The following is a 288,358-nucleotide window of genomic DNA, read 5'->3' on the forward strand; positions in this document are numbered from 1 at the left end:
AAAATAAATAAAAATAAATAGAAATTAAGGAGTAATTTAACAACTTAAGATCTTAAAAAATCCACTGGCCACGTTTGTAGCCTATGAACATGACTGGGACTGTTTATGATTTGAATTTTAACTCAACATATTATGGAAAGCCCTGGAGAAAAGATGAGTTTTCAATTTGCTGCGAAACTCCTCACAAAAGTCAATTGATTTTAAGGATACTGGGAGGTTATTCCATAGTCTAGGACCATAAACACTAAAGGACCTGTTAGCAAAGGTCTTTCGTGTAGTTTTAGGAATGGTAAAAAGAAGACCTTGACCTGATACTTGAGTTGATCTCGTAAATTCCCTGACACTAAGTAAGTCACTAAGGTACTTCGGGGTGAGATTATGGAGGCACTTGAAAACTAAGAGAGTGATCTTGAACTCAAACCAGAAGGCAATTGGCAACCAGTGTAGGTCATATAGTGCACGAGTGGCACTGTCAGACCGTTTCCTTCTGAGGACAAGTTTGGCAGCACAGTTCTGGATAAGCTGAAATTTTCATAAAAGACCAGTTGAAATTCCAGACAGCAGGGAGTTACAGTAGTCTAAGTATTGAAGAACTAAAGTAGTAGCAAGTTGTTTAGCATTTTCCAAAGACAGATACTGCCTTATTGAAGATAACCTATGGAGATTGAGAGATGATATTTTACATTTGGCTAGGACTAGTTCTTTAAATTTTAGTTGCTCATCGAGGACTACCCCCAAGTATTTGATGCATTTAGAACGAGACACTAATGCTTAGTTTATTCGTATGCTCTCCAAACTGCACTTTTGTAATTGGGCGAAGCTGCCGAAGTAGATGAATTCAGTTTTGACATCATTCATCTTAAGCTTGTTATGGTTCATCCATTCCTTTATGTCCGCAAGGATGAGTTGTGTTTTTTGTAAATTTTCTGTTTCCTTATCAGATGTTGGCGAAAAGGAAGTATATATGCAGTGATCATCAGCGTAGCCCATGATTTGGGTATTTCCAGGAATGACAGATGCTAATGTGCTTGCATAGGCTGTGTACAGAACTGGTCCCGCAACACTACCCTGAGGGCACGGGCGATTGCTCTAAGACAACGAGGGAGGCTCAGCCTCCTCTAAAAATGACGAACATCGTGTAGGATGAATTGCGCTAGGCTTATGTTATAGCCGACCTTATAACATTGCTATTTCAGATCCAGAATCATAGAAATATATGTGCTCAACCCAACTACAGTGCGAAATCATTCCCTTATAACTTTCCCCAGTTCGCCTAATGTGTGCGTGAGTTTTTCCCCCCTCGTGACAGCGCGATGCGGCGCAGCCTAAGTGGATTGGGAGCTATGTGCTTGTCAATCTCAAAATGCAAGACGATTATTGGACAAATACTGCGAAAACGCCTGCCCACGGAGTCTCACGGACTCCCAGCCTCAATGGACTTCAATGGCATTTGGGAGCTCTGCGCTTTTCAATCTCAAAATGCAAGACGGTTATTGGACAAATACTGCGAAAATGCCCGCCCACGGACTCCAAGCCTCACATGGGAGGGACATGGCAGTTTCCGCGAGGAGACTGGTGATTGGTGAAAGTGGCCGGATATTTTCTTTGATTGACAGCTCGTTTCAACTATAGACAGGCAGCGGTACAGTGTTGCCAGATTGGGCGTTTTTAAGTGCATTTTGGCGGGTTTTGAACATATTTTGGGCTGGATAACGTCAGCAGTATCTGGCAACATCAGTTTCAGTCCCATGCAGATTCGCAAGTGCTGTGGTGTATTGTAAGAGATCAGCTTACATTTCGATTTCATTCATTACATACGGTTTCTACCAGCTTTTTTAGTTTGTATATATTTTTATTGTAAATAAAGTGTTGTCAAGTTTGCTATCTTAGTTCCAGAAATTTCGTTTATTTGAGTGACTGAACTTGAACTTGAGGGGGCTAGTCAGCTAGCAAGAAAGCTGCACACGGATGCCAAGCATTGCTGATTTAATTTTGGCGAAGCCATTTGCCAGTCTTCCTTTCGAGGAAAAAATTAAAATTAAAGAGCAAGGTAGACCAACGCCTCAAATTGACTTGGTGAAAAAGGTAGGGAATAATACTCGTTCCTTTCAGCTCTCCTGGTACAAGAAAGTGAATTGGCTAACAGCAAGTGACCCACATCAACAACAGTAAATAGGCTACTTTAGTAATATGTCATGGATGGACCAAAAATATAGAATCTATTTAAAATGTTTATGCTGAGTATATTATATTGGAATATATGTTTTTCTGGATATGAATTAAACACAGCTACAATTTGGAAAACATTTTTAAACAAAAACACAGCCAAGGTCAATTTTTAAACAACATGCCACAATTTTAAAATATAAAAAGTTTAAATATATACCCCCCCAACACCACCATCATGTATATTGGACAGTAGGCTAATGGGCCAAAAGAACCTGTTATTTCACAGTTTGTGACCCTGCCAACAATCAGCCAGATCAGAGGCAAGAGTATGGGCAAAACTGATGTGTTTTTTCTTTTAAAATCTAGAAATATCGTAACCGACCAGCCTCCCCTGTTTGAAAGACTACCAGCCGCCACTGCCTGAGGGACAGAGCACGGAAGATCTCGAGGGTTGGAATAGGTGTTGTTAATTTTCACCCTCATTTGGCGCCCGTTAAGATATGACCCTAACCATTTAAGTGCTTGACCCAAGACACCAAAATTTATTTGAAGGACATCCAATAGGATATCATGATCCACAGTGTCAAATGCTGCGGACAGGTCAAGACTGATAAGTGTCGTGACCTGCTGCTGTTCCACAGCCCACAAAAAGTCATTGGTAACATTGACTAGGGCCGTTTCCGTACTGAAATGTTTTCTGTAAGCACTATGATAGTCGGGTATGAGTTAATTGTCGTTGGCATATGGTACAAATTGACCTAGAGCACACTTTTCAGCTATCTTTGAAACAAAGGATAGGTTGCTGACTGCTTTTAACTAATGTCATGCCCAACTTCTTGAGAAGAGGAACGGAGCTGGGTAATGGCTAAGAACATCCTCGACCCCCTGCTAACTCAAGAATTTCACACTCGGCACCCTGACAAACCTGCACCTAGGGGGAGAGGGCATCCCAAGAAGAATGTAGCTCCTCGGGGGTGATGCTCTGTCAGTAATAGCATTGCGAGTCAGAACACAAAACAAACTACAAACATGGCTTCCCAAGAGTACATTGCCCTAGGTTCACAGTGCCCCCTGTCTCTGTCTTATTAACTTCAGCTGTCTCTCATTAACAATGGCTACTTAAGCCTCTCCCCCACTCTCCTTCAGTGTGAAGTATCGTCCTGTGTCTTTCCAGCCGAACGGAGCCTTTCTTGTCTACCTGCTTTCCTGTTATTGAACTTTTGCTACGTTTTCTCGTTATCTGCCTCTGTCCTCTCTCTGATATTTTGTTCGCCAATCGACTGACCCTTGCCTGGCTTTGACTATGAGTTTGCTCACTGGGTTGGCTATGCTTCCTGGTTGCATCCCCACTCTCCCCTGCACATACATCTGTGAGTGCCTGCAAGCTGACAGCTTGTGAATGACTGAGCTTTTCCAATTACCAATTAACCCATCTTTACATATAGAATGTTCAAAACAGGTATTTTCTGAGCATTCCACAATGTTCCCAGTCTTTGTTGCCCCTGTCCTGACTTGTTCAAATTCAGAAAGAGTGTACATATACAAAAAAACAATAAAGTTTATCACTTTGAACCTATTCTATGTATTGTATTCAATTGAATATGGGTCAAAAAGGATTTGCAAATCATTGCATTCTGCTTTTATTTGCATTTTACACAGTGTCCCAATTTTTTTGCAATCATTCCTTGCTGTACACTCACTGGCCACTTTAATAGGAACTTGTTCTTGATTCTAAGATTCCTGTTCTTGGCTAGCAGGAGTGGAACCCAATGTGGTCTTCTGCTGTTGCATGCTGAGATGCTTTTCTGCTCACCACAGTTGTAAAGAGGGATTATATGAGTTACTATATCCTTCCTGGCAGCTCGATCCAATCTGGCCATTTTCCTCTGACCTCTCTTATCAACAAGTCGTTTCCTCCCACAGAACTGTCGCTCACTCAATGGATTTTTGTTTTGTTTTTTGCACCATTCTGTGTAAATTCTAGAGACAGTTGTGTGTGAAAACCCAGGAGATCAGCAGTTTCTGAAATACTCAAACCAGTCCATCTGGCACCAACACCCATGCCACAGTGAAAGTCAAAGTTTGAGATGACAATTTTTCCCATTCTGATGTTTGAAGTGAACATTAACTGAAGCTCTTGATTTGTATCTGCACGATTTGATGCATTGTGCTGCTGTCAAGGGACTGGCTGATTAGATATCTGCATAAAACAGCAGGGGTATGGGTGTTCCTAATATAGTGGCCGGTGGGTGTGTATATACTGTATATATGGTCCACTTTTTTTTTTACACACATTAAATCATATGATGCTGCAATTAGTTAACAGAGCTTTTTCACTATAATGCTTCATCAACTATTGTCCTTGCTATTATATTTCTATACTTTTTCCACTCTGTCCACAATCTACATTTGGCATTGTTGCATCAAATATTAATATTATGTATATGTATAGCTCAGGATAAATATTAATGCAAAGTTACCTTGCTTAAAATAAATAAATAAATAAATAAATAATAAAACCTCCATCCGTCTGTGTTGTGTGGTCAGTTGTTGTAAGTGTCCTGCTATTGTTTAACCATTCTTCTTTCCCATTCTTCTCATCTCATTATCTCTAGCCGCTTTATCCTTCTACAGGGTCACAGGCAAGCTGGAGCCTATCCCAGCTGACTACGGGCGAAAGGCGGGGTACACCCTGGACAAGTCGCCAGGTCATCACAGGGCTGACACATAGACACAGACAACCATTCACACTCACATTCACACCTACGGTCAATTTAGAGTCACCAGTTAACCTAACCTGCATGTCTTTGGACTGTGGGGGAAACCGGAGCACCCGGAGGAAACCCACGCGGACACGGGGAGAACATGCAAACTCCACATAGAAAGGCCCTCGCCAGCCCCGGGGCTCGAACCCAGGACCTTCTTGCTGTGAGGCGACAGCGCTAACCACTACACCACCGTGCCGCCTCTTTCCCATTCTTTTTTTTTTTTTTTTGGTGAATCACAGGCTGCTGTTGTACTATTTGCCCACTTCTGTTTCAGAATTTGTGTTGATGGAAATTTGTATCTGCAATCGAATGAGTAACCCAGATTTTCTGAGAGAACCCTGATAGAATTCAAAGTGCTGTAAGTACTGTTGTATTTTTTATGCAAGATGAACAAAGTCCTACAACAAGACATCCATTCCCTTGTGTGTTCCTCTTGTTCAGGATTCATCTGCAAGGTTTTAGTGGTATCACAAACTTTTTTTTTTTTTCTGGGAAATCCAACTATAAAATTTCCATTTACTAGTTTCATGTTGCTTAACTTTTAGCCCCAAACACTATACTGTATGTGAAAATCATGGTCACTATGTCCATGGGGCATAGTTTTGCAAGCTTGCAATGCAGAAGGTCTCAGTTTTCTTTTGATTTCCTTCCTCGACAACTTCCAGCTCTCACTCTCTTTCCTCTTGCCCACTTTTTTAAGGGTTTTGCTTCAAAGCTGGCAAGGTAATAGTGTACACACCACAAAGTACATCTACAATTACAGACTTAACATACTGTCATAATATCTTGGTCCATTAAAACACATTTAATTTGGTGAGGGGTCACACAGCTGAGGACATATTACAGTATGCAGTCATACAGTATAATACATTGGATTGCATTGGATCATTTTAATTGTCCCCAAGGGGGCAATTTGGTTTGAAACAGTAGTCAACATAGACACAGAGATAGGATAAATAAGAAAGGACATGAATACTACATTGGTTATCATAATATCATTATATTATAACAACATATAAGTTCCAGTTGATCTGGTTTTCCTGTTTTTGAGGCTTACCAGTGGTATGCATCTGTATTTACTCTGGTGAAAACTTGTCCTGATTGTTGATTTTGACACAGATACACCTACTGTACCTTCTGGAGGGTGTTTTTAATCTGGCCAACTGTTGCAAAGGGGTTTTTCTACATCAGGGAAATAATTTTTCTATCATTCACCACAGTTGTTTTCTTTGGTCTTTCAGGGATTTTAGTGTTCCTGAACTCACCAGTGTGTTCTTTCTTTCTTCTGTACCATATAGTTGATTTGGCCACACCTAATGTTTTTGCTGTCTCTTTGATGTGTTTTTGATTTTTCAGCCTAATGATGGCTTGCTTCAGTGACAGCTCTTTGGACTTCATATTGAGAGTTAATAGATTTCAAAGCGAGTTAAGGGATTACAAATGCAAGTGCCACACTTGAAATAAATTCTAGACATTTTATTTTCTTACATGTAACTGGAATAATAAGGAATAACAATAAAACACACCTGGCCATGGACCAGCTGAGCTGTTTAGTCCAATTACTTTTGGTCCCTTAAAAAGGAGGGAACACATTTTTAAAAATGCTGTATTTCTTACACTGTTCACCTGATTGGATGTAAATACTCTGAAATTAGAGCTGAAATTTACTGGCAGCCTTGCACATATAAGTACTTTGCATAACTTCCCAGTGCCAGTATACCAGCACTGATGTTTCTCCAATGCTGAGTGATTAGATTCAAGAATACAGGAAATACAGTCCTCAACACAGAAATACAGTCCTTTTTGTGTATATCATACTGACTTTTTCTTTCTGTGTTTGTTCATTGCGCCTAATGTAATATTATTGTATTATCTGTTTTTATGAGTGTATTTTTTTCCACTGTGGATCCCAGGAAGATTAGCAGCCACTTTGTGGAAGCTAATGGGGATCCAAATAAAGAATAAAAGAGCACAGTATTCCTCCAGTTTTTCCATAATTCTAGGTTCTCTCTTGTGAACTCTCCTCTTTATCTCATCTCACATGTTTTCAGTGGGATTTGAGTCAGTTGACTGTGGTGGCCATATCAAAAGCTGTAGTTACTGAGCCATTTTCTATGGATTTAGGTGCATGTTTAGGATTACTGGTCTACTGGAAGATCCAACCATAGCCCAGCTTCTTGGCATTTAGCACAAAAATGTGGAAAGGAAAATGTAACTTAAAAGTAGTTCAAGAAACATGAATCAAAGGGAAATAAAGCAATCACAGCTCAAGAGAACACTGCAGCAGCATCATGAAGCTGCTTAAATGATGATAAATAATAATGAAAATATTATAGACTTGTGGATACATATTTTATTTCTTAAATTAAGCTTTATTAATTGAAATCATTAAATAGGACTTCATGTTTAAATACTATTAAAAAAACCTGTTCTGTTTGTTTGTACTATGAGTAATCACACTCATTCAGTAACAAAACATGTTTATTGCCATCATCTCTATTGAGGATTATTGTTATATCTGCATTTTCTTTTTCATTTTCCCTCTTTTTGGTAGTAAAAAAGTATTAAGAAAAGCCCTCTAGCTTGTTTTCAAAGTTCAAGTCTAATGGTGACATTTTGGTGAGTGGGTACAAGGATCAAGGAATTGGCACATCAAGAAAATCAAGAAAAATGTCATCCTTTCTCAGGCTTGCAAAATATTACCTTCCTCTTTCTCACCAGGCATGCAAAACCTATAGAACAGTAAGTGAAACTCCAGTTAAGCAAGTTTGCTGTAGTCATAGCTGAGTGGTAACCCTACAATGGTGCAATTCCTTACTTAATTAAATATGTATGTCTTGCATCAGTATATTATATATATATATATATATATATATATATATATATATATATATATATATATATATATATACTGATGCAAGACATACATATTTTTATGTCTCTTATTGAGTGATATACGGGTACTTTATTCCGAGGCCAAGCTTTTAGTGAAAAATATGTATGTCTTGCATCAGTGTATATATATATATAAAAATGAGTGATTCCACGCTTATGGGTACTGAAATGGGGACATGAACTTATTCACCTAAAACCATTTCTTTTTTTACCATCAGGTCACAAAACATGTAATCTTTAATGAATGATATGTTAAAAGATAACTTTAATTTTCTGAGATGTAATAAAAACATATTTATATGCCAAAGTCAAGCCTATGAGTTCCAAAATGATGTCTGTTACATTACTTCTGTTACGATTGTCCATCTCGCGTCTGTTACAAATTAATTACAATCTAGCTATATACCATGTTAATCTTATTGAAAGAATGTGTATGTTTATTCTACTACACATGTTTATTAATTATATTTGCTAAAACATCACCTTCCTATGTTTCAAAAAGTAATTCTACATTGTTAAAATTGAGAATATATATGTCCACAACACTTCTGTTACGTTCTGACTTTGGCATATAAATATGTTTTTATTACATCTCAGAAAATTAAAGTTATCTTTTAACATATCATTCATTAAAGATTACATGTTTTGTGACCTGATGGTAAAAAAAAGAAATGGTTTTAGGTGAATTTTTAAAAATAAGTTCATGTCCCCATTTCAGTACCCATAAGCGTGGAATCACTCATATATATATATATATATATATATATATATATATATATATATATATATATATATATACACAGTGGGGCAAAAAAGTATTTAGTCAGCCACCAATTGTGCAAGTTCTCCCACTTAAAAAGATGAGAGAGGCCTGTAATTTTCATCATAAGTATACCTCAACTATGAGAGACAGAATGGGGGGAAAGAATCCAGGAAATCACATTGTGGGATTTTTAATGAATTAATTGGTAAATTCCTCGGTAAAATAAGTATTTGGTCACCTACAAACAAGCAAGATTTCTGGCTCTCACAGACCTGTAACTTCTTCTTTAAGAGGCTCCTCTGTCCTCCACTCGTTACCTGTATTAATGGCACCTGTTTGAACTCGTTATCAGTATAAAAGACACCTGTCCACAACCTCAAACAGTCACACTCCAAACTCCACTATGGCCAAGACCAAAGAGCTGTCAAAGGACACCAGAAACAAAATTGTAAACCTGCATCAGGCTGGGAAGACTGAATCTGCAATAGGTAAGCAGCTTGGTGTGAAGAAATCAACTGTGGGAGCAATTATTAGAAAATGGAAGACATACAAGACCACTGATAATCTCCCTCGATCTGGGGCTCCACGCAAGATCTCACCCTGTGGGGTCAAAATGATCACAAGAACGGTGAGCAAAAATCCCAGAACCGCACGGGGGGACCTAGTGAATGACCTGCAGAGAGCTGGGACCAAAGTAACAAAGGCTACCATCAGTAACACACTATGCCACCAGGGACTCAAATCCTGCAGTGCCAGACGTGTCCCCCTGTTTAAGCCAGTACATGTCCAGGCCCGTCTGAAGTTTGCTAGAGAGCATTTGGATGATCCAGAAGAGGATTGGGAGAATGTCATATGGTCAGATGAAACCAAAATAGAACTTTTTGGTAAAAACTCAACTTGTTGTGTTTGGAGGAGAAAGAATGCTGAGTTGCATCCAAAGAACACCATACCTACTGTGAAGCATGGGGGTGGAAACATCATGCTTTGGGGCTGTTTTTCTGCAAAGGGACCAGGATGACTGATCCGTGTAAAGGAAAGAATGAATGGGGCCATGTATCATGAGATTTTGAGTGAAAACCTCCTTCCATCAGCAAGGGCATTGAAGATGAAACGTGTCTGGGTCTTTCAGCATGACAATGATCCCAAACACACCGCCCGGGCAACGAAGGAGTGGCTTCGTAAGAAGCATTTCAAGGTCCTGGAGTGGCCTAGCCAGTCTCCAGATCTCAACCCCATAGAAAATCTTTGGAGGGAGTTGAAAGTCCGTGTTGCCCAGCGACAGCCCCAAAACATCACTGCTCTAGAGGAGATCTGCATGGAGGAATGGGCCAAAATACCAGCAACAGTGTGTGAAAACCTTGTGAAGACTTACACAAAACGTTTGACCTCTGTCATTGCCAACAAAGGGTATATAACAAAGTATTGAGATGAACTTTTGTTATTGACCAAATACTTATTTTCCACCATAATTTGCAAATAAATTATTTAAAAATCAGACAATGTGATTTTCTGGATTTTTTTTTCTCATTTTGTCTCTCATAGTTGAGGTATACCTATGATGAAAATTACAGGCCTCTCTCATCTTTTTAAGTGGGAGAACCTGCACAATTGGTGACTGATACTTTTTTACCCCACTGTGTGTGTGTGTGTGTGTGTGTGTGTGTGTGTGTGTGTGTGTGTGTGTATTTTTTTTTTCCAGTTCCTGTAGGATTTAGCATGCAGTAAAAATAACTTACTTTAATTGCTGATTTTTTTTTACCTTCACAAGTTTATCTGTCTTCCTGGAAAACTTTTGGAATGTTCTATAATAACTAATTCTTTATATACAGTAAATTATTTTGGCAGAGGGGGCGTGATCGAGCGTCAGCTCTGGATGGAGTGGAATCAGGTTGATCTATCAGGTAACACGTGATGAGTCTCACCTGGGACAGATTTATTTGTGTCTGCCTTTTGTGGATGTTTACAGAGTGAAGCTGGTAACCAGGGAGAGAGAAAGAGAGAGAGAGAAAGAGAGAGAGAGAGAGAGCTGGGTAGCCCAGTACCATGTGTGTGTGTTTGTGTGCGTGCATGCTGGCATGTCCGCATGTGTGTGCTGAGTGAAGTAAGATAGAAATAAAATAACTGAAAAGCAGAACTAAGAATAAAATGCAGGAATAAAAGACACCTTGTGTCATAAGTCTGTCTTCCATTTCCTTATTTCCTCGAAACCTCTAGAGTGTCACAATTACTGTAAATACACACACATCTACCAGTGCATCTAAAAAAAAAGAATATTGTGAAAAAGTTCTCTTTTTTTGTAATTTAATTCAAAAAGGTAAACTGTCATCTATTCAAAATTCATTACACATAAAGTGAACTATTTCAAGCCTTTTTTGCTTCAATTTTGATGATTATGGCTATAGCTTATGAAATTCAGAAATCTGGTATCTCAAATTATTAGAATATTTCCTAAGATCAATCAAAAAGGATTTACAATACAGAAATATCCAACTTCTGAAAAGTATGGTCATTTATACACCCAGTACTTGGTTGGGGCTCCTTTACCACAAATTACTGCATCAATGTGGCGTGACATGGAAGCGATCAGCCTGTGGCACTGCTGAGGTGTTATTGAAGCCCAGGTTGCTTTGATAGTGACCTTCAGCTTGTCTGTATTTTTGGGTCGGGTGTTTCTCATCTTCCACTTGACAGTAACCCACAGATTCTCTATAGGTTAGGTGAGTTGGCTGGCCAGTCAAGCACAGTAATATCATAGTTAGCAAACCATTTGGTGGACTACTGCACTTTAGTGGGTGCTAGGGTTAGGGCTAACCCTAACCCTAGGCTCGGTAAAGTACGGCAAAAGTGAAAATCAATATAGCAGATTTCTAAACATTTGCATAGCAACTGTCATGCACCTGCATCAGAAAGGTGGAGCATGTGCAGTAAATGTAAACTATATGGCGGAATTGCGCTCGCTAAAGTGCAAACTATCTGAAATCCGCCATATTGATTTTCACTTTCGCCATACTTTACCGAGCCTACCAATTAGTGCCCACTAAAGTGCAGTAATCCCCCATTTGGTAGTAGTTTTGGCACTGTGGGCAGGTGCTAAGTCCTGCTGGAAAAAGGAAATCAGTATCTCCAAGCTTATCAGCAGATCGAAGCATGGAGTGCTCTAAAATCTCCTGGTAGATGGTTGCGTTGACTTTGGACTTGATAAAACATAGTGAACCAACACCAGCAGATGACATGGCACCCCAAATCATCACAGACTGCAGAAACTTCACCCTGGACTTCAAACACCTTCTGTGCCTCTCCACTCTTCCTCCAGACTCTAGGACCTTGATTTCCAAAGAAATCCAAAATGTACTTTCATCTGAAAAGAGGACTTTGGACCACTGAGCAACAGTCCAGTTCTTTCTCTCCTTAGCCCAGGTAAGATGCCTCTGACACTGTTTCTGGTTCAGGAGTGGCTTGATATTAGGGATGTGGCAGTTGTATCTCCTTTCCTGAAGACATCTGTGCGTGGTGGCTTTTGATGCACTGACACCAGCCTCAGTCCACTACTTGTGAAGCTCTCCCATGTTCTTGAATTGACTTTTCTTGACCTTTTTCAGCCAGCCTTTTCAGCAATGCCCTTCTGTGGCTTACCCTCCTTGTGGAGGGTGTCGATGATTGTTATGGCAGCGGGGGTGTGGTCAACTTGAATGGCAAGGAGTCAGGTTGAACCAGCAGGTAACATGTAAAGAGGTACACCTGTGTCTAATTTCTGACTGTCTGTTAACATACATCTCTGTGTCTATTTCAGATAGCCAGGAACCAGAGAGAGAGAGGGAGAGAGAGCTGTGTTCCCCAACATGTGTGGTTTAATAATTGCACTGAAAAGTGAGAAAAAATAATAAACATACTTATTCTTAAGCCTGCTCCCAGTTCCTCTGTATCCCAAACCTCAGAGAGTTGTCACAATTATCTTTTAGACAACTGTCAAGTCAGCAGTCTTCCCCATGACTGTGGTTGTGTGTACTGAACTCGATTGAGAGATACATGGTATTTATACTGTTTTACTCAAACTTGAAATTAAATATTTAAAAATTGAGATATGGTTTTTTTTTGTGCTGTCGACCATAATTATCAAAATTAAAATAGAAAAATGCTTGAAATGTTTTAGTCTACGTGTAATGAGTCTTGAATATATTAAATTTTCACTTTCTTAAATAACTGATGGAAAATATTGAACTTTTTCATGATATTCTTTTTTTTAGATGCACTAGTATATAAAAAGCACAAGCACAATTTACAAGAAAAAAACTTTACTCCAGGTTCAGAAACAATTTCACAATATAAAGCTTGTTCTCTCAAGAGAACAATTGTCAATTCAAGTCAGTTCAATTTAATTCAGTTAAATTCAGTGTACTTTACTGGCATGACTGTTACTGTATTGCCAGTGCACTGAAATGGCAAAGATGTTTTGTACAAATAGCAATCATATAGACCAAAAAAAAAAAAAACTAGAAAAGCACTCGGAGAGCGCAGACCTCTGCCAAGAATCCTTTTAAAAAATCCGGGATCCGGAAGGTGATCCAGATCACCGCCAAAATTTAATGAATTGTTACTTGTGCCCAGTCACACCTCTGGAAAAAATTTCAGAGCAATCCGTTCATAACTTTTCCCGTAATGTTGCTAACAGACAAACCAACAAACAAACCAACGCTACCGAAAACATAACCTCCTTGGCGGAGGTAACTAGAAAAGCACTCGGAGAGCGCAGACCTCCGCCAAGAATCCTTTAAAAAATTCCGGGATCCAGATGGTGATCCGGATCACCACCAAAATTTAATGGATTGTTACTTGTGCCCAGTCACACCTCTGGGAAAATTTTCAGAGCAATCTGTTCATAACTTTTTCCGTAATGTTGCTAACAGACAAACCAACAAACAAACAAACCAACACTACCGAAAACATAACCTCCTTGGCGGAGGTAAAAAACAGCACTCCAATAATCAGTCAGTGCAAAGGTCAAAGCAGTGTGTGTCTGTCTGTCTGTCTGTCTGTCTGTCTCAGGCTGATACATACAGTGCTGCCAGAGCTTCAGTTACCTATTGACTCTCTAAATAGAAATAAACTTATGTATACATTTTTTTGAATAAGCAACAAAAGTGATAGAAGTAAGCATATATGTGGTACTGATGAGTACCGTGGAATTTGCGAAGTCATTTCCTCACCCAATGTCCCTCTTCCTTTTTTCTCGGAAGAGCAAGCAGCTCTCTTGATGCCAGCACTTTTTTAACCTGTTTTTTCCCCCAAGTGGAAATGATGGTGATAATAATTCTGACTAACACTTGTGTAATTATGTTCCTCAGACCAAAGATTAATGAGACTGTTACTCTCAACTGTCATAATATTGGGTGTGTGTGCACAGCAAATTCCCCAGTGTTGAATTAACACCCAGAGTGTTTATATTGGTCCTCTGGGTGTTAATTCAACACTGAGGAATTTGCTGTGTGTGTGTGTGTGTGTGTGTGTGTGTGTGTGTGTGTGTGTGTGTGTGTGTGTGTTGCAGCTACAAGGACCAGGCCAGTAAGGTAACCGAGTGTACAAGTGACCCTTGCAAGACAGCATTGTTAAGATTAAAGATTGTTGAGACATAGAGTTTTATTTGGTCTTAGTGACATATGCTTATGCTCTGTATGCTTCTCATAACTCTGTGTTCACTTCAGAATGTCAGGCTTGTGCTTTCTACTTCTTGGCCTTCTTGGTAAGGCAAAATGTCTTTGTGCGCTTTCATGTATATTTTCAGTGGGTAGGTGTTCACATAACAGGGTGAGATTTGGAGGTGGGACTCTTAACCATAATTCACAATGCTTAAATATATTAAAGCATTATAAGATATATATATGGCGGCACGGTGGTGTAGTGGTTAGTGCTGTCGCCTCACAGCAAGAAGGTCCAGGTTCGAGCCCCGTGGCTGGCGAGGGCCTTTCTGTGTGGAGTTTGCATGTTCTCCCTGTGTCCGCGTGGGTTTCCTCCGGGTGCTCCGGTTTCCCCCACAGTCCAAAGACATGCAGGTTAGGTTAACTGGTGACTCTAAATTGACCATAGGTGTGAATGTGAGTGTGAATGGTTGTCTGTGTCTATGTGTCGGCCCTGTAATGACCTGGCGACTTGTCCAGGGTGTACCCCGCCTTTCGCCCGTAGTCAGCTGGGATAGGCTCCAGCTTGCCTGCGACCCTGTAGAAGGATAAAGCGGCTAGAGATAATGAGATTATATATATATATATATATATATATATATTTTTTTTTTTTTTTTTTAAGTAGATGACTTGTTTAGTTGGTAAATTGTTTATATATTTTGTATGGTTGTAGTTTTGTGGGGTTATATAGGTAAAGGTATGACAAATCTTCATGTAGTTTAAACAGCATGAATTTATTTCATGTTCAGCTATATAATCTTAGTTATAAATCTCAGCAACATAATCTCAGTTTCTACTGGCAGGCTCAGTCTGTGTTTACTAAGAATATTATCAGTGGAACTGTATTATACATCTTGACAAATACTGTAAACACTAAGAGCCATCTATTGAAGAGGGAGTTACAGTGGCACAGTGGACAGTATTGGTGCCTTACACCTACAGGGTCTCAGTGATCCCATTGTCAAAAATATGTAGGTAATCAGGTTGGCTATGCTAACTTGCCTGTTGGTGTGAATATGTTTGTTCATGGGGTGCAGCAATTGACTGGCATTCTGTTTTGGAGTTACGTTCTCATACCTTGTGCCCAGTGTTCCCGGGACTCCAATGTAAGAGAAAATGGTTTGTCCTATCATTGGGAGATTGTGTGAAGTTTGGCTCCTGAAGATGCCGCAGCCATCCATGGCCAGGACTCTAGAGAGCAAAGTTGGTCATACTCTCTGAGTGGGAGTGATGGCACACTCTCTCCCTGTCAATCAGGGCAATACTTGCACTAATCTAATTGCACTATCCAGCATCACCTAGAGGAGGATGGATTCCTGTTTGAGTCTGGTTCCTCTCAAGGTTTCTTCCCCAGGTTGTCTCAGGGAGTTTTTCCTTGCCACACTAACCTCCGGTTTATGCTAAATCAAAGGATCTAAATCTAAATCCATATCCAAACTTCTGTAAAGCTGCTTTGTGACAATGTCCATTATTAAAAGCACTATATAAATAAAATTTGCTGATTTGATAGGAAAAAGCTGGTTAGTAGTTGGGAATTGTCAAAGTACCAAGTTAGGGAGAAAATTGGAAAAAAAATACTGTTTTTTTTGTTTGAGGCATAATTTTAATGGTATCAGAGCACACATTAAGGACTTGTCCTTGGTGATATTGGTAGCAGTCTAGGGCACACTGCACAAAATATCTGAGAATCGAGAGATGGTTTTGTCTAGATATTTCAAACTATGACCCATATATGATGAAATCCATGTTGGCTTGTAACAGTTCTCATGAAGGGGTGGAGCACAGAGGACGGCAGGACAGAGATCAGGTTTGAAACTACGGTTTTTATTGCCACACTTTTCAGTGAACAAATTCGAATCCAGACACACACCAACACACAACCGGCGTCTGGTTCCGGGATGAGCTCTCTGCTCTCCCTCTTTAAATAGGGCGCGGTCACTGAGAAGACACACACAAAACACAGGTTAATTGACAACAGGTGTAGTGATTCTGCCACTTACCTTCCCTGACTCCGCCCTCCTGTCACAGACCGGCGCTTGGCCACGCCCCCGCTGCCACATACCCCCACCACCCAACTCAGGCCAGGCGGCCGTTCGGCCTGCAGCCGACTCCCCCCCCCCGATGGGAGAGGAAGTCCGCCACGACCATCTGCGCCCCCGGCCTGTGGACCACCTTCAAATTAAAGGGTTGGAGTGCCAGATACCAACGGGTGATCCGCGCGTTGGCATCCTTCATGCGGTGGAGCCACTGGAGGGGTGCGTGGTCTGAACAGAGGGTGAAAGGGCACCCCAGCAGGTAGTAACGGAGGGCGAGGACCGCCCACTTGATTGCCAGGCACACTTTCTCTATGGTGCTGTAGCGCCCCTCATGCACCGACAGCTTCCTGCTAATGTATAGGACTGGGCGGTCCTCCCCCTCCACCTCCTGGGACAAGACTGTCCCCAGCCCTCTGTCCGACGCATCGGTCTGTAATATAAAGGGGAGAGAAAAGTCAGGGGAGTGTAAAAGTGGCCCCCCACACAGTGCGGCCTTTACCTCAGAAAAAGCCCACTGGCATTGCTCCGTCCACTGGACCGGATCTGGTGCCCCCTTTTTAGTGAGATCAGTCAGCGGGCTGGTGACGTCCGAATAATTAGGTATAAACCTCCAATAATAGCCAGCCAGCCCTAGGAACTGTCTCACCCCCTTTTTGGTCTTGGGTCTCGGGCAGGCCACAATTGCTGCGGTCTTGTTAATTTGGGGCCGCACCTGCCCGTTGCCCAAGTGGAAGCCCAGATACCGTACTTCCACCCGCCCAATCGCACACTTCTTCGGGTTGGCTGTGAGACCCGCTCACCTCAGCGACCTAAGGACGGCCCTCAGATGTTCGAGATCCCTCGGCCAGTCATTACTATAGATGATGATGTCATCAAGGTAGGTGGCCGCATAGGTGGCGTGGGGGCAGAGGACCCGGTCCATCAGCCGCTGAAACGTAGCGGGCGCCCCAAACAGTCCAAACGGAAGTATGACGAATTGGTGTAATCCGAACGGTGTGGAAAAGGCCATTTTTTCTCAGGATAGTGGAGTCAAGGGGATCTGCCAGTATCCCTTTGTCAAATCCAGTGTCGAATAAAAGTGAGCCGTGCCTAGTCGATCGAGCAACTCATCAATCTGAGGCATTGGGTACGCATCAAATTTAGACACCGCGTTGACTTTTCTATAGTCCACACAGAACCGGACCGACTCGTCGGCCTTGGGTACCAAGACCACCGGGCTGCTCCAGTCACTGTGGGACTCCTCGATGATGCCCATTTCGAGCATGGCCTCGAGTTCGTCCCGAACCACCTTTTTTTTGTGTTCGGGTAGCCTGTAAGGGCGGCTACGCACTACCACCCCGGGGGCGTCTCTATGTGGTGCTCTATGAGCTTAGTGCAACCAGACAAGGACGAGAACATATCCGAAAACTCGGTCTGCAACTGGCTGACCTCCACGCCAATGCCGCTTTTTGGACCTCCGGCCCCAGCTCCGCCTTCTCCGAAACCACCGACACCAACGCCATGGGGACCTCCTCATTCCAGAGTTTAAGCAGATTGAGGTGGTAAATCTGTAGCGCCCCACCCCTGTCCGTTCGCCTCACCTCGTAGTCGACGTTCCCAACTCGCCGTGTGACTTCAAAGGGTCCTTGCCACTTGGCGACCAATTTGGAGCTCGATGTGGGCAACAGTACGAGTACTTTATCTCCCGGTGCGAACTCTCTAAGGCGCGTACCCTTGTTGTACAGGCGGGTTTGCTGTTCTTGGGCCTACCAGAAATTCTCCTGGGTTAGGTGGGTGAGCGTGTGGAGTTTTGCCCGCAGGTCCATAATATATTGAATTTCGTTTTTGCTTTGTGAAGGTCCCTCCTCCCAATTTTCGCGCAGCACATCTAGAATGCTGTGCAGCTTACGCCCATATAATAATTCGAATGGGGAGAACCCCGTGGAGGCTTGGGGGACCTCTCGCACTGAAAACAGCAAGGGCTCGAGCCACTTATCCCAATTACATGCGTCCTCACTTACGAAATTTTTAATTATATTCTTGAGGGTGCGGTTGAACCATTCCACTAAACCGTCCGTTTGTGGGTGATACACGCTGGTGCGGATCGGCTTAATCCCCAATAACCCATACAGTTTGCGCAGTGTCCATGACATAAACGTGGTGCCTTGATCAGTCAGAATCTCTTTCGGGATTCCAACTCGGGAGATAACGTGGAAGAGCAGCTCTGCAATACTGCATGCTGAGATATTGCGCAGAGGCACTGCTTCCGGGTATCGCGTTAGTCCACCAGAACTAATATAAAGCGGTACCCTCGTGTTGACTGATCTAATGGCCCGACGAGATCCATCCCAACTCTTTCAAATGGGGTCTCGATTAATGGTAGAGGGTGCAAAGGCGCTTTTGGAATGGCCGCTGGATTCACTAACTGGCATTCGCGGCACGCCGTACACCACCTACGAACGTCGCCGCGAATCCCCGGCCAATAGAATTGGGCCATTATTCGGGCTAGTGTCTTATCCTGCCCTAGGTGTCCAGCCATGGGATTAAAGTGAACCACCTGGAATACCAATTCCCGGCAGCTCTTTGGAATTAAAAGCTGCGTGACTCGCTCCTTAGTTTGAGTGTCCTGCGTCACTTGGTATAACCTATCCTTCATAATCGCGAAGTAGGGGAAGGACAGGGTGGCGTTCAGCTAGAACGGTTGACCATCGATTACTCTCACTTGGTCAAACGCATGCCGCAGAGTCTCGTCTCGCGACTGCTCTAATGGGAAATCTGTGAGGGATTCCCCAACAGAGAGAGGAGGAGCCTGCTGCTCCTCACTCTGACGCAGAGATGACGTAGATGGCTCTGTGACAGCTGCTCCAGCCAAAGCGACACCGGGACCTCCCCCTGTTAAATGGCAGGACCCACTCTTTACTAAGTGTGTCATTAAATCCCGAAATCCCGGCCAATCTGTCCCCAAAATTAAAGAGTGGGTAAGGCGAGGATTAACCGCCACCTTCACTATAAATTTTTCCCCTCTGAAAAAAATGTGGACCGACACCAAAGGGTAGCTGTGAACGTCCCCGTGCACACACAACACCTTTACCCCCTGTGCTCCCCCCAATGCCTCGTCTTGAACCAGGCTTTGGTGGATTGAGGTCTGATTACAACCAGAATCCACCAACGCCTGATATGTATCCCCTTGAATACTCACCGGTATGCGATACACTCCGGCCTGATCGAGGGCAGCTCCTGGCGCATCGGGGATCCGAACCACCGCGCCCACCTCCATGACCATGCACTGTTGTTGGAGGTGGCCTGGCTCCCCGCAGCGCCAGCAAGCCGGCCCGGGCTTCCTCTCCACACCGGTGTTCTGGGGCTCACTCACCTGAGGGGGGGAGAGACAGACACAGAAGGGAGAAATGGGAGGGCACTGTGGGTGCAGCGGGCTGGCAGGTGGCGCCAGCCCCCGCCTCCGCGGTGGGGGAATGGGGTGAGGACGAGACACAGGAGGAGAGGGGGAGAGAGAGAGAAGATGAGAGAAGAGAAGAGGCTGTCTGCTGTCCTGCCGCTGGGACAGCCGCCATATGGTCCTCCGTCAGCTCGACTTCCTGATCCAGCGATGCCGGGCGGTGGCACTGGACCCACTCCGCGGTTCCCGCTGGCAAGCATGTGATGAATTGCTCCAGCACCACCTGGTCGATGATCCCCTCGGCGTCACGGTTGTCGGCCCTCAACCACCGCCAGCAGGCATCCCGGAGTTGCTGGCCGAACGCGAACAGCCGGCTGACTTCCTCCAAGCGCAAAGCGTGGAAGCGCTGCCACTGCTGTTCCGGGGTGCGCCCCACGCGCTGGAGGATGGCCCGGCGAAGGTCCGCATAGGCCAGCCGGCGGTCAGTGGGGAGCTGTAGCGTGGCCAGTTGTGCCTCTCCTGTTAGCAGGGGGAGGAGGCGCGCCGCGCGCTGCTCCATCGGCCACCCCAAGGTTTCCGCGACTTGCTTGAAGAGCGTGATGCATGCCTCGGGGTCATCCTGCGGGCCCATCTTTGTTAAGGTGAGGGGGGACGGGCCCGCAGTGGGAGCGTTGGTGGACCCCGCTGACGCGAGGAGGTGCCGGAACTCCTGTCGATCTTCTTGTTGGGCCAACACCAGGGCCTCGAACCGCTGTTCTTGCTCCTTTCGGAGGGTGAGTAGTGCCTGGTGCTGGCTTTGCTGGGCCGTGGCGAGGGTGTGGACCAGTTCGGCGAACGGGGAGGACTCCATGGGGCTGTTAGGCTGCTGTGCTCCAGGTCCCGGGTTTCGGCACCACTGTAACAGTTCTCACGAAGGGGTGGAGCACAGAGGACGGCAGGACAGAGATCAGGTTTGAAACTACGGTTTTTACTGCCACACTTTTCAGTGAACAAATTCTAATCCAGACACACACCAACACACAACCGGCATCTGGTTCCAAGATGAGCTCTCTGCTCTCTCTCTTTAAATAGGGCACGGTCACTGGGAAGACACACACAAACACAGGTTAATTGACAACAGGTGTAGTGATTCTGCCACTTACCTTCCCTGACTCTGACCTCCTGTCACAGACCGGTGCTTGGCCACGCCCCCGCTGCCACATGGCTATTCTCCGATCATGGCATTGTCAAAATTGTCTCCAGTTATGATCCAGGTTTTTGCAAGAATTTAAAAAGATATTTCCAGATTCTTGGGGTTTTATGGCCTCTCCAATTGCGACCTGCCCAGGATGTACCATGCCTCTCCCCCAAAGTCAGCTGGGATTGGTTCCAGCTTCCTCCTCAACCCTGACAGATAAGTGGTATAGATAATGCATGGCTGAATGGATGTCCAGTGGTTTAATGCCACTGTCAAAAGTACATGAAACATTTTTAACCCCTGCATCAGATATAATGCTATCTGCTCCTGAACTACTGGTTCTTATCTCATTCTCATCTCATTATCTCTAGCCGCTTTATCCTTCTACAGGGTCGCAGGCAAGCTGGAGCCTATCCCAGCTGACTACGGGCAAAAGGTGGGGTACACCCTGGACAAATCGCCAGGTCATCACAGGGCTGACACATACCGTAGACACAGACAACCATTCAAACTCACATTCACACCTACAGTCAATTTAGAGTCACCAGTTAACCTAACCTGCATGTCTTTGGACTGTGGGGGAAACTGGAGCACCTGGAGGAAACCCACGCGGACACAGGGAGAACATCCAAACTCCACACAGAAAGGCCCTCGTCAGCCACGGGGCTCGAACCCGGACCTTGCTGTGGGTGACCGCGCTAACCACTACACCACCATGCCACCCCCATGTCTCACTCATACAACCCCTGGCAAAAAATATGGAATCACTACTCTTGGAGGATGTTCATTCAGCTGTTTTACTTTGTTGCAAAAAAACCAAATCTGAGACATGACATAAAATTCTTTTATTTAACAGCTGAACATTCTGGCTTTGTAACATATACCTCAAAAAATTATATGAAATTGTTGTAATTAATGGCACATTTTTTTAAAGAGCAAGTAGAAGAAAAAATTATGGAATCACTCAATGATGAGGAAAAAATTATGGACTCAAGCTATAACTTGCATTTCTAAAACAAATATCCGCACAAGCCTAAATGTGCAAATTAGTCTGCAGTTAAAAGAGACTGCTTGTAGACCTGAATGAGCTGTTGCACCTGGCTGATTGACAGAAAACATGGCCCCAACAAGAGAGCTGTCAGTTGAAACAATGGAAAGGATTATAAAACTCCTTAAAGAAGGTAATTCAACACGGAGTGTGGTAAAAGATGTTGGTTGTTTCCAGTCAGCTGTGTCTAAAATTTGGAGCAAGTACAAACAAAATGGGAAGGTTGTAAAAGGGAAACATACAGGTAGATCAAAGCGTCAGGACAGGAAACTCAAAGCAAGATGCCTTGAAAATAGACAATGCACAAGAAAAGAAATGAAAAACAAATGGGCAGAAACAGGAGTCAATGTTTGTGACCAAAATGTAAGAAATCAGCAGAAGGAAATGGGATTTACATACAGAAAAGCCAAACGTTAACCATCATTAACACCTAAACAGAAGAAAACAAGGTTACAGAGGGGTTAAAGAGAAGGAGTCATGGACTGTGGGTGATTGGATGAAAGTTATATTCAGTGAAGAATCATGAATCTGCATTGGCCAAGGAGATGATGCTGGAACTTTTGTTTGGTGCTGTTCCAATGAAACATATAAAGATGACTGCCTGAAGAAAATAAGCAAATTTCCACAGTCATTGATGATATGGGGTTGGATGTCAGGTAAAGGACCTGGGCAGATGGCAGTCATTACCTCTACAGTAAATGCACAGGTGTACATTGAAATTTTGGACACTTTTCTCATTCATCAATCAAAAGTACTTTTGGTGGTGATGAAGTCATTTTTCAGGATGATAATGCATCTTGCTACAGAGCAAAGAGCATTAAAACTTTTCTTCAAGAAAGGCATATCAACTCAATGGCATGGCCAGCAAACAGTCTGGATCTCAATCCAATTGAAAATATATGGTGGAAATTGGAAAAAAAAAAAAAAAGTCCATGACAAGGCTCCATCCTGCAATGCTGATCTGTCAACTCTTATACGAGAAAGTTGGAACCTGACTGATAAAGAATATTGTTTTTCATTAGTGAAGTACACGCCTCAAAGAATTCAAGCTGTCATAAAAGCCAGAGGAGGTACAGCAAAGTACTAATTGTAATTTTTTTTATTTATGATTCCATAATTTTTTCCTCATCATTGAGTGATTCCATAATTTTTCTTCTACTTGATCTTGAAAAAATGTGCCATTAATTACAAAAAATTTATTTAATTTTTTGAGGTATATTTTACAAAGCCAGAATGTTCAGCTGTTAAATTAAATAATTTTGTGTCATATCTGTGATTTTTTTTTTGTGTGTGCTACAAAGTAAAACAGCTGAATTAACATCCTCCAGGAGTAGTGATTCCATATTTTTTGCCAGGGGTTGTATAACATTTTAGTTTGTCTTTTTATTTGTTTATTTATACATTGTATCTTGCTTTTTAAACTGCATGCAAATAATATTTAGAATCTGAAAAAGCAGCTCAGACAATCAACTTAAGTTGATTATGATTTGAGATTCATAAAAATCAGTTACCCATGTCGAAACACCATGAGTTGGCCTAGTGGTTCACGTGTCCACCTCTCGATCAGGAGATCGCAAGTTCTACTCCTGGTCGGGTCATACCAAAGACCATCATAAAAATGGTACCTACTACCGTCTGGCAAGGCATGCTGCAATACAGATGTGAGTGGGGAAGTCAAACTCTCGCAGTTACCAGAGGACTAGCCCCCACTGTAACCCTAGCTGTGTAGGCGAGAGGCCGAGGGCTATCGAAACAGAGATCAGTGCCACACCCATACGCCTTAAAGAGTTGGTTAGTATTAGGACAGGAGACTGCCTGGGAAAACAAGATTCTGGCATGAGAGGGACTTTGACTTGACTGACATGTCGAAACATTCTGAGTAGGATTACTTTTACCTTTGGATATGTGGAATTAATCAATTTAAGTTGCAAACTCTGAAACATTAAGTGTTCTTTGTCACAGAAATGTGTGTATTTGCTACGTTGTTGCCCTAGCTCTTGCTACCTTCTCTATTGGACAATTCCAGGGTGTTTTGCAGAACCATGTGTCCGATAAGAAAGTGTGTAATTTCAGTGCCAGCTATACAGATGGGTCAGCCCAAGAGTTCGATGGTATGTGCTGTAGTCCTTTCTATTATCTATATTATTCATATTTTGCATTTATCCCAATGCTAAAATGATGATAGAATATACTGTTTAAAGCAGTTATATAAGGTGTACCACTGTATCTGCAGGTTCTTGTGATTTTGAGAAAGATGCTTGTGGGTGGAAAGATATCAGTAAAGATGAATTTCGGTGGAAGCTTGAGAAGGCAAACATCAGCAGTATCCTGGGTGTGGACCATACTAGTGGAACACCATTGGGTACAGACCTATTGTTAATGCATATTGTTGCTCATATGAAAATGAATAGGTCATGAAGCTGCATATGTTTTACTGTCTTTTATGGGTCAGGTCATGCATTTAACGGGTGAGAATATTGGGATTTTCTCAAAGGCAATTTTGGAGTTTTCTTTCCCTCAGCACACTGCATTTGGATGCCAGATATGGTAAATGAAATAACAATAGTCAAAACAATTATTGCAGGTGCTGTCTGGTAATACCACAATACTAATAATAACCAACTTTTTTTTTCTTCAATTTTACAATTTTACCTTAACTGAAGGTTTAATTTTTCCTGATATTCTGAGTGTGAGATCAGGATGCAAAGTCATGCTAAAAATGTATCTCTTATTTTGTAGCTTTTGGTATCATCTTCATGATCCCATTGGTATATACTCTCATTTTGACCTAAGCCTGGACACTAATGGATCATGTGTGGTCTTGTGGGAGATTAAGCAGGGGCAGACTCATGGTTGGGTGAATACAACAGTTAGAACTGGAAATCATGATCCAAGGTATCCAACCTTAATCATTTTTTTTGAGCTCTTGATTTCTGTTTATTGTTGATTCCTGGTTTATAGTTTACTTTTTCTCCAATGTCTTTGAGTTATCATTGCTACATGCATCTAGACATCAACATTCTCAGTGTCTTTTTCTCTTACTCTCATTTACATGTATTCCCATACAGTTGTTTTTCTGTTGTTCCAAGTTTTATTGGAAATCAAGATATAATGATGGATGATATTACACTGATGGCCTGTGCAGAAGGGGATATTCCTGCAGGCTCAGAGCAGCTCAGCTGTGACTTTGAAATAAACATACAGTGCCTTGAAAAAGTATTCATACCCCTTGAACTTTTTCACATTTTTCCACCTTACAACCACAAACTTAAAAGTTTTTTAATTGAGATTTTGTGATAGACCAACACAGAGTAGCACATAATTGTGAAATGAAACGAAAATGATAAATGGTCTTTAAATTTTTAAACAAATAAAAATCTGAAAAATGTGGTGTGCATTAGTATTCAGCCCCCTGTACTCTGATACCTCTAAATACAATCCAGTGCAATCAATTGCCTTCAGAAGTCATGTAATTAGTTAATAGAGTCCTACTGTGTGTAATTTACTCTCAGCATAAATACACTTGTTCTGTGAAGGCCTCAGTGGTTTGTTAGAGAACACTGACGAACAAACAGCATCATGAAGACCAAAGAACTCACCAGACAGGTCAGGGATAAAGTTCTGGAGAAGTTTAAAGCAGGGTTAGGTTATAAAAAAATATCCCAAGCTCTGAACATCTCAAGAAGCACTGTTCAATCCATCATTCAAAAATGGAAAAAGTATGGCACAACTGCAAACCTACCAAGACATGGCCGTCCACCTAAACTGACAGAGCGAGCAAGGAGAGCACTGGTCAGAGAAGCAGCCAAGAGGCCCATGATCACTCTGGAGGAGCTGCAGAAATCCACAGCTTAGGTGGGAGAATCTGTGCACAGGACAACTATAAGTCGTACACTCCACAAATCTGGCCTTTTTGGAAGAGTGGCAAGAAGAAAGCCATTGTTGAAAGACAGGCATAAGAAGTCCCGTTTGCAGTTTGCCAGAAGCCATGTAGGGGACACAGCAAACATGTGGAAGAAGGTGCTTTGGTCAGATGAGACCAAAGTTGAACTTTTTGGCCTAAATGCAAAGCGCTATGTTTGGCGGGAAACTAACACTGCTCATCACCCTGCACACACCATCCCCACTGTGAAACATTGTGGTGGCAGCATCATGCTCTGGGGATGCTTTTCTTCAGCAGGGACAGGGAAGCTGGTCAGAGTTGATGGGAAGATGGATGGAGCTAAATACAGGGCAATCCTGGAAGAAAACCTGTTGGAGGCTGCAAAAGACTTGAGACTGGGAAGGAGATTCACCTTCCAGCAAGACAATGACCTTAAACATACAGTCAGAGCTACAATGGAATGGTTTAGATCAAAGAATATTCATGTGTTAGAATGGCCCAGTCAAAGTCCAGACCTAAATCCCATTGAGCATCTGTGGCAAGACTTGAAAATTGCTGTTCACAGACGCACTCTATCCAATCTGGCTGAGCTTGAGCTATTTTGCAAAGAAGAATGGGCAAAAATTTCAGTGTCTAGATGTGCAAAGCTGGTAGAGACATACCACAAAAGACTTGCAGCTGTAATTGCAGCAAAAGGTGGCTCTACAAGGTATTGACACAGGGGGGCTGAATACTAATGCACATCACATTTTTCAGATTTTTATTTGTTTAAAATTTTGAAGACCATTTATCATTTTCGTTTCACTTCACAATTATGTGCTACTCTGTGTTGGTCTATCACATAAAAACTCAATAAAAAACTTTTAAGTTTGTGGTTGTAAGGTGGAAAATGTGAAAAAGTTCAAGGGGTATGAATACTTTTTCAAGGTACTGTATGTGGTTGGTACATAGACCAGTCTGCCAGTCTTACCTTGAAGCAGACCAACGGTCACATATCCTCAAATGAGAATCAGGGACCAGGACATGACCAGACAACTGGTTCTGTTAAAACAGCCTCTTACTTTTTGCCCCAGTATTTCCTACATCCAATTTATCTATTTATGTTTTTTTAATGTACAGGCCATAAAATTACGATTTTCTTTAAAGATCATTATGTGTTTGTTGCAACAAAAAAGAACTCTAATCCATCACAGACAGCAAGACTAATCAGCTATCCCCAGCAAGCCAAATGTGTCAGCTTCTGGTATCATATCTATGGTGCCAGCATTGGTGAGTGATGATCATATGACATGAGTGATGAATGAATACTTCCTAAGACTTTTTAAGAGCCAGTGAATGAAATGTTGGTAAAAGTTCTTAAAATGCTATTCAGAATTATTGAAACAGCAAAATTAGCTCCAAGTTTGCTAACATATACAATGAAATCATTTAACGTTTTAATGGTTGTGTTGAAAACAAGGTGTTGGCTTATTAAAACACATCCCTAAGATTTTCAGTGTGTGTGTGTGTGTGTGTGTGTGTGTGTGTGTGTGTGTGTGTGTATGTGGCTATCTTGGGAGGTACTGATGGTAGTATTGCTGTAGATGAAGAGCAGGCGTGGAGCACGGGTAGAAATGGATCATGTTCACCTGATAGAGCATGTACATTTCAGAACTCTCTATGCGGCTTAGAACCTGACCCAACAGCTGACTTCCCCTGGGTCAGAATCACAGGAATGCAGGCTGCTGGTTCTGCTAGCCCAAGAAAGGCTCACATTCTGGGGACTGATCAAGGTGAGAAATTCAGCTCCAGCCATAGTTCAGCAGTAAGATTTACTTAAAGGAGATACACAGAGCCTTTATTTTTAAATACATTTCTGAGTGGATAGTATCTCCATCCTTGACTCTTGCATGCTGCATAAATGGGAATAAAAAATTATATATTTTTGAGAGTTAAAATCGACCACAAAATTGGCATTCGAGCTGCCCCACAGAGCCAGCCAGCCCTGAGTGCGTGACGTCACAGCAGGAACCAGTTTTAAGGCCGAGGCCTTTTACAGCTATAGACCAAAGTCATATAAATAAAAATTTATGGTGAAAGTAAGAAATCCTGTTACCGACTTGCTCAACTAAGACCAGAGGTGGACAGTAACAAAGTACATTTACTTGAGTACTGTACTTAAGTACACTTTGAGTATCTGTACTTTGAGTATTAATTTTTTTGGAAACTTATGACTTCAACTTCACTACATTTGAAAGGCAAATATCATACTTTTCACTCCACTACATTTCTATCAAGGTCCTCGTTATTCGTTACTATGAAGCAGCTTTGAAAGTGGATTTCTTTTCTTTTCTAAAACGTGATTGTTTTTTTTCGCAGGTGACACTGAGACAGTCTATCAGTAATTACTAGGGTCATGTCACATCCATAGACTGGATAAAATCAAATTCAGTGATTTCTCCACAGCATTAACACAATCAGTTGATGGCAGAATGGAAGGAAGCGGTTCTTCTGGGGAATCCACGCACCTATGGCCATACCTAGAACCCATGTTTCAGTTTTCTGAAAGGATTAAAGATTCATTTTGTTTTAAATGTTTGCTTTGTTTGCCAAAAACGGACCACATCACAGCCTACAAAAACTCGCCATCCAACCTGCAGAAGCACATTAAGGTATGTAAACATTTTATTCCTCAGCCTTGGGCTGAGGTGCTCTTGAGCGAGGCACCTAACTCCCAACTGCTCCCCGAGCGCTGTTAGCATGGCTGCCCACTGCTCTGGGTATGTGTGTATTCACTGCTTCAGACTGAATGCAGAGAGGAATTTCACAAGTGTGTGATGAATAAAAGTTGTGCTTTTTTTCTTTCTTTTCTTGAAACCTTGCAGTGAAGTTGTCTGTTCTTTTAGAGCTAGCGATAATGTTGCAATAGCTATGCAGTCTGGTTAGTCAAATGACTTTCTATGGATTTGCCTGCCAAGTTGCCATAGCCTTGTCCATGGCTAATGTTAAAACATAGCTAGGTAACTTGGACGCTGTTAGTTAGCATGTAAAAATGGAGTTACGCTAACATGAATAATGTTAACTTATCTGAAGTACTTTCAGAAATATGTTTTAGCATAATCTTGCCAAAAAAATGTAACAATATTTCTTTTCTAGTAGCGTTAGCGACCCAATATGATTTCAAGTTTGAAAAGAGTTTGCTAGCATGTCAGGTGGAGTTTCACTGACTAGCTAGCTTAACATTAAACCACCATGATGGCACAGCATGCGTTCATTTTGTGAATTCACATTTCTGTCTTTGGTAACAGCGTTAGGTTTTGTAAGTATTGTGGCAATAATACTGATGCATTGACAGAAAATGTACTTTTAGTACTTGAGTATTTTTAAAAGCAAATACTTCAGTACTTTAACTTAAGTAAAAATTGACTGTACAACTTTCACTTGTATTGGAGAAACATTTGACCAGTGGGATCTGTACTTTGACTTAAGTAATGAAGTTGGGTACTTTTGTCCACTTTTGACTAAGACTGATTTGACTTCACTGATTGTGTGTTGACTCTGATTAAAACAGGATGGGTGTTATGACTTATACATGTACATGGATGCATTTTCACTGATAAAATGTAAAAGGCTAATTAAATAATCAGATGAACTGAGACAATCACATTCTGAAGCAAATTAAATAATCTTATACTGGTAACTTAAATACGCAATACAAGTTACATGTATTAATCTAAATGCAGGTAAACAACGTGTTGTTTTTGTTGTTTTGTATCCAAATGAGAATCGCAGCTTACCTGTCTGTGTTCTCACTTCTTGAAGGCCGATCTTGTGGCTGATTGTTTTGAAACACTCTGACTTTCAGTTGTTCATTCAGTTCTCTGTCCATTCGCTTCTTCCACATAAGGCCAAGATATTGATGCTGAGGCAAACATATCCAGCGGAGAAATCTGACGGCTAGTCCACTCATTCTCCATTTTCTCCATACGGAGTTCTCCGCCATTACTGCTTGGCTCAGGCAATTACTAAAACCTGGGACGGGACGTCACTGGTTTTACCAACAACCGCAGGGAGGTCACTGCCCGAGCGATGTCACATCCTGTTCCGTCCCAGGTTTTAGCAACAACCCTCAGTTCTCACTCCGGGAGAACTGGTGCAACTGAACTTACTTTCCTTTTCTTGTAGTTTTTTCCCCCCTTTAATTGTTGGTACTGCACCCTCTTTCAATACGGGCTTATAGCCAACACTCCTCAACAGATCATAGGTTTCGTACGAGTCTTCAGTAAAATGTGCAGAGCAGAGGAGAGACCACTTCGTAGGCGCCCAATGTGCCCATGAACTTCTCGCAAAATGCATCCAAATCTTTGCAGTTTGAACAGCCTTGGGCCATGAATGCAACAAAAATCCACCTTCTGTCGTGTTCCTGCACCCGCCAGCAACACATCTATGTGGCATGGCGATAAATTAGCTCAGAATGGAAGCTCGAAGTTGCAGTCAGCTCTGTGTTTTAGTATAGTGAAAATGGCGATGAGACCGATAGCCTTCCTGCGGTGACGTCACAGATGGCAAGGTCATTCACTCAGACCGCTTGTCACGCTCCCGGGCTCACTCAACACTCAGGACTCCACTTCCCACAATCCCCCTCACACACCAGTCACTACCACATGCACTCCGTCAGCCAACCCGGAACCACTTCCTAGGAGTGGTTCCCCTGAGTTCTAATCACCATCACCTGTACCTTTTTGTATTTATACCCCTTTGTCTGTCTTGTTCGTTACATAGTATTGCCTCTACATTTCATGAGCCTACTGAGCGTTATTATACTGATTGATTATCTGTGTATGACCCTTTTTTTCCTGTTTCGCCTAGCCCTTGTGTTTGTTTGCCAGTTTCTCTTGCTTCCCAGTTTTTCAGTCCTCGCCTGCTTCCCAATTATGATTTGCCTAGCCCTTGTGTTTAGATTGCCTGTCTTTACTGATTCCTGGTTCTTGGACTCTAGCCTGTTTCCTGACCACGATTTGCCTCGCCCTCGTTACTGTTTTGGATCTCTCGGTATTGACCTGGCCTGGCTTTTGTACATTGCCTTTTTTCATTGTTCTCATTAAAACCTTGAGTTCATTCACAATCCGCAAGCGCCTGGTTTGTTACAGCCGCGTTACACTGCTACTTATATGAATCATTTTAATCATAAAAATGACTATATTAGATTTATTGTTAATGCTTAAAACTATTCCTATGCCATTCTTGAGGTCTCAAGGCATTTATAAACAAAAAGTGAGGCTGTGGTTCTGCATCTCCTTTAACTATTTCTACTTATTAGGTCAGAATGTCACATTTCAATCATGCTATACAGTAACTTTAGGCAGAAATGAAGTTAGACTGAACTGCAACCATTGTGAATCAATGAACAGAGAGAGAGAGAGAGAGAGAGAGAAAAAACACATCAGAATTATCAGTCGGAAATCCGCCGATCGGCAGAAAATTCTCATCCCTGAGTTTATACCATGGCCACTAATAATACTCTTTCTGACTGAGTGGCAGGGGTGAAATAATTCCTTATAGTATATGGACACAGGTGTTTTACTGGGAAATACACCACTCGTATTTTATACAAGCTACATCTGGGACATGGAGAACAAAAAACATGATATAAATCTCTATATGTCACTCGAGAGGAAATCAATTAATTGTTTTGATAAATTTGGGTACATTTTGTTGGTGAATGTGTCTATATAATAAAAAGAAAAATCACATGTTGGCTTAAAAAGAATAAAAAAGATAAAAAAGAATTTTCCCTGACACCCAATTATTTTTGTTTAGTGGACCAAAAGCTACTGAATTCGAATCACAGACTTCCAATTTTATTAGCTGCTTTTTTTTTTTTTTAAATAGAACAATTACTGAATTTCGGGCCACGTGGCCCTAAATTCTCCGCTATTTTTTCCTGCTTCACCATGACCCAACTCAAGATACTACGTCATGCATCACATGGTGGGCTTTCGTCGTTTATGCAAGGCATTGTGGGATACAAGTTTGAAACAGGAGAGAACAATAGAGGATGCGAATGAAACATGAAAGACCGACTACAGTAACAGAAAGCAAGAAGAAAAGACACTATGTTAGGAAGGAAAGGAAATGCAGGACCAAACTAATCAATGCCGGTGGTCAATGAGCACCTCGATATGATCAGCTGTTCGCTTAGCGGCAGAATGATGTAACTGTCAGTGCACTGTCAAGGTAAACCTGTAGATGGCAGTAATGCAACACTTGATGCCAGCTGCCGTAAAACCCAGAAGAAGAAGAAAAAGAAGTAGAAGGTAAACCTGCACATGTGCACACGGGCTTCCTCTGTCTGCTTGACTGCGCGAAGTGAGTGATTTCATGCACATTTGTTAGGGAATTCCCTCAAATTAAATAACTTCCCAGCCACAGAATGGCCTGGGTTTTTTTGTTTGTTTTTAGATATTCCAGAAATAAACATATCACAATGACCAAATTTCAGAGGGAATTAAATTTCAACGGTTTTATGACATCGAAAGGCCGTATAGTTTTAAAATCTTCAAGGCCAGGAAAAGGCTCTACCTATTTTTCCTATAAACACTGAGACAGACTGCCTCCTGCCTGCCCCCTGCTGGTAATCCTACATAGCTACAAACAACACTTTCCCCATAATTCACAAGTGATCCAGGGAATATCCCCCTATTCATTGTCTCTTTTTAGCATTTTACTCGTTATTTTACAATGAGCTGGTCAATTACTGGTGTGCACACACTCATCATGTTGGTTATACAGAATATCTCTACAATTACTCTGTGATGCACCACCTCAATCCATAATTAATGTGTCTTCTCATAAGATCTACATCCTCACTGCAGTAACAAAATCCATTGATTAATCATTAGCAATATTCCTTTTTTTTTGCAGACAAACTCACACTAACTGTGTATGTGAATGAGTCAGGCATGTTACACTTCCTATGGAATCAGACTGGCACTCAGGGCCGAGTTTGGCACAAAATCACACTGGATTATGGATCATCAGAGCAATACCAGGTGTTGTTTACCTCTCACAACCCTCCAAAGGTGGCCTGGTTTAGATTGATTTATCATCTGTTTCAGTTAATTATCCACAGCTTGCGTTTGAGGCCAAGTGGCCACCGAATGATGACGGGGTTATTGCCTTGGATGATATCTACATCAGGCGGCACGGTGGTGTAGTGGTTAGCGCTGTCGCCTCACAGCAAGAAGGTCCTGGGTTCGAGCCCCGGGGCCGGCGAGGGCCTTTCTGTGCGGAGTTTGCATGTTCTCCCCGTGTCCGCGTGGGTTTCCTCCGGGTGCTCCGGTTTCCCCCACAGTCCAAAGACATGCAGGTTAGGTTAACTGGTGACTCTAAATTGACCGTAGGTGTGAATGTGAGTGTGAATGGTTGTCTGTGTCTATGTGTCAGCCCTGTGATGACCTGGCGACTTGTCCAGGGTGTACCCCGCCTTTCGCCCGTAGTCAGCTGGGATAGGCTCCAGCTTGCCTGCGACCCTGTAGAAGGATAAAACGGCTAGAGATAATGAGATGAGATGAGATGAGATATCTACATTAGAGTGAGTATGAGCTGTGCAGACATGATCACCACCACACTTGCCCCCATTACACATCCCACAACACCAGCTGCATCCTCCATGGACTGCAGCTTTCAGGAGGGTGAGGAACAAATGTGCACTTATAGCTAATTACTAGAGATACGTACATACAGTATGTAAACGTGTAAAACCAGGATTAAAGAGGGACTACACACTTAAATGTGTTTTTTGAGCTGTTAACTACAACCCCAAATCAGAAAAAGTTGGCAGAGTATGTTGAAATTGACGGAAAACAATGATTTGTAAATAATTTTTGACCTGTATTGTACTCAAAACAATACAAACGGTAGATTGTTTGTTTTGGGTTTTTTTTTACCTCATGGATGTTATTGCTTCTTAAGAGAAACACAGTATTTCAAAGCTGATTCTTACAACACATTTCAAAAAAAGTTGGGATGGTGAAGCATTTACCACTTTGTAATGCAGCCATTCCTTCTCACAACATTTAAAAGATTTTTAGAGACTGAAGACACCAAGTGATTAAATGTTTCAGGTGTTATTTTGTTCCATTCTTCCTGCAAAAAGGTCTTAAGGTGTACAATACTACAGGGTTGTTGTCATCATATTTTTCACTTCAAAATTCACCACACATTATCTATTAGGGACACAGGGGACAGGCACCCTCTTCATCCACAGGCACGCCTTTGTAATTTGTGCAGAATGTGGTTTTGCATTGTCTTGTTGAAATCTCCCTGGAAAAGGTATCACCTTGAAGGCAGCATATGTTGCTTCAAAATCTCAATGTAGTTTTCTGCATTAATGCTGATAAAAGTAAAATGCTAATTTTATATATATATATATATATATATATATATATATATATATATATATATATATATAAAGTGTCTTACAAAAATATCAAGACACTGTCAATATCAATCTCAAACCTCTGGGTGACTCAAATAGGTTTTCCTCCAGAATTGCCCTGTATTTAGTGCCATCCATCTTTCCTTCAGTCCTGACCAGCTTTCCTGTCCCTGCAGATGAAAAATATCTCCACAGCATGATGCTGCCACCACCATGCTTCACTGTAAGAGTGTTGTTCTCAGGGTGTTGGGTTTGCACCACATATCGCATTTCCCATGATGGTCAAAAAGATCAATTTTAGTCTCATCTAACCAGAGAATCTTCCATGTGTTTGGGGAGTCTGCCACATGCTGTTGGGCAAACTCCAAACGTGTTTTCTGAAGCAATGGCTTTTTTCTGGCCACTCTTCCATAAAGCCCCACTCTGTGGAGTGTACGGCTTAAAATGCTCCTATGGACAGATACTCCCATCTCCGCTGTGGATCTTTGCAGCTCCTTCAGTGTTGTCTTTGGTGTTTTTGTTGCATCTCTGATTAATGCCCTCCTTGCCCGGTCTGTGAGTTTTGGTGGGCAGCCTTGTCTTGTCAGGTTTGTAGTGGTGCCATATTCTTTCCATTTTGCTATAATGGATTTAATGGGACTCTGTGGGATATTCAAAGTTTGGGATATTTCTTATAACCCAACCCTGATCTATACTTCTCCACAACTTTGTCTCTGACCTGTTTGGAGGCTCCTTGGTATTCATGTTGCTTGCTTAGTAGTGTTGCAGAGTCAGGGTCCTTCCAGAACAGGTTGATTTATACAGACATCATGTGACAGATCATGTGACACTGATTGCACACAGCTGGATCTTAATCAACTAATTATGTGACTTATGAAATGAATTGGTTGGAGCAGCTCTTATTTAGGGGTTTCATATGAAAGGGGGTGAATACCTATGCACACTCCAGATTTCTGCTTTTTCATCTTAATTATTATTTGTGTCAATGAAACAACAATTTTCATAATTTTCAATTACAGTGCATGACACACACACACACACACACACACATACATATATATATATTTGGGGGGGATGATGTACAGATTACCTGGCACTTTATAGATGATAGAATACTGGGGGGGGAAACTTGGCTGAAAAAAAACAACTAAATCAGTTATTTCTTTGCAAGACATCTGTAGCCATTGCCTTGTTATCTCAGAAAAGCTCCTAAAACATTCGTTTAGATGATCAGCCTTAGAGGTGGATCTCAAACACGGATGATCTCGTCTCGTCTCGTCTTCATCCGCTTATCCGGGGCCGGGTCGCGGAGGCAGCAGTCTGAGCATGGAAGCCCAAACTTCCCTCTCCCCAGACACCTCGGACAGCTCCTTGGGAAGAACACCGAGAGACATAGTCCCTCCAGCGTGTCCTGGGTCTTCCCCAGGGCCTCCTCCCAGGGGGACATGCCTGGAGCACCTCCCCAGGGAGGCGTCCAGGAGGCATCGGATGCCTCCTGGACATGGATGATGAAACAGAATTATAGGTTAAAATTAATGTAACCCCAACTCTTTTGAAACATGAAGTGAAGAGGTCCACCATACATGCCCTGGTTGTTGCCTAAACAAATACATGAATTATGGGGCATTCAACTACATCATACATGCCTTTGTACTGGACATGGCCCTCCTCAGAATTGAACACAGATTCCTGTGTATCAAGCCAGAAGTGCTGTCAATGAGCATGTTACATCAGTGGACCTCTCAACTCAGTGTTTCAGAAAATTGAACTTACAGCAATGGTCACCTTGTCTCACTTTAAAGGAGATATGCAGAACCATGGCCTCACTTTTTGTTTATAAATGCTTTGACACCTCAAGAATGGTATAGGAATAGTTTTAAGCGTTAACAATAAATCTAAGCTAGTAATATTTATGATTAAAATTATTCATATACAACCCCAATTCCAAAAAAGTTGGGACAAAGTACAAATTGTAAATAAAAACGGAATGCAATAACTTACAAATCTCAAAAACTGATATTGTATTCACAATAGAACATAGACAACATATCAAATGTTGAAAGTGAGACATTTTGAAATTTCATGCCAAATATTGGCTCATTTGAAATTTCATGACAGCAAAGTGGAAAACTGTTCTGTGGTCAGACGAATCAAAATTTGAAGTTCTTTATGGAAATCAGGGATGCCGTGTCATTCGGACTAAAGAGGAGAAGGACGACCCAAGTTGTTATCAGCGCTCAGTTCAGAAGCCTGCATCTCTGATGGTATGGGGTTGCATTAGTGCGTGTGGCATGGGCAGCTTGCACATCTGGAAAGACACCATCAATGCTGAAAGGTATATCCAGGTTCTAGAGCAACATATGCTCCCATCCAGACGATGTCTCTTTCAGGGAAGACCTTGCATTTTCCAACATGACAATGCCAAACCACCAGTGTTGTGCAAGTTCACACTTTTTTTGAACTAGTTCAAGTTCAGTTCAAACATGTTAAAAGTGAACTGTTCACGTTCATAGTTCACAGTTTTAATTCTGAACTAGTTCAAAGTTCAGTTCATTTTACTTTTAGGTGGGATATGAAAATAAAGACTAAAATCATATGCTACATTCTAGCTCAAAACTACTCACATATTATAGATATTATATTCTATCACACAAAATGGAAGTTATGTACATACTATATATGGAAAAAAGGACAAAGTATTTTGATTTCTTCACTGACTCAACCACTGCCACCAAAACGTTACACGTGACTTCAAACAAATGCTTTCAGTTTCAACTAACAGTAACTTCTAATAAATGACAACTAGACTTCCTCATAAATGTGTGTGTTTCTAAAAAGATGACTGCCAATATGTATATACACTGAAGGAGTGCTATTTTAAGATCCATATCAACAGCATTGACCATATCAACCATATTGATCAGACAGAGGGATGCATGCTCAAGGGCTTTTTATTTCTCAAAATACAAAACAGGAAAACTTCAGATAGCCTCATTCTTCAGTACACATCTGTGTATGCACACAACAATCAAATTTCTAAAATTATTTGGCATTGTACTCATCTGTGTTCTCCGTGCCGCTACTTGAACTTTCACTGGCCATGTTGCTGTGAGTGTGCGCTGGCTGTGGTGTGCGCGCTGTCTGCTGCCTGTAGCTAGGGAACACTGGGTTACGCCTACTCTGCTCTGCTGCATCATGGGTAACATAGTATGGAGCCAAATCATAGAGCCATCCACTATCTCCGGCTTCACACTACGTTATCCATGATGCATTGCACACACGCGGCACCTCAGGGCAGTGAGTGACAACAACATCAGACTGACAGTGAAGTAGTAGAATGTAAAATATCTTGCAAGCAGACGTGCCACTCGATTCACCAGGTTTCATGTTTCGTTCATCTTCATGTTTGTCGTTCATGTCGCATAATTTAAACGAATTCACGTTCAAGTTCTTTCATTACAAAGTTGTTGCGTTCAGTTCAAAGTTCATGGAAAAATGAGCGTGTTCAGTGAACGCGTTCTTTTGAATGCGTTCATGCACAACACTGCAAACCACATACAGTGGTGCTTGAAAGTTTGTGAACCCTTTAGAATTTTCGATATTTCTGCATAAATATGACCTAAAACATCATCAGATTTTCACACAAGTCCTAAAAGTAGATAAAGAGAACCCAGTTAAACAAATGAGACAAAAATATTATACTTGGACATTTATTTATTGAGGAAAATGATCCAATATTACATATCTGTGAGTGGCAAAAGTATGTGAACCTCTAGGATTAGCAGTTAATTTGAAGGTGAAATTCGAGTCAGGTGTTTTCAATCAATGGGATGACAATCAGGTGTGAGTGGGCACCCTGTTTTATTTAAAGAACAGGGATCTATCAAAGTCTGATCTTCACAACACATGTTTGTGGAAGTGTATCATGGCACGAACAAAGGAGATTTCTGAGGACCTCAGAAAAAGCATTATTGATGCTCATCAGGCTGGAAAAGGTTACAAAACCATCTCTAAAGAGTTTGGACTCCACCAATCCACAGTCAGACAGATTGTGTACAAATGGAGGAAATTCAAGACCATTGTTACCCTCCCCAAGAGTGGTCGACCAACAAAGATCACTCCAAGAGCAAGGCGTGTAATAGTCGGCGAGGTCACAAAGGACCCCAGGGTAACTTCTAAGCAACTGAAGGCCTCTCTCACATTGGCTAATGTTAATGTTCATGAGTCCACCATCAGGAGAACACTGAACAACAATGGTGTGCATGGCAGGGTTGCAAGAAGAAAGCCACTGCTCTCCAAAAAGAACATTGTGGCTCATCTGCAGTTTGCTAAAGATCATGTGGACAAGCCAGAAGGCTATTGGAAAAATATTTTGTGGATGGATGAGACCAAAATAGAAGTTTTTGGTTTAAATGAGAAGCGTTATGTTTGGAGAAAGGAAAACACTGCATTCCAGCATAAGAACCTTATCCCATCTGTGAAACATGGTGGTGGTGGTGTCATGGTTTGGGCCTGTTTTGCTGCATCTGGGCCAGGACGGCTTGCCATCATTGATGGAACAATGAATTCTGAATTATACCAGCTAATTCTAAAAGAAAATGTCAGGACATCTGTCCATGAACTGAATCTCAAGAGAAGGTGGGTCATGAAGCAAGAAAACGACCCTAAGCACACAAGTCGTTCTACCAAAGAATGGTTAAAGAAGAATAAAGTTAATGTTTTGGAATGGCCAAGTCAAAGTCCTGACCTTAATCCAATGGAAATGTTGTGGAAGGACCTGAAGTGAGCAGTTCATGTGAGGAAACCCACCAACATCCCAGAGTTGAAGCTGTTCTGTACGGAGGAATGGGCTAAAATTCCTCCAAGCCGGTGTGCAGGACTGATCAACAGTTACCGCAAACGTTTAGTTGCAGTTATTGCTGCACAAGGGGGTCACACCAGATACTGAAAGCAAAGGTTCACATACTTTTGCCACCCACAGATAAGTAATATTGGATCATTTTCCTCAATAAATAAATGACCAAGTATAATATTTTTGTTTCATTTGTTTAACTGGGTTCTCTTTATCTACTTTTAGGACTTGTGTGAAAATCTGATGATGTTTTAGGTCATATTTATGCAGAAATATAGAAAATTCTAAAGGGTTCACAAACTTTCAAGCACCACTGTACTGCATCAATTACAGCATCATGGCTGCGTAGAAGAAGGGTCCGGGTACTGAACTGGCCAGCCTGCAGTCCAGATCTTTCACCCATAGAAAACATTTGGCGCATCATAAAATGGAAGATACGACAAAAAAGACCTATGACAGTTGAGCAACTAGAATCCTACATTAGACAAGAATGGGTTAACATTCCTATCCCTAAACTTGAGCAACTTGTCTCCTCAGTCCCCAGACGTTTACAGACTGTTGTAAAGAGAAAAGGGGATGTCTCACAGTGGTAAACATGGCCTTGTCCCAACTTTTTTGAGATGTGTTGTTGTCATGAAATTTAAAATCACCTAATTTTTCTCTTTAAATGATACATTTTCTCAGTTTAAACATTTGATATGTCATCTATGTTCTATTCTGAATAGAATATGGAATTTTGAAACTTCCACATCACTGCATTCCATATTTATTTTAAATTTGTACTTTGTCCCAACTTTTTTGGAATCGGGGTTGTAGGTAGCGGTCTGAGTGAATGACCTTGACATCTGTGACGTCACCGCAGGAAGGCTATCATTCTCATCGCCATTTCCGGTATACTAAAACACAGAGCTGACTGCAACTTTGAGCTTCCATTTTGAGCTAATTTATCGTCATGACACATAGATGTGTTGCTGGCGGGTGCAGGAACACGACAGAAGGTGGATTTTTGTTGCATTCATGGCCCAAGGCTGTTCAAACTGCAAAGATTTGGATGTATTTTGCAAGAAGTTCACGGGCACATTGGGCGCCTACGAAGTGGTCTCTCCTCTGCTCTGCACATTTTACTGAAGACTCGTACGAAACCTCTGATCTGTTGAGGAGTGTTGGCGATAAGCCCGTATTGAAAGAGGGTGCAGTACCAACAATTAAGCTATTTATGAGCAAATAAGCTAAACGGGTATAAATTAAATTATATCAATAGAAAGAACAAAAGAGGAGGAGGAGTGGCAATATATGTTGATAATAGTTTGGAATATAAAATTAATAATAAAATGACGGTAGCTGTTGATGATTGGATGGAGTGTATTACAGTAGAAATATGTTGTGAAAAAATGAAAAATATAATGGTGAGCTGTATATACAGATCTCCTGGATCAAGCATAGAAGTTTTTATAGATTGGATGGAAAGTATAATCAACACAGAAGGTCATATACATCTGTGGTGATTTTAACATCGACCTTTTTAATCATAAGAAACACAAAATGACAGAAGAGTTCATTAACTCAATGTTCAGTATGGGACTGTATCCAACTATTACTAGACCAAGCAGGATCACTTCTCACAGCACCACTTTAATAGATAATATATTTACTAATATCCTGGAAAATAATACAGAGAGTGGACTACTATTAACAGACATCAGTGACCATCTACCTATTTTTAATGTATATTACTGTAATTATAGCAAGAAAAAGGATATTAAAAATTATAAATATATAAGAGTAAAAACTGAAGAAACCATGATTGCACTAAAAAATGACTTAATGATACAGGACTGGAATGTAGTTTATAAAGAAAAAGATGTTGATAAAGCATATGAGGAATTTTTAATAATATTCAATGAACGATATAATAAAAATTGTCCTATAAAGAAATACAGTAATATACATAAATATACAAATAGTCCGTGGGTCACCAAGGGGCTACAAAATGCCTGCAAAAAGAAAAATATATTATACAGACAATTCTTAAAGCATCGAACTATAGAGGCAGAGGAAAAATATAAAAAATATAAAAATAAATTAACTAATATTATGAGGATATGTAAGAAAGACTATTATAATAAATTAGTGGAGAAAAATAAAAACAATATTAAAGGTATATGGACTGTATTAAATGGTATTGTGAGAAATGGATCCAAAATTACAAATTACCCGGAGTACTACACTGAAAATGATAAGACCATAAATAATATGGAGGATGTGGTGAATGGTTTTAATCAATTCTTTGTAAATGTGGGACCAGATTTAGCGGCAAAAATAAAGGAACCCGAGACAACACAATGTGGGGAAATAGAAGATATGGGGGACAGAAATCCAAGTACAATTTTTCTAACTGCAGCTGATGAAGAAATTATCCAAATTGTAAGAAAATGTAAGAACAAAATCTCTGCAGACTGGAATGATATAGACATGTTAACAGTAAAGACAGTTATTGAGGGAATTGTGAAACCACTCACCCACATCTGCAATTTATCTTTTCAATCAGGTACATTTCCAGACAAAATGAAAATTGCAAAAGTGATACCATTGTTTAAAACCGGAGATAGACACCATTTCACAAACTACAGGCCTGTTTCTTTACTCCCCCAATTCTCCAAAATACTCGAAAAACTTTCAGATAGACTGGACAAATTCATTGAAAAACACAACCTCCTTACGGACAGTCAATATGGATTCAGAACGGACAGATCAACATCGATGGCACTAATGGAACTAATAGAGGAAATCACAAAATGTATAGACAATTAAAAAATAGCAATTGGAGTATTTGTGAACCTAAAAAAAGCATTCGATACTATTGATCATAGTATATTATTAAGTAAACTAGAAAAGTGTGGTGTTAGGGGAGTTGGGTGGAGCTGGCTGTCGAGCTATCTAAGAAACAGGCAACAGTTTGTGCAGTTAGGTGACCATAAATCTGATTTCATGAACATTACATGCGGGGTACCACAGGGGTCAATATTAGGTCCGAAATTATTCATAATATATATCAATGACATATGTACAATTTCGCAAGTACTGAAATTTGTTTTGTTTGCAGATGACACCAATATTTTTTGTTCCGGTGAGAATTTGCAGCAGACTTTGGAGACAATCACAACTGAAATAAATAAACTAAAACTATGGTTTGACAAAAATAAATTATCATTAAATCTAAGCAAAACAAAGATCATGTTGTTTGGGAGACACAAAATAGATTGTAATGTAGAATTGATAACAGACAATACTAAGATAGAAATGGTACAGGAAATTACATTTCTTGGTGTGATTTTGGATCCTAAAGTCTGCTGGAAACCTCATGTAGGATATGTACGAGCAAAACTGGCAAAGTGCTCGGCAATTCTGTGGAAAACAAAAGATATTCTTGATTGCAAATCTTTGCATACTCTATATTACTCATTATTTTTGCCATATCTGACTTACTGTGTCGAAGTCTGGGGAAACACCTACAAAACCACTCTGCAGCCGATATGTACAATACAGAAAAGAGCAATAAGGACAATAAACAAAACAGGATACAGAGATCACACAAACTCACTATTCATAAAATCACACATGTTGAAATTTATGGATCTGGTCAAATTCAGAACAGCACAAATAATGTACAAAGCAAGAAATAATCTATTGCCGAAAAATATACAAGGAATGTTTAGTGAGAGAGAGGGGGGATATAATCTAAGGGGAGACCTAAATTTAAAAAAACCCAAAGGTTAGAACAAATATGAAAAACATGTGCGTATCGAGCTGTGGGGTGACTTTATGGAACAGACTGGAGACAGAAATAAAACAAAGTGCAAATATAAATCTGTTTAAAAAAAAGGTACAAAAAATATTTTTAAACAAGTATATAGAAGAGGAAGTATGTCAACGGAGGATGATGAGGGATAAATAGAATAGGGTTGATTGTTATATTAGAACTAACTTAGTATATGGTATATATGGTATATATTTATTTATGGGGATAGATATCTTCATATTTACAGGGATAGGTATGTAGTAGATATTTATTTTTGTAATTATATATTTATATAGATATTTATGAAGTGTATATATGGTGTGTATATATATATATATATATATATATATATATATATATATATATATATATATATATATATTTTGTAATTATATATTTATATAGATATTTATGAAGTGTATATATGGAATGTAGTATATATTTAATTTTGTAATTAAATATTTGTATAGATATTTATGAAGTGTATATATATGTGTGTATGTATGTATATGGTATGTACTATATATTTATTTTTGTAATTATATATTTATACAGATATTCATGAAGTGTATATATTTTTATAGGTGTATTAATGTAGTTTGGATTTCGGGGTAGTTAAAAAGGGGTGGGAAATTAAAAAAAGTATTGTACTTATTCCCACTCCTTTTTCGAACAATGTGCAGTGTATTGTAATGTCTTAGCTCTTTATTTTATTTATTCTTTTTTTGTCACTTTCTCGTTTTCTTTCTTTTGTATGTACAAATAGTTACATACATTTTTATACATGTTCGAAATAATTTCATTCATTCATTCAAAAAGAAAACTACAAGAAAAGGAAAGTAAGTTCAGTTGCACCAGTTCTCCCGAGTGAGAACTGAGGGTTGTTGCTAAAACCCGGGACGGAACAGGATGTGACATCGCTCAGGCATCCCGTATCGGGTTTTAGTAATTGAGCCAAGCAGTAATGGCGGAGTACTCAGTATGGAGCACTTGCATGTGACGTCACAGCCGATCTAGATTGTGACAGACGCCATCTTGTCGGTCAAACGCCATATTTCCGCCTTCTACTTCTACTTTTACTTCTACCTTTTCTTCTGGAAAACCCTACTATATACAATTCTACTACAACGGCTGCGGCTACAAGCTCTCCCTACCTGTGCACGTTTATGTTTTTTGTGTGTATTTTTGCGTGTTGTTCGTCTGTACCGGACTTCAATATCCACTACAACTGTATGGACTTACTGGACATGGGTTTCCAGCAGAAAATGACAGTTTGTAGCGATTTCCATCGCATGCACAACATTCCGGACGAGGAAAAAAAAAAAAAAAACATTCCGGACGAGATAGCGAGACCAGCGAGGTCTCCGTGGATTGTTATCGGAAGCAAAGCGAAGGAGGCGGCGCTGGGAGCAAAAGCGAGGCTGCAGAGCCGGCCTGTTGACTAAGCTCAGAAAACAGCCACTCAAACCTCCACTGCTAAGCCTCTACCTCTCCAACGCCAGATCCATGGTAAACAAAACGGACGATTTGGAATTACAGCTGGAATTACCTTATTCTATTCTATAATCGGCTGGTCAGTGCTATACTCAATACTTAAGTGACTTACCCATCCAATGAGGATTCTTGTTTACAAGATGCCACATCTGAGTCGCTGACAAATCCTGAATTTCTGTAAAGATAACTGTCCAGAGATTTATAGGCACGCAGTGCTTCACCACTGAACAGTGAGGGAAAGTTAATGAGGTAATTATACACATCTGGGTATTCCACTGGCAGTTCAAAATCCGGTCGTGAAAACTCTGTCCGGTAAGCCATAAGGGTCACTAATCTGTAGATCGTTTATTTTAGACATATATCTAGTTATCTGTTCATTAGAAAAATGAGCCGTGGAGTCTGTCGGTTGAAATTGATCCATTCTGTACACGAGTGCAGCAGTATTCAGCGGTGTTTTTTACCGACAAGATGGCAGCTGTGTACTTTCCGGTCACGTGACTGCAAGATCTCTATAGAGGAACTGGAGAATGAGTAGACCAGCTGTCAGATTTCTCCACTGGATCTGCTTGCCTCAACAGCAATATCTCACCCTTATGTGGAAGACGCGAATGAACGGAGATCTGAACAAACAACTGAAAGTCAGATTGTTTCATAACAATCGGCCACAAGGTCGGCCTTCAAGAAGCAAGAACACAGATGGGTAAGCTGCGACTCTCATTTGGATACAAAACAACAAAAACAACAACACTCATTGTTTACCTGCATTTAGATTAATCCATGTAACTTGTATTGTGTGTTTAAGTTAGCGGTATAAGATTATTTAATTTGCTTCAGAATGTGATTGTCTCAGTTCATCCGATTATTTAATTAGCGTTTTACATTTTATCAGTGAAAATGTATGCATGTACATGTATGTTGCATAAGTTATAACACCCATCCTGTTTTAATGAGAGTCAACCCACAATCAATGAAGTCAAATCAGTCTTAGGTGAGCGAGTCGGTAACGGTATTTCTTACTTTCACCATAAATTTTTATTTATATGACTTTGGTCTATAGCTGTCAAAGGCCTCGGACTTAAAATCGGTTCCCGCTGTGATGTCACACACCCAGGGCTGGCTGGCTCAGCTGGGTAGCTCAAATTTGCGGTCGATTTTAACTCTCAAAAAAATATATATATTTTATTCCCATTTATGCAGCATACAAAAGTCAAGGATGGAGATACTATCCACTCAGAAATGTATTTTAAAATAAAGGTTCTGCAAATCTCCTTTAAATAATATAACTTTCATGACAAAAAAAAAAATCATTCTTGAAGAACAAATATTAACTGGTTAAAATGTTTGATTTATTTTTGATAAATGTTGGTAGTGGACTCCTGTGGGACATTTTGGACCAAATTGCTGTTTATCATCAGCAGTGATGTGGAATAAAAATTATTTTGACATGGAGCCATAATAATATTTCTGCTTTAGGACTATGCAACTGGGTTCTGGAAAGTGAGAATGGGTTTGACTGGACTCGTCAACAGGGTCTGCAGGAAGACACAGGCAGTGAAGGACTCCATAATTTTTTCATAAAGCTGGCTGTCCATATCATTACAGATCCAGCACAATATATACATCCATCCATTATCCATAACCGCTTATCCTGTGCAGGGTCGTGGGCAAGCTGGAGCCTATTCCAGCTGACAATGGCGAGAGGCAGGGTACACCCTGGACAAGTTGCCAGATCACCACACAAAGAGACAAACAACCATTCACACTCACATTCACACCTATGGTCAATTTAGAGCCACCAGTTAGCCTAACCTGTATGTCTTTGGACTGTGGGGGAAACCGGAGCACCCCCACACATGCCCCTTTTCCACCAAAGCAGTTCCAGGGCTGGTTCGGGGCCAGTGCTTAGTTTGGAACCGGGTTTTCTGTTTCCACTGACAAAGAACTGGCTCTGGGGCCAGAAAAACCGGTTCCAGGCTAGCACCAACTCTCTGCTGGGCCAGAGGAAAGAACCGCTTACGTCAGCGGGGGGGCGGAGTTGTTAAAACCAACAACAATAACAAGACCGCGAAAGATCGCCATTTTTAAGCGACAAGAAGCAGCAGCTGTACAAACGCGAAGTCATCCATTATTATTATTGTTGCCGCTGCTGCTTCTTCCATGTTGTTTTTGCTTTGATATTCGCGCCAAGGTTTATGTAAACGTAGCGCCGTAACTTCCGTATACAGCGACATAACTGATGTATACAGCGACGTAATGACGTATACAGTGACGTAATGACATGGCTCCGCTTAGCACCGCGAGCGATGGAAAAGCAAACTGGTTCTCAGCTGGCTCGCAAGTTGAACGAGTTGTGAACCAGCACCAGCACTGGCTCCGAACCAGCCCTGGAACTGATTTGGTGGAAAAGGGGTAACAGACACGGGGAGAACATGCAAACTCCACACAGAAAGGTCCACGTTGGCCACTGGGCTCAAACCCAGAACCTTCTTGCTGTGAGGCGACAGTGCTAACCACTACACCACCATGCCGCCCAGTCCTGATTGAGCCTAGTGAAATAATATACACTGCTGTAAGTGATCATAGTGGGCTTAGTCTGATTTTCTGTGCTGTTAGGCTGGTATATGGCAGTAGAGGCCAGTAATGGAGATCAGAACAGTTATGCTGCTCTACAGAGTCCTGCTATGAGACAAGCCAGCACTGAGTGTGTGCTCAAGTTCTACTATCACATGTATGGTGAAGGTAAGATAAATGCTATAGGACACATCAAAGGAGACACATGCCTATGGTCAATCATTCACTCATCATCAGTAGCCACATTATTCTGGTCATGGTGGATTTGTAACCTATCTCAAAGATAATGGGCAAGAGGTGGGAATGTTTTGTTTGTTTTATCTGTAACCGCTTATCCCTTGCGGGAGGTGGGCGAGAGGCAGGGTACACCCTGGACAAGTCGCTAGCTCATCGCAGGGCTGACACACACAGAGACACAAACAACCATTCACACTCATGGTCAATTTAGAGCCACCAATTCACCTAACCCACATACAGTATCTTTGGACTGTGGCAGGAAACCCGCGCAGACACGGGGAAAACATGCAAACTCCACACAGAAAGGCCCTCATTGGCCACTGGGTTCAAAACCAGAACCTTCTTGCTGTGAGGTGACAGTGCTAACCACTATACCACCATGCCGCCCAGAGGTGGGAATAAATCCTGTTTTGAAAGCTAGTGTATCAGGAGACAATATAACCATACACAGATTCATATACTTTTTCCCAACTAAAGTCAGTTTACATACTGGTGAGATGTGCTGAAACCCATACAGTATGGAGAGAATGTAGCAAAGTATTCATACACAGCAACCCAAGCTCAGGATCTACCTGTGTCTTAATTGTAACAGAGGGTTTATGATTTGACCTATCTGCAGGAATTGGGGAGTTAAAAGTATTCCTCCAGGAAGGCCTGAGAAAGACACCTATATGGTAGAACTCTGGTGATCAAGTGACATCAGGCAGAGGTGGTAATTGGTCAAACTCACCAGGTCTTCACTGTCATTTGTGAGGCCACCAGAACCTTCAGTAAGCTTGGTGACATCACTATAGATGACATCGCTTTCCTGAGCTGCTCTCTCCCAGGTACAAAATAAATTAGTATTTAGAATGACTGACAGCTTATAACTACCAGGTCTAGGTGATGACAGAAATCTATCCATCTGTTTAACTAGCCCCCTTCATTTTCTGTCTTTCAGAGCCTCAGGAGTCATGTCCACAAAGTACATTCACATGCTCCAACCGTGTGTGTGTGTGTGTGTGTGTGTGTGTGTGTGTGTGTGTGTGTGAGCAAAATATGTGACTTCAGTGATGACTGTGGAGCTAGAAGTGATGAAGCACAATGTGGTATGACGCCAACCTTGTTATCTATGGTGCCAATGGATTTTGAAGAATTCAGTAGTACCAATTCATGAGAGAAAGTTTTTTTCAAAATGTGATTTAGTAACAGGGCAGGTGACTGGACTTTGTGATATACTGTAATCTTCATCCCTTGTATATTTCACCACTTAAACAAGATGCTTTAGTAGTTTAATTATGAAATAAAGTCCATTGGATACGTAATGAAAATTTGAAGATTAAAGGTAGACTGCCTTTCAGATTTTTCAAGTGTAGGTCATAAAAATAATTTTCCCTGACACCCAACTATTTTTGTTTAGTGGACCGAAACCTACTGAATTCGAATCACAGACTTCCAATTTTATTATTATTATTATTTTTATGTATTTATTTATTTTTAAATAGGACCGTGTGACCCAAAATTCTCCACTATTTTTACCTGCTTCACCATGACCCAATACAAGATACTATGTCATGCATCACGTGGTGGGCTTTCCCCGTTCGCACAAGGCATTGTGAGATACAAATTTGAAACAGAAGAGAAAAATGGAGGGCGTGAGTGTGCGAATGAAACGTGAAAGACCAACTGCAGTAACGGAAAGCGAGAAGAAAAGATGTTGCAAAGGAAAGGAAATGCAGGACCAAACTAATAAATATTGGCGGTCAAGGTAAACCTGCACATGCGCACACGGACTTCCTCTGTCTGCTTGACTACGCGAAGCGAGCAATTTTATGCACATTATTTGCTAGGGAATCCCATCAAATTAAATAACTTCCCAGCCACAGAATAGCCTGATATTTTGTGAGATATTACAGAAATAAACATATATCACAATGACCAAATTTCAGAAAGAACTAAATTTCACTGATTTTATGAAATTGAAAGGCTGTCTTGCTTTAAAGGTATTAATCCAGTCACCCTATCTTACTCTACAAGATATTTCAAAGTGAACTGGATGAAAATATTAAAACATGAAAACATGTCTGTGAGAACTTTTATAGACAAAATTACTTGTGTGTGTGTGTGTGTGTGTGTGTGTGTGTGTGTGTGTGTGTGTGTGTGTGTGCGCGCGCGCGCGCATGGGCAGATGGACTGGCTTATAATCGATACTGCAGTTTTGAAAGGGGCATTTGCTTATGGGACATCAGTGAAATGAGGAGACTGTTTTTGTTTTGCTAAGCCAACTTTTATTGCTTCTGACATTTGATAATATATATGTAATTCTTATTTGCACTTTTTTTCTTGCTTAGGAGGATGAGTTTCACTGCTGGAGGTCAGATGAGAGGAAATGCATTGCTACTACAGCTCATTGTGATTACAATATACAGTGGCATGCAAAAGTTTGGGCACCCTTACTGAAAATGTCGGTTACTGTGAATAGTTAAGTGAGCAGAAGATGAACTGATCACCAAAAGGCATAAAGGTAAAGACGACATTTCTTTTCAGCGTTTTCTGCAAGATTTGTGTATTATTTTTGTTTTGTATAGTTGGAGAGAGAAAAAAGAAAAGGAACACCATGCGGAAGTTTGGGCACCCCAATACATTTGAGTTCTTAGGTAACTTTTACCAAGGTTCCAGACCTTAATTAGCTTATTGAGCTGTGGTTTGTTCAAATTCTTCGTTAGGAAAGGTCAGATGATGCAGATTTCAAAGCTGTATAAATTCTCTGACTCCTCAAACTTGTCCCTAAAATCAACAGCCATGGGCTCCTCTAAGCAACTCCCTCGCATTCTGAATAATAAAATAATTGATGCTCACAAAGCAGGAGATGGCTACAAGAACGTAGCAAAGTGTTTTCAGGTAGCTGTTTCCTCAGATTGTAATGTTATTAAGAAGTGGTACGGTAGTTAACAGAAACAGTGGAGATCAAGGTGAGGTCTGGAAGATGAAAACTTTCTGAAAGAACTGCTTGTTGGATTGCTAGAAAGGCAAATAAAACCCCCTGTTTGACTGCAAAAAGAAAGATTTAGCAGACCCTGGAGTGGTGATGCACTGTTCTGCTATGCAGCGACACCTGAACAAACATGACCTTCATGGGAGAGTCATCAGAAGAAAACCTTTCCTGTGTCCTAGCTACAAAATTCAGCGTCTGAAGTTTGCAAATGAACATCTAAATAAGCCTGATGCATTTGGGAAACAAGTCCTGTGGACTGATGAAATCAAAATAGAACTTTTTGGCCACAATGTGCAAAGGTATGTTTGGAGAAAAAAGGATGCCAAATTCCAGGAAAAGAACACCTCTCCAACTCTGAAGCATGGGTGTGGATCGATCATGCTTTGGGGTTGTGTTGCAGCCAGTGGCACAGGGCACATTTCATTGGTCGAGGGAAGCATGGATTTGAATAAATACCAGCAAATTCTGGGAGCAAACATCACACCATCTGTAAAAAAGTTGAAATTAAAAAGAGGATGGGTCCTACAATAAGACAAATGATCCAAAACACACCTCAAAATCTACAATGGAATACCTCAAGAGGCACAAGCTGAAGGTTTTGCCCTGGCCCTCACAGTCCCCTGACCTAAAGATCATTGAAAATCTGTGGATAGAGCTCAAAAGAGCAGTGCATGCAAGACAGCCCAAGAAACTTGTAGAACTGGAAGCCTTTTGCAAGGACAAATGTGCGAAAATCCCCCAGGTAAGAACTGAAAGATTATTAGCTGGCTACAAAAAGTGTTTACAAGCTGTGATACTTCCCAAAGGGGATGTTACTAGGTACTAACCATGCAGGGTGCCCAAACTTTTGCTTCAGGCCCTTTTCCTTTTTGGTCATTTAGAAAATGTAAAAGGCAAAAATAAAAATTGTTTTTGCTTAAAATATAAAGAGAATGAGTCATCTTTAACTTTATGCCTTTTGGAGATCATTTCATCTTCAACTTGCTTAACTGTTCACAGTAACAGCAATTTTGACCAGGGGTGCCCAAACTTTTGCATACCACTGTAGATTGCCCACTGGGTGAAGATGAGGAGACACGTGGTGAGACAGTCCTCTTCTGAAAAATTATATTATTATTTACAGAAAGTCACTCCTCATCTCTTGTCCTCTTGTTGGGTTGTGCAACTCTAGGACCCTGTACATTTGAGTACAGACTTTGCAACTGGAGTGACATAAGCCAGGATAATAAGTGGCAGGGGGTGAAAGCTAGTGAGAATACAGAACCCCCAACTGAACACACAACAGGAACAGGTGATCCTACACTGTAATACAGTACAAATAACACAAACCTATTTTAACAATCTCACAGAATATTTCTAACTGTTCTTTACAGAAGCACGAATATTATTTAATTACAAAGTATTTATCCACACCAGACCAATGTAGTGTCTTGCAAAAGTATTCATCCCCCTTGGTGTTTGTCCTGTTTTGTTGCATTACAAGCTGGAATTAAAATGGATCTTTGGGGGGTTAGCACCATTTGATTTACACAACATGTCTACAACTTTAAAGGTGCAAATTGTTTTATTGTGACACAAACAATAATTAAGAAGAAAAAACAGAAATCTAGAGTGTGCATAGGTATTCACACCACCAAAGTCAATACTATGTAGAGCCACCTTTTGCTGCAGTTACAACTGCAAGTCTCTTGGGGTATGTCTCTATTCGCTTAGCACATCTAGCCACTGGGATTTTTGCCCATTCCTCAAGGCAAAACTGCTCCAACTCCTTCAAGTTAGATCAGTTGCATTGGTGGACAGCAATCTTCAAGTTATGCCACAGATTCTCAACTGGATTGAGTTCTGGGCTTTGACTAGGCCATTCCAAGACATTTAAATGTTTCCCTTTAAACCACTCCAGTGTAGCTTTAGCAGTATGTTTATAGTCATTGTTCTACTGGAACGTGAACCTTTGTCCCAGTCTCAAACCTCTGGCCGACTCAAACAGGTTTTCCTCCAGAATTGCCCTGCATTTAGTGCCGACCATCTTTCCTTCAGTCCTGACCAGCTTTCCTGTCCCTGCAGATGAAAAACATCCCCACAGCATGATGATGCCACCACCATGCTTCCAATGGTGTTCTCAAGGTGTTGGGTTTGCGCCACACATGGCATTTCCCATGATGGCCAAAAAGATCAATTTTAGTCTCATTTGACCAGAGAATCATCTTCTATGTGTTTGGGGAGTCTGCCACATGCTGTTGGGCAAATTCCAAACATGTTTTCTTAAGCAATTACTTTTTTCTGGCCACTCTTCCATAAAGCCCCACTCTGTGGAGTGTATGGCTTAAAGTGGTCCTATGGACAGATACTCCCAGCTCTGCTGTGGATCTTTGCAGCTCCTTCAGTGTTATCTTTGGTGTCTTTGTTGCATCTCTGATTAATGCCCTTTTTGCCTGGTCTGTGAGTTTTGGGGAGCAGCCTTCTCTTGTCAGGTTTGTAGTGGTGCCATATTCTTTCCATTTTGCTATAATGGATTTAATGGTAAAGTTTGGGATAATTTTTTATAACCCAACCTTGAGCTATACTTCACAACTTTGTATCTTACCTGTTTGGAGGCTCCTTGGTTTTCATATTGCTTGCTTAGTAGTGTTGCAGAGTCAGGGTCCTTCCAGAACAGGTTGATTTATACAGACATCATGTGACAGATCATGTGACACTTTGATTGCACACAGGTGGATCTTAATCAAGTAATTATGTGACTTATTAAGTGGTAGGCATGTTGTGTAAATCAAATGGCGCTAACCCTCCAAAAATCCATTTTAATTCCAGCTTGTAATGCGACAAAACAAGATAAACATCAAGGGAGATGAATACTTTTGCAAGACACCATATATTATCCTATAATTATCTCTTCTTCTCAGGTCACTACATGTTTGTAAATTCGAGTTCAGTGCCATCTGAAAATGAAGTGCAGTTTGAGAGCCCATCACTGCCACCTACCTCCCCATACTGCCAGTTACTGTGAGTAACTTCATATTACACTTAAGCCCTGTTCAGATTATATTAGTTCTACAGGAGAAATCCATACATTAAGGGTGCTATTATGTGATTTAACTTCTATTCAGATCAGCAATGCTGGTGTTCTGCCTTCACCCACTGAGAATATTTCCATAAAAAATGCCTATTGTTTTTCACAGACTCAACAGTTTGACCACTTTACTTCCATCTGGATAGATTATACTTTATACTATTTTTACTTTGTATACAGTATATGCTATACTGTACATGCTACAGGATATGTATTGTCTCATATTTCGCACTGGGTTCTTGTGCACATGCTATTTTGTTTCACTTTATACTGCAGTGATAATTTTGGAAGGTGGACTGAATGGGTAACATAAAGATAACACAGCTTTAAATGATGGGGCTGTCACTGTGTTCAGGTTTCATTTCCACCTGGGTGGAGAAGATGGTGTTGGAGGTTTAAGTGTGTTCATGCAGAGTGAAGAGAATAACAGGACACAACTCTGGACTCGCACAAACAGCACTGAAAAGCACTGCACTCTGGAGCACCTGGCAATTGGAAAACAACAGCAACACTATAGGGTGTATGTGTGTGTGCAGTTAGTTAATTTATTTATTTATACTGATGGAAACCTTTTTCTGTCTGGTATTAGATCATTTTCAGTAGTTCGACCACATCACTACATAACAGCAATAAAGCTGTCCATCATGAAGCCTCTCTAGATGACTTCTCCTTCCTGAACTGTGAAACATCATATCAACCACCAGGTGGGAGTCAAAGTCTAATAGGGTAGTCACACTAGAGGCAGAATGAGCCGGAATGCCCTCAGAATGAAAATTCTTTGTATATTCCGGGATATTCGAAGTGCATTCTAAAAATTCTGAGTGCATTCCAAACATTCGGGCCCATTCTTGTGGCCGGCCCGAATGTTTTGCTCATGCTCAAAACATTCGAGGTGCATTCGAAGAGGAGAAATATCGAACGGTATTTGAAGTGTATTCTAACTGCATTCTAAATATTCTTACGGCATTCCAACAGCATTCGAAACATTCTGATCGTGTTCAAGGGGAAAATCGAAATGGCAAGCCACTTCAAATCCTTCCAGAATGTCCCGAATGTGCCTTGAATGAGCCAGAATGCCGTTGGAATGAAAATTCTTCATATATTCCGGGATATTCGAAGTACATCCTAAGTATTCGAGCGGCATTCTCTTTGAATTCTTAGACGTTCAAAACATATTCGCCGGCTATTCCGGGAGTGTTCTGACTGCATTTGAGGTGAATTCGTACAGCATTCGAGGCACCTTCCGACCAGACTTCGGGTGGTATTAGGGCAGCAATTGAACCGCACTCGTATGGCATTCGTACGAGTATTCTAACTATTCTTACTGCATTCTAACAGCATTCTAATATTCCTACTGTGTTCCAACTACATTTGAACTGCATTCGAAAGCTAATACACCCGGAATGTGCAAGAATTATTCGAGGCAGGTTCAAAGAGCATTCTAAGTATTCGAACATCATTCTTACAAAGCTGTAAGAATGTTGGTCAGTTTGAAATTCCCGCCCGAATGTGGCACGAATTTTGAAAAATTTTTCATTCCGGCTGGTTCTGCTTGATTCCTGCTAATTCCGAATAAGTGTGATGGGGCCTTAAAACGCCTTCTCTGTGTCGACATAAAAGAGAAAGAAAGGCCTTATCCAATAAGGCACCTAAGCCGTGCAGTCTTCCTATAGGTCTGCACTTAGGTCATGTTAGACCTATGGTGCATGACTGACCAAGAGCTCGATTTCTATGACTTACAAGTGTGAAATGTTTCAAAATAATTGGTTGTGTGGACCCCAAAATCTTAAACTTAATTTTCAATTGGACAAATGAAAAATGTGAATGTAATTGCTGTCGAGTAGGTCATTATATACAGTACTGTAAAATCCAAACTCATTCCAAAACCATGGGTGTTAATATTAACCCTTTGATGCAAAACATGGGTCAAAAGTGACCCGGCTGAGTGTTTATCTTCTATATCTTTGCAAGAAATTAATTCCATCATTCAGTATTCAAGGTATTCCTCAATTAACTTGTTTTTGATCATCATACATCCTTATTTTATTTTTTCCTTTCTTACTTTTTGAATAAAAACCCTTTTTGTATCACTACCCTTCTAATGCACAAGATGGGTCAAAAACGACCTGCATTCATTTTCCAGGTTATTTCATGTATGGCTGAGTGTTTCTATGATATACTTTTGAAATAAATTCATTTTGTCATTTACTTTTCCAAATATGCAGTAAATATCTTGTTTTTGTTTAGCACAAATCATCATTTTTATTTTTCCTTTCTTAAGTTATGAACAAGCACAGCTTTTGTAATTCTACATCAAGTTTACACACATGGGTCAGAAACGAAGCGTTTGGTGGGAACTGTGAATTGTGCTCGTGTCAGACATTTCACAGCTCAGCACAGCGCCCTTTGCCCATCTAATACATGGAAGTAATGTTTTTCAATTGTTCTAACATTACCTTAGAAAAAAAAATTATTATGTTTAGGTTACCTTGAGAGTGACTAGATTACTTGTCAGAAAGTTACAAGTAATTACTATTAGCTACCGAGCTGTTGACATATTCTACTTTAGTTAGCTAATTTTATTGTAGTTGGCTTAGCTAACTACATAGTTAATAAATAAATAACTGGCCCCATTCACTGCTAAAGTAATTACTTGAAACAAATTATTATTATAGTATTAAGACATTTAATTTTAAATCACACTTGGATGACCCATGTGTAGTAATATAAAAAGTATTTTTGTTCATAAAGTAGGAAAGAAAAAATTAAATTAATGATTTGTGGTAATTAAAAACAAGATATTTAAAGAATACTTGGAATATTCAATCATAAAATAAATTGATTTCAAAAGATAGAGCAAAGAAAAACTCAGTCAGCATGAAATAACCTGGAAAATGAATGCGGGTCATTTTTGACTCATGTTGTGCATTAGAAGGGGTGTGCATATGTTTTGCATCAAAGGGTTAAGTTGTTTCTGCTTTGCTGTTATAACAGCCTTCAGTCTTCTGGGAAGGTTTTTCACTAGATTTTGGAATGCGACTGTAGAAATTTGTGCTCATTCAACCACAAGAGCACAAGAAGCTGGGCACTGATGTCAAACAAGAAGGCCTGGCAGTAAATTCCAATTAATCCCCAAGTTTTTCAATGGGTTTGAGGTCAAGGTTCAGTGTAGACCACTTGAGTTCTTCTACACCATCCCTGGTAAACCATGTTTTCATAGACATCATTTGTGCACATGAGCATTGTTATGCTGGAACGCATTTAGGCTTGGCCAACTTTCAGAAAACAAATATCCTCTTCAGTGATTTCAGATTAGAAAGGGGTAAAGTCTATAAATAACAGAATAAATAAGGCTTATAATGTTGGTTATTATGTTTTGCATTTGTTACATTTGTTCATGTGCTTTTCATTGCACTTCTTTTCATTTACTCATATTTCTGTAATCAACCTTCCCATTTAGGAATTTATGGAGAGCAACAAATGATTTAACAGATTAGCTTGCTAGCCATCCATTATCCATAACCACTTATCCTGTGCAAGGTTGCGGGCAAGCTGGAGCTTATCCCAGCTGACTATGGGCAAGAGGCGGGGTACACCCTGGACAAGTCACCAGGTCATCGCAGATCTGTCACATAAAGACAAACAACCATTCACAGTCACATTCACACCTACAGTCAATTTGGAGCCACCAATTAGCCTAACCTGCATATCTTTGGACTGTGGGGGAAACCGGAGCACACAGAGGAAACCCACACAAACACAGGGAGAACATGCAAACTCCACACAGAGAGGCCCCCATCGGCCACTGTGCTCGAACCCAGAACCTTCTTGCTGTGAGGCGACAGCGCTAACCACTACATCACCATGCTGCCCGCTTGCTAGCCACATGCTGAAAAACTATTTTCCCACTAGATTGTAAAAAAATAGTTATATAATGTACCTTATATTTAGTGTCATGAAAAGCAAAAAAAAAAAGGGGGGGTTCCAAAAATTGTTGCAGTTAGTTATGGATATGTATACTTCTCATCAAGGTAATGTGTGTCCAAAATGAACCAAGTGTATCATACCACAGCATCCTGTAATCCTCTTGACTACATGTTTTAGATCCTAACCTACTAGAGGATATTGTGTGGTTTCATAAGTGGGTCAGAATTTAGACTGCGTTCTTTGACTTGTAAGATGGAAAAACTGTTCAACTTATGTACTATATAGTGTATAGGGTGTGCTTTCAAGAATGCACAAGTTTTATGAATATTGTCATTTATTCACAAGCTTTCGATTTTTATCTATTTTTTTATTTTGTTGTTCTGATTCTGTGTAACGAGTAACATGAGTAATTGCTACACAATTTTTTTTTACTCACTATTTTCTTAATCTTACTCAGATATATTATTTGGATGATTTACTTTTACTTGACTTTAGAATTTCAGGTATCCATATAATATGTAATATATGTTATATACTATCTACGCAACATTCAAGATTAAAAAAAAAAAGTGAGAAATGCTATTATGAGAGTCCTTAAGCAGGATGGCTCTTGTTTCAGATTGTAGTGGAGGGGATAAATAGACAGAGTGATCAAGGCACTGTAGCTGTGGATGATGTGCTCATGTCACGCTACCCATGCACCGGTCCAGGTCACTGTGACTTTGAAATGAACATGTGCAACTGGCGCAATTTGATGGCCGAGGACGATATGGACTGGCTCCGAAATCAGGGAAACTCTAGAACTCCCAGCATAGGGCCAAGTGTAGACCACACCACCAACTCATCCATTGGTCAGCTTCTTAAACACTTATAAGTCATACATTGCCACTTCTATAATGATGGGGATATAATGGTGTACTTCTGATTTTTCTGTAAGTTATTATTTCTATGTAGACACCACAGTGGGACACTGGGGAGACAGAGCATTACTGCTCAGTGAAATATTCCTCCCAGGCAACAGGGGGCAGTGTTTTACATTTTGGTACCACATGTATGGCCAAAATGTAGGGTCTCTCAATTTATACATGAATAACAGGTAACAAAATTTTATTTTATTTTATTAAGCTTCCACCTCAGATACAATAAATAAACACTTTTTTTTTTTAATGGTGGCGGTCACACAACAGAGCTAGGCTCCAATAACAGTGTGCCCTATAATAATAAAGGGGGGGGGGAACCAAGAAATAATGCCAAGAGCAGTCAAGTAAAATACATATTTAACACTTCTAATACACATACTCAAACCCTCTTTCTTACAGGACATTGCATGACAATGGGGACAGACTTGGATATCTGATTTGGACAGATCATGGGGATGTGTGGTGGAGTGCCAGAGTGAAGACTGATTAAGTAGAGCCATTCTGGGTATTAATCCTTATGCATATTAAAGATGATTTCAACTTGATATGAACTCATAATCAATGTATAACAAGTATTGCCTTCCATGCTGCAGTTTGTGTTTGAGTATCACAAGGGCAAGGCCACTGGAGGAGATGTGACCATTGATGATATACGTACAGCTTACTTACATGTCATGTGTCCCAGAACCACCTACTACAGAAGCCCCTTCAAATGGTAAGACATATTGTCCATAAACACATAATCAACTACAGCTTGATGGATGTTGACCACCACACAGCTACAGGAGAATCATTTGTCAAGAAATTACTTTACTACCTTAAAATGGCATTATTTACTGAAAGCAGTAATGATTATAGGCTATACATAATGTGTAGATGACATTATTTGAGTCAATATCACATTATTTGTTAAGAGATTACATTAAATGGGCCAGCTCTCCTTTCTCAGTATCCAAATTGTTGTTTCATGCAGGCTACTGCGTTTTGAAAGCATATGGCCGCCACTCTGCCAGTTCTTTGTGTCGTAAAACCGCCGCAGATTCACTGTTAGTGATCCCTTCAAAAACGATCTTAATTTTTTTTCTTCAACTACTGTATCTTCAATTTCATGCTCACAGTTTAAGAACTATGGCCTAGCATGTCGCTGAATGGTTTTTGGAATATTGCTAGTATTGACAAGGAAAATAGCAACCCTATTTGGAGCAGAGGATTCTGGGAAGGATCCAGCCAGCCCCTTTAACAGTCCCTGTGTCCGAAATCAATCACTCATTCACTTCTCCCTACTCACTATATAGGGAATTACTATATAGAGGACTATATAGTGAGCTCATTGATAAAATGAAAAAAACACTTTTGGACACTACTCCGTCATGCTGTTATTTACGTCATTATTGTTGCACAATTAAAATGTGCCAGATCAGTCGGCTGGTGGGTTTTCAAAATAATAAATACATGCATGTATTTTTGTGATATACACTATATTGCCAAAAGTATTTGCTCACCTGCCTTGACTTACATATGAGCTTAAGTGATATCCCATTCCTAATCCATAGGGTTCAATATGACGTCGGTCCACCCTTTGCAGCTAGAACAGCTTCGACTCTTCTGGGAAGGCTGTCCACAAGGTTTAGGAGTGTGTTTATGGGAATTTTTGACCATTCTTCCAGAAGCGCATTTGTGAGGTCATACACTGATGTTGGACGAGAAGGCCTGGCTCTCGGTCTCCGCTCTAATTCATCCCAAAGGTGTTCTATCGGGTTGAGGTCAGGACTCTGTGCAGGCCAGTCAAGTTCATCCACACCAGACCCTGTCATCCATGTCTTTATGGACCTTGCTTTGTGCACCGGTGCACAGTCATGTTGGAAGAGGAAGGGGCAGCTCCAAACTGTAAAAACAGTCTGCATGCCTAGGTGCTTGATTTTATACACCTGTGGCCATGGAAGTGATTGGAACACCTGATTCTGATAATTTGGATGGGTGAGCAAATACTTTTGGCAATATAGTGTATATTATACTGAGCGTATTTCCCATAATAAATACAAAGTACTTTGTGTCTGCTGCATCTTTCAGTTCTTTTAAATCAATGTTGAATACTTTCTTCTTTGCCACTGCCTTTTATTAAATCAAACTTGAGGCTTGTGATTTGATTTCTTTCAGCGCGACTGCAGTGCTTGATGGTATATATTGCTTGGTTAGTGACCATTGGTTGTACACTACTTTTCGTGACGCATTGTGGGATACTTTGAGTGCAATATGTACAGTGTGTAATAATTCTCACTATACATTCGGACAGCACTACAAAATGGCGACCTCACTATATAGTCCACTATATAGTGAGTAGGGAGTGATTTCAGACACAGGGACTGTGTTGTAGTTTAGTATGTGTTTAGAAAATGATTGGAACTTGTATATTTCAAATTGTGTGCAATTTTCGATTTCATATGAGGATTTCCGAAACAGAAAAGATTTTCACTTTTTTAAACTCAGTTTCTTAAAAATGAGTAAGTGCAATCTGAAATTCAGATAGTTCTTGGTAGTAGACTACTCAACCCTACTGTATACACTCACTGGCTACTTTATTAAGTACACCCATACACCTGGTGTTTTATGCAGTTATCTAATCAGTCGATCCTTTGACAGCAGCACAGTGCATAAAATCATGCAGATACAAATCAATAGCTTCAGTTAATGTTCACTTCAAACATGAGAATAGGAAAAATTATGATCTCTGTGACTTTCACTGTGGCATAGGTATTGGTGCCAAATGGACTGGTTTGAGTATTTCAGAAACTGCTGATCTCCTGGGGTTTTCACTCACAACAGTATCTCGAGTTTACACAGAATGGTGCAAAAAACAAAAACCAGTGAGTGAGCAACAGTTCTGTAGGTGGAAATGCCTTGTTGATAAGAGAGGTGAAAGGAAAATGGCCAGATTGGTTCGAGCTGCCAGGAACTCATAGCAACTCATAGCAACTCTTTATAACCGTGGTGAGCAGAAAAGCATCTCAGCATGCAAAAGTAGAAGGCCACACTGGGTTCCACTCCTGTAGCCAAGAACAGGAATCTTAGAATCAAGAACAAATTCCTGTTAAAGTGGCCAGTGAATGTATATACTCACTTGTTTTTCTCATGGGTTAAGTTTCAGGAATAGGAATAGGAGTGGCAGTTGCAGTAACATTACTGATGATCGCCATAGTCTGCAGTGCCTTGTACGTGCTACAGAGGAGACACTTAAACAGGTATGTGCCAGTAAGGTTAAGGATGGTATGGATTGTTATAAAGGAGATGGCAGAAAAATGGGCTTGAATACTTTGTACTATTAACAGAGAATGTAATAGTGAGCATGATGTTCTGGGAGAAAATCCAGTCTATGATCTCTCTGGCTATGAATTAGAGGTATGCATTTCTGATCATACAATTTTTATTCAAAACTTTTTTTGTTTCTCTACATTGCTGAATATGATAGGATATACTGTATGTCTTTAATGTGGATAAATATTATTTTCCAGGATTCAGGAGACTTGAAGGGTGGACGATCAGTTTTATAGTTTATAAGAAAAGACAGACTGAACCTGAAGAAACAGCTGTTGTCATTGATAATAACTCAGTATCAAATTAATGCTCTTTTTTTTTTAAATCTGATTCCTTTGTTTTGTAATACCAAGTAAATAAAGCTCCAATAAAGGACCAGCAAATGTCAATTCATTTCGGGTCAGTCTGGTTCATGGAGGAAGGAATTCAGGAGGAAGAAACAAATGTCTTGACTCCACATGGAAATATGTGAAACATCTAGAATTAACCAAACTGCAGTGGAAATGACCCCAACTCTGTCCTAGACAGTAATCTTCCGGAACAGATCTTTCCCTGACTACTGGGTCTATCAGCCATGTGAGGCATGTCACACGTTCCTAAGCCTCTCATTCTTCATAGCAGCCAGTTTCCTCACTAGTGAGCCAGCGTGCACACACACACACACACACACACACACACACACACACACACACACACACACACACAGAGAGAGAGAGAGAAGCATCAACATGGAAAATGTGGAATGTGGTGATTAGAGAATAGAAAACACTTAGCATCAGAATAAGTCTGTGGACTTTGGGATGTCTGGATTTTAAGATGAATGGTTATATTGAATAAAACCCTATCCTAACATGCTGGTAATATTTTTTTATAGTGCTGACACAGTGTTGGCCATTAATGTTCAGGAAACCCTTAAACCATGATACTAGACTGATATAGGGATTGTGGTTCTGATGCCTAATAATTAAAAGTGTCTAGAGAAAGAATAAAACATTACTCATGGAAGGAACGTTTCAGAATTTGTCATTTGTTACTTTTGTGGTCACCCAATTTGACCTGACCAAAGATCTCAGATTTCCATGCTGGGAAAGAAAATTCTAAGTAAATCACTGAGTGTATATACACAGACCTACAGTTATTTTTCTGGACATCAAGAATCATTTAATTTTAAGATGCATGCCATATCAAAAAGAGCCAAACTAAACTTCCAATGTAATCAAATAAAAAGTGGTTGTTGTTGTTGTTGTTGTTGAACGAACTGGCTCACAGTCCATCGAAATATAAAAACTTATGTGACAATATTGGTTCATGCAACTGGCTGGCAGTAGTCTGACCACCCCCACTGATGTAATCAGTAGTTGGTTGCCTGAGCTGTATGTAGGCACAGTGCATGTGAGCAAGTGTCAGATAGAAGCACTCATGTACTGCTGATGCCACTCAGAGCTGCAGAGCTACTGGAGTTAGAGATCCTCAAAGGTGCTGTTTCAAAGCACAGTTTCAGGATTACGGAGCTCTCCTTGTTGGAAATGGCAACAAGATTTAACGTGTTTCTTGGACTTTTCACAGCCATTCAGTTGAGATTTACCATTGAGGAGCTGTCAAAAAGTGGTGAGTAAATGCCTGGAGATAGATGAACCAATCTATTCAGTCTGCATTGTGTAAAAAGACAGGAAGTTTAGAATGAGTTTAATAGTTTTGTTTTTTTAATTGGGCATGAAGTTCTGCCGATGCACATGATATTTCTTTGCATAGCAATAGGTAATGCTACTTTTAGAGAGCATAAGACAGAATAGTGTATTGCAAGGGAATACTTGCTAATAATAATAATAAAGCATCATTTGCAGATTTTGTATGATTATGATAGGCATAATTTAGACTGCAAGCTGGGAACATATCCCCAGTAGTTTTTGATATGCACCATTTTGTTCACATTACAATTTGATATGACTGGTTTTCTCTCCACCACTTTATTTATATGCCCAGTTTTTTCTCCACCTTTTTTTTATGCCCCAGGTTTGTTCCCACTAATTTTTTATACAGTATGTCCATTTCTGTCCCTACTATATTAATAAAATGCCCAGTTTTGTCCCCACAACTTTTTGATGTGCTTGGTTTTATCCCCACTGTTTTTATACAGACATATTCATCCCCAGTACATTTTTTATTTGTTTGCTTTTCTATGCCTGATTTTGTTTCCTTCACTTTTTGAAATGCCTGGCTTTGTCCCCAACACTTTTTGTTGGTGTTGTTATATTTCACCCCTCTTAACTTCCAGGGGGCAGTGTTTTAATACCTGGATGCATTGTTGGAAGTCTACATTCATGTCATGGCATGTGTGTATGGGCGCTGTGTGAGACGGCTGCCTCTCCAGTAGCTCTGTAGTTTTTAGCTCTTTAAACCTCTTTTTTCCAACTTTTTTTTACTTTTTTGCTCTTCTTACGAAGACATAGTGTGTTTTACTTATATAACATGGATATTTTTAACTTTAACACGCAACCAGAAGCCAGTTTTCTCACTTATTCGAGAGAGGAGCTGCTGGCCCTGAAAACAATGAGATGAGCCGGGATACGACACCCCAACCCAGCGGAGCTGAGGAGGAAACCCAGGGGCTGCAAAGCTGGAGCTAAGCTAAAGGCTAGGCTAGCGGACAACCGGCGGCGCTACAAACCATCCATTCCCTCCGTTATCATGGGGAATGTGAACTCACTGCCGAATAAAGTCGACGAGCTTTCCGCTCTGAACAACCAGCGGATTTACCGGGAGAACAGCTTATTTATCTTTACAGCGACATGGCTAGCACACCTTGTACCGGATGCTAACGTGGACCTGCGGGGATTCACTGCTGTGAGAGCCGACAGAGACACTTACACATGTGGGAAAAGCAAAGGTGGGGGACTCATCATTTAGGTTAACAACTGCTGGTGTAACCTGGGACATATCTCCGTAAAGACAGTTTTATGTTGCCCGGACGTGGAGCTGCTAGCCGTTAGCCTGCGGCCATATTATCTGCCAAGGGATTTCAGTCATGTGATCACCATCTGTGTTTACATCCCTCCGAGGGCAGATGCAGCCACTGCATGTGAGAGGATTCACTCTGTCACAGCAAGGCTGCAGACACAGCACCCTGAGGCATTTATCATCATTTCTGGGGACTTTAATCATGCTACTTTGGACTCTACTTTGGCTGCTTTTTACCAGGCTGTGGATTGTCCAACAAGGAACAACAGGACAATTGACTTGCTGTATGCTAATGTGAGGGATGCATACAGAGTCACACCCCTCCCCCCACTAGGGAAGTCTGACCACAACCTGGTTCTTCTACAGCCGAAGTACACCCCCCTGGTTCAAAGGCAGCCTGCAACAACTACTGTAGCTCCATCAGGAGGTGGTCCCCTGAAATGGAAGATGCCCTCAGGGACTGCTACGACATCACAGACTGGGATGTGCTGCTTATGGCCCTTTTCCACTACCCTTTTTCAGCTCACTTCAGCCTGACACGGCTCGCGTTTCGACTACCTCAGAGCAGCATGACTCAGCTCGCTTCAGCCCTACTCAGCACCCAAAACTCGCACGGTTTTGGAGTAGGGCTGAAGCGAGCCAAACCAAGCCGAGTGGGGCTAGGGGCGTGAGGAGACACTCCCCTGTGCACTGATTGGTGAGGAGGCGTGTCCTCACATGCCCACACATGCCCCGCGAGCACACTGGGATCTGTAAACACCGTAAACCCGGAAGAAGAAGAATTACTTATTACGAGAATTTCTGAAGCCTTATGTGCCTCGCTTCATCTATACGCTCTTGCCAGTATCTGTTGGCATTGTCGGTGACAACAAGCCACAGCACCAAGACCAGCAACACTAACAACTCCATGTCCTCCATGTTTATTGTTTACTATCCGGGTCGTGAGACTACCGCTTCAAAGGTCACTGATGTCACTGTTTGCGCCGCCTAACGACATCACATGACGTCCACCCACTTTTGCTAACTCCACCCAATGTGTCCACCCACTTCCAGCCAGCACGGTTCAGCGCGGTTGTAGTCGAAATGCAACTCCAACAGCCCCACTCAGCTCGACTCAGCCCAACTCAGAACGGCACGGCTCAGCCCAACTCAGCCGCGTTGGTAGTGGAAAAGCGGCATTAGCCCACACTGTGAGGACATAGAGGGGCTGACACACTGTCTGACAGATTACCTCAACTTCTGTGCAGACGTGGTCTCCCCCGCTAAGACTGTATGGTGTTACCCTAATAACAAGTCATGGGTAACACAGGAAGTCAAAGCTGTCCTCGACAGGAAGAAGGCCGCCTTCAGGAGCAGGGATAGGGATGTGATGAAAGCAGCACAGCAGGAGGTGAAACGCTGCATGAGGGAAGCTAAGGACAGCTACAGGAGAAAGGTGGAGCAGAAGCTGAAGGAGAACAGCATGAGGGAGGTCTGGGAAGGTGTGAAAACCATCACAGGCCACAATACAAAGACCAGAGTCGTTGAGGGGACAGTGGAGAGGGCGAATGAGTTGAATGATTTCCTCAATCGATTCAACCAGCCCACATCCCCCCCACCCTCTCCCTCACTGCAGCCATCTCTCCTTCTTCCCTCAACACACCTTCCCCCAGTCATCACAGCAGCCCCCTCCTCCCCCACCTTAACACAGACTCCTCCATGCATTACTGCAGATCAGGTCAGGGGTCAACTGAGGAAGCTTCATCCCAGGAAAGCAGCAGGCCCGGACAAGGTGTGTCCCCGATTACTGAAGACCTGCGCTGCTCAACTGGGTGAACCACTCCAATGCATCTTCAACCTCAGCCTGCAGCTGGGGAGAGTGCCCACCCTCTGGAAGACATCATGTATCGTTCCAGTTCCCAAAAAGAATCGGCCCAGCAAGCTGAACGACTTCCGACCGGTGGCACTCACTTCACATCTGATGAAGACGTTGGAGCAGCTCTTCCTCAGCCTCCTCAGACCCCAGGTACAACATGCCCAGGACTGTCTGCAGTTTGCATACCAGGCAGGTGTTGGTGTGGAAGACGCCATCCTGTACCTGCTACACCGAGCCCACTCGCATCTGGATAAGGGAAATGGCACAGTGAGGATCCTCTTCTTAGACTTCTCGAGTGCCTTCAACACCATCCAGCCCCTATTGCTTCAGGACAAACTGAACAGGATGCGAGTGGACCCCTGCCTGGTCACCTGGATCTCCAGCTACCCTCACCGACAGGCCGCAGTACGTCAGGCTGAAGGACATCACGTCTGACACTGTGATTAGCAGCACCGGAGCACCCCAGGGCACGGTGCTGGCCCCTCTTCTCTTCACCCTGTACACCGCGGACTTCTGCTACACCTCGGAGCTGTGTCACATTCAGAAGTTTGCCGAAGACACAGCTATCATTGGGTGTATCAGTGATGACAGAGAGGAGGAGTATAGGAGCCTGGTGAGGGACTTTGCTGTGTGGTGCAACAGGAACCATCTGCAGCTCAACAGCTCGAAGACCAAGGAGCTGGTCATTGACTTTGGGAGGTCCAGACCAAGGTCACGACCAGTTCTGATCAAGGGAGTCGAGGTGGAGGCTGTGGATTCCTACAAGTACCTCGGGCTGTGGCTGGACAGCAAGCTGGACTGGACTTGCAACATCAAACACTTTTACAGGAAGGGACAGAGCAGGCTATACTTCCTTAGGAGGCTGCGGTCCTTTAACATCTGCAGGAAACTCCTGTGGATGTTCTATCAGTCTGTGGTCACCAGTGTCCTGTTTTACACCATGGTGTGCTGGGGTGGCAGCACATCCAAGAAGGACACATCCAGGCTGGACAAACTGATCAGGAGGGCCGGCTCTGTGGTCGGCATGAAGCTGGACTCTCTGGTGATGGTGGCAGAGAAGAGGTCTATGGACAAACTATTGAACATCATGGACGATGCCAGTCACCCTCTGCACACCGTCATCAGCAACCAGAGGAGTCTGTTCAGTGACAGAATGCTCCTTCCCAAGTGCAGGACTAACAGACTTAAAAACTCCTTTGTCCCTCATGCCATCAGACTGTACAACTCCTCTCTGGGGGGGAGGAAGGGTAGCAGGAGGACAGAGGACGGGAAGGAGCAGTAGCCTAGCCTAACAATAAGCAATACCGGACAATGTGCAATATAATGTGCAATATAAAGTGCAATATCTCTCCTGCCACCCCCCCTTTTTTTAATTTATTTTTCCTCCTCTCCCCCTTCCTCTCTTCTCCATATCTTATTCTTTTTATATTTGTATATATAAATACTTAATTTATTTTAATTTATCTAGACGTTTTCCTCTATTTCTTTTCTCTGTTTATCTGTAATGATGCTGCTGGAATCTTAATTTCCCTGAGGGAACCCTCCCAAAGGGACCAATAAAGTTTTATCTAATCTAATCTAATGTCGGGCGGCACGGTGGTGTAGTGGTTAGTGCTGTCGCCTCACAGCAAGAAGGTCCGGGTTCGAGCCCCGTGGCCGGCGAGGGCCTTTCTGTGCGGAGTTTGCATGTTGTCCGTGTGGGTTTCCTCTGGGTGCTCCAGTTTCCCCCACAGTCCAAAGACATGCAGGTTAGGTTAACTGGTGACTCTAAATTGACTGTAGGTGTGAATGGTTGTCTGTGTGTCAGCCCTGTGATGACCTGGCAACTTGTCCAGGGTGTACCCCGCCTTTCGCCCGTAGTCAGCTGGGATAGGCTCCAGCTTGCCTGCAACCCTGTAGAACAGAATAAAGTGGCTAGAGATAATGAGATGAGATGAGTCTAATGTCCAGAACTTAACCTCAGTAAAAATGGCACTGTGAATGGGCATTTGTCCTTTTTATTCTTCTTGCACTGTTCATGGCAGGCTTTTTTCAAACTATTTGAGTAACAGCTTGTGATTATAGTCACAGCTATAGGCAACCTGTACTCCAAAGTCAGCGATAACAGTTTATGTTTTTTGCAGTTTGGTACTAGTAATTGCAGATTAATTTACACAGCATTTATCTCTGTTATTGCAGAGGGCAGTGCCCCTTGGTGAACACTCTCTCTCTCTCTCTCTCTCTCTCTCTCTCTCACTGCACTATTATTCAGAGCATGACAAGCTGATGAGATTGCCACTGATATGGTACACTGACACAGCCTGGATATTTAGCAGATTTATCCTCAAATACTTAACCTCAAAAAAATTTAGTCAAATCTTACTTATATCCCACAGCCCAGGGTCTGCTAGTTGTAAATAGATGTCCTTGTGTCAGAATTGGCTGAGCTGAAGTCAATAAACAAGTACATTTCTACTAATGTGGTGAGTTTTCCCAGCATGATGCATACTCCTCATGATTAATCACCAAGGTTACACACAACGTTGGCTCTGAGTGATTTCAAACCATGCTACAGGATTCATGCTCACGCAGCCAATGTTTAACCTCTCTGGAAACCAATGAAAACCAGCAATTTGTCTGCTGCCTTTGCCTATATCAAAGAAAGTGTTTTTGGTTTAGTTGTATCCTATGCCAATGATACAGTGATACCAACCTGACTGGCAGAATTCAGTTTGGATCCTGAGCTGAGAAAGCATATTTTTTCTTGCTGTGCACTATTTCTGGAAGCAAGTCTGATTTAACTTTTACCAGTCCTCAGGTACTCTGCCAGACTCCAAACAGTCTGACACAGCTTGTTGGATATGCCAAGGACGCTCAGGCTTCCTGGAAAGAAGTGCACAGAAATCAGAACAGCTGAATGGATTGGACAGATAGCCACAGTCTTGGCCATTTACCTAAAGGGACTAATTTCACACTCTCAGACTCCTAACAGACACCTGAGCACAGTTAACTTAGCTGTTGGTCGACCACCAAGGGATGGCCCCCACTAACAAAAGCAAAAGAGACCAATAATGACAGACAAGGACATTGTACCAGGTGTTTCTGGGGCTCAGGGCCCAACCTTTGGGGCTCAGGGCCTGACAAATTTCCAATCCCAACATGTGACTATTCTGTTTGAGGCACAATCATAAGGATAGACTCCATAGTTAGAACAATGGGTTCTACACCATGTATTTCTGAGTTCTGAAGAATGATGGCAGTCATTGTCTTTAAAACCCTTCCATGGCATATGCAAGCCTATCAGATGTTAACTATGTTGTACAGCCACAGACTGGTTCACATTGCTCAGCCTGTGTGATTTAACGTTCAGGCTGTCTCCACTCTGGAACACAGTATTTTTGAGGTGGCCTTTCAATGTCAGGTATTCCAATTCAATGTCTTACCCTCCAGCCTCTCTCTTACTGACCAGAGGAATAAGGGTATTGTCCTTTGGGCAATGAGCTTCATTGGGCCTCCACTAGGGGGCAGGATATCTGGGACACATCCACCCTCCTCACACAGTGGTCTCTCACTGAACTGGGAAAGATCCCTATAACCAAAGCAAACCATATGATTAACTGCAGAAAAGCCAGATTCATTGGGAACGCTGGTCACTCTGTCACACCAGTGTGTGGCAGCTTGCCAGTTTAGCCTGGCTACTATGGGTGATTCCAGCTCTTGCTACGTAGCATGCTGGGACTGTTAACCACAGCTGTATTTAACCTGTGACTAAATCCCAAATATGACAGACAAAGATTTTATGATGAGGGGATAATGGACTACAATCTCTCTGGACACACAAAGTTTTCTCTCAAAAAAAGAAAGTATATTAACCTATTGGAAATGACTGTGGCCTGGGTGGCCATCAAGTTCTTCCTACCTGTGCTGAGATTTATCCTAATCTGTTCCAACAGCATAATGTCAGGTACATAAATCACCAGGACAACACAATATTAAAAGAACAGTTGACCCCTTATAAAAAAGCTCCAAAAGTGGGCTTACCAATGGTTAGTCTCACTGAAAGCAAAATTACTTACCAGGTCAGTACAGTGGTATAGTTGTCAAGCTGTCAAGGCAGCACATCACTATCATTAATCCCTTAATCTAGGTGGTCATGGGGGTACTACGCTGATGAAAACACCAGCTGTCTCCATCTGTGGTGGTCATGTGCCAATGCCTGGGTCTCGGCAAAGCTTTTCTTGGTATATTCAGTGATGTTGTCCATCCATTTCTTCTTCTGTCTGCCTCGTCTTCTACTTCCCTGTACTGTGCCTTGCAAAATGGTCTTTGAGAGGCTGTCAGATCTTGTGACATGGCCGTACCACTTCAGTTTTCTCTTCTTGACTGTTGTGAGGAGGTCCTCATAGTCGTCTGTGGTTTGTCTGATGGTGTTACACACTTCTTCATTTGTGACATGGTCCAGGTAGGAGGTGCCACAGATTCTCCTGTAGCTTCGCATTTCAACTGGTAGCACATATGCCCAGAAAAATGACATTTACACCCAGAGACAGGCAACAGATCTGGGTAATTCAGTCAGGCACACATAAGCTTTTTTCTATACATGTTTTATAAGCGTTTTACTGTTTTGATATACCTCCATTTTGTCACCTCCACGTTTTTCAAAGTACAGTCCAACTGATTGAAAATTATTTCTAAAAACATTCAGTTAAACCATATTCATAGTATTAGTTACTGACAGTATTAGTCAGTGGTTGATATCAGGGTGACATCAGTAATGGCTTGTCTGTGATGAAACTTTATAAATAAATAGTTGTGACAAGCATCACGCATGGCTATTTGATTATTTATTTATTGAAAACTATTCTTATGATGCACATGACAGTAGAAAGTGAAGAACTATTGCAGGGTCTAGCCTGGCCAATTTGATCAGCCTGTGAGATCTAGCTTGATCTCAGTTTACTTTAATTTTCCTTAACAGCCTTGTTAATACAATGTCGGTCACATAAACAATTTGAACTCCATTTTAAAAGACTTTAAAAGCATCTATGATTCACTGATTGCCTTAAGTGTTTAAAAAGCTGGTGTACATTTAAATGTTGGTTAAAAATCAGATGCATCTTATAGCTGACATTCATCTAAAGGATTGATTTCTGCTCATCATTCCTGTTCTCAGCACTATTCAGAACAAATTTATGCATATTGGTGATCATGCATATTTTCATAGGAGATAATGAAAAATTTTACTCCTCAAATTACACTCAGTATTCAGTAGCAAAGGATCATATTCTTAACAGCCATATGATCCAGTCATGAGACATGACAGCAAATAGAAATTTGAATATACCCCTGTTAAAATATTGCCACTGGCCTGTATAATGTCCCACCAATCTGTCTGCCACTGTGAGGAATGCAGAGCATGTTTCACTCTTTCTTGTGAAATAATAAGTGCAGATTATTTGTCCCTGGCAGAATATAAAAAAGTAATTTATCTAGTTTTGATGCCCACTGGAGACATGTTTGTTGTTGTTCTCTGACAATGGTATCACCTGACATCGACTGTTCTTGGCCATCCTCTAGTAAGTGGTGCATTCTGAGAGTACGTCCTGAGAGTACATTCTGCACAGTGATGTTGAATTCGGTTATGTTTTCTGGCTAAAACAGAAAAGTGTCAGCATTAATTTTTTCAGCAGTTTGTACTACAGTAGCTGTTTTGTGGGATTGGACCATATGGGCTAGTCTTTGAGCCCCATGTGAATCAATGAGCCTTCAACACCCATGACCCTGTTGCCGGTTCACAGTTGCCTTTCCTTGGTCCACTTTTGGTAGGTACTAACCACTGCATACTGGGAACACGCCATAAGATGTGTCATTTTGGAGATGCTCAGACCCAGTCATCTAACCGTCACAATTTGGGTCTTGTCAAAATCACTCAGATCCTTATGATTACCCATTTTTCCTGCTTCCAACACATCAATTTCAAGGACTGACTGTTCTCTTGCTGCCTAATATATCCCACCCCTTGACAGGTGCCATTGTAATGAGATAATCAATGTTATTCACATCACCTGTCAATAGTCAATGTTATGGCTGATCAATACATGCAAAATGGTGTACAGAACATAGCATTTTATTGAAGTGTAATGGACTTAAATGTACTTCACTTTCTTCATTTAGAATCTGTGCCCATAAGTCTACACTGAAATGGAACATATGACTTCAGGTGAATTTAATTATTTATTTATCAGCAGTGACACGTGCAGAACTTGAGGGCTTTCATGAAATGCAGAGTACAGCAACAGGTCTGAAAATCCAAAAGGAGAAAGACAAGAGTGGGCTGCCCTCCTCTACACAGCCCAGTCATGCTTGGGCCAGTCATATTCAGGAACATGGGCATTATCAGAAGCATGGCAGGTCTGGAACTGAACGCCACCCTGAAGTTGTAACTAATAAGAAGAATGCAAACAGCTCTCACATTGAGGTATTAATTTACTTTTGTAACTGAAATCTCAAGAAACAAAACCTGGGCTTTATCTTTTTAATTATTTGCTTACTGTACATATAGTCTATGTCTCTTCTTGTCTGACAGCAAGACATGGATCATATCTACTACATTTCCAAAATCTACCAGTCTACAGATATTGCAGGCAAGAACTTATGGGTAAACTTTAAACACATGGACAAAGGAAAGGTTCATGGAGTCCTTTCCAACACCCACAGACAAGCTTTGGTATGGCTGCACATCCCATCATTAATTGCAGTTGATTGCTAACATTGCTGCTCCAATAAGTGCATGTTCAAAACAACAACTTCTTAGGAGTTTAATTTAAAAGTTAAGTTTTTGGCATCACTTAACTAACTAAAGTTTACTACTAAAATATTCTTTCAACTACCAGGATGTCATTGCATAAGTAACAAAAGTGCTCTGAGAGCACAATATCCCCTGCTGGCAACTATATCTATGCTATAAGGCCATAACTCTGGTAAAATGCGACTGAATTTAACGAAATTACAATATGCTTATTGCTGACATATAACAAAGAATCGTGCCAAGTTTCATGAAATTCCTCCAAAAATTGTGAGAGGAGTTGATTTCAGACGGCGAGTACCCTTCCAGGGATGGACGGAAAGATGGACGGACGGATGGGCATCACCATGACATAATCCCCCTTTGGGCTTTTTGCTCGATTTTGAGTTTAGAGAGTAAAATTTGGAGTTGGATTGGGAGCAAAATTACAGAGTAATTGTGTAACAGAGTAACAGAGTTGGTTGTGGCTCTGAACTGAGTAAAATAGTACAAGAGTTAATTTCAAGACACACTGAATAGAGTCAAATACCAAAATAAAGTCAAATACCAGATAAATGAAGCTGTTGTAAAAAGCAGTTTTAGAACTGTGTTGGAATGGGTGAAAAAACATGGCCTTAACCATTGTGACTTGACCTGATGGGATTAAGAGTTGGCAGTGGGAGGGGTTTTCACTCTTCTCATTGAATGGAATGGAAATTTTTACCCTTCTCATTGAATAACATTCTCACTGCCAACCTTTTATCCCAAAACAATAAGACATAAATTTTTTTGATGACAAGTTAATTGTCCAAATCAGTGGAGCAGATTTAAGTTTTTGTGCTTGATAAATTCTTAAGATTGGACAGAATCACCTCAAGTGACCAAAATGGTTCAAAAGAATGGGTAAGGTTGTGTTTTTTTCACACATTCCAACACAGTTCTAAAACTGCTTTTTTACAACATCTTCATTTATCTGTTTTTTTAAGTACAATCATGACATACATACTACATGGATATTATTAAAGCTGAACTTGTGCTGAATACAAAAAAGTCATATGACTTTGAAAATACTGTGCACATTGTTTTTTTTATTGTGACACAAACAATAATTAAGATGAAAAACAGAAATCTGGAGAGTGCATAAGTCTTCAACCCCCCAACTCAATACTTTATAGAGCCACCTTTTCCTGTAATTACAGCTGCAAGTCTCTTGGGGTATGTCTCTATTAGCTTAGCACATGTAGCCACGGGGATTTTTGCCCGTTCTTCAAGGCAAAACTGCTCCAACTCCTTCAAGTTATATGGGTTGTGTTGGTGTGCAGCAATCTTCAAGTTATGCCACAGATTCTCAATTGGATTGAGGTCTGAGCTTTGACTAGGCCATTCCAAGACATTTAAAGGTTTCCCTATAAACCACTCCAGTGTAGCTTTAGCAGTATGTTTAGGGTCATTGCCCTGCTGAAATGTGAACCTTTATTGCAGTCTCAAACCTCTGGCTGACTCAAACAGGTTTTCCTCCAGAATTGCCCTGTATTTAGTGACATCCATCTTTCCTTCAGTCCTGACTAGTTTTCCTGTCCCTGCAGATGAAAAACATCCCCACAGCATGATACTGCCACCACCATGCTTCATTGTAGGGATGATATTCTCAGGGTGTTGGGTTTGTGCCACACATGGCATTTCCCATGATGGCCAAAAAGTTCAATTTTTGTCTTATTTGACCAGAGAATCTTCTTCCATGTGTTTGGGGAGTCTGCCATATGCTGTTGGGCAAACTCCAAACATGATTTTTTAAGCAATAACTATTTTTCTGGCCACTCTTCCATAAAGCCCTGCTCTGTGGAGTGTATGGCTTACAGTGGTGCTTGAAAGTTTGTGAACCCTTTAGAATTTTCTATATTTCTGCATAAATATGACCTAAAACATCATCAGATTTTCACACAAGTCCTAAAAGTAGATAAAGAGAACCCAGTTAAACAAATGAGACAAAAATATGATACTTGGTCATTTATTTATTGAGGAAAATGATCCAATATTACATATCTGTGAGTGGAAAAAGTATGTGAACCTCTAGGATTAGCAGTTAATTTGAAGGTGAAATTAGAATCAGGTGTTTTCAATCAACGGGATGACAATCAGGTGTGAGTGGGCACCCTGTTTTATTTAAAGAACAGGGATCTATCAAAGTCTGATCTTCACAACATGTGTTTGTGGAAGTGTATCATGGCACAAACAAAGGAGATTTCTGAGGACCTCAGAAAAAGCGTTGTTGATGCTCATCAGGCTGGAAAAGCTTACAAAACCATCTCTAAAGAGTTTGGACTCCACCAATCCACAGTCAGACAGATTGTGTACAAATGGAGGAAATTCAAGACCATTGTTACCCTCCCCAAGAGTGGTCGCCCAACAAAGATCACTCCAAGAGCAAGGCGTGTAATAGTCGGCAAGGTCACAAAGGACCTCAGGATAACTTTTAAGCAACTGAAGGCCTCTCTCTCATTGGCTTATGTTAATGTTCATGAGTCCACCATCAGAAGAACACTGAACAACAATGGTGTGCATGGCAGGGTTGCAAGGAGAAAGCCACCGCTCTCCAAAAAGAACATTGCTGCTCGTCTGCAGTTTGCTAAAGATCACGTGGACAAGCCAGAAGGCTATTGGAAAAATGTTTTGTGGACGGATGAGACCAAAATAGAACTTTTTGGTTTAAATGAGAAGCATTATGTTTGAAGAAAGGAAAACACAGCATTCCAGCATAAGAACCTTATCCCATCTGTGAAACGTGGTGGTGGTGGTATCATGGTTTGGGCCTGTTTTGCTGTATCTGGGCCAGGACGGCTTGCCATCATTGATGGAACAATGAATTCTGAATTATACCAGTGAATTCTAAAGGAAAATGTCAGGACATCTGTCCATGAACTGAATCTCAAGAGAAGGTGGGTCATGCAGTAAGACAACAACCCTAAGCACACAAGTCGTTCTACCAAAGAATGGTTAAAGAAGAATAAAGTTAATGTTTTAGAATGGCCAAGTCAAAGTCCTGACCTTAATCCAATTGAAATGTTATGGAAGGACCTGAAGCAAGCGGTTCATGTGAGGAAACCCAACAACATCCCAGAGTTGAAGCTGTTCTGTATGGAGGAATGGGCTAAAATTCCTCCAAGCCGGTGTGCAGGACTGATCAACAGTTACTGGAAACGTTTAGTTGCAGTTATTGCTGCACAAGGGGGTCACACCAGATATTGAAAGCAAAGGTTCACATACTTTTGCCACTCACAAATATGTAATATTGGATCATTTTCCTCAATAAATAAATGAGCAAGTACAATATTTTTGTCTCATTTGTTTAACTGGGTTATTTTTATGTACTTTTAGGACTTGTGTGAAAATCTGATGATGTTTTAGGTCATATTTATGCAGAAATATGGAAAATTCTAAAGGGTTCACAAACTTTCAAGCACCACTGTAAAGTGGTCCTATGGACAGATTCTCCCATCTCCACTGTGGATCGTTGCAGCTCCCTCAGCATTATCGTTGGTGTCTTTGTTGCATCTCTGATTAATGCCCTCCTTGCCTAGTCTGTGAGTTTTGGTGGGCGGCCTTCTCTTGTCAGGTTTGTAGTGGTGCCATATTCTTTACATTTTGCAATAGTGGATTTAATGGTGCTCCCTGGGATATTCAAAGTTTGAGATTTTTTTTATAACACAACCCTGATCTATACTTCTCCACAACTTTGTCTCTGACCTGTTTGGAGGATCCTTGGTTCTCATGTTGCTTGCTTAGTAGTGTTGCAGAGTCAGGGTCCTTCCAGAACAGGTTGATTTATACAGACATCATGTGACAGATCATGTGATATTTTGATTGCACACAGGTGGATCTTAATCAACTAATTATGTGACTTATGAAGTGAATTGGTTGGAGCAGCTCTTATTTAGGGGTTTCATACGAAAGGGGGTGAATACCTATGCACACTCCAGATTTCTGTTTTTTCATCTTAATTATTGTTTGTATCACAATAAATAAACAATGTGCACCTTTAAAGTGGTAGGCATGTTGTGTAAATCAAATGGTGCTAACCTCCCAAAAATACATTTTAATTCCAGCTTGTAATGCAACAAAACAGGACAAACACCAAGGGGGATGAATACTTTTGCAAGGCACTGTAAATGTTAAATTATATGCCATTTCTGCTTTAATTATTTATTTTACTTTTTGCTATATACTTTCCCACACCATTACATTTCAGCCTAGAGCATGTTGCAGCTGGCCTAGTTTCTAGGGTGAATATCTTTGTGTTTGGTGATTATTTATGTCTAATTGGTTAAGTTTAACGTGAGGTGACCAGATTTCTGAGAAGAAAACCGGGGACATTTTTGGTTTGGCAGTGAAAATATCATGAAAACAGCTAATGTTTTCATCTTTGTAATAAAAAGGGGAGACATTTCTGATTTTAATTTATTATTATTATTATTATTATTATTATTATTATTATTATTGAGGATGCAAATGATTCCTGATCTCCCATAGCCTAAATTGTAGCTATAGCTGAATTGACAACCGAGCCTAAATGAGTATCCTTAATCAAAATGTGTAGTCCACTATACATCACAACAAATTATGCAAATTATTGACACTTTGATAACATTACCATAAGCCTACAGCTTTACATAGCCAATTACTGTGTGGGATAACACACCAGTTTGTGTGTAAGTTAGCTTATGCTGTTGAACTGTTACAGTTTCACCTCAGCTGGATTTGTGTTGCAGCAACGCTACATCTAGCAACAACTTCAATTGACTGACTGGTGCTGCACTGAGCTTTCTCCTGCTAGTTTTGACTGCAGTAGGCTACAGTTTTGTTCGGTCAACCGCTACATCTCAATACAGTGTGACAAGCAATGTTATGTTATATACAACATTGCTAAATGTAGTTTACACATTTAAAGGCTAAATAACATCGATGACAAACAATGTCACTTAGGGCTACAAGAAAAGACTATGGTTCACCTGTCCAGGAGCAGATGAAGCGATCTGTCAAAGCTGAATGAGTGACTTTAGTTTAAGCAAAGGCGGCACGGTGGTGTAGTGGTTAGCGCTGTCGCCTCACAGCAAGAAGGTCCGGGTTCGAGCCCCGTGGCCGGCGAGGGCCTTTCTGTGTGGAGTTTGCATGTTCTCCCCGTGTCCGCGTGGGTTTCCTCCGGGTGCTCCGGTTTCCCCCACAGTCCAAAGACATGCAGGTTAGGTTAACTGGTGACTCTAAATTGACCGTAGGTGTGAGTGTGAATGGTTGTCTGTGTCTATGTGTCAGCCCTGTGATGACCTGGCGACTTGTCCAGGGTGTACCCCACCTTTCGCCCGTAGTCAGCTGGGATAGGCTCCAGCTTGCCTGTGACCCTGTAGAACAGGATAAAGCGGCTAGAGATAATGAGATGAGATGAGTTTAAACAAAGATTCTAGCACTCTGCTAAAAAGTTGTTCCTCACTTGGAAAGGCTATTGCCAGAGGTGCTCTAGAACATCTCTGCTATCAGTCTGAGCCCATCTAAAGTGATCCACAAAACAATACATGAGGCATCTGCTGAAACCTGGTCGATGTTTCGGTCTAGGTTTTTTTTTCTCATCTTTTTTTTTTCTCGGGTCTGTTATGCCCCTTTTCCACCAAAGCAGTTCCAGGGCTGGTTTGGGGCCAGTGCTTAGTTTGGAACCGGGTTTTCTGTTTCCACTGACAAAGAACTGGCTCTGGGGCCAGAAAAAAACGGTTCCAGGCTAGCACCAACTCTCTGCTGGGCCAGAGGAAAGAACTGCTTACGTCAGCGGGGGGGCGGAGTTGTTAAGACCAACAACAATAACAAGACCGCGAAAGATCGCCATTTTTAAGCGACGAGAAGCAGCAGCTGTACAAACGCGGAGTCATCCTTTATTATTATTGTTGTTGTTGCTGCTGCTGCTTCTTCCGTGTTGTTTTTGCTTTGATATTCGCGCCAAGGTTTATGCAAACGTAGCGACTTAACTGACGTATACAGCGACGTAACTGACGTATACAGTGACGTAACTGACGTATACAGCGACGTAATGACGTGGCTCCCCTTAGCACCGCGAGCTATGGAAAAGCAAACTGGTTCTCAGCTGTCTCACAAGTTGAACGAGTTGTGAACCAGCACCAGCACTGGCCTCGAACCAGCCCTGGAACTGATTTGGTGGAAAAGGGGTAACAGTCATGGTTAAAAATGGGGACATTTCCAGGGATAGGCCACCAAAAATGGGGACTGTCACCTGGAAAATGGGGACATCTGGTCACCCTAGTTTAACGTGGCATAAATTTCATCATTTTGCAACTGACAAATGGAAGATTTTTCTTTTAATCAAACCGCTTGGTTGTACAGAGTTTCAGAAATTAAACAAAATAAAAACTTTTACAAACATTTCCAGTTTTCTCTACTATAAAGCTGAACTTCATTCATTCATTATCTCTAGCCGCTTTATCCTTCTACAGGGTCGCAGGCAAGCTGGAGCCTATCCCAGCTGACTACGGGCGAAAGGCGGGGTACACCCTGGACAAGTCGCCAGGTCATCACAGGGCTGACACATAGACACAGACAACCATTCACACTCACATTCACACCTACGGTCAATTTAGAGTCACCAGTTAACCTAACCTGCATGTCTTTGGACTGTGGGGGAAACCGGAGCACCCGGAGGAAACCCACGCGGACACGGGGAGAACATGCAAACTCCGCACAGAAAGGCCCTCGCCGGCCCCGGGGCTCGAACCCAGGACCTTCTTGCTGTGAGGCGACAGCGCTAACCACTACACCACCGTGCCGCCTAAAGCTGAACTTGCTGTATAAAAATAAGGGAAAGAAAGATGTTCTGGCATTATGAGCTTTTTAACAAAAATGATTCCTGTTTAAGATGCATGTTTGACTCCTGCTTGAGATTAATTTAACCTAATATGATATAACCACACTGTTATTCCATGTACATACAATATGTGTTTGTTTGTTTGTTTGTTTGTTTGTTTGTTTGTTTGTTTGTTTGTTGTATTGGGTTTAGCTGGAATTTCCCTAATTACACTGAATGGAATTCAATTAAACCATTTGGTTATTGTTTTACAGACAGTGAACTTGTCCTTTGAGTTTCCTTATTATGGACATTTACTAAGAGAGATAACAGTGACTACTGGTGGTGAGTTCTTAACAATGTCCTAGATAAACATACTACAAAAATGTATTCTTAGTAAAGTATTGTGAAGAATCTCCCAATGTCCACAGGTTTTCTCTACACAGGAGATGTGATCCATAAAATGCTGACAGCTACTCAGTACATTGCTCCACTTATGGCTAATTTTGACCCAAGTATTTCTCCAAATTCCACCATCATTTATGCTGATAATGGTACAGTGTACATATCCCATGTCTTTCTCCTATATTTTTCCTGGTTTATAATTTATAGTGCAAAACATTAGAATAAAAGAGGTGATTATGTAATTTAGCTAATCTCTCTCTGCTTCACAGGCACAACTCTTACTGTACAGTGGGACCATGTTTACCTCCAGGATGACCCTCATTTGGGCAGTTTCACTTTCCAGGCTTCATTGAACAGTGATGGAAGGATCACTTTTGCTTACAAAGAGGTTTGACCTTCACTGCAAAAAAATGATATCTTGTTAAGAGAAAATATGTTTAATATGGGTGAATTTATCTAATATTTCTTATTAGAAGATTATTAGAACTCAAATATAAGATTATTTAGCTTACTTTTAGACATTTGTACTTATTTCAAGCTTTAAATTTTCTTATTGTATTGGCAGATAGTTTTGCAAATTTTAAGCATTTAATTCTAGAAAGAAGCAAAATTATCTGCCAAGAGAATAAGAAAATTTAAAACTTGAAATAAGTAAAAGTGTCTAATAGTAAGCTCTAATAATCTTCGAATGAGAATTATTATACATGCAGGCCACTTTTTCCAATGAATAAAAACATGTATTCTATTTCCTTCTAGTGGGTTTATTGATAGCATGCAATATTGGTATCATATCGCTTATCCTCCATGTATTACTCCACTGTACCCAATGGAGAATGAGCGTGCAATATTGTTATAATATTGCAAGTTGTCAAGACAACACGGCATCACACAATGGAGCTCTTGCGAAGATCCAATGACAAAACTTTTCTGCTGCACATGTACAGAATCATTTCTTTGTCCACCAGGAAAGAGAGAAGATGAGGCTAATCCAGTGCTACTGTTAGGATTAAGCACTAAATAAATGAACTGAAAACTGAAACTGAAGATGTGCTGAACACCCGAAAGGCTACCAAAACTTCATTATATATTCTTCACACATATTTACAAGAGAAAAACACACCAACGGACATTGAAAAACTGGAAAAGAGACACATTGGAGATGTAAAACTTCTGCACTAGCGAGTGACTGTGACAGTTTGTAAACAATCATGGCCACCAGGTTTGCTTCGTTAAAAGCGGAAGATTTTGAGAGAATTTTGGCTGCCACGTCGCTCCGTTGTGTGTAGTTGTCGATTTTAAAAGTAATGAAGTAAATCCTGTTGCCCTACGTCTGTCTGGAGTCTCATCACATCACTCCTGTGGAGGACGGCCCCATATGGACAGTTGAAAGTCACACTTGGAAGATGCTCTGGATTCTTACAGTAATGCTTTTATGGCTGAGGACTACAGTTGACTTGCTAACTTTAGGACTGCAGTTGTCATGAACAGTTTTGCACTCATATCCATCAGTGAACAGTTTATAACTTCAACAAAACAGACTTCATGTTAAAACTGTTAAAAATGTTATAATCACATTGTCTGTTATCACCCAAATGAGGATGGGCTCCCTTTTGACTCTGGTTCCTTTCGAGGTTTCTTCCTTATGTTGTCTGAGGGAGTTTTTCCTTGCCACCGTCGCCACAGGCTTGCTCATTGGGGATAGGTTATGGATAAAATTAGCTCATGTTTAAAGTCATTAAAATTCTGTAAAGCTGCTTTGCGACATCGTCTATTGTTAAAAGCACTATAAAAGTAAACTTGACTTGAATTAAGTCCTTAAATTAGCTAATTAGCTACTCATCTTCGACTCGTTCAATACCATGCTAGCTAAATGGAATATATCTAATAGACCACTCAAAGCCAGCCAATATTATTTAAATATTAGATAAATCCACTCATATTAAATATATTTTCTCTGGACAAGATATAATTTTTTGCAGTGATGTACAATTTTCATGGCAAAAATAATCAAAAATGCATTGTTTTTCTGATGCTGTTTCAATGTACTTCTTAGATTCCTGTTGATATCAGTGAGATTAGATCAGAGAATCACCCAGTGAAAATTGGTCTTTCTGATGCATTTGTGGTGCTCCATAAGATTCAGCAGATTCCAGGTACAATGATTCACTACTCAAGAGCCTGGCCCATCTTTCATTCTGTCTATTCTGTTTAAACAATATTAGTGTATGGAGTCAGACATGCAGTTCTAAGAACCCTTGTATTTCTCCAGACACAGATATCCGAAGGAGAACAATATATGAGTACCATCGAGTTGAGCTGTTGAAATCCAAAATTACCAACTCCACAGTTGTTGTGTTGCTGCCTCTTCCAAGTGAGTCTCTCTCTTGGTGAAACGAGATCAGTCTTTTTTTTCTGTCTCCGAGACCGTCATGCCGAGTGTCATTTTTCTCAGTGTTGTGGTGTGTATTTATTTGTTTAGTGTGAATGAACCAGAATGTTCTTCCACTTTTGTCACATTTGTGTTAAATTATGCCACTGTTTCCTGTTCATCCCAATTTGCACTAGCCTGCCTGCAGTTCTCCAGCTGTGACAGCTGCGTTAAAGCTCACATCAGTTTCAACTGTAGCTGGTGCAGCCGCCTACAAAGGTGCCATTCATTTATGCACATATTTCACATTAGCTTTAGTAGTTATATATACTTTCGAACCACAATTCCTAATAGTATTCTTTACAACCTGCAACAGTGGTACACAGAGAAAAAAAAATCCATAGGGAGATACAACCCCGATTCCAAAAAAGTTGGGACAAAGTACAAATTGTAAATAAAAACGGAATGCAATAATTTACAAATCTCAAAAACTGATATTGTATTCACAATAGAACATAGACAACATATCAAATGTCGAAAGTGAGACATTTTGAGATTTCATGCCAAATATTGGCTCATTTGAAATTTCATGACAGCAACACATCTCAAAAAAGTTGGGACAGGGGCAATAAGAGGCTGGAAAAGTTAAAGGTACAAAAAAGGAACAGCTGGAGGACCAAATTGCAACTCATTAGGTCAATTGGCAATAGGTCATTAACATGACTGGGTATAAAAAGAGCATCTTGGAGTGGCAGCGGCTCTCAGAAGTAAAGATGGGAAGATGATCACCAATCCCCCTAATTCTGCACCGACAAATAGTGGAGCAATATCAGAAAGGAGTTCGACAGTGTAAAATTGCAAAGAGTTTGAACGTATCATCATCTACAGTGCATAATATCATCAAAAGATTCAGAGAATCTGGAAGAATCTCTGTGCGTAAGGGTCAAGGCCGGAAAACCATACTGGGTGCCCGTGATCTTCGGGCCCTTAGACGGCACTGCATCACATACAGGCATGCTTCTGTATTGGAAATCACAAAATGGGCTCAGGAATATTTCCAGAGAACATTATCTGTGAACACAATTCACCGTGCCATCCGCCGTTGCCAGCTAAAACTCTATAGTTCAAAGAAGAAGCCGTATCTAAACACGATCCAGAAGCGCAGACGTCTTCTCTGGGCCAAGGCTCATTTAAAATGGACTGTGGCAAAGTGGAAAACTGTTCTGTGGTCAGACGAATCAAAATTTGAAGTTCTTTATGGAAATCAGGGACGCCGTGTCATTCGGACTAAAGAGGAGAAGGACGACCCGAGTTGTTATCAGCGCTCAGTTCAGAAGCCTGCATCTCTGATGGTATGGGGTTGCATTAGTGCGTGTGGCATGGGCAGCTTACACATCTGGAAAGACACCATCAATGCTGAAAGGTATATCCAGGTTCTAGAGCAACATATGCTCCCATCCAGACGACGTCTCTTTCAGGGAAGACCTTGCATTTTCCAACATGACAATGCCAAACCACATACTGCATCAATTACAGCATCATGGCTGCATAGAAGAAGGGTCCGGGTACTGAACTGGCCAGCCTGCAGTCCAGATCTTTCACCCATAGAAAACATTTGGCGCATCATAAAACGGAAGATACGACAAAAAAGACCTAAGACAGTTGAGCAACTAGAATCCTACATTAGACAAGAATGGGTTAACATTCCTATCCCTAAACTTGAGCAACTTGTCTCCTCAGTCCCCAGACGTTTACAGACTGTTGTAAAGAGAAAAGGGGATGTCTCACAGTGGGAAACATGGCCTTGTCCCAACTTTTTTGAGATGTGTTGTTGTCATGAAATGTAAAATCACCTAATTTTTCTCTTTAAATGATACATTTTCTCAGTTTAAACATTTGATGTGTCATCTATGTTCTATTCTGAATAAAATATGGAATTTTGAAACTTCCACATCATTGCATTCCGTTTTTATTTACAATTTGTACTTTGTCCCAACTTTTTTGGAATCGGGGTTGTAGAAAAAAAACCCATTTGGAGGAAAGCGTGGTCAAAATGGCATAGAGTCAAGACCTCTGTGTGTGTGTGTGTGTGTGTGTGTGTGTGTACCGTACTTGCTACATATTGAGGACTAGAATGTGTTTTTCTTTACCAACAGAGTTAGGACATTTTGTGAAGTGAGGACATTTTGACTGGTCCTTACTTCTTCAAAGGGCTGTTTGAGGGTTAAGATTTAGTTTTAGGGTTCAGGTTAGAATTATATTTAGGTTAGGGTAAGGGTTGAGGTTATGCATTTAGATGGTTTAAAGGTAGACTGCCTTCCGGATTTTCCAAGTTTAGATCATAAAAAGAATTTTCCCCGACACCCAATTATTTTTGTTTAGTAGAGCGAAGGCTACTGAATTCGAATCACAGACTTCCAATTTTATTAGTTTTTTTTTTGTTAAATAGAACAATTAATGAATTTAGGGCCACGTGCCCCTAAATTCCCCGCTATTTTTTTCCTGCTTCACCATGACCCAATTCAAGATACTATGTCATGCATCACGTGGTGGGCTTTCCTCGTTCACACAAGGCATTGTGGGATACAAATTTGAAACAGGAGAGGAAAATGGAGGATGTGAGTGTGTGAATGAAATGTGAAAAGCCGATTACAGTAACGGAAAGCAAGAAGAAAAGACGTTATGTTGCGAAGGAAAGGAAACTCAGGACCAAACTAATAAATATCGGTGGTCAGCGACCACCTCGATGTGATCAGCTGTTTGTTTAGTGACAGAATGATGTAAATGTCAGTGCACGGTCAAGGTAAACCTGTAGATGGTAGTAATGCAACACTGGATGCCCGCTGCTGTAAAACCCAAAAGAAGAAAAAGAAAAACAAGGTAAACCTGCACATGTGCACATGGACTTCCTCTGTCTGCTTGACTGCGCAAAGCGAGTGATTTCATGCACATTATTTGCTAGGGAATCCCCTCAAACTAAATAACTTCCCAGCCACAGAATGGCCTGGTATTTTGTGAGATATTACAGAAATAAACATATATCACAATGACCAAATTTCAGAGGGAACTAAATGTCACTGATTTCATGAAATCGAAAGGCCATCTAGCTTTAAGGTTAGGGTACAGGGCAAGCATATCCCTACAAAGATAGACAAGTGTATGTGTGTGTACACCCTAAAATGGGTATCAAATTGCAGAGTCTAGAAAATGTTTCTGAATAAACTTCTGTGGAAGGACGAAGCTCCTCTTTTATTGTCTTGATTTGCAATAAAAACATAAATTTGACTAATGTAGTTTCTGTTAACACACACTAGAGGGAGTATGGGAACTGCCGTGGAGTGACCGTGCAGAAAGAACAGAATCAATACAGTGACTTCAAAATTTTATCCTTTACTTGTTTGCAAAAGTTTTAAGAAACTGTATTTGTCTGGTGTGCAGATGTTCCAGTGGCTTTGACCGAAATCGTCAGGAATGGGTTGACAGTGGTTGTCTGGATGAGGTAATATCATGTTAACCCTGTCACAAAACATCATCCTCTATTCCTGTTGTTACAGTTTTTAGTAACTGCATTTTCAATTAATTTTCAGTTCAATAGGCAGAGCTGCAGTAAAACAAGCAAACCACATGCTGTAAGCACTGGACCTGCAATCAATAACACAACAGCAGCATCTATAGCCACAGGCCAGCCCAGCAGATATATCAGTATCATCAGCACTGTATTGTCCACAAATACTCATCCCACCACCATCTCTGTTGAACGTGAGTAGAGTTAAATGTTTGCTATGTCTGTAACAATACAGAAATGATATTCAGGCCAGGTCTATTTACACTCATAGCTAACACAAAATTAGATTTTTTTTTTTTTTTTTGGGGGGGAGGGTTTGAGAACAAAAGGGGACTGCATACAAGGAAATGTCTCTAATATCCACTGTAAAAAATTGTCGTCGGTTGTCCATCGCTAGTGACGATGACTGCTTCATTAGGATGCGCAGAAATGCAGATGGGCCGCGAGGCCTGCACCAGAGCAACAGAGTCGTCCACACCAGTGGCATGAACAGCCTGGTTGAGCTGCCATGAAATGTCTGGCTTTGTGAGCCCTCATATACTCCCTTTGATGCTTGTCTTCAATTGCGGACACTTAGCTTGTAACTGTGTTTCGCCATGTTGCTCTATCCATCCCTTTCCCATGTCTGATCAATAATTCCAGCATTCTTCATGTTCCTCTTAAAGATGTTGTAGAACCAGAGCAGGTGGGTGGAGCACAGAAGCATGGCAGGCCAGAACTGAGTTCTCAGAAACTTCTTATTTTCGGTTATATAGGTGGCTTTTCAGTTCATTCACTCTCTCACAAACGCACACACATGCATTCAGGTCGGGAGAGAGCTCCCTTTCTCTGCTCTCTCTCTCCTTTTATAGGGCGCGGTCACTGGGGAAGACACGCAAACACAGGTTAACTCACATCAGGTGCAGTGATTCTGCCACTTACCTTCCCTGACTCCGCCCTCCATTCACAGACCGACGCTTGACCACGCCCCCGCTGCCACAGACATCTTTGTACCTCAGTTTCTGTCCTCCTTGTCTCCTCTTTTCTTGGCTCAGTTCTCCATAGAAAACGGTTTTAGGTAGTCGCGTGTCAGGCATGTACCAGATGTATCCAGCCCAACGAAGTTGGGAGGCTGTGATCAGGGCTTCCACGCTTACTGTATTGGCTCGCCTAAGGACTTCTACATTGGGGACCTTGTCCGCCATATTATTTTGAGGATTTGATGCAGGTGTCAGAGTTCTGGCTGTTTTGTGACAGGAGGTTCAGGATCTCAGAGATTTATGACAACATGAACTCTGCTGAGTTCCAGGATATTTCAGTCCAAAACTTGGTTGCATCTGCCAGGAAGTTAAGACTTGGTCAATCAACATAGCTTTTAACAACATAATGAAACAAACCTATTTCTAAATCAGCACAGAAATAGTTATAGAAACATAAAATCAGTGTTTTGCAATGACCATCTGAATCTGAACTCTTGAAGACAGAAGTTTTCATGTACCCTTGGAAAGCCCCATGTACAAACCTAACAATATGACAGAGCTTAAAACTAATACTATGCAATTTTGAGATGTCCTAGATGAACGAAGATGAATGTGAAAGAAACATGGCAAGATCATTGAATCATCAAGATTGTTCAATGATGGCCACTGCAACCAAAGATAGCCTAGAACAAACTTCTAACAGTGTCAGAAATTTAGGATGACCATCTCAGAATGTGACTGCTGTTCCCACCCAAGTCTATTAACCAAACAATAAGATTGCACCATGAAATGGTGCTGATCGATGTGACATTTTGCAAGGACTCAAATTTTTCTAATCTTCATTGTTTACCACTATAGTAGTGCAGATGGATGACGTACACTGATGCCATTTTATTCTTGTGTATTGATTTGCATCATAGCCTATAGAGAGCGTGCACGTGACGTCACGAGGTCACGTGATATTTGTTTATCTGCCATCTTGGACGGCAAGGCCACGCCTAGAACTTAGACGAACCCGTTCTAATTATCGAGTGTGTGGGAGTAGATCTTTCGAGAATGGTTATGTCTTGTTCAGCATTTGGTTGTACCAACAGACAGGGCCAAAAGGAGGGCCTGTCATTTTATAGATTCCCCGCAGACAAGGAGAGATGCGCAAAATGGGTGTCCACTGTGCGAAGAGAAAACTGGTATCCCAGTTCTACCAGCCGAATTTGTAGTGAACACTTTATATCAGGTAGGTGTAATCTTCTAATTCAATACTCCTAGTACATCTGTTAAGTTGATTTTCAGATTGAATGATAACTGCATACTTAGAAACTAGACAGTACAGTGTTTGTGGCCATTAGTCCGCTTGATCTCTAATGTTTAAAATGGCTATGCCTAGCCCTACTACCCTGGCCTAGTCTATGACAATGTTTTATCTTTTTGGCTCATATATGCCTTTGAAAGGCCAATCCATAGTAGGGATGGCGAAAACTAAAAAAAATCTTGACCGACCACCGAGTCTCATTAGCCGGTTAAAGTCGGTTAACCTATGAGTTTAAACAGGAATGCAAACGGCGGATGCCGCCTTTTTCACGGCTGAATCGTGCAGATCCGATTTTTTTTTTTTTAGGGGGGCATTGGAGTGTCTGAATAATTTCATCAGAGTAAATTCTGTATTAAAATTACTAAATAAGCAAATGCTGTTACAGTCCATGAAACATAGGAAGTATAAGAAGAAAACAGTAAATCAGAAAGCTGCGCACGTTTTCACGGAAGCTGCGCAAATGTGTGCAGCTTTCTGATTTACTGTTTTCTTCTCATACTTTAGAGTTTAGATTTTGAACATTCCTATGATAAAACGTCCTGCATAGTCTCTTTATGATAAACGTCTTAATGCCACTTACCCGTGAGGTTATCAAGTAGACTTCCTTTTTCGGAACCTTCCAGAGGTATAGTTGGGATGCCCATCCCGCAACAAAATATTTATAAGCTTCCAGGCTCTTGTAAGCTTTGAGGGCTTTGCCAGTGTAACACGATTCACGATTAACAAGAAAATTGTAAATGTCGTGGTAGGCCAGATCGGGCAAATCGCCGGCACCGCAGCTCCAAATTTCCCTGAACAAGGATTGCGGCAAATTGTACGGATCTGCAATCCCCAACCTGGAACACTTTTCCACGTAACGCTGCCTCACGTCACCTTCAAGATGCTGAACAAACTTAGACAAGTAATCGCGCGATGTAGATGGGGTATTTTCCGAATTTTCTTGGGGATTACTCCCTGGATCCATTACGCTTGCGCAAGGTAAACAATCCTGATGCCGTCCAATATGGCGGAGTACACACGTGTGGGTCACGTGACTGCACATCCTCTATAATGGGTGGCACAGTGGTGTAGTGGTTAGCGCTGTCGCCTCACAGCAAGAAGGTTCTGGGTTCGAGCCCAATGGCAGATGAGGGCCTTTCTGTGTGGAGTTTGCATGTTCTCCTCGTATCTGCGTGGGTTTCCTCAGGGTGCTCTGGTTTCCCCCACAGTTCAGAGACATGTGGTGAGGTTAACATGGGGTGGCCTTGGGCTGAGGTTGGGCCGAAGTGCCCTTTAGCAAGGCACCTAACCTCCAACTGCTCCCTGGGCACTGTAGCATAGTTGCCCACTGCTCTGTGTGTGTGTGTGTGCGCACGCTCATTGCTCACTTGTGTGTGCATGCATGTGTTCACTGCTTCAGATGGGTTAAATGCATAGGTTAAGTTTCACTGTGTGCTTAAGTCTGTGCTTGAGTATACATGTGACAAATAAAGGCCTTGGCTTCTAATACAGTAGGTGTTATCACTGTACAGTCTACATACATCAAACTCGATGGCGTAACCAAGTTTAACTTGTACGATTGCTGAAATCTCAGTCTGTAGGCATCATTAGACATTACAGGCAGAGAGTCTTACTCTTTTCTTCAAGGCAAGCATCACAAAGTGGTCATTGTAAGAGGGCTGAATATATTGGTAGAATAAAAATTACATTACATAAAAACTCTCTTTTGTTTGAATAAAACTATACAACGTCTCTATGTTTGAGCTTAAAATTTCAATTATTGTATGTGTTACTGTGTTTATATGTGTATTCATTTTTGCTCATTTTCTTTAAATATGCCAATAATTCTGGAGGGCGCTATATGTGTAATATGGATATTCAAAAGGAGCCAGTGGAACCAGTCCTACTGTTTACCAGGCCAACAGCCCAAAGCACAGGCTGTATGTCACATTTACAAGCCCTTACTCATACATTCAGTCTGCCTCATCCAACATAACAACACTGTAAATCTACCAGGAAGTGGCAGTATGGCTTACATCAACTCCACTTCACAGCCCATGAAGTCCAGTGCCAAGTCATTCCTTTAATAAAACTCCAAGTTGGGCCTGTAAATTACAACCCCGATTCCAAAAAAGTTGGGACAAAGTACAAATTGTAAATAAAAACGGAATGCAATGATGTGGAAGTTTCAAAATTCCATATTTTATTCAGAATAGAACATAGATGACATATCAAATGTTTAAACTGAGAAAATGTATCATTTAAAGAGAAAAATTAGATGATTTTAAATTTCATGACAACAACACATCTCAAAAAAGTTGGGACAAGGCCATGTTTATCACTGTGAGACATCCCCTTTTCTCTTTACAACAGTCTGTAAACGTCTGGGGACTGAGGAGACAAGTTTGTCAAGTTTAGGGATAGGAATGTTAACCCATTCTTGTCTAATGTAGGATTCTAGTTGCTCAACTGTCTCAGGTCTTTTTTGTCGTATCTTCCGTTTTATGATGCGCCAAATGCTTTCTATGGGTGAAAGATCTGGACTGCAGGCTGGCCAGTTCAGTACCCGGACCCTTCTTCTACGCAGCCATGATGCTGTAATTGATGCAGTATGTGGTTTGGCATTGTCATGTTGGAAAATGCAAGGTCTTCCCTGAAAGACACGTCGTCTGGATGGGAGCATATGTTGCTCTAGAACCTGAATATACCTTTCAGCATTGATGGTGCCTTTCCAGATGTGTAAGCTGCCCATGCCACATGCACTAATGCAACCCCATACCATCAGAGATGCAGGCTTCTGAACTGAGCGCTGATAACAACTTGGGTCGTCCTTCTCCTCTTTAGTCCGAATGACACGGCGTCCCTGATTTCCATAAAGAACTTCAAATTTTGATTCGTCTGACCACAGAACAGTTTTCCACTTTGCCACAGTCCATTTTAAATGAGCCTTGGCCCAGAGAAGACGTCTGTGCTTCTGGATCATGTTTAGATACGGCTTCTTCTTTGAACTATTGAGTTTTAGCTGGCAACGGCGGATGGCACGGTGAATTGTGTTCACAGATAATGTTCTCTGGAAATATTCCTGAGCCCATTTTGTGATTTCCAATACAGAAGCATGCCTGTATGTGATGCAGTGCCGTCTAAGGGCCCGAAGATCACGGGCACCCAGTATGGTTTTCCGGCCTTGACCCTTGCGCGCAGAGATTCTTCCAGATTCTCTGAATCTTTTGATGATATTATGCACTGTAGATGATGATATGTTCAAACTCTTTGCAATTTTACACTGTTGAACTCCTTTCTGATATTGCTCCACTATTTGTCGGCGCAGAATTAGGGGGATTGGTGATCCTCTTCCCATCTTTATTTCTGAGAGCCGCTGCCACTCCAAGATGCTCTTTTTATACCCAGTCATGTTAATGACCTATTGCCAATTGACCTAATGAGTTGTAATTTGGTTCTCCAGCTGTTCCTTTTTTGTACCTTTAACTTTTCCAGCCTCTTATTGCCCCTGTCCCAACTTTTTTGAGATGTGTTGCTGTCATGAAATTTCAAATGAGCCAATATTTGGCATGAAATTTCAAAATGTCTCACTTTCGACATTTGATATGTTGTCTATGTTCTATTGTGAATACAATATCAGTTTTTGAGATTTGTAAATTATTGCATTCCGTTTTTATTTACAATTTGTGCTTTGTCCCAACTTTTTTGGAATTGGGGTTGTAGGAATAGGGGAAGTAAAAAGGATGGAATACAATTTTATATACATCATATATAATACAAGCCCCAAATCAGAAAAAAGTTGGGACAGTATGTTAAAATTTAAAGTAAAACTGAAAACAATGATTTGTGAATAATGTTTGACCTGTATTGCACTCAGAACATTACAACAGCACATTATTTGATGTTTTAACTCATGATTTTTTTTTCCAAAATAAACACATTTCAATTTTTTTTTCTTGCAACACATTTAAAAAAGTTGGGATGATAATGCATTTACTACTTTGTAATGTTACCATTCCTTCTCATGACACTTAAAAGTTGCTGAGGGACTGAAAACACCAAGTGATGAAGCGTTTCATGTGTTATTTTGTCCCATTCTTCCTGCAAACAGGTCTTAAGGTGTGCAACAGTACAGGGTCGTCATTGTCATATTTTTCATTTCAAAATTCACCATACATTCTCTACTGGGGACAGCGGGGACAGGCACCGTCTTCTTCCACAGCCATGCCTTTGTAATGTGTGAAGAATGTGGTTTTGCATTGTCTTGTTGTAATATCCCTAGAAAAGATGTTGTCTTGAAGGTAGCATATCTTGTTCCAAAATCTCAGTGTCGTTTTATGCATTAATGCTGCCATCACAGAAGTGTAAGTTACCTTTGCCAAGGGCACTGACACAACCCCATACCATGACAGGAGATCACAGGTGTTCAGCTTAGGCTTGGGCCCTTGGCCTTTATGGGCAGCATGGTGGTGTAGTGGTTAGCACTGTCACAACATAGCAAGAAGGTTCTGGGTTTCCATGTTCTCCCCATGTCTGTGTGGGTTTCCTCCAGGTGCTCCGGTTTCCCCCACAGTTCAGAGGCATGCGGTGAGGTTAACATGGGGCAGCCATGGCCTGAGGTTGGGCTGAAATGCCCTTGAGCAAGGCACCTAACCCCCAACTGCTCCCCGGGTGCTGTAGCATAGCTGCCCACTGCTCTGGGTATGTGTGTGTGTGCTCATTGCTCACTTCTGTGTGCATGTGTGTGTTCACTGCTTCAGGTGGGTTAAATGCCTAGGTTAAATTTCACTGTGTGCTTAAGTCTGTGCTTGAGTGTACATGTGACAAATAAAGGCTGCTTGACTTGGCTTGGCTTCTTTACACACCAAAATTCTTCCAGATTCTTTGAATCATTTAATGATATTACACACCATAGAGAGTGAAATATTCAACTCCCTTCATATCTTTCTTTGAGAAGTTGTTTTTAAACATTTCAATAATTTTCTCAAGCATTTGTTGACAAACTGGAGATCCCCGGCCCATCTTTGCTCCTCAGAGACTAGGCCTTTCCTGGATACTGATTTTCTACCAAATCATGGTTACAATCATCTTCTGACATCACCTGTTTCAAACCACATCATTATTTAATTGTTTTACCTCATTACTGTCCCTAAATTGCTCCAATTTTTTTGGAATGTGTTGCAGGCCTGAAACGCAGGAATGGATGTATATTAACAAATGAAATGAAGTTGATCAGACAAAACATGAAATACCTTGGGTTCAGACTGTCTGCAGTGAAATACAAGGCAAAGTAAATTTAGAAATCATTGTTTTTTTTTCTGCATTTTCTTTACCGTCCCAACTTTTTCTGATGAGGGGTTGTATTTGCCCTCAGTATGAAATGTTATTTTTGCATCAGAACTAGAGACATAAAGCTACGAGATACTCAGTGTAAAAATGAGTCCGTTATACGTTGTTTTGATCTGTTTTGCTCTTCTCTGCAGAAGACACAAAGATTGCACTTCCTTTGACTGAAGACCGACGTAAGTGTTTCACTGAAGTGTCTCTATCCATCTAAAAAGCTTGCTATATTGTTTTGTTTTACAAATAAATAAATACCCTTGAAAAATTTGGTCCATAAAAATGCTAGTTATGTATGTGACTGTGGATCTACCTAACAGGGGCAATGTTTAAACACCTGGATATCTTCTTTTGTGCACACTTGCTGAAACTTTACTACAAAGTCATTTGGTGACATTATTTTACTATAAAACACCATATCACTTGTGATCTGTCCCTGGAACCTTCTCACCAGTTGGTACTGGTTCTGAGTGACTGGGATTGATATCAGTTTTGCAGTGTTCATAGACTCACAGATACAATCATAACTTGCAGTCTATTTCACCCCTCCTAAATTGATGAACCTATACCAAAATGTCATGAGGAAGCAACTCTCTGTCGGACTGATGGGAAAGGTGCTTGGATATAGAATCTGAAATATGTGTGTGGTGATGGTACTGAGTGGTACTGAGTACTGCCCGAGACAAGGAGATGCTTCTCATAGAGTGGCATGCTGCAGCAGGGGCCAGCCTATTGGCCATGGTGAGTTGCTCTTGGTGAGCCTAATTACGTGTGGGCCCACTTGAGTAGCTTCCTTGCCAAGCAAAGAGCACTATCTGATCTCATGCTGCCCTAGTGATTGGCATACCTGACCATCAAAACGTTGTCTGAGCACTCTACATCTGATGCTAGGTCATTCTTATGCTTGGAAAGAAACTCCAAGGTCTTTCTTGGCTTCTTCAAGTTCTTGTCTGAGAAGATCAATGCTAAGGGATGGGCACAGGAATTATGCCTGCCCTCAGCTTCCATTCTTCCAACCCAGGCACTGACCACAGAAATGAAAAGCCTGTACTACAACTTGTTATTCACTTGGAGGCAAAACTATGTGTATAATCAACTTCTTCAGATAGTAAGCAACACAAAAATAAACTAAAAAATGAGCCCAATAATAAAAAAAAGAAAAGAAAGAGAGCTTGGCTCCATTGTTAGTCTGATGTCAGTGATCCAGTCAACAATGTAGTTTAACCACAAGTGATTTAGCTATGATCCACTAACCCAGACAAAGCAGCCCCTAAAGGCCAATTTATGCTGACAACCCAGTCCTCGCAGATAGCGTCGCAGACAGTGTCTGCGTAGCCCCCCCACCTTCGCAGACGCTCTGTGCGCACCTCCCAAAAATTGTGACCACCGCAGAAGCCTTACAGACAGCGTCGCAGACAAGAGGGCTCTGATTGGTCCACTCTACATCCGCTGTACACGCACTTCCGCTTCCCTACTTTCCCGGTTTGTTTTGTTTTCACGACCGCCATTTTTAAAAACACGAGCGAAGATGGAGCAGCACGAAGAGCGGTTGATCGAGGAAGTGAGGAAGTACATACATCTATACGACTCCAGTTCTAGTCATTATAAGTAACCGGAGGATAAACACTCCACTAACCACACCCACCAACTACTCCTAGCGATTTCGCGACTTCGCGCCCCCTTGCGTTGTGGCGGTGAATAACATTGCACACGCCTATTACTCCCCGCTCAACGATAAATTACAACTGTCTGCGAAAAGCTATCTGCGAAAGCCTTGTCGCAAGAGCATGCAGAGGCCTTAAGGCTAATTTGAGAAATACTGAGGGAGGCCCCAGTCAGCACTGATATGGGGAAAAACTAGGGAAATTCCCTCATATCTGTATAAAGTCCCTTGCTAAAGTATTGGAACAGCAAGGTCAATTATTTTGTTTTTGCAATACACTGAAGTAATTTGAGATCAAAACCCCAATATGATATGACAGATAAGAATTTTGGCTTTAATTTCCTGATATATAGCATTAACCAATGTAAACATGACACCTTTTGCTTGAAATAGAGAGCTGTCTATGTGAGAAACAAAAGCTATTTTGAAGCTGGGAAAAGAGGGAAAATCTATCAGAGATTGCACAAGCATTGGGCATCCATCCATCCATTTTGGCATATCACTACAGTGGTGTGGCCACTCTGACAGGTTCAGCCATTGAAGTGTCTAGGGAACATTACAGTAGTGGTTTCCAGTTGCCTTCTACTGAATTATTATAGAGGTTTTCTCCTCTCAACCATTCACACTCACATTCACACCTATGGACAATTTAGAGCCACCAATTAGCCTAACCTGCATGTCTTTGGACTATGGGGGAAACCGGTGCACCCGGAGGAAACCCACGCAGACATGGAGAGAACATGCAAACTCCACACAGAAAGGCCCCATTGGCCGCTGGCCTCAAACCCAGAACCTTCTTGCTGAGAGGCAACAGTGCTAACCACTTACACCACCATGCCACCCATTGGGCATAGCTAATACAAAAAAAATTGGAATGTCCAGAAAAAGAGAGAAACCACTGGTGTACTAACAACCAGAACAACAGCAGTTGATGACAGGAACATTGCGAGAGCTGTGAAAAAAACACAAAAACAACAGTCAGTGACATCAACAATCTTCACAGGGCAGGGGTGAAGGAATCACAATCCACTGTTCAAAGAAGAATTTTAGAGCAGAAATATAGAGGTCATATCACAAGATGCAATCCACCCTTGGCAGGAAGAATCAGAAAGCCAGACTGGGATTTGAAAATAAATACGGTGATGAGCCACAAAAGTTCTGGAACCAAGACTGACCTCTACCAAAGTGACAGAAAGGACAAAGTGTGGAAAAAGAAAGGATCTGCTCATGATCTAAACATTTTAGCTTATCAGTCAAGCACAGTGCAGGTAGTGTCATGGCTTGGGTTTGCATGGCTGCTTCTGAAACAGGCTCATTAATCTTTATTGATGCTGTAACTTATGATGGTAGCAGCAGAATGAATTCAGAAAGCTACAGCAACATTCTGTCTGCCAATTTACAGAAAAACACATCCAATCTAATTAGGAGGAATATCATCATGCAGCAAGACAATGACCCAAAACATACTGCCAACACAAGAAAGGACTTCATCAGAGGAAAAAGTGGAAGGTTAGAGTCAATCACCAGACCTTAACCTAATTAGGCGTGCATTTCACCTCCTGAAGAGGAGACTGAAGGGATTAAACCCGCAAAAACAAAGAACTGAAAGAAGCTGTGGTAAAAGCCTGTAAAAGCATCACAAGTGAAGAATGCAACAGTTTGGTGATGCCAGTAGGTCACCAGCTTGATGCACCAAGGGATATGGAACCAAATGTTAAGTGTTATTTACTTTCATTTACTTTAAGACTAGTTCTTATACTTTTGCATATCAAAAAATTGTTTGGTCTGCCACCAAATGTGCCATGCTCTAAGTTGTGTAACATATCTTGATGTAAATATCAGGAAATTAAAGATAAAGTTCTAATCTGTTGTCTCATATTCATCTTTTGATCTCAAATACAAATGCCATCAGTGTATAGCAAAAAAATAAAAACACTGTTCCAGTACTTTCAGACAGGACTATATCCCTGGAACTCATGAACTTCATAAGCTCAGCAGTGTGAGGGCAGTATGATGAGGGGAAATCCACTCGATTAATCTAGTGGTGGATATCACAGGCCAGCAGTCCATTAGATGGCAACCAATGTGAGAAAAGGAGCTTAGTTCAAGGACAACATCGTTCAATGCATCGACTGAGAGACCAGCGCCATGCACAAAGAATTCACAAGTAACTGAAAAATTTAAAAGTTAACTGAAGTCTATCACCAGCTTTGGAGAACAGGGTACGTTCAGCTCCGACTGTAGTCATAAGCTTCTATGCAGATAGAACTAAAATACTCAAAAAAGTCTAACGTGTACAAGGTGAGGTGAGTAAAGGGACACATAGAGACAAAGGGACAATGGTAGATTTATAAAATGCTGGTATTGTAAAATACCACACCAAATGGTGGTCATGTGACTTTGTGGTAAGGTCTCAGCATGAAATACAACTGAATAAATCTGTGAAAATGTTACACAAATTATCAGTACTAACAGAATCAGTACGATTTAGACTTTTTGGTCTGTTTTTATAATGGCTGTGTGGTGGCGCAGTGTTTAACACTGTTGTCTCATAGCAAGAAGGTTCCGGGTTTGAACCTTGTGGCTGATTGGGGCCTTTCTGTGTGGAATTTGCATGTGATCCCTGTGCCTGCATGGGTTTCATCTGGGTGCTCTGGTTTCCTCTCACACTCCAAAGGCATACAGATTAGGTCAACTGGCTACTCGAAATTGCGAATGTGAGTGTAAATGGCTGTTCATCTCTGTGTTAGCCCTGCAATAGACCCCTTGCACTGACGTCACATTTACGTTAGCAACTGTCGCTACCCTTATCTTGGGGGACAAGCAAACTTTGTTGACATACTGTTCACATTCTTAAGCCAAGCGAAAATGTCTGGTGTCTGTTGCTGTTGTCTGAAGAAAACTACAGCTAAAAAATCTTTACTACCGGATTACTTGGATAATCTAAGTCAGAAAGAAGCAAAGGATAGATATACGCGGAACTTAGAGTTTATTGGGGGTTCTGATCCGTACAAAATTCCTCAAAACAATTGGAGTGATGGTGTAGATTTGTGGCCTAGCATTACCTACATAGATGTTGGAATATACCTTCTTTCTTCCGAAGAGTCCCGACATGGAATAACAGTTAAACTACAAAAGCAAGAAAACTTTCTTTGTTTAAAGACTTTTTCCCAACATCAGCTTTTGGGAACAGAATGCTGCGAAAGCCAAAGCATTTCCTCTCAAAGGACTCTGACCTGAACTGTGGGCTGGATGGTAAGCTATTCCCGGCCCTCAATATCTCAACAACCCCAAGAGCATTTAGTTACAGAGCTATTTGCACTCCATCATTTATACAGTGAGACTTATTATTGTTAAAACAATATCTGAAGTGTTATTTTTTTAAAATAACAAAATATCTTGCTCTAGACTTTCAGACAGTATTGTAAGATTTAATTTTATCTAACAGTGAATGGTACAATAATTACAAATGCTAACAGAATTAGCACATTCCAGTTGTAGCTGTAGTCATATAGTAACTATAATCACCCTTGTAATAATAATTTCAGTAAATGGTTAATGTTCAGTTCCCTCTTCATTTATTCTCGATTCAAAAGGCATACCTGAGTCACACAGATTGAATGTGTAATGGGCAATAGCAATTTTATCCAAAATAGTTTTTCCTACCTTAATCAATTTATTTCCATTTTACATGCATGCAGCTGTTGTAAAGTTCAGTGTGTTTGTGTAGAACTGGGGGTTCATTACTACACTATGGCTCCATGGTGGCATTTTGCACAGGACTGGGTTCCTTTGATAACAGAAGCAAAGCTTCAGTGCTCTCTGCTCTTAATCTCTTCTGTTCTTTCAGGATATATCATGCATGCCACTCCTTGTTGTTGTTGTTGTTTTTACTGAGTTATGTCCGAGTTGTTTGTTTGGTGCCCAATCTGAGATTTCTGTGTCAAATAAGGAAACTGGATAACCAGGCAACTTGTCCAGGGTGTACCCTGCCTCTCACCCATAGTCAGCTGGGATAGGCTCCAGCTTGCCTGTGACCCTGTAGAACAGGATAAGCGGCTACAGATAATGGATGGATGGATGGATGGATGGATGGATAAGGAAGCTGGTTCACCTATAAGAAAATCAAATACTTTCATGAAGAAACTAACTCAAATGTGAACAGAAATAAAATGAGATTCTTAAGCAAACTCTTCCATACTCACTTATGACTTTCTATTTTTTTTAAATACAAGTTCTTACCTGAAATAAAATGATCACTACAAATGCGAGTATTCGCGAATTTCTCTGGAGTTTTCAGGCTTAGAGCCTCTTGTCGTATTCTCTTTAACTACTCATTTCTTCATTGTTTTTGAAGCATTTGCTTCTCTTTGTTAACATTTTTCTTGATAGCAGGGAGATGGTAATACTTTTTATCTATTTCTCGATTTGAACAACCCAAAACAGTGGAAAAAATGAACCATATTTAAGACAGATTAAGCCTTGCTTATAGGAAAGATGGTGCTTGTTTGCCCCCCCAGGTGAAATTATCACATGATGCATGACATCATGTGCAAGGGGTCTGTAGATTGGAGACCTGCCCGGGGTGTACCTTGCCTCTTGCCTGAAGTCAGCTGGGATTGGCTCCAGTTTCCCTTGTAGCCTTCAGTGGATAAGTAGTATAGATAATGGATGGATGTTTTTGTCATTGTTTATTGAGGAATTAATGGTCCAGAATTAATGGTCTGTTCACATTTGAGACTGAACATAAGAAATCATCCTGATTCAATTCATCACTGACCCTTTAATTACCTCCATTTGTTTTTATGAATTTGTTTTATTTACGTGCTCCTTCTTCTTTTGTATTTTTTCTTTATTTAATGACCATAATTTTTCTATTTTAGCATGCTGAGGTTCAATTCATATATGAACACTACTTAACAATTATTCGCCAAAGGTGACGTGAATATCGGTGAATAATAACCGAGATGAAGTCAAGATTATTATTGACTGATATTCACTGAGCCTGTGGCAGATAATCGTCTTAGTATAAATACACAGGTGATTATTTAAAAATAAAATTAAAAATAGTATTGAAAAGTTATTTATTTCAAACTTCAAAAGCAACATGGAAATGTAATAATGGTGCGGCGCAGACTTGTCACTTATCTATGCCGACTCACATAAAATACTTTGTTTTGAACTAGATAAAATAAATTACAATTCCACCTTACTGTACCTTTGAATAGTTTTAGACCAAACTTTGTAGCATCTTTAGTGCTTTTAGGAACAGCATTTTCTTTCATCATTTGTAATTCTTCCTCACTTGCGGTGACAAAGCGATTGGCACCATTTTGCTGAGTCGCTCGAGGTGATTATTGAGAAATAGTTCACATTTCTCAACCAATCAGCACACGTGATTTCCTATAATCATCTCTGTAGTTATACTAATACTGTATATAAATAAAATTATTATTATTATTAAGACCATACAGCATATGATAGGTGCTTGAGGATTGTTTGGTGGTGTTTGTTCTGACAGCCCCTGAGGCAGAGAGGGCAGGTAGGCAAAGTGAAAGGCTGCAGACTGGTCTGCTTGTTAGCATCCTCCTCATCGTGCTGCTGCTGATGGCTGCAGTACTGGCTACAGTCTACATGTACCACCATCCCACCTCCAGTGCCAGTCTCTTCTTTATCAAGGTCAGCACATAAACACTTTTTTTAGCAAGTTTAATTTTTTGCATATTTTAAATAATAAATTATGCCAATGGCAAGGACTAGATGTACTTTTTAAATGTGTTCATTTGGTAGTTAGTAAAGGACAGCTTAACTACTACGAACATTTTACTTTTCCTGTGTAAAACAACTCTATTTTCCTGTGTGTTCAGAAACGGCCAACACATTGGCCTGTGATGAAATTTCGGCGAGGTTCTGGCCACCCAGCCTATGCTGAAGTGGAGGTTATTGGACGAGACAAAGAAGGCTTAATTTTAATAGAGCCTAAGGACAGCTTAGTCATTGCAGATCGACGAGAGAGTTCAATTACAACATATCAAAGAGATGGCTTCATTGTGCCTGACCAAAAAGAAAGATTCCTTGCTGTGGGACATCACTGACATGCATTGCACTCATTCTGGAAAGAGACTGGAAAAGAAACATGTCTCAGTTACTATATATCCAGTCAACTGTTTTTGTTTTGTTTGTTTGTTTGTTTTAATTATTCTAACATATGCTGACACAAATCAGTAGTGACAGAATTGCAGAAATATTGATTTGATATTTTGAAAATTAAATAAATGTTTGTTGGGTGTCAAAGAATTTATTTGCACTACATAGATTTTTTTTTTAGTAATGGAAAACAATTAGGAAATTCTCTTCCATTGTGTACACACACACACACACACACACACACACACACACACACACACACACACTATTCTCCATACACTTAGAGCATGCAGCACTGATATAATGTTACATAAAGGAATTTAATACATACTAAATCATTACACATTTTAAATTTTAATGTATGATTCCTTGGGTGTGATTCCAGTTCATTTATTTCTCTAGAAGGCTTTACTTGAGGAATAAACAAGAGCAAATTAGACAGACATGTCCATGATTTGTTAATAATGCTCTGAGAAATTGTGGTATGAAAAAAAATATATTTAGACTGGCTTTGTTTCTTGTAGAATGAGTTTCAATAAAATGAATAGACTTTAAGCTTTTGATGTTACCACCAAATAATAAATTTATCTCAATTTGAAATAAAATTATCCATAAGTACAGTTTATAATCTTCCAAATGTATATGGCACAAGATCAACAAATTATTATCGCTTATGTCAGTGAATAGTGCATAAATAACCCACTGTAATATATGGAATTTTACACAATGATTTTTGTTCCTTTTTTTAATTTTGTTTTGAGTTTTTTTGTTTTACATTTTGACCATTCATCAGTACGTTGGCCCACAATAATTGTATCTTCTGGAACCTAGTCATCATACAGTGCAGTGATTTTGGTTACGGCTAATGGCAAAGGTTGTCTGGGGCTGTAGTTCACTGACTAAAGGCACAGAGGTTCTGCTTGTTTGGCTGTAAAGTGATGCTTTCTGAGCTCCAGTCCTCACTATGTCTTTTTACCTAAAAATAGACACATGAAAAAAGACGAATTATAAAAGACTACTACATACACTGACAGATGTTGTATGTTCCTTATGGGGGTATTCTTTTTTGTTTGTTAGTGTCTTTGTGTGACAAAAAGTATTCTGAAAGTAATCAGACATGATGTAGAGCTCCTGGGACAGTTTGATGCTTTGGCTCTTACCTTGCGTTGGAGGCGCTGGCAGGCGGCGGCGGTGCTGGCGAGATGAATCTATGGTTTGTGGCTGCAATAAAAAATGATATATATTTCACTGGGTATGTGTGTGTGAGTGTGTGAACATGAGCAGTGTTACTGCTGCACAAATGTGTCAAATGCCTGAGACACTGGCATGGTACTTTGTCTTGTTCTGACCTTGGAAAAACGTGTCTGTGGTGTTACATTAAGGCCAGCATTTTTCAGAGCTGCAATTCTTGCTGCAATGTCTGATACCTGAAGAAAAAAAGTCCACTTATAGCTTCATGTTAATATTTCAAATTTACCCTGCCCAGGCCATAAGCACAAACAAAACAAAACAAAAAAAATGCTTACATGTGCATGCAGTGATTTCAAATGGTTACTGATATTGTGACACTGGTGCTGAAACCCAGGACTGTGCGCAAGGCAGGAACACACCCTGGGATGCTAGTCCACCACAGAGCAACATTCACATGCATTTGCATACATTCGCATACACTCAGGAGCAATCTACCATAGTCAAACCACCTACCAGGTGTCCAGCCATAGGACTATAATGAACTGCAAGTAAAGGAGTTGCTTCTCCTGCTTGTGTGTCCCTATTCACACTGTACAACCCTTCATCAAAAATAAAATTAATAATGGTTGGGAAGGGTAGTGGGGTGGCACTGTCTCACAGGAAGAAGTTTCTGGGTTCAAACCTCGAGGCCACTTGGGGTCTTTCTGCTTGCACTGCAAAAAATGGCCTTTCAAAAATAAGAAATAAAAGATTAAAACAAAGCATATTTGCTTGAATGAGGTGAAAAAAATCTGCCAATGGAACTAGTCAAATTTGACTTGGTAAGATTTCTTAAAGTAAGATGAAAAATCTAACCTGTTTTTAGATGAAATAATTCCAAAATAAGATTGGGGAACTTATTATGCGAGATCTGATTAACTCAAAATAATCAAAATAGTTCTTATAACAAGATCGTACTTCTTACATTTAGCCATTCAAGTCATTTTTTTTAAAGATTTTTTGGGGGCCTTTTCCACGTTTATTGGATAGGACAGTGTAGAGACAGGAAATAAGCAGGAGAGATTGGGACATGACCACAGGTCAGAATCAAACCTGGGTCCCCAGATTTATGGTATGGCACCTTATCCACCTGAGCCACAACAATGCATTTTGGGAGCACTAGATTCAAAGATTTCAGTAAAGTTCATTTATTCCCAAAACAAGCATATAGTACTTTGGTTTTTTTTCTTGAAACAAGATGAACCGCATTTGACAAATGTTCAAAATGTACTTACTTGTTTTAAAAAAAAACTTGTTTTATTTTCAAAGGTGCTCCAAATAAGACTTTTTCAAGACATTTTGTCTATACAAGATTTTCAAGATGGACTGTCTAAAAACTAGCCTTTCTAGCTAAATGAGGTTTTGCTTGTTGGGCAATTATGTCTTATAATAAGGGTGGCTAGATGTTTTGATTTGAAAATAGACAAATAAACTTCCTAAGATTTTTAATTTTTGCAGTGTGGAATTTGCATGTTCTCCCTGTGCCTGCGTGGGTTTCCTCCACGTGCTCTGGTTTCCTCCCACAGTCCAAAGATTTGGTCAAGTGGAGACTCTAAATTGTGAAGGTTGTTTGTGTTAACACTGCAATAAATTGGTGACCTCGCCCAGGGTGTACCCCACCTCTTGCCTGAAGCTGGATGGAAAGGGTAATGCTTACCCACTCAAAACCATACAGTCACCTACTATTGCTACATTACAGTGTTCAGAAAGTATTCATACCCCTTCACTTTCTGCACAATTTGTTGTTTTATATATCCTTTTTAAGCATTAACCTGCACACAAAATCCATAATCACAAAGTTAAAACATGTTTTAAAAATTTTTTTTTTGGCGAACTTCCTGGAGCATCATATACTGTACATCCTCTTTGTTTTAATTATCTTGAGATGTTTCTAGAACACTGGAGTCCACCTGTGGCAAATTCACTCAATAGTGCAGACCAAAAATCAAGCAAAGAAGTCCAAGGAACTCTCCATCGACTCCTGTGATTATACTAGTGAAGTGGTGATTAGTGAAGGGGTCTGAATACTTTCCTAACCCACTCAATGTTGTGAGATGAAAGCTTTCAGGAATGTCTTCTATGTATAACGAAGGTTTGTTTGTTTTTAAATAAATGGCCTAGCAGCTGGACTGCTAATAGGAACGCTGTGTTTCACCTGACAGGTGCATTGCAGTGCCCTCCAAGATTATTGGCCCTTCTTGTAAAGATTATAAATATTAGTAAAAAGGATTAGGAAAAATTCACCTTTTGGTGAAGTAGTGTCATCTCACACTGAAAAATCCAACCTTTAATTGAAATAAGCTTATTCAGAGAAAACCAAATACATCATTAATAAATAATGATTTTCAACAAAAGCACATATGCCACTATTATTGTCACCCCAGCATTTAATACTTTGTACAACCTCCCTCTGCCAGTAAAACAGCACTGAGTCTCCTACAGAGCAGGGCATTTGAGCCCATTCCTCTTTACACAATCTCTCCAGATCATCCAGGGTCCCAGTCCCCCTCTTGTGCACTCTCCTGTTCAGCTCATCCCATAGGTTTTCAATGGGGTTCAGGTTAAGTGACTGAGATGGCCATGGCAGAAGCTTGATTCTGTCATCAGCTAACCATTTTTGTGTTGATTTGGACATATGCTTCAGATCATAGTCCTGCTAGGAGATCCAATGATGACTCAGTTTTAGTTTCCTGGCAGAGGCGGACAGATTTTGATTTTAAATGTCCTGGTATTTCATGGAGTCCATGATGCCACACACCCTAACAAGGTTTTCATGGCCTTTGGTGGAAAAACAGCCCCAAAACATCACAGAACTTCCACCACATTTAAGAGTTGAGACTGGGTTCTTTTCATTATAGCCATCCTTCTTTTTACACCAAACCCACCAGAGTGTTTATTGCCAAAAAGCTCCATTTATGTTACATCAGACCAAAGAACACAGTTTCAATCAGAGTTGTAGCAGCGTTTCGCAAACTTCAGGTGCTTACGTTTGTGGTTAACTGACAGAAAAGGCTTTTTTCTGGCATATATTCCAAATAATCTTTGGCATGGAGGTGGCGTCTGATGGTGGTTTTGGAGACTTGGAAACCCCAAGATTTTACTTTTTCTTGTAATTCACAAACAGTGATCCTTGGGGATTTTTTGCCTCTCTTACCAACTGGAATGTCCTCACTGTATGTGGGGGGTGATAAACTTGAGTCCTTTTCCAGGCAGGTTTGTAACAGTTCCAGCTGGTGTCCATATTTTTATTATTACCCTAACAGTAGAAATGGTGGGCGGCACGGTGGTGTAATGGTTAGTGCTGTCGCCTCATAGCAAGAAGGTCTGGGTTCGAGCCCCGTGGCTGGCGAGGGCCTTTCTGTGCGGAGTTTGCAAGTTGTCTGCATGGGTGTGCTCTGGTTTCCCCCACAGTCCAAAGACATGCAGGTTAGGTTAACTGGTGACTCTAAATTGACCGTAGGTGTGAATGTGAGTGTGAATGGTTGTCTGTGTCTATGTGTCAGCCCTGTGATGACCTGGCGACTTGTCCAGGGTGTACCCCGCCTTTCACCCGTAGTCAGCTGGGATAGGCTGCAGCTTGCCTGCGACCCTGTAGAACAGGATAAAGCGGCTAGAGATAATGAGATGAGTAGAAATGGCCATTTTCAGGTGAGTAGCTATTTTTTTTAATTACCATTCCCTGACTTTTGAAGGTCAACACACTTCTCCCTCATTAGGTTTGTGTGTTCTCTTATCTTTCCCATGTTAATGGATGACTAAGGGAATTTGGCCTGTGTCACCTCATATCTGTACCTCAGTTAATCAGGAAGTCATGGATTACAGCTTGAAAATTCCTACATGCTCCAATCAACTTAAAATAAATTTAAATGGGAAACACGCTTCAGTTACTTTGTATTCACTAGAATTTCCAGGGGTGCCAATAATAGTAGCACGTGCTTTTGTTTAAAATAATTATTTCTTGATGCGGGATTTGTTCTTCTCTGAATAAATTTATTTCAACTAAATGTAGGCTTTTTCTCATTTTTTCGATGTGAGAGGAGGATCCTTCACCAAAAGGTGGATTTTTCTAACCCTTTTTACTAATCTTTACAAGCTGGGGGCGACGATCATGGAGGACACTATAAGTACAACCCCAAATCAGAAAAAGTTGGGAGAGTATGTTGAAATTGAAATTAAAGCTGGAAACAATGATTTGTCAATCATTTTTGACCTGTATCGCACTCAAAATACAATGGCACATTATTTGATGTTTTACCTCATGACTGAAAAAAGTATGGAATGTGACCACTTCATACCACTTTATAAAGACCATTTACCACTTTGTAATGTTTCCATTCCTTCTTATGACACTTAAAAGTTGTTGAGGGACTGAAGACACCAAGTGATGGAGCATTTTAGGTGTTATTTTGTCCTATTCTTCCTGAAAACAGATCTTAAGCTGTGCAACAGTTTCGGGTCATCGTTGTCATAGTCTGTTTCAAAATGCACCACACATTCTCTATTGGGGACAGAAGGGACAGGCACCCTCTTCTTCCACAGCCATGCCTTTGTAACATGTGCAGAATGTGGTTTTGCATTGTTTTGTTGAAATCTCACTGGAAAAGATGTCGTCTTGAAGGCAACTTGTGCTGCTCCAAAATCTCAATGTACTTTCTGTATTAATGCTCCATCACCGAAGTGTAAGTTACCTTTGCCAAGGGCACTGACACCCTGGCTTTTGGCATGGTTGCTAGTAACGGTTTGGAGGGTCCTTTTTGTCTTTGGTTCAGAGCACAAAATGTTCATTTCTTACACACACACACACACACAAAAGATTTGGAATATTGATTCATCTGTCCACAATACACATTTCCAATGTGATGGTCCATCCCAGATTCCTCTGAGCTCAGACAAGCCGACGGCGCTTCTGGACACACTTTACATTTTACTTTACACTTTACCTTTTTGCACAGTAAAGTTTTAACTGGTATTTGTGGATGTAACTCTGTATTGTAGTGCTTGACAAAGGTTTGCCAAAATAATCCTGAGCCCATGTGGTTATATCAGCTATAGATGAATGATGGTTCTTGATGCAGTGCTGTCTGAGGGATCAGAGATCATGGGTGTTCAGCTTAGGCTTGTGCCCTTGCCCTTTATGCACCAAAATTCCTCCATTCCTTGAATCATTTAATGCTATTATGCACCACAGAGGGTAAAATATCCAAATCCCTTCCTATCTTTCTTTGAGGAACATTGTTTTTAAACATTTCAATAATTTTCTCACACAATTGTTGACAAACTGGAGATCCTCGGCCCATCTTTGCTCCTCAAAGACTAGGCCTTTCCTGGATACTGATTTTATACCAAATCATGATTACAATTACCTGTTGGCATCATCTGTTTCAAACCACATCATTGTTTTACAATTGTTTTTACCTTAGTACTTAGTCTGGCTAACGCAACTTCAAAGCTCTGCGAGCATTGGTCTGGCAAAGATATTAAGCCCAACCGTTTCCCAAAGCGCGTGGTTGACCCACCTCCCTAAAATGCCTCAGTTTGCTAATGGTCGAAGCCAGAAAAGGCTATGACGAAGCTTAAACCAATCACACCACTCTTTCCTCTGACGTATGTGACACGACGGAAACTGCTTGAGTAACAGGAAGAAGATAAATACCTCCAAGGCTGCTCTTTGCTCCGTTTTCAATGAGAACTTCCCGCTGAATGCTTTCAATACAGCATCTACCGCTGTGTCAAAGGCTTGCCGCTGCTCCATGTTCGTAATGTTTCTAGTGAATGAAGCGCTTCCGGCATAGATTCTCTAAACAATCTATGGCTTCCGGTCGCAGTTCTACTATGTCACTGCCTTGAACACGCCTCTACCCAGGGCCGTTGGAGATGCTCAAAGTTGATTGGCTCCCGATTTTTCGGGAGCTTGGAAGAGCCGGAGATAGCTTGCCTTGCCAGACTAAGTTCGCAATAGGCCCCTGTGTTGCATCCCACTTAGGATGGGCGGGCCCAGGCTACTTAGTACTAGCTCTAAATTGCCTCTATCCCAACTTTTTTTCTGGAATGTGTTGCAGGGCTGAAACGCAGGAATGGATGTATACCATATTAACAAATTAAATGAAGTCAGCCAGACAAAACATGAAATGTCTTGGGTTCAGACTGTCTGCAATGAAATTACAAGTCAAAGTAAATTTAGAAATTACTGCTTTCTTTTTTTATTCACATTTTCCATACTGTCCCGACTTTTTCTGATTTGGGGTTGTAGAAAAGGATAATTTAACTTAAGTGTGTGATAATATTTTTCTATTCATGAGGGTAGAAAGATGGGTTGTCATAACAGCAACAACAAGTTGCATTATGTGTTTCAGCTACAGCATTCCAGCAGAAGCAGTGTGGAGGAGCACAGTACTGAGACAGTACATACCTGGAGCTCGGACTGCTGTACTTGAGCAGCAGCTGAGGCCACCTGTTCCTCCAGCTGAGACAGCTCTTCCTCTGTGGTTTCTCGGCTGATGCTACGTGCACACTCCTCAAGATCTCCCAGTTGAGCCTCCAGCCCAAATACGGCACTAGCAGCAACATATACCTGATATAGATAAACATAAATTCTTTGCATGCGCTGAGGTCTGCCACATAAATCAATACTTTTCTTTTAATGTAATAATATATGGGGCATTGCAGAACACTTATGGAGACAAATTCTGTGCATTAGCTAGAGGCTGACATGTGACAGCATGCAAGCTTGGTTCCTACATTTTCCTCTAGTCTGCTGAGCCGCTCGTCTAGTCTCTTGCTCTGAGTGGAAGGAAGGGCAGGTCGATCCCAGGACTCTGCCTGGCTGAAACCCATGGCACCCTGGATAAGATCTTCAGTGGCGTTGAGAACCTTCAGCACCTCAGTGGTGATGCTGCGCAGAGATGCAGCCGAATACTTCTACACATATACACACAAAAACAACATTGACAGGACTTTCAGGAACGTCTAGTGAAAGTACATAAAAATAAAATGGGACAGCGAGGCCCACAAGCTTATTAATTAAGCATAATTAAGCAAACAAAGGAAAGAAGGTAATGTTACAGAAGAAGCTGAGATAGGAGGACAGCAATCCAGATGAAGCCCTTTGCTGCTTCTAACATTATGTAACAACAAGACGGAGTCATTTATATCCCCCGCCCTATATACCAAGTTTCAATATATTATTTGTCACATTTTTCAAGTTCTGCTGCAGGAAACCAACCCTACCTCTTTACACTGACCTCAGCAGCCCATGGCATAAACCCACCGGACCTTTGGTCCAGGTGAGCTAAAAATTTCTCACATTTCTTAGTATCAAAAGGCACATATAAATTACTTAACACATATACCAACTTTCAAGACCATACCACTCATAGTTTAAATTCTGCTCCGAAAACAAAATCTACCCCTAAGACTAACCTGAGAGACTAAGTCTGAAATTGTTTCCATGGAAACATGAAAATTTTAAATTTCTCCAATTTCTTTGTATGAAAAGGCACATCTACATCACCTTGTTAACATGTCTACCAAGTTTCAAATCCATATCATGAATAGTTTTGGATATATGCTCCGGAAACGAACATCGCACTTAGAAACGAAGTCAAAATTTATTTTCATTCATTCATTCATTATCTCTAGCCGCTTTATCCTTCTACAGGGTCGCAGGCAAGCTGGAGCCTATCCCAGCTGACTACGGGCGAGAGGCGGGGTACACCCTGGACAAGTCGCCAGGTCATCACAGGGCTGACACATAGACACAGACAACCATTCACACTCACATTCACACCTACGGTCAATTTAGAGTCACCAGTTAACCTAACCTGCATGTCTTTGGACTGTGGGGGAAACCGGAGCACCCGGAGGAAACCCACGCGGACACGGGGAGAACATGCAAACTCCACACAGAAAGGCCCTCGCCGGCCCCGGGGCTCAAACCCAGGACCTTCTTGCTGTGAGGCGACAGCGCTAACCACTACACCACCATGCCGCCCAAAATTTATTTTTTTATGTAAAAATTTGAAAAGTACTTTTTTTCAAAAATCCACAATAGCAAAAGGCACCAGCTCACATGTTGCTTGACATGTATACAAAGTTTCATGAAGATATCTTCAGTAGTTTTAAAGATATGGCCCGGAAATGAAAATGTGACCGGATGGACAGACGGAACCTGTTTCATTTATGGGAAATAATGTAATAAAATGCATTCCATGACAATTTGAAGGAATCACCTGCTGTAGCAGAGTGAAGATAAACTGCAGGTCTTTTTCTAAGTGCATATCCTAACAGTCCCAGACAGAAGTACAGGAAGAAGGAAAATGAGAAGAGACAGTACAGTAAAAAGCAGATTTTCAGTTGATAAACAAATATAAGCAAGTCACTGTAAAACATCTAACACAAATCTTACTTTGTAGATTTCCTCTGGGGAGAGAAACTCTTCCTGACCAGAAGTAGTGCAGTCCAGAACATCCGTGTGGTCATTACACTGTTCTGCTTCAGCTACACAACTATGATCTTCAGTTTTCTCAACCAAGTTACCTCGCCTCTCATTTTCCACATCACTCTCTTCTGTTTGATCGTCCCTGTTCATTCTCTCATTATGGAATCCCATTTCATTATCCAGCGTCATCTGATGTTGTTCTTTTTGTTCTCCCATTATGTCCTCCTTCTCCTTACTCAATTCATCAGAGAAATCTGACATGCTGTACTTTGTATTGCTGATATTTGTCTCTCTTTCCTCTTCCATAATATTTAAACCCTTAACTACATCCACAATCATTTTCTTATATTCTGAGTTTCCTTCCTCACCAAAATCAAGATTATCTTCACTTCCTGTATTGTCGACACTGTCCTTTTTATTTTCGGCTGCATATTCAGTGTCTTTTTTCTGCTTACTGCACTCTTGACTCTCAACTTTTTCATTTTTTTCACAGCTCTCTACAGATGTCTCTCTTTGTTTGTCTATCGCCAAAGGACTTTGGGCCTCTGGTGTTATATGTGCCTCATTCTTTACGCTGTCTTGTTTTCTTACAGATTCAGGCTCAGTATCTTCTTTTCCTCGACATTCTGATCTGTCTTTCTTATCCTGTTCAACATTCTGGTCTCCATGCGTTCTCTCACTCATATAATTTGCTTTGTCTTCAGTAGTTTTAATCTGATGCTCCGAGTCAATGTTATTGGTACTATTTAATTCTCTCACTCTGTGCTCTTTTGGTTCTCTTTTTATCTCAACATTACAATCAAAGCACTCTTTCCATGACATTCTGGCAGTTTTCTCTATATCAATTGCACTTTGTTTCTCTACTGTCTCTTGTAATATTTCATTGTGCAAATTATCAATCATATTTGTGCTCAGGGTTTCTAAATTCCTCAATTTTTTGTTCCCTATCTCATGGTCTTCTACATCTGGTAATCCTTTGCCTACTCTTTGATATTTATCTTCTTTCATTTCTGAGTCTTCCTGGTCTACATCCACCTCCATATCACATAAGACTTCTCTTCTCTCTTTGTCCCTCTCTTCTTTCTTCCCCTTCTCTCTCTTTTCATTTCTCTCATCTACAGGCTCTTCTACTCCATCAAACCCATTCCTGGTTAAGGGGAGCTGTGTTCCATTGACTTGACTGGCCAGTTCTCTCAGTCTGGATGTCAGCCGCTGATCAGAAGCACCACTCAGAACATGATGATCAGTGTTGGGGTCTTGTACTTCAGGTGTAAAATCATCAGGAGTCATGGCCCCGGATTTCAAAATGTCTGGGGTCACGGAGTCTGGCGTGTCTGCATTTATTGTCTCGTCACTCAGAAACTCTGAGACGCTCTGTCTCTTGCTCTGGCATTTCAACAGATAATTCAGGAGCATCCTGCCATAGTCCTGCTGCAGAAAATGCAAAATATCACATCATCTTTATAAGGCATATACCACTCAGCCATAACATTAAAACTACTGACAGGTGAACTGAGCAACGTTGATTATCCTGTTACATGGCACTGGTCAAGGGGTGAGATATATGAGGCAGCAAGAGAACACTCAGTTCTGAAAGTTGATGTGTTGGAATCAGGAAAAATAAGGATCTGAGTTATGCAGTATTATATATATATATATATATATATATATATATATATATATGCATCTGGGCCATGGAGAACTACATGTAACATATTTTTCAATGAACTGTTTTGATAAATTTGGGGACTTTTTGTTTCACACTTTTCATACAAAATACATCACAGGTCTGAGTGACATTTAACAATTGCTCCACGAAATCGTGTCGTGCATGAGCTGACAGCCGACGAGGCGTGTAGCACCGAGTTGGCTATAAACCATGTACAACAAGATTGAGTGGAATAATTGTTTATTCTATCCACATTCACTGGATTTTGAGAAACAGGGCTTTTTTTTCATCTCATCTCATTATCTCTAGCCGCTTTATCCTGTTCTACAGGGTCGCAGGCAAGCTGGAGCCTATCCCAGCTGACTATGGGTGAAAGGCGGGGTACACCCTGGACAAGTCGCCAGGTCATCACAGGGCTGACACATAGACACAGACAACCATTCACACTCACATTCACACCTACGGTCAATTTAGAGTCACCAGTTAACCTAACCTGCATGTCTTTGGACTGTGGGGGAAACCGGAGCACCCGGAGGAAACCCACGCGGACACGGGGAGAACATGCAAACTCCGCACAGAAAGGCCCTCGCCGGTCACGGGGCTCGAGCCTGGACCTTCTTGCTGTGAGGCGACAGCACTAACCACTACACCACCGTGCCGCCCAAAATGACAATAGCAATTTGTGAAAAATGCTATAATAATAATTCTTGAAAAGTAAGAAAAGACCATCAAATACCTTCACTCCCTATTTTGTTGCTTTTTTGTATTTTGGGGGGTTTTGTTTTTGAGTAGAGTTTTTATTTCATCCTCGGTTGGTCCTCGGTGGGAAGCCATGGCCTAATGGTTCGAGAAGCAGTTTGGGTTCCAAAAGGTTGCCAGTTTGACTCCCTCGACCAGCAGGAATGGTTGAAGTGCCCTTGAGCAAGGCACTTAACCCCCAACTGCTCCCCAGACTGCTCTATGTATGTTGTACGTCGCTCTGGATAAGAGTGTCTGCTAAATGCCATTAATGTCATGTAATGTTCAGCAAAATGCTCTGCCATTGTGTTTTTCTCTACTCATGGTATATGAGCTGATGGCCTAGTAGTAAAGTAGCCAATCAGAGCGTGCAATTGCTCATATCCAGTGAATATGGATCTCATAATTTCCGATATTTCACTCCGATGACGTCACTCCCAGTGTATTCCCGCTGACTTGACAAGTGTTGTCAAAACGGCGAACTGGGTCAAAATTAAAATTCTTTTGATTAACTTGCATATTTTTTGTGGATGTGTCCATATAATATAAAGAACATTACATGGTGGCATGAAGATATGATGTTTATCTTCTCGTGTTGAAAAATATCCCACTTGTTCACTTGGCTCACTCATGAAATATGCATTCACCACTCGAAAATAAACTTCATATCTTCACACCACCGTGCCATATCGTATATACAGTTGTGGTCAGAAGTTTACATACAGTGACATGAATGTCATCTTGGATATGAATGTCATGGCAATATTTGGGCTTTCAGCAATTTCTTTGAACTGTTCTTTTTCTGTGGTAGAATGATTGTACAGCATACATCTTTAATTTAAAAAATAAAACACTAGAATTTGGTGCACAAGTTTTAATTTTCTTTGGGTTTTCTGAAATCAACACAGGGTTAAAACTATGCATACAGGGTCAAAGATTTACATTCGCTCACTTAGATTATTAATTCAGAGCTGCTGAGACTTCCAAAATGTCTCTTATCTTGCCAAGGCCAAGGTCTCCTAACTTCCCGTTAGTGATCATGATTGACTACAGCTGGTAGCTTCTCTGTGCCTTCATAAAAAGGGTTTGTTTACAGCACTCATTGGATTGACCAACACACAGTAAAATGGGAAACTCCAAGGAGCTCAGTGCAGATCTGAGAAAGAGGATTACAGATATACGGTACACAACTCCAGAATGTCTCTTGGAGCCATTTCTAAACAACTGCAAATTCCAAGATCAGTTCAAACTATTGTATCCAAGTTATTGTGAGGTGTAGTCACTTTGCTAAGCCAGTTTGCTTCAAGAAAACCCAAACTGTCACCCTCAGCTGAAAGGAAATTGGTTTGGATGGTCAGGAACAACCTGGGAACCACCATGGCACAGCCCTGCCATGAACTGGAAGCTGATGGATCACTGTCTACAGTTCAGATCACCATGGACTAAGAGGCTGCTATCCAAGAAATAACCCCTGCTCCAAAATTGGCACCTTCAAGCTTAACTAAAGTTTGAAGCTGACCACACTGACAAAGAGAAAGCCTTCTGGAGGATAGCTGTATGGTCAGATGAGACAAAGATTGAGTTGTTTGGCCACAATGACCACCATCTACAGAGGGACACTGTACCAGCTGGTGGTGGTGGTAGAATCATCATGCTCTGGGGCTGTTTTGCTGCCAATGGAACTGGTTCATTGCACAAAGTGGATGGAATAATGAAGGAAGAGGACTACCTCATGATTCTTCACCATAAACCATCAGAAACTTGAACATGACTTGGGAGTTACAGCAGGACAATGAATCCAAACATGCATCAGAGCTGGTTGTGAAGGATAAAGCAGGCTAACATTAAGCTTAAAACAAGTCCTGACTTCAACCTGTTGAAAATATATGGACCGTGCTTATCTTATAAATCAAGTCCATACCAAGAAAAAAAAAATAATTGAACTCTACCAATTCTACCATGAAGAGTCGTGAAATATCCAACCAGAATTCTGCCAGAAGCTTGTTCATGGTAAACAAAAATGTTTGGTCAAGGTGAGTCTTGCGAAGATACATTTTACCCAAATATTAGGTGTGCTGTATGTATATTTTTGGCCCTGTATGTATAATTCTGACCCTGTGTTGATTTCAGAAAACCCAAAGAAAATTAAAACTTGTGCACCAAATTGTAGTGTTTTTTTTTTAATTAAAGCTGTATGCTGTACAATCATTCTGCCACAGAAAAAGAACAGTTCAAAGAAATGACTGAAAGCCCAAATATTGCCATGACATTCATATCCAAGATGACATTCATGTCACTGTATGTAAACTTCTGACCACAACATTATATACACACACACACACTTACACAAATCTACATTTAAGTCCAGTTCTATCACTCTATCATACATAAATATCTCAGATGTTTTCCTCACAGGTTCAGATAAAGACAGCCTTCCCCCACTGCATACTTGGAAGCCTTTCCCTTCTGTAGCCTCACGCTTATTTCTTCTTCGCCGTCGTGTCCTCTTGCCCCTTTTGTCCTCTAAGCCATCCTCACTACTTTCTCCACCATCAGGGTTTGCAATAATACCCATGCCACTATGGTATTGGCAAGACGGATGCCTGTCCTCAAGAGACACGTTCCTCTTCAGGAGAGGAAGTGATGGCTTATGGATTTGGGGCCGAGGATTGTTCTGGTCACTGTCGCTTTGGGGTTGGTCAGCAGTATTTTTCATGGGTAATTTTGTAGCTGATTGTGAGCTGGTGGCATGAGGGTCATTTAACAGGTTACTGGAGGACATTTTGTGGAGAATCTCAACCTGGGCAGCACCCCAGGCTCCATCAGAGTCTGACTCAGTGTCAGTGGCCATTCTGTCATAGGCTGAGATCACACCAGATTCCTTCTCCAGGGCACTGAACATCAGGTTCTCGCGCTTGGTCGGCAGGCTCAGCCGAGACAGTTGGGTACTCTGCAGGGCAAACCAGTTCCCATCTGGACTCTGTAACACTGAGGATGCACCTTTAGTCACACACAAGAACAAATGCATACATTTCGCATATGGGCAAAAGATACATTCATACAATGGCAAAGTCCTTTAGCTATAGGAAAGAGTGTTAAATCATTAGATTATTATAAGAGTTACAGGGTCTTTAAGAAGATTAAATAAATAATGTCTTTTAAACCTTGCATATTTGTTATTTCTGTTTTTAAATTGCCATTGCACTACAGATATCCTGATATCTGTACCTCAGTTTTAGAAACACTTACAGGAGTTTTCCATCCAGTCCAAATTCTGATTCCAGCCAGCAATGGCAGGAACATCATCCTTCTTCAGCCCTTGTGTGCAGAGCATGGGACTCTGCTCAGCTTTGTCATGCTGGGCCAGTATTTCATCAGTAAGGAGTGAGAAGGCTGATCGGGACTTATGAAAAGAAAGGAAAAGGGAGGCCATTTAGCAAAAGGGACACAGGCAGCAAAACAGCAAGTCTCAATGATACTTGACTGTCAGCCCTCATTAATTTAAGCTTTAAAAGCACTGTGGATATATGAGAAAGCAGAGACCTGAGAGACCAGGCTACCCTGGTGTCTATCAGTGGCAGAAATAAAGGAGAACTCACGTTACAGTTCTGATCAGGTGGTGCCTCCAAATTACACTCTGTATGCATCTCAGATACATCTCTCCTCTTGCAGATAATCTGAAGTAAATGACAAGGTTTTTCCAAGTTAAAGAAAGTTTTTTAATGGTTTGCCAGAATATCTATAAAGATACACAAAACAGGGGGCCGCACGGTGGTGTAGTGGTTAGTGCTGTCGCCTCACAGCAAGAAGGTCCAGGTTCGAGCCCCGTGGCCGGCGAGGGCCTTTCTGTGCGGAGTTTGTATGTTGTCCGCGTGGGTTTCCTCCGGGTGTTCCGGTTTCCCCCACAGTCCAAAGACATGCAGGTTAGGTTAACTGGTGACTCTAAATTGAGCGTAGGTGTGAATGTGAGTGTGAATGGTTGTCTGTGTCTATGTGTCAGCCCTGTGATGACCTGGCGACTTGTCCAGGGTGTACCCTGCCTTTCGCCCGTAGTCAGCTGAGATAGGCTCCAGCTTGCCTGCGACCCTGTAGAACAGGATAAAGCGGCTAGAGATAATGAGATGAGATACACAAAACTTTCTAAGCTGAATGGAACAGACAAAAGTGGTCTTGGGTAACACTCAAACTGCTGATACTGTCCAGTACATACAGAATATAAGTTTTTCCTGGAGTTGTTTACTCTTGTTACTGTACTCACTGTTTGCAGAATCATGGTGGTGAGCTCTTCTATCAGCTCTCCTCTGTTGTCTCGTAGGTAAGAAGCCTTTTTCAGCTTCCCCTTCAGGAAAAAAAAAAATTCATAAATAAATTTCAGTAATGTCATTCTTTCTATTAATGTCATACGCTCCAGTCGTCATACTGTTCATCTGTTCACAAAATTTACAGTGGGTCAAAAGCTGCAGATGGCTGCAGGTCTGTTCTTATGGCAAATCTATATTCTCAACATAGACAGAAAGCATGATACTTGCCTAAATTTAATCCCTGTGAAAATTTGTTCAAGAAACGAATGCTTGATATATCTTTCTTTTTTCAAGTTCAACCCTTATCCTACCAGACCACTATTCAGCAGTACAGCTCTGTTGGATTAAAAATCCTTGGGGACTAAAGCAGAAAGACCATCATAAGACATTAAATCATAGATCACTCTGAACCTCCTCTCTAACAGTCAAGATGGTCTTACACAATGATGCTTCTGGAAAACTGGGTCCAGCTTTGTAAGAAAAAAAACAACCAACTTTTTGTTCCCTGTTCAAGTGGAACAAGGTTATTAAAAAATAAAATAAAATGTGCGGGCTAAATGTGTAGATTATACTGTATGTCCAAAATGTATTTCCTACAGTAGATTTAAAGTTAAAAGGAGTAAGCTGACCTTAATGGATATACGCAACATTAATGGTACCAAATAAGTACCTGATTGCCTGTTTGTTCCTCTGCCTTGCTAATAGCCTCATCTATGACCTCTTTTGCCACACGCAGTGCCACGCTGATGCTCTCTGCCATGCTCCGCTCTGCAAAGAAAGAGTACACTAAGAGAACACTAAGTCTATTGTGTTATAACATTTTGTAAACTATATAATGCTGTAGTCTCTCTCTCTCTCTCTCTATTTATTTATTTATTCATGTATTAGACATGCGTGTTTTACTGGGAAATACGCCACTCATATTTTTCATATGAACAACATCCGGGATATTGAGTAACACATTTCCAAATCTCCTCACTCATGAGGATATCAATGAATTGTTTTGCATAACTTGCATAGTTTTTGTTTGTGACTGTGTCTATATAATTTTAAAAAACTACACATTGGCTTGAAGATATGAAGTTTATCTTCTCGTGTTGAAAAACTCATATGAAATACATCCCGGACCCGAGTTGCATATTTTCCAATATCTTCACTTGTGAGGATATCGATGACATCACTCCCAGTGTTTTCCTGCTGACTTGACGTGCATTGTCAAAATGGTGACGCGACGCTCACTCGTGAAATATGTTCACAACTCGAAGATATACTTCATATCTTCACCGTGTAATACCTTATATATTAAGCTCACACACAGTACCAGTGAAAAATTTGGACACGCCTTCTAGTTCAATGTTGTTGGGTTTTTTTTTTGATGAACTAAAAGACACTTCATGTCTTAAAGTAATGATGGACTGTCATTTCTCTTTAATTATTTGATTGGCTCTTGACATGATATGGATTACGACAGTCGTCTATATATAAAATCGAAAATTGTGAGTGCTGATTGGTCAAGAAATTTGGACTATTTCTCGGCTTCGACTCAATTATTATTCACCGATATTCGCTTCGCTTTCGGTAAATAATTGTTAATTATGTGAGGAAGTTGAAGGGAGGTGAATACTTATGCAAGACTATACAGTGTGTGGAACTGCATTTGTGTATTTGTGTAGATCATCTTATCTGGATTTATTTTACGGGATTTCATAAAATTACCCTTGTAATTCATTGTAATTCCTTGCAAAAGCCTCAATATGTCACTTACCTTCAGTATGCTGGTAGAATGTGGAGTCACTCTCATAAACACTGTCATCAGTGCTTTCAGCATATGTACTTCCCTCTGTTAAAAACAAAACCATCACACTATTGGGGTGATGCCATACATACTTAAAACAATTTCATCAGGGGTTTTAGTTAACTAAACTTAAAAAGAATACATTTCCTTTTATGTGACATCCTATACTGTACACGCTTGTGTACAGGTTTTACAGATTTTGCATTAACTAATTTATACTGTTACACAATTTGACTCTGATTTTATGGCTCCATCTACAATCCCAAAATAGGAAAATTTGGAACGTTATGGAAAATGCAAATTAAAAAAAGAAAGCAGTGATTTCTAAATTTACTTTGACTTGTACTTCATTGCAGACAGTATGAACCCAAGATATTTCATATTTTGTCTGGTTAACTTCATTTCATTTGTTAATATACATCCATTCCTGCATTTTAGCCCTGCAATACATTCCAAAAAAAAATTGGGAGGGGGCAATTTAGGGCTAGTAATGACGTAAAACAAGCAAATAATGATGTGATTTGAAACAGGTGATTGTGATCATGATTTGGTAGAAAATCAGAATTAAAGGTTTCAAGAGATGTTTAAAAGATCATTTAATTGCTGTTTTGTAACGTCATATATATCATCTCATCTCATTATCTCTAGCTGCTTTATCCTGTTCTATAGGGTCGCAGGCAAGCTGGAGCCTATCCCAGCTGACTACGGGCGAAAGGCGGGGTACACCCTGGACAAGTCGCCAGGTCATCACAGGGCTGACACATAGACACAGACAACTATTCACACTCACATTCACACCTACGGTCAATTTAGAGTCACCAGTTAACCTAACCTGCATGTCTTTGGACTGTGGGGGAAACCGGAGCACCCGGAGGAAACCCACGCGGACACGGGGAGAACATGCAAACTCCGCACAGAGAGGCCCTCGCCAGCCACGGGGCTCGAACCCGGACCTTCTTGCTGTGAGGCGACAGCGCTAACCACTACACCACCGTGCCGCGCGCATATATATATATATATATATATAAATAATTTTTGTGACTAATGGTTTGCCATCACTAATATGAAGTTTATCTTTATTATTTTTAACATGTTATAGTAAAAAAAATAAATTTTAAATGTTGTGAGATTTTGTTATAGGTGGAAGCTTCAAATTAGCCTGTTGGGCTTTCTGCCTCTCCCTGCACTCTATTGCTTACTTTTATCTTTTTTTGTTTAATGTGTTTTTAAATATGCTAAATTAACTTATTTATTTATTTATTTATTTTTAAATACCCATGAAAGAAAGGCCTAGTCTTTGAGGAGCAAAGATGGGCCAAGGATCTCCAGTTTATCAACAAATGCATGAGAAAATTATCGAAATGTTTAAAAACAATGTTCCTCAAAGAAAGCTATGAAGGGATTTGGATATTTCACCCTCGATGCTGCATAATATCATGAAACAATTGAAGGAATCTGTACGAATCTTGGTGCTTGAAGGGCAAGGGCGCAAGCCTAAGCTGAACACCCATAATCTCTGATCCCTCAGAGATCCCTGCATCAAGAGCCGTCACTCATTTATAATGTTTCATCACTTGGTGTCTTCAGTCTCTAAATGTCTTTTAAGTGTTGTGAGAAAGAATGTCAACATTACAAAGTGGTAAATGCTTTACCCTCCCAACTTTTTTAAATGTGTTGCAAGAATTAAAAGTGAAATGTGTTTATTTTGAAAAAAAAAAAAAAAAACAATGAACTTCATGAGTTGAAACATCAAATAATGTGCTGTTGTATTGTTTTGATTTGGGGTTGTACTATTCCTAAGGATATTGCTGAAGGATATATCTGGAAGATATTCAGAATGAACCTGAAGATAAACAAACACATCTCTAAAATCAGCAATATCCCTGTATCTGTTTTGTCCTATTGTTTGTTTGTTTTTTTACTTTACTATGAAGCAGGCATATTATTACATAGGAAAGATAAGCCCAGACGTTGTGTTACTGCCACACTGTTAATGGTACCATGGCATTTTCAATTATCCCAGCTGTCAAACTGGATTTTATATGAAGTGACCACAGGCAGGGCAACCAAATAAAAATGCTCTCACTAAAGTAGAAAGAAATTTGTCTTTTGGTCAATTTGACAGTTTTATACCAGCCGGGCATAATCAGCAACACCACTGCAGTCAAAAGCACACTATTTAATTGGGCTAATAAAATTTATTTGATCATATAGCGCGCCAATGCATGTTTATAAAAAATGCACAGAAATTATTTCTCTGCCATTCTTCTATATGATGCCTGTGAATCTTGTGCAGTGTGGATTAAGAGACACTGAAATAAGAAGTCTGGGTTGCAAAATAAATTAAATGTATGGCTACATTTCCTGGAAGGATTTACATTTTATTGTTTAGTACTAGACTTTGGTGGCACGGTGGTGTAGTGGTTAGCACTGTCGCCTCACAGCAAGAAGGTCCTGGGTTCGAGCCCAGTGGCTGACAGGGGGGGCCTTTCTGTGTGGAGTTTGCATGTTCTCCCCATGTCCGCATAGGTTTTCTCCAGGTGATCCGGTTTCCCTCACAGTCCAAAGACATACAGGTTAGGCTAATTGGTGGCTCTAAATTGACCATAGGTGTGAATGTGAGTATGAATGGTTGTTAGTGTTAGCCCTGCGATGATTTGGCAACTTGTCTAGGATGTACCCTGCCTCTCGCCCATAGTCAGCTGGGATAGGCTCCAGCTTGCCTGTGACCCTATGCAGGATAAGCAGCTACAGATAATGGATGGATGGGTACTGGACATGAACTAATCCATCCGTTATCTGTAGCCGCTTATCCTGTTCTACAGGGCACCCAAAGGAAACCCATGCAGACACGGGGAGAACATGCAAACTCCGCACAGAAAGGCCCTCGCTGGCCGCTGGGCTCGAACCCAGGACCTTCTTACTGTGAGGTAACAGTGATAACCACCGTGCCACCCCTATCTATCTATCTATCTATTTATTTATTTATTTAACCCATGTGTTTATTGTGATTAGTTGATAATGCACAAGTACCTGTTTTGATCCCCACTAGAAGACAGATAGGTAAGCAAGCACCAGTAATAATAAGTCATTATTTACACAACACTCAGTACTGAAAGCATTTATCACCTGCATACCAAACACTAAATGATTTCACTGTTCTCTCACTAGCTAACGTCAACTAACTAGAGTATTTCTGTTGGACAGATGAGCACAGTGATATATTTTGGCAGCTTGTCAATCAATTTCGCCATGCCTTTGAATTATGGTGACAGCGGCCGATGAGGGTCTTTCTGTGCGGAGTTTGCATGTTCTCCCCATGTCTGCACAGGTTTCCTCCGGGTGCTCCGGTTTCCCCCACAGTCCAAAGACATGCGGTGAGATTAATATGGGGCGGCCTTGGGCTGAAGTGCTCTTTAGCAAGGCATTTAACCCCCAACTGCTCCCCGGGTGCTGTAGGATAGCTGCCCACTGCTCTGGTTATGTGTGTGTGCTCATTGCTCACTTGTGTGTGTTCACTGCTTCAGATGGGTTAAATGCAGAGGTTAAATTTCACTGTGTGCTTAAGTCTGTGCTTGAGTGTGCGTGTGACAAATAAAGGCTTCTTGGCTTGGCTTGGTACAGGACATTACTTAAGTCTAACTGTAGTTAAATCAGATATCAGACATCTATACTCAGATATGATCAAAATTTTGCTTATGTTGTTCTCATAGGACTACCTGCACCTATTTTGCCATCAAAGTGAACATGTTTTACTATCTTTACTATCCCCTGGTGATCTGGGGATTATTCTTTCCACTATCTGATCTCATCTCATTATCTCTAGCTGCTTTATCCTGTTCTACAGGGTCGCAGGCAAGCTGGATCCTATCCCAGCTGACTATGGCCGAAAGGTGGGGTACACCCTGGACAAGTCGCCAGGTCATCACAGGGCTGACACATAGACACAGACTCCACTATCTGATACATGGTTTAATGGTAACACTCAGTGAGACATACTGTGGGCTGGTCAGAACGATTTGACAGCTTTTTTTTTTTTTTGATGGATACCACATATTGACAGCACTATATATGCCAAAGGTCTTAAAAAAACAACCCCCAAGTTACTGAAGTTCAAACAGACTCTAATGCCACTACCCACTGATTTGAAAGGCTTGCCCTTTACAATCCCACACGTTCCTACAGAAATAAGCCCACACAAGCATTCGGCTAACGTGGCAAAAATAAACCTTCTCTGTGAAACTGTGCTGAGCCAAATTGTGTTACCTTTATTTTCCTCAGGGAATATATCGATTCATATTTTAAAAACACCTTTCCAGTCCCATACATTTCTACACAAACATTTATGGTGTCTGCAAATACTTCTTTTCCCATTCCAAGGCTATATATTCATACAGAAATACATCCACATACTCAAACATGAGAAAACCTGAGGGGGAAGTGAGAATGACCTTCTTGAGCATGTGGATATGCATTGCGAGACCTTCCAGTAATGTGGATGCCCCTGTGACAGCCTGTAATCTAGCTGTGATAGCCACCCTCATGGTGGGGTTGCATAGTGACATGAAACCTGCGGCACCAAGCGCGCTCTTTTGCACAGCATCAATCATAATGGAATTTATGATGCCACAGAGCAAGGAGTATATCGAGAGCTTTAAAGGAGGCTTTCAACAGAAGAGTTCTATGCTCAAATGTACCTGAATGCTGAATGCAGATGCACTAATGGCATTTTACTTACAATATTGCTTCAAGTATGGCATGCACTGGTAATATGGTCGGCATTCTACTGATAATATTGGAACAAACAAGACAATCTGCTGATTGTTGGTCCCTCTGTGAGGGAGCTGACTGACACCTTGCTCTGCCCAATGGGACATTTAAGCCAGGATATAGGGTGGCTCTGATCTATCCTGGTTTACATACAACACGAAGGGTGATTAGTACAGTTCACTGCATGTGTAAATCAGCCCTTTACAAGTTTTAGAATCACTATATAGACCAGCCATGTGGTACTTTTGAGGTCATCTCAACCAGGTACACAAAGGTCTCATCAACCTCATCAGTCTCATCACCCCTACCCTCCATAATCCCACACACACACACACACGCACAACCGCCCACACGCTCCAGTTTCACCATCCATGACACTGACTTGCAAGTGACGTCAAAGCAAAATAAAAACCCAGATGTTGGCCATGTTGGTGGATATACAAATGTGGGGTCAAGTGACATTCCATACAAAACATAGTCGCGCGTGAGCAACTCTGTTTTTCCACTGCTTTAAGCATTCTTTTAGCTGTGCCATATCTTTGTGCTGTATATGGTTGTGGTCACAACAAGACTCGTGACCGTGGCACGTTCCAATTTTTTAGAATTCCGCCCATGATTCAGAAAGAGGGTGAGGAAACTCTGAGGCTTAGTATGGAGAGGAGACGAGCATGGCTGAACAACATCGGCAGGGCTGATCTAACAGAGGCTTAAACCAAAACAGCTTGTGTTTGCAGTAATCATTTTATCGCAGGTGAGATTCAAAAGGTTTCCCAATAATATCCTGTAAGAATTTTATTTTGTGTGGCTAGAATTTTGCTATAAAATGAGTGTTTTCTTGTTATGGTTCACTCGGTCGTTGTTATAATTTTAACACGTGTATTACCATTTCGCTTCTAGGCGCGCCAGCAAAATTATACGATAGAAACAATCCAGACTGGGCACCCACTCAGAAAATGGGCTATGTTTCAGCCAAGGTTGGACTTGATTCTGTGGCAGCTGAACGACACCAAAGAGCTCAAAGGAGGAGGAAGACAGCTGAATTTGTGGAAGCTGCATGTGGTAGCTCGCCCGTGGAGTTCCAAGACATCCAAGACACCACGGTTGAAGCTGAAAAATTAATACCAGGTCAGCTAATTTTGACTGAAACAAAGTAATATTTTGAAACTTCCATAAATTTAAGATTTCCAAACTGATCTGGGTACTCTGGTCAGTGGAAGCATCCTATTCTCAGAAAAATCCGACTTTTTTTTAAATAATATGGGTCAAAACCACACATATCTATCTTCTCTTTGTATCGAATCTTTGCTCGACCATTCAAATCATGGTAATACTGAGAAAATTCAGCATTGTTTACAGACACGCTTTCAGCGGCTGCCATCCTAGTTGCTCTGTATATCCACCATCATGGCGGATGCTCATGACGTAGCACATTTTGATCACGTGGTTGCAAGTCACCTATAGAACCCTAGCAAAATTGTCAGTCTGACCCAAGAAGTTCTTTCCCTCTTGCACAGAGGCATGACTGAAAAGGTCATCCCACATAGTTCACAACCGCATTTCCTAAAAAGCCCCCTGTTCTGTACACACACCTCTACTAGACACTTTAAAACACTGGCATCCAACATGGGATTCTTCTCATTAAGGCAAATAAAAAATTTGATATTTCAACTGTAACAAATAAAAACAAATAACTCAGTTGTTGCCACTTTTTCTGGAAATCAGCCAAAAAAAGAACATGTTTTGACCAAAATTTCTGACAACAACGTACTTTACTATTCCTACTTAAATATACTTTACCAAACATGGAAATGATTCTATTTAGGCTACATTCTACCTTTGCCATTGCTATGTGGCTGCTAAGATTACACAGAATAAATACAGCCAGTCTTGGCTGTCCATAAGTAGATTAGGTTGTGTAACGAGTAATAAAGTACAAAAAAAAATGTACTTGGTATCATTTCAAGTTCGATTTTTAAATAAAATATAAATGTCAACAAATACACCTTGGTAATTCTATTTTTTCATCGTCAGGGTTTATCTGATTGTGCCTAATGTGTTAATCCAGGAAGGAAACGAACTGGCAAACCTATGCAAAACACGACCTTGTGACCTTTCCCCTAGACACAAGGGTAATTCTCAGAAATCCCTGAAAATAAATCCAGATAAGGTAGTGTACACAAACATGCAGATGCAAGCCCATACATCGTATCCAGCCTTGCATAAGGATTCATCTGTATAATTTAATCCATACCTTCCCCACATTTTATAGTGTTAAACCTGAAATGGACATAACTCATCTCATCTCATCTCATTATCTCTAGCCGCTTTATCCTGTTCTACAGGGTCGCAGGCAAGCTGGAGCCTATCCCAGCTGACTACGGGCGAAAGGCGGGGTACACCCTGGACAAGTCGCCAGGTCATCACAGGGCTGACACATAGACACAGACAACCATTCACACTCACATTCACGGTCAATTTAGAGTCACCAATTAACCTAACCTGCATATCTTTGGACTGTGGGGGAAACCGGAGCACCCAGAGGAAACCCACGTGGACACAGGGAGAACATGCAAACTCCGCACAGAAAGGCCCTCGCCGGCCACGGGGCTCGAACCCGGACCTTCTTTCTGTGAGGCGACAGCGCTAACCACTACACCACCGTGCTGCCCAAAAATCAGTATAGTTTACTGTATAATTTCATTACTTACAATTATTTAAGAAGTATAAATGTGTTGATTGCATAAGTATTCACCCTATTATTGTAAATTCCCTTGCATTGGAAATTGCATAGGTAGTTGCCAACATCTGTGCAATTAAATTGCCATGTGATCTTTCTCTCTCTCTCTCTCTGTCAGTAAAAGGTGGAAGCAAATAAAGGGATGTAAATACAGGAAGAGTGTTTTTTGATAAACATGCAGGCAAACAGATCCAAATGGTCATGCAAAATCAGAGTAGAGAAACAAGCAAAAGTCAGGCAAGATACAAACAGGATGTCAGAGGGAAAACAAAGTCCAAATTGAAAACCAGGAAAGCAATACAGATTTCAAAGGCTCGGTAACATGAGAAGCAGCATACTACGCACATGCATCGCAAAGTTCTGTGTGTTGTCCAAGTCCTTCTATGCACGTGCCGTGATTGTGCCATGATTGTGAAAAGGTTTATGGTAATTAGTCCTTGTGGGCTTGATAGTAGCGTGCACGAGTAGCAGTTTGAAGTGCACCAAGTGCGAATGTACACAGACATGACACTCTCCCTTCCTCTCTCTCACTATAAATATAAATAAAATGAAGGATCTCAGCATTCGCTGCTTTTCACCAGATGTTGCAGTTGGAGTTCATTGTCTCAAGTCTCATTTTCACCAGAGAATATTTTTCCTGACGCTCTCAGAGTCCTTTGAGTGCCTGCCATATGCCTTTTACTCAAAAGTGACTTCCATCTAACCACTCTACTATGAAGGTTTGAATGATGAAGTATTTCTGAGATAGTTATCCTTCCGGCATGATTTTCCATCTCTGCAGAGGACTTCTGAAGCTCTGTTAGAGAGGCCATTGGGTTCTTGCTCACTTCCCTTACCAAGGCCCTTCTAGCCCAGTTACTGAGTCTGGCCAGACAGCCAGCTCGAGAAGGGGAGCTTCTTCCCTTCTTCTATTTCACAACATGATACAACCCACTGTACACCTGGGAATATTCAAACCAACTTCGATGGAATAGCCCAAAACATATTAATAACACACCTGAATAACTGCAAGATTACTTAAATAATATTGGCTGGCTTTAAGTGGTCTATTAGATATATTCCATTCAGCTAGCATGATATTGAAGACGAATAGCTGAATGGAATATATCTAATAGACCATGAATAAAAGCGAGCGAATATTATTATTACACATACACACTCTTCATATCAGCATTCTCGAAGGCCAACACAAGCTTACCCGCGACTTGGTGCTTTTAGTGCAGCAGGCCAGTTACCTTCTAGCCGGTGTAGCACTGAGCAGTAGCGTTAGCGAAGACCAACACGAGCTTACCCGCAACTTGGTGCTGTTAGCGCGGCAATCCAGTTACCTTCTAGCTGGTGTAGTGCTAGCAAAGGCCAGTGATAGCGCAGTCAAGCCGAATATTATTATTATTATTATTATTATTATTTTCCCTGTGTAATTTTCCTTAGTTACTTTTAAAATCAACACTGATAGCTACACACAACAGAGTGACCTGGCAGCCAAAATTCTCTCAAAATCTTCCGCTTTTAAGGAAGCAAACCTCGCGGCCACGTTTCTTTACAAACTATCACAGTTACTCGCTAGCTTGGAAGTTTTACATCTCCGACATGTCTCTTTTCCAGCTTTTTGATGTCCATTGGTATGTTTTTCCTCTTGTAAATATGCATTAAGAATATATAATGAAGTTTTGGTAGCCTTTCGGGTGTTCAGTGCGTCTTTAGTTGCAGTTTTCAGTTGATTTATTTAGTGCTTAATTATAGCATAGCTAATCCTAGCAGTAGCACTGGATTAGCCTTGTCTTCTGTCTTTCCTGGCTGACAAAGAAATGACTGTGCACATGCACAGCAGAAAAGTTTTGTCGTTGGAGCTTCACATGAGCGCCAATGTGTGACGTTATGTTGTCTTGACAGCGTGCAATATTATAACAATATTGCACGCTCATTCTCCATTGGGGAGAGTGGCGTAATCCATGGAGGATAAGCGATATGATAACAATATTGCATGCTATGAATAAACTCACTAGAAGAGAATGGAATACATGTTTTTATTCCATCGAAAAAGTGTCCTGTATGTAGAATAATTATAAATATCTACTGTATCTTTTCTAAAATAAAAAATAAGGAGAAGAAAAAAAGAGACGAGCCCTCAATACAATATAAAGAATAGCATAAATAGTAAATAACTAAAGTTCAACACCTGTAAATTCAACCTGACTCCCCTGGTCTCCAACGTGTCTCGTGTAGAGCATCTTCAGCACTTTGGCACTTCCAAACCTCTTAAACCGTCTCTTCACATTACTGTAGAACCACTCTAGAGATTGTGTCTTCAGTAGTCTGCAAAATGCACACACATCAGCACACATGATTTAAAAAGACACTGAGTAAAATTACTTAACTGTATGAAGCAATGCATACTGCTTTTTTTCTCTAATATCCGAGGACTCTGTGCTACAGTGCATCTATGATTTAATATTATGCAAATTTTACACGTGACCTCTTAGACCAGAAGGACCCGTTATCTTGAAAACAAATGTATATTCATGTAATCACACAGCACACACGTCCGTCTGCAAACACTACACAAGCAAATTAAATAAGATGAAGTTTTTCAAATTCACGTTTTTATGGGTCAGTACAACAGAGATCTGTTTTCCCAGTTATCAAAAAGGGTAACAGTATTCTTTTAGCATTTTGCATTTTTCCATTCAATGATATAGCCTCAGTAAACATGTTCCACAACGACAGTTGTATATTTTAATATGATATTACACAGATGCACGAAGATATGATGTTTATCTTGGACTGGTGAACATATTCAAGAGTGACCAAAGTGAACGAGTGAAAATATTTTCAATACAAGAAGATAAACTTCATATCTTCATGCCATCGTGTAATGTTCTTTATATTATATGGACACATCCACACACAAAAAAAGCAAGTTAATAAAAAAAAATTTTATTTTGAACCGGTTCGCCATTTTGACAATGCGCATCAAGTCAGCGGGACATCCAGCCTTAATAGGTGCCACTGTAATGAGATAATCAGTGTTATTCACTTCACCTGTCCGCGGTCATAATGTTATGGCTGATCGGTGTGTGTGTGTGTGTGTGTGTGTGTGGACACAAGTGTTTTACTGGGAAATACACCACTCGTATTTTTTCATATGACCTCCATCCGGGACATGAAGAACCAAAACCATGACATAAATCTCTGAAAAAAATCAATGAATTGTTTTGATAAATTTTGGAACTTTTTGTTTGTGAATGTGTCTGCATTGGATATAAAAAGTGTACACACCCCATTAAAATGATAGGTTTTTCTGATGTAAAAAAAATGAGACCACGATAAATAATTTAAAAACTTTTCCCAATTTAATGTTCTCTATAACCTGTACAATTCAATTGAAAAACAGACAAATCTGTTAGGGGGAAAAACATCCATCCATCTTCTACCGCTTATCCAGATCCGGGTTGCAGGGGTAGCAGCCTAAGCAGAGCAGCCCAGACTTCCCTCTCCCCAGCCACCTCCACCAGCTCTTCCAGGGGAATACCGAGGCGTTCCCAGGCCAGCCGAGAGATGTAATCTCTCCAGCATGTCCTGGGTCTGCCCCGGGGTCTCCTCCCAGTGGGGCATGCCCAGAAAACCTCCCTTGGGAGGCGTCCAGGGGGCATCCTAACAAGGTGCCCAAACCACCTCAACTGACTCCTTTCGATGTGGAGGAGCAGTGGTTCTACTCCGAGTCTCTCCCGAATGACCAAGCTTCTCACCCTGTCTCTAAGGGAGACCCCAGCCACCCTGTGGAGAAAACTCATTTCTACCGCTTGTATCCGCGATCTCATTCTTTCGGTCACCACCCATAGCTTGTGACCATAGGTGAGAGTGGGAATGTAGATGGACCAGTAAATTGAGAGCTTTGCCTTTTGGCTCAGCTCTCTCTTTACCACAACAGACTGGTTTAGTGTCCGCATCACTGCTGACACTGCCCCGATCCATCTGTCCAACTCCCGCTCCCCCTTACCCTCACTTGTGAACAAAACCCCAAGATACTTAAACTCCTCCACTTTAGGTAGCAACTCCCCCCTGACCTGGAGTAAGCACTCCACCCATTTCCGGCTGAGCGCCATGGCCACGGACTTGGAGGTGCTGATCCTCATCCCAGCCGCTTCGCACTTGGCTGCAAACTGTCCCAGCGAATGCTGTAAGTCACAGATTGATGAAGCCAACAGGACCACATCATCCGCAAAAAGCAGAGACGTGATCCTGATGCCACCAAACCAGACACCCTCCGCCTCTTGGCTACACCTAGAAATTCTGTCCATAAAAGTTATGAACAGAACCGGTGACAAAGGACAGCCCTGGCGGAGTCCAACATGCACTGGGAACGAGTCCGACTTACTGCCGGCAATGCGAACCAAACTCCTGCTCCGGTCATACAGGGACTGAATGGCCTGCAGTAGTGGGCCTTGAACCCCATACTCCCGAAGCACCCCCCACAGGGCGCCATGAGGGACATGGTCGTAAGCCTTCTCCAGGTCCACAAAACACATGTAAACCAATTGGGCAAACTCCCATGCACCCTCCAGTACCCTTGCAAAGGTAAAGAGCTGGTCCAGTGTTCCACGACCAGGACGAAAACCGCATTGTTCCTCCTGAATCTGAGGTTCAACTATTGACCGGACTCTCCTCTCCAGCACCCCAGCATACACTTTCCCAGGGAGACTGAGAGGTGTGATCCCCCTATAGTTGGAACACACTCTTCAGTCCCCCTTTTTAAAAAGGGGGACCACCACCCCAGTCTGCCAATCCAGAGGCACTGTCCCCAACCTCCACGCAATGTTGAAGAGGCGTGTCAGCCAAGACAGCCCAACAACATCCAGTGCCTTCAGGAACTCAGGATGAATCTCATCCACCCCCGGAGGCCAGCCACCGAGGAGCTTTTTAACCACCTCAGCAACCTCAGCCCCTGTGATGGGCGAGTCCTCCCAAGCTAGTCCTCCCAAGGTCTGTCCGGCCTCCTCCCCCACCATCTGATCCAGCTCACCACCAGGTAGTGATCAGTTGACAGCTCTGTTCCTCTCTTCACCTGAATGTCCAAGACATACAGTCGTAGATCGGATGAAACGACTACAAAGTCAATCATCAATTGAAAAACATAAAAAATAAAAAAAACGTACAATAAGCTGGTTGCATAAGTGTGCACACCCTTCAACTAATACTTTGTTGAAGCACCTTTTGATTTAATTACAGCATTCAGTCTTTTTGGGTAGGAGTCTATCAGCCTGCCACATCTAGATTTGGCAATATTTGCCCACTCTTCCTTGCAAAAGTACTCCAAATCTGTCAGATTGTGAGGGCATCTCTTGTGCACAGCCCTCTTCAGGTCACCCCACAGATTTTCAGTTGGATTTAGGTCTGGGCTCTGGCTGGGCCATTCCAAAACTTTAATTTTCTTCTGGTGAAGCCATTCTTTTGTTGATTTCAATGTATGCTTGGGGTTATTGCCGTGCTGAAAGATGAAATTCCTCTTCATATTCAGCTTTCTAGCAGACACCTGAAGATTTTGGGCCAAAATTGACTGGTATTTAGAACTGTTCATAATTCCCTCCACCTTGACTAAAGCCCCTGTTCCAGCTGAAGAAAAACAACCCTAAGACATGATGCTGCCACCACCATGCTTCACCGTGGGTATGGTGTTCTTTTAGTGATGTGCAGTGTTGATTTGTGCCAAACATACCTTTTGGAATTGTGGCCAAAAAGTTCAACCTTGGTTTCATCAGACCATAACACATTTTCCCTTCATGCTTTTGGGAGAGTTGATGTATTTTTTTTTTGCAAAATTTAGCCGGAACTGGATGTTTTTCTTTGTAAGAAAAGGCTTCCATCTTGCGACCCTACCGCATAGTCCAGACATATGGAGAATACGGGAGATTGTTGTCACATGTAGTACACAACCAGTACTTGCCAGAAATCCCTGCAACTCCTTCAGTGTTGCTGTAGGCCTCTTGGCAGCCTCCCTGACCAGTTTTCGTCTTGTCTTTTCATCAATTTTGGAGGGACGTCCAGTTCCTGGTAATGTCACTGTTGTCCCATATTTTCTCCACTTCTTGATGACTGCCTTCACTGTGCTTCATGGTATATCTAATGCTGTGGAAATTTTTTTGTACCCTTCTCCTTACTGATCCCTTTCAACAATGAGATCCTTTTGATGCTTTGTAAGCTCTCTGTGAACCCTGGCTTTTGCTGGAGGATGCAACGGAGTAAATGTCTGAACTTTGTTTGGGGTTAATTAGAGTCATTTTAATTGATGGCAGGTGTGAACCCAAAAAGACTGAATGCTGTAATCAAATCAAAAGGTGCTTCAACAAAGTATTAGTTTAAGGGTGTGCACACTTATGCAACCAGCTTATTGTACATTTTTCATTTTATATGTTTTCCCCCTAACAGATTTGTTTGTTTTCAGTTGAATTGTACAGGTTATAGGTCACATTAAATTGGGAAAAGTTTTGAAATTGTTTATCGTGGTCTCATTTTTTTTACATCAGAAAAAGCTATCATTTTAACGGGGTGTGTACACTTTTTATATCTACTGTATATAATAAAAAGAAAATCACATGTTGGCTTGAAGATATGAAGTTTATCTTCACATGTTGAAAAACTCACATTTTTCATATGAAATACATAGCGGATCTGAGTGACGTATTTCCCGATATTTCCCAAGTGACTCCGATGATGTCACTCCCAGTGTTTTCCCACTGACTGGATGTGCGGTGTCAAAATGGTAAACCAGATCAAAATTAAATTTCTTTTTATTAACTTGCGTTTTATTAACTTATGTTTTCCATATAATATAAAGTACATTACGGGCGGCACAGTGGTGTAGTGGTTGGCGCTGTCGCCTCACAGCAAGAAGGTCTGGGTTCGAGCCCCGTGGCCAGCGAGGGTCTTTCTGTGCGGAGTTTGCATGTTCTCCCTGTGTCCGCATGGGTTTCCTCCGGGTGCTCCGGTTTCCCCCACAGTCCAAAGACATGCAGGTTAGGTTAACTGGTGACTCTAAATTGACCGTAGGTGTGAATGTGAGTGTGAATGGTTGTCTGTGTCTATGTGTCAGCCCTGTGATGACCTGGCGACTTGTCCAGGGTGGACCCTGCCTTTCGCCCGTAGTCAGCTGGGATAGGCTCCAGCTTGCCTGCGACCCTGTAGAACAGGATAAAGCGGCTAGAGATAATGAGATGAGATAAAGTACATTACATGGTGGTATGAAGATATGAAGTTTACTTTCTTGTATTGAAAATATTGTTCACCACTCAAAGATAAGCTTCATACCTTTGCACAATCCATAAGGAAAGAAAATATTAAAATTTAAAATGTGAGCAAATTTTTCTGGCTACCATATCCTGGAATCTGCAATGTGACAATATGACAACATTTATTTCTAACCTTAAAATTACTCTTAAACTGACACAGAACAGCATTACCTATTACAAAAATATTAACCTAATCTGTATTAATTTTGATTTAATTTGAGTTATGTAAAAGTTGAAAAGTAATAAAAAATAATGCAGTCAAGGTATAGAATTATCACTTGTACAAACCTCTCGACAGAGCCATGCAGTGCAGTTTTGGTAATGTTCGGGAAAAAGTGGCATCGAATGAACTCTAATGGCAAAATGGATAGAGGAGTAATGCTACTACAAAGAGCACATGCAAGCATATACATCAGATTCACCGCACCTGAGAAATTTTAAAACATTCTTACAAGTCTAAGGAACAGAACTGCAGAACCTCTACCAAGAGCAATATCTTTGGGCTTGAGGACGCTGAGCCCTCAGTCATGGCTCAAGCATCAGTAGCACTCTTGATCCCTTGATCAGTCTGTAAGTGCAGGAGAAGCACTTACCTGCTCTTCTCACAGGCGGAGCACAGCCAGCTTTTGTCAGTTTCAGAATATGAGCAACAGCGCTTGCAGACATTGTAGCGACAGTCCAAGCACTGGCGGCGTGGCTTCAGAAAGAAGGTGAAGGATGAGCAACAGCGGATGCAGCAACGCTCATTAAAGCCATGCTGGCGTGACAGCAGAACACAGCGACTCTCCTCCTGATCCAGCTCCTGTTTCAGCTCACTGTAACAGAGAAAGGGGAAGAGCGTGTGTGTGTGTGTGTGTGTAATACAGTACATTGTTGTACACAGGAAAGATGCATAGGAAAAGAATTTGACCTGGCACAAGAGCAAATATATATATATATATATATATATATATATATATATATATATATATAATTAGTATATATCAGAATATGTATAGACGAATATGGTAGACAACTAACAGCATTAGTGCAGTTAGTCGTCTACCAAACAGAACAAATTTATCTTCTAATCTAACGCAGAGTGTTGTTTATGCACTGTGTGATTGGCACACATAAGAAAATGTGCCCTGTACCAGCAGGTGCAAGGCCACGGGAAACACTGCTCACACACTCTCGCCAAAGAACTCACCCCAGGTGAGGTGAAATAAAGGAACACTTAAGCATATATTACTATGAGCAATCAGACAGTGTGCAATGATAATATAATCTTTCTGAATGTGTATGACCAAATAAAGAAGCAGCAGGACATGGCTACAGATATTCCATGACAACTACAGAATAATATTGAAAAAAATATATATAAAGTTGCTGGATATTCAAACGAGACATACTGATTTGTAGAACACTACAGCCAAAGTATAGCCAAACTACATTGAATCCAGTCATACAACACAGACAACTCTGGTGATTAAGGGAAGAGCAGGGTCTGAAAACCCAGTATGCACTGTAACAGCCAGGCGATAAAGGAAATAACTGGCTAGGCTTATACTATTTTAGATATACTCTGCCAAGGAACTGATTTCCATCATGTCCTGTAAGGCCAATGCGTCTTCTAGGGCATCATTAATGGCTAACAGTTTGTAGTTGCCAACATCATAACTGCATTCAAAAGAATTCACTTTACATGTGTAAAAGGTATAAGGATGCAGGTTGCCAGGGTTTCCATGTCACTGGAAAAGACCGCGCCCCCTCTTCTCAAAGTTATCTTCCTTCAATACCAATGGTAGTTTAGGGTCACGGCAGGCTTGTAGTACTCGAGTCCAGGACTCGGACTCGAGTCCGACCTAATTTTAAGGACTTGTGACTTGACTTGAGCACTGATGACTCGGACTCGGACTCGTGCATTAACTGCATTCGGAGTCATAAACTAGAGATGAGGATTTGTTTCTTTTCTTTATTTTTTCTAACATGCCATAATAATTTGGCAAAAGATATTTATATCTACATTAATTTTTGTACTAATTTCATGCAAGAGTGTCACACCTGCGCACCTTGGCACGTGCATCAGATAGACTCTCGGGTGCGCTCCGGACAGCATGTGTGCCAAGCGGACTCTCATACGCACACCGTAAACGACTTGCGCCTGCACAGGATTAAGGCGTAATCAGTGTGCCGATATAAAAACTGTGAAAACACAATTAGTTTGCAAAGTATTGAGTTGCGTTGCTGACACATTACCGAGCCTTATTTCCTTGTTTGGTTTCCCGATCCCTGATTTCCTGTTTCTCGTCTTTGATTCTGCCGAGTCTACGATAGCCTGTTTGTGCCTCGCTTGACCTATTGCCTGTTTCACTGTTTTACAATTTTGCCTGCCATTCTGGATTGTTTACCGTCTTCACTTGTATTAATAAACACCTTCTGCACTTACATCTGTCTCCTAACCATCTCTGACAGAATACTTCGCACTCTCTGCCAAAGAGAAGCACATTCACCTGTTCATACGTCATGTTCAGAAACAAACTAATGTTAATGGTGCTAAAACAGCCACCGTCAAATGGTGCAGTTGGCATCTTGTTCTTGGACTCGACTCGGATCAATAGTGGACTTGACTCGGATTCAGCTCAAGATTTTTTTTTTTAATGACTTGAACTTGACTCGGATTTGAACACTGGAGACTCTAGACTGGACTTGGACTCGAGGTTTAGTGACTCAGTTACAACACTGGGTCACGGTGCTTCAGACACTAGTAAAGAGTGTCTTCAATGTTTTAAAGGTGTCTTCCATGGCCTCAATCAACATTAAATCTTATCAAATTTTCTCTTGAGTAGAACAATGATGGGTACAGTCTCAGTACTGAAGGTCCAAATGAAAAGATTCTAAAACCCAGGAAGCACACTCAAGCTCTATCCTAGAAAGGATTGGTAGACCTTATAGAATACTCACTTCCACAGATATATTCTAAGAATGACAAAGATTCACATTTTTACTTATGAAATTCACACTTTCACAAAGGGGCTATTCTGATGCAGGCATTCAGGCTCTTTATGGATATGGCTGGTATAGTCTGCCCAAAAGGGGACTAGATCAGAATGTCATTAATGTATACTATGACCAACCAGTTCATCATGTCCATGAGTGATTAATTAACAAAGTACTGGAAGGGGTTTTGACAAGGCCATATGACATTCCCAGGTATTTGTAATGCACCATGCAACTCTTTGCACGGTGATCAAAGCTGTCTTCCACTGATTGTCCTTGCTAAGATTGTACACATTGTGCAAGCTAATTTTATTCCACTGAGTCTCAGGACAGGAATTTGCACCTGGTATCCACTATTTGAGACTACTGGAGCTCTCTGCGTGTCTTTGCACAGGAGGAGCATGCAGAAAGAACCATGAAAATGTAGGGTTCTTTTGTACTAAGCAGGGTAACCCTTGAATATTAGGCTTGTCAGGTAAAACTGGACTTGGAAGGCAATGGTTTCATGATGGACTGTATGCACATTCAGGGGGTTAGTGCAGTGTCACTCAGAGTTTTAATAGAGAAAGTGGGAATACAAGGCACCAAGAGGTTGTTTAGTTGACAGTTTCAGCCATGAACTTACCAGTGGTATGAGAATCAATCATGGCTGGGAAAGCTTAATTTTTGAGCTCCAGCAGACAAGGACTGGACCTATTCTGGTTTGTTTGTTTGTTTGTTTGTTTGTTTGTTTGTTTGTTTGTTTGTTTGTTTGTTTTACCAGAAGGATGGTAGATGCAACATAGTCCGGGTTCTCCCTGACTCTCTTCAGAAAACAGTGCTCTTCCATATTCCATGAGCTCCCTCTCTTGAGGCTGCACATGAGAACTATGGGGATTTGATTTTGGCCTGGGGAAGTTGAAGTATCATAGGTTGTCTGTATTTATTTATATAAATTAAGATCTGAATAAACTGGATCAGGGTGAGCTGTTCATCATTGTTTGCTAGCTAGAGCAGAGGTGGCCCAATGGTTACAGCTCTAGGTTATTGATTAGAATGTTGGGAGTTCAAGCCCCAGCACCACTGTTGGGCCCTTGAGCTGACCCTGTACATCAAAAATGTAAGCAGTTTTCAATATGGGCTACTTCCACCTGCTCTCAGCAACAGGTGATGCCACATGATCATGGCATTAGGTGTGGGATTAAGCTGAGGGTTGGAGCCAAAGAAAGCTTAGGAAAGCTCCTCAATGGCAGAGGATATGCCCTGTTGGTGCATGGCATAAGCCACAATATTTATTCACAAAAACCACAAGCAGACATAGATAGAAGGGTAAATCCAAAAACAGAGTCATGCAAAATATCCAGTAATCAGTACACAAAGATTGACACACAAAACTATGGAACACAACATTAAAAGGCAAGACTTCACAAGGAACCTAAGAATCCACTTGATTTAAATATCTTGGTTGTAACAGGAAGCAGGTGCTAGTACAGGGAATGAACCAAAATTGCCAAAACTACATTACATGTGTCTTTTTATGGCTCAGTATGCCATTTGTCCTTGAAGCGATTCTCTATTTCATCTTACATGGATAAAGTGATAAATAATGACAAGGTAAGCAATTTTACCAGACAATAATAAATTCAAAGCTCCATGCATAGTGCACAAAAAGTGCAGTCTCAACTCTGACAGTTTGGCTTTTATGCTAACAAAAAATGTATAGTAGCTACTATGGATGGGAATTGAAAAACAGTTCCAAATTGTCCGATCCATCAGAACTACGCCTCCAAAATTATTGATTCCTTTTATTGATGCCAACATGATTACAGTACCATTATTTGTCCCACGCTGTTGCCACTTTGTTCATCAGTTTAAACTCTGTTTTTATAAGTACAAAAAGGAGTAAACATTTTCCTTTCTTACTGCTCCCTGTCATTACTTCTTTTTGTCTGCATTTTTGATAGAAATTTTAGTACCCTGTAAATGTGTAAAAGTGTGTTCATAGTGCCATGACCAAAGATAACTACTTTTTATAAGAAATAGATTATTTAAGAAATAAATGATAATCTATCATTTTCTACTCTGACAACAAATCTATTCCATTATATTCTAAGTGGGCGGCAGGGTGGTGTAGTGGTTAGCACTGTCACTTCACAGCAAGAAGGTCCTGGGTTCAAGCCCAGCAGCCGACGAGGGCCTTTCTGTGTGGCGTTTGCATGTTCTCCCTGTGTCTGCGTGGGTTTCATCTGGGTGATCCAGTTTCCCCCACAGTCCAAAGACATGCAGGTTAGGCTAATTGGTGGCTCTAAATTGACCGTAGGTGTGAATGTGAGTGTGAATGGTTGTTTGTCTCTATGTGTCAGCCATGCGATAATTTGGCGACTTGTCCAGGATGTACCCTGCCTCTCACCCATAGTCAGCTGAGATAGGCTCCAGCTTGCCTGCGACCCCACACAGGATAAACAGTTATGGATAATGGATGGATATATTCTAAGTGAACATCTTCCTTCTTCATGTACCCTTACTTGCAATTTGATATGCCATTTATCATGATGAATAAACTAGTATGACATTACCCTAATGGCATTTTGCAGACGCTCTTATCCAGAGCAGCATACAACATACCCAGTGCAGCCTGGGGAGCAGTTGGGGGTTAGGTGCCTTGCTCAAGGGCACTTCAGCCATTCCTGCTGATCCAGGGAATCAAACTGGCAACCATTTGGTCCCAAAGCTGCTACTGCTCTCACCATTAGGCCATGGCTTCCCCATCTGTAGCTAAGTAGCTAAACCTGTGGGAAGCCATTAGGCCTTTTATTTATAGACCTATTCCACAACTGTAGTAATCCATATTATGTCAAGAACGACTAAACTAAATAAAGAGAGATACCAGTCCTTCATTACTTTAAGACATGAAGCGTCTTTTAATTAATAAAAATAAAGAAAAACAAAAGAATTAGAAGGTGTGCCCAAACGTTTGATTAGTACTGTACTCATTCAGTCTCAGCCTTGGTTACAGTGACACATTAGCAAATCCATAATACTGTAAGTAGGAATTTCTATTATACCATGCTCTAATATGCCTACTAATTCTTCAGTTGTTATAACTATTTCCCTTCTAATTTGCATTACTATAATCTACTCACATGACTGGGTTATCGTTCTATCATTTCTTTCTTGTGTTTTATTTTGCAGTGTTTTATTATGCATGTTAAACCCCTCTTTGGTTCTCTGTTTTAGATTATCAACATATGTTACTCTTTCAGTATCAGACATGAAACTATAATAGACTACTGGAAGCATGCCTGATGCACCAAGCTTCTCCATCTGTGCAGCAAAATAACACACACACACACACACACACACACACACACACACACACACACACACAAGCCAAAGGGTAAACAACCACAGGACAACATTTTCTTTTTTTTATGGTATCTAGACCAGAACAGAATTAGCAGATTCTTTATTGATGTTCCATAGCTGCTTGGGACGAATACTTTCACACTCAATTTACTCTTGTCTCATCAGACAGGCTACTCATAATCTTTTATTACAGCTTGCTTTTCACTCATCTCAGTTAGAAATTCTGTCATGCTATGCAACAGACACGAGCAAGAGAAACCCAACAGAGACGACAGTGCTTGGAAAAAAAATGAAACAATAAAATTAAATACTAAGATAAAAAATATATACACTAATGAAATGGGTCACATATGAATGTGGCCTCTACATGCCTATATGACTGTAGAGTAATAGTAATTATTATACATAGAGGCCACTTTTTCCATGGAATAAAAACATGTATTCTATTCCCTTCTAGTGTGTTTATTGATGGCATGCAATATTGTTATCATATCGCTTATCCTCCATGGATTACGCCACTCTCCCCAATGCAGAATGGGCGTGCAATATTGTTATAATATTGCACACTGTCAAGACAACACGACGTCACACGTCAGAGCTTTTGTGAAGATCCAATGACAAAACTTTTCTGCTGCACATGTGCGCACAATCATTTCTTTGTCGGCTGGGAAAGACAGAAGACGAGGCTAATCCAGTGCTACTGCTAGGATTAGCTATGCTGTAATTAAGCACGAAATAAATAAACTGAAAACTGAAACTACTGTAAAGATGCGCTGATCATCCGAAAGGCTACCAAAACTTTGTTATATATTCTTCATGCATATTTACAAGAGAAAAACATACCAACAGACATGGAAAAGCTGGAAAAGAGACACAGTGGAGATGTAAAACTTCCGTGCTAGCGAGTGACTGTGACAGTTTGTAAACAAACATAGCTGCAAGGTTTGTTTCATTAAAAGTGGAAGATTTTGAGAGAATTTTGGCTGCCAGGTTGCTCCATTGTGTGTAGTTGTCAATGTTGATTTTAAAAGTAATGAAGTAAATTATACAGGGAAAATAATAATAATAATAATAATAATAGTATTCGGCTTGACTCCGCTAGCATTGGCCTTCGCTAGCACTGGCCTTCACTAACACTACACCAGCTAGAAGGTAACTGGACTGCCACGCTAACAGCACCAAGTCTTGGGTAAGCTCGCATTCGCCTTTGAGAATGCTGATATGAAGAGAGTGTATAATAATAATAATAATAATAATAATAATAAATATTGGCTGGCTTATTTTTGTGGTCTATCAGATCTATTCCATTCAGCTAGCATGATATTGAACAAGCCTTCGACTCGTTCAATATCATGCTAGCTGAATGGAATAGATCTGATAGACCACTCAAAGCCAGCCAATATTATTTAAATAAGTATTCTGATACTTTTGTTTTTGTTATTTCATATACTTCCAGTCCATAGGCACTTCAAATTTACAGACATAATGTCGTTTGACTTAAAAAGACAAAAAAAGTATGTATTCATAAACCTGACCAAAGATATATTTAAAAAACAAAACTGATAGAGAAAAAGTATTCTGACACTATATTAAATATCGCATACATACATTCATCTGGTGAAGGTTTCATCATGGTTTCTAAAGATCTCAGTGAAAACATGATTAAATTTTAATTTTATAATAGCAAAGACCTTTGCAGCGTTCAATAATATGTGGGTGGAAAGTTCATGGAACCACAACTAATGATCCACCGATCCAAGACACAGTGTGTTCTCAGACTACTGGCAAGAACCTTAAGAGAGAAGCCAGCAGTCACATGAAAAGAGCTGCAGGATGAACAGAAAGCAGTGGGAACAACAGTTACATAGAAAACTAGAAGCAATGAACTGCACCACAGTGATCTCAATTCCTATACACCACACTAAACTCCTCTGCTAAAAAACAAACCACAGAGATGCTCATCTAAAACATTCATCTAAAAAATCAGAAATCTTTTGGAGCAGTATACTCTCATCAGGTAATATAAAAACAGAACTCTTTGGCAAGAATTCAGCTTGTTATGTTTGGAGAAAAAAGGATGTGTGTAAGATCCAACACTCACAGTGAAGTACAGAGGTGGGAGCATCATGATATAGGGTCGCTTCTCTGAAAACAGCAGTGGGGCATTGCATATCAATCCCACTGAAAATTGAAAGAAGATTTTGCAAGTCCATCAGCGGCACCCTCTTAACCTTGGTGAATTGAAGACAATTTGCCAAGAGGAACTGGCCAAAATTGAAAAACAGTGCTATAAAAAGCTAATTACTTTAGGGTGACCAGACGTCCCGGTTTTACCGGGACAGTCCCGATTTGGGGTTGTGTCCCGAGTCCCGACAAAAGTCTGTCGGGACATGGATATGTCCCGGTTTTCGCCACTCACGACGTTTGCGACTGAGCAGCGTGGGAATCATTAGCAGAGAAATGTCTGCATTTATTATTTTGATGAATTGACAGGAATCGCAAACTTTCCTGGTTACTGCCCCCGGGCCCTGTGGCATGGGTGTTTATTTAGCCACATTATTCCAGACAACAGAACGTGTTGCCATGCAACAATAAAATGAACATTAACTGGCGCGAATGTTCTTTGTCTAGCAGCTAGCAGCAGTAATGCCGCAGCAATTATGCCGAAAAGAAAATGTACCTTTTCCAAAGATTTACAGGGCACCTACCCCTTCCTCCGAGAGGTGCAGAACAATGCGCACGAAGCCTACTGCACACACTGTAAGTGCTTTGTTCTTGTACTGAGTTGGGTAGCCTATGCTGCAAATGCTGTGTGCTCCTGTGGGGGCTTTCCTCGGGCTGTCGCCCCTCTCCTCCTTTACTGCTGTTTTGTTTGAGTGTATATTTACGGAAGCCGCGAGAGGCCCTTCATATAATCTTTTTTTATTCACCTTGTTATCCCGAGATAACGACATAATTAATTCAGGATCTCAAGAAAACAACACAACTAATTCGAGATCTCGAGAAAACAAAACTGTTATTTCATGATCTCAGCTGGATCACTGTGGCCCACTTTACACGGGGACGGTCTGAAACAAAAACGCAAAAGTCCGTTTTTGTTCTCACTTTTTTCCGCGTCTACACGACCGTTTTCAAGGAGGAAATCTGCGTCTATACGGTGACGCATAAATGTGTGGAATTCAATTGGATGTTGTAATAGAGTGTGCCGAGCGGATGGAGTAGTCAGTCAGAATGATGAGCAAAACAAGGAAAATTCTTGTACAAAAATAGTTATCTTTTTATTCTTAAGCCGGCAGTTAACACAAACAGGACAAACAAACAAACAACAAAAAAAAAAACCCACTGATGACAAAACCAAACAAACAAAAAAAAAATTCTGGGACAAAATGCCCACGCAAGCGAGGCTACTCTGGCATTACTCACACAGAGCTCAAGTCACGCGTCCTCTCCCTGCCGAGGCCATCCCCCCAATGAACAGTGCAGCGCATATTTAAAAGACTACGGCACAGTCTTAACACAATTAAAATCAATCAACACATCTAGACAGATTTTAACAGTTCTAAACATTTTCACTGCATGCATTACACTCCTACAACAATGTGCAGACCTTAAATATTACAACAAACACTTACTTAAGATTTTTAGACCATTTCTCTCCGCTCTAATGAGCTGCTTTCCCGCGCATCGCGGAAGAAACCTTGAAAAGCGCTTTCAGACCTGCATTCTGGTTTGGTCCCGCACCCGGAAGACTACAGCAGGTAAATGGCCACAAACATTTCTGGCTGATGTTAGATAAACTCTAGCAGAAAAGGATTCAGATGTTAAACGTGCGCACTTAATGAATCTTTACACGCTATTGTTTATAGTGAAAACTAATAAATGCTTGCGCCGTTTAAACCTGTGTCGCGTCTTTTACTATGAACACATGGACCAAACATTTCAGGTTTACATATCTAAAAGTTGTAACAAATGTACCCGTAAAGCCCCCATTACCAAACCCACAACAAACATACAACACAGATTGTATTTGGAATGTCTTTGCAACTGTGGTTTAGTCCACTGCACTTGACCATTGAAACATGACCAGCGGGAGGAACCGCTGTTTAGTGACAGACGCATTGTGCTCTGTCACAGATGTGCATGCCAGGTGGTGCTGTGAAAGACCTCCGCTACGAAAACTTTGACTACTCTGGCTATGGTAAGTAAGAAAGTAAGTAAAAAAGTAAGAGCATACTATACCCGCCTCTGTTCATTAACGGTATATGTGCAGATTCGGTATAGATGTTCGAAGGACTCCTGGACGTTTATTAAAGCTGCCAGAGCAGCTTGAAGGTCCGTTGGATCGATGTAATCAGACATGCTCTTACTTTTTTACTTACTTTCTTACTTCCCGGGCTGGCATGTATACAGTATATGACATATGTATGACGTAAACGCGTACCCGACGTGAGCAGATCCGAGCAGAGTTTCGCGTATTGGGTAGTTTAGACGGATATGCAACGGGGGCCGTTTTTAACTTATCCACTCTGGAAGGCGTTTTCAATTTTATCCGTTTTTCAGCCTCGGAAACGCCGTCCCCGTGTAGACGAAAGGCACTTCCGATAAAATATTTAGTCGTTTTTACCCGACAGCGTCCTCGTGTAAACGGGCCCTGAATCTCCGTCGGTAGAGACGAAGCCGGGCCAGTCTTCTGCGGAGGTGCCGCGGACTAATTTTGAAATTATCCCTTATTAAAAGACTTAATGCAATCTCTCCCTGTGTCAACCCCTGATCAAAATATTGCCTTATTAGGTGATCGATTATTCCAGACATTCTAATGACCAAAGTTGCGTCTATACAGAATGAGAAATAGCCCCAAAGTCAGCATATCACAAGTCTCTTGGCGCACCTGAATGAACCATTTCTCAGCTGTTTACTCGAGATCACGGAATAATTGTTTTGTTTTCTCGAGATCTCGGAATAACGGTTTTGTTTTCTCGAGATCTCGAATTAGTTGTGTTGTTTTCTCGAGATCCTGAATTAATTATGTCGTTATCTCGGGATAACAAGGTGAATAAAAAAAAGGATTATATAAGGGCCTCTCTCGGCTTCCGTAGTATATATTCTCAAATCACTGGTCTCTTTTTTGTTTCTGTTTAACATACCATTCTGACAGTTTGGCCGTATTGCTGTGTTGAACAGCTTGTTGCACCTTCCATTAAAGTGTTCACTTTTGTACACATCTTCTTGCTTTATTCATTCAGTTGTAGGGAATGGTTAGTAAGGTTGATTCTGACCTAGGCTATGTTGAGGTCACATATCTACTTTTTAAGTTTATGCTATAGTGCATACAATTTTAGAGATATAGCCTACATGTGCATATGCATTCTTCTTGGTGTTCTCACAAAAAGGTGAAATAAATCAGTTTAAATTTGGCCTATGGACACAGCCTGGCCTAGCCTGGGAAATCCCATGCTGCTTTGCACAATCGTTCCGATCTGAAAAGACAGCATGAAAACTATGGTCTAGGCTCGCCTGAGTTAGGGAGCCAATCAGAGAGTGGGGAGGGGTGGAAAGACGGTGACACGTACTACTCGACAAACGGAAGCTTGTAGTTTATTTGGGACTGTTTACGGATCACATTTAACATGGCGGCGAGCGATACGAACCAAACTTTCGATCAAGCTTTGTCTTGCACAAACGGCAGTAATCGTTCGGTGCCATTGTTTTCCTATTTTTGTTTTGCCTTCTCTTTCTCTTTCCTTCTCTTCTTCGCCTCTTCATCGCTCTAACTACGTCACCGGGTACAACTGCCATGATTGGCCATGGGCTACGTATACGCCAAATGATAGACATTCGCAACGTCCAATAAACGGCCGTTGACAATCGTAAACCACACCTCCCCTACGAGAAATTCAATAGGCGGATTCCAGACCATATTTCACTTGTGATATGGTCTGGTGTTAACCAGACTAAGCCTGGCCTATTCTCAGCCATTACAAAATCTGTTGTCTGACCATAATTTAACTGATCTGTATACCACTATGCTACTAGATAACAAAATGCCTGTTTGTTTTATTTCATGTGAGATGTTGATAAATGTGAGCTTCAACAAAATGATAAGAGCACCTCTCTGAGTGTCACGTTTACGTAAAAAAAAGGTGTGCGTGCATGAGTATTGTCGCGCGCAAAATTGTCCCGGTTTCAGACTAGGGAAATCTGGTCACCCTAAATTACTTAGACATCTTAAAGCTGTAAATGCCTACAACAGCTTTACAACAAAGTACTAATGTTGGTCATTTATGCTGTCTGGATACTTTTTCAATATCAATTCCATTTTTTAACAACCTTCATTTATGCTTATAGATGCATACTATTGTGTTCATACGTACATATAATTTACAAGTTACTGAATATACAGTCCCCTATGAAAGTACTGGCATGGCAAGCCCAATTATTTTGTTTTTGCTGTAAACTGAAGACATTTGGGTTTGAAATTAAGATAAATATAAGAAAATGGAGGGTGGCACGGTGGTGTAGTGGTTAGCGCTGTCGCCTCACAGCAAGAAGGTCCAGGTTCGAGCCCCGTGGCCGGCGAGGGCCTTTCTGTGTGGAGTTTGCATGTTCTCCCCATGTCCGCGTGGGTTTCCTCCGGGTACTCCGGTTTCCTCCACAGTCCAAAGACATGCAGGTTAGGTTAACTGGTGACTCTAAATTGACCGTGAGTATGAATGGTTGTCTGTGTCTATGTGTCAGCCCTGTGATGACCTGGCGACTTGTCCAGGGTGTACCCCGCCTTTCGCCCGTAGTCAGCTGGGATAGGCTCCAGCTTGCCTGCGACCCTGTAGAACAGGATAAAGCGGCTAGAGATAATGAGATGATATAAGAAAATGGATAAGAATTTAATGATATTTATATCTAGATATGTTACACTTGGAACGTGACACTTTTTGTTTGAGCCCACCCATATTTTTTTCGAGTGACCAAAAATATTGGAACATGTGCCTGACAGGTGTTTCTCATTGCCGTGTTAGACTGAGTGCTTAAACAACTAATAGCTCTAAATGGTTACTCTTGGAGCCCTGAGGTTTGCCTGTGAAGACTATAGTTGTTGTTAAAAAAGATAAAAGAACATGAAGACCAGAGAGGTGTTTATGGGAGAAAAGCAACCCATTTTAATCTGAGAAATGAGGAGAAATGAATCAGGCACTGGGTACAGCCAACAGAACAATGTGGAATGTTCTGAAAAAGAAATAAGCCTCAGCTGTACTTATAACCAGACATCAAACAGGTCGGCCAAGGAAAACAACAGCGGTTGATGACAGAAACATTGTGAGCGCTGTAAAGAAAACCCAAAAACAAAAGTCAGTGACATCACCAACATTCTCCACAGGGCAGGGGTGAAAGTACAGTATCACAATCCAGCATTCGAGGAAGATAGGAGAAATTTCAAGGCCATACCACAAGATGCAAACCTCTCATCAGCAATAAGAATCAGAAAACCAGAATGAGATCCTCAAAAGAGTATAGAGATGAGCCACAAATGTTCTGGAGCCAAGACTGATGGCGAACAAAATGATGGAAAGGCCAAAGTGTGGAGAAAGAAAGGATCTGCTCATGATCCAAAACATACGAGCTCATCAGTCAAGCACAGTGCAGGTACTGTCATGGCTTGGGTTTGCATGGCTGCTTCTGGAACAGGTTCATTAATCTTTACTGATGCTGTAACTTATGATGGTAGCAGCAGAATGAATTCAGAAAGCTACAGAAACATTCTGTCTACCAATTTACAGAAAAATGCATCCAATCTAATTGGGAGGAACTTGATCATGCAGCAAGACAATGACCCAAAACACACTGCCAACACAACAAAGGACTTCATCGGGGGGGAAAGTGGAAGATTTTAGACTGGCCAAGTCAATCACCAGACCTTCACCCAGTTTAGCATGCATTTCGCCTCCTGAAGAGGAGACTGAGATTCTGGAGAAACCCCTCAAAACAAACAACAACTGAAAGAAGCTGTGGTACAAGCCTGTAAAAGCATCACAAAAGAAGAATGCAATAATTTGGTGATGGCTTGATGCAGTTATTGCAATTAAGGAATATGCAACCAAATATTTAACAGTTATTCCACGAAATTGAGTCGTACATGAGCTGATAGCCGATGAGGCTTGGCGCACCGAGTTGGCTATAAGCCATGTATGATGAGAGTGAATGGAATAACTGTTTTATTCTATCCACATTCAGTGAATTTTGAGAAACAGAGCATTTTTATTTTTTGCAAATTCGATAAATAAAAACGTTATACAAAACGTCAGACAAAATCATTTCCACTTAGAATGTAAACAAACTGGTGAAATGCCGGTAGCAACTGGTGAAAAATGCTATAATAATAATTCTTGAAAAAAAGGTATGTTCTTACCATCAAATACTTTTATTTCATATTTTGTTGCTTTTTTGTATTTTGGGGGTTTTCTTCTTCTTCCTCTTCTTCTTCTTCTTCTTTAGGGCTTTTTGGCAGTTGGCAAACCAACTTAGAGGTGCATTACCACCACTAACTGGGCTGGAGTGTGGAACAGGAGATATTGTGGGGGAACTATATTCTTTAAGTTATTTCTGTTTCTTTTACTGTAAATACTTGATAACAATTTTTGGGGTTTTGTTTTCAAGTAGAGTTTCTATTTCATCATTGGTTGGTTCAGCAACATGCTCCACCATTTTGTTTTTCTCTACTCACGGTGTATGAGCTGATAGCCTACTAGTAGAGTAGCCAATCAGAGTGCACGATTTCTCATATCCAGTGAATGTGGATAGAATCATCTTCTTCTTCTTTTGGCTGTTCCCGATTAGGGGTCGCCACAGCGGATCTTTAGTCTCCATTGCTCCCTGTCTTCCGCATCCTTTTCTACCACACTTGCCTCTTTCATGTCCTCTCTCACCACCTCCATGTATCTCCTCTTTGGCCTTCCTCGTTTTCATGTGCCTGGCAGCTCCATCCTCAATATTTTCCTTCCAACATGGTCTGCATCTCTTCTCAGGATGTGCCCATACCATTTCAGTCTCCTCTCTCTTAGCTTCATTCCCAAGCTCTCCACATGTGCTGTCCCTCTGATGTGGTCGTTCCTTATCCTGTCCAACCTTGTCACTCCCATCGCAAACCTTAACATCCTCAACTCCGCCACCTCCAACTTTGCCTCCTGTCTCTTCGTTAAGGGTACGGTCTCCAATCCATACATCACAGCTGGTCTCACTACTGTCTTATACATCTTACCTTTCACTTTTGCTGGGACTTTCCTATCACAAATAACTCCCGAAATCCTTCTCCAACTGCTCCACGGTGCTTGCACTCTCTTTCTCACCTCACTATCGCAGCTCCCATTTCCTGCACAGTTGACCCCAGATACTTGAATTCACCAACTTCCTTCACATCTACTCCTTGCATCTTCACTACACTCTCATCCCCATTCTCATTGATGCACATGTATTCTCTTCATTCCTCTTCATTCTAATGCATACCTCACTGCTGTTTCACTGTTCTCATACATGTCTTGCACCACTCTAATATACTTCTCATTCACTCCACACTTTCTCACATAATACTGTGGCAGCGGGGGCGTGGTCAAGCATCGGTCTGTGACAGGAGGGCGGAGTCAGGGAAGGTAAGTGGCAGAATCACTACACCTGTCATTAATTAATGTGTTTGTGTGTCTTCCCAGTGACCGCGCCCTATTTAAGGAGAGAGAGCGAGAGCAGAGGGAGCTCTCTCCTCAACCAGATGACTGATGTGTGTGCGTGTGTCTGGGTGTGTGTGAGAGAGAGTGCATAGGCTGAAAAGCTGAATAAAGCCAGTTTTGTGAACTCAGTTCTGTCCTGCCATCCTTCTGTGCTCCACCCACCTACACAAACTGTCACAAATACCATAACTCATCTCTCAGCACTCGATCGTATGCTTTCTCCAGGTCTACAAACACACAATGTAGCTTTCTCTGGCCTTCCCTGTACTTCTCCATTAACATTCTTAAAACAAAAATTACATCTGACGTGCTCTTCCTTGGCATAAACCCGTACTGCTGTTCACAGATTGCTACCTCTCTTCTCAATCTCACCTCCAATACCCTTTCCCATAACTTCATGGTGTGGCTCATCAATTTTATCCCTCTGTAATTGCTACAGCTCTGTACATCTCCCTTATTCTTGTATATTGGGACTAGCACAGTCTTTCTCCATTCATTTGGCATTTTCTCATTCTCTAAGATCTTATTAAACAATCTCATTAGGAACTCCACAGCCATCTCACCCAAATATCTCCAAGCCTCAATCGGGATACCATCTGGTCCGACTGCTTTCCCAGTCTTCACTCTTTTCATGGCTGCCCTCACCTCCTCCTCTGCTAAACCAACTCTGCTTCCTGATTTGCTGTTTCCAACGAATCTGACCTTTTCTCTCTTGGATTCTCCTCATTTAATAAATCCTCAAAGTACTCTTTCCACCTTCTTAATACACTCTTTGTTTGTCAGCACATTTCCATTTACATCTTTCATCACTCTTACCTCATCTTTCATCACATTCCTCGCTTCCCTGTTTCTCTGCCTAGCTAGTCTATACAGGTCTTTCTCTCCTTCTTTGGTCTCCAGTCTTTCGTACAACTCCTGGTATGCATCTGCTTTCGCCTTCGCTACCACTCTTTTTGCTTTCTGTCTTGTCTCTCTGTATAACCGCCTGCTTTCCTCGTCTCTCTGATCGTCCCAATTCTTCTTTGCTAGCCTCTTCTCTTTTATAATTTCCTGCACTTCTTTGTTCCACCACCATGTCTCCTTGTCTTCCTTCCTCTTTCCCGATGACCACCCTAGCATCTTCCTTGCTGCCTCTCTTACTAGTACAGCAGTAGTATCCCAATCTTCTGGCAGACTTCCATTACCACTCAATGCTCATCTCATTTCTTCCTTAAACTCCTTCTGATGTTCAACCTCTTTTAGTTTCCACCACTTAATCTTCGGCTCCACTATTTCATGCTTACTCTTTTTCACTTTCAAGCTCATCCTGCACACAACCACTCGATGTTGTCTAGCTACACTCTCCCCTGCCATCACTTTACAGTCTCCAATCTCCTTCAGGTTACCCCTTCTGCAGAGTATGTAGTCCACCTGTGTAGATCTTCCTCCACTCTTAAACGTCATCCTGTGCTGCTCTTTCTTCTCAAAGTATGTATTGACTATTGCCAAATTCATCCTCTTTGAAAAATCAACCACCATTTGCCCTTCCACATTTCTCTCTCTTACACCATATCTGCCCATCGCGTCCTCATCTCCTCTGTTTCCCTTGTCAACATGTCCATTGAAATCTGCTCCTATCAGAAAGTATACTCCTCCCTCGGTATACTTTCTACCACTTCATCCATCTTTTCCCAGAAAGACTCTTTCTCTTCATTCTCACATCCAACCTGTGGGGCATATGCACACACAACATTGATTACCACTCCTTGAATCTCCAACTTCATGCCTGTCACTCTATCTGACACCCTCTTCACATCAATCACACTGTTGACCAACTCTCCCCTCAAAACAATACCAACACCATTTCTCTTTCCATCAACTCCATAATAAAACAACTTGCATCCACCTCCAATGTTCTTGGCCTTGCTTCTTTTCCATCTCGTCTCCTGCACACACAAAATGTCCAACTTCCTTCTTTGCATCATACCTGCTCACTCTCTCGCTCTGCCAGTCAATGTTCCCACATTCAGTGTTCCTACCCTCAATTCTAAGCTCCTTCCCTTACATCTTTCATGCCCCCTGCCCTCTCTTTTTCCTTCTTCATTTTGGCGCAACAGTAGCATACTTTCCACCGGCACCCTGTTGACCAACAGTACACTGTAAAAAAAATCCCGTTGTTTTTACGGAAAAAAACTGGCAGCTGGAGTCACCAGAAAAAATCTGTAAAATATACAGCAAAACGGTAATTGCTTTTACAGCACAGCATGTACATTTTACAGTTTAAAGTAGCAAATATAACAGAAGTCCAGTGTTTTATATGCTGGATTTAACTGTAAAATGTACAAGCTGTACCGTAAAAGCAATTACCGTTTTGCTGTATATTTTACGGATTTTTTCTGGTGATACCAGCTGCCAGTTTTTTTCCGTAAAAACAACAGGGTTTTTTTTACAGTGTGGTTTCAATGTTCTACTAGACAGATATTTTTTGGGGGGGGCTTTTTTCACCTTTATTGGATAGGACAGTGTAGAGACAGGAAATGAGCTGGAGAGAGACTGGGAAATGACCTTGGGTCAGAATCGAACCCGTGTCCCCAGATTCATGGTATGGCGCCTTAGTCGACTGAGCCACGACAGTGGCTGTTTTTGTATTTTTTTAACAGGGCAATTATGTAATTTTAACTATCACATTCTGTTTTAGTATTACAGTTTGTTTAAACTACAACAATTTGTAAATTCTACAAAAAAATATGATCAATTCAACATATTCTTACTGTTAAATTAACAGTGGTATTTGGTGAGGAGTTTTACAGTATATTGATGTAAATTACACACTGCTTCATTGCTTTTGTATTTACAGTTTTTTTATGTCATGATTTTACATAAATTCACTGTTAATTCTACGGACATTTTTTACAGTGTACCGGAGGCGGCCATTGTTAACCCGGGCCCCGACTGATCCGGTATGGTATTCTTTTCAATCCGCATGTTAGATTTGGCACAGGTTTATGCCGGATGCCCTTCCTGACGCAACCCTCTCCAATTTATCCGGGCTTGGGACCAGCACCAATAGTACACTTATGCACCCCCAGTGGTTGGATTAGTGAATGTGGATAGAATAATAAGTGTTATTTACTTTAATTTACTTGAAGACTGTCTGTTCCTATACTTTTGCTCATCTAAAGATTGGATGGTCTGCCACCAAAGGTGCCATGCTCCAGGTTGTTTAACACATCTAGATGTAAACATCAGCAAATGAAAGCTGAAATTATTTTCAACCATCTCATATTCATCGTTTGATCTCAAACCTAAATGTCAACAGTGTATTACAAAAAGAAAAGAATTGACCTTGCCATTCCAATAGTTTTGGAGGGGATACCAGCAAACACATACACTAATTCATGTGTGCAATAAGATAAACTGTGCAGGCAAAACTTGGCCATTTCACAGGCAATGAAGGTCAATAATAATTGTGTAATTTACATCAAGTGCAAAGTAGGTAAGGAACCAATATAAAAATTGTTTGAAAGACTCAACCAGAAAACTAAAATTAAAACTTGGCATAATTGCACATCCAGGATGATGCTGATGAAAGATAGCAAGATACATAAAAATTGTTTCAACACAAAATAAAAGAATGTCTTTTCTGTTCATGAGGAGCATGTGAATATAAACTACTAACCTCATTTCCAGAAAAGTTTGGATATTTTCCAAAACGCATTAAAAAAAAACATCTGTGATTTGTTAATTCACATGAACATTTATTTAACTGACAAAAGTACAAAGAAAAGATTTTCAATCGTTTTACTGACCAACTTAATTGTATTTTGTAAATATAAATGAAATTAGAATCTGATGCCTACAACACACTCAAAAACAGTTGGGACAGAGGCATTATTACCATTGTATTACATTATTACATTACTAATTGTTGCAGTTTTTCAATTGGAATTTTTGTCTATTCTTGCTTGATACAAGACTTCAGCTGCTCAACGGTCCATGGTTGCTGTTGTCTGATTCCCTTCTCCATGATCAATGGGAGACAGATTTAGACTTGCAGCAGGCCAGTCAAGCACAAGCACTTTGTGTCTATGAAGCCACGCTGTTGTAGCCCATGAAGAATGAGGCCTGGCATTGTCCTGCTCAAATAAGCATGGACTTCCTGGGAAGAGACACTGCCTTAATGAATATCTCATCTCATCTCATTATCTCTAGCCGCTTTATCCTTCTACAGGGTCGCAGGCAAGCTGGAGCCTATCCCAGCTGACTACGGGCGAAAGGCGGGGTACACCCTGGACAAGTCGCCAGGTCATCACAGGGCTGACACATAGACACAGACAACCATTCACACCTACGGTCAATTTAGAGTCACCAGTTAACCTAACCTGCATGTCTTTGGACTGTGGGGGAAACCGGAGCACCCGGAGGAAACCCACGTGGACACGGGGAGAACATGCAAACTCCACACAGAAAGGCCCTCGCCGGCCCCGGGGCTCGAACCCGGACCTTCTTGCTGTGAGGCGACAGCGCTAACCACTACACCACCGTGCCGCCTCCTTAATGAATATGTCTCCCTAAAATCCCAGTCTATGGCTCTGCGTCAAGAGTACCTTCACACACATGCTGTGGGCACGGATGCCCCCCATACCACCACAGATGCTGGCTTTTGCACCTTTCTCTGACAACAAGCTGGATGGTCGTGCTCACCTTTGGCACTGAGAAAGCAATATCTGGTTTTACTGAAAACAAGCTGAAAGTGGATTCATCTGACCACGGCACATGTTTCCAGTGGCTTTCAGTCCATCTGAGATGAGTTCAGGTCCAGAGAAATTGGCAGCATTTCTGCATAGAATTGATGAATGGCTTCCTCCTTGCATAATACATTTCAGGTTGCATGTCTGGATGCAGCAGTGTACTGTGTTAAGTAACAATGGTTTTCCGAAGTACTCCTGAACCCATGTGGCTATATTTATTACATTAGCATGACAGTTTCTGAGGCAGTGCCACCTGAGGGCTCAAAGGTAACACACATTCAACAGTGGTTTTCAACCTTGCCCTTTATGGATCGAGAGGTCTCTGAATTCACTGAATCTTTTCACAATATTATGTACTGTAGATTGTGAAAGACATAAATTCTTTGCAAACGTGCATAGAGGAATGTGCTTTTTGATCTGACTAACAGTTCTCTCATGTATTTTGGCACAAAGGGGTGAGCCACGACCCATCCTTGCTTGCAAAGACTGAGCCTTTGGTGCATGCTCCTTTTATACCCAATCATGATACAATTAACCTGCTTTTTGTGGAATCTTCCCAAATTGTGTTACTTGAATATCCTGTCAACTTTTAAGTCTTATTTTGCCTCTGTCCCAATTTCTTTTTTTTTTTTTTTTTTAGTGTGTTGCAGGCATCAAATTCTAACTTTGTTTATATTTAAAAAATACAATTAAGTTGGTCAGTAACACTATTGAAAATCTTTTCTTTGTACGTTTATCAGTTAAATAAAGGTTCACTTGAACGATTAAATCACAGATTTTTGTTTTTATTGCATTTTGGAAAATATCCCAACTTTTCTGAAAATTGAGTCAGTATTTTACAGGCTCTAAACTGGCATCAGTCTTGAAAACATGCAAGGAATCTTCACAGACACAATGCTGATGCAGCACTCCTTCACTCTCCTTCTTGATTAAAAAGCTCTTACATACCCTGGAGGTGTGTTCTGGGTCATTGTCCTGTTGATGATCGAACTAAGCACAAGCCAGATGGGATGGCATGTCATTGTAGAATGCTGTTGTAACGATGCTAGTTAAGTGTGTCTTCAATGTTGAATAAATCGTCAACAGTGTCTCCAGTAACGCACCCCTACCTCCTCCTTCATGCTTCATGGTGGGAACCAAACATGCAGATATTATCTGTTCCAGTTCCTGACAGTGTCTCACAAAGACACAGTCATTGGAACCAAAAATCTCAAATTTGGACTCATTATACCAAAGTACAGATTTTCACTGGTCTAATGTTCATGCCTTATGTTTCTTGGCCCAAGCAATTATCTTCTTTTTATTGGCCACTCTCAGTAGTGGTTTCTTTGCAGCAATTCGACCGTGAAGGCCTGAGATTCACATGAGAGTCATGCAATCTCCACCAAACAGTTAATGTTGAGATGTGTCTACTACTTGAATTCAGTGAAGTGTTCATGTATGCTCTAATCTGATGTGCTGTTAATTGGCGATTTTGGAGGCTGATAACTCAAATGAACGTCCTCTGTTATCCTCTGCAGCAGAAGTAAGTCTTAGGCCCTGTCCACACAGCAACGGATTCAGGTGAATCTGATAAAACTGTTTATCGTTTCGGCCTGGCGTCCACACGGCACCGGCGTTTTGGGTGCCCCAAAATGAAATCTTTTGAGAATGGGTTCCAGAGTGAAAAAATCTGGCAACGGCGCCGTTGCGAAGTCATCTGGATGAGTAGAATGGATTTGTTTACGATGACATCACAACCACATGACTGTCAGTGCTTCAAGCCAGGTAGAAGTGTAACGAACTCGATGCGAGTTGTCAACAAATCCTATAACTTGGTTCATGAAACGCGCTTACAAAATATTTTCACTGTGAATATTTATTGTGTAATGGTGCAAAGTGAGAGAGAGAGAGAGATAGAGAGAGAGAGAGAGAGAGCGTGAGAGAATAGCCCTTAGGGCAGAGTCTTTAGTCCAAACACTGCGGAAGCAGTACCAAACCGCGCACCACCCGTGCGCTTTCCAAAAACAAAAACAATCCCGCCAGCAAAAATAGGAAAAAAAAAAAGGCGCAATCTCACTTCTTCAGATGTTGGTTTAAGTCCGACAATACATTCCTCAAAAAGGGCGTAGAAGAACAAAGTAATCCATCAACGTGTAGCATTCAATTTATTCCGGACCATTAAAGAATTCTGGAGGATATCAGAATGTTGGCGTACCGGCTTCCATCTACCCCCATTCATTCCTCTTTCCGCGTCTTTCGTTTTACACTACTGATTAATAATCAAAACTTTATGTGGCTAATGCTACAGAAGAAGGGGTTTATGCGCATGCGTCTACTTCTATTGTTCTGGTGTCTCCGATGGGACCGTCTTACAGCACACATAGTGGTGTGGCATGTGTATTGCATTGTTTTCAGGAAGCGTTGCATTGTCATATCTACCTGAAATTTTACTGATCCGTTGCCCATGTGAACGCGATATTTAAAAAAAAATCTCGTTGCCGTTGTCGTGTGGATGTAGCCTTAGTCTTCCTTTCCTGGTCCTCATGAGAGCCAGTTTCATCATAGCATTTGGTGGTTTTTGCAACTGTACTTCAAGATACAGTACATGCAAGTTCTTGCAATTTTCCAAATTGACTGACCTTCATGTCTGAAAGTAATGATGGATGTCGTTTCTCTTTACTTAGTTGAGCAGTTCTTGACATAATATGGATTATGACAGTTGTTGAATAGGGCTATTTACTGTATACTAACACTACCTTGCCACAACTGATGGTCTCAAACGCATTAAGAAGGCGAGGAATTTTGCTAATTAACTTTTGACGAGGCACCTGTTAATTGTAAAGCATTCCAGGTGACTACCTCATGAAGCTGGTTAAGATAATGCCATTAGTGTGCAAAGTGTCATCAAGGTAAACGGTGATTACTTGGAAGAATTTAAAATATGTAATATATTTTGGTTTCGTTTGGTTTTTTGACACTTCTTTGTTTTACATAATTCCATATATGTTCCATATGTTATTTCATAATTTTGATGTCTTCAGTATTGTTCTACAATGTAGAAAATAGTCAAAATAAAGGAAAACCTATGAATGAGTAAGTGTGTCCAAACTTTTGACTGGTACTGTAGGTCGACAAAGATTTGCAAATCATTGCATTCTGTTTTACACAGCATCCAAACTTTTTTGGAATTGGGGTTATATTTTTAATCAGCTTTTATGTTTTTTCAGGTCTGGTTGATCATGAGTAGACATATGTTTACCAATGATCAGTATCCCATCCTGCACATTGACACATTCAGAAAGTCAGAGTACACTGCAGTTCCATTAATAAGCCCTAGTTTCATTTTCATACATGGAATGGTTTTCCCAATGTCTCTCACTGTTTGTTGTTTTTCTAACAAGCAAATGTAGCACTGAGGTCATATTGTCTGTCAAACATCCAGGCTGTATTTTCTCATGTAAAAAAAAATTAAGAATTTGTTACTAATTTATGTATTAACTCTTTATATTATCTATATTTTGTTAAACTACTACACTAAAGAAAAAAGATCCCTATGTGAACTGATTTTTTTTTCTGTTTAAAAAATGATGGAATTATTTATTCATCCATCACAAGCAATGGCTTTATCCTGATCAGAGCTGCAATGGATCTAGAACCTATCCTGGAATTCACCCCAAATGGGATGCCAGCCTCTCACAGGGTACCATGCACACACACATTCATATCTGAGGCTGTTTACCACAACCAATCAGTGGGATGAAACTTGGTTAACCTTCACAAATACAGGGAGAATGTGTGAAACTACACACACACACACACACACACACACACACACACACACACACACACACACTATTCCAAGCTCAAGATTGATCCAGGAACCCGAGAGCTGTGAGGTGGCAATTTAACCACTGTGCCACACATACACAGAGTTATGCTTACACAAACATTTTCTCCATTATTGTGTAAAAAAAATAGCTTAATTTGGAAAATAAGACATTTTAACGATACAATCTTTTAGAAGCAGTGCCAGTGTACAACACACTATTTGGAAATAATCAGTTTTGTTAAATAATTATAACTGACTGGCTATACCAAGGTTCATTGTTCACTGAAAGCAAAAGTTTTATGTAAAGTGATGATGACAACAATATTTGGCACTTACTAAGTTCATATATCAAGCATGGAAAAACACTTAGTCATCTTTCAGAAGGATAATGAGTGTGCCTCTCTGTTCAGGATGTTTGGGGAAAAAGTTGCCAATCCAAGGGCTGGGGCCTAATTTTCAACCCTGACAGGAAGATCACAGACTTTCAACAGTGATTTAAAAGCTCTGAAGTCAACAAACCCCTGCACGATGTGAATATACATGAGCAAACATCAATAAAGCAGCACTGTTAATATGTTTTTGAAAATGATCACTCTGAAAAGTGGTTACAGAATTTCCAGGCTATTGTGTGCACCGCGTACTGCGGCAGTCTGCTTCGTCTTCTATTACTAAGGAAGCAACAAACAATTAATCAGTCAATTCTGGCCTCATTAGGAAGTCAGTCAGATCATGAATAAATGTGCACATCAATGTGCAGCAGTTCCCAACGGAATGCATTGATCAAAAATATTTAGAAGTGGCTCAGCTCTGCTATGATTAAAATGTGGCCTTCTACATCCTTCACTGAGACAAATCAATACAGACTTCCATGTTTAAATCATTATGCAGCCACTCCAGTCAGTTTATAAATTATGTCGGCCTCATTTACCACTCACTAACCAAAAGTGTATCGAAATATTGACACACTGAAAAAGAAATGTTCGTTTCACTTGCCTAAATACTTGGTGAACTAATCTCCTTCTGGGAACAAAAGCAGATTAGTGCTGACAAGACTGATTATCGTGCAAAATAAAACACTGGTGCCAGACTCACTAATCACAGGATGGGAACTCCATTAATCAGATGGGCTAAAAAGCTGATTTGTAGAGTGTTTGTGCTTCAGAATGTTTATATTGACTACTAACAAATAAAAATTAAAAAAGGTAGACCAAAAATACTTCAATCATAAAAGTAATCTTAATGTGAGGATCATAATCAGGGGTGGAAAAAAATGCAGAAAATGTGACTTAAGTAAAAGTATCGATAATGTCAAAATCTTCACTCAATTAAAAGTGGATGTAAACTATATGGCCAAAAGTCTGTGGACACATGACCATAACACTCATATGTTTTTTGACTAGCCCAGTCCAGCTTTAGTCCCCCTTTGCTGTCATAACAAGTGTTGCCAGGCAAAACAAACCTCGCCCGGCAGCACTTATTTTATACATATATGTTGATAATGGTAATATTTTCCTATGAAAATCCATGACCTTGAGTTTGACATTTCAGAGTCATTCAAAGTCAAAAGTCACGATGCCAAATGAAAGCCCATATGGCACTTCCTATAAGTTGATAATGGTAAATATCTGTCTACGGTACCATCAACTGTTTTCAAGTTACAGCCCTCTTTCAAGGTCACTCAAGGCCAAAGATCATGGTGCCAAATGAAAGGCCATATGGGAGTTCCTTTATGCTCATAATAGTAAACATCTGTCTATCGGCAACTGTTCTTGAGTTATAATGGAAAATATGTTATTTTGACCGAAAGGTTGACCTTTCCGGTGACCTTGACCTTCACCTTGACCCAATTACCCCAAAAAATTATTCAGGTAATCTATGGCCCATTGCCCACCTACCCTGAAAATCTGAAGTCAATCGGTGCAACCGTCTAGATGCTAGATTGTTAAAAGACAGACACACACACAAACAAACAAACAAACGAAAAGTCGTGCAGAGCATGATACCTGTGAAAATCACAAAGAAATGGAAGTTATGGACTATTAGGTGTTTTTACAAGATTTGATCTTGGTGACCTACAACCCCGATTCCAAAAAAGTTGGGACAAAGTACAAATTGTAAATAAAAACGGAATGCAATAATTTACAAATCTCAAAAACTGCTATTGTATTCACAATAGAACATAGACAACATATCAAATGTCGAAAGTGAGACATTTTGAAATTTCATGCCAAATATTGGCTCATTTGAAATTTCATGACAGCAACACATCTCAAAAAAGTTGGGACGGGGCAATAAGAGGCTGGAAAAGTTAAAGGTACAAAAAAGGAACAGCTGGAGGACCAAATTGCAACTCATTAGGTCAATTGGCAATAGGTCATTAACATGACTGGGTATAAAAAGAGCATCTTGGAGTGGCAGCGGCTCTCAGAAGTAAAGATGGGAAGAGGATCACCAATCCCCCTAATTCTGCGCCGACAAATAGTGGAGCAATATCAGAAAGGAGTTCGACAGTGTAAAATTGCAAAGAGTTTGAACATATCATCATCTACAGTGCATAATATCATCAAAAGATTCAGAGAATCTGGAAGAATCTCTGTGCGTAAGGGTCAAGGCCGGAAAACCATACTGGGTGCCCGTGATCTTCGGGCTCTTAGACGGCACTGCATCACATCCAGGCATGCTTCTGTATTGGAAATCAAAAAATGGGCTCAGGAATATTTCCAGAGAACATTATCTGTGAACACAATTCACCGTGCCATCCGCCGTTGCCAGCTAAAACTCTATAGTTCAAAGAAGAAGCCGTATCTAAACATGATCCAGAAGCGCAGACGTCTTCTCTGGGCCAAGGCTCATTTAAAATGGACTGTGGCAAAGTGGAAAACTGTTCTGTGGTCAGACGAATCAAAATTTGAAGTTCTTTATGGAAATCAGGGACGCCGTGTCATTCGGACTAAAGAGGAGAAGGACGACCCAAGTTGTTATCAGCACTCAGTTCAGAAGCCTGCATCTCTGATGGTATGGGGTTGCATTAGTGCGTGTGGCATGGGCAGCTTACACATCTGGAAAGACACCATCAATGCTGAAAGGTATATCCAGGTTCTAGAGCAACATTTGCTCCCATCCAGACGACGTCTCTTTCAGGGAAGACCTTGCATTTTCCAACATGACAATGCCAAACCACATACTGCATCAATTACAGCATCATGGCTGCATAGAAGAAGGGTCCGGGTACTGAACTGGCCAGCCTGCAGTCCAGATCTTTCACCCATAGAAAACATTTGGCGCATCATAAAACAGAAGATACGACAAAAAAGACCTAAGACAGTTGAGCAACTAGAATCCTACATTAGACAAGAATGGGTTAACATTCCTATCCCTAAACTTGAGCAACTTGTCTCCTCAGTCCCCAGACGTTTACAGACTGTTGTAAAGAGAAAAGGGGATGTCTCACAGTGGTAAACATGGCCTTGTCCCAACTTTTTTGAGATGTGTTGTCATGAAATTTAAAACCACCTAATTTTTCTCTTTAAATGATACATTTTCTCAGTTTAAACATTTGATATGTCATCTATGTTCTATTCTGAATAAAATATGGAATTTTGAAACTTCCACATCGTTGCATTCCGTTTTTACTTACAATTTGTACTTTGTCCCAACTTTTTTGGAATCGGGGTTGTAGACCTTTGACCTTGACCCACCAAAAACTAATGATGTCTTTGCGTGACACTAGTGAGTTGTTCTGTGCATTTTGGTGAAGATTGGTCAAGAAATGACGACGCTAGAGCACCAACAAACAAACGGACAAACGGACAGATCACCATACTTGCAAAAATCTCTGATTGCAAGTAACAAAAAAACAAAAAAACACACTGATTACACTACCTCGCCCCGCTTACTTTGTCATGGGCGAGGTAATAACCTCCACTCTTTTGGGAAGTCTTTCCACTAGAGTTTGGAGCATGGCTCTTGGGATTTGTGCTCATTCGTTCAGTTCGTTGGGTGAGGAGGCCTAGGGTGTAGCATTCCAGTTCATCCCAAAGGTGGGGTTGAGGTCAGGGCATTGTGCAGTCCACTCAAGTTCGTCTACTACAACCTTGGCAAACCATGTCTTCATGAACCTCAGTTCCTGTCATGCAGGAACACATTTGGGCTTCTTAGTTCCAGTCATAACATTTGAAGTTTTAAGGGAAATGTTAATGCTACAGCATACAAAGACATCCTGCATAACTGTCTGCTTTTTTTGCGGCAACAGTTTGAATACCAACATATGAGTGTGATTTTCAGGTGTCCACAAACTTTTGGCAACATAGTGTATCCAGCCAAAATGTATTCAAATGAAAGTAAAAAAAAAAAAAAAACACTCATTCATTTCAGTGATGTCTTTATTAGAATCAGATTTACAATGGATTTGGAGTCTGTCCTGGTATCCTAGGCAGGAAGTTGGAATACAGACTGGATGGGATGCCAATCCATCACAGGGTACCATGCACATACTGTATACTAGAGGTAGTTGATCTTAGCTGATCCACCTACTGACATGTTTTTCAAAGATGAGAGGAAACCGGAGAACCTGGAGGAAACCCGCATGGACACAGGGAGAACATGCACATGCACTTTCCTCTCCCTCTGTATCATGGCTGAAGTGCCCTTGAGCAAGGCACCTAACCCCCAAATGTTCCCACTGCTCTGTGTGTGTGTGTGTGTGTGTGTGTGTGTGTGTGTGTGTGTGTGTGTGTGTGTGTGTGTGTGCGCGCGCGCTCATTACTCACTTGTATGCATGTGTTTACTGCTTCAGATGGATTAGCTGTGCTCTAGTGTACATGTGACAAAATAAAGGCTTCTTCTTCACATGATAGGAACATGACAAATCAGGGAAGGACGTACCCAATCAGGGAGCGAACGAGTCTCTGTTTTAGGGACTTAAAAATTCCAGAGTAGTAGGGATGTACACTGGAATATGCCTGGTTATGTCAACCATAAACAAAGCAAAAGTGATGAGTTTTAATGAAAACGTATTAATGTGGACATAGTAACACTTCATAGCCTTTGCCACCAGAACCAAGTAAAAAAAATTGCCTCTTTTAAACAAACTCAAATAGAAACAAGAGTGCTCTGAGAGCACAATATCCCCCACTGGCGACTAGGCCATAACTTTGGTAAAATGCGACTGAATTGAACGAAATTGCAATATGTGTATTACCGACATGTAACAAAGAATCCTGCCAAGTTTTGTGAAATTCCTCCAAAAATTGTGAGGGAAGTTGATTTCAGAAAGCAAGCACACCTTGATGAAATTGCCAAAGTACAAGTTTGTTAATAATCAAGGGGGTAACTCTGGTAAAATCTGCCCAAATTAAATTAAGTTTCAATATGCATATACAGTAACTGTCACAAAGCCTTTTGCCAAGTTTGGTGAAATTCCTCCACAAATTGTGAGAGGACTTGATTTCAGAAGAACATACACCCTCATGAAATTGTCAAAGTACAAGTTATTTAATCAAGGATCAAAACTCTGGTAAAATTTTCACAAACTAAATTAAATTGCAATATGTGTATTACCAACATATAACAAGGCTTTTTGCCAAGCTTCAAGAAATTCGTCCAAAAATTGTGAGAGGAGTTGATGTCAGAAGGCAAGCACACCTTCATGAAATTGTCAAAGTACAAGGTTCTTAATCAAGGACCACAACTCTGGTAAAATGCGACCGAATTTAAAAAAAAAAAAAACAACACGTGTAAAACCAACAGATAAAAATAACTTTTGCCAAGTTTGGTGAAATTCCTCCAACAATTGTAAGAGAAGTTGATGTCAGAAGGAAAACACACTCTCATGAAATTGTCAAAGTATAATTTTGTTAATCAAGGGCTGTAACTCTGGCAAAATGTGACCCAATTTAATGAAATTACAATATGTGTACTAACAACATATAACAAAGAATCCTCCCAAGTTTCGTGAAATTCCTCCAAAAATTGTGAGAGGAGTTGATTTCAGAAGGTGAGCACCCTTCCCGGGCCGGACGGAAATTGCCATGACATAATCCCCCTTTGGGCCTTTCGGCCAGCAGGAGATAAAAAGTAAAAGGTAAATGTTTGAAATTAAGTATGTACATGAATATAAAAAAAGAAATAATAAATGTTTTTGTTGAGTAATGTCATGGTTTCATGTGAAAACTAACTTTTATCACTTATCTAAAACTGTTTATAAGCAACTACACCATTTTGCCTGAAAACATAATTCAACCTCTATACAGTGGGGAAAATAATTATTTGATCCCTTGCTGATTTTGTATGTTTGCCTGGTTACAAAGAAATGAGCAGTCTATAATTTTTATGGTACTTTTATTTTAGCAGATAGAGACAGAATATCAACAAAAAAAAGTCCAGAAAAAAACACATTATATAAAGGTTATCAATTCATTTGCATTTGATCGAATGAAATAAGTATTTGATCCCCTACAAACCAGCAAGAATTCTGGCTCCCACTGACTGGTTACTGTATGTGCCCATGAGGCACACAGATTAGTCTGTCACTTTAAGAAAGTACTTCTAATTTCTACTCATTATGGTTATAAAAGACACCTGTCAACAGAATCAACCTCTTTCAACCTCTCCACCACCATGGGCAAGACCAAAGAACTTTCAAAGGACACCAGGGACAAGACTGTAGACCTGCACAAGGCTAGAATGGCCTACAAGACCATCAGCAAGAACCTTGGTGAGAAGGAGACAACTGTTAGTGCAATTATTAGAAAATGGAAGAAATACAAAATGACCATCAATTGCCCTCGACCTGGAGCTCCATGCAAGATCTCGCCTCGTGGGGTAAGGATGATCATGAGAAGGGTGAGGGATCAGCCCAGAACTACACGGGAGGAGCTTGTTAATGATCTCGAGGCAGCTGGGACCATATTCACCAAGAAAACCATTGGTAACATACTACGCCGTAATGGATTGAAATCCTGCAGTGCCCGCAAGGTCCCTCTGCTCAAGAAGGCACATGTACAGGCCCGTCTGAATTTTGCCAGTGAGCACCTAAATGATTCAGAGAAGGCTTGGGAGAAGGTGATGTGGTCAGATGAGACTAAAATTGAACTCTTTGGCATCAACTCAACTCGTCATGTTTGGAGGGAGAGAAATGCTGAATACAATCCCAAAAACACCATCCCCACCATCAAGCACAGAGGTGGAAACATTATGCTTTGGGGCTGTTTCTCTGCTAAGGGTACAGGACAACTTCACCGCATTAAGGGGCCAATGGATGGGGCCATGTACCGTAAGATCTTGGAAGAGAACATCCTTCCCTCAGTCAGAGCACTGAAGATGGGTTGTGGATGGGGCTTCCAGCATGACAACAACCCAAAACATACAGCCAAGGCAACAAAGGAGTGGCTCAAGAAGAAGCACATTAAAGCCATGGAGTGGCCTAGCCAGTCTGCAGACCTTAATCCTATAGAAAATTTGTGGAGGGAGCTGAAACTTCGTGTTGCCAAGCGACAGCCTCGAAACCTTCAGAATTTGGAGAGGATCTGTAAAAAGGAGTGGACCAAAATCCCTCCTGAGATGTGTGCAAACCTGGTGACCAACTACAAGAAACGTCCGACTTCTGTGCTTGCCAACAAGGGTTTCTCCACCAAGTACTAAGTCATGTTTTGCTTAGGGACCAAATACTTATTTCACTCGATCAAATACAAATGAATTTATAACCTTTATATGTGTTTTTTTTTCCTGGACTTTTTTGTTGATATGCTGTCTATTTGTTAAAATAAAAGTGCCATAAAAATTATAGACCACTCATTTCTTTGTAACCAGGCAAACGTACAAAATCAGCAGGGGATCAAATAATTATTTTCCCCACTGTATATTTGCTGGGCGCATGCATGAGTAATGCTTCATAGTTTGGTAATGAATTAATCAGAAGTAAAATATCCTGTAAATAACCAATATTTACCATTAGACTGAACTTGACTTGCTGCCTAGCCAATCAGTTTAGCTACTGGAATCAATTATAGTGTAACCTGGCATTAGCAAAGAAAACATCCAGCCGCTTATCCTGTTCTACAGGGTCGCAGGCAAGCTGAAGCCCATCCCAGTTGACTATGGGCGAGAGGCGGGGTACACCCTGGACAAGTCGCCAGGTCATTGCAGGGCTAACACATAGACACAGACAACCATTCACACTCACACCTATGGTCAATTTAGAGCCACCAGTTAGCCTAACCTGCATGTCTTTGGACTGTGGGGTAAACCGGAGCACCCGGAGGATACCCATGCGCACATGGGGAGAGCATGCAAACTCCACACAGAAAGGCCCTCGCCGGCTGCTGGGATCGAACCCAGGACCTTGTGAGGCGACAGTGCTAACCATTACACCACCGTGCTGCCCTGCAAAGAAAACAGATTTAGTAAAATATAACTACTTGCGGGTGGCATGATGACACAGTGGTTAGTACTGTTGCCCCACGTGTGTGCCCCACATGAAGTTCTGGGTTCATACTTCACAGTCGATTGTGGCCTTTCTACGTGGAGTTTGCATGTTCTCCTCGTTTCTGTGTTTCCTCCCACAGTCCCAAGACATGCAAATTAGGTTAATTGGCTACTCGAAATTACCCATAGGTGTGAATGGTAGTTTGTTTTTGTGTTAGACCTGTGATAGATTTGCAACCTGCCCAGGATGTATCCCACCTCTTGGCCAAAGTCAACTGGAATTAGCTCCAGCTTCCCCCTGACCCCAGGGTGGTTTCCCATGACAGATAAGTGCTATACATAATGGATGGATGACTACTTGCCAGGTATGCAGCTTCCCTGCCAAATAGAGTTAGTTTGAAAGACAGGGAGTGAGACATAGGGCTGATGGAATGGATAAACAATGTTCCAGATGGTGAGGGGAAACTCATTTTGCAAATGCCAAATAAGAGTTCACCACAGTGTCCTCTTGTGTTGTTATTTAACACAAGTAGTCAGTTTCCTAGACTGAATGTTCCACTGAAGGAGGTGCAGTTGCAGCTGGCTGCTCGTGGTGCTTGCTATTCAAGCACTTTAACAGTTGATAATTTGGGATTTGTAATTGAAGAAAGAAATTTCCAAGAACAATATTAGTTTTCACAGAACAAACTACAGTACTGGTTCAGTGATAAGACCACATGAATATCTTCTCAAACATATAGAGAGCGGGCCATACTCCCTTATTCTAGATGAGAACAGTGATGTTACACAAAACTACAATCAGTTAAATGCCAATGATTTAAAAGCACAGGAAAAGGAAATAAGAGATGGAAAATTGTGTGTGCATGTATTTTATGTATCTCATTGTGATATAAATTTAAAAAAAAAAGAAGAAAAAGAATATGGCGTACAAAGCGCTTAACAAAAAGTACACAAGTGATTTGGAACTTCAGATTTTGGGTGGTTGCGTTTTAAGCAAACATTGAGCTGAGGACTTATGCTGGACCTGGCAACCCTGAAGGAAAGGAGTCAGTACTCAAGTGTCAGCACTTTGTAGCAGCCAGGAAGTTTTCTGCCACATCTCTGGTCTCTTGGTAGCATGACAAGCTACTTTTTTCTTCTTGACTTCAAGAAAGAGAAAATGAGAGGCTGGGAAGGGAACAACTGTTTATAGTTTAACTGTTTATTCGTCACATAACCTCGTTGCTGCTTGTATACCCAGTCATATTCATCGACAAGTTCGGTGCATCCCAAAGAAAATCTGGTCACATGATTTCAATAGTCTGCTTTAGACATTCCAGAAACCTAGGAACCAGCCTATCAACAGATTCTCAACAAGTGTTGCCAGGCAAAACAAACCTTGCTCGGCAGCACTTATTTTATACCTATATGCGGATAATGGTAATATTTCTCAATCATCAGCTGTCAGGTTATAGTCCTATGAAAATCCACAACCTTGAGTTTGACTTTTCAAAGTCATTCAAGGTCAAAGGTCATGGCGGCAACTGAAAGCCCATATGGGACTTCTTATATGTTGATAATGGTAAACATCTGGCTCTCCTGAACCCTTTTAAAGTAATAGCCCTTTTGAAAACCCATGACTTTCAGTTTGACCTTTCAGGGTCACTCAAGGTCAAAGATCGTGGTCCCAAATGAAAGGCCATATGGGAGTTCCTATATATGCTCATAATAGTAAACATCTGTCTATCGGCAACTGTTTTTGAGTTATCATGGAAAATATGTCATTTTGAACGAAAGGTTGATCTTTCCGGTGACCTTCACCTTCACCTTGACCTGATTACCCCCAATATTTAATCAGGTAATCTATGGGCCATTGCCCACCTACCCTGAAAATTTGAAGTCAGTTGGTGCAACTATCTAGACGCTAGATTGTTAACAGACAGACACACACAAACAAACAAACCTCACTGATTACAATACCTTGCCCCATGTACTCCGTCGCGGGCGAGGTAATAACAAGTCATAAGTTGTATCACTCAAGTCCACGTGAACTGGAGTTGAAATTCTGACAGGACTAGGGACAAGTCCATGGTCTACAGATCATCTACTACAAATCAATATCCATCAACTGGCCCATCAAATGAAGTGATAAAAACAGGAGGTTCCACAGACTGCCTAATAAACATGAACAACCGTAAATTTTTCACAAGGATGCTGATAGGCTCATTCATAACAGTTCTTGACAGGTTCATGGCAGTCTATAGATGGTTAGTTGACTGACCCACCAATTTATCCCTTCATCTTATTTTCCAGTCTCAGATGCAGAATTGCTCTATTCAGCCACACTTGTGTTGATCTCTACCACTGATCCTTTCACTGTGTCAGTCTTTGCCCCTAATCTGGTCTCAGTCTCTGCTGCTGATCCCTCCCTGGCTCAATCTCAGACCCTGCTCATGTCTCAGCCTATGTTCTTTATCCTGTAGCAATCTGAGCTCCTTCTCCTGACCCTGGCACAAACCCAAGCCCTAATCCCATACAGTAAGATAATAGTTTCTGGAAGTAAAATATTGTGTTCAATAGGTCATTAGCTTTCATTTATACACACTCAGTTGCCAATGTATTCTGCACCCCATCCTGTAACTACACAAACTGACCATTATACAAGTATATAAATATCCAATCACCAACCGTAACCCATAAACTGTCCATTAATGTAAAGTAAGCACAATGAGCCCACCAGTGAATTGGTATTATTTGGGTAGTCAGCATTTGTCAGAGCAATTACATTGACATGGTAATGATATGGGAGTTTTTGTTGCACTAGTTTGACTGTGTCAGGTGCAGCAGTGTTTTCAACACCTCAGTGATGTTTCTGGGTTAAGATTAATCTCTCAAACAAAAGCAGAAGTGCAACAGTAGGCTTGTGGTTAAAAGGTGATTGATGTTCGTCATTCGTATTCGAATAGGACCAAGACTTCTGATCACTGGGGGTTGGGATGGGTACGAAGATGGCTGATGAGACCAATCTTGGCTGAGAAATGTCTGTCGCAATGAGGGCAGGGAATCCTTGGTGTCTGGCCAGGTTGACAGGTAGCGCTTTGTCTCTCTTTCCTCCTCATGCGGCTCTGCTCTTTGTCGCGGATGCATTTGTTTTCGAAGGCTGTTACTCCTGAGCTGACAAGCGAACGCCACGCAGACCGGTTCTCAGCACACCTTTCCCACGAAGAATTCGGGATCAAGCAGTGTTTGAGGGCTACTTTCAGGGTGTCTTTGTAATGCATCTTTGGACGCCCCAGTGAGCGCTTGCCTGTTGACAATTCGCCATATAGCAGTCTTTTCGGGAGGCGACTGTCGTCCATGCGACGGACATGACCAGCCCAACGGAGCTGAGAGCGTAGGAGGATGGCATGGATGCTCTCTGACTCAGCACGCTTAAGAACTTCGGTATCGGGCACTTTGTCCTGCCACTTGACGCGGAGCAATGCTCTTAGACACCTCAGGTGGAAAGCATTGAGCTGTTTGGCATGTCGGCTGTAGATGGTCCATGTCTCACATGCATAGAGCAAAGATGGTAACACAACTGCTCGGTACACTTTGAGCTTAGTTTCCAGGCTGAGCCCACGACGCTCCCATACATTCTGCTTCAGGCGGCCAAACGCTGTGCTTGCTCTAGCTATTCTGTAGGCCACCTCTTCATCAATGTTAGCTGAGCATGAGAGAGTGCTTCCAAGGTAGACAAACTTTTCTGAGACTGCTAATCTCTCGCCATTAACTTTGATGTTTGGTTCGGTGTAGGGTGAGCCTGGTGCTGGTTGGTAAAGGACTTCAGTCTTCTTGGTGGATATTGTGAGGCCAAAGTCATTACAGGCTTTGGAGAAGAGATTCACGCTCTGCTGCATGTCGTGATGGGTACTGGCATTCAGTGCGTAGTCATCAGCAAACAAGAAATCACGGGCTGTGTCATGACGTACTTTAGTCTTTGCCTGCAGTCTACGGAGGTTGAATAGGTTGCCGTCAGTGCGGAAATGGAAGCCAATACCAATATCACCATCTCTGAAGGCGTCAGATAGCATTGCGGAGAACACCATGCTAAAGAGAGTAAGAGCTAACACGCAGCCCTGTTTCACGCCATTGGAGACGGGAAAGGGCTGCGAGTATTCACCATCATCTCGTACCCTTGCGTTCATGCCGTCGTGGAATTGCCGAACCATCGCAATGAACTTAGCTGGACAGCCAAACTTGGCCATGATCTTCCATAGACCCTCACGGCAGACAGTGTCAAAGGCTTTCGTTAGGTCCACAAAGGTAGTATAAAGTCCAACGTTCTGTTCCTGACATTTTTCCTGGAGTTGTCGGGCTGCAAAGATCATGTCGGTGGTACCACGGCCTTCACGGAAACCGCACTGGCTTTCTGGAAGTAAGCCACGTTCCAGATGTGTGTTGAGGCAATTGAGCATAATTCTGGCCAGGATTTTCCCCGCAATGACAAGCAAGGAGATGCCACGGTGATTATCGCACGATTTTCTATCCCCTTTGCGCTTGTACTGGTAGATGATAGAGGCGTCTTTGTGCTCCTGCGGCAGTTTTTCCTGAGTCCACATGGTGTTAAACAGACCAGTGAGGCTCTGCGTCAGTTTGGGACAGCCACAGGCATAGATTTCTGCAGGGATAGAGTCAGCACCAGGTGCCTTGCCACTGGAGAGGCGCTTAATGGCATTTGTGACTTCTTCTACAGTTGGTGGATCAGCCAGTGACTCATCAATTGGAATCTGAGGCAGTCGTTCAATGGCTTCTTCGTTGATGTTCGAGGGGCGGTTAAGGACATTTTTGAAGTGTTCCGCCCAACGCTCAAGAATTTTCTCCTTGTCCGAGATCAGTGTGTTTCCATCTGCGCTGAGGAGAGGGGGCGAGCTGGATGAGGTTGGACCGTAGACGGTCTTGAGGGCACTATAGAAGTTCTTCATATCTTTTTTGTCGGCGAATGCCTGGATAGAATCGGCTTGTTGACTGTACCAGTCGTCTTGCATGCACCGGAGCTCAGTCTGAACTGTGTTTTTGGCCGCGCGAAAGGCATCCCTTTTAGAGACAGATGTTGGATCATCAAGGAGTGCGCGATGGAGTTTCCGCTTCTCTTCGAGAAGTGACTGGATGCGAGTGTTGTTTTCATCGAACCAGTCCCGGTGTTTGCGGACTGATTGGCCTAAGACATTAGAGGCTGCATCATAGAGAGAGTCGCGGAGGCTGGCCCATTCAGCTTCCACGTCGGCGTTGGGGCCGACGTTGGGGGGTGGTAACTTCTCTTGCAGCACATCAACGAGCTGTTGTTTCACCGAGTCGTTCTTGAGCTTCGTGACGTTCAGACGTTTTGGTACTTTGATGCCTTGAGGCCTCCTAGGTTGAGTAATGCGGAGGTTCAACTTGGAGATTAGCAAGCGGTGGTCTGTCCAGCATTCCGCGCCGCACATGGTCTTCGTGACTCTGATGTCCTGCCTGTCCTGTTGTCTGATAATGACGTAGTCAAGTAAATGCCAGTGCTTGGAGCGAGGGTGCATCCAGGACGTCTTGTTGCGGTTAGGCAGGCGAAAGACCGTGTTGGTTATGAGGAGATCATTCGCGGCGCACATCTCAAGCAGGAGTAGGCCATTGCTGTTGCATTTGCCAATACCGTGGCGCCCCAGTACTCCCTCCCAAGCTGTGTGGTCTTTCCCAACTCGGGCATTGAAGTCACCAAGGATGATGAGCTTATCAGTCCGCGGCACTGCTGCAATGGCGTCCTTCAGATCTTCGTAGAATCTCTCTTTCACCTCGTCAGGATTTGTCATAGTGGGGGCATAGGCGCTTATCAATGTGGCAAATTTCTTCTTCGGAAGGTGGGCTGTCATCAGCCGGTCATTGATCCCTTTTGGGTGAGCAGCCAGCTTCTGGAGCAGGTTGGACTGGATGGCAAAGCCAACTCCTGCCTCTCGTCGTTCGTTCTGACTTAGTCCGATCCAGAAGAAAGTGTAGCCAGCAGACTCCTCTGTCAGTTCTCCTTCCTCAGCTAGATGTGTCTCACTGAGGGCCGCGATGTGCACATTATAGCGAGCAAGCTCACTGGCGATGAGGACGGTTCGTCTCTCTGGTCTGTTTGTGCCGGCACGATCAAGAAGGGTTCGGACATTCCATGCGCCCAGGGTGACAGCTGTCACCGTAGGTGTTCTGGTTAAAAGGTAATCACTGCTTAAAAGGTAAAACAAAACTCAGATAAATTATACATGGAAAAACATTGTGTTATAGTGTCTACTGTCCACAGAAAAGGTGAACAAGGTAACCATTAACTACCATGATTAATAAAGTACTGGGTACTATGTGGATGACATAGAGGCAGTAGCTACTATGTCATCATATTGTAAGAATGTACAGTGGAGCTTGAAAGTTTGTGAACGCTTTAGAATTTTCTATATTTCTATATAAATATGACCTAAAACATCATCAGATTTTCACACAAGTCCTAAAAGTAGATAAAGAGAACCCAGTTAAACAAATGAGACAAAAAAAATTATACTTGGTCATTTATTTATTGAGGAAAATGATCCAATATTACATATCTGTGAGTGGCAAAAGTATGTGAACCTTTGCTTTCAGTATCTGGTGTGACCCCCTTGTGCAGCAATAACTGCAACTAAACATTTCCGGTAACTGTTGATCAGTCCTGCACACCGGCTTGGAGGAATTTTAGCCCATTCCTCCGTACAGAACAGCTTCAACTCTGGGATGTTGGTGAGTTTCCTCACATGAACTGCTCGCTTCAGGTCCTTCCATAACATTTCAATTGGATTAAGGTCAGGACTTTGACTTGGCCATTCCAAAACATTAACTTTATTCTTCTTTAACCATTCTTTGGTAGAACGACTTGTGTGCTTAGGGTCGTCGTCTTGCTGCATGATCCACCATCTCTTGAGATTCAGTTCGTGGACAGATGTCCTGATATTTTCCTTTAGAATTCACTGGTATAATTCAGAATTCATTGTTCCATCAATGATGGCAAGCCGTCCTGGCCCAGATGCAGCAAAACAGGCCCAAACCATGATACTACCACCACCATGTTTCACAGATGAGATAAGGTTCTTATGCTGGAATGCAGTGTTTTCCTTTCTCCAAACATAACACTTCTCATTTAAACCAAAAAGTTCTATTTTGGTCTCATCCATCCACAAAACATCTTTCCAATAGCCTTCTGACTTTTCCACGTGATCTTTAGCAAGCTGCAGACGAGCAGCAATGTTCTTTTTGGAGAGCAGTGGCTTTCTCCTTGCAACCCTGCCATGTACACCATTGTTGTTCAGTGTTCTCCTGATGGTGGACTCATGAACATTAACATTAACCAATGAGAGAGAGGCCTTCAGTTGCTTATAACTTACCCTGGGGTCCTTTGTGACCTCGCCGACTATTACACGCCTTGCTCTTGGAGTGATCTTTGTTGGTAGACCACTCCTGGGGAGGGTAACAATGGTCTTGAATTTCCTCCATTTGTGCACAATCTGTCTGACTGTGGATTGGTGGAGTCCAAACTCTTTAGAGATGGTTTTGTAACCTTTTCCAGCCTAATGAGCATCAACAACGCTTTTTCTGAGGTCCTCAGAAATCTCCTTTGTTCGTGCCATGATACACTTCCACAAACATGTGTTGTGAAGATCAGACTTTGATAGATCCCTGTTCTTTAAATAAAACAGGGTGCCCACTCACACCTGGTTGTCATCCCATTGATTGAAAACACCTGACTCTAATTTCACCTTCAAATTAACTGCTAATCCTAGAGGTTCACATACTTTTGCCACTCACAGAAATGTAATACTGGATCATTTTCCTCAATAAATAAATGACCAAGTATAATATTTTTGTCTCATTTGTTTAACTGGGTTCTCTTTATCTACTTTTAGGACTTGTGTGAAAATCTGATGATGTTTTAGGTCATATTTATGCAGAAATATAGAAAATTCTAAAGGGTTCACAAACTTTCAAGCACCACAGTAAGAATGAGTGTAACAATAGCGCACTGCACATGCGCATGCGCATAAACATTACAATCACCAGAATGACGAACTGTGATCTTGCGATATGAACAGTTGATCTCACATTATCAAAGGTACACAAGAATCAGTGGCAAAGCCACAATGTCATCGTGTTGTAAGAATGTAAGAATGAGTGTAACAATAGCGAAACTTCGTAACCAATCAGCACTTATCCTGATCAAGTTCGATTACCCATTCTACTTATTGATAAACCTCAGAACCAATCAGAACCAGACACGAAATAAGAGAAACCTCGTTATAAACTTTGTAGTATTGGAAGATAATCGGCAGATAAAAAGATAAACGATATTCACCTCGTGGTTCGCCAAGACTACTGGTTCGATATCAAGTGAGTGGTGTTTTTTTTTTTTTTAAATTTACCTTTTGATTATCACAGCTTTTGTTTGGTCCTTCTGGAAGGTCAAATGTAAGGTTTTGTAAGGGTTTTTTTTAGCTTTTTGGCAGATATATTGAGAAGCCAATATCAAACTTCTGCTATTCGCTTTAATTTATTTATTTATTTTTTTATTTTTTATTTTAGAGTCTTTACACTACACTTGTGAAACAAAATGGGCTCACTAGTACTAAATAATGATTCTAAGACACTTCATGAACAAGTGCTTTCTTCCTGTATGGACATGGTATAAGAAAACAATTTTAGTTATAAGCAGTAGCCACATGTACCCATAGGGTACCTATTTTTATTCCATTATGAAACATTTCTATCCAGATGGGAGTTGTCTCTTCAAAGATGATGATGTTCATCCACGGGACACGAAGGCTCACTGAAAAGTTTGATAAGTTTGAAAATAATGCAAATTATATGCTACAGCCCAAGTCCTTGCAGCCTGTGGTGGCCTAAGACATTTGTTTGTTTGTTTTTTCCTTTCATTTGTCACCTGCACAGAACAGCCATCGGGTGAGAATACTGGTTATTAGATCGAGCAAATAAATGTGGTCATATTGAATACAAGATTCAATCTCTCCACACTGCCCAAACAAATATATACATATTTGAGAGTGATCCAAAATAGCTGCCCACAAAACTGAGACCACATCCTTTGTCTCAGGAAGTAAGCTATTGCGAGACAAGGAAGGGAGGGTCCTTCCTGAATTCTGTGTTTTGTTCAAAAGGAATGATGAAGTAATCTCTGATGCAATCTAGCAATGCATGGATTAACAAACAAGCCTATAAAACCATGCATGCTAAAGCAGCTAAAGTATTACAGTAGTGTTACAGCAAAAATGCATACACAGAGAAACAGAGACAAATACCAGGGAGACCATACTATGTTTTAAAGAGAAAGGTTAATAAATTATAGGTAAAAGTGATCTATGTAGATTATCACATACCTGTAGGATTGATCTTGATGAAAAGCGTGCTTACCTAAGACGATCCTCTTCTGTCTTGCGTAGCTGCATGTCTCTCTGCACTACCTGCATCACATGCTCTGCCTCCTCCTCTGTCAGATTTGACATGTCCAGTTTGCGGCCCATTTCTCAACTCTTGTCTTTGTGATGACTGGTTAAAAAACACAGACAATTACTTTTCATCACTTCGTATTAGGCATGTTACAATTCACCCAGTTCACGATTCGATTTGATTCATGATATTGAGTTCGCAAATTGACTTTGCCACAATATTTTTGAAAATAAATTAATAAATAAATGAAGAAAAGAGAATAGGAAGACCAAAGATGAGATTTATGGATGTGGTGAAGGAGGACATGAGGACAGTTTGTGCGATAGAAAAAGATACAGAGGACAGGAGGAGATGGCGGGGCATTATCCACTGTGGCGACCCCTAACGGCTACAGCAGAAAGAAGAAGATTATTAAATGAAGAAAATTTTATTACCAAGAAAATACAACATCTATTTTCCTATTCTTTATCCACTTAAATATTCCTTTTCTTAAATTAAAAAAGCTTTTATTTCATTTCTTAACAATCAGCAACAATTATTTACCAACATTTGTAAAAGTGGAGTAAAATATACTAACCTATTCATTAAAATATTCCTTTTATTAAAAATGAAAATGTAATTTTCTTAATAAATGTTTATGAACAATTACCTCCTTTTTCTTCTTGTTTGTTTAGCTTTCTGCAGTCTGTAAAAACAGAGCTCTGATTTCTTGTTGAATCTAATTGTACAGTCACTCTCACAACAGCTCTTTCCCAATTTAGATCTGGGTTTTTTGGGTGTGTGTTTTTGTAGCATTAGAGCTGTGTTACTTCCGCCTAGGGTGAAGTCACATGTATTCTTGCTGTTTTACATTACTGCACCCTCTATTGTCTAAATATAATTAGAGCTAGGAAAAAAACCTAAGAGATCACACAGCCTGATAATAATCACAATTCGTTCTTTTATTTCATTGATTCGAATCATCATAAGCTTGCATCACGATTTATCGTTATATATCGACTTCATATCCAGTTTGGAGCCATCAGAATGAATCCAAGTAGACATTTCTTATTGTCTTTCCCAGCACTATTACTTCTAATTTGTTTATTCTTTCTTCATATATTATCACAATTTTGTATAACATAACTTCATGTGTACAAGGATCTCTCATGCTGCTGCATTTTACCTGGAAAGGAACATTAAGCTGAAAGAACACTACAGTCCCTCTACCACACAACAGAACTTCTATTATGCTGTGTATATGACATTTATTTACTTGGCAATGTATTTTCATTGTGGTAAGTGCTTGTATTAACAAGCAATGTGACTAACAGCCAGCAATTTACATAAATTTACATATGTAGAGAAATGATATATTGCTAAGTAATAGCTAAAAGGCTGCTGCATTTGAAAATTAAATCCAGGTGTCTGCGGTCTGTCGTTTATTTTGCCATATAAATTGTGATGGTATTCTGGTGAACAGAATTTGCAGGTATGCCACGCTGCCTTTAAAGCTGGGCATACACTGTGCGATTTTTTCAATCGCGGTATTCAGCGGCTGCTCACACTGTACGAGTGAATCGCAGGGGTAAACAGCACGCAGCTTACGATTCCTGTTCTCACACTATACGATCCAATGCTCGGATGCGATGCTCGGATGCGATGCTCAGGATTTCAAACAGGTTTGATTTTCATCCAATCGATCGGGAGGAGGTCGTGAGGTGTTAATCGCTTGTCGTTACCCCATGTATACTACACGATCCGAGACGCACGATTGAGCTAAAACTCGGCCCGATCTCCAAAATAGTCGCACGAGTGAAAATCGTGTCAAAATCGGGCCAAAAATTGCACAGTGTATGCCCAGCTTTAGTCTGCTTAAAATAAGACACACTAGAACGCAGCTATCTTATGCTGCCTTCAGAAATATACTGTAATCACGCAATATCTTATCCGCAAGAATGTGGTTATACTGAATCGGCATGGCTGGGATTCATAATCGTAATGTCCGTGATTCGTTATAAATTCATAATTCATAGATAACTAATCACAGTTGTGCAGATATTCAGTATAACCTCATGATTGTGAGTGTAATATTACTTTTAACAAAAAATTCAATAAACAAGAAATTAATATCAAGTAAGTGACGTATCAGACACAATATGGCCAAATGTTCTGTTTGTTTTTGCTCCGCTGAGGGAAATAGATCCTGAAGAAGCTACAACCACTTTACAGCCAGTCGACTACCTGGCTAACTAGCTCACTCACACTGATTTGCATATCATCATTAAAAATGAGTGTCCCTTCTTCCCTTTCATCTTCATGTGATGAACTTTCATATTTTAAGTCAAAAGGATTGTTTGCCATGTCTGCTGATGATGTCACTAACACTACTGTAGTAATCAATTTCAAACTAGGAAGTGGAATTTTATGTAACGAACACAAACAATCGGACTGATATGCACAGTGAACCATCCCGGTGTTGTTATAGCAAATATACAATAGGAGTAATTATTATACATACAGGACACTTTTTCGATGGAATAAAAACATGTATTCTATTCCCTTCTAGTGGGTTTATTGATGGCATGCAATATTGTTATCATATCGCTTATCCTCTATGTATCCGTCACTCTACCCAATGGAGAATGAGCGTGCAATATTGTTATAATATTGCACGTTGTCAAGACAACACGACGTCACACACAAAGATCCAGTGACAAAACTTTTCTGCTGCATATGCGCACAATCATTTCTTTGTCAGCCGGGAGAGAAAGAAGACGGGGTTAATTCAGTGCTAGGTTTAAGCACTAAATAAATAAACTGAAAACTGAAACTAAAGACGCGTTGAACACCCGAAAGGCTACCAAAATTTCATTATGAATTCTTCACATATATTTACAAGAGAAAAACATACCAATGGACATTGAAAAACTGGAAAAGAGACACATTGGGGATATAAAACTTCCGCGCTAGCGGGGACTCGCAGTTTGTACATAAACATGGCCGTGAGGTTTGTGTCATTAAAAGCAGAAGAATTAAAGAGAAAGACACGCTGAACACCCGAAAGGCTACCAAAACTTCACTGAATATTCTTCATGCATATTTACAAGAGAAAAACATACCAACAGACATCAAAAAACTGGAAAAGAGAACAATAGCGGAAATATTGTCAAAGTTCTACTTGGAGATGAGGAAAAGTGACGGAGACTTTTACAAGAGGACTTCACTCGTGCACTTCACTCAGTGAAGCCCTTTTGTTTTGAACAACTGCAGTGTAACAATTAACTCCGACCAAAAGTAACTGAACTTGAATTGTCAACCTGGATATAGTTTGCATATAAGTTGAGTTGTTGTTCAGGCTTTTTGGACTTGTACCATTTTTATTGTTAGAACTTTGACTTTGTACATTGGATTGACAGAACATTGAATTACATTCAATCAGAATCAGCATTCAATATTGGTAAATTACCCTCCTGTTGTTCTTAACTTTTTGTAAAATCTATAATTGTTCCAACAAACGTGCATGTATTATAATAATAATAATAATAATAATAATAGGGGGCAGCACGGTGGTGTAGTGGTTAGCGCTGTCGCCTCACAGCAAGAAGGTCCTGGGTTCGAGCCCCGGGGCCGGCGAGGGCCTTTCTGTGTGGAGTTTGCATGTTCTCCCCGTGTCCACATGGGTTTCCTCCGGGTGCTCCGGTTTCCCCCACAGTCCAAAGACATGCAGGTTAGGTTAACTGGTGACTCTAAATTGACCGTAGGTGTGAATGTGAGTGTGAATGGTTGTCTGTGTCTATGTGTCAGCCCTGTGATGACCTGGCGACTTGTCCAGGGTGTACCCCGCCTTTCGCCCGTAGTCAGCTGGGATAGGCTCCAGCTTGCCTGCGACCCTGTAGAAGGATAAAGCGGCTAGAGATAATGTGATGTGTGATGTGTGATAATAATAATAATAATAATGGCTTTTTTTCATAGTATATCAGATATATTCCATTCAGCTACTTGTCTTCGACTCGTTCAATATCATGCTAGCTGAATGGAATATATCTGATATACCACTCAAAGCGAGCCATCCATCCATTATCTGTAACCACTTATCCTGTTCTGCAGGGTCGCAGGCAAACTGGAGCCTATCCCAGCTGACTATGGGTGAGAGGCAGGATACATCCTGGACAAGTCACCACGTCATCACAGGGCTGACACATAGAGACAAACAACCATTCACACTCACATTCACACCTACGGTCAATTTAGAGTCACCAGTTAACCTAACCTGCATGTCTTTGGACTGTGGGGGAAACCGGAGCACCCGGAGGAAACCCACGCAGACACGGGGAGAACATGCAAACTCCACACAGAAAGGCCCTCACCGGCTGCTGGGCTTGAACCCAGAACCTTCTTGCTGTGAGGCGACAGTGCTAACCACTACACCACCATGCCACCCCAAAGCCAGCCAATATTATTTAAATATACTATATACACTATAGGCACCCCTGGAGCACCACTCAACCAATCAAATTATTGGACCAGACCTAGCTGCAGTGAAACATTCTTTAAGTCAGAGTGTGTAAATGCTGACCAAAATGCCTGTCTAAACATCCAGCCTGCTGAATCAAATGCAAAAGAAAAGACAATATTTTGAATCTATATGTTGAATATCACAATATATCAGATCATCATTAATTGCACATACCTAAATCCAAGCTTTGAAAAGAAAAACATGCTCAAAGTTTTGGCAAACAAATGAAAGCAGGTGGCATGTTTTGTAAGGTGCCCATTGATGAAAAAAAAAAAGTTTTTTGGTTGTTTCCTGTACCAACAGCAAACAGTTTCTCCAGTGTCCCCATAAGGAGGTCTCGCTCTCAGCACAGCATGCAGTGAACCAACAGTGAGAGCAAATACAAATACCACTCATCCATGAGCTGCTTGTCTTACTGCTTTAATCCAAAGGTTTTCTACAAATCTTTTCCAGTGCATCTGCAGATAGAGTTTATAAACATGCAATAACCGGGAGGTAATGTTTTATACTGAATAGCACACCATATATACAGATGAGTGAAAAATTAAAGGAAAAAACATGGAAAATGTTGGGCCACCATAAGCCAATAGCACAGCCGGCGCAGATTCGACAAGTCTGAAGGTGTACTGGCAGTGGAGAGAGATGTCGAACACATTGCTCTCTTGGCTTGTGTTGTTTTCTTACTCATCACTTCCTGCAAATGCTGACCAAAAATACTGGAAGAAAGCACTCATATCATGACAGAAATACTTCATGTAAGCTATAGGCAGTCAGTCAGAATAACTTTGTATTCATTTGCCATAACCGGTCCCTCTAAGAGGACACATGGATCCAAAATGCACCAGCAAAATGCCTGTAACCCATCTGTATTTACATGAATGACTAACTTTTGGATACTGATTCGTGTTTTCCATGACAAGTCACATGGCAAGTCATGCAAACTGTCTCAGTAATGGTAAATTTGTAAGACATTTTGCAAGTCATATGACTTTGATTATTATTTTGTAGGAAAGCGTGCATGCTACCATATTGTGTGGATTAGTGTATTTAATAGACTCGAACGTCTTGAAACAGCATGTCAGTGCAGACAGACTCTGTATAATAATTACAGCAACTAATGTTCTTGTTGTTGTTCTTGTTGTTGTTACACACATTATTATGCACATTATAAATTGATATATTATTTTATTCTATCCACATTCACTGGAGCTGAGCAATCGCACACTCTGATTGGCTACTCTACTATTAGGATATCAGCTCATATACCATGAAAAGAGAAAAACAAAATGGCCGAGCGTGTTGCTGAACCAACCGAGGACGAAATAAAAACTCTACTCAAAAACAAAACCCTGAAAAATACAAGTATTTGATGGTAAGAACATATCTTTTTTTTGTTGTTGTTCTTGTTTCAAGAATTATTATTATAGGGTTTTTTTCACAAATTGCTACTGTCATTTCACCGGTTTGTTTACATCTCATCTCATTATCTCTAGCCGCTTTATCCTGTTCTACAGGGTCGCAGGCAAGCTGGAGCCTATCCCAGCTGACTACGGGCGAAAGGCGGGGTACACCCTGGACAAGTCGCCAGGTCATCACAGGGCTGACACATAGACACAGACAACCATTCACACTCACATTCACACCTACGGTCAATTTAGAGTCACCAGTTAACCTAACCTGCATGTCTTTGGACTGTGGGGGAAACCGGAGCACCCGGAGGAAACCCACGCGGACACGGGGAGAACATGCAAACTCCACACAGAAAGGCCCTCGCCGGCCACGGGGCTCGAACCCGGACCTTCTTGCTGTGAGGCGACAGCACTAACCACTACACCACCGTGCCGCCCCGGTTTGTTTACATTCTAAGCGGAAATGATTTTGTTGGACGTTTTGTATAAAGTTTTTGTTGATCGAATTTGCAAAAAATAAAAATAAAAATGCTCTGTTTCTGAGCAGCACGGTGGTGTAGTGGTTAGCGCTGTCGCCTCACAGCAAGAAGGTCCGGGTTCGAGCCCCGTGGCCAGCGAGGGCCTTTCTGTGTGGAGTTTGCATGTTCTCACCGTGTCCGCGTGGGTTTCCTCCGGGTGCTCCGGTTTCCCCCACAGTCCAAAGACATGCAGGTTAGGTTAACTGGTGACTCTAAATTGACCGTAGGTGTGAATGTGAGTGTGAATGGTTGTCTGTGTCTATGTGTCGGCCCTGTGATGACCTGGCGACTTGTCCAGGGTGTACCCTGCCTTTCGCCCGTAGTCAGCTGGGATAGGCTCCAGTTTGCCTGCGACCCTGTAGGACAGGATTAGTGGCTACAGATAATGGATGGCTGCTCTGTTTCTCAAAATCCGATGAATGTGGATAGAATAAAACAGTTATTCCACTCAATCTCTTCATACATGGCTTATAGCCAACGTGGCTATCAGCTCATGTATGACTCGGTTTCATGGAATAACTGTTAAATATATATTTTGAATATTAGATGTGCATGTACAGCATGTCAAAACATGCAGTCTGTGTCTAACAACAACATTACAGAACTCAACTCAATCTCCAAGTGCTTTACATATTAAATACAGGGTTAGTCAAAATTATGTTAACACTAATGGATTATTTTTCTCCTGTAGATAGATGTACGCCATGGATGACAGATTAAACGGTTCTGTCGCTCACTGGTTTTGGTGTGTTGAACACAATGAACAGGTTGAGACCATCCTGTAAATCATCTTGCACATACGATGTATGTTTTGTGAATAAATGGTTTCTACCATTTAAGTGTTAACATAATTTTGACTAACTATATTTAAAGCGTTCATGAGAAACCACATGAAAGACTTTTTTTTTTTGAAGGTTGTGTTATAGATGTGTTTGCTATAACTTCAGAAAGCAATGCAAATGAAAACCACAGCTCATGTTACTTAGTTTACTTTTCCATATTAGATAAATGTTACAATGGAGCCACACTGGGACTGTAAATGCTCCTCAATGCTCTCACTTTAGTAGGATAAACTGAATCTGGTGACTCTTTAGAGCATTTCATCTGGAGGAAACAATAAACAGATGGAAACAAACTGAGCAACATTCAAATCCATAACTGACCCAGAACTGCTGTGTACAGTGGTGCTTGAAAGTTTGTGAACCCTTTAGAATTTTCTATATTTCTGCATAAATATGACCTAAAACATCATCAGATTTACCCACAAGTCCTAAAAGTAGATAAAGAGAACCCAGTTAAACAAATGAGACAAAAATATTATACTTGGCCACTTATTTATTGAGGAAATTATACAATATTATATATCTGTGAGTGGCATAAGTATGTGAACCTCTAGGATTAGCAGTTAATTTGAAGGTGAAATTCGAGTCAGGTGTTTTCAATCAGTGGGATGACAATCAGGCGTGAGTGGGCACCCTGTTTTATTTAAAGAACAGGGATCTATCAAAGTCTGATCTTCACAACACACGTTTGTGGAAGTGTATCATGACACGAACAAAGGAGATTTCTGAGGACCTCAAAAAAAGCGTTGTTGATGCTCATCAGGCTGGAAAAGGTGAAAAAACCATCTCTAAAGAGTTTGGACTCCACCAATCCACAGTCAGACAGATTGTGTACAAATGGAGGAAATTCAAGGCCATTGCTACCCTCCCCAGGAGTGGTCGACCAACAAAGATCACTCCAAGAGCAAGGCATCTAATAGTCGTCGAGTTCACAAAGGACCCCAGGGTAACTTCTAAGCAACTGAAGGCCTCTCTCACATTGGCTAATGTTAATGTTCACGAGTCCACCATCAGGAGAACACTGAACAACAATGGTGTGCATGGCAGGGTTGCAAGGAGAAAGCCACTGCTCTCCAAAAAGAACATTGCTGCTCGTCTGCAGTTTGCTAAAGATCATGTGGATAATCCAGAAGGCTATTGGAAAATGTTTTGTGGATGGATGAGACCAAAATAGAACTTTTTGGTTTAAATGAGAAGTGTTATGTTTGGAGAAAGGAAAACACTGCATTCCAGCATAAGAACCTTATCCTATCTGTGAAACATGGTGGTGGTAGTATCATGGTTTGGGCCTGTTTTGCTGCATCTGGGCCAGGACGGCTTGCCATCGTTGATGGAACAATGAATTCTGAATTATACCAGCGAATTCTAAAGGAAAATGCCAGGACATCTGTCCATGAACTGAATCTCAAGAGAAGGTGGGTCATGCAGCAAGACAACGACCCTAAGCACACAAGTCGTTCTACCAAAGAATGGTTAAAGAAGAATAAAGTTAATGTTTTGGAATGGCCAAGTCAAAGTCCTGACCTTAATCCATTCGAAATGTTGTGGAAGGACCTGAAGCGAGCAGTTCATGTGAGGAAACCCACCAACATCCCAGAGTTGAAGCTGTTCTGTACGGAGGAATGGGCTAAAATTCCTCCAAGCCGGTGTGCAGGACTGATCAACAGTTACCGCAAACGTTTAGTTGCAGTTATTGCTGCACAAGGGGGTCACACCAGATACTGAAAGCAAAGGTTCACATACTTTTGCCACTCACAGATATGTAATACTGGATCATTTTCCTCAATAATTAAATGAGCAAGTACAATATTTTTGTCTCATTTGTTTAACTGGGTTCTCTTTATCTACTTTTAGGACTTGTGTGAAAATCTGATGATGTTTTAGGTCATATTTATGCAGAAATAAAGAAAATTCTAAAGGGTTCACAAACTTTCAAGCACCACTGTAACACAAGTGTGAGGAAAACACGAGAGAAACAAGTAACAGTGCAGCCTGAGGACAGTGAGTGAGGCACTTACCGCTTTCCTGTGCCGAGATGTCAGAACTTGAGAGAGAGAGTGTTTAAAAAGCTGTCAAAACAGCGTTAGTTGTCTATTCTGAGTAAACCCTTTATGCTCAGAGCTTTAAAAGACAGGAAACATGAGCCAGAACGGGTCTGCCGGATAACTGCAGCTCGCGCACACTGTGTTAAGAGCCGGCACAAGACCACCGCTGCACCTGAGCAGCGAGAGCCGCGCGCAAGCCAATCACGTGACTCGACATTTCCCACGCGCTCAAGGGCAACTACAGTGTTGCTTGAAAGTTTGTGAACCCTTTAGAATTTTCTATATTTCTGCATAAACATGACCTAAAACATCATCAGATTTTCACACAAGTCCTAAAAGTACATAAAGAGAACCCAGTTAAACAAAAATATTATACTTGATCATTTATTTATTGAGGAAAATGATCCAATATTACATATCTGTGAGTGGCAAAAGTATGTGAACCTCTAGGATTAGCAGTTCATTTGAAGGTGAAATTAGAGTCAGGTGTTTTCAATCAATGGGATGACAATCAGGTGTGAGTGGGCACCCTGTTTTATTTAAAGAACAGGGATCTATCAAAGTCTGATCTTCACAACACATGTTTGTGGAAGTGTATCATGGCATGAACAAAGGAGATTTCTGAGGAGCTCAGAAAAAGCATTGTTGATGCTCATCAGGCTGGAAAAGGTTACAAAACCATCTCTAAAGAGTTTGGACTCCACCAATCCACAGTCAGACAGATTGTGTACAAATGGAGGAAATTCAAGACTATTGTTACAGTCTCCAGGAGTGGTCGACCAACAACGATCACTCCAAGAGCAAGGCGTGTAATAGTCGGTGAGGTCACAAAGGACCCCAGGGTAACTTCTAAGCAACTGAAGGCCTCTCTCTCATTGGTTAATGTTCATGAGTCCACCATCAGGAGAACACTGAACAACAATGGTGTGCATGGCAGGGTTGCAAGGAGAAAGCCACTGCTTTCCAAAAAGAACATTGCTGCTTGTCTGCAGTTTGCTAAAAATCATGTGGACAATCCAGAAGGCTATTGGAAAAGTGTTTTGTGGATGGATGAGACCAAAATAAAACTTTTTGGTTTAAATGAGAAGTGTTATGTTTAGAGAAAGGAAAACAGTGCATTCCAGCATAATAACCTTATCCCATCTGTGAAACATGGTGGTGGTAGTATCATGGTTTGGGCCTGTTTTGCTGCATCTGGGCCAGGACGGCTTGCCTTCATTGATGGAACAATGAATTCTGAATTATACCAGTAGATTCTAAAGGAAAATGTCAGGACATCTGTCCGTGAACTGATTCTCAAGAGAAGGTGGGTCATGCAGCAAGACAACGACCCTAAGCACACAAGTCATTCTACCAAAGAATGGTTAAAGAAGAATAAAGTTAATGTTTTGGAATGGCCAAGTCAAAGTCCTGACCTTATTCCAATTGAAATGTTGTGGAAGGACCTGAAGCGAGCAGTTCATGTGAGGAAACCCATCAACATCCCAGAGTTGAAGCTGTTCTTCATGGAAGAATGGGCTAAAATTCCTCCAAGCCGGTGTGCAGGACTGATCAACAGTTACTGGAAACATTTAGGTGCAGTTATTGCTGCACAAGGGGGTCACACCAGATACTGAAAGCAAAGGTTCACATACTTTTGCCAATCACAGATATGTAATATTGGATCATTTTCCTCAATAAATAAATCACCAAGTATAATATTTTTGTCTCATTTGTTTAACTGGGTTCTCTTTATCTACTTTTAGGACTTGTGTGAAAATCTGATGATGTTTTAGGTCATATTTATGCAGAAATATAGAAAATTCTAAAGGGTTCACAAACTTTCAAGGACCACTGTAAGTCTACAGTCAATTAATCTATTAAAAAGACAAATGATATACACCAGAGATGGGCAGTAACTAAGTACATTTACTTGAGTACTGTACTTAAGTACACTTTTTGAGTATCTGTACTAATATTAATACTTGAGTATTAATATTTTTGGCAACTTATGACTTTAAATTCACCGCATCTGAAAGACAAATATCGTAATTTTCATTCCACTACATTTCTGTCAAGGTCCTCGTTACTCATTACTATGAAGCAGCTTTGAAAGTGGATGTTTTTTCTTTTCTTTTCTAAAATGTGATTGTTTTTTTTCCACAGGTGACACTGATACAGCCTATCAGTAATCACTAGGGTCATTTCACATCCATAGACTGGATAAAATCAAGATCAGTGATTTCTCAGCAGCTTTATTTAACATGATCAGTTGATGGCAGAATGGAAGGAGGCAGTTCTTCTCGGGAATGCGCACACACACACACACACACTCATGGCTTTATCTAGAACCCATGTTTAAGTTTTCTGAAAGAGTTAAAGATTTGTTTTGTTTTAAATGCTTGCTTTGTTTGCCTAATACGAACCACATCACGGCCTACAAAAACTCGCCGTCCAACCTGCGGAAGCATATTGAGGGATGTAAACGTTTTATTCCAAGAGAAAGCTTGCAACAAAGTTGTCTGTGCTTTTAGAGCTTGCGATAACGTCACAATAGCGATGCAGTCTGGTTAGTCAAAGACTTTCTATGGATTTTCCCACCAAGTTGCCATCGCCTTGTCTGCAGCTAACGTGAACACACAGCTAGTTAACTTGGACACTGTTATTTAGCATGTAAAAACAGTCACGCTAACATGAATAACGTTAACTTATATGAAGTGCTTTCAGAAATATGTTTTAGCATAATCTTGCCAAATAAACAAAATGTAGAAATCTTTCTTTTCTAGTAACATTAGCTACCCAATATGATTTTGAGTTTGAAAAGAGTTTGCGAGCATGTCAGGTGGAGCTTCACTGACTAGCTACAGGCAGCTTAATGTTAACCCACCATGATTCCACAGGCAGATTCATATATGCATGAATACATACACTTGCGTGCGCGAGACCTGTGCGATGGACTGTATTTTACTAGTCAGTCATAACAAATTGTTGGACTTTTTTGTTTTGATGTCAGATGATAGTCTTGCATATTTTTCATCTTGCTTAAAGCAGTGTTGCTGTTGGGCAGTTATTAAGCTCGAGGTGTGGACCTGGGTTTTAAGCAGGTTGGATTGTCATTTTTATTTTCTGAGCAAGCTGCATTTACAGCTATTCCACTGTCTTCCTGATTAACATGCACATGCATGTGTGCACACACTGCCAGAGCTGGGTCAGAACACTACCATGCTGCTTTGTGGGGTGGGGTGGGGAGGAGTGTTACAATTTTTTTTTTTCAATGAAAATGACAATGGTTCTTTTTCAGTTCAGTTGTGTTTCATTTAGTAACATTCTACCAGGTATTTATTTATTCTACAGGTTCTACAAGCTAGTCAGTAAATCCAGTCGGTTGCTTCAGAGGCGTTAGGTTTTGTTAGCGCTGCGGCAATAATACAACAGTGTGTTGACAGAAAATGTACTTTAAATACTTAAGTATTTTTAAAAGCAAGTACTTCAGTACTTTAACTTAATTAAAAATTTGACTGGACAACTTTCACTTGTATCAGATTAACATTTGACCAGTGGGATCTGTACTTTGACTTAAGTAATAAACTTGGGTACTTTGTCCACCTCTGATATACACTAACTAATCACTTTATTAGGAACACCTGTAGGGGAGAGCGGGGAGAATTGGGACAAGTTTTCAGCTTTTGTAGATTGTGTGAAATTCTTTGCAGGTATCAGTCACATTCATACTGCCTTAGAGAGGATTTAGCCTACTATACCCTATTACCACAACATTAGTTTCTCAGCTTGTCACATACAGTGTTGCTTGAAAGTTTGTGAACCCTTTAGAATTTTCTATATTTCTGCATAAATATGACCTAAAACATCAACAGATTTTCACACAAGTCCTAAAAGTAGATAAAGAGAACCCAGTTAAACAAATGAGACAAAAATATTATACTTGGCAACTTATTTATTGAGGAAAATGATCCAATATTACATATCTGTGAGTGGCAAAAGTATGTGAACCTCTAGGATTAGCAGTTAATTTGAAGGTGAAATTCGAGTCAGGTGTTTTCAATCAACGGGATGACAATCAGGTGTGAGTGGGCGCCCTGTTTTATTTAAAGAACAGGGATCTATCACAGTCTGATCTTCACAACACATGGTTGTGGAAGTGTATCATGGCACGAACAAAGGAGATTTCTGAGGACCTCAGAAAAAGCATTGTTGATGCTCATCAGGCTGGAAAAGGTTACAAAACCATCTCTAAAGAGTTTGGACTCCACCAATCCACAGTCAGACAGATTGTGTACAAATGGAGGAAATTCAAGACCATTGTTACCCTCCCCAGGAGTGGTCGACCAACAAAGATCACTCCAAGAGCAAGGCATCTAATAGTCGCCGAGTTCATAAAGGACCCCAGGGTAACTTCTAAGCAACTGAAGGCCTCTCTCACATTGGCTAATGTTAATGTTCATGAGTCCACCATCAGGAGAACACTGAACAACAATGGTGTGCATGGCAGGGTTGCAAGGAGAAAGCCACTGCTCTCCAAAAAGAATATTGCTGCTCGTCTGCAGTTTGCTAAAGATCACGTGAACAATCCAGAAGGCTATTGGAAAAATGTTTTGTGGATGGATGAGACGAAAATAGAATATTTGGTTTAAATGAGAAGTGTTATGTTTGGAGAAAGGAAAACACTGCATTCCAGCATAAGAACCTTATCCCATCTGTGAAACATGGTGGTGGTAGTATCACGGTTTGGACTTGTTTTGCTGCATCTGGTCCAGGACGGCTTGCCATCGTTGATGGAACAATGAATTCTGAATTATACCAGCGAATTCTAAAGGAAAATGCCAGGACATCTGTCCATGAACTGAATCTCAAAAGAAGGTGGTTCATGCAGCAAGACAACAACCCTAAGCACACAAGTCGTTCTACCAAAGAATGGTTAAAGAAGAATAAAGTTAATGTTTTGGAATGGCCAAGTCAAAGCCCTGATCTTAATCCATTCGAAATGTTGTGGAAGGACCTGAAGCAAGCAGTTCATGTGAGGAAACCCACCAAGATCCCAGAGTTGAAGCTGTTCTGTATGGAGGAATGGGCTAAAATTCCTCCAAGCTGGTGTGCAGGACTGATCAACAGTTACCGGAAACATTTAGGTGCAGTTATTGCTGCACAAGGGGGTCACACCAGATACTGAAAGCAAAGGTTCACATACTTTTGCCACTCACAGATATGCAATATTGGATCATTTTCTTCAATAAATAAATGACCAAGTACAATATTTTTTGTCTCATTTGTTTAACTGGGTTCTCTTTATCTACTTTTAGGACTTGTGTGAAAATCTGATGATGTTTTAGGTCATATTTATGCAGAAATATAGAAAATTCAAAAGGGTTCACAAACTTTCAAGTACCACTGTATACTGGCCTTCAGGCTTCACTTTTCCTGTCAGTATTTTTTGCAAGGAGACATGAGACATTATGGTGGGAAGACATGGAACAAGAACAATAATAAAATACAACCCCGATTCCAGAAAAGTTGGGACAAAGTACAAATTATAAATAAAAACGGAATGCAATAATTTACAAATCTCCAAAACTGCTATTGTATTCACAATAGAACATAGACAACATATCAAATGTCGAAAGTGAGACATTTTGAAATGTCATGCCAAATATTGGCTCATTTGAAATTTCATGACAGCAACACATCTCAAAAAAGTTGGGACAGGAGCAATAAGAGGCTGGAAAAGTTAAAGGTACAAAAAAGGAACAGCTGGAGGACCAAATTGCAACTCATTAGGTCAATTGGCAATAGGTCATTAACATGACTGGGTATAAAAAGAGCATCTTGGAGTGGCAGCGGCTCTCAGAAGTAAAGATGGGAAGAGGATCACCAATCCCCCTAATTCTGCGCCGACAAATAGTGGAGCAATATCAGAAAGGAGTTCGACAGTGTAAAATTGCAAAGAGTTTGAACATATCATCATCTACAGTGCATAATATCATCAAAAGATTCAGAGAATCTGGAAGAATCTCTGTGCATAGGGTCAAGGCCAGAAAACCATACTGGGTGCACGTGATCTTCGGGCCCTTAGACGGCACTGCATCACATACAGGCATGCTTCTGTACTGGAAATCACAAAATGGGCTCAGGAATATTTCCAGAGAACATTATCTGTGAACACAATTCACCGTGCCATCCACCGTTGCCAGCTAAAACTCTATAGTTCAAAGAAGAAGCCGTATCTAAACATGATCCAGAAGCGCAGATGTCTTCTCTGGGCCAAGGCTCATTTAAAATGGACTGTGGCAAAGTGGAAAACTGTTCTGTGTTCAGACGAATCAAAATTTGAAGTTCTTTATGGAAATCAGGGACGCCGTGTCATTCGGACTAAAGAGGAGAAGGACGACTCAAGTTGTTATCAGCGCTCAGTTCAGAAGCCTGCATCTCTGATGGTATGGGGTTGCATTAGTGCGTGTGGCATGGGCAGCTTACACATCTGGAAAGACACCATCAATGCTGAAAAGTATATCCAGGTTCTAGAGCAACATATGCTCCCATCCAGACGACGTCTCTTTCAAGGAAGACCTTGCATTTTCCAATATGAAAATGCCAAACCACATACTGCATCAATTACAGCATCATGGCTGCGTAGAAGAAGGGTCCGGGTACTGAACTGGCCAGCCTGCAGTCCAGATCTTTCACCCATACACGGAGTGCAGAATTATTAGGCAAGTTGTATTTTTGAGGATTAGTTTTATTATTGAACAACAACTATGTTCTCAATCAAATAAAAAAACTCATAAATATCAAAGCTGAATATGTATGGAAGTTAGAGTGGGGCGTTTTTAGTTTTGGCCATTTTAGGAGAATATGTATGTGTTCAGGTAACTTTCACTGTGCAGAATTATTAGGCAACTTAATAAAAACCAAATATGTAGCCATTTCACTTATTTATTTTCACCAGGTACACTGATATGACAACTCCAGATTTGCAAATAAACATATCTGACATTCAAACACAAAACAAAAACAAATCAGTGACCAATATAGCCACCCTTCTTCATGAGGACACTCAAAAGCCTTCCATCCATAGATTCTGTCAATTTCTTTATCTGTTCACGACCAACATTGTGTGCAGCAGCAACCACGGCCTCCCAGACACTGTTCAGAGAGGTGTACTGTTTTCCCTCTTTGTAGACCTCACGTTTTATAATGGACCACAGGTTCTCTATGGGGTTTAGGTCAGGTGAACAAGGGGGCCATGTCATAATTTTTTTCACCTTTCAGACCTTTACTGGCTAGCCACGCAGTGGAGTATTTGGACGCATGAGATGGAGCGTTATCCTGCATGAAAATCATGTTCTTCTTGAAAGATGCTGACTTTTTCCTATACCACTGCTTGAAGAAGGTTTCTTCCAGGAACTGGCAGTAGGTCTGGGAGTTGAGTTTGAGTCCATCCTCAACTCGAAAAGGTCCAACAAGCTCGTCTTTGATGATACCAGCCCATAGCAGTACTCCACCTCCACCTTGCTGGCGTCCGAGTCGGAGTGGAGCTCTGTGCCCATTACTGATCCAGCCACAGGCCCATCCATCTGGCCCATCAAGAGTCACTCTCATCTCATCAGACCACAGCACCTTAGAAAAATCAGTCTTGAGATATTTCTTGGCCCAGTCTTGACGTTTTATCTTGTGTGCCTTACTCAGTGGTGGTTGTTTTTCAGCCTTCCTTACCTTGGCCATGTCCCTCAGTATTGCACACCTTGTACTCTTTGACACTCCAGGAATGTTGCAACTCTGGAATATGGCAGAACTGGATGCTAATGGCTGCTTGTTAGCTTCACGCTTGATTTTCCGCAGATCATGTGCAGTTATTTTGCGCCTTTTTTTTCCCCACACGCTTCTTTCGACCCTGTTGACTATTTGCAATGAAACGCTTGATTGTTCGGTGATCACGTTTCAACATCTTCGCAATTTCAAGAGTGCTGCATCCGTCTGCAAGACATCTCACAATTTTATACTTTTCAAAGTCTGTCAGATCTCTCTTCTGACCCATTTTGCCAGAGGAAAAGAGGTTGCCTAATAATTATGCACACCTGATATAGGGTGTTGATGTCATTAGACCACACCCCCTCTCATTACACAGATGCACAGCACCTGATATACTTAATTGGTAGTAGGCTTTCAAGCCTAAACAGCTTGGAGTGGGACAACATGCATTAAAAGGATGTTGTGGTCAAAATACTCACTTGCCTAATAATTCTGCACTCAGTGTAGAAAACATTTGGAGCATCATAAAATGGAAGATACGACAAAAAAGACCTAAGACAGTTGAGCAACTAGAATCCTACATTAGGCAAGAAAGGGTTAACATTCCTATCCCTAAACTTGAGCAACTTGTCTCCTCAGTCCCCAGACGTTTACAGACTGTTGTGAAGAGAAAAGGGGATGTCTCACAGTGGTAAACATGGCCTTGTCCCAACTTTTTTGAGATGTTTTGTTGTCATGAAATTTAAAATCACCTAATTTTTCTCTTTAAATGATGCATTTTCTCAGTTTAAACATTTGATATGTCATCTATGTTCTATTCTGAATAAAATATGGAATTCTGAAACTTCCACATCATTGCATTCTGTTTTTATTTACAATTTGTACTTTGTCCCAACTTTTTTGGAATCGGGGTTGTACCGTACCTAGGCCTATATGTTTGGCGAGGGCCTTTCTGTATGGAGTTTGCATGTTCTCCCCATGTCTGCATAGGTTTCCTCCGGGTGCTCCAGTTTCCCCCACAGTCCAAAGACATGCAGGTTAGGTTAACTGGTGACTCTAAATTGACCGTAGGTGTGAATGTGAGTGTGAATGGTTGTCTGTGTCTGTGTGTCAGCCCTGCGATAACCTGGCGACTTGTCCAGGGTGTACCCAGCCTCTCGCCCGTAGTCAGCTGGGATAGGCTTCAGCTTGCCTGCGACCCTGTAGGACAGGATAAAACAGTTATAGATAATGGATGGATGGAAGTGCCTACATGTTTAATTTTTGTGGCTACTGCCTCATAGAGGCAAAGCAAGGCAGTAGCCACTATGTCATCGTGTTGTAAGAATGTAAGAATGAGGCTACATCCACACAACAACGGCAACGAGATTTTTTTTTTAAATATCACGTCCACATGGGCAACGGATCAGTAAAATATCAGGTACATATGGCAACGCAACGCTTGCTGAAAATAATGCAATACACATGCCACACCTCTACGTGCTGGGTGCGATTTGCTGGGGATCATCCCCCCCTCTGGTTTTTATCTCTGCTGAAAAAAAAATTCTCGGGGACAACCCCGTCAATAAAACAAACAAACCAAAAAAAAGTTGACATGACAGGCATGTTGTGACACAGTTTTCTATGGTCTACATTGCACTCACTTTCAAAATGACCCGAAGTGGCAGCTTTGATGTTCACGAATGTCTAGGGTTGCCAACCGTCCCGTATTGGACGGGACATCCCGTTTTTTGGGTAATTTTAATTTATCCCGTCAGGGACAGATCCTGCCCCTCACTCCAATGCTGTGGTGTAAATCGCGTAATTGCCGTGAGAAGCACTATTACCGCGAGTCGCGGTCATCTGCGATTTAAAACCATTCACTGTTGCCATATCCTGAGTTTTTAAGGTATACTGACAAAATAGGCATCAAACTAAACTAGAGCAGATGGTGCAGCCAGTGGATACAGCCTAACTGTTTGATAAGGATAGCAGATAGCTGAAAAAAAAACCTTCCGAAACAGGATAGACCTCAGCCTATAGAAGGGGAGCTTTTCTGCCTCACTCCTGCCTTCGTGATGCCTTTCTCTCTTCTTCTTCTGCTATGAAGCATTGCAGAAGGTTCTTAGGGTTTTCAAATGGACAATTAAGCAAATATCAGGGTTTTACAGCTACAGCAAATCATTTTTCAGTTTATGACATTGCTTTCATAAATATGGCCTGATGAATTATTTGGCCAAAGTTTAAAAGAGAAAAATGAGACAATAATATTAGAATTGTTTGTTATTTTGCATTAAGTTACTTAAAATATCCATTAATTGGTCTATTAATTTTTAAAAGCTCTATTTTAGAAATGAATTTGTAGTGGCCTACATTTGAAACCCTCACCTAAAGGCGATTCGGTACTGTAACTATTTTGGGGCGCTGGGGTGCGTGTACAGGGCCTGTACCGGTACTTGTCCGCACCCGGAACAAATTGTCCCTCGTTTGGATATGAGAAAGTTGGCAACCCTACGAACATCCCCAGCAAATAGATACATTGTAGATAATCAGAGTGTGAACGTGGATTTAGCGCCATGAATCACATCCTTACTGATGAGCGCAACAGAATTAATGTATCCACACTGACAGCCTTCTTTTCCTCGCTGTCAATGGGCCAGACGTGCGTTCCTTCCCTGCTGAGAAATTCACAGAAATGTGGATTAAAGAAGGGCGAAACGCAGCGGATAGCGCACCGACGGGAAAGCAGAAAAGGCCACATGAACTGCGCCATCAGAATAAACTGTTCATTTAGTATTCATGTATTTTAGTGATTTTCGAGTCACTGTCCATTTAATCTGGAGGGAGAGAAACATCACAGCAACGCGACAAGCAATGCGAACTTTGTTGTGTGTTAGTGTTCGTGTATTTAGTCAGAGAGATAGGAAGATGAATTTACTATCTCTGGTTTAGTGTTCATTTTCATTTAGTGTTATTCATTTGATATCATCGGATGTTATTGAGCTGTTAGCCTATTGTTACCTTAATTTTGTGATGTTTCATGATTAAAAAAAAACCATCCCCCCTTCTGGTTTTTTGACAAATCCCACCCTGTCTACGTGCGCTGTAAGACGGTCCCATCGGAGACACCAGAACAATAGAAGAAGTAGACGCATGTGCATAAACCCCTTCTTCTGTAGCATCAGCCACATAAAGTTTTGATTATTAATCAGTAGCATAAAACGAAAGACGCGGAAAGAGGAATGAACGGGGGTAGATGGAAGCCGGTACGCCAACATTCTGATATCCTCCAGAATTCTTTAATGGTCTGGAATAAATTGAATGCTACACGTTGATGGATTACTTTGTTCTTCTACGCCCTTTTTGAGGAATGTATTGTCGGACTTAAACCAACATCTGAAGAGGTGAGATCGCTCCTTTTTTTTTTTTTTGCTGGCGGGATTGTTTTTGTTAAGCGCACGGGTGGTGCGTGGTTTTGGTTACACTGCTTCCGCAGTGTTTGGACTAAAGACTCTGCCCTAAGGGCTATTCTCTCACTCTCTCTCTCTCTCTCTCTCTCTCACTTTGCACCATTACACAATAAATATTCACAGTGAAAATATTTTGTAAGCGCGTTTCATGAACCAAGTTATAGGATTTGTTGACAACTCGCATCGAGTTCGTTACACTTCTACCCTGCGTGAAGCACTGACAGTCATGTGGTTGTGACATCATCGTAAACAAATCTGTTCTACTCATCCAGACAACTTCGCAATGGCGCTGTTGCCAGATTTTTCCACTCTGGAACCCGTTCTCAAAATATTTCGTTTTGGGGCACCCAAAACGCTGGTGCCGTGTGGACACCAGGCCGAAACGATAAACAATTTTATCAGATTCACCTGAATCCGTTGCCGTGTGGACAGGGCCTGAATGTAACAGTAGCGCACTGCGCATGCACATACGCATAAGCATTACAATCACCAGAATGGTGAATCATGATTTCGCGATACAAACAGTTGATCTCGTGTTATCAAAGGTACACAAGAATGAGTGGCGAAGCTGCTATGTCATTGTGTTGTAAGAATGTGTGTAACAATAGCAAAACTTCATAACCAATCAGCACTTATCCTGATCAAGTTTGATTACCTGTTCTACTTCTTGATAAACTTTCGAACCAATCAAAACCAGAAATGAAATAAGGGAAACCTCGTTATAACTTTGTCGTATCAGAAGATAATTGGCAGATAAAAAGATAAACAAAATTCACCTCGTGGCTCACCAAGGCTACTGATTCGATATCAAGAAGTGGTGTTTATTTTAAGAAAATTTACCTTTTGATTATCATAGCTTTTGTTTGGTCCTTCTGAAAGGTCAAATGAAAGGTTTTGTAAGGGTTTTTTTTTTTTTTAGCTTTTTGGCAGATATTTACGCCAAGAATTCCAACCATTCAACAGAAACTTAAGAAGGCAGTGAAGAAAATGTTGGAATCTTGTGAACGATCTGCTTGGTTTGCAATTACAAAAGTCCCATGTGGGAATAAATCAGCTCCTACATGAAAACTAATAGTAAAAGTTAAAAGTATAATTGATCAAACTTCTGCTATTCGCTTTCATTTTTTTATTTTATTTTTTTTATTTTAGAGTTTTTACACTACACTTGTGAAACAAAATGTGTTCATTAGTACTAAATAATGCTTCTAAGACACTTCATGAACAAGTGCTTTCCTACTATTTTGAAAATGGATATAGTTCACAGTACCATATTTTGAACAAAACACAGTAAAAAAAAAAATTGGTAACCAAAATACTACAAGCCCTGATGCTACTCACAGCTTGGTGATGCTTGCAAGAGATGAGGCGAGTAGAATTGATAACATGTACATATGCTATATTTACTGGACATAGTATCAGAAAACAATTTTATTTATAATCAGTAGCCACATGTACCCATAGGGTACCTATTTTTATTTATTATCAGAACTTGTAACATATGAACTGTATGAACACACAATACTGGTACAGAGAGAGAAAAATGTCAGTTTACCCAAAACCTGATGAGACAAAACAGCTCCATTCTCAAGAAGGAATTAAATAAGATTAACCCTCATGCAGGTATACAATCACATTTTAGCAAACATTTTAAAACAATTTTATATTTGTAAACCACAAGAAAAAACCTGCAACATGAATTGTCCCAATTCTCCCCATTTGGCCAGTTAGAAAAAGAAAAATCCATTTTTGCCCCCCAGAATTTAAGTTTAATACATAATACTTCTTATACTACATAATATAACATGGACATGAGTGTTTTACTGGGAAATATGCCACTCGTATGTTTCATACAAACTACATCCGGGACATTAAATAACATATTTTTTCAATATTCTCACTCATGAAGATACTGATGAATTGTTTTGATAAATTTGGATACTTTTTGTTTGTGAATGTGTTTATATAATAAAAAGAAAATTACATGTTGGCTTGAAGATATGAAGTTTATCTTCTTGTGTTGAAAAACACATTTTTCCTTTTCCACCAAATCAGTTCCAGGGCTGGTTCGGGGCCAGTGCTGGTGCTGGTTCACAACTCGTTCAACTTGCGAACCAGCTGAGAACCAGTTTGCGTTTCCATAGTTCGGGGTGCTAAGGGGAGCCACGTCATTGTATACGTCAGTTACGTCACTGCATTTGCATAAACCTTGGTGCAAACATCGAAGCAACAACAACACGGAGAAGAAGAAGCAGCAGCAACAACAACAATAATGGATGATTGCTGCTTTACTGCATCCATGATATCTCGTCACTTATTTAAAAATGGCGTCCTCTCGCGGTCTTGCTATTGTTGTTGGTCTTAACAACTCCGCCCCCCGGTGATGTAAGCAGTTCTTTCCTTTAGCCCAGCAAAGAGTTGGTGCTACCCCGGAACCAGTTTTTCTGGCCCAGAGCCAGTTCTTTGTCAGTGGAAACAGAAAACCTGGTTCCAAACTAAGCACTGGCCCCGAACCAGCCCTGGAACTGATTTGGTGGAAAAGGGGTAATAGCAGTCTCTGAGGGCATCTTCCATTTCAGGGGACCACCTCCTGATGGAGCTAGTTGTTGCAGGCTGCCTTTGAACCAGGGGGGTGTACTTCGGCTGTAGAAGAACCAGGTTGTGGTCAGACTTCCCTAGTGGGGGGAGAGGTGTGACTCTGTATGCATCCCTCACATTAGCATACAGCAAGTCAATTGTCCTGTTGTCCCTTGTTGGACAATCCACAGCCTGGTAAAAAGCAGCCAAAGTAGAGTCCAAAGTAGCATGATTAAAGTCCCCAGAAATGATCATAAATGCCTCAGGGTGCTGTGTCTGCAGCCTTGCTGTGACAGAGCAAATCCTCTCACATGCAGTGGCTGCATCTGCCTTCGAAGGGATGTAAACACAGGGTGATCACGTGACTGAACTCCCTTGGCAGATAATATGGCTGCAGGCTAACAGCTAGCAGCTCTAAGTCCAGGCAACATAAAACTGTCTTTATGGAGATATGTCCCGGGTTACACCAGCGATTGTTAACATAAATGATGAGTCCCCCACCTTTGCTTTTCCTGCATGTGTTAGTTAGTTAGTAGTTAGTTAGTTGTTAGTCAAGTCAAGTTTATTTGTATAGTGCTTTTAACAATAAACATTGTCGCAAAGCAGCTTGACAAAATTTGAACGACTTAAAGCATGAGCTAATTTTATCCCTAATCCATCCTCAATGAGCAAGCCTTGACAGTGGCAAGGAAAAACTCCCTCAGACGACATGAGGAAGAAACCTTGAGAGGAACCAGACTCAAAAGGGAACCCATCCTCATTTGGGCAACAACAGACAGCATGACTATAACATTAACAGTTTTAACATGAAGACAGTTTCGTTGATGTTGTAACACTTCATTGATGGAAACTTGAGTGCAAAACTGTTCATGACAACTGCAGTCCTAAAGTTAGCAAGTCAACTGTTGTCCTCAGCCATAAAAGCGTGACTGTAAGAGTCCAGCGCGTCCTCCAGGTGTAACTTTCAACTGTCCTCATGTGGCCATCCTCCACAGGAGTGATGCAATAAGACTCCAACCAGACACAGGGCACCAGGATGGATCAAGCAGGTCCGAAGGGCAGAAGAGGTCAGCATCTCGATCCCAGGACCGACATGTAACTCAGAGGGACAGATGGGGGGGGAGAAAACACAGGTTGTTAGGTATGCCCTAAAAATGACACAAGTATTAAGTCTGTGTGGTAGGCTCGCAGAGACGAGAGTCTTGACATCAGGCATAATACACAATGGCATGTTAATATGGTTTAAAAATATCATGACCTGTTCTGGCTGGATGCTTGATTGGGTGATGGGAGCACACTCCTCAGCAATGATGGGATGCAGATGGGACCCTTAGGGCTGGCCAAGACAATTCAGTTACATTTCACCGGGTCTGGGACATGCGACAAAATGTCTGATGGCCGATTCCCTGCAGGCTACGACAGCCAGTCGAGGTCTCCACCCTCTCCACCAAAAGATTTCCTGTTGACTCCATGTAACTCAGAGGGACAGATTTGGGGGGGGAGAGAGAAAGCAAAAGAAAACACAGGTTGTTAGGTATGCCCAATGTCACCTGAATAAGTAGGAACAGTATACATATTGCACTGAGTACAAGCAGGGACTCCGGCAACTAACTATGACAGCATAACTAAAAGGGGAGAGCCAGAGGGTAACACAGGCATGAGGGAGCCCCGGGACATAAAGCAGCCAGCCACTACACCGTCAACAAACTCGAGTGAGCAAGTGAGTGGGGACTGACAACATCCATACATCCCAGTTCACCAAAACACTCTATGTCTGAGGACTCTCCAGATCTACACCTTTACCTCATAAACACCATTAACAAAAGGCTTGACTAAACAGATATGTTTTCAGCCTAGACTTAAACACTGAGACTGTGTCTGATTCCCTAACATTACTTGGAAGGCTGTTCCATAACTGTGGGGCTTTGTAAGAAAAGGCTCTGCCCCCTGATGTAGCCTTCACTATACGAGGTACAAGCAGGTAGCCTGCACCTTTTGATCTAAGTAGGCGTGGCGGGTCATAGAGGAGCAGAAGTTCACTCAGGTACTGTGATGTGAGACCATTTAGTGCTTTAAAAGGTCAATAGTAGTATTTTATAATCAATATGAAATTTGATTGGGAGCCAATGCAATGTGGATAAGACAGGCGTGATGTGGTCATATTTTCTAGTTCTAGTAAGGACTCTTGCTGCTGCATTTTGAACTAACTGGAGCTTGTTTATGCACTTATTGGAACATCCAGACAGTAAGGCATTACAATAATCCAACCTGGAGGTAATGAAAGCATGAACTAGTTTTTCCGTGTCGTGTAGTGACATTAAATTTCTTATCTTAGCAATATTTCTGAGATGAAAGAAAGCTATCCGGGTAATGTTATCAATGTGAGTTTCGAATGAAAGACTGGGGTCAATAATCACCCCAAGGTCTTTTACTGCTGCAGGTGAAGAAACAGAAAGGCCATCCAGAGTCACTGTGTAATCAGAAAACTTACTTCTAGCTGTATGTGGTCCTAGTACAAGTACTTCAGTCTTGTCAGAGTGAAGCAGAAGGAAATTAATAAGCATCCAGTGTCTAATGTCCTTAACACATTCCTCAATTCTATAAAGCTGGTGTCTCTCATCAGGTTTTGCAGAAACATACAACTGTGTGTCATCAGCATAACAGTAGAAACTAATACAATGTTTACGAATAATATCACCCAGCGGTAACATATATAAAGAAAAAAGCAGTGGACCCAAGACAGAACCTTGTGGAACACCAAACTTTACCTCAGTATGTCTAGAAATATCACCATTTATATCAACATACTGATAATGATCAGTTAAATAAGAGCTGAGCCAGGAGAGGGCCGTTCCCTTAAATCCCACAACATTTTCTAGTCTATCCAGAAGAATGGAATGATCAGTGGTATCAAACGCTGCACTAAGGTCAAGCAACACAAGCAGCGAGACACAGCCCTGATCAGACGCCAAAAGTAGGTCATTTACTACTTTAACCAAAGCTGTCTCTGTGCTATGATTAGGTCTAAATCCTGACTGATACATTTCATGGATGTTATTCCTATGTAAATATGAGCATAACTGCTGTGCCACAGCTTTTTCAAGGATCTTGGAGATAAAGGGGAGGTTTGATATTGACCTATAATTGGACAGCTGACAGGGATCGAGGTCAGTTTTTTTAAATCAGGGGTTTGATAACTGCTAGTTTAAAGGATTTGGGTACATAGCCAATCATGAGAGAAGAATTTATTATTTTTAGAAGCGGTTCAATTACTTCAGGTATTATCTGTTTGAATAGACGTGTAAGTAAGGGATCTAGTACACAAGTTGAGGCTTTTGATGCTGAGATTAATGAAAGTAATTCAGTTTCTTTTAGGGGAGTAAAACATTCTAACTGATGATCTGATAGCATTATATGGTTAACTACAAGGTCACTTTCATTGTCTGACCTTAAATTAGTAGTTTGAATTTTTTGTCGGATATTCTCAATTTTGTCATTAAAAAAATTCATGAAATCGTTACTATTATATACTGCAGGTGTGCATGTGTCTATAGTGGACTTATTCCTGGTTAATTTTGCTACAGTATTAAATAGGAATCTAGGATTATTTTTGTTATCTTCTATTATTGTTGATCTCGCAGCACTAAGAGCTTTTCTATACTTCAGGAAGCTCTCCTTCCATGCTAATTTGAACACTACCAATTTTGTTTGACTCCATTTATGTTCCAATTTTCGAGTGGTCTGTTTTAATGTGCGAGTGTCATCATTATACCAGGGTGCTAATTTTTTTTGTCTCTGACCATTTTCCTTTTTAGAGGAGCTACGTACATTATCTAAGGTATGGCGGAATGTTGACTCTAAGCATTCAGTTGCCTGATCAAGTTCTGCAGGGGCTGACAGTGACCCGATCAAAGTTGATAACTCTGGGAGATCATTTATAAAGCTCTGTGCAGTAGTTGACGTGAATGTACGTTTAATACAGTAGCGTGGTGAGGTGCATATATTATTACTCAGACATCGTTTGAATGAGATGAGATAATGATCTGAGATAACTTCAGACTGTGGAAGTATGACTATATTGTCTACGTTTAACCTGAATGTTAGTATTAGATCAAGGGTGTGACCACCATTATGGGTCAGTCCTATGACATTCTGATTAATCCCTACTGAATCTAAAATGGACACAAATGCTGTTTTTAAAGGGTCTTCTGAGTTATCAAAGTGAATATTAAAATCTCTGACAACTAAAGCTTTGTCTAAGGATATAACCAGATCTGAGATAAAATCTGCAAATTCAGAAAGAAACTCAGAATATGGCCCCGGGGGCCTGTAAATAATAAGCAATGGAATTAACTGGGTAGACTTATTTTTTGAGGCTACATACATTATATGAGTATGAAGAACTTCAAATGTATTAAATTTATAACCAGGTTTGTGTGTTACACCTAGATAATCATTATAAATAACCACAACGCCTCCTCCTCTGCCAGTTAGACAAGGCTGGTGTATATAACTGTATCCAGGAGGACTCGCTTCATTTAATGCTATATATTCATTTGGCTTAATCCATGTTTCAGTTAAACAAAGTACATTAAACTCCTGATCAGTAATGAGTTCATTAACCATTAGCGCTTTAGATGTAAGAGATCTAATATTTAATAGCCCCACCTTAGGTAAAAGGTGCTAGCAGCAGCTGTACAGTCAGTATGATCTAATTTTATATTGATTAGGTTACTGGAGCAAACTCTCTGAATATTTCTACCTTTTTGTTTAGCCCGGGGAACAGACACAGTTTCAATGTAGTGGACCCTGAGTGACGACTCTGTGCAGCTAGTAGACAGTCGGTTTAGCCTGTTCGTCTGCTCCCTGGCCTTGGCTCTGGATTGTCAGGAATTAACTAGGCCTGTCCTGAGACTATGACCTATGTTGCAGGAAATGCGAGCAGCATCTTCCCGAGTGGGATGGATACCGTCCCGCCCTAACAGGCCAGCAGTGCCCTCAAAATTAGCCCAATTATCTATAAAGCTCACACTGTTTTCAGAGCACCACCTGGACAGCCAGCAGTTCAGTGACCATAACCTGCTGTAAGCTATATTGCCACGCCGTATTGGGATGAGGCCAGAGCATACTACAGCATCGGACATCGCCTTCACTAATTTAAACACCTCTACAAAGTTACTCTTAGTAACCTCAGACTGACGAAGGTGTATATCATTAGCTCCTGCATGGATAACTATCTTTGAGAACCTGTGCTTGCCTAGGACCCTAAGATTACCTGCTATGTCCGGCACCCTGGCTCCCGGTATACACCTGACTAAAGCTGCTGGAGCCCCTAAAGGTTGAGCTAATTTCACGTGCCGTATGATAGAGTCCCCTATAACCAGAGCTGTTTCAGGTTTCTCAGTGGGTGCATCACTAAGGAGAGCAAACCTGTTCGACACGTGACGCGGAGAGGAGTGGTGCTCCCGTGGACGAGCCTCAGCGGTAGCTTTGGCTCTACGCTTATGCCGCCGAGTCGTCACCCATTCGCCCCGCTATAAGGGCTCTAATGCCGGAGTTGGGGGATTACTAACTCCACCTAGGGCATCCAGACTTTCCCCTACAGAAACTACACTGTTCTCATGCTCACTAACCTTCTCTAAAGCCTGGACACGCGCTTCTAGCACTGTAATCTTCTCCATCAGAGAGCTAACTAATCCACACTTACTGTATTACAAATAAAGCTAATAAAGCTATCGCTAGCGACGGAGGAAGAATGACTGAACATCCTGCACTCAGCACACTGAACAGGCTGAAGGTGTGCCATGATGAAAAGATTCACGTACTTTAATCGAAGATCTGTTGATATTAAAGCAGATCCGATGTAGATGGCCTCCGCTTGTGGTCTTTACACAGGAGGAGAGAAAAAGAAAAAGAAAGCTTCCAGTCTCTGTGTTCTTCCGAAAACAGTTAGTTAGTTAGTTAGTTGCATACATACATAATTTTAATGTTTAAAGATGAAGAATTTTTTTTTTAAAAACAGCAAAATGACAGGAGCAACTTGTGAAAAATGCTATAATAATACTTCTTGAAAAATAAAAAAGATATGTTCTTCCCATCAAATATTTTCATTCCATATTTTGTTGCTTTTTTGTATTTTGGGGGGGGTTTAGTTTTCAAGTAGAGTTTTTATTTCATCCTTGGTTGGTTCAGCAAAATGCTCCGCCATTTTGTTTTTCTCTACTCACAGTATATGAGTTGATAGCCTAGTAGTAGAGTAGCCAATCAGAGCACGCGATTGCTCATATCCAGTGAATGTGGATATAATAATTCCCGATATTTCACTCTGATGACATCATTCCCTGTGTTTTCCTGCTGACTTGTTGTATGTTGTCAAAATGACAAACCGGTTCAAAATTAAAACTCTTTGGGGGTTTCTCTTTCTTTTTCCTGTGACGTCATGGCCAAGGCAACAGCCTGATTTCGAAGCTCTCGAGGAGAGTCTTAAAAAAAAAACTAGCCATAACGTAATCTTCATGTAATTTCATTTTCATCTCATCTAAAAATTATCAATATTAAGTGACCACTATGGCGAACCTCCGAAGCAAGACGCCGAAGACGCCTAAAGACCAGCAAACTGACCCTGAGTTAAGCAAAGACAGCATGGCATCAGTGCTAGCCGAGCTGCGAAAGCTAAGGAAGGAGCATGCCGAAGCATCCAAGGATACCAAAGAATCCTTAACGAGGGTAGAAAATGCTCTCAGTGAGGTTGCTGACAGAACAACACAACTTGAACAACGAATGGCAGAGTATGAAGAGAGACTGGTGGACACGGAGGAAAAAATGCAACGAAACGACAGGGCCCTCCGCTACCTGCTCCATCGAGAAGCCAGCTTGGCTGCTAAGTGCGAGGACCTCGAGTCAAGAGCGAGGAGGAACAATCTATGCATCTATGGCGTGAAAGAAGATGAAGAAAATAACAGCAACATGTTGGATTTCATAAGTGACCTTATCCGGTCTTCACTTGAGTTGCCTGAGGGCTTAAATTTAAACATAGTGAGAGCATACCGCTCACTAACTGCGAAGCCAACAAGCCCCAAGAAACCTGTCATTAATGCCTGTCATCATATTCGGTGCAGTAAGTGGTCACGGTTAAAACATGTAGGTAGACATAGTTGTCAGGTGCATTCATTTTGGCTAGTGTATTAGAATGTTATTACTGTAACAAGAAAGGCTAGATTCTCCTCAATGAAAGAGTTTTTGGGGTTTTTTCGCTCCTTTTTTTATTACTTTCCTGCAACCTTGCAGCCCATAGGTCAAAGCAAAGAAGTTGGACTTGCTTGTAACCTCTCGCATGTTGTGCACACCCCCGGAGAGGCTCGTCACACCTCTCTGTCCCTGTCGAGACTGATGCCTTTTACATCAGTCCGGTTCTTGGAAGTCAGTTTGTTCTTCCTGTTAGTTGTGTGTTCTTGTTTCTTACATTGTTTGATTTTACATATAAGTGGTATACTTGTGCAGTCATATGAGGTGCATTACGTCTATATAGAAGCCAGGGTGTTTATTTTAAAAAAATATGAAAGGGTACAGATATTTACATGAATAAGTTGAACATAGTCAGTTATAATGTCCATGGTTTAAACCATCCTATAAAACAGAAAAAAATACTAAATCAGTTTTAAAAAAAACGCACTGTTCCATTGCTCTGCTGCAGGAGACTCATTTAAGTAACAGTGAACGCTTAAAACTTACAACCCCGATTCCAAAAAAGTTGGGACAAAGTACAAATTGTAAATAAAAACGGAGTGCAATGATGTAGAAGTTTCAAAATTCCATATTTTATTCAGAATAGAACATAGATGACATATCAAATGTTTAAACTGAGAAAATGTATCATTTAAAGAGAAAAATTAGGTGATTTTAAATTTCATGACAACAACACATCTCAAAAAAGTTGGGACAAGGCCATGTTTACCACTGTGAGACATCCCCTTTTCTCTTTACAACAGTCTGTAAACGTCTGGGGACTGAGGAGACAAGTTGCTCAAGCTTAGGGATAGGAATGTTAACCCATTCTTGTCGAATGTAGGATTCTAGTTGCTCAACTGTCTTAGGTCTTTTTAGTCATATCTTCTGTTATATGATGCACCAAATGTTTTCTATGGGTGAAAGATCTGGACTGCAGGCTGGCCAGTTCAGTACCCGGACCCTTCTTCTACGCAGCCATGATGCTGTAACTGACGCAGTATGTGGTTTGGCATTGTCATGTTGGAAAACGCAAGGTCTTCCCTGAAAGAGACGTCATCTGGATGGGAGCATATGTTGCTCTAGAACCTGGATATACCTTTCAGCATTGATGGTGTCTTTCCAGATGTGTAAGCTGCCCATGCCACACGCACTAATGCAACCCCATACCATCAGAGATGCAGGCTTCTGAACTGAGCACTGATAACAACTTGGGTCGTCCTTCTTCTCTTTAGTCCGAATGACACGGCATCCCTGATTTCCATAAAGAACTTCAAATTTTGATTCACCTGACCACAGAACAGTTTTCCACTTTGCCACAGTCCATTTTAAATGAGCCTTGGCCCAGAGAAGACGTCTGCGCTTCTGGATCATGTTTAGATACAGCTTCTTCTTTGAACTATAGAGTTTTAGCTGGCAACGGCAGATGGCGCGGTGAATTGTGTTCACAGATAATGTTCTCTGGAAATATTCCTGAGCCCATTTTGTGATTTCCAATACAGAAGCATGCCTGTATGTGATGCAGTGGCGTCTAAGGGCCCAAAGATCACGGGCACCCAGTATGGTTTTCGGGCCTTGACCCTTACCCACAGAGATTCTTCCAGATTCTCTGAATTTTTTGATGATATTATGCACTGGAGATGATGATATGTTCAAATCCTTTGCAATTTGACACTGTCGAACTCCTTTCTGATATTGCCCCACTATTTGTGGCGCAGAATTAGGGGGATTGGTGATCCTCTTCCCATCTTTACTTCTGAGAGCCGCTGCCACTCCAAGATGCTCTTTTTATACCCAGTCATGTTAATGACCTATTGCCAATTCACCTAATGAGTTGCAATTTGGTCCTCCAGCTGTTCCTTTTTTGTACCTTTAACTTTTCCACCCTCTTATTGCCCCTGTCCCAACTTTTTTGAGATGTGTTGCTGTCATGAAATTTCAAATGAGCCAATATTTGGCATGAAATTTCAAAATGTCTCACTTTCGACATTTGATATGTTGTCTATGTTCTATTGTGAATACAATATCGGTTTTTGAGAATTGTAAATTATTGCATTCCATTTTTATTTACAATTTGTACTTTGTCCCAACTTTTTTGGAATCGGGGTTGTAGAAGGGAGTGGGTTAGCCTAGTATATGGTGCTTCACATGGGAAGAAAAGAGGAGTAGCCATCTTGATAAATAGAACTTTGGCTTTCAGTACTGAAAAGGTAGTACAGGACAAATTAGGAAGATTTGTGATGGTGGTGGGAAGTATAGGTGAATGTGTAATATCAATTCTAAACGTATATGCCCCAAATGAACATGACCCACATTTTTTCAAAGAGTTGGCAAATACAATAACAGATAACTCAAAAGTGATGTTGATCATAGCAGGAGATTTTAATGCAGTACAAGATGGAAAGATGGATAGAACGCCAATGGAAAGGGGGCCTCCAAGTTCTAAAACACACATGTTAAATAATTTCATCTCTGAACTGGGTCTTGTGGATCCATGGAGGGTGAAAAACCCCAAGGGAAAAGACTTCAGTTTTTTCTCTAATTTGCATAACAGTTATTCCAGAATAGATTTCTTTTGCCTTCCCCCACAATATGTATAAGGTCATTGATTGTCATATTGAACCCATTACCTTAAGTGACCATGCTCCAGTTATACTAAAATTGAACTTAGGAACGCACTCATCTTTCAAGTACTGGAGAATGAATGTATCAATATTGAATAACACTGAAGTGGTAGAGGAGTTGAGGCAACATTTAAAGGAATATTTTGAGACAAATGATAATGGAGAAGTTAACCCTACAATACTCTGGGAGGGGGCAAAAGCAGTTATGAGAGGGAAAATCATACAGATTTCATCTAAACTAAAGAGAAAACGAATGGAGGAACAGATAAGGCTAGAAAATAAAATAAAGTTGTTAGAGCAGCAACATAAGGGGGGCTCAAGCACCATTCTTACTGAACTTAAAGAAGCAAGAAAGGCTTTGGATAAATTGCTATCAGTATATGCAGAAGGTGCTCTAAGATTTATTAAACAGCGGTATTACAAGAGTGGAAATAGAGCTACCCGTCTTTTGGCATTTCAGCTACGCAAAGCTCAAGCTAACCGCACTGTCGCCAAAGTAGTTCATCCAACAAACGGTAAAACCATATCACACCCTAAAGAAGTGGCAGAGGCATTTGCTACATTTTATCATAACTTATACAAGGAACCCAGATCACAAATGACAACTGATAACATTAATGTTTTCCTTAAAAATTTACAACTTCCTACATTACCAGATGAAATATCATCACGAATGATATCACCCATTGCAGATATAGAAATAAGAGATGCAATAAAGAGATTAAAAAATAATAAATCCCCAGGAGTTGATGGTCTTCCTGGAGAATTTTATAAGTGCTTCATTAATGACCTAGTGCCAGTGTTAACTGACGTATTTAGATATGTTCTCTCTGAGAGTAACCCTCCCGAGACCTGGTCACAGACTATCATATCTGTGATACATAAGGACGGGAAAGATCCAACATTATGTGATGCATACAGACCCATTAGCCTGTTATGTAATGACCAGACACTGCTTACAAGCATTTTAGCGCAAAGAGTTCAAAGACATATTGGGTCAATTATTAAGCCAGACCAAACAGGGTTTATTCCAAGCAGACAGGGTGCTAACAATATAAGGAGAACTTTAAACATAATTACCTGTGCAAAGAGAAATAAACAAACGTCAATGCTTATAAGCTTTGACGCACAGAAAGCGTTTGACACTGTGAATTGGGAGTTTTTATTTCAGACACTTTCCGCAATGGGCTTCCATTCAGATTTCATAAGATGGGTAACAACTATTTATGAACAACCTAAAGCAAGAGTCAGAGTAAATGGATGCTGCTCGGAGTTCTTTGAACTGCAGCGAGGGGTGAGGCAGAGGGACTGTCTTAGCCCCCTGTTCTTTGCCATTAACATTGAGCCCCTGGCAGCATCTATTAGACAGAATGAGAAAATAAAAGGGATAATGGACATGGGAAATACAGAACATAAAATATCACTATATGCTGACGACATATTGACTTACATAAGCGACCCTATTGTTTCTGTACCAGCCTTAATGAACACTCTTAAAGAGTATGGTGAACTATCTGGATATCAGATTAACGAATCTAAGTCTGAAGCTATGATGTTGAAAGGGCTATGGCCTATGCAATTAACTGGAAAACTTAGCTTTCGCTGGTCACAAACATTCAGATACCTGGGAATAATTATTACTACGGATCTATCAAACCTGTTTACTGCTAATTATGGGAAGTTAATGAAATGCATTAAAGCAGATCTTATAAGATGGGAGATCTTGCCACTTTCTTTGATGGGGAGAGTGGAGACTATCCGGATGAACATACTTCCTAGACTACTTTTTCTCTTCCAATCTCTGCCTATTCCTGTCCCCTCAAGTACTTTCACCACTATAGAAAGATGGTTCTCTAAATTCATATGGCAAAGCAAACCCCCTAGGCTTAAATTTAGAAGATTACTATGTACAAAACCTAATGGAGGCCTCAACTTACCCAATTTAAGGCAGTATTACTGGGCTGCCCAACTACGTCCCATAGTCTCCTGGATAACTCAAGAAAAAGATGCTGTCTGGGTAGGAATGGAACAGTCAGAATGCCTAGACGTTCCATTGAATTCACTCCCATTCCTTAACTTAAACACTGATAAAATGAAAAAGCTCACAAATATATGGGTTAAAAATACTTTGAGAGTATGGTCAACAGTAAGGAAAAAAATACAATCACCTGTGACAATTTCCAGAGCCATTAGCATAGCTAAAAATGTAGAATTCATTCCAACAAGACTTGATAAAGGCTTTGAAAGATGGAAAGATAAAGGCTTAGAGGTCTTGGATCAGTTATTTGATGGAACAGTATTAATGTCATTTGAGCAGCTTAAGGAAAAGTATGATTTAAGAAATGAAGACTTCTTCAGGTTCCTACATTTAAGAGATTATTTAAAGAAACATAAAGAATGGGATAACCTCTGTTCTCTGCCATCTAAAACAGAGCATACCTTCATTTCAACTATACGGAGAACAGTGACACAACACTTAATATCACACTTATATAAGGCGATACAAGAAGATATGGGTGAGAATAACTTAGATATTAAAGAAAAATGGGAATTGGAGATGAATATGGTCATTACAGATAAACAATGGGAAATTTCTTTTGAAAAGGGGCATAAGGTAACAAGTAGTCCCAGTTGGAGGGAATATGGTTGGAAGCTGAGGATGCGATACTTTAGAACACCACTAGTGACATCAAGGTGGAACAACATGTCACCTGAGTGCTGGAGGGGTTGTGGCTCTCTAGGGGACCACACACATATATTCTGGGACTGTCCAAAACTAACAGAATATTGGAAAAATATACAAAAATAAATAAATAAATGCTTATCTATAGATCTACCATTGGAACCAATATACTTTTTGTTGGGCATAGTACCTGAAGATTTCCTGGAGAATAACAACACAAAAATGTTAAGGACACTCCTGTTAATTGCAAATAAAGTCATTATAGCCTCCTGGTTGAAGCCACAGCCCCCCACAATAACCCAATGGAGGGACAGAGTTCAAGAGATGTATCATATGGAACATGTCACTGCAGTTTTACAGCTCAAACTAGAATCCTTTCTTAACAACAGGACGTGTAGTGTGTTGCATCTCCACTTAATATAATTATCCCCTTTTTCTTTTCTTTCTTTCTTTTCTTTTTTTTCTCTGCTTTGGCCCTATTTGTGTGAATGTGTGTCACTTGTTGGAACATGGAGACTGAGGTTGAGGAATAACAATATATCAGTGTAATGAATCTAATGAATCTGAATGATGTCAATTAATCTTTAAAGAACGCAACCCTGAGGACAGTTGTGTGTATTTAAACCGTGGACTACCTGTTTGTACCTGCTAAGACTGATATATCTGATATTCAACCTTTTTTTGTTTGTTTGTTAAATAAGAATTTTGAATGCACTGTATGACTATTTAAATAAAAAGAAGTTCTAAAAAAAATTAAAACTCTTTTGATTAAGTTGTGTTGTTTTGTTTTTTGTTTTGTTTTTGTGCTTTTTTTTTTTGTGGATATGTCCATATAATATAAAGAGCATTACACAGTGGCATGAAGATATGAAGTTTATCTTCTCCTTTTGAAAAATGTTTCACTCGTTGGCTCCACTCACTCATGAATACATACATTCATCACTCAAAGATAAACTTCATATCTTCATGCCACCATGTAATATCCTCTATATATGGTAGCTCTAGGCTACATACTTTAATTGCTAATTGTAACAGTTCTAACGAAGGGGTGGAGCACAGAGGACGGCAGGACAGAGATGAGGTTGGTTAATATGGCTTTTATTGCTACACTTTTCAGTGAACAACTTCCCACTCAGACACACACACACAACCGGCGTCTGGTCTGGAGATGATCTCCGCTCTCACTCTCCCTCCTCATATAGGGCGCGGTCACTGGGAAGACACACAAACACAGGTTAATTGCTCTCAGGTGAAGTGATTCTGCCACTTACCTTCCCTGACTCCGCCCTCCTGTCACAGACCGGCGCTTGACCACGCCCCCGCTGCCACATACCCCCACCGCCCGACTCAGGCCAGGCGCCCGTCCGGCCTGCAGCCGACTCCCCCCCCCCTTGACGGGAGAGGAAGTCCGCCACGACCATCTGCGCCCCCGGCCTGTGGACCACCTTGAAGTTGAAGGGTTGGAGTGCCAGATACCAACGGGTGATCCACGCGTTGGCATCCTTCATGCGGTGGAGCCACTGGAGGGGCGCGTGGTCTGAACAGAGGGTGAAAGGGCGCCCCAGCAGGTAGTAACAGAGGGCAAGGACCGCCCACTTGATCGCCAGGCACTCCTTCTCAATCGTGCTGTAGCGCCCCTCACGCACTGACAGCTTCCGACTGATGTAAAGGACCGGGCGGTCCTCCCCCTCCACCTGCTGGGACAAACCGGCCCCCAGCCCTCTGTCCGACGCATCCGTCTGTAACATAAAAGGGAGAGAGAAGTCAGGGGAGTGTAAAAGTGGCCCCCCACACAGTGCAGCCTTTACCTCAGAGAAAGCCCGCTGACACTGCTCCGTCCACTGGACCGGATCTGGCGCTCCCTTTTTAGTGAGGTCAGTCAGCGGGCTGGTGACGTCCGAATAATTAGGTATAAACCTACGATAATAGCCAGCCAGCCCCAGGAACTGTCTCACCCCCTTTTTGGTCTTGGGCCTCGGGCAGGCTGCAATCGCTGCGGTCTTATTAATTTGGGGACGCACCTGCCCGTTGCCCAAGTGGAAGCCCAGATACCGTACTTCCACCCGCCCAATGGCTGTGAGACACGCCCGCCTCAGCGACATAAGGATGGCCCTTAGGTGTTCCAAGTGCCTCGGCCAGTCATTACTATATATGATGATGTCATCCAGATAGGCGGCCGCATAGGTGGCGTGGGGGCGGAGGACCTGATCCATCAGCCGCTGAAACGTAGCGGGCGCCCCAAACAGCCCAAACAGAAGTGTGACGAATTGGTGTAACCCAAACGGTGTGGAAAAGGCCGTTTTTTCTCGGGATAGTGGAGTCAAGGGGATCTGCCAATATCCCTTCGTCAAATCCAGTGTCGAATAAAAGCGAGCCGTGCCTAGTCGATCGAGCAACTCGTCAATACGAGGCATTGGGTACGCGTCAAATTTAGACACCGCGTTGACTTTCCTATAGTCCACACAAAACCGGACCGACCCGTCGGCCTTGGGTACCAAGACCACCGGGCTGCTCCAGTCACTGTGGGACTCCTCGACGATGCCCATTTCGAGCATGGTCTGAAGTTCTTCCCGAACCACCTTTTTTTTGTGTTCGGGTAGCCTGTAAGGGCGGCTACGCACTACCACCCCCGGGGGCGTCTCGATGTGGTGCTCTATGAGGTTAGTGCGACCGGGCAGGGGCGAGAACACATCCGAAAACTCGGCCTGCAACTGGGCGACCTCCGTGAGTTGGGTCGGGGAGAGGTGGTCTCCACAGGGGACCGGAGAGGTACGTGATGCCAATGTTCCCTTTTGAACCTCCGGCCCCAGCTCCGCCTTCTCCGGAACCACCGACACCAACGCCACGGGGACCTCCTCGTTCCAGAGTTTAAGCAGATTGAGGTGGTAAATCTGTAGCGCCCCACCCCTGTCCGTTCGCCTCACCTCATAGTCGACGTCCCCGACTCGCCGTGTGACCTCAAAGGGTCCTTGCCACTTGGCGATCAATTTGGAGCTCGACGTGGGCAACAGTACGAGTACCTTATCTCCCGGTGTGAACTCCCTAAGGCGCGTACCCTTGTTGTACAGGCGGGCTTGCCGTTCCTGGGCCTGCCGCAAATTCTCCTGAGTTAGGTGGGTGAGCGTGTGGAGTTTTGCGCGCAGGTCCATAACGTACTGAATTTTGTTCTTACTTTGTGAAGGTCCCTCCTCCCAATTTTCCCGCAGCACATCCAGGATGCCGCGCAGCTTACGCCCATATAATAATTCGAACGGGGAGAACCCCGTGGAGGCTTGGGGGACCTCTCGCACTGAGAACAGCAAGGGTTCGAGCCACTTATCCCAGTTACGTGCGTCCTCACTTACGAATTTCTTAATAATATTTTTGAGGGTGCGGTTGAATCGTTCCACTAAACTGTCCGTTTGTGGGTGATACACGCTGGTGCGGATCGGCTTAATCCCCAATAACCCATACAGTTCATGCAGTGTTCGTGACATAAACGTAGTGCCTTGATCAGTCAGAATCTCTTTCAGGATTCCAACTCGGGAGATGACGTGGAAGAGTGCCTCTGCAATACTGCATGCTGAGATATTGCGCAGAGGCACTGCTTCCGGGTATCGCGTTGCATAGTCCACCAGAACTAATATAAAGCGGTACCCTCGTGCTGACCGATCTAATGGCCTGATGAGATCCATCCCAATTCTCTCAAACGGGGTCTCGATTAATGGTAGAGGGCACAAAGGCACTTTTGGAATGGCCGCTGGGTTTACGAACTGGCATTCGCGGCATGCCGTACACCACCTACGGACATCGCCGCGAATCCCCGGCCAATAGAAACGGGCCATTATTCGGGCTAGTGTTTTATCCTGCCCCAAGTGTCCAGCCATGGGATTAAAGTGAGCCGCCTAGAATACCAATTCCCGGCGGCTCTTCGGAATTAAAAGCTGCGTGACGCGCTCTTTAGTTTGAGTGTCCTGCGTCACTCGGTATAATCTATCCTTCATAATCACTAAGTAGGGGAAGGACGGGGTGGCGTTTGGCTGGAGCGTTTGACCATCGATTACTCTCACTTGGTCAAACGCATGCCACAGAGTCTCGTCTCGCGACTGCTCTAATGGGAAATCCGCGAGGGATTCCCCAATAGAGAGAGGAGGAGCCGGCAGCTCCTCACTCTGACGCGGAGATGACGTAGACGGCTCTGGGACAGCTGCTCCCGCCAAAGCGACACCGGGACCTCCCCCTGTCAAATGGCAGGACCCACTCTCGACTAGGCGTGTCATTAAACCCCGAAATCCCGGCCAATCAGTCCCCAAAATTAGAGAGTGGGTAAGGCAAGGATTAACCGCCGCCTTCACTATAAATTTTTCCCCTCTGAAAATAATGTGGACCGACACCAAAGGGTAGCTGTGAACATCCCCGTGCACACATAACACCTTCACCCCTTGTGCTCCCCCCAATGCCTCATTTTGAACCAGGCTTTGGCGAATTGAGGTCTGATTACAACCAGAATCCACCAACGCCTGATATGTAGCCCCTTGGATACTCACCGGTATGCGATACGCTCCGGCCCGATCGAGGGCGGCCTCTGGCGCGTCGGGGATCCGAACCACCGCGCCCACTTCCATTGCCATGCACTGCTGTTGAAGGTGGCCCGGCTCCCCGCAGCGCCAGCAAACCGGCCCGGGCTTTCCCTCTGCACCGGTGATCTGGGGCTCACTCACCTGAGGTGGGGGAGAGACAGACACAGAAGGGAGAAATGGGAGGGCACCGCGGGTGCGGCGGGCCGGCTGGGGGGGTGCCGGCCCCCGCCTCCGCGGAGGGGGAATGGGGCGAGGACGAGACACAGGAGGAGGGGGAGAGAGAGAGAGAGAAGAGGAGAGAAGATGCCATCTGCTGTCCTCCCGCCGGGACAGCTGCCAAATGGTCCTCCGCCAGCTCGACTGCTCGATCCAGTGACGCCGGGCGGTGGCACCGGACCCACTCCACAGTTCCTGCTGGCAAGCGAGCGACGAACTGTTCCAGCGCCACCTGGTCGAGGATTCCTTCGGCGTCGCGGTTGTTGGCCCTCAGCCACCGCCAGCAGGCGTCCCGGAGCTGCTGGCCAAACGCGAACGGCCGGCCGACTTCCTCCAAGCGCAGCGCGCGGAAGCGCTGGTGCTGCTGTTCTGGGGTGCGCCCTACGCGCTGGAGGATGGCCCGGCGGAGGTCCGCGTAGGCCAGCCGGCGGTCGGCGGGGAGCTGTAGTGCCGCCAGCTGTGCTTCTCCCATGAGCAGGGGGAGGAGGCGCGCCGCGCGCTGCTCCATCGGCCACCCCGAGGCTTCGGCGACCTGCTCAAAGAGCGTGATGAACGCCTCGGGGTTGTCCTACGGGCCCATCTTGGTGACGGTGAGGGGAGACGGGCCCGCGGTAGGAGCGCTGGTGGGCCCCACCGACGTGAGGAGGTGCTGGAACGCCTGGCGATCTTCTTGTTGGGCCAACACCAGGGCCTCGAACCGCTCTTCTTGCTCCTTTCGGAGGGTGAGTAGCGCCTGGTGCTGGCTTTGCTGGGCCGTGGCGAGGGCGTGGATCAGTTCAGCGAATGGGGAGGACTCCATGGGGCTGAGAGGCTGCTGTGCTCCAGGTCCCGGGTTTCGGCACCACTGTAACAGTTCTAACGAAGGGGTGGAGCACAGAGGACGGCAGGACAGAGATGAGGTTGGTTAATATGGCTTTTATTGCTACACTTTTCAGTGAACAACTTCCCACTCAGACACACACACACAACCGGCGTCTGGTCTGGAGATGATCTCCGCTCTCACTCTCCCTCCTCATATAGGGCGCGGTCACTGGGAAGACACACAAACACAGGTTAATTGCTCTCAGGTGAAGTGATTCTGCCACTTACCTTCCCTGACTCCGCCCTCCTGTCACAGACCGGCGCTTGACCATGCCCCCGCTGCCACACTAATAAATCCCAAATTCACCAGCATACACTACACCATAGAATGGAGGTGGAGGCGAAGTAGAAAATACAAGTTTTGGTAACAAAAATATTGAACTGCACAAATCTTACTGCAGTGTCCAGCTTCATGGCTCCAAAGGAAGTCAGTTACTCTAATGCCGCTTTTCCACTACCAACGCGGCTGAGTAGGGCTGAGACGTGCCGTGCTGAGTCGGGCTGAGTCGTGCTGAGCGGGGCTGTTGGAGTTGCATTTTGACTACAGCTGCGCTGAACCGTGCTGGCTGGAAGTGGGTGGACACATTGGGTGGAGTTAGCGAAAGTGGGTGGACATCACGTGATGACGTTAGGCGGCGCAAACAGTGACATCAGTGACCTTTTAAGCGGTAGTCTCACGACCCGGATAGTAAACAAAAAACATGGAGGACATGGAGTCGTTAGTGTTGCTGGTCTTGGTGCTGTGGCTTGTTGTCACCGACAACGCCAACAGATACTGGCAAGAGCGTATAGATGAGGCGAGGCGCATAAGGCTTCAGAATTCTCGTAATTCGTAATTCTTCTTCTTCCGGGTTTACGGTGTTTACAGATCCCAGCGTGCTCGCGGGGCATGTGTGGGCATGTGAGGACACTCCTCCTCACCAATCAGTGCACAGGGGAGTGTCTCCTCACGCCCCTAGCCCCACTCGGCTTGGTTTGGCTTGCTTCAGCCCTACTCCAAAACCGTGCGAGTTTTGGGGGCTGAGTAGGGCTGAAGCGAGCTGAGTCGTGCTGTTCTGAGATAGTCGAAACACGAGCCATGTCGGGCTGAAGTGAGCTGAAGCAAGCTGAAGTGAGCTGAAAAAGGGTAGTGGAAAAGGGCCATAAGGGGCAACATCTCACTTCTGATGTAATCTAAAACCTGATTGGTTGAAATTAATTTATGGGAATACAAACTGTCCCAAGTCTCCCCATTGCATGTCTCTCTGCTCTCCACTACTTTTTTTTTTTTACATCTTTTTCCCACCTTCGATGTGGGGTCCATGTGGATAGGGTGAACTGATAGGGTTAAGGGCCTTGCCCAAGGACCCAACAGTGGCAGCTCAGCCGTACTGGGGCTAGAACCCTTGACCCATAACTACCACTACCACTGCTGCATACCTGTCCATCTGTGCATTTATGCATTTATCCAATCAGCCAATCATATTGTAGCAGCACAATGCATGAAATCATCAGATACAGGTCAAGAGCTTCAGTTACTGTCCACTGTCTCCATTTCCGGTTGACAGTACGCTGTGTGCATTTTGGCTGCTGCTTCTCACCAGAGCTTTTTATTTGCCCCCTCCCCCTTTGGTTTTCGTTTTGTGCTTGTATGATTTGATGTTCGTTGTTTGTTTGAATATTCTTTGCTTGGGTGTTTTGTCCACCAATTGTGGCGTAGCTCCAGACCTAGTTTTGGGCATTGGTTTCCTTCAGGCCTTGGGCCACCATGGGGGATGCCTGCATACCTGTCAACTTTGAGGTTTGAAAAAAAGGGATTTTTCTCAGATTTTTAACTCAAAATAAGGGAAAATTTCGGAAAGTCATACCCTTCACCAAAAGTGGGTGTGTAGTTGAATGGGGGGCAATTTTCTATCTAGTATTTGTGATTTCCTGTACTCTGGTGCATGTTGGTGATAGCCAAGACCCAAACTCAATATGCTTATGGTTTATAGAGTGCATTTGTGAATAAACTATACATTTATTTTTATTTGCTTTCAGTGGTACCAGTTATCTCCCAAATTAAGGGCTAAAATACGTATCTTATGTTAAAATAAGAAAGGTCATTATATAACCAGTCAATAAATTAAATTCCATTGCAATTTATTATGTTTTACCATAGTCATGGCCTCAGAACACTAGATAGATAGATAGATAGATAGATAGATAGATAGATAGATAGATAGATAGATAGATAGATAGATAGATAGATTAATAAAGAGATAAAGAGTAATATAAGATATTAAACCAAGAGTGATTTAAAATGGGTAAGTTTCAGATAGGGCGGCACGGTGGTGTAGTGGTTAGCGCTGTCGCCTCACAGCAAGAAGGTCCTGGGTTCGAGCCCCGGGGCCGGCGAGGGCCTTTCTGTGTGGAGTTTGCATGTTCTCCCCATGTCCGCGTGGGTTTCCTCCGGGTGCTCCGGTTTCCCCCACAGTCCAAAGACATGCAGGTTAGGTTAACTGGTGACTCTAAATTGACCGTAGGTGTGAATGTGAGTGTGAATGGTTGTCTGTGTCTATGTGTCAGCCCTGTGATGACCTGGCGACTTGTCCAGGGTGTACCCCGCCTTTCGCCCGTAGTCAGCTGGGATAGGCTCCAGCTTGCCTGCGACCCTGTAGAAGGATAAAGCGGCTAGAGATAATGAATGAATGAATGAGTTTCAGATAGAAAATAAAATAGACAATGAGTGGATAAAACAGTTAGATAGATAGATAGATAGATTAATAAAGAGATAAAGAGTAATATAAGATATTAAACCAAGAGTGATTTAAAATGGGTAAGTTTCAGATAGGGCGGCACGGTGGTGTAGTGGTTAGCGCTGTCGCCTCACAGCAAGAAGGTCCTGGGTTCGAGCCCCGGGGCCGGCGAGGGCCTTTCTGTGTGGAGTTTGCATGTTCTCCCCGTGTCCGCGTGGGTTTCCTCCAGGTGCTCCGGTTTCCCCCACAGTCCAAAGACATGCAGGTTAGGTTAACTGGTGCACCAATACACCAATTAGTTTACACTAGGCTATTTATGAGGTCTTAGCCAGGACATACTTAATGTAAACATGTGTAGCTTACCTTTGATTATTTGGGAGGCTTTCGTTTTCCCCATGGAAAATTTCTTTGCGATGGAAGAGTCTGGGAACATTCCAGCCACGCACTTGTTGAAATCATCAAAGAAAGAGAGGCTAATGTTTTTTTCTTAGCTATTAGCATCGCCATCTTCACCTCAGACCTAATCAGTGTTGCCAGATACTGCTGACGTTTTCCAGCCCAAAATATGTTCAAAACCCGCCAAAATGCACTTGAAACCGCCCAACTTGAGCGGGAAACCGCCCAATCTGGCAACACTGGACTAATCACTTGTTCAGCCTCGCCTCCGGACGTAGTTCTGTAATTACTGATGCCTGAGAGGGCGGGGACGTGAATTCATTGCCCGACTTCCTGCTGTAAACTCCTGTCAGAGGCACGTCATGAATTCTGGACCTACCGACTTTTTTATATTGTGAAAATACGGGACGTTTATATAATGTGAAAATACGGGATATTTTCGGGAAAATAAAAAAACGGGAAGACAGCGGGAAATAAGTAAAAATAAGGGATTTCCCGGGAAAAACGGGAGGGTTGACAGGTATGGATGCCTGTGCTCCTCGCTATGGACTGCAGTGAGCTCATTGCTCTTTTTAACTTCAGGTTGTCCAGCACTCTGTACGGAGGTGCTTCTGTGCTTGGTGCGGTGTTCTGAGTGATGTTGCCTGGCGGCTATGCAGGTGATGTGAGACATACCTTCGTGCACCTTTTGGTGGGACTGTGGGCAGCTACACCACTGGAATTACATCCTGACCACGGGCGATTGCTCTAAGACAACGAGGGAGGCTCAGCCTCCTCTAAAAATGACGAACATCGTGTAGGATGAATTGTGCTTGGCTTATGTTATAGCTAACCTTATAACATTGCTATTTCAGATCCAGAATCATAGGCATATATGTGTTCAACCCACTACAGTGCGAAATCATTCCGTTATAACTTTCCCCAGTTCGCCTAATGTGTGCGTGAGTTTTTCCCCCTCGTGACAGCGCGATGCAGCCCAGCCTCAGTGGATTGGGAGCTATGTGCTTGTCAATCTCAAAATGCAAGACGATTATTGGACAAATACTGCGAAAACGCCCGCCCACGGAGTCTCACGGACTCCCAGCCCCAATGGACTTCAACGGCATTTGGGAGCTATGCGCTTTTCAATCTCAAAATGCAAGATGATTATTGGACAAATACTGAGAAAATGCCCGCCCACGGACTCCGAGCCTCACATGGGAGGGACATGGCAGTTTCCGCGAGGAGACTGGTGATTGGTGAAAGCGGCCGGATATTTTCTTTGATTGAAAGCTCGTTTCAACTATAGACAGGCAGCACAGTGTTGCCAGATTGGGCGGTTTTAAGTGCATTTTGGCAGGTTTGGAACATATTTTGGGCTGGATAACATCAGCAGTATCTGGCAACATCAGTTCAGTCCCATGCGGATTCGCAAGTGCTGTGGTGTATTGTAAGAGATCAGCTTACATTTCGATTTCATTCATTACATACGGTTTCTACCAGCTTTTTTAGTTTGTATATATTTTCATTGTAAATAAAGTGTAAATATAGTGTTGTCAAGTTTGCTATCTTAGTTCCAGAAATTTTGTTTATTTGAGTGACTGAACTTGAACTTGAGGGGGCTAGTCAGCTAGCAGGAAAGCTGTGCATGGATGCCAAGCATTGCTGATTTAATTTTGGCGATGCCATTTGCCAGTCTTCCTTTCGAGGAAAAAATTAAAATTAAAGAGCAGGGTAGACCAACGCCTCAAATTGACTTGGTGAAAAAGGTAGGGAATAATATTCGTTCCTTTCAGCTCTCCTGGTACGAGAAAGTGAATTGGCTAACAGCAAGTGACCCACATCAACAACAGTAAATAGGCTACTTTAGTAATATGTCATGGATGGACCAAAAATATAGAATCTATTTAAAATGTTTATGCTGAGTATATTATATTGGAATATATGTTTTTCTGGATATTAAATAAACACCGCTACAATTTGGAAAACATTTTTAAACAAAAACACAGCCGAGGTCAATTTTTAAACAACATGCCACAATTTTAAAATATAAAATGTTAAAATATACCCCCCCCAACACCACCATCATGTATATTGGACAGTAGGCTAATGGGCCAAAAGAACCTGTTATTTCACAGTTTGTGACCCTGCCAACAATCAGCCAGATCAGAGGCAAGAGTATGGGCAAAATTGATGTGTTTTTTCTTTTAAAATCTGGAAATATCATAACCGACCAGCCTCCCGTTTGAAAGACTACCAGCCGCCACTGATCCTGACCCTCTTTTGGTGGACTTTTTTTTTCCTCCTCTAATTGTAAAGCGACCTTGAGTGTGAGAAAGGCACTATATAAATTGAACTTTATTATTATTATTACATCAAACATCAGAATGGGGGAAAGTGAGCTGGTTTGTGAATTTCAGAAGATGCTGAGCTCCTGGGATTTCATGCAAAACAGAAAAGTGCAAAAACAAACAAAAAGAAAACTTGTTGCCTTGTTGATGAGCAAGGTCAGAGGAAAATGGCCAAACTGATTTGAGGTGACGGGAAGATGACAGTAACTCAAACAATAATGTTTTACAACTAAGGTAAGTAGAAAAGCATCTGACAATGCACAACATCCATTTCCCTCAAATCTTGAGGCAGCTAGGCAACAACAGCAGAAGACTATTGAATTCCTAGGCTACAGTGGGCAAAGTAAATAACACAATAACACAATAACACAACAGTAAAGGCAATTAGAACATTGCATGTTGTTCTCAGTTCAGCCTGTTCTTTTTTTTGGCAGCTTATGGCTATTAAGAGCAAACTGTATTTTTCAGCAGAGTTAATAGATTTATTATGTTGGTATTCTGTGCTGTCTGGTAGGATAATGCACTTGGCTCCTGTCCCTAAACAATATACTCTTTGTAAGAGCCATTCTTTTCATTTTAGTGTTATTATAAGAGCTCCTGAAAATCTTTGTTACTTTAGATTTAGATCTCTCCTTAGTGATGCACCCACTGAGAAACCTGAAAGAGCTCTGGTTATAGGGGACTCTATCATACGGCACGTGAAATTAGCTCAGCCTTTAGGGGCACCAGCAGCTTTAGTCAGGTGTATACCGGGAGCCAGGGCGCCGGACATAGCAGGTAATCTTAGGGTCCTAGGCAAGCACAGGTTCTCAAAGATAGTTATCCATGCAGGAGCTAATGATATACGCCTTCGTCAGTCTGAGGTTACTAAGAGTAACTTTGTAGAGGTGTTTAAATTAGCGAAGGCAATGTCCGATGCTGTAGTATGCTCTGGCCCCATCCCAATGCGGCGTGGCGATGTAGCTTACAGCAGGTTATGGTCGCTGAACTGCTGGCTGTCCAGGTGGTGCTCTGAAAACAGTGTGAACTTTATAGATAATTGGGCTAATTTTGAGGGCACTGCTGGCCTGTTAGGGCGGGACGGTATCCATCCCACTCGGGAAGGTGCTGCTCTCATTTCCTGCAGCATAGGTCATAGTCTCAGAACAGGTCTAGTTAATTTCTGACAATCCAGAGCCAAGGCCAGGGAGCAGACGAACAGGCTAAACCGACTGTCTGCTGGCTGCACAGAGTCGTCACTCAGGGCCCACTACATCGAGACTGTGTCTGTTCCCCGAGCTCAACAAAAAGGTAGAAATTTTCAGAGAGTTTATTCCAGTAACCTAATCAATATAAAATTAGATCATACTGACTGTACAGCTGCTGCCAGCACCTTTGATCTAAAGGTGGGGCTATTAAATATTAGATCTCTTACATCTAAAGCGCTAATGGTTAATGAACTCATTACTGATCAGGAATTTAATGTACTGTGTTTAACAGAAACATGGATTAAGCCAAATGAATATATAGCATTAAATGAAGCGAGTCCTCCTAGATACAGTTATATACACCAGCCTTGTCTAACTGGCAGAGGAGGAGGCGTCGCGGTTATTTATAATGATTATCTAGGTGTAACACAAAAACCTAGTTATAAATTTAATACATTTGAAGTTCTTCATACTCATATAATGTATGTAGCCTCGAAAAATAAGTCTACCCGGTTAATTCCATTGTTTATTATTTACAGGCCCCCTGGGCCATATTCTGAGTTTCTTTCTGAATTTACAGATTTTATCTCAGATCTGGTTATTTCCTTAGACAAAGCTTTAGTTGTCTGAGATTTTAATGTTCACTTCGATAACCCAGAAGACCCTTTAAAAACAGCGTTTGTGTCCATCTTAGATTCAGTCGGGATTAAGCAGAATGTCATAGGACCGACCCATAATGGTGGTCACACCCTTGATCTAATACTAACATTCAGATTAAACGTAGACAATATAGTCATACTTCCACAGTCTGAAGTTATCTCAGATCATTGTCTCATCTCATTCAAAATATGTCTGAGTAATAATATATGCACCTCACCACGCTACTGTATTAAACGTACTTTCACGTCAACTACTGCACAGAGCTTTATAAATGATCTCCCAGAGCTGTCAACTTTGATTGGGTCACTGTCAGCCCCTGCAGAACTTGATCAGGCAACTGAATGCTTAGAGTCAACATTCCGCCATACTTTAGATAATATAGCTCCTCTAAAAAGGAAAATGGTCAGAGACAAAAAATTAGCACCCTGGTATAATGATGACACTTGCACATTAAAACAGACCACTCAAAAATTGGAACATAAATGGCGTCAAACAAAATTGGTAGTGTTCAAATTAGCTTGGAAGGAGAGCTTCCTGAAGTATAGAAAACCTCTTAGTGCTGCGAGATCAACATATTTCTCCTCCCTAATAGAAGATAACAAAAATAATCCTAGATTCCTATTTAATACTGTAGCAAAATTAACCAGGAATAAGTCCACTATCAACACATGCACACCTGCAGTATGTAGTAGCAACGACTTCATGAATTTTTTTAATGACAAAATTGAGAATATCCGACAAAAAATTCAAACTACTAATTTAAGGTTAGACAATGAAAGTGACCTTGTAGTTAACAATATAACTGTATCAGATCAGCAATTAGAATGTTTTACTCCCCTAAAAGAAACTGAATTACTTTCATTAATCTCTACATCAAAAGCCTCAACTTGCGTACTAGATCCCTTACCGACACATCTATTCAAACAGATAATGCCTGGAGTAATTGAACCGCTTCTAAAAATAATAAATTCTTCTCTTATGATTGGCTATGTACCCAAATCCTTTAAACTAGCAGTTATCAAACCCCTGATTAAAAAACCTGACCTTGATCCCTGTCAGCTGTCCAATTATCGGCCAATATCAAACCTCCCCTTTATCTCCAAGATCCTTGAAAAAGCTGTGGCACAGCAGTTATGCTCATATTTACATAGGAATAACATCCATGAAATGTATCAGTCAGGATTTAGACCTCATCATAGCACAGAGACAGCTCTGGTTAAAGTAGTAAACGACCTACTGTTGGCGTCTGATCAGGGCTGTGTCTCACTACTTGTGTTGCTTGACCTTAGTGCAGCATTTGATACCATTGATCATTCCATTCTTCTGGATAGACTAAAAAATGTTGTGGGAGTTAAGGGAATGGCCCTCTCCTGGCTCAGGTCTTATCTAACTGATCGTTATCAGTATGTTGATATAAATGATGATATTTCTAGACGTACCGAGGTAAAGTTTGGTGTTCCACAAGGTTCTGTCTTGGGTCCACCGCTTTTTTCTCTATATATGTTACCTCTGGGCGATATTATTCGTAAACATTGTATTAGTTTCCACTGTTATGCTGATGACACACAGTTGTATGTCTCTGCAAAACCTGATGAGAGACAACAGCTTAATAGAATTGAGGAATGTGTTAAGGACATTAGACACTGGATGCTTATTAATTTCCTTCTGCTTCACTCTGACAAGACTGAAGTACTTGTGCTAGGACCACATACAGCTAGAAGTAAGTTTTCTGATTACACAGTGACTCTGGATGGCCTTTCTGTTTCTTCACGTGCAGCAGTAAAAGACCTAGGAGTGATTATTGACCCCAGTCTTTCATTCGAAACTCACATTGATAACATCACCTGGATAGCTTTCTTTCATCTCAGAAATATTGCAAAGATAAGAAATTTAATGTCATTGCATGATGCAGAAAAATTAGTCCATGCTTTCGTTACCTCCAGGTTGGATTATTGTAATGCCTTACTGTCTGGATGTTCCAGTAAGTGCATAAACAAGCTCCAGTTAGTTCAAAATGCAGCAGCAAGAGTCCTTACTAGAACTAGAAAATATGACCACATCACGCCTGTCTTATCCACACTGCATTGGCTCCCAATCAAATTTCGTATTGATTATAAAATACTACTATTGACCTTTAAAGCACTAAATGGTCTCGCACCACAGTACCTGAGTGAACTTCTGCTCCTCTATGACCCGCCATGCCTACTTAGATCAAAAGGTGCAGGCTATCTGCTGGTACCTCGTATAGTGAAGGCTACATCAGGGGGCAGAGCCTTTTCTTACAAAGCCCCACAGTTATGGAACAGCCTTCCAAGTAGTGTTCGGGAATCAGACACAGTCTCAGCATTTAAGTCTAGGCTGAAAACATATCTGTTTAGTCAAGCCTTTTGTTAATGGTGTTTATGAGGTAAAGGAGTAGATCTGGAGGGTCCTCAGACATAGAGTGTTTTGGTAAACTGGGATGTATGGATGCTGTCAGTCCCCAGTCGCTTGCTCACTCGAGTTTGTTGACAGTGTAGTGGCTGGCTGCTTTATGTCCCGGGGCTCCCTCATCCCTGTGTTACCTTCTGGCACTCTCCTTTTAGTTATGCTGTCATAGTTAGTTGCCGGAGTCCCTGCTTGTACTCGGTGCAATATGTATACTGCTCCTACTTATTCAGGTGACATTGGGCATACCTAACAACCTGTGTTTTCTTTCCCTCCCCCCCCACCCCTAATCTGTCCCTCTGAGTTACATGGAGTCAACAGGAAATCTTTTGGTGGAGAGGGTGGAGACCTCGACTGGCTATCGTAGCCTGCAGGGAATCGGCCATCAGACATTCTGTCGCATGTCCCAGACCCGGTGAAATGTAACTGAATTGTCTTGGCCAGCCCTAAGGGTCCCTCATCATTGCTGAGGAGTGTGCTCCCATCACCCAATCAAGCATCCAGCCAGAGCAGGTCATGATATTTTTTACCATATTAACATGCCATTGTTGTGTGTTATGCCTGATGTAAAGACTCTCGTCTCTGCGAGTCTACCACACAAATTTAATACTTGTCATTTTTAGGGCATACCTAACAACCTGTGTTTTCTTTCTCTCTCTCTTCCCCCCCCCCCCCCCAATCTGTCCCTCTGAGTTACATGTTGATCCTGGGATTGAGATGCTGGCCTCTTCTGCCCCTCGGACCTGCTTGATCCATCCTGGTGCCCTGTGTCTGGTCGGAGGTTTATCACACCGCTCCTGTGAAGGACGGCCCCATAAGGACAGTTGAGGGTTATACCTGTTAAAACTGTTAATATTATAGTCAGGCTGTCTGTTGTTGCCCAAATGAGGATGGGTTCCCTTTTGAGTCTGGTTCCTCTCGAGGTTTCTTCCTCATGTCGTCTGAGGGAGTTTTTCCTTGCCACCGTCGCCACAGGCTTGTTCATTGGGGATAGATTAGGGATAAAATTAGCTCATGTTTTAAGTCGTTCAAATTCTGTAAAGCTGCTTTGCGACAATGTTTATTGTTAAAAGCGCTATACAAATAAACTTGATTTGATTTGATTTAGATTTGGATTAGACTTTGTGTTTCAAACTGACATTAATACATATAAATGTATTGTGTTAGTGTGTTGTCATGATTGTCCCCCTGTAGGTGGCGGCAATACTTTCTATTTAAGCTGGTGTGGTGACGCGGCCTAGAGGCTGTAGGGGTGCAACGCGCAACAGTCATTGACCGTGAGTGTGAGGGTGATTGTGACCGAGCGCATGCGTGCGATTGTGCCTGAACGTCGGCCTGTTGCGTCAAGCCAGCTCATTGAAACAAACAGAAAACTTTTCTTGTTTTATATTTTTACAAGTTTATGTTACCCCTCTTTTGTTTAATAAACAACTCATCGTAAAGGAAAAACGTATCCTCATCCTTTCATGCGTCTGACTCCTGCACCCTTTACAACCAAGGAAGTGAACAAAATGGGAAAAGTTTAAAGATCTATGGGAACAAAGGAAAATGGAAAACTTAACCTGTTTTAATCACTACACTCTTCTTCTGGACAACTTTATTCCCTAGGATCACTTTGATTACTCAGTTCCCTTGAATTCATCCCTACTTCTCTCTCTGTCTTGCACTTCTGTTACTATATGAAGACAAACAAACCTATAGAGATTCTGCAATCATTTGCATCTGGGCACACAGCACTTGATTTGACTGGAAAAACAGTGCCTGGCCAAAATATAAAAAGTTGCATATTTCATTGGACCACATTTAGCTTTGATTACAGTGCCCGTTTACCATGCCATTGTTTTGACAACCTTATGCAACATCACAGCATTCATTTCCATCCAGACTTGCATTAATTTTTCACCAAGATCTTACATTGATGACAGCAGAGTCGAACCACACTTTAAAGTCTTTTCCAGCATATCCCAATGACTTTCAATGGGATTAAGGTCAGTACTCTATGGCAGCCAGTTTATGTGTGAAAATGATTCCTCATGCTTTCTGAACCACTCTTTGACCATCTGAGCCTGGCATATGCCCATGCCATCAGGGAAGAGAAAATCATTCAGTACATTCAGGTCATCAACACATAATGTTGTTGAGCCTAGACCCAACCAAGTGAAGCAACCCTAGGTCATAACACTGCCTCCAGAGGCTTGTACAGTGGCCACTATGCATGATGGGTGCTGAAAAAGTTAATGCTGGCTAAAACAGAAAGGTATCGGCATTACCTTTTTCAGCAGTTTGTGCTACAGTAGCTCTTCTGTGGGATTGGACCATATGGGCTTGTCTTCGTGCCCCATGCAAATGAGCCTTCGACACCCATGACCCTGTCACTGGTTCACCAGTTGTCCTTCCTTGGACCACTTTTGATAGGTACTAACCACTGCATATCATATATATATATAAAATCTCCTTCTCACCCCCCCCCCCCCCCCCCCCCCCGGCAGGGGGGGTGGTATCCATGTCATCCTCAAGCTCGGGTCCTCTACCAGAGGCCTGGGAGTTTGAGGGTTCTGTGCAGTATCTTCGATGTTCCTAGGACTGCGCTCTTCTGGACTAAGGCTTCAGATGTTGTTCCTGGGATTTGCTGGAGCCACTCTCCCAGTTTGGGGGTTAGTGCCCCAAGTGCCCCCACTACCACGGGGACCACGCAGCCCTTGACCTTCCACATCCGTTCCAGCTGCTCTTTCAACCCTTGATACTTCTCAAGTTTCTCATGTTCCTTCTTCCTGATATTGGCGTCAGCTGGGATCATCACATCTATCACCACCACCCTCTTCTGCTCTTTGTCCACCAACACTATGTCTGGTTGGTTAGCCAGGATCTGTTTGTCGGTCTGGAAGCTGAAGTCCCACAGAACCTTGGCCCTGTTGTTCTCAGCCACCTTCTGTGGTATGGCCCATTGGGACTTGGGTACTTCTATTCCATACTGGTTGCAGATGTTCCTGTATACTATCCCAGCCACTTGGTTGTGCCTCTCCATGTACGCTGATCCAGCTAGCATCTTACACCCTGCTACTATGTGCTGGACTGTTTCAGGGGCTTCTTTGCACAGTCTGCATCTTGGGTCTGATCTACTCTGGTAGATCCTGGCCTCTATGGCTCTTGTGCTTATGGCCTGTTCTTGTGCTGCCATGATTAGTGCCTCTGTGCTGTCTGTCAGTCCTGCATTATCCAGCCACTGGTAGGATTTCTTGATATCAGCCACTTCCTCTATCTGACGGTGGTACATGCCATGTAGGGGTTTGTCCCTCCAGGTTGTCTGTTCCTCCTCCTCCTCTGCACTCTCATCAGGGTTCTGCTGCCTGAGACATTCACTTAGCAGTTCATCCTTTGGGGCCATCTTTCTGATGTATTCTCGGATTTTCGATGTTTCATCCTGGACCGTGGTCGTGATGCTCACTAGCCCTCGGCCTCCCTCTTTCCGCTTAGTGTATAGTCTCAGGGTGCTGGACTTGGGGTGGAACCCTCCATGCATGGTGAGGAGCTTTCTAGTCTTGATATCTGTGGCTTCTATCTCCTCCTTTGGCCAGTTTATGATACCAGCGGGGTATCTCATGACTGGTAGTGAGTACATGTTGATGGCTCGGACCTTGTTCTTACCATTCAGCTGACTTTTCAGGACCTGCCTTACTCTCTGGAGGTATTTGGCTGTGGTTGACTTCCTTGTGGCCTCTTCATGGTTTCCATTAGCCTGTGGAATGCCAAGGTACTTGTAGCTGTCTTGGATATCACCTATGTTGCCCTCTGGTAGGTCAATCCCCTCAGTCTGGACCATCTTGCCTCTCTTTGAGACCATCCGGCCACACTTGTCCAATCCGAATGACATCCCTATGTCATCGCTGTAGCTCCAGGTGGTGTGGATCAGCAAGTCTATTTCTCGCTCGTTCCTGGCATACAGCTTGATGTCATCCATTTAGAGCAGGTGGCTGATTGTTGCCCCACTACGGAATCGGTACCCGTAGCCGCTCTTCGTGATGATCTGACTGAGGGGGTTCAGGCCTATGCAGAACAGCAGTGGTGATAGCGCATCTCCTTGGTATATGCCGCACTTGATGTTGACTTGGGCAATGGGTTTTGAGTTGGCCTCTAGGGTTGTCTTCCACATTTCCATTGAGTTCTGGATGAAGGTCCTTAGGTTCCTGTTGATCTTATACAGTTCCAGACATTCCAGTATCCATGTGTGTGGCATTGAGTCTTAGGCTTTCTTGTAGTCAATCCAGGCAGTGCACAGGTTGGTCTGTCTCTTCTTACAGTCTCGGGCAACTGTTCTATCGACCAGTAGCTGGTGCTTGGCTCCTCTGGTGTTACTGCCAATTCCTTTCTGTGCCTCGCTCATGTATTGAGCCACATGCTTACTCATTTTTGCCGCAATGATGCCTGACAGGGCCTTCCATGTTGTGCAGAGACAGGTAATTGGCTGGTAGTTGGATGGGATGGGTCCCTTCTGGGGGTCCTTCATGATTAGGACTGTCCTGCCTTGGGTTAGCCATTCTGGGTGGGTCCCATCCCTCAGCAGCTGGTTCATCTGTGCTGCTAGGCATTCATGGAGTGCAGTTAGCTTCTTCAGCCAGTATGTATGGATCATATCGGGGCCTGGTGCTGTCCAGCTCTTCATCTTTGACACTCTTTCTTGGACGTCTGCCATTGAGATGGTTACTGGTTCTTGTTCTGGGAGGTTGCTGTGGTCAGCTCTTAGGTCCACTAACCATTGGGCATCGGTGTTGTGTGATGCCTTTCTTTCCCATATGTCTTTCCAGTATTTTTCCACCTCAGCTCTTGGTGGGTCTGACCGGTTGTTGTTCCCCTGCCACCTTAGCTGGTTCAGTGGAGAACAGCTTGTTTATTCTCCTGGCCTCTCCCTCCTTGGTGTATCTCTTCAACCGGGTGGCCAGAGCTGTTAGTCGCTGTTTGGCAGTTTCGAGTGCCTCTGGTATGGAGAGTGAGTTGTACTTCCTGGGTGCCCCTTTATTCACCATGTTCCCTTTTTGTAGTTCAGCTAGCTGGCTAACTTCTCTCCATGCTGCCTTTATCTTGGCCTCTAATCATCTCTTCCATGGTGGATACTGTTTGTTATGTCCCGAGCCCACCTTGTGTCCAAACATCTCCATGATTACTGTTGCTGTACTGTGTATCAGCTTGTTGGTCTCAGTGATGGTTCTTGTGGAGATTGTCTTCAGAGCAGCATTCACATCTACTAGTAGATCTTCTGAAGGTACTTGGCAACTCAGCTTCGGTATTCGTCGGGGGCTCCAGGTTTCCAGTTGGGTCATGATCTTCCTTCTCAGGTCAGCAGCTCTTGTGTTGAGGCTGTTAGCTGTTGGGGCCTGGTACCCAATCTCTGGTTGTGGGGATGATGATGACATCTCCCTGCTGACCTGTCTTCCTGGCTCCCCCTTGCCGTAGCATCGTTGTTGTATTTCATTAATCTCTAGTTGTGATAGTAGATTTCGATTATGGATGTTCCAACACTACGGATGTTGGAAAGCTGTTTATTTGTTAGCCTTGATTGTGGGTTTTGAAGTATCCAATGGTCCCACATTTGCTGCATGTATCCCCTCTCTCTGGGATTGCTTGTATAGTAGCATTCCAGCAAATCCGTATTTTCTGTCCTCGTCCATCGATGTCTTGTTCCAGTAGCCTATTTCTCATCAGTTTGTCCCCTGGGCCTCCCTTGGCCAGGGATACAGCCTGGGTCACTTCAGCCCCCTCAACGGTTCTGTCTGGTCAACCCGGCAGCAGTTCCGTCAACATGGTAGTCCTATCAGTCAACCCGGCGGCAGTTCTGGCTCAAGACCCCAACAGCAGAGCAGGCAGTAGATGGGCAGCAACTCTGCTGGCTGCAATGGCGGATGAGGCTGCAGCAAATGGTGACTCCCAATTATCTTGGTTCTCCTTATCATTGGATATGAGCCCCCATTTTGCAAAGTATGTGTGGTGACTGTCATGCAGCAGTCTCCCCACATTAATAGTTTTCACGCACAGTCGTTCTCTTATTCTACATTCTACTTCCAATCCCACTTACTAAGTCCTGCAGCAATCAAGGAGTGGCAACGGGAGCAGGAGTGTGACCTCTGGAAACTTCTAGTCACAAATCAGCACATTAGGTGGTGAATACATGATTCAGTCATTCTGCTTAAGGATTTTGAGATGGTTGAGCATTTTGGCAGGTGTATTCATGATTAAGCAGCCCTGTTCAGGAACCACTCTGCTTACCCTACAGAACTAGGGAAGGGGCTAGAAAAGGTGTCTCAAAAATAGCCCGTCTCGATAACCCCCGGCTGGCCTACCACAGCCAACGGGCTCACCTTCCATGCAGTCAAAAACAGAAACAGAAATGCTTAATTTTTGGTACTTGGAACATACGGACCTTGATGGACAACAAGAACAGCAAAAGACCAGAAAGATGCACTGCCATCATAGCATGCGAATTGGGACAATTTAATATCGACATTGTCACCCTGTCTGAAACAAGAAGAGCTGAAGAGGGCCAGCTGAGAGAGGAGGGGGTGGTTATACCTTCTTTTGGAAGGGCACTTCTTCACAGGAGAGGAGAATACACAGTGTAGGCTTTGCCATCAAGAACAACCTTTTGCAAAGCTTATCAGCTTCTCCAGTGGGTATGAATGAGCGCCTTATGACACTCAAAGTGAAGCTCAACAAAAATCAGTCCTTGACCATAATTAGTGCATATGCCCCTACTCTAGTTGCAGAAGAACATGTAAAAGAGAAGTTTTACTCTGAGCTTGATTCCCTTCTCTCAAAAATCCCTAAAGAACATAAGGTGGTATTGCTTGCCGATTTCAATGCAAGGGTTGGCTGGAATTCTGAGCTCTGGACTGGTACAATTGGCAAAGAAGGTGTTGGGAATATGAACTTCAATGGCCTGATACTTCTCACCAAGTGCATGGAACATGACCTTATCATCACCAACACGCTGTCCCAGCAGAAGAACAAATTCAAGACATCCTGGCAACACCCTCGTTCAAAGCAATGGCATATGATTGACTATGTGATCATAAGATCTCATGATCACAGCGACGTGCTTCTTACAAGATCCATGACTAGTGCTGATGACTGCTGGACAGACCATCGCTTGATCTGTTCAATAATAAACATCAAGATTGTCCACAGAAGAAGGCTCAACTGCAAGCTATGTAGACGCAAATTGAATATCGCCTGCCTGAAGGACCCTGACAAACAAGAAGAGCTAGCAGTCTCCCTTTGAGATAAGATCTCTAAGGACCTGTATCCCAATGACATTGAAGAGCACTGGTCCACCCTGAAGAGTGCTGTCTGTGATGCTTGTAGCAAAACAATCGGTTTCCAAAAGTGCATTCACCAAGATTGGTTTGATGAGAATGACTTGGAGATATGGCGTATGATAGAGGAAAAGAGGAAAGCTTTCCAGGCTTGGCAAAGTAATCCCCTGGATGTCAGCAAGAAAGAAAAGTTCTGTATGTTGAAGGCAGAGGTGCAGAGAAAGATTGGGGACTTAAAGAATGAGTGGTGGTGTGTGAAAGCAGATGAGCTTCAGCGTCTTGCGGATGCTGGTGATACTCGTGCTTTTTTCAGTGTGACCAGAGCCATTTATGGACCTACCAGCAGTGGCCCTAACCCTTTGCGATCAAAAGACAGATCTGAACTCCTGATCAATAATGACGCCATCAACTGTCACTGGAAAGAGCATTTTCAGGATCTGCTGAACCAGAATTCCATGGTTGAAGAGAAAGTGTTTGACCACATCCCACAACTGTTCATCAGAGAAGAGTTAGCAAATACTCCTAACTTGGAGGAGTTACAGAAAGCCATCAGTCAGATGAAAAATAACAAAGCCACTGGGCCTGACAGTATCCCCGCCAAGATATTTAAGTATGGAGGCCCTGTGCTAACCCAACAGCTACATGTCTTGATTATCAAGATCTGGGAAAAGGAGGTAATTCCTGCAGACTTTGGAGATGCCCTCACTGTCACCCTTTTCAAGAAAGAGGACAAGGCCTTCTGTGGAAACTATCAAGGGATCTAGCTCCTAGCAATCGCAGACAAAATCCTTGCTAGGATACTGACTAATCATTCCTTACCAATCATAGAAGGGATACTTCCGGAGTCGCAGTGTGGCTTTAGACGATCTAGAGGCACAGTGGATATGATATTCACAGCTAGACAGCTGCAAGAGAAATGGCAAGAACAAAACAGGGCACTGTATATGGCCTTTATAGATCTGTCAAAGGCCTTTGACATGGTGAACCGACCGGCATTGTGGACTATCCTATCTAAAATTGGATCTCATCTCATTATCTCTAGCCGCTTTATCTTGTTCTACAGGGTCGCAGGCAAGCTGGAGCCTATCCCATCTGACTACGGGCGAAAGGCGGGGTACACCCTGGACAAGTCGCCAAGTCATCACAGGGCTGACACATAGACACAGACAACCATTCACACTCACATTCACACCTACGGTCAATTTAGAGTCACCAGTTAACCTAACCTGCATGTCTTTGGACTGTGGGGGAAACCGGAGCACCCGGAGGAAACCCACGCAGACACGGGGAGAACATGCGAACTCCGCACAGAAAGGCCCTCGCCGGCCACGGGGCTCGAACCCGGACCTTCTTGCTGTGAGGCGACAGCGCTAACCACTACACCACCATGCTGCCCTCTAAAATTGGATGCCTTACAAAATTCATTAGCATCCTTTGGCTACGACATGATAGCATGAAAGCCACCATACTGATGAGAAATGGCTCTGAAAGTGAGTCTTTCAACATAACTACCGGAGTCAAGCAAGGATGTGTAATTGCGCCTAACCTGTTTTCAGTTTTCATTTCTGTGATACTCCACCTTGTTGATGGCAAATTACCTGATGGCATCCAAATTGTCTACAGAATGGATGGAAACCTCTTTTGCCTAAGTAGACTAAAGGCAAAGACTAAGATATCTACCACCTCTGTGATCGACCTCCAGTATTGCAGACAATGTTGTGTGTGCCCTCTCTGTAGATGACCTCCAAACCATCTTGAGTGTGTTTACAAAGGCCTGAAGCTGAACATTAAGAAGACCAAAGTGCTGTTTCAGCTGCCGCCAAAGGTAGCCACGGAGGAGCCACAACTTGTAATCAGTGACAGAATCTTGGAAAATGTCGCCCATTTCCCCTACCTTAGAAGTCATCTATCAACAACTGCTGATATTGATGCTGAAGTACAACACTGGCTAAGCTGTGCTTGTGAGGCTTTCGGGCGGCTCAGGAAATTAGTTTTTGAAGAAAAGGACCTTCATCCTGAAACCAAGGTACGTGTCTACAAGGCGGTCATTATCCCGAACTTGCTGTATGCAAGTGAGACCTGGACAACTTACAGGTGTCATCTGAAAAGCTTGGAAAAGTACAATCAATGTTGTCTTCATAAGATCTTAGATATCAGCTGGCAAGACAAGCAGACAAACATTAGTGTCTTGGATGAGGCCAACAGTACAAGCATCGAAACTATGATTGTCTGCAATCAGTTGCACTGGACAGGACACGTACTACGGATGCCTGATCATCACCTACCAAAGCAACTTCTGTTTTCCCAACTTCAGGAAGGTCAGCGGACACTGGGTGGCCAACACAAGCGTTTCAAAGACGATCTCAAGTCCAACCTAAAGAGATGTGGCATTGACAACTGGGAGGGGCTAGCCAAAGAATGCCCTGTTTGGAGGCATTTGGTGGCCGAAGGCACTAAGACCTATGAAGAAAGCCTATGCCAAGATGCAATGAGGAGGAGGGAAAGAAGGAAAGCGCGACAAGCAACTAACAGCAACGCTCTTCCCCCGGAGCCCACTACCCAGTGTCCTCATTGCCGCTGCGTATGCAAGTCCAGGAGTGGCCTTGTCAGCCATCTACGAGTACATAAATAAGAGAACAGTCTTGCTCATTAGTGAGTGATAGCTGATTGATAGATAGATACACACACACACACACATATATACATATATGAGAGAGAGAGAGAGAGAGAGAGAGAGAGCGCACTCTGGAAAAAATTAAGAGACCACTGCAAAATTATCAGTTTCTCTAGTTTTACTTTATATTGTTATGTGTTTGAGGAACATGAACATTTTTGTTTGATTTCATAAACTCCTAACAACATTCCTCCCAAATTCCACACAAAAATGCTGTCGCTTAGAGTATTTAATAAATGACAACTGCTCAAAATAACAAAAAAGACTAAGTGTTTTCAGACCTTGAACAATGCACAGAAATCAAGATCTTATTCAGTTTTAAACAACACAATACTAATGTTTGAACTTACTGGAGGATGAATTCAGAATTCAACATTTGGTGGAATAACCCTGACATTTAATCACAGCTTTTATGCGTCTTTGCATGCTCTCCACCAGTCTTTCACATTGCTCTTGGGTGACTTTATGCCAGTCCTGGTGCAAAAATTCAATCAGCTCAGCTTTGTTTGATGGCTTCTGACCGTTCCAACTTCCTCTTGATCACATTCCAGAGGTTTTCAGTGGGGTTCAGGTCTGGAGATTGGACTGGCCATAACAGGGTCTTGATCTTGTGGTTCTCCATCCACACCTTGATTAACCTGGCTGTGTGGCATGGAGCATTGCCCTGCTGGAAAACCCAATCCTCAGAGTTAGGAAATATTGTCAGAGCAGAAGGAAGCAAGTTTTCTTCCAGGATAACCTTGCACGTGGCTTGATTTGTGTGTCCTTCACAAACAAAAATATGCCCCATTCCAGCCTTGCTGAAGCACCCCCAGATCATCGCAGATCCTCCACCAAATTTCACAATGGGTGCAAGACCCTGTGGCTTGTAGGCCTCTCCAGGTCTCAGGTCTCTGTCTAACCAGTAGACAACCAGGTGATGGGGGGAAAGCCGAAAATTGGACTCATCAAAGAAGATGACTATAGTATTGGACCAGGTGGTTGGAGCACAGAAGCACGGCAGGCCAGAACTGAGTTCTCAATGAACTATTTATTGCTAGCTTTTCAGCCTTTTATCACTTCCCAGCCACGCACGCGCGCACACACACACACACACACACACACACGTGTCCAGGTTGGGGGAGAGCTCCCTTTCTCTGCTCTCCTCTCCTTTTAAAGGGCGCAGTCACTGGGGAAGACACACAAACACAGGTTAATCCCCATCAGGTGCAATGATTCCACCACTTACCTTCCCTGACTCCGCCCTCCATTCACAGACAGACGCTTGGCCATACCCTCACTGCCACATAACCCCACTGCCCGACTCAGGCCAGGGAGTTGTCTGGCCTGTAGCCGACTCCACCCCCCCTGATGGGAGAGGAAATCCGCCATGACTATCTGCGCCCCCGGCCTGTGGACCACCTTGAACTTAAATGGCTGGAGTGCCAGATACCAACAGGTGATCCGTGCGTTGGCATCCTTCATGCGGTGGAGCCACTGCAGGGGCACGTGGTCCAAACAGAGGGTGAAAGGGCGCCCCAGCAAGTAGTAGCAGAGGGTGAGGACCACCCATTTGATGGTGAGGCACTCCTTTTCGATCGTGCTGTACCTGTCCTCATGGACCGACAGCTTCCGGCTGATGTACAGCACTGGGTGGTCCTCCCCCCCCACCTCCTGGGACAGAACAGCCCCCAGCCCTCTGTCCGATGTGTCCGTCTGCAAAATAAAGGGGAGAGAAAAGTCAGGGGAGTGTAACAGTGGGCCCCCACACAGTGCAGCCTTTACCTCCGAGAAAGCCCTCTGGCATTGCTCTGTCCACTGGACCGGATCTGGACTCCCATTTTAGTGAGGTCAGTCAGCGAGCTGGTGACATCTGAATAATTAGGTATAAACCTATGATAGTAGCCAGCCAGCCCCAGGAACTCTCATATCCCCTTTTTGGTCTTGGGCCTCGGGCAGGCCGCAATCGCTGCTGTCTTTTTAATTTGGGGACGCACCTGCCCATTGCCCAAGTGGAAACCCAGATACCATACTTCCACCCGCCCAATCGCACACTTCTTCGGGTTGGCTGTGAGACCCGCTCTCCTCAGTGACCTAAGGACAGCCCTTAGGTGTTCCACGTGCCGCGGCCAATCATTACTATAAATAATAATGTCGTCCAAGTAGGCAGCCGCGTAGGTGGCATGGGGGTGGAGGACCCTATCCATAAGCCGCTGGAACGTAGCAGGTGCCCCAAACAGTGCAAAAGGAAGTGTGACAAATTGGTGTAAGCCAAACACTGTGGAAAAGGCCATTTTCTCTTGGGATAGCGGAGTCAAGGGGATCTGCCAATATCCCTTTGTCAAATCCAGTGTCGAATAAAAACGAGCCATGCCTAGTCAATCAAGCAACTCGTCAATACGAAGCATTGGGTACTCGTCAAACTTAAACACCGTGTTGACTTTCCTATAGTCCATGCAGAACCGGACCGACCCATCGGCCTTGGGAACCAAGACCACCGGGCTGCTCCAGTCACACAGTGGTACTCCTCAACGATGCCCATTTCGAGCATGGCCTCGAGCTCTTCCCAAACCACCTTTTTTTGTGTTTGAGCAGTCTGTAAGGGTGGCTGCGCACTACTACTCCCGGGGGCATCTCAATGTGGTGTTCTATGAGATGGGTGCGGCCGGGCAGCAGTGAGAACAAGTCAGAAAATTCTGTTTGCAACTGGGTGACCATGAGCTGGGTCGGGGAGAGGTGGTCTCCACAGGGGACCGGAGCGGTGGGCGATGTCAATTTCCCTTTTTTGAACCTCCAGCCCCAGTTCCGCCTTCTCCGGAACCACCGACACCAACACCACGGGGACCTCCTCGTTCCAAAGTTTTAGTAGGTTGAGGTGGTATATCTGTAACGCCCCGCCCCTGTCTGTTCGCCTCACCTCATAGTCGACGTCCCCGACTCGCTGTGTGACCTCAAAGGGTCCTTGCCACCTAGCGATCAATTTAGAGCTTGACGTGGGCAACAACACGAGTACTTTATCTCCCAGTGTGAATTCCCGAAGGCGCGTGCCCCTGTCGTACAGACGGATTTGATGTTCTTGGGCCTGCCACAAATTCTCCAGGGTTAGGTGCATGAGTGTGTGGAGTTTGGCGTGCAAGTCAATAACATATTGAATTTCGTTTTTACTGGTTGAATGTCCCTCCTCCCAATTTTCCCACAGCACATCCAGAATACCACACGGCTTACGCCCGTATAGTAATTTGAATGGGGAGAACCCCGTGGAGGCTTGTGGGACCTGTCGCACTGCGAATAACAGGGGCTCGAGCCATTTATCCCAGTTGCATGCATCCTCGCTTACGAATTTTCTAATTATGTTTTTGAGGGTGTGATTAAACTGTTTGACTAAGCCATCTGTTTGTGGGTGATAAACACTGGTGCAGATAGGCTTAATTCCCAGTAACCCATATAGTTTGCGCAGTGTATGTGACATAAACGTAGTGCCTTGATCAGTCAGAATCTCTTTGGGGATTCCAACCCAGGAGATGACGTGGAAGAGTGTTTCAGCAATACTACGTGCTGAGATATTGCGAAGAGGCACTGCTTCTGGATATCGCATTGCATAATCTACCAGAACTAAAATAAAGCGATATCCTCCTGTTGACCAATCTAATGGCCTGACGAGATCTATCCCAATTCTTTCGAATGGGGTCTCGATTAATGGCAGAGGGCATAAAGGCGCTTTTGGGATGGCTGCAGGATTTACTAACTGTCATTCACGGCATGCCATACACCACCTACGGACATCGCCATGAATCCCTGGCCAATAGAACCGGGCCATTATTTGGGCTAGTGTCTTGTCTTGCCCTAAGTGTCCAGCCATGGCATTAAAGTGAGCCGCCTGGAATATAAATTCCTGGCGGCTCGTTGGGATTAAAAGTTGGGTTATTTGTTCCTTAGTCTGAGTGTCCTGCGTCACTCGGTATAATCTATCCTTAATAATGGAAAAATAGGGGAAGGACGGAGTGGCATTTGGCTGGAGCATTTGACCATCGATTACTCTCACTTGGTCAAACGCATGCCGCAGAGTCTCGTCTCGCGACTGCTCTAACGGGAAATCTGTGGGGGAATCCCCGAGAGAGGGAGGAGGAGCCTGCTGCTCCTCACTCAAATGCGGTGATGACGTAGACGGCTCTGTGACAGCTGCTCCTGCCAATGCCACTCTGGGACCACCCCCCGCTGAACTATGGCAGGCCCCACTCTTTACTAAGTGTGTCATTAATTCCCGAAATCCTGGCCAATCAGTCCCCAAAATTTTCGAGTGGGTAAGGCGAGGATTAACTGCCACCTGTACTCTAAATTTCTCCCCTCGAAACAGAATGTGGACTGACACTAAAGGGTAGTTGTGAACATCTGCATGCACACACAACACTTTCACCAACTGTGCTCTTCCCAATGCCTCGTCTTGCACCAGGCTTTGGTGGCTTGAGGTCTGATTACAGCCAGAGTCCACCAAAGCCTGATATGTATCCCCTTGGATACTCACTGGTATGTGATACGCTCTGGCCTGATCAAGGGCAGTCTCCGGTGCATCGGGGATCCGGACCACTGCACCCACCTCCATCGCCGAGCACTGATGCTGGAGGTGCCCCGGTTCCCCGCAGCGCCAGCATACCGGCCTAGGCTCTCTCTCTGCACCGGTGTTCCGGAGATCACTCACCTGAGGGGGGTAAGACACAGACACGGAAGTAGGAAACGGTAGGACACCGCGGGTGCGGCGGGCTGGCTGGGGTGGAGCCGGCCCCCACCTCCACGGTGGGGGAATAGGGCAAGGGTGAGGAACAGAAGGGGGGAGAGAGAGAGGGGAGAAGGGGAGACACGCTGTCCTGCCGTCGGAACAGCTGCCATATGGTCCTCCGCCAGCTTGATAGCCTGATCCAGTGACGCCGGGCAATGACACTGGACCCACTCCGCGGTTCCTTCCAGAAGTCGGGTGGCAAATTGCTCCAGCGCCACCAGATCGATGATTCCCTTGGCATCGCTGTTGTCGGCCCTCAGCCACCACCGGCAAGTGTCCTGGAGTTGCTGGCCAAACGCAAACGGCCAGCCGGCCGACCTCCTCTAGGCACAGAGCAAGGAAGCGCTGCCGCTGCTGCTCCAGGGTGCAACCCACGCGCTGGAGGACGGCCATGCGGAGGTCCGCATAGACCAGCCAGATGTTGGCGGTGAGCTGTAGCGCGGCCACCTGCGCCTCGCCCATTAACAGGGGGAGGAGGCGCGCCGTGTGCTGTTCCACTAGCCAACACCATGCCTCGGCTGCCTGCTCGAAAAGAGCGAGGAAGGCTTCAGGGTCATCCTGCGGACCCATCTTTGTTAGGGTGAGGTGGGGAGGGTCCGCGGCGGTGGTGATCGGGGCCCCAGCCAACGCGAGCAGGTGCCGGAATGCCTGGCGATCTTCCTGTTGCACCAGCACCAGGGCTTCGAATCGTTGTTCTTGCTCCTTCCGGAGGGTGATCAGCACCTGGTGCTGGCTCTGTTGGGCTGTGGCGAGGGCATGGACCAGGTCCTGGAAAGGGGAGGACTCCATGTGGCCGTTCCCTTCTGCACTTTCCCAGGTTTCAGCACCACTGCAGTATTGGACCAGGTGGGTGGAGCACAGAAGCACGGCAGGCCAGAACTGAGTTCTCAATGAACTATTTATTGCTAGCTTTTCAGCCTTTTATCACTTCCCAGCCGCGCGCGCGCACGCACACACACACACACACACACACACACACACACACACACACACACACACACAACTGTTCTGGTTGGGGAGAGCTCCCTTTCTCTGCTCTCCTCTCCTTTTAAAGGGCGCGGTCACTGGGGAAGACACACAAACACAGGTTAATCTCCATCAGGTGCAATGATTCCACCACTTACCTTCCCTGACTCCGCCCTCCATTCACAGACTGACGCTTGGCCATGCCCCCGCTGCCACAATGACCTTACTCCAGTTCTCTACAGTCTAATCCTTATGGTCTTTAGCAAACCTCAGCCTGGCTCTTCTTTGCTTCTCATTGATGAAGGGCTTTTTTTCTACTTGTAGAGCTCTCTGAAGTGTGGGTGGAGCACAGAGGACAGCAGGACAAAGCTTCAGGTATAAATAGGCTTTTTATTGCCAGACTTTTCAGTATCACAGCCTACTTTTATTCTTTAGAGAAACACACACACACTGTGTTCTAGTCCTGGGATGAGCCCTCCTCTGCTCTCCCTCTGCCTCCTTAAATAGGGCGCGGTTACTGGGAAGACACACAAACACAGATTAATTACCGTCAGGTGTAGTGATTCTGCCACTCATCTTCCCTGGCTCCGCCCTCCTGTCACAGACCGGCGCTTGACCACGCCCCCGCTGCCACATACCCCCACCGCCCGACTCAGGCCGGGTGCCCGTCCGGCCCGCAGCCGACTCCCCCCCCCCCGACGGGAGAGGAAGTCCGCCATGACCATCTGCGCCCCCGGCCTGTGGACCACCTTGAAATTGAAGGGTTGGAGTGCCAGATGCCAACGGGTGATCCATGCGTTGGCATCTTTCATGCGGTGGAGCCACTGGAGGGGCGCGTGGTCCGAACAGAGGGTGAAAGGGTGCCCCAGCAGGTAGTAACGGAGGACGAGGACCGCCCACTTGATCGCCAGGCATTCCTTCTCAATAGTGCTGTAGTGCCCCTCACGCACCGACAGCTTCCTAATAATGTACAGGATGGGGCGGTCCTCCCCCTCCACCTCCTGGGACAACACCGCCCCCAGCCCTCTGTCCGACGCGTCAGTCTGCAACACAAAATGGAGAGAGAAGTCAGGGGAGTGTAATAGTGGCCCCCCACACAGTGCAGCCTTTACCTCAGAGAAAGCCCGCTGGCACTGCTCCGTCCACTGGACTGGATCTGGCGCCCCCTTTTTAGTGAGGTCAGTCAGCGGGCTGATGACATCCGAATAATTAGGTATAAACCTACGATAGTAGCCAGCCAGCCCCAGGAACTGTCTCACCCCCTTTTTGGTCTTGGGCCTCGAGCAGGCCGCAATCGCTGCTGTCTTATTAATTTGGGGACGCACCTGCCCGTTGCCCAAGTGGAAGCCCAGATACCGTACTTCCACCCGCCCAATCGCACACTTCTTCGGGTTGGCAGTGAGACCCGCCCGCCTCAGCGACCTAAGGACGGCCCTCAGGTGTTGCAGGTGCCGCTGCCAGTCATTACTATAAATAATAATGTCATCAAGATATGCGGCCGCATAGGTGGCGTGGGGCTGGAGGACCCTGTCCATCAGCCGCTGAAACGTAGCGGGCACCCCAAACAGCCCAAAAGGAAGTGTGATAAATTGGTGTAAGCCAAACGGTGTGGAAAAGGACGTTTTTTCCCGGGATAATGGAGTCAAGGGGATCTGCCAATATCCCTTCGTCAAATCCAGTGTCGAGTAAAAGCGAGCCGTGCCTAGTCGATCGAGCAGCTCGTCAATACGAGGCATTGGGTACGCGTCGAATTTAGACACCGCGTTGACTTTTCTATAGTCCACACAGAACCGGACCGACCCATCAGCCTTGGGTACCAAGACCACCGGGCTGCTCCAGTCACTGTGGGACTCCTCGACGATGCCCATTTCGAGCATGGCCTGAAGTTCTTCCAGAACCACCTTTTTTTTGTGTTCAGGTAGCCTGTAAGGGCGGCTACACACTACCACCCCCGGGGGCGTCTCTATGTGGTGTTCTATGAGGTTAGTGCGACCGGGCAGGGGCGAGAACACATCCGAAAACTCGGCCTGCAACTAGGCGACCTCCGTGAGTTGGGTCGGGGAGAGGTGGTCTTCACAGGGGACCGGAGAGGTATGTGATGCCAATGTCCCTTTTTGAACCTCCGGCCCCAGCTCCGCCTTCTCCGGAACTACCGACACCAACGCCACGGGGACCTCCTCGTTCCAGAGTTTAAGCAGATTGAGGTGGTAGATCTGTAGCGCCCCCTCCCTGTCCGTTCGCCTCACCTCATAGTCGACGTCCCCGACTCGCCGTGTGACCTCAAAGGGTCCTTGCCACTTGGCGATTAATTTGGAGCTCGACGTGGGCAACAGTACGAGTACCTTCTCTCCCGGAGTGAACTCTCTAAGGCACGTGCCCTTGTTGTACAGGCGGGCTTGCCGTTCCTGGGCCTGCCGCAAATTCTCCTGAGTTAGGTGTGTGAGCGTGTGGAGTTTTGCGCGCAGATCTATAACGTACTGAATTTCGTTTTTACTTTGTGAAGGTCCCTCCTCCCAATTTTCTCGCAGCACATCTAAAATGCCGCGCGGCTTACGCCCGTATAACAATTCAAATGGGGAGAACCCCGTGGAGGCTTGGGGGACCTCTCGCACTGCAAATAACAAGGGTTCGAGCCATTTATCCCAGTTACGTGCGTCCTCACTTACGAATTTTTTAATTATATTCTTGAGGGTGCAATTGAACCGTTCGACTAAACTGTCCGTTTGTGGGTGATAAACGCTGGTGCGGATCGGCTTAATACCTAATAGCCCATACAGTTCGCTCAGTGTTCGTGACATAAACGAGGTGCCTTGGTCAGTCAGAATCTCTTTCGGGATTCCAACCCGGGAGATGACGTGGAAGAGGGCCTCCGCAATACTGCGTGCTGAGATATTGCGAAGAGGCACCGCTTCCGGGTATCGCGTTGCATAGTCCACCAGAACCAATATAAAGCGGTACCCTCGTGTTGACCGATCTAATGGCCCGCCGAGATCCATCCCAATTCTTTCGAATGGGGTCTCGATTAATGGTAGGGGGCGCAAAGACGCTTTTGGAATGGCCACTGGATTTACTAACTGGCATTCGCGGCACGCCGTACACCACTTATGGACATCGCCGCGAATCCCCGGCCAATAGAATCGGGCCATTATCCGGGCTAGTGTCTTATCCTGCCCTAGGTGTCCAGCCATTGGATTAAAGTGAGCCACCTGAAATACCAATTCCCGGCGGCTCTTTGGAATTAACAGCTGTGTGACTCGCTCTTTCGTCTGACTGTCCTGCGTCACTCGGTATAATCTATCCTTCATAATAGAAAAATAGGGGAAGGACGGGGTGGCGTTCGGCTGGAGCGTTTGACCATCGATTACTCTCACTTGGTCAAACGCATGTCGCAGAGTCTCGTCTCACGATTGTTCTAATGGGAAATCAGTGAGGGATTCCACAACAGAAAGAGGAGGAGCCGGCGGCTCCTCACTCTGTCGCGGAGATGACGTAGACGGCTCTGCGACAGCAGCTCCAGCCAAAGCGACACTGGGACCTCCCCCTGTCAACTGGCAGGACCCACTCTTTACTAGGCGCGTCATTAAACCCCGAAATCCTGGCCAATCAGTCCCCAAAATTAAAGAGTGGGTAAGGCGAGGATTAACCACCGCCTTCACTATAGATTTTTCCCCTCTGAAATATATGTGGACCGACACCAAAGGTAGCTGTGAACATCCCCGTGCACACACAACACCTTCACCCCCTGTGCTCCCCCCAATGCCTCATCTTGCACCAGGCTTTGGCGGCTCGAGGTCTGATTGCAACCAGAATCCACCAACACCTGATATGTAGCCCCTTGGACACTCACCGGTATGCGATACACTCCGGCCCGATCGAGGGCAGCTTCTGGCGCGTCGGGGATCCATACCACCGTGCCCACCTCCATTGCTGCGCACTGTTGTTGCAGGTGGCCCGGCTCCCCGCAGCACCAGCAAACCGGCCCGGGCTTTCCCTCTGCACCTGTGCTCTGGGGCTCACTCACCTGAGGGGGGGGAGAGACAGACACAGAAGAGAGAAACGGGAGGGCACCACGGGTGCGGCAGGCCGGCTGGGGTGACGCCGGCCCCCACCTCCGTGGTGGGGGAATGGGGCAAGGACGGGACACAGAAGCGAGGGGAGAAAGAGAGAGAGAGGAGGAGAGAAGAGAAGATGCCGTCGGTTGTCCTGCTGCCAGAACAGCCGCCAAATGATCCTCCGCCAGTCCTACTGCCTGATCCAGCGACGCCGGGCAGTGGCGCTGGACCCACTCTGAGGTTCCGGCTGGTAAGCGCGCAATGAACTGCTCCAGGACCACCTGATCGATGATTCCCTTGGCGTCGTGATTGTCGGCCCTCAGCCACCACCAGCAGGAGTCCCGGAGTTGCTGGCCAAACGCGAACGGCCGGCCGACTTCCTCCAACCGCAGCACGCGGAAGCGCTGGTGCTGTTGTTCCGGTGTGCGCCCCACGCGCTGGAGGACGGCCCAGCGAAGGTCTGCATAGGCCAGCCGGCGGTCGGCGGGGAGCTGTAGCGCGGCCAGCTGCGCCTTTCCCATCAGGAGGGGGAGGAGGCGCGCCGCGCGCTGCTCCTTCGGCCACCCCGAGGCTTCGGCGACCTGTTCGAACAATGTGAGGAATGCCTCGGGGTCATCCTGCGGGCCCATCTTGGTCACGGTGAGGGGAGACGGGCCCGTGGCCGGGGCGCTGGTGGACCCCGCCGACGTGAGGAGATGCCGGAACGCCTCGCGATCTTCCTGCTGGGCCAGCACCAGGGCTTCGAAGCGCCGCTCTTGCTCCTTTCGGAGCATGACGAGTGCCTGGTGCTGGCTTTGCTGAGCCATGGCGAGGGCATGGACCAGGTCCGCGAACGGGGAGGATTCTATGGGGCTGCAAGGTTGGTGCTCCACCTTTTCCCGGGTTTCAGCACCACTGTAGAGCTCTCTGAAGTGTGGGTGGAGCACAGAGGACGGCAGGACAAAGCTTCAGGTATAAATAGGCTTTTTATTGCCAGACTTTTCAGTATCACAGCCTACTTTTATTCTTTAGAGAAACACACACACACTGTGTTCTAGTCCCGGGATGAGCCCTCCTCTGCTCTCCCTCTGCCTCCTTAAATAGGGCGCGGTTACTGGGAAGACACACAAACACAGGTTAATTACCGTCAGGTGTAGTGATTCTGCCACTCACCTTCCCTGGCTCCGCCCTCCTGTCACAGACCGGCGCTTGACCACGCCCCCGCTGCCACACTACTTTTGCATGACTTCAATCCCACCAAGCAGAGCCTGTTTTGAACCATCCTTGCCATGCACTTAACCACAGCTTCCATTTGCCATTCTTTTTGTAGGTCACTTGATGTCATCTTACGGTTGTTGAGTGACATTCAAAGGAGTTGATGATCATCCCAGTCAGGGGAGAGTCGATTTTTTCCCTCTGCCCGTCTGTAACTTTGTCGTCCCCAAGGTCTGCTGTTTGACATTGTTCTTATGAACTGCTGTCTTTGAAATTTTGAGGATGGAAGCAAACTGACGCTCACTGTATCCCTCTGCCAGTAAAGCCAGAATTAAGCCCTTCTTTTTCTGACTCAAAACTTTTCTTTTTAACTATTTTAGCACAATAAATAGATATTTTTGTAATCCAGTTAAATTTACCGTACTACTAGCACTGTTTTTTCCATCCAAACTGGTCCTATTGCAAGAGGATAGTGATGACCACAGCAGTGGTTTTTATACTTTTCCTCATTAAATAAGATTTGGTTCAGGTGATCAACTTATCAGTACCTCCTTAAGTAAAATGAGGTGTGCATGTGTTGGAATTCCAGCACAGACACTGGAATTAAATGACTGCCATACATAGAGATACTGATTTAAGGGGAAAAAATGAAGTGGGCTCTTATTTTTTTTCCAGAGCTATATATACATTTCATTATGTTTGGGGAAATTTGCAAAGCTGTGGCATGGTGGTGTAGTGGTTAGCACTGTTGTCTCACAGCTGGAAGGTTCTCAGTTTGAAGTTAGGTTCTAGCTGACAAGAGCCTTTCTGTGCAGAGTTTGCATGTTCTCCCTGTGCTTGTGTGGGTTTCCACCCACAGTCCAAAGACTTTGTTGTTTGTCTCTGTGTTAGCCCTGCAATAGATTGGTGACCTGCTCACTGCCCAACTGCTCAAAAGTCAGTTAGGATTGGCTCCAGCTTCCCCCATGACCCAGATGAATGGATGGAAAAGCATCAAGGTTATGCATAGACAAATATCGAACAAGTGATCTGAAACAATAATTGCAATATAAATCTGTATGCAGTCTTACTAAGCCAATTCACATGTGTATTCAGTCAGCTGATTCAGTAAACAGTGGCCAGGCTGCCAAAGTCCATTCTTTGCTATACTCACTCACTGTGAAATTCACCCAAACCTGGAAATTGATCATTCTTTTAACATTCTTTAATCCCACTTCATTAAGGAAGAGTGCACATTCTGCACACTGAATATTTTCATGTTTGCAAAAAAGTCGAAAAGGACAAGCTTTCATTTGAAGGAAACCACTTTATTTTGGTCAGGATTACTGTGGATCTGGTGCTTATTCCAGGAACAGTGGACACACACATTCACATCAGGGGGCAATTTAGTGGAGGCAGTCCATGCACTGGCATGTTTTTTGGGAGGTGGGAGGGTACACATGGGCACAGAGAATCATAACGTAAGCCTTCTGGAAAACATTTCCTTGTGGAAAAGTTGCTTACGTTACTGCACAAATCACTCAGCACTACATTTATTTTAATAAGCTTTAATGAGAAAATGAGAGAAAGTTTCTTATGAAAGAGATGAACTGAGTGTCCATAACCAAGCCCATCTATCAACAATGTGTTTTCATAAGAGTTTGTGTGGAAGAGTGTCACTGTTTACTTCCTCTCTCCAGCTTTCTGTGTCTGGAAGTCATTAAGCGGACAAGTATAAAACAAGACTGCAGTGTGTTTTCATAGCCATAAGGCTTTAATATGGCTTGGGGAGTGTTGCCTATGGTGCTGGGATTCTGTCTCTTCTTCTTTAGTCATGGGGAAGAAAATAAGAGCCAGACAGACCTTCAGAAGACCAAACTAGTTCCAGTCGCAACAACTGGACCTGGGGCAATACATCAGAATGAGGTAAGAGTTGAACTTTTTCTGCTTGACCCTTATTTGCTCTTAGAGGCTGTGTACCAGGGATCCAGCAGGCTCTTAAAATGGGAGGGGTGTCAGGATAACAATTTTAGTGTGTGGGTAGGTAGGAGTGTGGGGGTGTGGAGGTGTATTTATATATTGGCAGGGACCAAATGTTCCACAAGAATAGTATATCTGATTGTATCGGATAGGACAGATGGCTATTCATAACAAGGAAGTTTGTAGATATTTATTTAAAAGCCCCAAAAAATGTGTGTAATGGGGTTTATGCTTATATGGTTATGGTTATGAGGTGATAGTGCAGTTTTTCAAAAAATAGTTATGTAATGTTATGTATATATGGTTTATACATGGTTTTATGCATGGAAATAAGTCCAATTTAGACTAAACTCTATTTTCATATGAAACACTGCATATAAAACCCATATACTGGTGTTTTCCTTTAGTAACCTTGTCAATCTATGGTTATCAACAGAGAATAGCAAATATTTACCTGACACAACAGTAAAGGCCAAGATATCTATGACTGAGAGTGTAATATAATTCTGTAATTAATTGTATAAGTCATATGATTATGTAAAGCGAAGGATTTATGAAGACTTGACTTGTGTGTATTCTTGGCAGGCTGCAGTGCTTGGACTGGAACTGAAATATCAAAACCCTGACATCATGCTGATGGTATGACAGCTCAGGCAATTATTCTTATATGTAACTTGTGAAGATGAAAAAAAATATTTCCATAAAAAAAAATTTGCTCCTTTCCTGGTTTCTTCTATTTTTGCATATTGTTTTTACACTTATTTGTTTCAGATCTTCAAACCAACCTTAATATGAGAAACAAAAATCCTGAGTAAACACTAAATATTATTTTAAGTTGATCTCTTTTTTGCTTCATTTGTTGAAAAGTTATCCAATTCCGCCTGACCCTGTGTGAAAAAGTAATTGCCAAGCAAGCAAGTAACCAAATTTAATTACCTCAACGGAGTAAGTGGGGCAAGGTATTGTAATCAGTGCTGTTTGTTTGTATGTCTGTCTGTTAACAATCTAGCTTCTAGATGGTTGCACTGATTGACTTCAAATTTTTAGGGTACATGGGCAATGGTCTGTAGATTACCTGATTAAATCTTGGAGGTAATCGTGTCAAGGTCACCAGAAAGGCCGGGCGAGGTTTGTTTTGCCTGGCAACACTTGTTGAGAATTGGGTTTGATTAGATTAGACACACCCAGGCTTGATGACAGATCTATTGAATCTAAATATCACTTCAATAGAGCCTTCCCACACAATATGAAATAGGCTGAAAAGTCTCAACAACAGGGATCCCAGATGTCCGCTATTTAGCGGAATTCCGCTATTTTTCTAGCCAAAGTGGTGGTGTTTTTTTTAAAATCTCTTGTATATCCGTTAAAAATATGTTTAAGTAAAATGACCAGCAGAATACACTCTGATTTGGTTTGCTTGTTTAGCGATGTTTTTGTCAGCTTCGTTTGTTCTCGTTGACATTCAGGAACACTCGGAAGTTAAATTGATGTAAATACCGCGAGACTGTATGCGATAGAACGAGAAAACAATATGGCTGCTCCCATTTGCTAGAAAATGTGTTTTAACTCCATTCGTGCTTTTGTTTCTAATGCATTGAACCTAATTCAATATGCAGGGCTGTGAAATTTCCGTGGATTCTGTCGAGAAAAATATCATCTTCACAAAATGTCTGTTTTTGCATTAAATCATTGGGGGGGTCTGGTCGGTTTTAATCGCCTTGCACGAGACCGGCGGCTCAATACAGCCGGACTTGCGGAGTTTCATGCCACAGGTATGCAAACGGTGCGCTTTTCAGCGCATTCCGCTTTTTCCCCGGCATTTTGGGCGACTTGTGTAATTCGTGCAGATCCGAAGAGGTTTTTTTTGGGGGGGGGGGGGGGGGGGGGGGGGGTTGCTCTCCGGTAATCCACTCTGGTAGTAATGATAGACCCGAGTACTGTGCAGACCATATAACGTTTGGTTCCCCCTGGTGGATATATGGAACCATTGACAGCAGAGATAGTAAGATTGACAGTGTAGCTGCTGGCTGCTATTATAATATTCAACAGCGTTCCATTACAAACTGCTAGCTGCTACACTGTCAGTGGATGGAACCGATGGCTGGGCAATCTGGTTGCTAAGGAATGTGACTCCCGGGCTTTTCCTCAGATAGGTGTGTTCATTTATCAACTTGCTGAATTTCATCTACTAGTGTGTATTTCTTTGGAGCCTCGGTGACTGGGAGTAAACGATCAGCGTTGAAGTGGAAGTCATTTACTCGTCTAGAATCAAAGCGTAAGTGTTAAAATAATTGTGCATATATATATATAACTTTGTCTCTCATAACCTAGCCTCCTTCATCTAACCATATTAGCCATGACCTATCCTTGGGGTAAAAAATGCCTGAAAAACGTAATGTTATTTGAGGAGTTGCATGATGACTGTATATGTTCTCAGCGTAGTGTCTACATGGGTTAATGACTATTGTTTTTTGTTCCTAGATAATATTTAAGTGCCGTAATACCGTTCTATACGTGCAAGAATTGGTCTTATGAAAGCTTGTGGCTGTCTGGCTTAGTTAAATGCTAACCGTTAGCACCTGACTAGCTACGATTTTAGACATCGAGTGATCAAATGGTAATGTGTAACCCATGTGTGTGTTATATGAGTTCGTGGTGCATCCATCCATCCGTGGTAGCCTAGGGCTGCACAATTAATCGAATTTAATCGAAAATCGCGATTTTGGCTGCCACGATTAAATTAAATGAAAATCGTGATTTATTTCCATTTAAAATGCGAGCTCTGCTGCATATCTGATCAAGTACTTTTTGACCAGTACTCCGCCAAACCATTAGGGGGTGAACCGACGCATGTAAGGTTTCATTACTCCGCCTAAATAAGCAAGCAAGCCAAGTCACAGTAATGAAACCTTACATGCGTCGGTTCGCCCCCTAATGGTGTGAGAGTAGGTAACAGATTGAGGTGAGAGAGAAAAGCTAACTATGTCGGAACAACAGACTATTTAGTACTGGAGGCAATGCTGTGACCTGCCTTCGCTCATGTTTAAAGCCAGAGCATGTTGATAGGCTGGTCTTTCTAGCTAAAAACTTGTAGGCCTCAGTATAATGCTATGTAATTGTTGCAATTGAGTTTTCAGTTCCTTCATCCTTTGGTAATTTCTTGGATAAATTTCATTTATTTGTCATTTGGAAATCAGAATTTCTCTTTTAAATTTCATTCTGCACTGAAAGCTGTTCATATTGTTTGTTTGAATATAGTGAAATAAAATTTAAGTGATTTCCCTAACATCAAGAATAATTGTGATTAATAATCGTGATTACAATTTTGATCAAGATAATCGTGATTATCATTTTTTCCATAATCGTGCAGCCCTATGGTAGCCACAACATTACAGTCACTTAGGCTGTCTAAATTAAGCAAAAACATTGGCGAATTTCGCCTCCTTTCAAAGTCAATGAGAGCGAAGCAAAATTCGTTTGTGTCGGGATGGATCGTAATGAAGTCTGACTGATATTTTGCGTGTGTGTGTGTGTGTGTGTGTGTGTGTGGTGGGGGGGGTCCACGTCGCCGCGCTACCTCACTCTTTTTTGACCATGGTTGTGTTTGCATCCCTGATGCCAGCTGAGCGTGGAACACGTCTTGATTGCGACTCGTGCATGACAGAGCTAAAAATAGCTATTGTGTGACCTGGCACCGCGTACGTGAATTCTGTACTTACAGGGTGTAAGATCAGACATAGTTAAGATGCCATCAAAAAGGAAAGCTAAGGTGGTGTTTGAGAGAGATGCAAAGAGGGCTAGAAAAGAACACACAGACTGAAGGAAAAGATGAAAAAGAACAAGTTTGCAAAACTGAAAGAGATTGTGTTGAAGAAAAGAAAATTAAAAGACTTTCATTAGATGCTGTTTGACAGACTATGAACATTTTGTAAATAGCTTTAATAGAGGAATGCAAATACTATAGAACTAATAACTAATAGCCTTACTGAAAGATGAATTGAAAGAAATAGCTGGGAGTGATGCAAAGAGGAATAGAAGGAGCCAGAAGTAAAAGAAAAGATGTAAATAATATATTAGATAAGAAACATTAGTTTTTTTAAACTTTTGCTCTGTAGACAAGAGACATTGTGACAGATTCTTGGAAAAAGCCAGGACATAATACAAGAATTAAGTGTAATTTGGAAGACAACAGGTATCTCTCACTTAAATACTGAGCATGATTTTTCACAAAGTCATTTTGAAAGGCCTATCAAAGTTTTCTTTTATTAACATTTCTTTAAATTGTTATTTACACATTTTTTTAAAACTTTTATTTTGATTAAGAGATAAAATACATAGGCACTTATTAGATATTTCAAGGTATTTTACATGGATCTTTCATTTTAAAAGAGAAAACTGTTGATAGGTATTTATGGCAAAATGAAGACCAAGACTAGTCAAATATTTACTTGTTGAGATCAATTTTTTACTTGCAGGAAATGCTCAGAATACACCATATAACACCTAAAATGGCTTGGTGTCTGGGGCCCTGCGGGCCCCAGACCCCTGGCTTATGCTGGGGGGCTGTGCCCCCCAGACCCCCCCCTTTTCCTTGGATTTCTTATTTACAATTTCACAGCCTTGAATATGTCGTGGAAAAAAGATATCGTCCATAAAAGAGATAGCGAAACAATGTCCGGGTTAGAAGAAGTATATTCTTCAAAGCTACATTTTCATCTAATTTTTATAGCTAAATAACAATTTTTTTTTGCCACTTATGTCATTGACTACAAAATATGCCATCAAATAGATACACATTATTGTTAAATTCTGTTGCTTTTCTATGTTAAATCTATGTAAAAAAAAATGTGTTCTATAGCATCTTTAAATGTTAAAATCTCAACAGCTTCGGGGGCTTGCAACCCCCTTGACCCCTGCTGATAGTTTCTTACATTCCTCTATTTTTTTCAATTACTGCTGGGATCCCTGCAACAAGCAGTACACTATGCCACTATAAAAAGAAATTCTGGAAGCGATGAGAAAGTTATATAAATATCAGTCTGGAAAGGTTTACAAAGCCATTAAGCCTAAGCCTCTGGGACTCCAGTGAACCACAGTAAGAGCCGTTATCTCCAAATGGAGAAAACTTTCAACAGTGGTAAATCTTTCCAGAAGTGGCCAGCTTCCCAAAATTCCTGCAAGAGCACATCAATGACTTATCTAAAAAGTCAAAAAGAACCCAGACAAACATCTAAGGAACTGTATGCCTCATTCACCTCAGATAAAGTCAGCATTCATGATTTCGCCATGAGAAAGAAACCACTGCTAACCAAGAGCAACATAAACACTTTGGTGACGCCAAGCCTTTTGGATAATGCTCTGGTGACTGATGAGTCAAAAATGGAACTTTTTAGAAGATATGGGTCCTGTTAAATTTAGCATAAAGCTAATACAGCATTTCACAGGAATAACATCTTATCAACAGTAAACATGGTGTAGGGATGCTTTGCTGGCTGGTCATAAGTCTGTGATCTGAAACTCAAGCATAATTGGGATATGAAGCAAAACAACAATGCCATTTAATGTGACATATATTTTTTAAAAAATAGAGGAAACAAGGGCAAATAGTCTTTCATAGCACTATATTTTGATATTTTTGCCATAAACTACAATCTATGTTAATGCTTTATTTGCTATGACATCATTATTTATATCACCATCTAACTTTCTTCTTAGAACTACAGACCACGACTTCGTCGAAATGTAGAAAAGAAGAAAAAGAAGCACAAGGCAGGAGCCTTTTCCCCACTAAGTGTAAGGGTAGTCCTGGAAGAGTCAGATTCTTCAACTTTCAACCAAACTGAGTGTTTTAAGAATTGTTTTTGATTACTCCGTTCCATCTTTTCTTGTCTTTCCATGCCTTTTCCACAGATGTCACAAGATGGAAAGAAAACACATGTAAGCTAGAACGACATGTCACCAGTTCCTTGTTCTGAAATAGAGCTATTCTTTTAGTTTAAATTTTCAGTATTAGTATTACTGATTTATACACCTTCTCGTTTTTTCTCCATGAAAAAAAAATTAGGAAAATCATTGATTTTTAGGAAGGATACAAAATTTTCCTCAGTGATCCAATCTTTCACGGGCGCTAGAAAGCAAAGTTTTCAGACGATTTTATTGGAAAATCAAGTCAACATAAGAGATTCGACCACTAGGTGGGAAGCATGAATTTCAAGCTGATTGAACCAACAGTAAGCAAGCTGGAAGCAACAACAAAACACACGGACCAGTGATGAATATCGCTAAAAAACCCAAGATGGCAGTGCCCGTGAATCTGGTGTATTGCATTACACAATGTTAAAAAATGTTTAAAGTAAAAGCTTGTCACAATGCCGCACAAAATGAACAATATATAATGTAAATACTGTATGTTATTTATTCTTGAATCGACGCGTTTTATGTAGATTAAACACTTTTAAACGTCTTTAAAGGCCAAACGAAAACATGCTGTTCTCCCATGCAAACGTATCGGAGGTTCATCAGCGCAGCTGTCAAGCCGATTTAAAATATACTTAAACTAGGACAAAATGCCATGAATACAAAATACAAAGTGCCAAAACTGGAAGAATTCCTTTAGCTTGATTTGTGACCAAAATTTTCAGAATTCTCATGTAATATATGGGCAGTACAGTGTTTTACAATATGCTCAATTTCAATATTAGAATAGTTTATAATATTATGAGTCTATTGCATTATGAGATCCTTGGACAAAAATGAGCTCCATCCACCAATAGCAGCACATTATTGTACAATCTCAATAGGTTGTGAAATTGGACAAACGCAACAACATAAAACCAGATTGTTGGTTGTTGCTTTGGGCATTATGTCCAGGCAGAACACAACATTGACCCTTTCTGGAATGACAAGTGTTGGGTGCATTGGCCCAAATCTGTATGCACTGTGTTCAGCAAGCATTCCGGAACACTGAGATATCCTCATCGCTCAAGTCCATAAACAAGTGTAATTAACTAGGATTAGTATAAATACGGGGGTGATTATAGAAAGTCGTACCCTGATTGGTCGAGAAATTCTGACTATTTCTCGATAATCACCTTGAGCAACTCAGCAAAATGGTGGCCAATCGCTTTGTCACTGTAAGTGAGGAAGAATTACAAATTATGAAAGAAAATGCTGTTCCTAAAAGCACTAAAGATGCTACAACATTTGGTCTAAAACTATTCAAAGGTAAAGTGGAATTGTGATTTATTTTATCCATTTCAAAACAAAGTATTTTATGTGAGTCGGCATCAATAAGTGACACAAGTCTGCGCCACACCTTTATTAGATTTGCATGCTGCTTTTGAAGTTTGAAATAAATTATTTTTAATATGATTTTTTAAAATAATCACCTGTGTATTTATACTAAAACAATTATCTGCCTTACCTCGACGTCATCTTGGCTATTATTCACCGATATTCACTTCGCCTTCATGGAATAATTGGTAAACATTTGGACTGGCAAGTGAAAATGATTTAAAATTGGCTTGTAAAACACTACAACCCCGATTCCAAAAAAGTTGGGACAGAGTACAAATTGTAAATAAAAACGGAATGCAATGATGTGGAAGTTTCAAAATTCAATATTTTATTCAGAATAGAACATAGATGACATATCAAATGATTAAACTGAGAAAATGTATCATTTAAAGAGAAAAATTAGGTGATTTTAAATTTCATGACAACAACACATCTCAAAAAAGTTGGGACAAGGCCATGTTTACCACTGTGAGACATCCCCTTTTCTCTTTACAACAGTCTGTAAACGTCTGGGGACTGAGGAGACAAGTTGCTCAAGTTTAGGGATAGGAATGTTAACCCATTCTTGTCTAATGTAGGCTTCTAGTTGCTCAACTGTCTTAGGTCTTTTTTGTCATATCTTCCGTTTTATGATGCGCCAAATGTTTTCTATGGGTGAAAGATCTGGACTGCAGGCTGGCCAGTTCAGTACCCGGACCCTTCTTCTACGCAGCCATGATGCTGTAATTGATGCAGTATGTGGTTTGGCATTGTCATGTTGGAAAATGCAAGGTCTTCCCTGAAAGAGACGTCGTCTGGATGGGAGCATATGTTGCTGTAGAACCTGGATATACCTTTCAGCATTGATGGGGTCTTTCCAGATGTGTAAGCTGCCCATGCCACATGCACTAATGCAACCCCATACCATCAGAGATGCAGGCTTCTGAACTGAGCGCTGATAACAACTTGGGTCGTCCTTCTCCTCTTTAGTCCGAATGACACGGCATCCCTGATTTCCATAAAGAACTTCAAATTTTGATTCGTCTGACCACAGAACAGTTTTCCACTTTGCCACAGTCCATTTTAAATGAGCCTTGGCCCAGGGAAGACGTCTGCACTTCTGGATCATGTTTAGATACGGCTTCTTCTTTGAACTATAGAGTTTTAGCTGGCAATGGCGGATGGCACGGTGAATTGTATTCACAGATAATGTTCTCTGGAAATATTCCTGAGCCCATTTTGTGATTTCCAATACAGAAGCATGCCTGGATGTGATGCAGTGCCGTCTAAGGGCCCGAAGATCACGGGCACCCAGTATGGTTTTCTGGCCTTGACCCTTACGCACAGAGATTCTTCCAGATTCTCTGAATCTTTTGATGATATTATGCACTGTCGATGATATGTTCAAACTCTTTGCAATTTTACACTGTCGAACTCCTTTCTGATATTGCTCCACTATTTGTCGGCGCAGAATTAGGAGGATTGGTGATCCTCTTCCCATCTTTACTTCTGAGAGCCACTGCCACTCCAAGATGCTCTTTTTATACCCAGTCATGTTAATGACCTATTGCCAATTGACCTAATGAGTTGCAGTTTGGTCCTCCAGCTGTTCCTTTTTTGTACCTTTAACTTTTCCAGCCTCTTATTGCCCCTGTCCCAACTTTTTTGAGATGTGTTGCTGTCATGAAATTTCAAATGAGCCAATATTTGGCATGACATTTCAAAATGTCTCACTTTCAACATTTGATATGTTGTCTATGTTCTATTGTGAATACAATATCAGTTTTTGAGATTTGTAAATTATTGCATTCTGTTTTTATTTACAATTTGTACTTTGTCCCAACTTTTTTGGAATCGGGGTTGTACATTTACTGAAGTACTGTACTTAAAGGTAGAATGCCTTTCAAAATTTAAGTTTAGGTCATTAAAAAAAAAAATTCCCTGACACCCAATTATTTTTGTTTAGTGGACCGAAAGCTACTGAATTTGAATCACAGACTTCCAATTTTTTTAGGGTTTTTTTTTCCCTAATAGAACAATTAATGAATTTAGGGCCACGTGGCCTTAAATTCTCCACTATTTTTTCCTGCCTCACCATGATCCAATTCAAGATACTACACCACACATCATGTGGTGGGCTTTCCCCATTTGCGTAAGGCATTGTGGGATATAAATTTGAAACAGGAGAGGAAAATGGAGGACGTGAATGTGTGAATGAGATGTGAAAGACTGACTACAGTAACGGAAAGTGAGAAGAAAAGATGTTATGTTGCGAAGAAAAGGAAACGCAGGACCAAACTAATAAAAATCAGTGGTCAGTGAGCACCTCTGTGTGATCAGCTGTTCGTTTAGTGACAGAATGATGGAACTGTCATTGCATGGTCAAGGTAAACCTGCACATGCGCACACAGACTTCCTCTGTCTGCTGGACTACGCGAAGCGAGCAATTTCATGCACATTATTTGCTTGGGAATCCCCTCAAATTAAATAACTTCCCAGCCACAGAATGGCCTGATATTTTGTGATATATTACAGAAATAAACATATCACAATGATCACATTTCAGAGGGAACTAAATCTCACCGATTTTATGAAATCGAAAGGCCGTCTCGCTTTAAGTACAAATTCGAGGTACTTTACTTGAGAACTTGAGTATTTCCATTTGATGCAATTTTAGAGTTCAACTCCACTATATCACAGAGGCAAAGATTGTACTTTTTTACTTCACTACATTTGTCTGACAGCTTTAGCTTTTCAAATTAAATCTCCAAATGTGGTGATCTTGAATGTTTGCGATGAACTAAAGGATGAAGTATTCCTTTATGGGTTGAGAAAATTGTCCTACTTCTTAAAGTAAATAAACTATTTAATCACCCTCTTGGATCAGCTGGATAATGCACTGTCACAATGATGAAAACAAGGCTGTTTTTCTGAGCTCATGAAAAGCTGACTTTTTTGGGGGGGGGTTAACAGCAATGCTACAAACTTGTGACGATCTTACAGAATATGATGCTTTGTTGTAGACGAAACCATCTTACATTAATATAAAGTAATTAGCAAACTTTAAATATCTAAAGTATTAAAATGCAATATACACGTTAATGCAGCAGTAAGATTAATCCAAAAACATTATACAGTAGGTATATAATAGTAAAACACTGACAGACACTTTTACTGCACAGTGAGCACTTTTGGTTTTGATATGTTAAGTACATTCTGCAATTAATACTTAGTGTCTTGCAAAAGTATTCATCCTCCTTTGCATTTGTCTTGTTTTGTTGCATTACAAGCTGGAATTAAAATGGATTTTGGGGGATCAGCACCATTTGATTTACACAACATGCCTACCACTTTAAAGGTGCAAATTGTTTTTTTTTATTGTGACACAAGCAATAATTAAGATGAAAAAATAGAAATCTGGAGTGTGCATAGATATTCACCCCGAAAGTCAACACTTTGTAGAGCCACCTTTTGCTACAATTACAGCTGCAAGTCTCTTGGGGTGTGTCTCCATTAGCTTAGCACATCTAGCCACTGGGATTTTTGCCCATTCCTCAAGGCAAAACTTCTCCAACTCCTTCAAGTTAGATGAGTTGTGTTGGTGTACAGCAATCTTCAAGTTATGCCACAGATTCTCAACTGGATTGAGGTCTGGGCTTTGACTAGGCCATTCCAAAACATTTAAATGTTTCCCTTTAAACCACTCCAGTGTAGCTTTAGCAGTATGTTTAGGGTCATTGTCCTGCTGGAACATGAACCTTTGTCCCAGTCTCAAACCTCTGGCCGACTCAAACAGGTTTTTCTCCAGAATTGCCCTGTATTTAGTGCCATCCATCTTTCCTTCAGTCCTGATCAGCTTTTCTGTCCCTGCAGATGAAAAATATCCCCACGGCATGATGCTGCCACCACCATGCTTCACTGTAGGAATGGTGTTCTCTGGGTGTTGGGTTTGCGACACACATGGCATTTCCCATGATGGCCAAAAAGATCAATTTAAGTCTCATTTGACCAGAGAATCTTCTTCCATGTGTTTGGGGAGGCTGCTACATGCTGTTGGGCAAATTCCAAATGTGGTTTCTTAAGCAATGACTTTTTTTCTGGCCACTTTTCCATAAAGCCCCGCTCTGTGGAGTGTACGGCTTAAAGTGGTCCTATGGACAGATACTCCCATCTCCGCTGTGGATCTTTGCAGCTCCTTCAGTGTTATCTGTGAGTTTTGGTGGGCGGCCTTCTCTTGTCAGGTTTGTAGTGGTGCCATATTCTTTCCATTTTGCTATAATGGATTTAATGATGCTCTGTGGGATATTCAAAGTTTGGGATTTTTTTTTTTAACCCAACCCTGATCTATACTTCTTCACAAGTTTGTCTCTGACCTGTTTGGAGGCTCCTTGGTTTTCATGTTGCTTGCTTAGTAGTGTTGCAGAGTCAGGGTGCTTCCAGAACAGGTTGATTTATACAGACATCATGTGACAGATCATGTGACTCTTTGATTGCACACAGGTGGATTTTAATCAACTAATGTGACTTATGAAGTGAATTGGTTGGAGCAGCTCTTATTTAGGGGTTTCATATGAAAGGGGGTGAATACCTATGCACACTCCAGATTTCTGTTTTTTTCATCTTAATTATTGTTTGTGTCACAATAAAACAACAATTTTCACCTTTAAAGTGGTAGGCATGTTGTGTAAATCAAATGGTGCTAACCCTCCAAAAATCTATTTTAATTCCAGCTTATAATGTGACAAAACAGGACAAACACCAAGGGGGATGAATACTTTTTGCTTTAGTAAGGTTTTGAATGCAGGACTTTAACTTGTAGTGTCAGTATATACTGAAGATGGGCATTTCTTGCTGTCAAAGTATTGCATTGAAACAGTAGGCTGATGACCGAGTGTAAAGACACCTGAGCTGAGTGTGCAGAGCAGTCATCAAAATGAGCTCCTGTGATTTGCCTGCACACAAAAGTATTTGTGAGCATGATGCCATGAAGTGAGGGTGTAGAGAAGCTGTGAGATCAGTTCACTGTACCTCCTTTTCACTCGCTCAAAGGGTCTGTGTTTTGTCATGAGTCGAGTTAAGAATTTGAGAGCAGAAATACAACCCCGATTCCAAAAAAGTTGGGACAAAGTACAAATTGTAAATAAAAACGGAATGCAATGATGTGGAAGTTTCAAAATTCCATATTTTATTCAGAATAGAACATAGATGACATATCAAATGTTTAAACTGAGAAAATGTATCATTTAAAGAGAAAAATTAGGTGATTTTAAATTTCATGACAACAACACATCTCAAAAAAGTTGGGACAAGGCCATGTTTACCACTGTGAGACATCCCCTTTTCTCTTTACAACAGTCTGTAAACGTCTGGGGACTGAGGAGACAAGTTGCTCAAGTTTAGGGATAGGAATGTTAACCCATTCTTGTCTAATGTAGGATTCTAGTTGCTCAACTGTCTTAGGTCTTTTTTGTCGTATCTTCCGTTTTATGATGCGCCAAATGTTTTCTATGGGTGAAAGATCTGGACTGCAGGCTGGCCGGTTCAGTACCCGGACCCTTCTTCTACACAGCCATGATGCTGTAATTGATGCAGTATGTGATTTGGCATTGTCATGTTGGAAAATGCAAGGTTTTCCTTGAAAGAGACGTCATCTGGATGGGAGCATATGTTGCTCTAGAACCTGGATATACCTTTCAGCATTGATGGTGTCTTTCCAGATGTGTAAGCTGCCCATGCCACACGCACTAATGCAACCCCATACCATCAGAGATGCAGGCTTCTGAACTGAGCGCTGATAACAACTTGGGTCGTCCTTCTCCTCTTTAGTCCGAATGACACAGCGTCCCTGATTTCCATAAAGAACTTCAAATTTTGATTCGTCTGACCACAGAACAGTTTTCCACTTTGCCACAGTCCATTTTAAATGAGCCTTGGCCCAGAGAAGACGTCTGCGCTTCTGGATCGTGTTTAGATACGGCTGCTTCTTTTTTGAACTATAGAGTTTTAGCTGGCAACGGCGGATGGCACGGTGAATTGTGTTCACAGATAATGTTCTCTGGAAATATTCCTGAGCCTGTTTTGTGATTTCCAATACAGAAGCGTGCCTGTATGTGATGCAGTGCCGTCTAAGGGCCCGAAGATCACGGGCACCCAGTATGGTTTTCCGGCCTTGACCCTTACGCACAGAGATTCTTCCAGATTCTCTGAATCTTTTGATGATATTATGCACTGTAGATGATGATATGTTCAAATCCTTTGCAATTTGACACTGTCGAACTCCTTTCTGATATTGCTCCACTATTTGTCGGCGCAGAATTAGGGGGATTGGTGATCCTCTTCCCATCTTTACTTCTGAGAGCCGCTGCCACTCCAAGATGCTCTTTTTATACCCAGTCATGTTAATGACCTATTGCCAGTTGACCTAATGAGTTGCAATTTGGTCCTCCAGCTGTTCCTTTTTTGTACCTTTAACTTTTCCAGCCTCTTATTGCCCCTGTCCCAACTTTTCTGAGATGTGTTGCTGTCATGAAATTTCAAATGAGCCAATATTTGGCATGAAATTTCAAAATGTCTCACTTTCGACATCTGATATGTTGTCTATGTTCTATTGTGAATACAATATCAGTTTTTGAGATTTGTAAATTATTGCATTCCATTTTTATTTACAATTTGTACTTTGTCCCAACTTTTTTGGAATTGGGGTTGTAACAGTATGATTGGTCAGTCTCAACGAAGCCTCTTCTTTCTGGAAACAGACTTCACTCTACTGGATGAAAGAGATTGTTTTCAACCCCACATCAAACACCAACATTATATTAACAATGTGCCACATGACTTGTCAAATGTTGCGCCAAGCAAATTAATCAAAGAAAACATCACACCAGTAGAGATTAATGTAGCTGTTTCCCTCCATCCCAACAACCATGCGTCCGATTTTCAGAACTCTCGCTCCAAGAGGCAAGGAAAGTCAACGAGCAAGAACATCAAGCTTCTAAAGCAACTCCTAAAGCACCACAAGCCACATCATGAACAGATATCTCCAACAAAAAAAAACAAAGTCCCAAAGGTACACATTATTCTCTCTTAATCCTATTTTTATTCATCAGCAAAGCAAATACATTTTTTTAAACAAACACTTTTTTTTTCACATGTCTGATGTGCATTAGAGAAAGCCGGTGAAGAAACCTCACCCACCAGGAGTATTCTCTGTTCTCAGTTATATTACACAGGATAAGGAAAGGTTTGTTTGAGACGTTTTGAATCACATCTATGTAAAAATTATCAGGGTCTGAAATCACTCACTCGTTCACTACTCCCTACTCACTATATAGGGAATTCTATATAGAGGACTATATAGTGAGCTCATCGGTAAAATGAAAAAAAAAACCACTTTCGGACACTACTCCGTCGTGCCATTATTTATCTCGTTACTGCCACACAGTTAAAATGCACCAGATCAGTCGGCTGGTGGGTTTTCAAAATAATAAATGCATGCATGTGTTTTTGTGATAAATCCATATTATACTGAGCGCATTTCCTACATTAATCAATACAAAGTACTTTGTGTCTGCTGCATCTTTCAGTTCTTTTAAATCAAGGCTGAATCCTTTCTTCTTTGCCGCTGACTTTTATTCAATCAAATTTGAGGCTTTTGATTAATTCCTCACTCTGCATTGTAGCTTTTATTCTTGTATTTTATCTGTCTTCTATTTTAGCTTATTTTCTCTTCTCTTACTATTTTTAATTGTACTTGAATGTCTGTTTATAACGTGTTTCTTCCTCCGTCCATTCACCCCAACACACCTTTTTTTTTTTCTTTCAGTGCAACCGTAGTGCATGATGGGATATACTGCTTGGTTAGTGACCATCGGTTGTACACTACTTTTCACGGTGCATTGTGGGATACTATGAGTCCACTATATAGGGTGTAATAATTCTCACCATACATTTGGACAATACTACAAAATGGCAAACTCACTATATAGTGAGTAGGGAGTGATTTCGGACACAGGGTATGTTCTTTCATTAGGTTCATTCAAGATGATATAATGTCAGTAACAAAAGGTTTTTAAAATGTAGTTGAATGTAAGTAAGTTATAATGTGTGTTATAGCAGTTAAACATATACACTATATTGCCAAACATTTGTGGACACCTTGATGGACTTTGTGAACATCCCACTCCAGATGTAGTCCCTTTTTTCTGTTATAATAACCTCCATTCCTCTACAAAGGTTTTCCTGGGGTTCCGTCAGCATTCTGATCCATCCCAAAGGTGTTCAGTGGGGTTGAAGGCAGGGTTTTGTGCAGGACACTCTGGTTCTTCCACTCCAAACTTGGCAAACCATGTTTTCATAGAGCACTCTTTGTGCACGGGTGCATTGACATGCTAGAACAGGTTTGGGCCCCTTTGTTCCAGTGAAGGGAAACTGTAATACTAAAAGACAAAGACATTTTGTACAATTATGTGCTTCCAACTTTTAGTGGCAAATGTTTGGATAAGAACCATATGTAGGTGTGATGTCAGCTGTCCACATACATTTGCCATATAATGTCATTTAAAGTGAGATTCAACATTTAATTTTTCTTTCTTTCTTTCTTTCTTTTTAGATCTGGTGGACAAAAAGAAGATTTGGATGACTAAGACTTTGTTTCACATTCAGATTTTCTATAAGATTTTATATAAACGTCACATGGCATGAATTCTATACATGCATACAAAAAGGTATAATAAAGGTTAGGTTCAGAATGACCTACTGCTCTGTTAATAAAACAGTTGCAGTGTTTACTTAATCAGCCATTAACTTTTGCTTGATATATTAAGTGTTTTTCTGTGCATTACCAAAAGTGACCACCGAGTGCCAGTAATTATACGATTTTGAATTATGACAGATGTGTATGGAAAAGCATTACTGTAAGAGCATGACAGAGTCTCCATTTCTTATAATTGTCATAAATACATTTCCTCTAAAAACATCTGAAATCTTACTCACTGACTTTCAGTAACCACACTTTCACACTCACAGTGAGTGCAGAGTCTTTTCCAGGAACCCTGGCTTTGAGTTGGGATACGCTCTGACACACACACTTAGCCTGAACTGGGAAATGAGAGCTTTAGTCCGGGAGCCATGGGGTCGGACCCGGAATTTTTGGTTAAAGTTTTTTTTTTTTTTTTTTTTTTTGCTTTATCTTATAGATTTGAGGTAGCTTTTCAAGATTTAAGAGGGTGCCCGGTGATATCCCTTGGGCATTTTAATATATTAACCCTTTAATGCCCTATATGCCCAAATAATGGAAGAAAATACAAAAAAAATATCAGTGTAAATACTGATATTAAATGCACCAAGTTGGCTGTATCTGATAGGTATTCACATTTTTCTCTATATTTGTCATTCAAATACATCAAATGTGGATTAATTAACCCTTTCATAACTTTTCCAAATTAGCGATTTTTATACAAGTATTACATAAACTCATCTCATCTCATTATCTCAAGCTGCTTTATCCTGTTCTACAGGGTCGCAGGCAAGCTGGAGCCTATCCCAGCTGACTACGGGCGAAAGGCGGGGTACACCCTGGACAAGTCGCCAGGTCATCACAGGGCTGACACATAGACACAGACAACCATTCACACTCACATTCACACCTACGGTCAATTTAGAGTCACCAGTTAACCTAACCTGCATGTCTTTGGACTGTGGGGGAAACCGGAGCACCCAGAGGAAACCCACGCGGACACGGGGAGAACATGCAAACTCCACACAGAAAGGCCCTCGCCAGCCCCGGGGCTCGAACCCAGGACCTTCTTGCTGTGAGGCGACAGCGCTAACCACTACACCACCGTGCCGCCCTATTACATAAACTCTACAGTTAATACAAAATAATGATCAATATCTATGTAAGAACTATACAGCATGCAAAAGAACTATATACAGCATGCACACACACACACTAATGACCAATAACTATGTAAAAGAACTATATACAGCATGCATACACTCACACCAATGATCCACTATGTAAACGAACTATATACAGCATGTATACACTCACACCAGTGATCCACGTAAAAGAACTACAGCATGCATACACTCACACCAGTGATCCACTATGTAAAAGAACTACTGTATATACAGCATGAAATAGAAATATATACAGCATGCATATACATTCACACCAGTGATCCACTATGTAAAAGAACTATATACAGCATGCAATAGAACTATATACAGCATGCATATACACTCACACCAGTGATCCACTATGTAAAACTACAGTATGCAATATATCAAGCATGCAAAATGGCATATACAGCATGCGCACACACACACAAGAATAGCAAAAGATACTGATTTTCAATTAACCAAATTGGCTGTACAGTATTCACGCTTTACTGTCATTCAAATTAGTCAAACGTGTAATTGACCCTTTCATAAATTTGCAAAATTAACAATTTTGATACAAGAACTACAGTACATAAAGCATGTACGTGCATGCATGCATGCACACGCACACACATACACATGCACACACACTAATGAGCAATAATTATGTAAAATAATTACATACAGTATGCAAACACACACACAAAACACAAAAACTATTTAAGGAAAGAACTAAGAGTTCAGATGAAAAAAAAAACCCTCTAAACCCTTTGCCATTGCTTAGTGTCTGTAAAAATATGCTTATATACTGGATGCCAGCTAGTACAGAGGAGAATGTTAAGTAAACCTTACTCCCCAACGTTTTAAAAGTCGTGCTAGTCAGTGGAAGAGCAGTGTGGTTTGGAGTGGGGGTGAATCGGGGACAATGCCCTGAATTTTACTAGGGAACCAGGAACATTACTATTTCAACAGTCAATATCGTAAAAATAAGCAATCTATTAGCTTAATGTATTAGCTTAAGGAAACCTTACTGCCCAACGTTTTAAAAGTCGTGCTAGTCAGTGGACTGGCTAGTGCACATGACTGTCAGTCCACAAGCAGTGTGGTTTGGAGTGGGGGTGAGGGTAAGGTTAACAGACTTTTGAGATGATAATCGGGGACAATGCCCTGAATTTTACTAGGGAACCAGGGACATTACTATTTCAACAGTCAATATCGTTAAAATAAGCAATCTATTAGCTTAATGTATTAGCTTAAAAAAATCAGTGACTAGCATTTACTAGGTGAGAGTTGGGTGTGCTAGCCAGTGTTGTGAAACTATGGGTCTAGTTCAGTGGTTCTCAACCGGGGGGGCGCGCCCCCCTGGTGGGGCGCGGAGTTACTCCAGGGGGGTCGCGAGTAGGCTTCATGTATGGAGGGGAAAAAAAATCTGGGGCTAACAGGCTGTAGTAGCTAAGCAGATGCAACACATTTACCCATGTCAAAATGCAGGACATTGGACTATTACATACAAATCAATACTATTATAAAATCTATCATCAATCTATCATAAAATCTTGTGTGTAGGTTATTTTAAGCCCGTGACGCGAACATGACGCAACGTCACGTGAGCGAGTCTGCATACCGTGGCCACCGTGTGAGTGCTTGCCACACACACACTAGTCTGGTTTCTTGCCGAGTTAACTCGTGCCGACTCTCGCTAGTCTACTATCATCAATCCATCGATACAGCGCAAAACCCAAACAGTCTTTTTAAAGACTACTACCCCACACTGTATTTTTGCTTTCCCCATTTCAGCTCTACCCAAATAATTTGTTGTTTTTGTTGTTTTCTTACTGCTAGTCTACTACCCCTTTGCCTTTTTCACCCTGCGTGTGAAAAATCCAACTGTCCCACACACACACTAACACACACACTCACACGAGTAAGTACACCATTCACACCTCGTTAAAATTTGCAACTATAAAATCCCCGAATAAAGATATCGATCGTGTTTCTCACTGATAAGCCCCATACGTTCCCTCTGGTTAGCCCCCTTAGCCTACTACAGACTTAGCCTAATACAGACTTATCGTTACAACTTTATTACACACGTTTATTCACAAATACTTTAACAAAATGGATAGATTTCTTGTCAAAAAACCCAAGACAACTGATGTAGGTCTACCACCAGCTGCGAGAAAGCTTCGGAGGTACGATGAATCATACCTGCAGTTTGGTTTTACTGTCACCTCTGATCTTCGTCCTCAGTGTGTCATGTGTGCCGAGGTGCTGGCAAACGAAAGCATGAAGCCATGCAAACTTAAAAGGCACCTCGAAACGAAGCATGCTGGCCTGAAGGACAAACCGCTTGAATACTTTCAAAGAAAGCGTGATGGCCTGCATCAGCAACAGGCAACAATTTCCGTGCACAGCACTGTATCTAAGCAGTGCCTGGAGGCATCATATGTGGTGGCAAAAAGAATAGGTAAGCTAGGCAAACCACACACTGATGCCGAGAAATTCGTTTTGCCAGCTGCGCAGGACATGTGCAGAATATTCTTCGGGGATAGTGCAGCAGCCAAATTAGGCACCGTGCCACTTTCAAATGGCACAGTTGCTCGGAGAATTGCTGATATGTCCAATGATATCAGAGAGCAATTAATACAGTTTATTAAAAATAGTCCATACTATGCCTTGCAGTTGGATGAGTCTACCGATATTGCTGGACAGGCACAGCTTCTTACATATGTCAAGTATGTCAGGGATAAATTAATTGAGGAGGATGTCCTTTTTTGCCGCCCTCTTCAGTCACACACAACTGGAGAGGCCATCTTCAATGTCCTTGATTCATTTATTCGCGAGAATGGGTTGGCGTGGGACCGATGCGTTGGCTTGTGCACGGATGGCGCACGAGCAATGACGGGCCGTGAGCAAGGTCTAGCTGCTCGCGTTAAGCAGGTAGCTCCACTTGTAAAATGGACCCATTGCATGGTTCATCGCGAAGCACTCGCTGCAAAAAAAATGCCGTCTCTGTTGGAATCCGTGCTGAACCAATCAGTAAAAATGATCAACCTCATCAAGTCACGGCCGCTAAACTCTCGCTTGTTTGAGGTCCTCTGTCAGGAGATGGGGTCAGAGCACGAACAGCTGCTTCTGCACACTGAGGTTCGCTGGCTGTCCAGGGGGCGGGTGTTACAACGTTTGTATGAGCTGTGAGATGAGGTGAAGCGGTTTTTGACACAAATCAATTCAGACCTGGCGAAAAATCTGGATGACCCTTTGTGGCTGGCGTGTCTCTCCTATTTGGTCGATATATTTGACTGCTTGAATGGCTTGAACCTGTCTTTGCAAGGCCGAGAAACTCACATTTTGCTTCTCGCAGAGAAAGTGGATGCCTTCAAGCAAAAACTTGACCTCTGGTGTGGCCGCATCAGTCGGGGGAACTGTGATATGTTCCCAAGCCTTGCAGACTTTATCAGTAATGCAGGCACTTCCCACGATTTCTCATCTGTCTTTCAAGCAGCGTCAGAGCACCTGTCGGTAATGAGAAAACAGTTTGCGGCATACTTCACAGAGGATTATCGCTCTTTTGCGTGGGTTCGAGATCCATTTGTGTGTACTGCTGACGAACTTCCAGTTGACATGCAGGAACAGCTTATTGAGCTGAAGAGTGACAGTAGACTTAAGGCAGTCTTCACCTCATGCCCTCTTTCGACATTCTGGGCAGCATTGATGCAGGAGTACCCGCAACTGTGTGACGTAGCCTTGAAACTGCTCATCCCATTCGCATCGACCTACTTGTGTGAGGCAGGATTTTCAAAAATGACTGCGCTCAAAACGAAATATCGCAATCGTGCGCAAATTGAGGATGACTTGAGACTGTGCTTGTCAAACATTTCTCCAAGAATCGAGGATCTTTGTAAGGCAAAGCAGGCTCAGGTCTCGCATTAACGCAAATGCAGATCACAAAGGCACAGTAAAAAGTAAAACCTAAATTCACGCCTGGTCCCAATTCCCAATGATATCAATAGCCAGCTAATGATAAGCCTAATAAAATACCTAATAAAAACACTAATAATAATAATAATAATAATAATAATAATAATGATGCCTATTAATAATAATAGCATAATAATAATAATAATAATAATATCAACAACCAACAACAGCAATAATAATAATAATAATAATAGGCCTAATAATAATAATAATGCCTGAAAGAACATAAGTCTTGTACTACTGCCAACAGCTTAGTAATGATAATAGGCCATAATAATAATAATAATAATAATTATAATAATTATAATTATAATAATGCCCGAAAGCAGATTAGAAATGTGGTGCTACTGCCAATTATAACAATAGCCTAATAATGATAATAGTCCTATGTATTTCTATGGAATGGATAATGCTACTACTGCTGCTACTGCTACTACTACTACTACTAATAATAATAATAATAATAATAATAATCTAGCCCAGGGCTATCTATCTATCTATCTATCTATCTATCTATCTATCTATCTATCTATCTATCTATCTATCTATCTATCGGTCGATATAAGGTGCTGTAGGTCGGGTGGCGTCACTGCGGGTGAGTGTGTTTGGGGGGGGATGGGGGCGGGGCGAGAAGAGGGGCCCCCAACTGCAATGAACCAGCTTTGGTGGGGCCCAGGTTGCAAAAGGTTGAGAACCCCTGGTCTAGTTCACTGGTGAGCAGTGAGTACATGTCACTGCTCTTTCATGATTACAGTCAAATAGTTTCTCTGCTTAGTTTATGCGTGCTGTGATCTTTTGGGGGCAGTGTGATTGACAGAGTTAGCAAGATAGCTACACAAGTTGGCTTGAATTAGCTAATTGTGTCCCTCATATGCCCCTGCAGAAGTAAACACAAGGATGACAATGGAGTGTATGCCTAATAATTTAAGGCTCGCATTAACAACCAAAGTAATAGAGTAATAAAGGGCTTTTTGGTATAAGCCCCGCCCCCAATTGCATGGCCACAACCCCAACCATGGCTGGAACCCCACCCCCAGGCCTTAAACTCATCCTATTATGTTAACAAACACAAAAATAAGTATGATATATAGACTTTGGTGAACATAAAGTGAAGAATGTCAAAATGTCAGAATTTAGGCTATGACTGCAGCACATCCAACAATAAAGGGCCAATATCCGGAATTGCCCAAGGGATATCACCGGGCACCCTCTCTTATCTTAATGAGTAGACCTTGGACAACAACAAACAGCAAAAAAAAAAACTTTAACCGACGAAGCCAGGTTCAGCCAAATTTGGGCCTTTGGCTCCCGGACTACTTTGAAGAAGCACTGCTACAGTGGCATGCAAAAGTTTGGGCACCCTTACTGAAAATGTCTGTTACTGTGAATAGTTAAGTGAGCAGAAGATGAACTGATCATCAAAAGGCATAAAGGTAAAGACGACTCATTTCTTTTCAGCGTTTTCTGCAAGATTTGTGTATTATTTTTTGTTTTGTACAATTGGAGAGGGGGCGGCACGGTGGTGTAGTGGTTAGCGCTGTTGCCTCACAGCAAGAAGGTCCTGGTTCGAGCCCCGTGGCCGGTGAGGGCCTTTCTGTGCGGAGTTTGCATGTTCTCCCCGTGTCCGCTTGGGTTTCCTCCGGGTGCTCCGGTTTCCCCCGCAGTCCAAAGACATGCAGGTTACGTTAACTGGCGACTCTAAATTGACCGTAGGTGTGAATGTGAGTGTGAATGGTTGTCTATGTGTCAGCCCTGTGATGACCTGGCGACTTGTCCAGGGTGTACCCTGCCTCTTGCCCATAGTCAGCTGGGATGGGCTCCAGCTTGCCTGCGACCCTGTAGAACAGGATAAAGCTGTTAGGGTTTTGCTGGGATTCGAACCTGGTTCGTTGGTGTGATGATCCAGCAAACCCCCACTAGGCCACCAGGGGGATGACTCAAATGCAGAGGCGTGAGGCGGAAGTAGAAAAAGAATCAAAAAGGTTTATTTAAACTATATACACTATATACAGGGCAAAACAAAAGACAAAAAAAAACCAAAGAGTGTAATCCAAAAGAAAAGCAAAGTGCAAAAATACAAAAGCTAAGAAGATCAAAAAAACACAGTACAAAGGAAACTGGAGATAAACATAACAGCACAAAGACTCCGTGACAAGAGGACTGAACTCAGGGGTATAAATAGACAAACTAATTAAGGACACAGGTGAAGATAATTAGGCAATTAACACAAACACAAGACACAGGAACAGTGGCGGCCTCTAGAGGCCAAAATAAACACGACATGAAAAGGAAATAACAGCGGCCTCTAGAGGCCAAAACAATCCTAGTCCTAACAGGACCCCCCCCTCTAGGAGCGTCTCCTGACGTTCCCAGGGCGATCCGGATGGGCCGAATGGAAGTCCCGACATAGTTCTTTATCAAGGACATCCCGAGCAGGAACCCAGCAGCGCTCCTCAGGACCATAGCCCTCCCAGTCCACCAGATATTGCAACCCGCCGCGGACCCGGCGGGAGTCAAGCAGGCGATTCACAGTGAACACAGTCTGCCCCTGGAAGATGCGGGGGGGTGGGGGGTTCCTAGGGGCAGGGGCATACGTAGACGTCAGTACGGGCCGTAACAGGGAAACATGGAAAGTGGGGTTGATCCTCAGAGTCCGGGGCAACTGGAGCCGGTAGGAGACAGGGTTCACCCTGCGCACCACCTTGAAGGGGCCAATGTAGCGAGGAGCAAGCTTGCGGTTCTCCACCCGCAGTGGAAGGTCCTTAGTGGACAGCCAAACACGCTGCCCAGGGCGGAAAGCGTGTGCAGGTCTTCTATGGCGGTTGGCCTGAGTCTGGTTGGTTCTGGAGGTCTGTATGAGGGTCTTCCTGACCTTGCTCCAGGTCTTGCGACACCGTCTCACATATTGGTTGACCGAGGGCACCCCCGCGTCCTCCTCCTGGTCCGGGAACAGAGGTGGCTGGAACCCGAATTGGCACTGGAATGGCGACAGCTTGGTGGCCGATGACTGCAGGGTGTTGTGGGCGTACTCCGCCCATGGCAGCCAGGTGCTCCACGATGTCGGGTTATCCATAGCCAGGCCTCGCAGGGTGGTTTCCAGGTCCTGGTTGAGCCTCTCCGTCTGACCATTGGACTGTGGGTGAAACCCAGAGGAGAGGCTGGCAGTGGCTCCGATGACCTTGCAGAACCCGTGCCACACTCGGGAGGAGAACTGGGGCCCTCGGTCTGAGACGATGTCCTGTGGAAGACCAAAGACTCGGAAGACATGATTAAACAAAAGTTTCGCAGTTTCAAGAGCAGAGGGGAGTTTGCACAGTGGTATGAAGCGGCAGGCCTTGGAGAATCTGTCAACTAAGACCAAAATGACCGTGTTACCTTGTGACTCAGGGAGACCCGTGATAAAGTCGACTGCCACGTGGGACCAGGGACGCCGGGGAATGGTCAGAGGATGCAGGAGACCCTGGGGACGCTGTCGTGGGTTCTTGGTTCTGGTGCAAACCTCACAGGACAGGACAAATGACCTTACTTCCTGCTCCATGTTAGGCCACCAGAAGCGTCTTTTCAGGAAGTCCAGGGTCCTCCGAGCTCCCGGGTGGGCGGTGAGAGGGGAAGAGTGACCCCACTGGAGAACCTTGGCCCGGGCTTGATGTGGGACGTACAAGAGGCCTGGTGGCCCCGTCCCAGGACCGGGGTCCTGGCGTTGGGCTCGTCGGACAGCCTCCTCAATACCCCAGCGGACAGGGGCCACAATCCGGGACACAGGGATAATAGGCCCGACTTCATTCTCCCTGTTAGTGGCAGAGAACAGTCTGGACAGTGCGTCAGGTTTGGTGTTCTTGGAGCCGGGGCGGTATGAGAGGGTGAAGTCAAATCGACTGAAAAACAGGGCCCACCTAGCCTGTCGAGGGTTCAGTCTCTTGGCTTGCTGGAGGTACTCCAGGTTCTTGTGGTCAGTCCAAACCAGGAATGGATGTTGTGCTCCCTCCAGCCAGTGCCTCCACTCCTCAAGGGCCAGTTTGACCGCTAGCAGTTCTCGATCCCCCACATCGTACCGGGACTCAGCAGGACTCAGGCGGTGGGAGAAGTAAGCGCAGGGGTGCAGCTTTCCTTCCGAACGTTGAGAGAGCACCGCGCCGACACCACTGTCCGAGGCGTCCACCTCCACGATGAATGGTTGGGAGGTGTCCGGGAGAACCAGAATGGGTGCCGTGCAGAAGCGGTCCTTGAGGTCTTTGAACGCCTTTTCTGCCTGAGGAGACCAGCCATAAGATCCACCTGTCCCTTTGGTGAGGTCTGACATGGGTGCTGCCACAGAACTGAAGTTCCTGATGAACTTGCGGTAGAAGTTAGCGAATCCTAAGAACCGCTGAACCTCCTTAACGGACTTGGGAGTAGGCCAATCCCGGACGGCCAGGGTCTTGGCAGGGTCCATTTGGAGTTGGCCTGTCCGTACAATAAATCCCAGAAAGGAGACCTCGGGAACATGAAATTCGCATTTCTGGGCCTTGGCGAACAGATTGTTCTGTAGCAGCCTCTGGAGAACCTGGCGGACATGGTGGCGGTGCTCCTGCACGGTCTTGGAAAAGATAAGGATGTCATCGAGGTAGACAAAAACGTATAGGTTAATCATGTCCCTTAAGACGTCGTTGATTAGGGCCTGAAAAACAGCTGGTGCGTTGGTGAGTCCGAAGGGCATCACCTGGTATTCGTAGTGCCCAGACGGGGTGTTAAAGGCAGTCTTCCACTCGTCTCCCTGTCGGATACGGATGAGGTGGTATGCGTTCCGTAGGTCCAACTTGGTGAAGACGGTGGCGCCTTGGAGCAGGTCGAAAGCTGTGGACATCAGCGGAAGGGGATATCGGTTGCGCACAGTGATCTTATTCAGGCCCCTGTAATCAATACATGGTCGGAGCCCCCCATCCTTCTTGCCGACAAAGAAGAAGCCGGCTCCAGCAGGTGAAGTGGAGGGTCGAATAAACCCAGAGACCAGGGCATCTTTGAGGTATTCCTCCATGGCCTTGCGTTCTGGCTGAGAGAGTGAAAACAGTCTGCCACGAGGAGGGGTAGTCCCAGGGAGCAAGTCGATGGCACAGTCGTAGGCCCGGTGCGGAGGAAGAACGGCGGCCCTGCTCTTGCTGAATACCTCCTTGAGATCCCAGTACTCTGTGGGAACTTGAGATAACTCGGTGAGATCAGGGGGCTCGGCAGGAGACACAGGAGAGCTAGAGAGCAGACAAGAGGCATGGCATGCAGGGCCCCATTCCACAACCTGGCTTGTTACCCAGTCTATGCGAGGGTTGTGGCGAGTAAGCCAAGGAAGGCCTAGAATAACTGGGAACTCAGGTGAAGGAATCAGGTGCAGGGATATTTCTTCCTTGTGACCTTGAGACTGGAGGAAAACTGGAGAAGTAACTTGGGTGACTCTTCCATCACCTAACGCTTGGCCATCGAGGGCAGACACAGACAGTGGGACTTCAAGAGGTGCAGTCGGAATATTGATGCTTTGGGCGAAGTGAATATCCATAAAGTTCCCAGCCGCCCCTGAGTCTATCAAAGCTTGACAAGAGTGGACAGACTCACCCCAGGAGATGGAGACCGGGATGTAGATTCCTTGGCCAGGGAGTCCGGGAGAGAGGGTAGGCCCCGTCACAACCCTCCCTCGGCTGGACGGGGCGGTCCTTTTCCCAAGAGTTCGGGACATGATGCTCGGAAGTGACCAGGTTTGCCACAGTAGATGCAGCACTTGTCCCTCCTTCTGCGCTCCCTCTCAGATGCGGAGAGGCGAGTACGACCCACTTGCATGGGTTCTGGACAGTCACTGAAGGAGGTAGATGGTCTCCAGGTAGAGGTAGGGAGGCTGGGGGGGCTCAAGGCTTGGTGGCGTTCTCTCATCCTGTTGTCCAGACGAATAGCATGTGAGATGAGGGTTTCGAGGTCACTTGGGCATCCAATAGAGGCCAGACCGTCCTTGATGGGGTCAGACAGACCATGGTGGAAGGCTGACACCAGGGCAGTCTCGTTCCATCCACTTACTGCTGCGAGTGTTCGGAACGAGATGGCGTAATCTGCGACGCTTCCTCCTTGCCGGATGGACATGAGCTTTCGGGCTGCGTCGGTACTGATGTCTGCCTGATCGAAGACCCGAAGCATCTCTTCAGAAAACAGCTGGAAATCAAAGCACTCAGGTCCCTGTCTTTGCCAGATAGCAGTAGCCCAGGCTCGCGCCTTACCAGCTAATAAGGTGATCACAAAGGCAATCTTGCGGCGATCCGTAGTGTAGGTGGTAGGCTGAAGCTCAAAGGTGAGTTGACACTGGGTAAGGAACTCTCGGCACTCACTGTGCTTGCCGTCATACCTCTGTGGTGCAGGAAGGCTGGGTTCGCGAGGTGAAGAAGGCAGCATTGCAGGAGGCACTGGAGCAGGAGTGGGAGCTGGATCAGGAGCAGGAGCAGGAGATGCAGGCAGAGATGTCAGCTGTGCCAGGGTTTTCCCAATTTGCTGAAGCAGTTCCTCGTGGCGAGCGAGGGCCTCACGTTGGCTGGTGAGCGTACGTCCATGAGCGTCCATGGTTGCTCCGAAGCGTGTCAAAGCTGCCATAATTCCCTGAAGGTTGGCCGGGTAGACAGTTGAAGCAGCCTCTGCTGAGTCGGTCATGACGGAGTCTTTCTGTTAGGGTTTTGCTGGGATTCGAACCTGGTTCGTTGGTGTGATGATCCAGCAAACCCCCACTAGGCCACCAGGGGGATGACTCAAATGCAGAGGCGTGAGGCGGAAGTAGAAAAAGAATCAAAAAGGTTTATTTAAACTATATACACTATATACAGGGCAAAACAAAAGACAAAAAAAAACCAAAGAGTGTAATCCAAAAGAAAAGCAAAGTGCAAAAATACAAAAGCTAAGAAGATCAAAAAAACACAGTACAAAGGAAACTGGAGATAAACATAACAGCACAAAGACTCCGTGACAAGAGGACTGAACTCAGGGGTATAAATAGACAAACTAATTAAGGACACAGGTGAAGATAATTAGGCAATTAACACAAACACAAGACACAGGAACAGTGGCGGCCTCTAGAGGCCAAAATAAACACGACATGAAAAGGAAATAACAGCGGCCTCTAGAGGCCAAAACAATCCTAGTCCTAACAAAAGCGGCTAGAGATAATGAGAATGAGACAACTGGAGAGTGAAAAAAGAAAAGGAACACCATGCGAAAGTTTGGGCACCCCAATACATTTGAGTTCTTAGGTAACTTTTACCAAGGTTCCAGACCTTAATTAGCTTATTGAGCTGTGGCTTGTTCAAATTCTTCATTAGGAAAGGTCAGATGATGCAGATTTCAAAGTTGTATAAATTCTGTGACTCCTCAAACTTGTCCCTAAAATCAACAGCCATGGGCTCCTCTAAGCAACTCAGTCGCATTCTGAATAATAAAATAATTGATGCTCACAAAGCAGGAGAAGGCTACAAGCACATAGCAAAGTGTTTTCAGGTAGCTGTTTCCTCAGATTGAAATGTTATTAAGAAATGGCACTTAACAGAAACAGTGGAGATCAAGGTGAGGTCTGGAAGATGAAGTAAACTTTCTGAAAGAACTGCTCGTTGGATTGCTAGAAAGGCAAATAAAAACCCCTGTTTGACTGCAAAAGACCTTCAGAAAGATTTAGCAGACCCTGGAGTGGTGGTGCGCTGTTCTACTATGCAGCGACACCTGAACAAATATGACCTTCATGGGAGAGTCATCAGAAGAAAACCTTTCCTGCATCCTAGCCACAAAATTCAGCATCTGAAGTTTGCAAATGAACATCTAAATAAGCCTGGTGCATTTTGGAAACAAGTCCTGTGGACTGATGAAATCAAAATAGAACTTTTTGGCCACAACGTGCAAAGGTATGTTTGGAGAAAAAAGGGTGCCAAATTCCAGGAAAAGAACACCTCTCCAACTCTGAAGCATGGATGTGGATCGATCATGCTTTGGGGTTGTGTTGCAGCCAGTGACACAGGGCACATTTCATTGGTCGAGGGAAGCATGGATTCGAATAAATACCAGCAAATTCTGGAAGCAAACATCACACCATCTGTAAAAAAGTTGAAGTTAAAAAGAGGATGGGTCCTACAATAAGACAATGATTCAAAACACACCTCAAAATCTACAATGGAATACCTCAAGAGGCACAAGCTGAAGGTTTTGCCCTGGCCCTCACAGTCCCCTGACCTAAACATCATTGAAAATCTGTGGATAGATCTCAAAAGAGCAGTGCATGCAAGACAGCCCAAGTAACTTGTAGAACTGGAAGCCTTTTGCAAGGACGAATGTATGAAAATCCCCCAGGTAAGAACTGAAAGATTATTAGCTGGCTACAAAAAGTGTTGGGAGCAGCATGGTGATGTAGTGGATAGCGCTGTCGCCTCACAGCAAGAAGGTCCGGGTTCGAGCCCCGTGGCCGGCGAGAGCCTTTCTGTGCGGAGTTTGCATGTTCGCCCCGTGTCCACCTGGGTTTCCTCCGGGTGCTCCGGTTTCCCCCACAGTCCAAAGACATGCAGGTTAGGTTAACTGGTGACTCTAAATTGACCGTAGGTGTGAATGTGAGTGTGAATGGTTGTCTATGTGTCAGCCCTGTGATGATCTGGCGACTTGTCCAGGGTGTACCCCGCCTTTCGCCCGTAGTCAGCTGGGATAGGCTCCAGCTTGCCTGCGACCCTGTAGAACAGGATAAAGCGGCTAGAGATAATGAGATGAGATGAGATGAGACCTACAGATACTTAATTACCTACAATCTCATCAAAACCAGAACTATTTTCACAGTTACATAAATACTGACTCCCACTATGCTCTCAGATAAAACATGTCAGAAAACCTCAGACAATCCCATTTCCAAAAAAAAAAAAAGGCACAGCCACTTCAAATAAATTAACACAGTGAATCATACACCAGCTGAAATATATCCATACAGTATATCCTCTTTACAAAGGCTTGTGAGTCACTTGAAATGTGTTTTAGGGAGTTTCTCTTTAACTGTTTTAATCACACGCATGCACACACACAGACACACACCCACATACCCACACAAAATCGTGAGGTATTCACTCGTTTGGAGCTCACGTACTAGAAACTGGAAGCTCTTTTCTGGCTCCTCACACAAGGTAAGCCACATCATCTTTAAATGAGGCTTTATAAATATAGAAAGAACAGTTAGATGTGTTGATATTATCTTCATACATGCAGAAAGGTTACATTTTCACAGTGTGAAAGTTGAGATTGTTTTTAAAATCCAAAGGCCATGCATTAATTATTAATCTCAGACCTGAATATGTGCCATACAGTACCAGTCAAAAGTTTGAACACACTTTAATCATTCATAGCATGCAAAATGGCTCCTCACTATTCCCAAATGTAAAATGTTAACTCCGTATTTTAAGTGCAATATTTACACATGAGGCTTCACCAGCAAGCGATGGGACAGAGTTACTCAGTGTCCCTGGCATTCTTGACCAGAATCAACATTGCATTTTTGGAAAGAATTTCCCCACAGTGTTTGACTTAAAAAAAAAACAAAGCACAGATGGAATGTCAGGAATTGTGCAATTGTATAGTACACTTCAAGGCAAGATGCACATATGGTCTGGTTGCCATATGTACACTAATATACATATCCTCATGACTAATGATAAACTTATTTTTCTGAGAAAACATTTTTTAATGAAAAGACACAATGGCTCCATTTAAAGTATGGCATTCTAAAAATAATCTCACTTTTACTGTCTCAATAACAAACAAATTTGTCCATTTTTATGAAGCGTGAAAATTATTATTGACAGCAGAGAATTACTTCAGTTGGTAACAGCACGAAAGGTGGAATTCACATCCGGAAACTGTTTTGACGTTATATCTAATTATTATATCTAAAATTAAAAAAAAAAAAGTCTAAACAGTGCAAACTGATATTTAGGTAATACTTGTTTTTCAATAATGTAAACTGGCATTTAATTAATTAATTAAGTCATTTTAAATGAATAAATATATCATGCAAACGAATTAAACAGTATTTTAAAATAACCCATTGTTTTTAAAGATTTGTGTCACTTGTTCAATTCAAATGAATGCATTTAACAGTATTCGCTGTTAATCTCTCTTAACAGTTGACACAAAATCTTCTTTCGGCTGCTCACGTTAGGGATCACCACAGCAGATCCTCCTTCCCAATTTATGATCCACATATTTGTTTTGGCATAGGGTTTTACATCCTAACGCAACCCTCCCCAACCTATCCAGGCTGGCGACTGGCACGAAGTATGCACTGGGTGGGAGTTTTTATCTAACCCACATGTCTTTGAACTGCGGAGGAAACCCAGGTAGACATGCAAACTCTACATAGAAAGGCCACCATCAGCCATGAGGTTCAAACCCAGAACCTTCTTCCTGTGAAGCAACAGTGCTAACCACTGCACCAGCATGCCACCTGTAGCAATTGACACTAAGTGTTAATGTAATATATTTTTGTGCAATATGTGTTCTTGACAATACTTTACCTTAAAATATAAACATTATTTTTTCTGCACAATTTAGTTTTTGTTGGAAATGTTTGAGTACTGAGTCAATAATGCAGAACCCATAAAACCTTTAAAAAAAATCAAAATCAAACCTTTAACAAAATTTGTGGTGCAGTGGTTAGCACTGTTGCTTCCCAGCAAGAAGGTTCTGGGTTCAAATCTCATGACTAATTGGGGCCTTTCTGTGTGGAGTGTGAATGTTCTCCTTGTGCATGCGTGGGTTTCCTCCAACAGTCCAAAGACATGCTGATTAGATCTACTTTAAATTGCCCATAATGTGAATATGAATGATTGTTTGCGTCTGTGTTAACCCTGTGAAAGATTGGTAACCTGTCTCTTGCCTAAAGTCAGCTGGGATTGGCTCCAGCTTCTCCCGTGAATCTAATCGATAAGTGGCATAGCTAATGGATGGAAAATACAGTAGGTCGCCTAGCACTTTTGCATACGATTGTGTATATACAGTTGTGGTCAGAAGTTTACATACAGTGACATGAATGTCATCTTGGATATGAACGTCATTCCAATATTTAGGCTTTCGGTAATTTCTTTGAATTCTTCTTTATCTGTGGCAGAATGATTGTACAGCATACATCTTTAATAAAAAAAAACCACTAGAATTTGGTGCACAAGTTTTAATTTTCTTTGGGTTTTCTGAAATCAACACAGTCAAAATTATATAACCCGATTCCAAAAAAGTTGGGACAAAGTACAAATTGTAAATAAAAACGGAATGCAATGATGTGGAAGTTTCAAAATTCCATATTTTATTCAGAATAGAACATAGATGACATATCAAATGTTTAAACTGAGAAAATGTATCATTTAAAGAGAAAAATTAGGTGATTTTTAAATTTCATGACAACACATCTCAAAAAAGTTGGGACAAGGCCATGTTTACCACTGTGAGACATCCCCTTTTCTCTTTACAACAGTCTGTAAATGTCTGGGGACTGAGGAGACAAGCTGCTCAAGTTTAGGGATAGGAATTTTAACCCATTCTTGTCTAATGTAGGATTCTAGTTGCTCAACTGTCTTAGGTCTTTTTTGTCGTATCTTCCGTTTTATGATGCGCCAAATGTTTTCTGTGGGTGAAAGATCTGGACTGCAGGCTGGCCAGTTCAGTACCCGGACCCTTCTTCTACACAGCCATGATGCTGTAATTGATGCAGTATGTGGTTTGGCATTGTCATGTTGGAAAATGCAAGGTTTTCCCTGAAAGAGACGTCGTCTGGATGGGAGCATATGTTGCTCTAGAACCTGGATATACCTTTCAGCATTGATGGTGTCTTTCCAGATGTGTAAGCTGCCCATGCCACATGCACTAATGCAACCCCATACCATCAGAGATGCAGGCTTCTGAACCGAGCGCTGATAACAACTTGGGTCATCCGTCTCCTCTTTAGTCTGAATGACACGGCGTCCCTGATTTCCATAAAGAATTTCAAATTTTGATTCGTCTGACCACAGAACAGTTTTCCACTTTACCACAGTCCATTTTAAATGAGCCTTGGCCCAGAGAAGACGTCTGCGCTTCTGGATCATGTTTAGATACGGCTTCTTCTTTGAACTATAGAGTTTTAGCTGGCAACGGCGGATGGCACGGTGAATTGTGTTCACAGATAATGTTCTCTGGAAATATTCCTGAGCCCATTTTGTGATTTCCAATACAGAAGCATGCCTGGATGTGATGCAGTGCCGTCTAAGGGTCTGAAGATCATGGGCACCCAGTATGGTTTTCCGGCCTTGACCCTTACGCACAGAGATTCTTCCAGATTCTCTGAATCTTTTGATGATATTATGCACTGTAGATGATGATATGTTCAAACTCTTTGCAATTTTACAATGTCAAACTCCTTTCTGATATTGCTCCACTATTTGTCGGCGCAGAATTAGGGGGATTGGTGATCCTCTTCCCATCTTCACTTCTGAGAGCTGCTGCCACTCCAAGATGCTCTTTTTATACCCAGTCATGTTAATGACCTATTGCCAATTCGCCTAATGAGTTGCAATTTGTTCCTCCAGCTGTTCCTTTTTTGTACCTTTAACTTTTCCAGCCTCTTATTGCCCCTGTCCCAACTTTTTTGAGATGTGTTGCTGTCATGAAATTTCAAATGAGCCAATATTTGGCATGAAATTTCAAAATGTCTCACTTTTGACATTTGATATGTTGTCTATGTTCTATTGTGAATACAATATCAGTTTTTGAGATTTGTAAATTATTGCATTCCGTTTTTATTTACAATTTGTACTTTGTCTCAACTTTTTTGGAATCGGGGTTGTACATACAGGGTCAAAAAAAAAATATATATATATATATATATATATACAGCACACCTAATATTTGGGTAAAATGTCTCTTTGCAAGATTCACCTTGACCAAACATTTTTACTGTATTTACCATGAACAAGCTTCTGGCAGAATTCTGGTTGAATATTTCACGACTCTTCATGGTAGAGTTCAATTAAATTTGCTTTTTTTTCTTGGCATGGACTCGACTTATAAGCATGGTCCATATATTTTCAATAGGATTGAAGTCAGGACTTGTTTTAAGCTTAATATTAGCTTACTTTATCCTCCACAACCAGCTCTGATGCATGTTTGGGTGCATTGTCCTGTTGTAACTCCCAAGTCCCAAGTTGTGTTCAAGTTTCTGATGGTTTATGCTGAAGAATCATGAGGTAGTCCTCCTCCTTCATTATTCCATCCACTTTGTGCAATGAACCAGTTCCACTGGCAGCAAAACAGCCCCAGAGCATGATGATCCTACCACCACCAGCTGGTACAGTGTCCCTCTGTACATGGTGGTCATTGTGGCCAAACAACTCAATCTTTGTCTCATCTGACTATACAGCTTTCCTCCAGAAGGCTTTTTCTTTGTCCATGTGGTCAGCTTCAAACTTTAGTTAAACTTGGTGTCAATTTTGGAGCAGGGGGTTATTTCTTGGATAGCAGCCTCTTAGTGATTGCCAATTCGCCTAATGAGTTGCAATTTGGTCCTGTTCAGATGGTGATCTGAACTGTAGACAGTGATCCATCAGCTTCCAGTTCATGGCAGGGCTGTGCCATGGTGGTTCCCAGGTTGTTCCTGACCATCCAAACCAATTTCCTTTCAACTGAGGGTGACAGTTTGGGTTTTCTTGAAGCAAACTGGCTTGGCAAAGTGACTACACCTCACATTAATTTGGATACAATTGTTTGAACTGATCTTGGAATTTGCAGTTGTTTAGAAATGGCTCCAAGAGACATTCTGGAGTTGTATATATCTGCGATCCTCTCTCGCAGATCTGCACTGAGCTCCTTGGACTTTCCCATTTTACTGTGTGTTGGTCAATCTAATGAGTGCTGTAAACAAACCCTTTTTATGAATGCACAGAGAAGCTACCAGCTGTAGTCAATCATGATCACTAACAGGAAGTTAAGAGACCTTGGCCTTGACAAGATAAGAGACATTTTGGAAGTTTCAGCACCTTTGAATTAATAATCTAAGTGAGCGTATCTAAATTTTTGACCCTGTATGTATAATTTTGACCCTGTGCTGATTTCAGAAAACCCAAAGAAAATTAAAACTTGTGCACCAAATTCTAGTGTTTTTTTTGTTAATTAAAGCTGTATGCTGTACAGTCATTCTGCCACAGAAAAAGAACAGTTCAAAGAAATTACTGAAAGCCCAAATATTGCCATGGCATTCGTATCCAAGATGACAGTCATGTCACTGTATGTAAACTTCTGACCACAACTGTATAGTAAAAGTAACAATATTATTGTTTTGCAGAAATCTTAACTTTAAAAACAATATGGAGTACTCAGAGTACAAGACGTATGACTATGAGGACCATGACAACTTCAGCTACAACTACGATGACTATCAAACCGTTTGTGAAAAAGAGGACATTCGCTCCTTTGCTAGAGTTTTCCTCCCCATTGTGTATGGGTTATCTCTAGTAGTGGGGCTCACAGGAAACGCTCTGGTAGTGGCTGTGTATGCATATTCCAAACGCTTGAGGACACTGATGGACACGTTTGTGGTGCACCTGGCTGTGGCCGACCTCCTACTCCTACTGACCCTACCATTCTGGGCTGCTGCTGCTGTTCAGGGCTGGGAGCTGGGAGAGGTTCTTTGCAAGATTGTCACAGCTTTATACACCATCAACTTCACATGCAGCATGTTGCTCCTGGCCTGCATCAGTCTGGACCGGTACCTTTCACTATTCCCACAGCTCAAAGACCGTTTCCTAGGACAGATATTTAAGAGGAACTCCTCCGCCAAACTCTGCCTAGTAGTGTGGGTTGTTAGTTTCTGTCTAGGAATCCCTGATTTGGTGCTCTCGACAGTTAAAGTGCTTCCCAATAGGAAGGTCTGCATGGCCATGTACCCTTCTAACATGGCCATTCAAGCAAGGGTGAGCATGGAGGTGATAGAGGTGCTGCTGAGTTTCTTGGTGCCATTGTTGATGATGCTGTATTGCTATTTTCATGTGATACGGAAGCTATTTGAGCTTCCGCCAGAGAACAGGGGGAAGAGATGGACAACAATCCGTGTATTGTTGGCAGTGGTTGGAGTTTTTGTGCTTACGCAGTTTCCTTACAATGTTGTGAAGTTCTGTCGAGTCCTGGATGTGATTCATACGCTAATAAGCAACTGTCAGACAAGTAAAGCACTGGACCAGGCAGCACAGATTACTGAGAGTCTGGCTTTGAGCCATTGCTCCCTGAATCCTGTGCTCTATGTCTTTATTGGCTCATCCTTTCGGCTACGTGTGCTAAGGTTTGCCAAAGCCTTTGGCCAGAGGAGGAGATTGGCACAGAGAAGAGAGGAATGCGGTGTCGAGATCTCCCTTAATTCGCACTCGCAATCCCAAAATACAAGCACTTTTTCCATATGAGTAATATATTTAACAGCAATATGGAGGATGAGATATGAAGTGCATTTCTGTATGTCTAAACATATTCTATATTTAACAGCATAAGCATGCCCAGATATATATATTTGCATGTTATCAGTGTTTACAGGCAATGTTTTATTCAAGTCGCGTGAAAAGGACCAGAAAAACAGGCTGGTTGAACTGGAAAGGTATTGAAGTCATTTTCCTTTTAACGGTAATGCCCTTTGTACACAAGCCAAAGCTTAAACAAACCCCAACAGACCAAGATGTGTTGTGATAATATGAGCTTTTTTTTTTTTTACTCAAGTAAAAAGGCAGATTAAATTGAACAAAGAAAGAACTGAACAGGAATTGAAATCATCACATTACTCATCATCTCGCCAGGGTTTTGAAGGGACAAAATACTGCACACACAAACAACATACACATGCTACACATTTTTTGAAAAAATTAAAATTTTCTTCTTCCATATGTATTCTTATACTCTGAACTATAATAGAATAAGGCTTGTTGTGGGAAAATACTGGGTGGGTAAAATCAAATAACTTGATGGGCTCCTACTGATACCCTCACTCAGTCAATCAGGTAGGTATTTGACTTATTAAATATTCCTAACATGTTTAGAGATACAACTTCTAAATAAAGTGGCTCAGGCTTGGGTTATGTTTTACAGATGTTGCCAAAAAAAAAAAAGGCCACAGTGCCTCTAAGGGACCACCATTTAGCATTGTTTACACAGTGGGCTCCATTTCATTGGTTTACTGTTCCTTCCTGTATCTGGGTTTCTTTTTGGTTACTGGTCAAATACAAGATTATAATCTTTCCTCCTTCCTTTATTTAAAAACTCTCTGTGAGCATAGTGCACAATTAATCAGTGAAATGTCTAGATTTGAGGCAGAGTATTGTGAAACTGGTGTTTTTCTTTGGTAGGTATCTGAATTTCGTTGAGTTATGTTCTGGACAAGCAGGGACACATTAGGAACTTGATTAGCACAA

At 42.2% G+C, this 288,358-nt stretch overlaps 3 protein-coding genes across 8 annotated transcripts in view; 2 read left to right on the plus strand and 1 right to left on the minus strand.

Moving 5' to 3' along the window:
- Positions 1-2,739: 2,739 nt before the first annotated feature.
- plxdc2a (plexin domain containing 2a) lies at positions 2,740-101,558 on the plus strand. The gene is made up of 26 exons (XM_060919069.1): positions 2,740-2,827; positions 23,899-24,015; positions 24,138-24,266; positions 27,458-27,559; positions 46,965-47,090; positions 53,034-53,133; positions 53,556-53,688; positions 57,747-57,978; positions 58,082-58,223; positions 58,447-58,522; positions 58,641-58,701; positions 61,187-61,286; positions 62,801-62,967; positions 72,397-72,629; positions 72,738-72,878; positions 80,049-80,118; positions 80,205-80,327; positions 80,448-80,566; positions 82,232-82,331; positions 82,448-82,549; positions 82,744-82,825; positions 85,985-86,045; positions 86,134-86,305; positions 93,842-93,880; positions 100,883-101,040; positions 101,229-101,558. Exons 1-26 carry the CDS (start codon positions 2,740-2,742, stop codon positions 101,454-101,456), a joined length of 3,201 nt encoding a protein of 1,066 aa, XP_060775052.1. The 3' UTR covers positions 101,457-101,558.
- Positions 101,559-101,652: 94 nt separating this feature from the next.
- On the minus strand, positions 101,653-186,381 carry myripa (myosin VIIA and Rab interacting protein a). 6 transcript variants are annotated; one of them, XM_060932191.1, is made up of 16 exons: positions 186,212-186,381; positions 176,891-177,025; positions 135,065-135,286; positions 129,365-129,501; positions 119,649-119,723; positions 118,554-118,651; positions 117,841-117,921; positions 117,182-117,259; positions 116,832-116,985; positions 115,996-116,570; positions 111,143-112,603; positions 109,477-109,656; positions 109,148-109,309; positions 102,858-102,935; positions 102,669-102,729; positions 101,653-102,484 (listed from the first exon to the last, which is right to left on the minus strand). In XM_060932191.1, exons 2-16 carry the CDS (start codon positions 176,998-177,000, stop codon positions 102,471-102,473), a joined length of 3,486 nt encoding a protein of 1,161 aa, XP_060788174.1. In that variant the 5' UTR covers positions 177,001-177,025; positions 186,212-186,381; the 3' UTR covers positions 101,653-102,470. The 6 variants fall into 6 exon arrangements, with proteins under 6 accessions (XP_060788174.1, XP_060788166.1, XP_060788157.1 ...); XM_060932183.1 differs by having other exon boundaries at positions 111,143-112,606; XM_060932174.1 differs by having other exon boundaries at positions 115,996-116,582.
- Positions 186,382-280,953: 94,572 nt separating this feature from the next.
- ackr4a (atypical chemokine receptor 4a) overlaps positions 280,954-288,358 on the plus strand; it is a 9,348-nt gene continuing 1,943 nt past the window's right edge. The window contains exons 1-2 of the mRNA XM_060932220.1: positions 280,954-281,071; positions 286,252-288,358. The exon at positions 286,252-288,358 is cut by the window's right edge and continues 1,943 nt beyond it. Of these exons, the coding sequence (XP_060788203.1) occupies positions 286,274-287,362 (1,089 nt within the window). The 5' untranslated portion in view covers positions 280,954-281,071; positions 286,252-286,273 and the 3' untranslated portion in view covers positions 287,363-288,358. The remainder of the gene's footprint in view (positions 281,072-286,251) is intronic.

The sequence above is a fragment of the Neoarius graeffei genome, chromosome 1 (assembly GCF_027579695.1).
Source record: "Neoarius graeffei isolate fNeoGra1 chromosome 1, fNeoGra1.pri, whole genome shotgun sequence".
NCBI classification, from domain to species: domain Eukaryota; kingdom Metazoa; phylum Chordata; class Actinopteri; order Siluriformes; family Ariidae; genus Neoarius; species Neoarius graeffei.

Bases quoted from the DNA above. Each gene is read 5' to 3' on its own strand.
- plxdc2a (XM_060919069.1), top strand. From the start codon at position 2,740: ATGATCCACAGTGTCAAATGCTGCGGACAGGTCAAGACTGATAAGTGT. The intron at 2,828-23,898 runs GTAACATTGACT...TTGTTGCCCTAG, and splicing joins CAGCCCACAAAAAGTCATTG to CTCTTGCTACCTTCTCTATT. The intron at 82,826-85,984 runs GTGCCATTCATT...TCTGGTGTGCAG, and splicing joins TGGTGCAGCCGCCTACAAAG to ATGTTCCAGTGGCTTTGACC.
- myripa (XM_060932167.1), bottom strand. From the start codon at position 177,000: ATGGGCCGCAAACTGGACATGTCAAATCTGACAGAGGAGGAGGCAGAG. The intron at 117,922-118,553 runs GTACTTATTTGG...TTTTTCCTGAAG, and splicing joins AGGAACAAACAGGCAATCAG to GGGAAGCTGAAAAAGGCTTC. The intron at 102,730-102,857 runs GTCAGAACAAGA...TTTTTATTGCAG, and splicing joins CACAGACACGTTTTTCCAAG to CCACAAACCATAGATTCATC.